The sequence below is a fragment of the Nycticebus coucang genome, chromosome 9 (assembly GCF_027406575.1).
Source record: "Nycticebus coucang isolate mNycCou1 chromosome 9, mNycCou1.pri, whole genome shotgun sequence".
Taxonomy (NCBI): domain Eukaryota; kingdom Metazoa; phylum Chordata; class Mammalia; order Primates; family Lorisidae; genus Nycticebus; species Nycticebus coucang.
Window position 1 is genome coordinate 80,736,614 of NC_069788.1, and position 242,727 is coordinate 80,979,340.

The 242,727-nt window shown below is 43.7% G+C and overlaps 2 protein-coding genes, 1 long non-coding RNA gene and 1 pseudogene across 4 annotated transcripts; all 4 read right to left on the reverse strand.

The window, feature by feature from the left end:
* Positions 1-645: 645 nt before the first annotated feature.
* Positions 646-157,981, reverse strand: RCOR1 (REST corepressor 1). 2 transcript variants are annotated; one of them, XM_053602143.1, is made up of 12 exons: positions 157,479-157,981; positions 157,319-157,381; positions 60,336-60,419; positions 34,157-34,209; positions 27,955-28,116; positions 25,502-25,620; positions 21,349-21,427; positions 18,377-18,571; positions 9,271-9,348; positions 7,861-7,918; positions 7,000-7,229; positions 646-4,772 (listed from the first exon to the last, which is right to left on the reverse strand). In XM_053602143.1, exons 1-12 carry the CDS (start codon positions 157,762-157,764, stop codon positions 4,731-4,733), a joined length of 1,449 nt encoding a protein of 482 aa, XP_053458118.1. In that variant the 5' UTR covers positions 157,765-157,981; the 3' UTR covers positions 646-4,730. The 2 variants fall into 2 exon arrangements, with proteins under 2 accessions (XP_053458118.1, XP_053458119.1); XM_053602144.1 differs by having other exon boundaries at positions 157,319-157,376; positions 157,477-157,981.
* Positions 28,613-32,276, reverse strand: LOC128593799 (DNA damage-binding protein 1-like). Its single transcript, XM_053602137.1, is given in 4 exon segments — positions 28,613-30,485; positions 30,488-30,907; positions 30,910-31,051; positions 32,214-32,276. Coding segments are annotated over 4 exon segments (1,944 nt in total). The 3' UTR covers positions 28,613-29,166.
* Positions 100,080-101,278, reverse strand: LOC128593813 (60S ribosomal protein L21-like; annotated as a pseudogene).
* A 53,023-nt stretch (positions 157,982-211,004) lies between the features above and the next one.
* Positions 211,005-216,428, reverse strand: LOC128594372 (uncharacterized). The gene is made up of 3 exons (XR_008382543.1): positions 215,944-216,428; positions 212,119-212,216; positions 211,005-211,164 (listed from the first exon to the last, which is right to left on the reverse strand). It is a non-coding gene; the product is annotated as an uncharacterized LOC128594372 (long non-coding RNA).
* Positions 216,429-242,727: the final 26,299 nt, after the last annotated feature.

Here is a 242,727-nt window from a genome sequence, read left to right on the forward strand (position 1 = left end):
TGAACAACCACAGAACCTGTGGCCACTGCCTGTGCATGCCAACCACATCATTCCTGCTACTCAAGGAGCTGTTGTAGCTCGGTGAGTCCACTCTCAGCTGACCAGAGCCATAACAGTGGCAGCCTGGCTTCTTCACTGCTACAGTCCAGGGGCTGTACAGAGGCCTCCAGGGAAAAAGTCAAAATCTGAGCAAGCGGAGAAAAGAAAAACTGCCAATGGGGGAAAAAAATTCCTCTTACTGAACCTTTACATCGAACCCCTTAACTACTATGAACTTCATGAACTCACGCATCTCAGTCTGATACTAACTATAAGATTACTACCCTGTTTCCCCGAAAATAAGACAGTGTCCTATTTTAAGGTGTGCTCCCAAAGATGCGCTAGGTCTTATTTTCAGGGGATGTCTTATCTTTCCTGTAAGTAGGTCTTATTTTCGGAGGATGTCTTATTTTTGGGAAAACAGGGTATAGATAACAAAGGGTAGAGGTTCAGGTAGAACAAAAGGCATCCAGACTGTGTCTTTCCACAGGGCCTAATTCTAGGAAAATTATACGTTCAGAAATCCCAAGGCCCACTCAAAAGGAAAAGAACAACTCCACTTCGTATTAGGGTATGTTTGATGGAGAGTGGGGATGCAGAAGATCATTTTGTTTCATATTTTATTACATCAATGGCTTGAAAATTTTTATTTAACTTCAGCAAATATTGGAAATAGAAAAATGAATTCTGCAGAATTTCACAAATAAATTTTCCAATTTCCACTAACAAATGTTATCATTCAATGGCTAAGCAGTTATAATGCTATGAACATTCACCACAATAATGTGCTGAAATAGAAAACAGGCAAAGAGAGACATTAAAATATTACTTACAACAGCATTATTACAACATATTCTCTTTAAAATTCCAACATGGATTTTATCACTTCAAAAGATATACAGCATTTCCATTATATTTGCAAACTTAACCTTATACATCTTTTAAAATACTTGAAAAAATTTTTAGCAGTCTAAAAAGCACTTAGCAAAGTTGATAAGTCTACATAATGGAATACTACCCACCCCAGTATAAATTTTCATTTTAGGAGAAGGTGGCTGTAAACACTCATGATTACACAACATGCATAGGCTATGCTGACCTTCCTTCTTCTGAATTGCGACGTCACTGCAATTGTGCTTTACTACAATTAGGAAAAGCTGCAGAGATCCAGGGAGTGGCAGAAACAGCATTGCACGAGATCACTAGGTTTTGATGACCTAACTACTTTGAGTCAATCTGAGGCAAAGTTTCACTTGATATTAAAAGCTTAAATCCTGGGTCATTAGCTTAAGAAACAGGCCTAGACAAGAGAGAAAAAAAGAGGCTCTCATTTGAGTTGGCTCCATCTTTACATTGCTCACATAAAAGCAGGAATCCTGTCAGTGTAATGCACTGTTTGGCTTATTTTTGGTGTGCAATTATTCCAATAGTACATCTGATATTTAGAAAGACAAAAATAGGGAATAATTAAAATTTAAAGTGACAATGAGCACACTTAAAGTGGTGTGTGATATCTAAGGAAACTTTATATGAACAGAAAGCAACTGCTTAATTAGTCCACCACAGTAAGCTTTTAAAACCCAACTACTTTTTCCATTTTTTCAGTTAGAGGTTTATGAGCATCAAAGGATCTTATAGGTTTGAAACTATCAAAAACCATTTTGAGGAAGCAGTGTCTTGACCAATACACCATGACAATTCAGTGGGTGCCTTACACTAACATCTGGCTCCTGCCAACACTCGCACCGACTATGTCATACTAACCTAACCAGCACAACTGAGGCATGGTCACTTCCTGGTTAAAAGAGCTATATTACAGAACTGATCATTGTCACAGACCAGTTAACACAATATTCAAGTAACAAGGTGTTTAAATGGATAAGTGAAAAAAAATTTTACCTAACATTTTACACATCTATATAAAATTAAATAGAACAAACTTTTAATGCATATGCAATACAATTTATATCTTTTAGGATTTCTAAACTAAAAGTTAAACTATTATTTGCGTCAATGATACTATATTTTGCACAATAACTTATACTTAGGAGAAATTTTCCACAAAAATATATAAAATTATGACATTCACATTGATAATTTTTAAGAAGACAAAGCTTCAGTGAACATACCATCTGAAGCAGTCATCACATCCCAAACACTACCTGCCAATGCACCTAATTCTTGATATGTTAAAGAGTCTTCACATAAATAAGATCAAACCACTTAGCTTTTAAAGCTAGGTGATTTCTTGCATTTACATCACTGCAAAGACAGTGTAATGAAAAGTTTAAAACACACGCTATCTTATGCATTAACTACAACAAAGGCAGTCAGGCAAAGACAACTACCCTTTTTTCCCTCTGTCAAATGAAAGTGACATGCCCCTTCCCCTGGGGGAGAAAGCCGAATTCAGCTGTTGTGATCACAAGTGACCAGCACAGTGACTTCACAGGGTTGGAGACCATCACCCAGTACCAAGAACCAAGTGAGGGGACAATGCAAAATATAGATGAGTGCCTGGCACTGCTCACCTCCTTGCCTTGCTACGTAAGAATCAGTATTAAGCTTCCAAGCATTGCAAGGACGGATCAATTTTTAAGGAAAATAGCCTGGGTGGGAAGAGAGAAACAGATCTCTAGGCAGAGTGGGAAACCCACTGCAACCATTGCCTACTGCTTCTCTTAATAGGAAGGAGGTCTGGAGGGAAGCAAGGAGAACCCAAAGCTGAAGTCCATGCCTTGGTGTCCCCCTTCAGTGATGTGCAAAATTTAGGTGACTCCTTCCCACGTTCTTTCTGCCGCCCTGTGATCACACAGTAGGCTATGATAACAATGTTCCTTACTAGTGTTATATGCTGCCCTGTCTCCAGCAAGAGTGGCAAGCGAGGGCTCCTCTGATACTGCCTTGCATGGGCTTCTGCTTGATTGACAGATAACTGCTGTAGGGATATGGTGATCAAAGTTGGAAAAGTCCCATTGTGCTCCCCTTTTGAATGACCTTTTTCCAGACTTCTAAAAAAGAATGTATAATTTCAAAACACCTAGGTTTCTAGGTGGCTCTATTTCTAAAAAGAAAAATCAGCTGATTTAAAAAAAAAAAAAAAGGCAAGGTGCTTGGGAGTCAAAACACATCAAATTTTAATTGCATATTTTAAATTCTTACGAATTCTGTTTATGCCTTAACACATGGGCATTATTTTCTTTTTGGTACTGAAAGCAGAAAACAATATTTAAATGATGCAAACAACAGCAACAACAACAATAGCTACTTCAACGTATTTAGTGCAGTCTGACTGGCTGTGCGTGGGCACAGGGTATGCTAGAGCACAATTTGACAGGTGCTCTGCAATCCTTAGCAGGTCCACGGTCTGGTAAAAGAACAAAAGTGATTCTGGAAGTCTTGAAACATTAGAAAAATTTATTTGTTCCCAGTCCAACTAAAAGGCATTATATACTACTTTGTAGATTTTTTTATCTTGGTCTTGCTAGACCAGTACATTGATCACTTCTCTGTCCTGTACTCTGATATTAAGAGGGGAAGGTGTTCATGTGATCACATCCATACATGAAGGACACAGATGGACATGTGCAGTGCCATATAAAAGGCCAGACACAGCAAGAGAATGGGGAGCAATGTGTAGCTTTTATAAAATCATCACCAGCTACTCTAGTATCCTTTATTGAGTTAACTTGACATTTAAAATCTACACTGTCAGAATCTGCAGCAAACTCTCCCGTCTCCTAATCTCAGTGATGTCATCTTTGGCTAGCAATAAACTTTAAAGAACTAAGACACCAAAACAGAAAAAGGACTGATAACACGGTTGCCAAAGGGAGAAGGCACCAATTCCAAATGTACAAGCACCAGGTACAGTGATATGGACCGAATCCCTTGGAGTTGGGTGGTGGCGGGGGGAGGGGGTGGTCAGGAAGGGATGGGGTGGTATCCACCCGAGGATCACAATGCTGAAAGTTGAAGGCAGAAAAGCGCTGAGGTCCACGTTCCCTTTTAGCTACAGTATTCAGGAATAATTGCTGTGAATGAGATTTTTACCACTTAGAAAGGGAGAGAGGAGGGATTTAAGCCAACTAAATTTATAAACTGTAATTATACCCTACATTTAAGAAAATGTGACTTGCATCAGGACACTTGGCACAATAAGGGTCACCATACAGTCTGCTAATATATTGTGATTTCCAAAGAAGCATGATCTCACTTAGGTGGCTGTCTCAGAAAAGAACAAGAGGAACTTTCTAGAAGGCCAATAGGGTCACAGTTACTTTGAGAATTATACACAAAGTAGAAATCGCAGGCCATGCAGGAGCAGAGCGGTGCTTTCTGAGCAGACTCCCTGTTCCGCAGCTGTCAACTGGGAAGAGCTGCCATCACTGGGGCTGAGGACTCTGACCTTGGCTCCTGGGGCTACAGGTGTTGTACAGCCCTGCAGTTCCCCAGCACTTAGGCAGAGATAGTGAGAGATATAGCCGAGCTCTCTGGGAAGTAGTGCCAAAATGGAGGAATGAGCAAAGAATTAAGGCAGGTATAGCACAGGACTGGAAGTGTATGCCTTTTTTGGTAATAGCTGCTTGTCCACAGAGATGTGATGCAGATGGCTAGGTGATGTCTCATAATACCTGAAATCCTGGATAACACAGTAGTCCATACCAAGTGTTCAAAGGTACCAGAGTTTCTCATGAGGCAGATGCGTATCTGACATCAAGAACAGAAGCAGCCTGAGGTGAGAAGGAAAAAAAACCCATCAAACAACATGAACTACTAATTCTGCTGCAAAAGGGTGTTGCAGGGGTCAGTCACCAGACCGTGGAGCAAATACACTCTATGCAGGGTGAGAGTGTGGCCGCTAGAACTCTAGAGGTCTTAAGCTAAAATCCCAGCTTGGCCACATTTTAAGGATGTGAAAACTTGGGACACAGAACACTCAAGAGCGCAGGAAACTTCCCTCTCTCATGTTTCAAAACTGACTCCCAGATGCAAACCTATCTGCTCGGAGGCATCTTACTGCCACCCCCACAGCATCTTATTGTGAAGGCAACAATTGGGCTACACATCCCCAATCTGACCTGGCTGTTCCTTCAGTTGAAATCACAGTGTGCAAGAACTGCTCTCAGTTGAATTAGGAGATTTTTTTCCTCACTGATAACATACTCAAATCATTTCATAATTAATTGTAGGTGAGACTCTACTCCCATACTATCTAAGCACAAGTTGGATATGACACCCCTCATTCCTGTCCCCCATGTTTGCCCACGTCAGCAAACAAATCCAGATAAAAAGCGATTGGCAATTAACTCTTTCCTGTGTGTAGTAGTCTCATGCTCATCTGTCTGGCAGAGGAGGCAGAAATGAGGGGGGTAGGCCAGGCGAGATGGGAGCAGAGAGGCTGAAGACAAGTCTCTGCAGCCTGAGTAATCTTCTGGCCTAATCTTGGCTAATTGGGCAGATGAAGTCAGTGCTGCCATTTCAGAAATTACAAGAATGTCAGCCACCATCTTAAAAGTTCCAGCCAGCCACAGAATCATCCTCATCAGTGTTTGGGGCCAGTCACCCCAAACAGAAATAAAGTCTGGAAGATGTAGACGGAAGGGACAGAGCTCAGGAGCTCCTGATTGGTTGTGCAGACTCACCAGTAATTTCATGAACCTCACATGATATGATGGCACATATAACATGACTGAGATTTACTGGTATTTCTCAAGGTAATTCCAACTGACTGTTTCATGACAGATTTTACTGTATTGGTAATTGTGGTTGGAAGAAATCAGGATGGAAACTAAAATGTGAATGACATACAGGGACCAAGAATTGACTGGAGTCAACACACACACATTATGGGATTTATAGGTAAAAGTGAAGTTACTGATATAGCTGAAACCTAAAAATATTTCTATAGTTAAAAAAAGGCATCACTTTAGGGACTGCAAACTAATACAGCCTCTTTGGATAGAAGTATAGAGAATCCTCAAAGAGCTCAAAGTAGACCTTCCATTTGATCCTGCATCCTACTACTATGTATCTACCCAGAAGAAAAAAAATCATTTCATCATAAGGACATTTGCACTTGTATGTTTACAGCACCTCAATTCACAATTGCCAAGATGGGGAATCAACACAAGTGCCCATTAACCCATGAACGAATTAATTAACTGTGGTATGTGTATACCATGGAATAGTATTAGGCCATTAAAAAACATGGAGACTTACAAGAATGGAGAAGCATGAATCCTATGTACTCAATTTTGATATGAGGACAATTAATGACAATTAAGGTTATGGGGGGAGAAGCAGAAAGAGGGACGGAGGGAGGGGGGTGGGGCCTTGGTGTGTGTCACACTTTATGGGGGCAAGACATGATTGCAAGAGGGACTTTACCTAACAATTGCAATCAGTGTAACCTGGCTTATTGTACCCTCAATGAATCCCCAACAATAAAAAAAAAAAAAAAAAAAAAGAATCAAAAAGAAAAAAACAAAACAAAACAAAAAAACATGGAGACTTTACATTGTTTGTATTAACCTGAATGGAGCTGAAGAACATTCTCCTTAGTAGAGATTCAGAAGAATAGAAACCAAGTATCCAATGTACTCAATATTAATATGAAACTAGTAGATGAACAACTACATGCCCACACAAGAGAAAAAAACAAATTCGAGTGCGGGGGGCAAGGGGGAAGGAGGGGAGAGAATGGTGTGCTTTTACCTAACTGCAATGTAAGGGTATATGGTACACCACCTAGGTGAAGGGCTCAACTACAATTTGGACTTTACCTAACAAATGCAAACAATGTAACCACACTGCTTGTACCCTCATAATAATCTGCAATTTTTTTTTTTTAAAGGAAGAATTAGAGAACATGCGCTAAAAGAAAAGTCATCATATTAAAAATTAACCAGAATACCAATAACGAACCTGGCAGAGAAGAGACTATTGTTTCAGATTTACCTCATCTTCCTCTTCAGCCATCTTAATAGAATTATCAGGGGACTTCACAGGTTTCTGGTTACCGGGCCCATTGGTCTCTTCTTTACCATGTTCTGCCTCCCATTCTTGTAAAACTTCATCTATGTTGAAGCGGCGTCGATAATTTACAAAAAAGTTTTTCACTTGTACTACTGATTTGTTCCCAATCACATCTGAGATTGCCTGAAAATCTCGGCCATATTTCCTGATGGCTAAAGGATATAAGAAAGCATTTTTTTCAATACAAAAGAAAAACAATTTTTAAAAATGACAACTGAGGCTTATCTATTAGGTAAAAAAAAAAAAAACATATAGACTTTTAATAACATTAATATCAGGCACTAGTGTGTTGTAAGAGTGGGAAAAAGTAGTCAACTCTAGATATATTCTTTAGAAGTTCAGTAAGATTCTGTCATTTAGAAATGTCTTCCCATCATATGTCACATAACAACTGAAGTCACCCAATAACTCCCTGATGGTTGTGGATATAACGTATTCATCTTTTCAGGATCCTCAGATAAGAAGACCTCCAACCTTAAAATCATAAGGAATTTTTTTCTGGAATTGTACATTCTGACTATTCAGAGTTTGACAAGAAACTGCTAAAATGAAATACACCTTTTGAAAACTGAGGCTTTCAGGTTAATTTTGAGAATTTATAAGAAACAGGAAAGGGAGGGTAAAGAGCAAAGCCCAAGGGAATGCAGTAATGCAGCTAAAATGATACCCAACAGGAGAATATAATCCTCCTCTAAGAATTTGTTTCCGTATGAATGAAGTACTGGGAGTAGGGTAAGACATAACTTTTCTCTATAACTTCTTTATAGGGAGACGTATCCTTACCTTGTACAGCAAGAAGCTGTTCTTCTGTGGTCCAACGTGCATTACATTTCTGAATGACCTGGATATCCAAATAAGTTATTTTAGCACATTACATTTAGAGCTGAGTTATGATCCTTATGAAGGTTTAATGAATCTTTCTACTTCTCATATAAGAATTTTAATTAACATCAATTAGGTTTATAAAATTATTATTTTACTTATTTATTTAGAGACAGAGTTTCACTGTGTCACCCTCGGTAGAGTGCCGTGACGTCACAGCTCATAGCAACCTCAAACTCTTGGGCTTAAGTGATTCCCTTGCCTCAGCCTACCAAGTAGCTGGGACTACAGGCACCCACCACAATGCCTGGCTATTTTTTGGTTGCAATTGTCATTGTTGTTTAGCAGGCTTGGGCCAGGTTCAAACCCGGCAGCCCCACTGATGTGGCCAGCACCCTACCCACTGATCTATGGGTGCTGCCAGGTTTATAAAATTATATATACCATTCTAAGAGACGTATCATGCAGATATTAAATTCTTATTTATTTTGAGACAGAGCCTCCAGATGTCACCCTGGATAGAGTGCTGTGGCATCACAGCTCACAGCAACCTCCAACTCCTGGGCTCAAGCAATTCTCCTGCCTCTGCTTCCCAAGTAGCTGGGACTACAGGCACCTGCCACAATGCCCGCTTATTTTTTGGTTGGAGCCATCATTGTTGTTTGGCGGGCCTGGGCTGAATTCGAACCTGCCAGCTCAGGTGTATGTGGCTGGTGCCTTAGCCACTTGAGCCATAGGTGCCAAGCCAGATATTAAATTCTTTTTTTTTTGGTAGAGACAAGAGTCTCACTTTACTGCCCTCGGTAGAGTGCCGTGGTGTCACACAGCTCACAGCAACCTCCAACTCCTGGGCTTAAGCAATTCTCCTGCCTCTGCTTTCCAAGTAGCTGGGACTACAGGCACCTGCCACAATGCCCGGCTATTTTTTGGTTGGAGCCATCATTGTTGTTTGGCGGGCCTGGGCTGGATTCGAACCCGCCAGCTCAGGTGTATGTGGCTGGTGCCTTAGCCGCTTGAGCCATAGGTGCCAAGCCAGATATTAAATTCTTTTTTTTTTGGTAGAGACAGAGTCTCACTTTACTGCCCTCGGTAGAGTGCCGTGGTGTCACACAGCTCACAGCAACCTCCAACTCCTGGGCTTAGGCGATTCTCTTGCCTCAGCCTCCCAAGTAGCTGGGACTACAGGTGCCCGCCACAACGCCCGGCTATTTTTTATTGCAGTTTGGCCAGGGCCAGGTTTGAACCCGCCACCCTTGGTATATGGGGCTGGCACCCTACTCACTCAGCCACAAATGCCGCCCAAGATATTAAATTCTTAAACCAAGTTATCATTTGGGTTTGACTTCTGAGATGATGTTAACATAATCCTACCTCTGGAAGTCGATACGGTTCTATTCCACCATCAAGTTTTTCTTTGAGAGCACTGTTCGTCTGTTTAATATTCTGAATCTGGGGGAGGGGAATGATTTTTATTTTAAAATGAAAACTTTTATGAAGTTATTAAAACATAAGTACAAAAACTAAAGAAACAAAAAACCAAGAGAAAAGAAGTTCTTAACCTCTGATGTAGCCAAAATTTGAAATCCCTACAGTGTCTTTTGAGAGCATCTAACTAGATCCCTTAATTGCTTGCTCAAAGCAACAGAAAAGGGACAACCAAGAAGGAGAAGATGGTTGTAAAAAGGCTCCTGAGTGAGTATATAATCCTGGTCCTTTAGTTTCTAATAGAAACCTGAGCATCAAATCCTTCATCTGGCATCTGACACAAAAGACAAAGGAGATGCCCTGGGCTTCCCATCACATAGACTCAAGATGAAGTCACAGAGCAGCTGCAGCACAGGCTGGAGAGGTGTGGGCTTCTCAGCAAAGCTGCAGGAAGAGACCCAGGTGCCTGGGGCACAGTGCCATACAGGTGCAGCATCAACTCTATACAGGGGTGAAGAGTGCAATGCAGATTTCTTTAATGAGGAAAAAAGGAATCAAAATATCAGCTAGTTTTCTGTAAACCTAACTTTGATGATCTATATAACGTCTCATTTTCTTACAAATTAGCTTTTGGCACATTATTGCTTTGACCCAGTGTACCTAATCTTTCACTGCCCGTCTCCATTCAAAAGAGACACAAACAATATCAGCCAACCAACCAATCCAAAGCTGCTCTTCCGTATTCTCTGAAGATCTTGAATGAAACAGGTCCTCATGAAGTTGAGAGGCATTACTGTGGATGAGCATGAGCACTAGGAAAACTGAGTCTACCATTCTTCGTCTTTGAATAATCACAAGCAAAGAAGAAACCAAGGGAAAAAATTAGGCTTACTTTCCCAAGTAAAACATCAAAGACATTCACAAGTAGAAAATGCTCCCCCCAAAGGAAAACTCTTACTAGTAAATGAAGAAAAGGCAAACATAAGAGGCAGGGAGGGGCTGGCCGAGTAGTGGAGGCAGTGAGGAGTAGAGAAGGAGCACTGACATGTTGCCAGAACATCTTCAACGATTGTACCTTTTTTTTTTTTTTTTTTTTTTGGAGACAGTTTCACTTTGTCATCCTCAGTAGAGTGCTGTGGCATCATAACTCACAGTGACCTCAAACTCTTGGGCTCAAGTGATCCTCTTCCCTTAGCCTCCCAGGTAGCTGGGACTACAGGTGTCCGTCACAATGCTTAGGTATTTTTAGAGATGAGGTCTTAATCTTGCTCAGGCTGGTCTTGAACTCCTGAGCTCAAGGGATCTACCTGTCTTGGCCTCTCAGAGAATCAGGATTACAGGCATGAGCCACCATGTCTGGTTTTGATTCAATCTTCTTTTTAAAAGATATTTATTTGAAATTCCATTCTCATTAAGTGTTTACATTTTACAGAATTTCAGTTTCACTTATCTTTTCCTTCTATATTTTATTTTTCCTAAAAGGCTTAAAAAGGGGGGAAGAGGTACAGGAACAATTTTCTTTACTGAGGAACCAGGGGCCAAGTAAATGAGACCAGCACTGTTAATGACCAGAATCTGATCCTGTTTGCCATTAGTGAGTGCCTTAGAGTCTGTCAAAAAGAGAGCCGACTCCAAATCTTTCTGTGATTTTTTTTTTTTTGTAGAGACAGAGTCTCACTGTACCGCCCTCGGGTAGAGTGCCGTGGCGTCACACCGCTCACAGCAACCTCTTAACTCTTGGGCTTACGCGATTCTCTTGCCTCAGCCTCCTGAGCAGCTGGGACTACAGGCGCCCGCCACAACGCCCGGCTATTTTTTGGTTGCAGTTTGGCCGGGGCTGGGTTTGAACCCGCCACCCTCGGCATATGGGGCTGGCGCCCTACTCGCTGAGCCACAGGCGCCGCCCTCTTTCTGTGATTTTTGAGACAGTGTCTTACTCTGTCACCCTGGGTAGAGTGCTGTGACTTCATAGCTCACAGTAACCTCAAACTCCCAGGTTTACCTTAGCTTCCCGAGTAGCTAGAACTATAGGGGCCTGCCACAATGTCTGGCTAAGTGTTTCTGTTTTTAGTAGAGATAGGGTCTCACTCTTGCTTAAGCTGGTCTCGAACTCCTGACCTTAAGCAATCCCACCTGCCTTGGCACCCCAGAGTGCTAGGAAGATAAGTGTGAGCCACCATGCCTGGCCCATCTTTCAAAAGAAAACTCAGGAAATGGGCATAAAACTTATCCTACATTACAACCACAGATGGGAATCTCGATTTATTAGAATTTGTTTTAATTTACTTTGTTTTGAAAAGGTACAAATGAGAAGAAAACAAATTGGTATTAGAACTTTACTTGGCTTTTTGCCCCGTTGTACTCCTGAAAGCAATCTGGGTTCCCTGCAGCTCTACTTGAGCCACCTGTGAAGTTCAGCTAGGTGCTTGGCACCTACAGCTCAGTGGCAGCCACATACACTGGAGCTGGTAGGTTCAAATCCAGCCCGGGCCTGCCAAACAATGATGACAACTACAACCAAAAAATAGCTAAGCGTTGTGGCAGGCGCCTGTAGTCCCAGCTACTTGGGAGGGTGAGGCAAGAGAATTGCTTAAGCCCAAGAGTTTGAGGTTGCTGTGAGCTATGATGGTACAGCACTCTATTGAGGGCGACAAAGGGAGACTGTCTAAAAAAAAAAAAAAGAAGGAAGTTCAGCTATGGTTCTTGCCTTTGTTGTGTTTGTTCAAATTGGCACAGTCTGATCAAGAAACACGGCCTCATTATGTGCTGCCAGTGTTTCCATCAGTACATGAAAGACTTTGGCTTCCTTAGATTAGATACAGTAAGTGATCTTCCTTGAATGGACTATCCAAGGTACCCAACTCAATGAAAGAAATAATGCAAGCTCCTTGTATATAAAATAAAATTTACAAAAAAAAAAAAAAAAACAAAAAAAAAAACCCTTACTTGCAATTGAATTTTTGAGAAAGTGATGCCAAACTCTCAGACCAGCAGTGTCCAAAAGAACTCTCTGTGATGACAGCAACTGTCTTAAGCTGTGCTGGCCCATGTGATAGCCACTAATCACACGTTCCTATTAAATGCTTAAAATGAGGCTGGGCGCCTGTAGCTCAGCAGTTAAGGGCGCCAGCCACATACATTGAAGCTGGCAGGTCCAAATCCAGCCTGGTGGGCGCCTGTAGTCCCAGCTACTTGGGAGGCCGAGACAAGAGAATTGCTTAAGCCCAGGAGTTGGAGGTTGCTGTGAGCTGTGATACCATAGCACTCTACCTAGGGCGACAGCTTGAGGCTCTGTCTCAAAATAAATAAATAAATAAAATGCTTAAGATTTTAAGCATTTAAAAGGCTTATGTGAGTGAAGGATTCATTTTTTAATTTTTTCAATTGTAATCAATCTCTATTTATTAGTAGATATTAAGTTTGTTTTCAGGTCCTGACCCCTCACCCTCATTAGTTTAGGACTGTTAAATTTAAATAACCACATGTGGCTAGCTACGATGCTGGACAGCACAATCTTATACTTGTGCCCAGTGCTCTTTCGGTTACCAAAAATAAAAAATGGGGGGGAGGGGGGATACTGTAAAGTACTTGGATTATGTTTACTGAATTCTTCCTAGGGTAAAAACTCAACTTAGAAACTTCCAATGGTGGGGGTGGGGGGGGAACGAGAGAATGGGGAGAGGGACTGGTGTGCTCCCATTTACTGGGCACAATGTAAGGGTATATGGCACACCTTTTGGGTATGGAACACAACTACAAGAGGGACTCTACCTAACAAATGCAAACATTGTAACCTAGTTGTTTGTACCCAGGGTTTGTTTCATTAACCTGGGGAAAAAAAGAAACTTCCAACAGGAAAAGTCAGGGCGTAGAATATTACACGTCCCTTAGCATTCCAATGGAATAGGCTGTTTTCTTTACTCTAGCTCATTGTTCAGGTGGCACAAAGCAGGATATATTTCTCATTGTGCTTAAGTAACAAACATTTAACAAGGAGATCAGTATGTTTAGCAAATGCATTTTCTGTTGACAATAAAGTAGCATAGAGATTAAATGTACTTTCCATATCAGAAATATCTAGTTTATTAATCAGAAAAGGACGGGAAAGAAATCAAGTGGCAGTAAGCTGGATAATCAAGAGGATACAAAGGTAATTAGCATTTTAAAAAAATCAAAGACAAAAGCAAACTGCGAGGGTTGGTACCCTATCTAGCCTATCCAGTGGAACACAACTTTTCCCCCACTTTATTGTGTGCATAGTGTCAGACCACTATGACTAAGGTCAGACCATTCTATTCTCCACTCAGAAAAAGACCTAAAAAGCAGGAGTTCATCTGGCTAACAGACATGGACACACACCCAGCCCCCTTCATCTTCCACAGAGACTAATGACATTCCTTGGAGCTGACAGGAGCAGTATGCAAAACACTGGCAAGCAGAAGTCCGTCTGCTAAGGAGTTTCTGGTGAGGTTTTTGCTTTTTCTGCTAAAAGGAAAAAACAGGTTAGCTCTACCTCCATCTCCTCTTCTTACTACCCTGAATGAGGACATAAAGGTTTCAAAATGGCTTCTGTAGCTTCTGACTAAGGCAACAATCAAGACGAAAAGTCAGTAAGCTAACAATGGCAGAAGAGAAAATCTGAAAGCTCCTGGGTCCCTGAGAGCATCACTGAACAGATGAACTAATATTAGCAACTACTCACACTGGGACTTTTTGCTACCTGAGAAAAATAAATCACTAATTGTTTAAGAAGTTAACAACAGCTGTTAGTCAGGTTTCTTGTTATTTTCAGGTGAAGGCATCCTTGATACGCTACCAAAGATGGGGACATCCTGAACAGTGGGCCCTTGTGGACTGACTGCCTCTTTGAACCTAGAAGTGTTATTTGGTGATGAAATTGCTACTCCACTGTAGCCCAAAATGGCAGTGGAAAGCGAACAACCTATTAACCTATTTTCTCCTTGGTGAAATGCAGGCCCCCCCCCCACCTCTGAAAATTATGAGCTAGAAGTTAAAAAAATTCCTGCTGTTGACCTGGCTCTGAGAACCAAAGATTCTTTTCTCTCTTACTACAAAATCAGTGATACCAATAGGGAAGAGGAAGGCCTTTTTTTCTTTTATCAAACAGCAACCATTAGGAACTCATTCAGTAGAGGGGGAAATAACCCTCCTTGTAGAGGGACATGAAAATGCAGAGAAGAGCTCACAGCTCTAATCAGAGAGAGTTCTTCCAGTGTGAATAGAGCTTAAAATGTTCTTTCATACAGCAGTCCAGATATATCCTATGAGATCAGGCAGGCAAGGATTAACCTCCTCATTTGAAAAGAGACCCCAGTGATTCTACTAAGATTAGAGCACAGCTGTGCTAGCAACCAAGACAAGAAGCTGAACATCTGATTCCAAGGGGCTTGCTTGGTCCTGGTCTGTGCTGCCTCCCTAAACCAGAAAAAGATGGGGCCACAGGCCACACTCTTCTCATCTGTGAAATGACAGCTGGCCTGCCATTTAACCTTCAAGGGAACTATCAAGATTAATAAATCAAAAGCAGAAAAAAAACAAACAAAAATAAACTGTTAATCCATAAGTTGCTAATGGTTCTCTCTCTTTTTCTTTTTTTATTGAAACAGAGTCTCATTTTGTCACTCTCGGTAGAGTGCTGTGGTATCACAGCTCATAGCAACCTCAAACTCTTGGGCTCAAGCGATTCTCTTGCCTCAGCCTCCCTAGTAGCTGGGCATACAGGCACCCACTGTAACATCCAGCTACTTTTTTTTTTGTTAGCAGGCCCAGGCCAGGTTTGAACCCACCAGCCCTAGAGCATGTGGCCACCACTCTAACTAGTGAACCACGGGTGTCCAGCCACTGAGTTTTCTGGAAATGAATTCTAGAGAGAGGTAGGGGGGAAGGAGAAAGGGAAGATGGATGAGAATAAACTAGGCTACTAGGTTGAATTTTCAGTTTAAATGTACTATGCAACCAGATTAAAGTAACGAGCCTTTTCTTTTTTTTTTTTTTTGATTTTTGGTTTTTGGCCGGGGCTGGGTTTGAACCCACCACTTCCGGCATATGGGACCGGCGCCCTACTCCTTGAGCCACAGGCGCCGCCCTAACGAGCCTTTTCTACATAGCAGGCACAAATAATTATAGAAGAATGTAAAAAACAGTATCCTGCTGGGCGCGGTGGCTCACGCCTGTAATCCTAACACTGCGGGAGGTTGAGGCAGGAGGACTGCTTGAGCTCAGGAGTTCTCGAGGCTTGTCTGAGCGAGAGTGAGACCCCGACTCATGAAAAAAAATGGAAAAACCCAGCTGGGTGCCACGGCGAGAGCCCGTAATCCCAGTGGCTTCAGAGGCTGAGGCAGCAAGACACCCACAGCCTGAGTCTGAGATTGCAGTGAGCTATGACACCATTGCACTCACGGTACAGGGAAGAATTTTGTCTCAATAAAAAACGAAACAAAACAAAAAACCCCCCAACAAACCAGTATCCTTTGCAAGAACACCAAAGAAAGTATCAATTACATAGGAACAGCTAACTCTAACCCATACAGGATATATAAATCTTATATACAGAAAATAAAAAACATTGAGAGAAATTAAAGAACTATGTAAATAGAAGGTTCTATCACATTCAGTAATCAGAAGGATCAATAGACTCAAAATCTATTTTGATCTAGAGATGCAATAAATTCTAATCAAAACTCTTACAGAATTACTAGGATAGTACGTATTTGTGAAGGATGGACAAACAGACCAAAGGATCAGAGAACTTCACACCAGACCCATACACATACAACCTGAGATTTAAAACAAAGGCCACTGCATTGCAGCGTAACTATTAATACTTGGTCAAACAGACTCCCATATTAAAACAAACAAACAAACAAAAAAACAATGACTATTAACCCTACGCATAACAACATATATAGAAAAACTCTTCTTGGAGTACTGAAGATCAAACGTAAAAGACAACAATATTTCTAAGATAATACGAGAAAGTATCTTCATGAGCTTGGGAAAGGTTTTTATCAGAAGTCAAAAAAGCCCACTAATCTGGGGAGACAACACTGATAAACTGTACTGAAAGTAAAAATTTCTGTTCATCAAAAGAGTGAAAAAACAAGCAAAAGAATGGGGAACATATTTATAATATAAATGGGTAGAAAACAACTCAGAACCTGAATAAGGCGCATCTATTAAATCAATAAGAAAACATAATAAAATAGGGAAAAAATGAACAGAATATTTGAATAGATGGGTCATAAAAGAGGACATCCAAATGACCAAAAAGTACGTAAAAAGGTGGACAACCTCATTAGTCATCAGGGAATTGCAAAATAAAACAGTACAATGAACTATCATCATGATAAACCCACTAGAAAGGCTACAACTTAAAGAGACAGCCCAAGTTCTGGCATGAGACAGAGCAATAGTTCTCAAATGGGGACAATTTTGCCATTGAAGGTTAACTTGACAACACCTGGGGACATTCCCATTGTCACAAATGACAGGAAGACGGACGCTATCAGCATCTAGTGTGGTGTTTTCAACCTTTTTTATCTATAGTTAAACTTCCATGGCACACTTAAAATTATGTTGATTAAAAAAAAGTAAAATAAAGAATATACTTATTGTGCTTTGACTGCTTTCAAAAATAATTTACTAATGATCTTTAAAAATTTTCATGACATACCTAAAATCCTCTCATGGCATACCAGTGTGTCAAGGCACACCAGGTAAAAAGCAATGATGCTAACTAACCATCTTATAATGCTCAGGACAGCCTAAAATGTCAACGGTGCTACAGCTCGGAAAGCCTAACTTGGTGTAACCAAAACTCAAACTGATAGGACCACTTTGGAAAATGGTTCAGCATTGCTTTCTAATGCTAGATAAACATGTGCACTCAATAACAGCGATTCTACTCTTAGGGATACAGAAATATGCCCAACAGAGACAGATGTATACATAATGAGCCAATAGTTATATAAAATAATGTTAATAGCAGAGTATTTGTAATGGCTTCAAATAGTAAAGAACGCAAATGTCTATGACTAGTAAAATGAAAAATCTGTAGGATATTTGTATAGAAATGAGCAAGAACAGAATCACAACGATTCTACCCTACTCAGATGGCTTATGTTGAAAGAAAGCCAGACAGGAAAGAAATAATTGCATATGATTTTTATTTATATAAAAACCAAAAAGGGCTGGTTTTGATGGTTCATTCCCATAATCCTAGCACTTGGGAGGATAGCTTGAGGCCAGGAGTTTGAGGCCAGCCTGTCTGTACACCACACACACACACACACAAAATGGACAAAAAGAATTAGTAGTTTTAAAAATCAGGATAATGGCCACCTACTGGGAGAAGGTAATATGAATAGGGAGCAGTGTTTCTGAGGCAATGCTGTATCTCTTTTTTTCTTTGAGACAAGAGTCTCATTCTGTCACCCTGGGTAGGGCACTGTGGCTTCATGACCCACAGCTACCTCAAAATCCTGGGCTCAAGTGATCCTCTTGCCTTAGCCTCCTGAGTAGCTGGAACTATACCCATGTGCCACTATGCCCTGCTAGGTTTTCTTATTTTTTTAGTAGACACAGGATTCGTCCCCTTGCTCAAGCTGGTCTTGAACTCCTGAGCTCAGGAATCCACCCACTCCTGCCTCCCAGAGTGCTAGGATTACATGTGTGAGCCACCGTGCCTGGCCATTGCTGTATTTCTTGAGGAGGGTAGTGACTAGTAGGGAAAATGAGTGGGGCTTTGAGGGCAACATACCATTTCCTGATCCAAAGGGAGGTTACCTGTGTGTGTTAGTGTTGTGAAAATCAATGCATCCAACAAATGTATGTCTATAAATGTAATACACATACGCTTTTCCACACATATAATACTTTAATTTGTAAGTTCATTAAAAAAAAAAATCAGTGAGGTAGTAACCAAGATCTTCTAACTTTTTGGAAAAGAAATAAAGAACAAGTGTGTGTGAGGAACAGAAACACCTCTAAAGTACTAGTTAACTGTTTTACTCAGGACTGGGCTTATGGGTACCTGTCGTTTGATTGAAACCAATTCCATGTCTAGTTGTCTCAGCACCGTGGTAGCCGCAGTAGCATTGGCAGAAACAGCCTCCACGTCTTCTTGAGAAAGAAACATTCCTTTCGGAGGTTTCCTTTTTGCTCTATTTTTAGCTTGTGTGCTATGTTTTTCTTTTTTGACCTGAGGAACTGTCTCAGTAGGGGGTACCTGCATGATATACAAATTTGATAAATGAAACTCAAAAATGTCAAATGGTCAGTAATAAGCACATATGGGACCAAACAATCTAAGATAAACACCATGCCAAATCAGAATTACCATTTATAAATGGTAAACTCGGGCTATTGAATTCTGACTAAATACTTCAAGGTATACTGTTTCCTCCATGTACAGATACATCCTTCTCAATCACTTTAAGCCTCTGATACTAAGGATTCTTAGCTTCTTTCTCATAGTAATAATAAAAGAAAAAATATTTGTATTCTCTTCTAGTGAGCTTTATAGCCATAATGCAGATACCATCTATCTTTATATATACATGTTATTTGTCTACATGATATATAGATAAATGAGTAGGAAGTATTTTTATGGTAAGAGGAGTCACTAGCAATACAGACGGTCATGAAAGAAAAAATAACAAAAAATGATTTGGTGCATTTGTAAGGATCCATAAGATATTATTTAAATCTTCAGATTAAGAAATATAAACGTTGATATAAAATGATGACTTATTACACATCTTTTCTTTTTGGACAATGCTTAACTTTTAGTGCTACTTATATAAGTTGCACCAGAATAACTTATGTTGTCATTTTAAAATGGTTTGTTTTCTGTAAAACCAAAACCTTCAGAAATGAAACGGAGTAAAACTTTGGCAAAGACAGGAATATGTTTTTATCACTTTAAGAACGTGAAGATTTTACAATTGTTCATCATCTCATCTTGGTGGTGTATTAAAATTTGTTGATAAAGCTAAAAATATACTTAGGCTTTTTGCTTCATTTTTTAAATGACTAAGCTAAAAAGATAATGCAAACTATGATGGTAGTGATAATTTCTTGAACAAGTGGTAATAAATAATATTTTAAAATATCAGTAGGCAATAAACTATGCTCTGTATAGCACTATACTGTTTAATAAAGTTTACCTATTAACCATGTGTCTGTTTTAATATTTTAGTACTTAAAGACATTATGATTTAACGATTTGTCATTTTAGCTTTTTTTTTTTGAGACAGAGTCTCACTATGTCACCCTCAGTGAAGAGCCATGGTATCATAGCTCACAGCAACCTCAAACTCTTGGGTTCAAGCGATTCTCTTGCCTCAGCCTCCCAGTAGCTGGGACTACAGGCGCCTGCCATAATGTCCGGCTTTTTTTTGTTACAGTTGTCGTTGTTTAGCAGACCTAGGCTGGGTTTGAACCCACCAGTCTCGGTGTATGTGGCCAGCACCCTAACCACTACGCTACCGGTGCTGAGCCCTATTTGTCTTTTTGAATCAAAAATTATGATGTATATTTAAGAACTGATATAAAATCAAGCCTTTTTGCATTCATCTAAACTGCTCCATTGAAGAACCTAAAGTAACAATACATCAAAAAAAAAAAAAAAAAAAAAAAGCTTACTAAAAACTCCAATTTGATTTTCCAGACAATATAATTTAGCTAATCCCCAGTATCTCATTAATTGGGCACTCACATAAATCACTGGAAAGAGTGCCATCCAAAAACAATTATCAATTTTTAGTTGAGTGATATATGCCAAAAAAATCCTTAAAGATGTATCTAGAATACTTTGATACAACCATTCAAACTCCAAGAATTAATTATAGTGGACAAAACTAAGTGTACAAATACTTTATTATGTAAAAATCAATTCAGCATTATTTATAAAAGCAAAAAAAGGAAAAATAAATAATGTAGAAATCATATAGGATTAGTTAGCTCAATTATGAAAGATTCATATGATGGGATAACATATGGCTATGTATATAAACATTTGACATAAAATATATTTAGGGTAGAGTCAATTTAAAAGCTTATAAAAATTACATTGTAAGATCCCATTCTATTTCTAAAAAGTAAAAAGATTCACAATTAAGTATATATTGGCATATACATTTTTTAGGAGAGTTGTATGGAAAAAGTCAGCAAAATGTTGACAGTAATTATGGACAGCAATACTGTTTATCAGTTTAGTTTTCTTCTTTCTGTTAGCTGTATTTCCTATTTTGTCTATAAAGCTATATACTAACAATGTAATTTAAACTTTAGATGTATCTAGACACTTCTGATTTTCCAGGCTTAAAATAACTATTCTCAAAATTTGAGAGGATAGAGAACTCTTCAGAATTTTATTAAAACTATGGATTCTGTCTTCAGAAAAATGCCTCTATGAACACATGTGAAAAGTCATATATGAGTATAGGGATTCATGGGCCCCTTGAGACTATGTATTTTGCCTAATGATTTTAAAATGTGATAGATAAAAGAATGGCCACTTGTGAGGCGATAGTCCTAAATTGCCTTGGTGTGACCACACTGTTGTTCTAATTAATGAAAGGGCTATGCTGAATTCCTGCCAGCTCCCTGCAGCCATCTCGCTACTGAGTTAATGCAGAGGCTGGGGCAACATAGGTTTAATAGAGGCCCCAAGGGTGAGAGGAGGTGCTGGGCAAGCCTGGTCCTCACTAGTACCCTTCATAGCCTACTGAGCAATGGCTTAAGAAGGAAATCTACGAGGACTGCTAGAACAAAATCTTTACTCATTAATGCTATTTTTTTCTTTAACACTATTTTTAACTCTAGTTTCTTGGCAAACAAAATTCTAAGTTCTATAAACAATGATAGTATTGTTGAAAAGTCTTATCATGATGCTTTGTACACAGCATTTAACATATTAACTGAAGTGAGCAAGAGGAATGTTTTATTTATGAAACTAATAAAATGTATTCGCCTAAACAATACTAGGGGGAAAAAAAATACCTCCTTTTTGCTTTCCTTGTTTTGGTCAACCTCAATGTCAATGGGGTTATTTCCATTTGTTTCTTCCAGTTCATCCTCACTGGAAGACAAGAACAAGTTACTGACAGATTATTTTGTACTAATTCTATTTAATATACAAATATAAGCAATAAGTTGATGTAATAACAGATTAAATATAATTTATGTTTTCAGATTGCTGTGATAAAAACATTTTACCATTCAAACAGAATACCAACCCCATAGTTCTTTTGGTCTAAAATAGGTTTACAACTTCCCAAATCACAGCTAAGACATCATTGCTCTACATTTGTAAACTATTTTCCTTCAATCCTCAACTAAAATATCAAATTTTACTTGAAAAGACATTTACTTTATTTCCCTATAATTATTTATGGAAGGACTAGGAGATGGCCATTAAACATAATTGAGAAAGTGTGCAAAAATACAGTTCCACTGCACTGGGAACAAACTCACCAACAAGTAAAAATCCATTTTTAAGTTGCATCTTTTTTTTTGTTTAGCAGGCAGAGGCTGGGTTTGAACTCACTAGCCCAGCATGTGGCCGGTGCCCTAACCACTGACCAACAGGCGCTCCCTCACGTTGCATCTTTCTACTCATGACCACACAAAGTCTGGGGGTTTTCTGGTGGCCTAGATCACTGATGTTTTAAAATTAAATTAATTAAAAAAGAAAACTCACATTGGTATGGCATTTCAAATGCTTTTGTTTATATCCTCTCATGTAGTATTTCTTAAAAACCGAACAAACAAAACCCTGTGGTAGATAGGAGCTTAACCTTTGAACAATGAGAAAACCAATTCTCACAGAATTCCAGCAGCCTGCCTCAATTTGCCCACAGTTAATACCAACTGAACAGCAGTGGTAGCAGAACAATCAGATCCCCAAGGCCAACCTCCCACTGTCTCATGCATCCATCTAGGTGACAGTGCCCCATGGCATTCCATCTGAGGCAGGAGGAAGTTCTAACTGAGGAAAGAGTATCCATAAATGCAGAGAGAGAGAGGTGGGGGGTAAGGGAATTCTTGTCTAAGTCCCCACTATCACTTTTACAGGCAAGGCCTGCAGAAAATCAACAATCTCTCAGGTGCTGCTATGGCTGGTGTGCCCTTCCTCCATCTGGCTATGACAGTGGTAAAGGTGCACACAGAAGGGGTGGGGGCATGGAAGTTCTTGGCACTAGTAGTAGTAATGCAAGGAGAGGCATGTAGGCAGTGAGAATGGAGGAGTAACAGAAGATATTCTGATCACTTTATACTCAAAAATATCAAATCTCAATCTATTTTATTTAATTCTAATTGCTGTTTAGCAAACTTTTTGCTTGTAGTAATAGACTTAATCTCTAAACAGTAAATCAGCCTAACATAAAAGGAAATGAAAAAGTTTAATCAGAAGTGATTAAGAACATTCTTCCCCCAATTCATAATTGCTAAGTCATGGAAGAAACCCAAGTGCCCATTCACCTACAAATAGATTAATAAATTGTGGTATATATACATCATGGAATATTATGTAGCCTTAAAGAAAGATGGAGACTTTTACCTCTTACATGTTTACATGGATGGAGCTGGAACATATTCTTTTTAGCAAAGTAATCTCAAGAATGGAAGAAAAAATATCCAATGTATTCAGCCCTACTATGAAACCAATTTATAGCTTTCTTATGAAAGCTATAACCCAATTATAGCCCAAGAAGAAGAGGAAAAGAGAGAGGGAGGGGAGGGGGGGAGATGGCTGGAGGGAGGGTAATTGGTGGGACCACAACTACGGTGCGTCTTACGAGGGTACATGTGAAATTTCCTAGGTGTAGAGTAAGAATGTCTTAACACGATAACTAGGAAAATGCAGTGAAGGCTATGTTAACCAGTTTGATGAAAATATTTCGAATTGTGTGTGGAACCAGCACATTGTACCCCATGATTGCATTAATGTACACAGCTATGATTTAATTAAAAAAAAAAAGAAAGAGAAAAATGAACATTCTCCCATAAACAGAACAACCAGTATTTAAGTTGCAAAAAATATGCAGATACAGGAAGTTCAATAATTTTATATACTCTAATATACTTTTGAAAAAAGCCTAGGAGATTTTTTTTTTTTTGAGACAGAGTCTCATTTTCTTGCTCCCAGTAGAGTGCTATGGCATCATAGCTCACAGCAACCTCAAATTCTTGGGCTTAAGTGATTTTCCTGCCTCAGCCTCTCAAGTAGCTAGGACTACAGGCACCCACCACAACACCCAGCTATTTATAGAGATGAGGTCTCGCTCTGGGTCAAGCTGGTCTTGAACTCCTCAGCTCAGGCAATCCATCTGCCTCGGCCTCCCAGACTGCTAGGATTACAGGCATGAGCCACCATGCCCGGCCTCTGGGAAATGTTCTTAACATCACTCAATTTATACTCAAGCTCAGAGGTTTTAATTTTCCACAACTAAGACATAACTCTCACTCAATGTATTCTCTCATGTTTCTCTTTCATCAAAATCATAAAATTCTGTCCTAAGGAGGATTAGGAATCATATAGTTCATCCTCCTTTTTTTTTTCAATCTTATCACCCTTGGTAGAATGCCGCAGTGTCACAGCTCACAGCAACCTCCAACTCCTGGGCTTAGGCAATTCTCTTGCCTCAGCCTCCTGAGTAGCTAGGACTATAGGTGCCCGCCACAACGCCCAGCCATTTTTTTGTTGCAGTTTGGCTGGGGCTGGGTTCGAACTCGCCACCCCCTGGTATATGGGGCCAGCGCCCTACCCATTGAGCCATAGGCGATGCCCCATCCTCCTTCATTTTACTTTGTATTATTAATGGATAAAAATAATATACTATCAAAAATGTGAAAAATATAATTTTAAAAAGTCACCTATATTCCTACTACCCTAACACAGAAACCATTATATCTGTGTACTGCAGCTCCAGATTTCAAGCATCATCCCTTTAGAGTGGAGGAAAATACGAGCTTGGAGAAGAGGCATGCTGAACTTCCTTACCTATGTGAATATGTTAGTGAACTATGCAGAGCTGAGACTAGAACTCAGCTAAGTGTTTCCATGACCATGTCCACTTCTCTGTGCTATGTGTAAGAAGTAAAGCTGAGAAGTGTCTTACTTACATCTTTAAAATTAACATCTGTTCTAAGAAATCATTAACTGTCTTTTTCCTCTCTCCCACTAGCACACAGCAAAAGGATGGTCAAAAAAGGAAGAAGGCCAGGTGTACTGGCTCATGCCTGTGATCCTAACAATTTGGGAGACCAAGGTGAGAGAATCGCTTGAGGTCAAGAGTTTAAGACTAGTTCAAGTAAAAGCAAGATCCAGTTTCTACAAAAAAACAGAAAAATTAGCTGGGCATGATGGCATGCACCTACAGTATCCCAGCTACATGAGAGGCTGGAGTGGAAAGAGCACTTACACCCAAGAGTTTGAGGATGTAGTGAACTATGATGATGCCATAGCTCCGTAGCCCAAGTAGGGCAAAATTCTGTTTTTTTTTTTTTTCCCATATCAAACATTAAAAAAATATAAATGAATCTTATTATTATTTTTTTTTTGAGACAGTCTCACTCAGTTGCCCTGGGGTTGAGTGCCATGACCTCATAACTCACAACCTTTAAACTCTTCAACTCAAGGGATCCTCTTGCCTCAGTAGCTGTTGACTATAGTCGCCCACCACAAAAGCCCAGCTATTTTTAGAGATGGGGTCTTGCACTTGCTCAGGCTTGTCTCAAACTCCTGAGCTTAAGCCATTCACCTGCTTTGGCCTCCCAGAGTGCTAAGACTATAGATGTAAACCACCGCGGCTGGTCAGTTAAATGAATCTTACATACATAAAATTAAATGTGAAGCTATGAAATAAAAGATTCCTTGTTATTAAAAGGAACCACCCTTAAGGGGCAGGAAAAAAAAAAGTGTGAATGTGAAAGTTCATTCACTAAAAATGGAAGTTCACTCATGGCAAGAAAATAGTGGTGAGATGAAGTCCCTGAATAACGTAACACTCACACTCTAACACGTCTCATGAACACATGATTCCACCAGGCAGAAACTGGGAGAAATTCAGTATTCTACTTTTCCTTTGTGTATCTACAGCTCTCAGAAGGTTTCCTAAATGATTAGATGACACCCCGAGCCCATGCTCACCTCTCCTCCCGCTCCCGTTTTTGTTTCCGAGCGTGGCGATCCATCACACTAGTTTTAGTCCTTGTCTTCTTCCAAGAGTAGTAAAATTTCACTAGACTTGCTATAGATTTATCAGGAAGCTAAATATAAAAAAATGAGTTGGTTTAGATTTAAAACTAACCTTTAAAAACCCAATATATTTAAATGCATTTAATAGGGATCACTCTCACATGTTCAGAAATATCCAAAGTCACTGTCCTTACTTTCAGATAAGAAAAAAAATCGATGAAAGAATTCTTAACAATATATTTTCAATTTAAAATTTTTTTTAATTAATTAATTTTCTGGGAGACAGAGTCTCACTCTGTTACCCTGGGTAAAGTGCCATGGCATAATAGCTCGCTGCAACCTCTTAGGCTCAAGAGATCCTCTTGCCTCAGCCTCGTGAGTAGCTGGGACTATAGGTGCCCACCAGAACACCTGGCTAGTTTTTCAGTAGAGACAGGGGTCTTGCTCAAGCTGGTCTCAAATTCCTGAGCTCAAGTGATCCACCTGCCTTGGCCTCCTAGAGTGCTAGGATTATAGGTGAGAGCCACCAAGGCAGGCTAATGTATTTTCAAATTATTGAAGTTTGATTGTAAGTGACATTTGTGAAAAAGATAGCTAATCAGTCCAAGGTTGAATCAGAGTTTTCACACACTCATTTTTTTTTTTTTTTTTGCAGTTTTTGGCCGGGGCCGGGTTTGAACCTGCCACCCCTGGTATATGGGGCTGGCACCCTACTCCTTGAGCCATAGGTGCTGCCCTCAATGCTCTTAATATAACTTTTTTTTTTTTTTTTTTAAGGACAGAGTCTCGCTATGTCACCCTTGGTAGAGTGCCATGTCATCAAAGCTCACAGCAATCTCAAACTCTTGGGCTTACGCGTTTCTCTTGCCTTAGCCTCCCAAGTAGCTGGGACTATATATAGGCACCCACAACAACGCCCTGCTATTTTTTTGTTGTTGCAGTTGTCATTGTTGTTTAGCTGGCCCGGCTGGGTTGGCGGCCAACCTCAGTGCATGTGGCTGGCGCCATAATCACTGTGCTATCGGCGCCAAGCCTAACTTTGGGGATTTTAAAAACTTAATTTGAATACTTAATGTAAATTTCAGTAAACTTTTAAGTAGGAATCTACCTAACAGCTTTGCTAGAATGAAAATGGTAAGGTATAACTAAGGAACTGTGTTGAAGACTATGTTAATCAGTTTGATGAAAGTATTTCAAATTGTATATAAAACCAGCACATTGTACCCCATAATTACATTAATAAACACATCTATGATTTAATAAAAAAAAAAAAAAAAAAAAAAAAAGAAAGAGAGAAAATGGTAAGGAAACATTCCCTAGGCAGACAGGGCCCCATGAAGCTCCATCTCAAACAACCACCAAAGATCCTTTCCACTGGTCTAAACTTCTGGAGGGAACTAGGATAGTGGGAAGGGAGCTGATAGGCTGGCAGCATTAAGAAGTGCATCAGTCTTGGGCAGTGCCTATGGCTCAGTGGGTAGGGCACCAGCCCCATATACCAAGCGTGGTGGGTCCGAACCCGGCCCCAGCCAAACTGCAACAAAAAATAGGTGGGCGTTGTGGTGGGCGCCTTTAGTCCTAGCTACTCAGGAGGCTGAGGCAAGAGAATCTCCTAAGCCCAAGAGCTGGAAGTTGCTGTGAGCTGAGATGCCACAGCACTCTACTGAGGGCGACAAAGTGAGACTCTGTCTCTAAAAAAGAAGTGCATCAGTCTTGCAATCTAAAGACCTCATTCAGAGAGTAGCATGTAATAAAGCTGCATTGTCTCTCACAGGGGTCCTCAAACTGCAGCCCATGGGCCACATGAGGGGGTGTGATTGTATTTGTTCCCGTTTTGTTTTTTTACTTCAAAATAAGATATGTGCAGTGTGCATAGGAATTTGTTCATAGTTTTTCTTTTTTAACTATAGACCTCCAACGGTCTCGGGGACAGTGAACTGGCCCCTGTTTAAAAAGTTTAAGGATGCCTGGAAAGGGAGCTTTATTAGGCCAGGCGTGGCGGCTCACACCTGTAATACTAGTACTCTGGGAGGCCAAAGCGGGTAAATGCCTGAGCTCATAGATTTGAGACCAGCCTGAGCAAGAGTCAGACCCTATCTCTAAAACTAGCCAGTAGGCATTGTGGCAGGTACCTGTATCCAGGCTAATTGGGAGGCTGAGGCAAGACAATCACTTGAGCCCAAGAATTTGAAGTTGCTGTGAGCTATGATGCCACAGCATTCTATCAAGGGTGACAAAGTGAGACTCTGTCTCAAAATAAATAAATAAAACTTTATTAAAAATGGGAATATTTGTGCTTGAGGATGATAACCCTATCTCCCAAGAAAGCTGCAGAAGACAAATACTGAAGTTGGGGGATGGGGAGAACAACAACAACAAAAAAATCAATTGTCTCATCTACTTACCATTTGTTGGATTCTATGAAAAGTTTTCCCATGAAAACTAAAGGCTTGCTCAAATAAGACTTTATCTTCCACAGTCCACTCATCTGGGAAGGGGGTAAAGTTGGGCAAATCAGCCAATGATTTTTCAATATTATGCTTATGCCAAAAGAGCATCCCAAGGGCCTAGAAAAATGATATCAGTGAAATTTAATTCAAACAAACTGAATTAAACACTAAAATGAAAATGAGATTGGCAGAAGAGTATGTACTGCTTTATATTCAGACAAATCAACAACTAACTCAAAAATGCTAAGTGGCAGTACTTTACTGAGGTCATTTTTCCATGTGGCTAAGTTATTGTGTGGTAACTCCTCATTTAACCCTATAAGGACTTAAGCATTTCCTGCCAGGCAAGCTGAGTTGTAATAAATTCCTCCAGCTTTTGTTTATCTAGGAATGTCTTAACTTCCCCCCCTAACTTTCAAAGGATAGTTTTGTCAGATATAGGATTCCTGTTTGACAGCTATCTTCTCTTAGCATTTTGAATGTATTAGTCCATGCCTTCTGGCCTCCAAAGTTTCTTTTTTTTTTTTTTCTTAGATATTACTTTATTTGGTAAAACTCAGAAACTGACAACCAATTCACATCCCCCCACCTCCTGTGGCTTGGGGATCACCCACCTTCTCCAGGTTTTGAACTTAGGCAGGCCATGGCCTGTAACCAATGCTCTCACAGGCAAAAGTAGAAAAGTAAAAAGAAGGTTTCACTTCAAGATAATGAAGCCCTCCCAACCCTCTTCTACTATGGGCAACCTCCCTACACTCCCAACCTAAATAAAAAGATAGTAGAGGACAATGCATGAGTGTGAGATACACACACACACGCACGCACGCACGCACACACGCACACACAGCTTTGTTTCAGCCAAAGAGCCACGAGATCCCTCCCTGGAAGGCGGACAACTGGCAATACCAATCAAAGCTTGGTGGGCCAAGGTGATAGCTGGAATCATTTGAGACTGGTAAAAATCCAGGGAGAAAATGGTTCACCTTTAGCCCATGCCCAGGTCACTAGTGAACTAGTTTTAGTTCTAAGATGGCCCCATTTCCACACAGGTGAACTGTGGCTTTGGGGCAGCTGGCTTAGGGAAAGGTCCCTCATGGCCAAGAATACAATGGTAGGAGAGGAGGGGGCGGGCAGCAGGGCAAAGCCTTTGGGGACCCTTGCCCATGGCTAATGGATCCGAGTTAGCTCCTCCACAACCTTGATGAGGTCGTCTGCAGTGGCCTCTCGCTTCATACCGCTGCCATCGTCATACTGTAGGTTTGCCACAACTTCCTGCATCTTGGGACGGCTGATATCTAGGAAACTCTCAATCAAGTCGCCATCAATGAAGCCTGTGGCTGGTTCTGTCTTCTGCTCAGTGTGAAAGGATCTCCAGAAGGAGTGTTCAATCTTGCCCACACTTTTGATGACTTTACTGAGTCGATTCTGCATGTCCAACAGGAGGTTGTACCAGCTCTCTGACAGTGAAGTCACCAGCCCAATCATGCCATTGACCGGGCCAAACAGCACCGAGCCCTGTGTGGGGGTGGACGTCTCACCCAGATTCTGCATGACTAGAGAGCCGTGGCAAAAGACATTGACAAACTTGCCCAGGTGGAAGAGACCAACCTCCTGAAGGTGCTGCCGCTCTTCATCGGTGGTGGCGCTATCCTTCTGACACACAAACAAGTTAAAGGCATTTTCAGCCCCCAGGAAATTGTCATCATCCAAGATTTCCACAGCGCTCATCCAGTTGGGATTAAAATCTCGAGCAATCTCTTCGAAGTTTCCTTCCATGGGCTTGTAAGCCAGAAGCAGCACCGAGTGCATGAGGTCGCCCACAAGGATGAAGTTGCCCTTGGTCTTCAGGTAGAGGGCCATGATGTTGTTGTAGTGGTTGCACTCTGTGCGCAGCTCCTTCTCTGTTGTCCACTCGTACAGCCGCACCGTGCTATTGATGCTGGCCAACAGCTTCCCATTAAATTCCACCATGGAGTAAACAGCCCCTTTCACCTCCTTTTCAGCCACAGTCTGTAGTTTTCCATCTGAGTACTGAAAGACCACAATGCGACCCTGCTTGGGCTCTGCCTCTTCAGGATACACCATGGCTGTGCCCACAATGAAGTATGTGTTAGGGTCTTTGCCCAACTTGCAGGAAACCAGGCTGAGGGCATACTCATTCTGCAGAAACTGGTGGGCATGAAGCACTTCAAAGGTGTGCTGGTCGATGATAAGGAGGTTATGTACCTCCACCTCTTCTCCAAAGGAGGTCTCGTGAGGAGCTGTGCTGCTGGAGAACAACTTGCTGGAGCTGACACTGCTGGACAGGGCCTGGGTGCTGGCACTGGGCCTCAGAGCAGTTGTGCCTCCACTTGTGTCTTGGACTTCAATGCGGCTGGAGAGGACCCCAAAACACTGGGATACTTCCTGATAGCATATTTTCCTGGGAGACTCGTAGAGGGGAACTGTGCGAATGTGCAGCTTCTGGATCTCATCAATGGTGCCATGGTAAGGGTGCTGTTGTTGGCCAGTGCCAAGCTGTCAGGATAGCCATCTGAGTTGAGGGGACACACGAAGTTCACTTCCTTGAGGTTGACATTGGAGAAGACCAATTTGTGGTTGCTGCTGTAGATGACAGTGGGACGGTCAGAGCAAGCAAAGACATTGGTAGTAGAAAGAGAACGGAAAATCCTCAATACCGTGGGCTGGGTACCCAAAGTCACCTTCTTACGGTCGCTCAACAAGGCTGTTTCAATGTTGAGCCCAAAGTATAAAAGTGCCCCATCTCCCAAGGCACAAAGGAGGTAATGACTACTCTCAAAGGTGGTCATCAGGATGGAGCGAGGAATGATCTCTCCACCCAGCATCTCCTTATGCAGTAGTTCAAAAGTGGGCAGCTTCAAGATACGAGCTGAAATGTCTGTCCAATGGCACAAAGAGGGGACAGCCCGTTGCTGTCCCCTAATGGTGTGATGTCCAAGCATGCCACTTCATGTTCCATCTCTGTGTGGCTGATCTGTCGCAGCTCCTGAGGATGAATCTGCAGGTAGCAGAGGGCCCACCTCCAAAGTTTCTGATGAGAAATTTCTTTTTCAGGAAATCTTTTTATTTTTTAAATTGAGACAGAGTCTCAAGCTGTCACCCTGGGTAGAGTGCGTGATGTCACAACTCACAGCAACCTCAAATTCTTAAGCGTAAGCGATTCTCTTGCCTCAGACTCCCAAGTAGCTGGGACTACAGGTGCCTACCACAATGCCCGGCTATTTTCTTTTTGTTGTAGTTGTCATTGTTATTTAGCAGGCCCGGGCAGGGTTTGAACCCGCCAACCTCGCTGTATGTGGCCGGCGCCCTACACTGAGCTATAGGCGTTGCCATTTTCAGTCACTTGTCTTTTATTGCCCTTTAAGATTTTCTTTGTTTTGGCTTTTGATAGTCTGATTATAACATGGAGTTTCAAATTCATCTTATTTAGAGTTCACCGATCTTTTGGGTTTACAGAAGTTTGGGGCCATTATCTCTTCTGCCACCTTGTTTTTTAGGAAGTTTCTTTTATTTTTTTTTTTCTTTGAATGGGCCATACTTGATCATTTCTTTGTATGCTTTATGATTTCTTTTCATTAAAAACTAGAAATACCAATCTAATAATGTAGTAACTCTGGTAAATCAGACTCTTGCCTTTCTCCAGGGTTTGCTGGTTTTTATTATAGTTTTTGCTTTAAACAAAAACAAAAACTATTGTATGCTAGCTGTGAGCCAAGGATTGGCCTAAAGTGTAAAACTTAAGGTCTTTTCAGAGCCTATGCCTTTCTCCAGGTATGCATGGCAACTATCTATAATTCCCCCCTTATATGCAGATGTTTTTGAATGTCCTCCTGTTTATGTCTGCCTTCCAAAAGAGAAAAATGAAGGCAGAGAGAACGCATAAGCCTCAGCTGGAGGGGGAGCAGCTTTCAACAATGTGGGGAGTTGCAACAACCATGGCTGCTGTTCTCTTTGCACCGATTAGAAGTAGCAATCAGTAATCAGAGCACAGATTCTATCCCTGGAAAACAAGGTGCTTTTTGCTCACCCAGGTTCTACAAGCTGTGTGCAAGCTGCTTCAGGAACAGTTTACAGCTGCTTGCCATAGGGCTGCTAGGGTAGGGGATGGATAGCTGCTAGCTTGCTATGATCTGAAACTGAGCAAAGTTACATTTACAGGCTTTCAGTAAACTCCAGAGCTCCAAAATAGTTACCTCAGACAGACTGTGCCAGTGCAATTTGTGTCTAGGTGGAGAGACACTCCCCAGGTGCTTCATACTCTGCCATCTCCCAGAATTCTCCTTGTCATATGTACCTTGTATACCACCTCATTTATCCCAAGCCCTGTGAGGTAAATGCTCTTATTCCCACTTCTCAGATTAGAGTAAGGAGCCCTGAGAAATAAAGTAACTTGCCAAAGGTCTCAGAACTAGTAACACGCAGAAGCAGCATGGATCTATAAGCTGTGCTCTTTTAACAGCCACGCTTTAATGCTTCTCTATATAAATGCAGAGTAATTTATAAAAATACTGATTGTTTTATTCTTCTTTTATTTACAAAACCTCTCGTATGCAGAGTTTTTTTCCAACTGAAAAAGGAACAAAGTACAAATAGATAAGGAACAAATCAGAAAGTAAAGCGATAACATAGCAAATACTTTCCTGAAAGAATTTTCTTTCTTCTTTTTTTTGGAGACAGTCTCACTATGTTACCCTCAGTAGAGTACCATTGTGTCACAGCTCACAGCAAACTCAAACACTTGAGCTTAAGTGATTCTCTTGCCTCAGCCTCCCAGGCGCCAATCACAACACCCGGCTATTTATTTTTTGTTGTTGTCATTGGTGTTTAGCAGGCCCTGGCCGGGTTTGAACCCATCAACCCTGGTGTATGAGGCTGGCGGCCTAACCACTGAGCTATAGGTGCCGAGCTCTGGAATAATTTTCTATACTACAATTGTAAAAGAGAAATCATCAAGACTAAGATCTTTAAAAAATGGGATCTCTGTTGCCCAGTCTGAGACTAAGATCGTTAAGAATTCATATTGGTTTATTTAGCAATTACCCGATAATATTTACACTTTCTAAACAGAATAGTAAGTTAGGAAATATATATTCAGGGCAACTTCCATCTATGCTCCCAAGTTACAGTCATAAATAATAAAAATTTTTAATTAAAAAAATGTTTTAAATCTTTCAAAAAGATTTTGAAATTATCTTAGCATAACTGGCTTTTCTCAAACTACCTTCAATGACTAGGATAGAGAGATTAAAAGTAACATCACACACCTAAACATGTACAATTTCATATAATCTAAACTCTTGGTACCATCAATCATTGGGATAAATGAGCAACATTAGTACCTTATTGGCTGTAAGATTTAGATCAATAGGATGTTAACTATTAATACAATTTAATGTGCTTAAGACACCAGTATACTTCTGAGAAAAATAAACCTTGTGGATTTCTTATCAATATGTTTTCAGAAGTATTTAAAAGAAAACCTCAGAGTGGATGGGGTGTCTAGGAATCACTTGAAGACAGGAGTTCAGGACTGACCACCCAGACAACATACCAAGATCTCACCTCTACAAAAAATGAAAATAAAAAAATTAGCCAGGGTGGTGGCACACACATGTAGTCCCAGGTACTCAGGAGGCTGAGGTGGGAGGATCGTTGAGCCCAGGAGTTTGAAGCTGCAGTGAACTATGATTGTGCCATTTCACTCCAGCCTGGGCAACAGAGATCCCATCTCTTAAAAAACAAAACATAAACCCTTAGTCAAATGTTTACAACCTGAAAGTGATTTAAAACAAAGAATATTACAACACTGCAAGTTTGAGGGTGACAACAAGAGCCAGAAAACATCACACAACCAGAAAAATGACAAGCAAATCACATATCCAAATGAGAAAGTATTATACTCAAGTATCCAGCCTTAATAACCTGTAAGTAACCACTGTCCTGAAGGCTGCAGACCTACAGAAATGCACAGATGCCTTTCAAATCAAAGGATCCTCTAATACTCACTTATGCAGACCAGAGTCTGTATAACCAACCACCAAAAAGTTGCTAATGAGGAAACACTGCTAACTCAATAAGGAGAAGAAAACAAATGATGTAGCTATAAAAACCCATTTTTAACAATCTATGTCATTACCTGTTCCATGTTGTAGCCATGTTTCTCTTTGGCAATAGCAATGTATTCATCCACTGAAAAACAAAATGAAAGACCAGTAAACAAATGAGGGATACAGCACAGTATATGTCTGTTAGAATTGACATGCATATGTCTTACTGGTCTGCCACACACAAGACTAAAATAAATAGATGGTAATAATAAAATAAATTCATATAATTCCATTATGAATTCCACAGAGAAATGCCAAATATATACTCAAATATTAACAGCAGATATCTCCTGGTGATGAGATTATGAGGTGTTTTTGGTTTTTTTGTTTTTTTTTTTTGAGACAGTCTCAAGCTGTCACCCTGGGTAGTGTCATGGCATCACAGCTCACAGCAATCTCAAACTCTTGGGCTTAAGTGATTCTCGTCTCTCAGCCTCCCAAGTTGCTGGTACTACAAGTGCCCGCCACAATGCCCAGCTATTTTTTCTATTGTTGTTTTAGCTGGCCAGGCCAGGTTCGAACCCCCCAGCCTCAGTGTATGTGGCCAGCACCCTACCCACTGAGCTATGGGCGCCACCCAAGAGATTATGAGGTTTTTAAAAACTTGATAGCTTAAAAACTTGTAGCTCAGGGAGTAGGGTGCCAGCCACACATACCAAAGCTGGTGGGTTCGAACCTAGCCAGGGCCTCCTAAACAACGACAACTGCAATAATAACAAAAAAATAGCTGGGCTTTGTGGCACATGCCTGTAGTCCCAGCTACTTGGGAGGCTGAAACAAGAGAATCGCTTCAGCCCAAGAGTTGGAGGTTGCTGTGAGGTGTGACACCACGGCACTCTATTGGGGGCAACATAGTGAGACTCAATCTCTAAAATAAATAAAGAAAGAAACAAATAAAAATAAATAAAAACTTAATTTTACTTAAAATTTCTACAGAAAACAAATATTTGAAAAATACTTACTAACTAATAAAAAGAAATACAAAATTGGGATTCCTTTTTAGTCTCAGAAGAGCTGAGGCTGAAGAGCAAGAAAGCTATTTTTATGTTTAAAACAAACAATTGTTTGTACAAAAAAAACTTAAGAGGTAAGTACATGACCTAAAGCTAGTATTTATTTTCATGTATATACTACTCCGACACAAGGTAGCAAATGCTAGCTTTCAAAGACTAAGGAAACAGCAAGGAAAATAGATTGACTCAACCTACAGAAAGTCCCAGCCCCAATATTTCCTTCCTAAGAATTCTCTAGTCCGGTGTTTTTCAACATTTTTTATATCATGGCACACTTGAACCTATAGTTAAATTTTGCAGCACACTTAAATTATATTGATTAAAAAAAAGAGTAAAGAATATACTCAATGTGCTTTGAACTTCTTTCAAAATTTATTTAATTAATGATCTTGAAATTTTTTTGAGTCATACCTAATGACATCTTTTCATAGCACACCAATGTGCCATAGCACACGGATTGAAAATCACTCGTCTCGTCCTTCTTCCCAAATGTACCAGAAAAATAATGTACTACTAGTCAATAGCACTGCTTAAATTGTTGTTTCATCGTAGATGAAAATCATTTATGATTTTCCTTTATAAAAATAACACAAGCTGGAAAAAAAATCAAGTAGCAGAGAAACTGTATGAAACAAGCAGTAAATCTCACTCTCCACGTGCAATGACCAGACTTACAAAAAATGGGCTCAGAGTGGTTTATTTGGCCACTGATACACTATAATAAGCAAAAGAGCCCTAATAAAAGTCCTTGCTCCTAAATCACAGTATGCTATTCAATAACCACAACCATGCTCCTAACTGTAGTTTAACTGATAACCAATTTAGGAAACAGAAAACAATTTTGGAAAATAATTCAAATACTCAGTTGTATGCACATATTCTATTTCTTAGCGAAAAAATATTCTGTTGATTAACAAAAAAGTTGACCTAATTCCAACAGCAACTTCCTATGCTGCAACTCAACATCAATTTTTATTCTAAGGCTTTAATTTTCTATTTGTTTCAATATGTAAAATATTTACAAATTACTGGTTACTTCACTCAGAATACACTAAAATTCCAATTCACTTGAAAGTCATCAATGACAAATTAAATAACTGTAGTTTGTCACAAAAGTTGGAACACAACTAATATCTAATATCTATCCAATATCTAATATCACAAAAGTTGATATTAGAAGGGCATTAAGGGAATTCCTCCAAAGTATGTACCTTGTTTTTTTCTTCACAATAGAGTAAATTGTGCCAAGTAAGAGAAAGTGCTCTAATTACCTAAAAAACGCAAATATAAGGTGGGCCTGCACAGGAAAATGGCACTGCATGCCCAGTGAAGAGCCCTGTAGAGCAACACAGGCAATGTGAAGGTTCACCATGGGGGGAACCTGGATACAAAAGGAAGTGTGCCAATCCTGGGCACAGACTGCAGGTCAGATGATAAGAACTTGGTAATGAAGTGCACCACAGAGGCAGGGGCCAGAATATGTAAGGAGAAAAGAGAAAAAAATCTGCTGTAAACAGAGGGTCAACTCTGAAGAAGGTGTGCTGGTCCACTCAGCCTAATACTGGCTTTCAAGGGTCTTTAATAAATATTTGGTGAACAACCAATAAATGTCTCTTTAACTTTTGCTGTCAAATCTCAACTCCCCCAGCACACAGTTATTCGTCCTAGCTGAGTAGCAATGTCTGCGTGGCCACGGGTCCATTACAGTAAGGCAGGAGGCCTTGCAGTGGCTGTCACAGGGGCAGGTCCTGGCAGGGCTCCTCAGGCAGATGCTATTGCTCAGGAGTCCCTCCTGCTATATCAGTAACAGGGCCCATTAAGCCCATCCCCAATGTCTACAACCAGAGTTAGCTAAAAATTACAAGGGAAACACATTCTTTGGATGCTACTCCACTTTCATCTGTTCTTTTGTTTTTTAACTTAAGAATTAGATGATAGTTGGAAATGTAGAACAGACTCTTCTAGCTAAGGCTGGATATGACATTTGCCATATTATAAACATGATATTCTTACTTAGGTGACCTTTAAAGTCACACAACTTTTAGATTTTCTTGGAGACCACCTTGAGGACTCAAATTTAAAGAAAAGATAGAAAGAACTCTATCATCACTACTTAAATGGAGTCACTTGGTATTTCTACCAGGTGAAGGTTGTGAAGAAGTTAATATATGAGGAGCCTTGTTTGTGTATGTAAGGTTAAGTCCGAGTTGTAGTTGCGATTCACCCAGAGGGTGTGCCATATGCCCATACGTTGTACCCTTTAGGTGGGAACTTACTGAACCCCCTTCCCTTCTTGAATTTAATTTTTCTCTCATGTGAGCATGTTGATGTTAATGTACAAGTTTCATATTAGTATGGAATGCATGTGATACTCTACTTAGGAGAGTGTTTTGTTTTTTTTGTGTGTATGTGTGGAAAAAGTTGTTTTCTTTATTATGGCAGTAGGAAAAATTAATAAAAAAAATTTTTTTTGGGCCGGGGGCCAGGTTTGAACCTGCCACCTCCAGTATATGGGGCTGGTGCCCTACTCACTGAGCCACAGGCACTGCCCCAAAATTAATAAATTTTAATTCAAGGAATTTCATATGATTCTCCTCCTGCTGTCCATATCAATGCTAGAGTCACTGAAGATTTACCTTCAAGACAGCCCTTTTTTTTTTTTTTTTTTTTTTTTTTGTAGAGACAGAGTCTCACTGTACCGCCCTCGGGTAGAGTGCCGTGGCGTCACACGGCTCACAGCAACCTCTAACTCCTGGGCTTCCGCGATTCTCTTGCCTCAGCCTCCCTAGTAGCTGGGACTACAGGCGCCCACCACAACGCCCGGCTATTTTTTTTTGTTGTTGCAGTTTGACCGGGGCTGGGTTTGAACCCGCCACCCTCGGCATGTGGGGCCGGCGCCCTACTCGCTGAGCCACAGGCGCCGCCCAAGACAGCCCTTTTTAATGAACAGATCCTCAATCCACAGTTACCCTGTTAGCCCTTCGTAATAACAATAGTTTACATCTCCAAAGATGATCATATAAAACAAGCCTCCCTTTGCTCCACAAACCACCTAGTTATTAGCTGTCCTGAAAGTTAGCTAGAATTAGCTAGAAATATCTCTTCTGTGAGATGCAAGGGATTCCAGACATGCACTGTTCCTGCTGTAAAATCTATTAAGACAATCACAGTTGCTTGCTTCGTATTTCCACTTGGACAGTGCTCTCACACACAGGCAATGGAGGGAAAATAATAGTCTAATAAAGGGTTAATAAAATGTCCCCAGTAGACTGAGTGCTACCAAAGTAGCAGATAGAAAACCTAGTGGAAGTTTTTTTTTATGGTCATGAGGAGAGTGTTTTCTAAATCCACCCAAGTTATACCTTCTTCTTGGCTTGTTGATGGCCACCTTTTCATTTTGTCTTTACTTGCCTTTTCTTCTGTGCTTGTGTGGAGAGAGCAAGTGAGCAAGAGAGAGACCCTTCCTCTTCTTATAAGGACACCAATTATACAGGATTAAGACCCCACCCATATGACTTCATTTAATTTTAATTACCTCCATAAAGGCCCTCTCTACAAACGCAGTGACATGGGAGTTGGGGCTTCAACATGTAAATTTTGTGGGGACACAATTCTGTCCGTAACAACAGGTATAAAGAAAAACAATATAATGAACACCCCAAACACCACTCAGCAAGTTTAAGAAGGAACGCATTTAGCCGGGCGTTGTGGCTGGCACCTGTAGTCCCAACTACTGGAGAGGCTGAGGCAAAAGAATCGCTTAAGAGTTTGAGGTTGAACGGCGCCTATGGCTCAGTAGGTAAGGCGCCGGCCCCATATACCGAGGGTGGCGGGTTCAAACCCGGCCACGGCCAAACTGTAACCAAAAAATAGCCGGGCGTTGTGGTGGGCGCCTGTAGTCCCAGCTACTTGGGAGGCTGAGGCAGGAGAATCGCTTAAGCCCAGGAGGTGGAGGTTGCTGTGAGCTGTGTGAGGCCATAAAGTAAGACTCTGTCTCTACCAAAAAAAAAAAAAAAGAGTTTGAGGTTGCTGTGAGCTGTGATGCCATAGCACTCTACTGAGGGCAACATAGTGAGAATGTCTCAAAAAAATAAAGAAAGAAAAAAAGCATTACCGATAGTTCCATTTCATAACCCAATTCCTTTTTTATCCCCAGAGTTGGCCATTATCTTGAATTTTTAGTTTATCATTGTCTTGCTTCTATTTACATAGTACTACCTACCACATGTTTGTGCACCAAAATAATAAAAGTGCCACTATATATATATATATATATTTTTTTTTTTTTATTGTTGGGGATTCATTGAGGGTACAATAAGCCAGGTTACACTGATTGCAATTGTTAGGTAAAGTCCCTCTTGCAATCATGTCTTGCCCCCATAAAGTGTGACACACACCAAGGCCCCACCCCTCTCCCTCCGTCCCTCTTTCTGCTTTTCCTCCCCCCCCATAACCTTAATTGTCATTAATTGTCCTCATACCAAAATTGAGTACATAGGATTCATGCTTCTCCATTCTTGTGACGCTTTACTAAGAATAATGTCTTCCACGTCCATCCAGGTTAATACGAAGGATGTAAAGTCTCCATTTTTTTAATGGCTGAATAGTATTCCATGGTATACATATACCACAGCTTGTTAATCCATTCCTGGGTTGGTGGGCATTTAGGCTGTTTCCACATTTTGGCGATTGTAAATTGAGCTGCAATAAACAGTCTAGTACAAGTGTCCTTATGATAAAAGGATTTTTTTCCTTCTGGGTAGATGCCCAGTAATGGGATTCCAGGATCAAATGGGAGGTCTAGCTTGAGTGCTTTGAGGTTTCTCCATACTAAAAGTGCCACAACATATTTTACGTAAATGGAACCATACTATAATTTTTCTAAGACTTGTTTGTATTGCTTAACATTATGCTCCTGAGAGTCATTTTTTGTGTAAAAGTGTAGTTAACTCAGGTTTTTATGCTGTGTAACTATTTAATATTGATGGACATATGGCCTGCTTCTAGTTTATTGATATTAAAAAATAGTGCTGGCCCATCTAAAATGGAGAGACAAATTGTTCTGCCTATACAAACAAGCTAGCTATTAGAGGCTGGTTGGGGTATGCTACTCTTAAGATTTTAGGGTATCTTCAAACTGAAATCTCAATGCTATCAGTATGAAAAGCCTGAGATCAGATGCCTATGTAAAGAAAGTGCTATTCACTCAAGAAACCCAAAACAAATGGACAATGTTGCCATATTTTGCCTTTTTGACATTTCCTTGGGAATCTGTAAGAATCTTCCCTTTCCCCTCCCCCAGTAATACCATTTAAGTATGTGTTAAACAACTACAGAATACTAAATAAAAAGTTTGGCCAAAACCACCACAACAAAAAAATATGGGGAGCCTTATAACATATTAAAAAATTTTACTATTTGATATACCTGCTGGCAAATATGCAATTTTTTCATTCTTTTCACCATTCCCAGTGTCTAAAGATTAGAAAAACATTTACTGAATGAATGCTGGGGGTGCTATGACATAAACAAGGTCAACATTTTAGGTAAAAGGTAGCAAAGGTTAGGTATGGGGTAGGAAGGACTCAGGTCAAATGTCAGTCTATCTTTTAATAAACTGAGCCCATGCAGCAGCAGTGCACAGCACACAGTGAGCACATATTTAATGACCCTGTTACCTTCAGCAACATCCTTGACCTTGCCACGAACTAGTTCGCACTAGCAAAGCCAAAACTATGCCACAGTCGGTATTCTTGCTCTTCTCCTCCCAGAGTGTTCCGGGCTAGAGTGAACTCAGAATACAGCCAATGCTTTTGACAGACCTTGTTTGCTGCTGCTTTCCTACTCCATATAATCCTCAGCTTTTGTTTTCTTTAATAATCAAAGGGACATGAATGCTACCATAGTTTTGAGAATCCACAATGCCAATCCCTTCCTACAGATAAGGGTCGTTGGGTCAATCGGAAAGAGTTGTGGGGAGACTAAGGTTACTCACACAGCAGCATTTACTGGCATGAAGCTCCTACACAGGGAAGGGCTATCTGAAAAGACAGCAGCCCCAGTGGCGGTTTTGGGGTCTGGTTTTAAGGGTATGGGAGCAGTAGCGAGGTGGGGGAGCTGACAGGATAATAAACTGAGCTGTGCTTTTATGAATTGGCGAATGTTCTCACTTAGAGGGCATCAGGGTGTTTGCTCGAGCCATGTGAAGTAAGTGTCTTCAGGTGCAGATTTTTGATGTAGGTGACTGAGCAATGGAAAATGTTCTCAGAAAAAAATCATGTAATCATGTCATAACATCTACTTCTTCACAGTGTACACTAACAGCTGCTGATAAGATGGTGATGAAAATGAAAAGTATATATTTTAAAACCTCCTATGTAGTTTCCTTTGGTGGAGCAAAAATAAGCTTTGAACCTAACAGAATCTGTTGCTAGCTATCTTCATAAAAAACAAAAGTTAACCAGACACTTAAGGTGAATAGATAACAGATGAAACAGGAAGAAGAACAAGAGAAATACAATCTATTTGAGACAAACTGCTGTAAAACAAAGAAACCAGAGATCCTTGGTGACTTTTCCAATACTTTCTATCTCTGGCAGCAATAATCTTGATTCTGCCCTTAAAAGATTAAAGGCTAACTAGAGTTAATCTTAACCCAGAAGCAAGAGCCACTGAGGGCAAAGACTCATTTAGGCGAACTATGATCAGGATGATGAGCAAACTTTATGGTGCCAAGCATTTCCAAGGGCCTGGGCTATTTTTTTTTTTTTTTTAAAGAAGCGGGGCTCAGCACCCATAGCTCTGTGAGTAGGGCACCAGCCACATATACTCAAGCTGATGGGTTTGAGCCCACAGTGGGCCTGCTAAACAACAATGACAACTGCAACAAAGAAAGAAATAGCCAGGCCTTGTGGCAGGTGCCACAGGAACTGCATTAAAGGGTCACGGCATTAGGAAGGTTGAGAACCACTGCTGTAAGCTCTTAATGAGAATTATCTTTGTATTCTTCCCTAATAATTATATTATCACTCCCACTCATAAATGAACAAACTAAGGTTCAGAGAAGTAATTTGGCTAAGGTCACAAAGCTGGTAAATATCAGAAATAGGAAATGCACACACACAATGTCTGATCCCAGAACCCAAGGCCTTAAACCTCTACGCACAATCTGGTGTCTTGAGAAGAGGGGATTGAGGGAAATAGGCTCTCCAGATAAGAACAGCCTCTTTGGTACAGGACACTGATCAACATATTGTCTAGGTTGGAGTTAAGAAAATAGAACTGTGGTTAATGAAGTGACTGAAACTGAGGGTATGGATGCCTCAGTGCTATGCTTCAATTGTTTCTATATTCATGTTTTAATCCAACTTAGTGCAAGTCTCAAATTCAACTACAAAAAGGAGGAACAATGCAGATGAAAATCACCACAGAAACCTTAACTCACCCTTCCCCTCTGCTGGATACTGCAGGCATTCAGAACACCTTTTGATCTTGTATACTCTATGCAGAGCAAGAGGCTGGCAGACACCATAAGGTGGGCTAAGGACAAAGTTTATAGCCTTTATGCGGCTTTAAAAAAAAGTTACTATCCTAACACTGGTAGTAGTAGTAGATATTGTAATGGAAACATGGCACTAATTTCCCTATCATTATTCTAAGTGAGTATGCCAAATTTTTCTTTAAGAATATGATAAATATCTGGGCAGCGCCTGTGGCTCAAAGGAATAGGGCATCAGCCTCATATACCAGAGGTGGTGGGTTCAAACCCGACCCCGGCCAAAAACTGAAAGGAAAAGAAAAAAAGAATATGATAAACATCATGGGATTTCAAAATGAGTTATCACTATGGCTCAAAGGAATAGGGCATCAGCCTCATATACCAGAGGTGGTGGGTTCAAACCCGACCCCGGCCAAAAACTGAAAGGAAAAGAAAAAAAGAATATGATAAACATCATGGGATTTCAAAATGAGTTATCACTGTAACTCACTAAAAAAATCAAATGAGCTTACCTAAAGCAATCTTGCCACCTGGTGGCCATAGACATTACTACAGTTAACATCTAAAGTTTCCTTTAAGTATCTTTTGAAGGGAAAGAAGACACAGATAACATAGGCTGGGCATAGTTGCTCTTGGCTGTAATCCCAGGACTCTGGGAGGCCAAGTGAGAAAGATTGCTTGAGGCCAGGAGTTCCACACCAGCCTGGGCAATACAGTGAGACACTGTCTCTACAAACATACATACATAAGTGAAACAACATAAGCCACAGAGACTGCCAGAGTGTGTATCAACCAGTCCTTTGAAGTTAGTAAAAACAAAAAAAAAAGCACTTTCTTTATGAAGATGCTGATTTTTAGCAAAATTTTGTAAAAATCCCACTTTGTAAGTTCCTCCTAAGTAAATACTATAGATAGATAATCTGCCCTGGTGAAAACCAGAAATATGAATGTCCTACCTAGCTATACACATTTCAATTCAACTTCTGGCATCTACTTCTACCTACACTTACCCTGCACAGTCCCTCCGCCCAGTATCAATTTGTATGGCTTTGGGCAATTTCTACCCTCTCTATGCATCAGTTTCCTTATCTCTTATAAAGTAGACTGATTGGCTCAGCACGTAGCTAAGTGGTTAGGCTGCCGGCCACATACACCAGGGCTGGCTGGCAGGTTCGAACCTGGTCTGGGCCTGCTAAACAACAATGACAACTACAACAAAGAAATAGCTGGGCGTTGTGGTGGGAGCCTGCAGTCCCAGATACTTGGGAGGCTAAGGGAAAAGAATCCCTTGAGCCCAAGAGTTTGAGGTTGCTGTGAAGCTGTTACTCCATGACACTCTACCAAGGGTGACATAGTGAGACTGTCTCAAAAAAAAAAAAGGCGGATTAATTATTATGATCTTAAAAGTCTCTTCCAGGGCTAACATTTTGAGTAATTTTTTGAATCTTTAAATGTTAAATTTAAACTTTTTTGTATGCTGCATTAATAAAAAGTTTCCAGCAAGAAGAGGGAGAATATTCCTCTGGCCTCACCTCAGTACTGGCACATTTTGTGTATCCATCCTTTAAAACTGATAATCACTAGAATGACAGTTGTTACTAATCAAAACAATATCCACCTTTCTATTTAAAAATACCCAAAGCACCAGGCATGGTAGCTCATGCCTGTAATTCCAGCACTTGGGAGACTGAGGAGGGTGAATCGCCTGAGCTTACAGGTTTGAGACCAGCCTGAGCCAGAGCGAGACCTCTTTAAAAACAGCTGGGTGTTGTGGCGGGCGCCTGTAGTCAGAGCTACTTGGGAGGCTGAGGGAAGAGAATCACTTGAACCCCAAGAGTTTGAGGTTGCTATGAGCTATGACGCTACAACACTCTACCCAGGACGCCAAAGTGAGACTCTGTCTCAAAAAAATGACCAAATATAAAGAACAAAATCAGTGTAGTAACACACTGTACCCTTCCATCTGTGCCACATCTAGTCCACTTTACTTGATTGGCCCCTCAGCAAATAACTGTGTACTCAACGTAATCTTGCTCCCATCTAGGTTTAGCTTTGTACAATGTGAGCTGAAGGAAGGAATCACGCTCAAAACACATTGTGCACCCCACTTCCTAAAAGTAACAATATCTGACATTCGAAGAGAGGAGAAAATTAAAAATACTGACACTGTTCATTCATCATCACCCCATAGCAGGCTATAGTGGAAAAATCCCTGGACCATGAGCCAAAGTCCTTGGTTTCTAGGAAGAACTTGCTGGTGGAACCCACTTCCTTAATAACATAAGAATGAGATCCTGGGCGGCGCCTGTGGCTCAGTCGGTAAGGCGCCGGCCCCATATACCGAGGGTGACGGGTTCAAGCCCGGCCCCGGCCAAACTGAAACCAAAAAATAGCCGGGTGTTGTGGCGGGCACCTGTAGTCCCAGCTACTTGGGAGGCTGAGGCAAGAGAATCGCTTAAGCCCAGGAGTTGGAGGTTGCTGTGAGCTGTGTGAGGCCATGGCACTCTACCGAGGGCCATAAAGTGAGACCCTGTCTCTACAAAAAAAAAAAAAAAAAGTTAAAAAAAAAAAAAAAGAATGAGATCCTGTTCTAATACTTCACTAAGTAGTAGGGGAGTAAAAATGTATTTATGGGCTCAGTGCCTGTAGCTCAAGTGGCTAGGGTGCCAGCCACATACACCAGAGCCAGCAGGTTTGAATCCAGCCTGGGCCTACCAAACAACAATGACAACTACAACCAAAAAATAGCTGAGCATTGTGGCGGGCGCTTGTAGTCCCAGCAACTTGGGAGGCTGAGGCAAGAGAATCGCTTAAGCTCAAGAGTTGGAGGTTGCTGTGAGCTGTGACGTCACAGTACTCTACCCAGGGCAACAGCTTGAGATTCTGTCTTAAAAAAAAAAAAAAATAATGGGGGGCAGCACCTGTGGCTCAGTCAGTGGGGCACTGGCCCCATAAACCGAGGGTGGCGGGTTCACCCAGCCCCGGCCGAACTGCAACAAAAAAATAGCCAGGTGTGGTGATGGGCGCTTTAGTCCCAGCTACTCAGGAGGCTGAGGCAAGAGAATCGCTTAAGCCCAAGAGTTGGAGGTTGCTGTGAGCTGTGTTATGCCATGGCACTCTACCGAGGGCAATAAAGTGAAACTCTGTCTCTACCAAAAAAAAAAAAAAAAAAAATTTATGTAAAGAATTATTAAAATTAATTCCCTCATAAACTTTACAAGATTCACCTAGAAAAAGGAGTACAGTTTACAACCCAAGAATGGACTTAGCAAGAAGTCAAACCCAGGCCTTCAGCTCCATTACATCAGGCTCCAATTCAGCAGTTTCCAATTCTGTTGGAGCAGAATCATATAAGAAACTTCTTACAAATACTAGCTCTCAGGACTCACCTTGTTTTGTGTACATATGTACATGTATATCGTTATACGTGCCTGTACGTGCATGAATGTATAGTCAATACTATGAATATATACAGAGTTCTAAAAAAATACTATATGCATAGAGAAAAGTACACATAAGAGTACAGTCTGGTGAATTTTCACAAAATGAACACACTCAGCTCAAGAAAAAACTGAACACACTACAGCTTTTTTACAGTTTGTTTTGGTAATGTTCCCATGTGATTATGATGGGCCAATGTTTCTTTTCTTTTCTTTTTTTTTTTTGAGACAGAGTCTCATTTTGTCACCCTCGGTAGAGTGCCGTGACATCATAACTCACAGCAACCTCCAACTCTTGGGCTTAAGTGATTCTCTTGTCTCAGACTCCCGAGTAGCTAGGACTACAGGCGCCCGCCACAATGCCTGGCTATTTTTTGTTGCAGTTGGCCACTGCTGTTTTAGCTGGCCAGGGCCAGGTTCGAACCCACCACCCTCGGTATATGGGGCCGGTGCCCTACCCACTGAGCCACAGGCACTGCCCCCATAATGGGCCAATTTTGAGAACCAGTGAATTAGAGAACAATATTAATGAGTAAAAGTCATGGGTTTGATAACATTCTCCCATTTTAATTTGATAATAATAATAATTAATATTTTTTAGAGAGAGAGTCTTACTTTATCACCCTAGGTAGAGTGCTGTGGTGTCACAGCTCACAGCAACCTCCAACTCCTGGACTTAAGCATTTCTCTTGCCTCAGCCTCCCTAGTAGCTGGGACTACAGGCACCCGCCACAATGCCCAGCTATTTGTTGTTGTTGCAGTTTGGCTGGGGAGGGGTTTGAACCCACCACCCTCGGTATACGGGGCCAGCGCCCTACTCACTGAGCCATAGGTGCCTCCCAAGTCTTAAGAGTCAGAGTCTTACTTCATCGCCCTTGGTAGTAGAGGGCCGTGGTGTCACAGCTCGCAGCAACCTCCAACTCCTAGGCTTAGGTGATTCTCTTGCCTCAGCCTCCAAAGTAGCTGGGACTTCAGGTGCCTGCCAAAATGCCCGGCTATTTTTTTGTTGCAGTTTGGTGGGGGCTGAGTTCAAATGCCCTTGGTATATGGGGCCGGCACCCTACCCACTGAGCCATAGGCTCTGGCCCCTTAATTTGATAATAATTATTTCAACTATGGCTGGGCGAGGTGGCCAGGATGCCTGTAATCCCAGCACTCTGGGAGGCCTAGGTGGGTAGATTACTTAAACTCAGGATTTTGAGACCAGCCAGGGCAAGAGCTAGACCCTATCTCTAATTAAAAATAGAAAAATTAGCAGTGCAGAAGCCAGCGTCGACAGTTCTGAGTCCTGTCACAAGCATTGTAAAAAGTGGCCCAAGTCTGGCAGGGCCAGCGGCAAGGGAATGAGAATTGTAGATGAGGATGTGAGCTGGACAGCTATTTCTACCACTAAAGCAGAAAAGAAAGAAGAGGAAGATGAGGGAGATTTGCCTGTGGTGACTGAGTTTGTGGATGAACGGCCAGAAGAGGTAAAGCAGATGGAGACCTTTCATATCAGGGCCAAACGGAAGGTTCTGGGAGGCCAGAGTGAAGATCTGATCTCATGTAGTCATTATCATCATGATACCCCAGATCCATCTCCTCCGAGGAGGGCACATCATGATTCTCCAGATTATTCTTGTAAAAAGTGGTCTCCAAATCCATCCAGTTGTCATTGTTTAGCTGGCCCGGACTGGGTTTGAACCTGCTTGCCTGGGTGTATGTGGCCACTGCCGTAACCACTGTGCTACAGGTGCCAAGACATCAACTTACAGAGGCTGATTCTGATCTGTCTCCACCTCGAAGGAGTCAGCCTCCTGGAAAGAAGGCAGCACATGTGGATTCTGAGGCTAAAACTGGGCTGGTGTTAACTGACATGCCGCGAGGGCAGCCGGACCTGAAGAAACGGTACCAAGAAACAGAGGCGTTTGAAGCTGCATCCCAGTATGCTGAAACTGTATTTCAAGGTAAGTCTGTTCGTAAGAGGAACTTGAAACTGGAACGTTTCAAGGAGCAAAGGAGGAAAGCAGAGAAGGACTCAGAGAGGGAGGAACTGTATGCCTAGTGGGGAAAAGGGCTTGCCCAGAGCCGGCAACAGCAAGAAAATGTAGAGGATGCCATGAAGGAGATGCAAAAGCCTCTGGCCCGCTACATTGGTGACGAAGATCGGTATCGGATGCTAAGAGAACAAGAAAGAGAGGGAGACCCATGGCCGAGTTCATCAAGAAGAATAAGGCAAAGGAGAACAAGAAAAAGTGAGACCTCGCTACAGTGGTCCAGCACCTCCTCCCAACAGATTTAATATCTGGCCTGGATATCGTTGGGATGGAGTGGACAGATCCAATAGATTTGAACAGAAGCGCTTTGCCAGACTTGCCAGCAAGAAGGCAGTGGAGGAACTTGCCTACAAATGGAGTTGAAGACATGTAACTTTTTGGAGGCTGTGTGGATGGCTGTGGGTTATGTTTGTGAGCACAGGACAGTAGGACATCTATGCTACTAATCAGGGCCCAAAAAACCCAGCAACTTCTTGAATGGTAGTTTTGACCACAGAAGAATATTTGAGACCTGATTTTTGGACTGAGGTACCTGCACTTTTCAGGTATGACAATACTGGCTGTTGCTGGCTTTCAGAGGAAGCACTGTTTTCTCTCAGCGTCCCAGGTTTCTTCTTGATTAGGCTTTCTCTTTATTCTTTTTCTAAATGAACATACTTTTTTTTTTTAATTAAAAAAGAAGAAATAAAATACAAATTTGAAACTAAAAAAAAAAAAAAAAGTGGCTGGGTGCGGGGTGCATATCTGTAGTCACAGCTAAAAGGAGTCTGAGGCTGAGGCAAGAAGATTGCTTGAACCAAAGAGTTGAGGTTGCTGTGAGCTATGACACCATGGCACTCTGCCCAGGGTGACAGAGTGAGACTCCGTCTCAGGAAAAAAAATCATTTCAACAAGTGCACAATTTTAAAGTTTTTGTAAGAAAAAGATCGTGTAAGTATCAGAATTAAGAAATGTGAATGTAACAGTACAGTGAATGTACAAAAATAAGAAATGTGCTTTTTATGTTTCTAGTACATAAAATAAGGTATTTGAAATTACAAATTTCAACCATGTAAAAAAATTTTTTTTCCTTTCAGTGACTAAAGAGACTCCTTAAAAATTACTGATTTCAAGCCCATCTCCTGCTAAGAGGTTTTGAGAAGGGAAGGAACCAAGTGGTCAGAAGAAAGATTTAAGAGTCTGCAAATCCTAGCAATTCTTTGACAGCTTGCACACAAACCTTTAACACACCCCTTTTTTAAATTTGAGGTTAATGTGAAGATACAAACAACTAGGTTATAACATTTGCATTTGTTAGGTAGAGTCCCTCTTGTAGTTGTGTCCTACACCTAAGAAGTATGCCATGTACTTTTGAATTGTGCCCATTAAGTGGGAAAACAACTGTCCCCCACCCCAACCCCTCCTCAATCTACATACATATATAATGGTCCTTCCCCTCAGTACAAGCCATCTGGATACAAGGACTGCTTATAAGAGGGGTCCTAAATGAGATTCAAACGGTTGAGGGAAAATAGAAGGAGATTGCATTATAGGAAGGTTCTGATATAACAAGCTTCAGACAAGTCTCTTCCCCTTTGTGAAACCCAGGTTCTTTAGCTTTAAAAATGGAAGATAAGGGAAGGTGAACAGAGAAGATTGCTTAAGGCCAGAAGTTCACCATTACAGTGAGCTATAACCACAACACTGCACTCCATCCAGACCAGGCAACAGAGAGAGACCCTGTCTCTAAAACAAAACATTTAAATTTAAATGTTTAAATGGACATTAACCTGCACAGTGACAAAGTGAAGAGTATTGGGGGCGGGGGGACGGTATGTGTGTGGGAGGTGGCAGATGTTCCCACTGTTAAATCTGATCATTTGCAGTATTTGAATCTTGGGTAAGGAGTAGGAGATTTCTTTTTTTTTTTTGTAGAGACAGAGTCTCACTTTATGGCCCTGGGTAGAGTGCCATGGCATCACACAGCTCACAGCAACCTCCAACTCCTGGGCTTAAGCAATTCTCTTGCCTCAGCCTCCTGAGTAGCTGGGACTACAGGCACCTGCCACAACGCCCAGCTATTTTTTGGTTGCAGTTCAGGCGGGGCCGGGCTTGAACCCGCCACCCTTGGTATATGGGGCCGGCGCCTTACCGACTGAGCCACAGGCACTGCCCTGGGAGTAGGAGATTTCTTCTAGCAAAGAACCATCAATGAACTCGACTATATAAATAGGCTCTTTAAGAGCTTTTAAAGTAGGTTGCAATGAAATGATTTTATTTTTCGATTGACAAAGATTATTTGGGTACATAAGTGATGTTTTAATACATATAATGTATAGTTAGTGATCTGATTATGGAAATTAGCATATCCAAGTAACATTTTATAATAAACTAATATGGTTTACATTAAATCATTCTCCATTGATTCAACAAATCTTTCAGGCCTACTGGGTGCTCCGTGCTGCTTCTATAGCCATGATTAAAACTAACAATATCTACCCCTTTGAAAATCACAAATATGGCTGAAGAGAAAAATAATTATACAAATAATTCCAACAGTCATAAGTGACAGGGAAAATGAACTATGAATGCACTTAACTGGGAAACCTGACCTGCAGAATCAAGGAGGGCTTTCTTATTCTACTGGGAAGGGACATTATAAATTCCTGCTTACTCATGTTTTATTAATAGTAGGTAAAAATAGGAAAAAATCTAAATGTTCAAGAATGGGAATCAGTTAAATAAATTAAGCCAGAAGATAGGATATTATTCAGGGACAAAACTCAGTTTAATTTTTAATCACACAAAAAAATTACAGTTGAAAAATATTACATGCAGGATGATACCATTTGCACTTAAAATCAGAGTGCACAGAAGCACTACAGAAAAGACTTGAAAGCAAACTTTAATAATAGTTAGACCCATAGTGTGGTGAAGGAACTTTATGCTATTTTTAGTAATAAAAACAAGATTATATGTAATTTTTTGCTGAACTATTTGAAGGTAAATTTCATATATTATGCCTCTATACTCTTAGATATTCAGCATATGTTTTCTAAAAGTAGGTATATTCTCTTACATAACCACAGAACAGGAAATTAAACACTGAAGCAATAGTTAACCTGCATCCATATTCCAAACTGGACAACTGACTCAAAATGTGCCTCACATTTGCTGAAGAATTTTAAAGTAAATCCCAGTTAATTTCATCCTTTCATATATCAATATGCACCCTCTTTAGAAATGTGGGTGTATTTTTTTTACATAACCACAATACTATTAACATACTTAACAAAATCAGAAAATTCCTTGGTATATGAAACAATGTTTTGATTACCAGACTGGTCTAAAATACAGAAGTCCAACAAGAGCAATTATTGTGGAGCAAATAAATTTTTCATTTTGCTGATAGCAAGTGTAAACCAGTCTGACCACTTTGGAAAATAATTTGGCAATGACCTCTCAGGGCTGGGCATCTATGTCCAGGTGGGCATCAAGAAATAGGTCAAAGAATGCATCCAGTAGTTTATTACAGTAAAAAACTGGAAACAAAATGATCACTGTCAAAAGAAAGGAAAAATAAATTATAAATGAACAAAATGAACTTTTTTTTTCCATTTAAAAGGATGAAGATAAAACACTAACACAATTGAAGGGTACAGTACTGTAATTCTTGATGTTTAATGGAAGACTTCCAATACAGGTTACAAATTCAGCTCATTCAGCTGTTTATTCTAATAAGTTTTGTCCATCTTAAGTAATTCTAAAGTACTTAAAAGAGAATGAAAATGATAAAAATAATTTTTACACACTCAAAAAAAGTCATTTTAATGCCAAGTTCTAACCTCTTCTATTGCCATATACTTAAGAAAAGCTGAAAACCTGGCCAGTCCAGACTGATCCTGTCCCTGCTGCTGCTCACATTCCAGTCACAGAACTGACAGGTAAGAATTTTAAATACACTTCTCCTTCATAACTCTCCACGAACTGATAATCTGCCGGGGCAGTTTCTGTAAGCTACACTTGGGCACCGGCTTGTCAGATTTCTCATGTATCCCTCCAGGGCCTGCCGGTACTTGGTACATAGCACTCACTTAAATATTTACTGAGTAAATAAATGCTCACCACAGGTAAGTGACAAGGAAGAAAATGACCCACACTGCACAGCAAATAGCTGAAAAAGCCTGTATGTTCAAATCTCTATACAAAGGAATCTTCACACTCCCACCATTTTCTCATTCATTCAACAAGTACTTATCGTACACCCACCACATGCCAAGAGAGAGCTAACAAGGAATTGAACAAACATGTCAAGTTTCTCCACTCAGCTTTAGACGATAGTGGAGAGAAACATAAAACAAATAATACTGCATCAGGGGGTGATAAGCGGAATGAAAGAAATAAAGTGAGGTGAAACGGGTAGTTTGTGCGGTCAGATTAGACTTCTTTGACACACTGACACCTAAGCAATAACCAGAAGGAACTGAGGAAGTGAGTCACGTGGACATCTAGGAGAAAGGGATTCTAGACAAATAGAAGACAGAAGCCTCCAAGGAAGATGTTTTGGATGAGTTCAAGAGGGCAGAAGTGGGGCCAGCCTATGAAAGACCTTGTAACTGTCAGGTTCTTTTGGCTTTAATTTACAGTGAATTGGAAAGTTACCAAGATGTTTTGAATCGAAACACCTGACATTTACTATACACCTATATGAAACTTCAGAATTATACATATTACAATAATATATAACTATACAATATTAACATTAACATAACAATATATAATGTATAAAAATATAGTAATTTCACATACAATATACTCCTGAAAATGCGCAGTGGTCAAATGTCAAAGTATAAATGACTTTTGTGTGTGTTGCTGGTATAAAGAGGGTTCCCTTTCCAAAAAAGCTAAAACTTATTTTAAAATCCCCAATTTGACCTTGCCTTTGAAAACAATTTTAAATTCTGTATGTCTAGCATGCTCTATGTGTTAACTTTTTTCTTTGTAGTTAATAGCCAGATTTAAAAAATATTAGCCAGCTTATGATTACACAGCTAATGATCTATTCTAACACCGACACCCATGCTTCTTACACTGTACCAGGAATTCCTCGTATTTATCACATAAAAAAAGGAAGCACACAAGCATTTACTATATGTAACTTATAAAATACATAACGCATAAATAAGCAAGACCATCCGTTTCTACAGATAATCAGTGACCAAAAGTTACTTTGTTAAATTCTACCGAAGGCAACAGCAGCCCATCTGGAAATTTACTCCTCAGGCAACTATCAAAGCAAGCAAGGCTGTACCTGGGCTTCCCCTTTAACTAGACCACACCTCTTTCAAGCTCTCTCTTAAAAAATAAAAAAATTTTCTTCAAATATCATCCTTAGATTATTTTGTTTCCTTCTCTCCCTTCCTTTTTTCTTTTGAGACAGAGTCTCACTCTGTCACCCTAGGTAGAGTGCCCTGTCATCACAGCTCACAGCAATCTCAAATTCTTGGGTTCAAGTGATCTTCTTACCTCAGCCTCTTGAGTAGCTGGGACTACAGGTGCCCACAGCTAGGTGCCCACTAGCTGGGGTATTTTTTCCTTTCTATTTTTAGCAGAGATAGGTGTTCTTGCTCAGGCTGGTCTCGAACTTGTGAGCTCAAGCAGTCCATCCACCTTAGTCTCCCAGAGTGTTAGGATTACAGGTGTGAGCCACAACAACCAGCCCATCCTTGGATTATTTCTTTTCTTCACTTACCTTTTTTCCTAAGACTCTCAGACCAGAGTTTTGCAATATATTTGACCACACTTGCTTTAGTAAACCTTTTGTCTTTCCTAAATCAGTAAAAGGAACCAGACTGGGCCTAAGATCTGGCCTAATTCTATATACATTTCAAAGAAGACATAATTTTAAAAAAACTGAGATTTCTTGTTACTACCATATCCATTTTATTTTACTAATCTTTGAGTGCTTCACTACACAAATGAAATCTAAATCTGGGGTGCCTATGCATAAGTGCAGGAATGGGGGCTGTGTGTGAAAAGTACACTATGCAGTACTAGGTCCCCCAGGAAGAGAAGGGGTGGTGTCCTGAGCTTTTGGAGGGGTAGGGGAAGGGAGCTGAATATGGTGGGTGTCTGGGGTGTAGATCAGATGGGATGGAGCAGGGTATGGAGGATGCCCAGGGTGGGGTGTGGAGTCCATGCAGAAGGCCAGCTGCACAGCATCACAATCACAGAGAGAGCCAGTAGGCGTATGTTCAGTAGAAATGTGTGGAATGAAGGATGGAATGGGACAGATGCACCTGTATCCAAAGGTGTGTCAAAGGCCACCCAGCTCACCCACCTGCCCTACAACCTGTCCACCTCCTCTGGACAACTTGATGCTCCTGACATTGCTGACTTCACTTCCTGAATCTCCACTAGGCCTCCTTTTAACAGCACTGGCCTGGTTAGGGTAGCGACTTCTCTCACCTGGAATGGCATCAACACACTACCTCTAGTCCCTACTCTTCTCTAAACCACAGGGCTGTCAAGAGCTTTCTAATGAAAATCATGTCACTTCTAGCTGAAAACCCTTGAAAAGATTTTTATTCCTTTAAGAAGTCAGCCTGCCTTTCCAGTTTCATAGCTGCTCACTTCCACAAGAACACAAGTCACTCCCAGGCAAATCTCTAAGCACTAGATTTCCTCCCCGCATCTTTAGGTCTTTGCAAATGTGATCATTTCTTCTCTTAGATGCACTAGTGCTCTGGTAACAGGCCAGGAAGCGTCTACTCATGCTTCAACACTTTACTCAAATATCAACCCTCTCCAACAGTTTCCTTATTTCTACCCATGAAAAGCTAGCATCATCTGCTGAGTCTCAAGGGGAACACCAGAACACTGAATGATATATAGGAGACACCTGAGGCTAAAATAAGGTAAGCACAACTGTCCTCTTCTTCAATGAGCAAACACTGTTGAGATTTTCAGCCTTTAACCCTCCAGATCTCACCATATGATTTTACTTCATTTACTCCTTGTTCCTGAAATCTCAACTCATGGTTTCATCAAGTACTTTTCCATGATCATTTATTTAACTTAACACTATTTAAACTATATTGTTCTCATCTATGCTACTGCAGATTATTTACATTCCCTCAACATGATGAGTGTCTCTCAAGGCAAGTTTTCTAGGCATATCCCATAGGTTGTATCTCCCAGTAAATGAGTTTTACTTAAGACCTAGCCCAAAGCAATTAGTGTAATATTAGTAATATTTTAAGAATTTAATTATAGGGCGGCACCTGTGGCTCAATGAGTTGGGCGTCAGTCCCATATACCAAGGGTGGCAGGTTCAAACCTGGCCCCAGCCAAACTGCAACAAAAAAATAGCCAGGTGTTGTGGCGGGTGCCTGTAGTCCCACCTATGGGGGAGGCTGAAACAAAAGGAACACTTGAGCCCAGGGGTTTGAGATTGCTGTGAGCTAGGCTGACACTAGGCCACAGCACTCTAGCCTGGACAACAGAGTATGACTCTGTCTCAAAAACACAAAAAACAACTAAACTAAATTATGATACATCACTATTTTTTATAGTCAAAAATCAGGCAATTCCCATAAAGGAACAAAGTTTCAAATGTATTTTTAAGAGCAAACTGATGAACAGCTCATATTTTGTGATAAAAGTTTATGTAATATGCATTAAAGTATCAGAGAAAGGCCAAGTGCATTGGCTCATGTCTGTAATCTTAGCACTCTGGGAAGTCTGAGGCAGGAAAAGCACTTACACTCAGGAGTTTGAGACCAGCCTGAGCAAGACTGATACCCCAACTCTACTAAAAATAGCCAGGCATTGTGGCAGGCACCTGCAGTTCCAGCTACTCTGAAACTGAGGCAGGAGGATTCCTTGAACCCTGGAGTTTGAGGTTCATGTGAGCTAAGCTAACACTCTGTAGCCTGGGGAAACAGAGTGAAGTGAGACTCTGTCTCAAAAAAAAAAAAAAAAAAAATCAGGAGAAAGAATATCCATTGTAAAATATTATAATAAAAACAGGAGGGCTTTCTCATTATCTGTATTATAATTGTTCGAATTTCCTACAATAGCATTTACTTTTATGAGCACAAAATAATTTTATAAATTTTCAGTAATCCTAAGAGACAGAACTGTAAACATTCACTGCAAGACAGAAACCAACACAGGAAAAGCCAGGGACATCCTTAGATATAATTTTGGGACACATGCTAAAAATCTAGACATGTGCTAAATCTCCTATTTCTACTGAAGTCAGAATAAATGTTGGACAGTCAAGACTTTCACAATCTTTCAAAAGAAAGAAGGCAAGTAGAAAAATGTTTTTGCTTATATGTTGGGGAGGAGTAGCATTGAGGTGAAAAAGATAGCAAAGAGAACAAACTGTATACTTGCTTGCATTAACATTGCAATTACATTTTGAGACCTGGCTGTGATCAATTAGACTACTGCTCAGAAAGTATGATTCCCAAAGGTCCACAAATAGGAACCTATTCAGAGGAACCCAACTCACATCAAGGGACAACACTGTTTACATCCTAACACTTCACTGGTGAAGTGTGTCCCCTTCAACCCACAATTCTATTCCTCCAGGAATACATGGAGGCTCTCCTAGCAACATCAATAAGGTAGGCAAACTGGAACCTGCGTAGGTGAATCAGAAAGGATGCTGTCAACTATGTTTTGTGAAAGTAAAATAATGGACCGTAACAATCTGCCTTAAAACTTTCATTAGTGACCCACATACAATGTAAGAAAATATTTCAAACAAACAAAGACAAACCTCTGTGACTCAGTTTTTCACAAAGGGGTATCCAATCTTTTTTCTTCTCTGTCCCAAATTGTTAGAATAAGAGTTACCTTGGGGCTCGACGCCTATAGCTCAAGCGGCTAAGGCACTAGCCACATACACAAGAGATGTCGGGTTCAAATCCAGCCTGGGCCTGCCAAACAAACATGACAACTACAACCAAAAAATAGCAGGGCGTTGTGGCGGGCACCTGTGGTCCCAGCTACTTGGGAGGCTGAGCCAAGAGAATTGCTTAAGCCCAGGAGCTGGAGGTTGCTGTGAGCTGTGATGCCATGGCACTGTACCCAAGGTGACAGCTTGAGGCTCTGTCTCAAAAAAAAAAAAAAGTCCATATATACTTTTTTTTTTTTTGTAGAGACACAGTCTCCCTTTATGGCCCTCGGTAGAGTGCCGTGGCCTCACGCAGCTCACAGCAACCTCCAACCTCCTAGGCTTAAGCGATTCTCTTGCCTCAGCCTCCTAAGTAGCTGGGACTATAGCCCACCATAATGCCTGGCTATTTTTTGGTTGCAGTTTGGCCGGGGCCGGGTTTGAACCCGCCACCCTCGGTATATGGGGCCGGTGCCTTACTGACTGAGCCACAGGTGCCGCCCCCCCATGTATACTTTTCATGATATTCAACACCTCAGACAAGCAACAAGTCCTCAAATAGTCACCATGTGGCCCATGGTCTGTAGGTTGAACATTCCTGCTAGTCTTGTTTTATAGTAACAAATTAGAAACAACTTAAATTCTCAATGCAGCAATGGTTAAATATATTGACACAGCCACATAATGGAATATTACACAATAGTTTTAAATGTTTATAAGGGTTTACAATGTGGGAACTGCTTAGGTTAATGTTTAGGAAGATAATACACAGACATAGACAGAGACATTTCATTATCCCACTTATATAAATAGGTATAAGGAAGAAAGGTTGGTAGAAATAACCCAAAATATTTTGTAGTTATTATCTCTAGGTAAATGAAATAATGTGTGAATTTTTTCCTTCTGTGTACTCTTCTGTGTCTTCTGAACGTACAAATATAAAAATGTGCTACTTTTAATGGTTTTTTTTTTTTTTTTTTGCTTATCTCCAGGAAAACATAAGAGTACATATGATTAGGTTGTGTTGTTTGTGTTTGTAAGGTTAAAATCTGAGTTGTAATTGAGTCCTTCACCTAGGAAATATGCCTGATGCCCCTACATTGTACTTGATAGGTGGAAGCTAACCAACACCTCTCCTCCCCTTCTTCAATTTAATTGTGTTTTTCTCTGGTGTGATCTATAGTTGTTCATGCTTTTAATTTTTTTAGAGAGAGGATCATGCTGTTGCCCAGAATGAAATGCAGTGGTGCCATCACAGCTAACTACAACTTCAAACTCCTGGGCTCAAGCAATGATCCCACCTCAGCCTCCTGAATAACTGGTGTTTGCCACCGTGCCTGGCTATTTTTTTTTTTCTTTTTAAATTTTGTGTAGACATAGGGTCTCACTATGTTGCCCAAGCTGGTCTCAAACCCCTGGCTTCAAGAAATCCTCTCTCCCTCTTAGCCTTCCAAAGTGTTGGGATTATCATTGAGAACCACTGTGCCTGGCCATATAAATGTTACATTTAGATTAGTTTTCAAAGTTTTACTCTACAGTAAAAGTTTACTATAAATTTACTTATAGTTTGAGTTTACTCAAAGTTTACTATAAGCAGGTCTTGCAGTTAAATTATAAATTTATTTTAGGCAATACTATTTAAAAATCTATTAGCTTTCCATATTCTGGTTTTTTCTTCTAGATATATGAAAAATAAGATATTAAAATTAAATACTGGCTGCAAGAGGTAATACAATAGCAGAAGATACTAATACACCCTAAACTGTAATAACACTGTTAAACTGTAATAGTGGCTGGAATGAGACAGGACTGAGAGCTAATGAACACAGCCTGAGTGGCACATCAGAGCATAACCCAGGAGTGAAGAACCAGTAAGCCTGGATGCTATTCCTGGCTCTGCGTGTTAGTCTAACAGCCCTCTTTGAACTGTGGAATGCCATCTGTAAAATGGAGACAAATCTTTCTCTTGGGTTATTGTGAACGCTGAATGAAAAGCATTTTACTACTATGCTTGGCATAAAGACTCAACAAATGCTCACTACGCTTAACACTCAGGTCTGAGTACGACGATTTAACACATGCATTGTGACCAACTGGATTATATCCAGGAAGGCAACAGAGATGAAAAGAGACCCCCAAAATCAAACCATCTGAAAAAACGGTAGAAGCAACTATGCAGGTGGAACATGGACTCAGAAAGTAAAGGAGATAGGATGACTGAACGTCTAATAAACTCACACAGAAGCGGATTTATTTATTTAGTTAGTTAGTAGATTGATTTGTTTTTAGGAAAACAAAGCTTTACAAATTAAAGAGAGTTCAGATTTTCAGCACTCTGTAAGAAAGAACATGTTCAAAAAGACTGCTTTTGAAAGGTACTCAGATCCATTTGAGTATTCAAAGTGCTCAAAGGTAAACAAAATAAAAATCAAGAAATATTTACAGAGGTCTTCCCAAGGACAGTAAAGGTATCAGAAATACTCTTTTCATTATTCTGTTCTTCATTAAGGAGAAAACAGAAGATTAATGGCTATAGAACCCCTACCCTTAAAAGATAATGTAACATAGCTCAGAATATTTAAACAGTGTCCAATAGGCAATTCAAAACTATACTTCCAGTTAGGCTCGTGCTACATTATAAGGCCTATTTCCAATGACATATATCTAGCCTTTGTAATCTTCAAATTAAAACTTGTTTAACTCATCTTTATAAACCTATAAAGTCCCAGCTGAGGAAGTTATATGCTACATTAAAATTTTTTTTTCATTTTGAGCCTCTTCTCTTTAGGAGACATGTATCTCACTCTGTCATTCTGGGTAGAGTGCAGTGGCACAATTGTAGCTCAATGTGACCTTGAAATCCCGGGCTCAAGCGATCCTCCCCCTCAGCTTCCCAAGTAGTTGGGAGATGATAGGTACACTCCCATGCCCAGATAATTTTTCTGTTTTTTATAGAGACACAGTCTTGCTATGTTGCCCAGGTTGGTTTTGAACTTCTAGCCTCAAGTGAACATCCTGCCTCCAGTGCTCAAAGAACTGGGATTACAGGTATGAGGCAGCACACCTCACCTTGTACATCATTTTGAAAAACGTGGAAGATTATGAAACCATGTGTTAGGAATCTCTAATTCATTATGACAGGGCACAGTAGCGAAATAGATACTTATCTTCAAATTATTTAGTTGTCTACTAAATAGTTGTCTATTTTAAATTGCACATGAATGGCCACTCTGTGTATGTAGGAACTTTTAGCTATAAAGATGCCTTTACAACTTTACATTAAGTAAGAAAGTTGGAAAAGAAACGTGGAAAATAAAGGTGCTGTAAGACTTACATTTTGCTTCTGACAGATTCTGATTAGGTGACCAGACCAACATGCCAAGATTGTCCCGTTCTTGACTGCGTCTTGCCAGTTTGGCTTGGTAGAAAGAAAAGAAACATTCTTGTTAAACTTTAACAGGTATATAAAGTAGTAGTAAGTAAGCAAGCAACACCCTTCTTGTCTTTTAAACCTGAAAACATGAAGTCATCATCCACCCTCTACCTACATCTTCCCCAATGGAATCACACACTTAATATCATAGCAGGAGGATTGGGTGGGGAAGGCCACTAGTCCTTTCTATTCCACTCCCTTTTTTGAGACAGGGTCTCACTCTGTCACCCAAACTGGAATGCAGTGGTGTGATCGGAATGAAGCCTCGGAATTCCTGATCTCCTATGATCCTCCTGTGTCAGCCTCCCCAGTGGCTGGGACTGTAGGCATGCACCACCACTCCCAGGTAATGTTTTTGTTTTTGTGGAGACACAGTCTCACTGTGTTGCTCCTGGGTGCAAGCAATCCTCCCATCTGAGCCTCTGAAAGTGCTAGGATCATAGCCATGGGGTACCGCATCAGGCTTATTTACTTAAAAAAGTTCCCCAAGGATAAGAGTAATGATGCTGGCATGCTGTTATTATTCTATTTTATTACTAGTTACTGCTAACCTCTCATTGTGCCTAATTTATAAAATAAACCATATCACAGGCATAACCACGTATGGATAGGGTTCATTACTATCTATGGTCAGTCTTCCACTGGGGGTGTTAGATTGCATCTCCTGTGGGTAAGGGGGGACTATTTATCTTAACACTACATGTCTTAACACTCACAAATACAAGGACCAAAAATTAGTCGCTTCAGCTATACATAAATTGAAAAATATAAATACAAGGAAAACAAAACAATGTCATTAATTTCTGAATAGATGCTAATGTCTGCTGAAGGTGCTAACTCTGAGGCTGCTCTTTTGTTTAAAGTTAATTACCAAGTGTTAAATATCTTAAAAAATAAACACACACCTATCTGGAGTGATTACAAGGAAATTGAAATTAATCGTTGCTATTAAGGGGGAGAGAAAAGGAAACTGACACTGATAGTGGGAAGAGCCACCGAATAAACTAAAAAAAGCAGAAGGCAGGCAATGAAAATAGAAACTCATAAAACCAAAGATAGAGGATTAACAAAGCCTATAGAAGATCCCTCAAAAAAACCCCAATCAAACAGACTAATCTCTACAGCAATGGTTTTCAACCTTCCTAATGCCATTGCCCTTTAATACAGTTCCTGTGGGTCACGACCCAGAGGTTGAGAACCGCTACTCTACAGAATTGGTGCCTGGGCTAGAGTGCAGTGATACAATCAGAGGTTACTGCTCAAACTCCTGAGCCCAAGTGATCATCCTGCCTCAACCACATGTACCTGATAGGCATGGGCCACCACACCCAGCTGCTTTTAAAACTCTTTTATAGAGACAAGGTCTCAATTTACTGCCTAAGCTGGAGTCTATAGAATTTGATAAAGAAAAATAAAAGAAGGCATAGATAATTTTAGGAATGAAAAAAGTAGATGTAACTTCAGATCCATTAGAAATTAAAGATAAACTGTAACAATGTTAAGCCAAAAGTTGAGCATTTAGGCAAAAGGACTGATAAATATGTATCATTATACTCTTGTATCAGAAGTGGCGACAGCAATTGCTAACATCGGGCACTGCTCCAAAACTTCACATGCATTAACTCATTCAATCTCCACACACAATGGAACAAGTAACTACTAGAATGCCAGGCTATATTAAAAAAAAAAAGAATGCCAGACTGTAGGTGAAGAGAAAGGCACAGAAGGATGAAATAATTTGTATAAAGATACACTGTGGCTCGATGAGCAAGGTAAATTAGACCATTCTGTACATTGCTCTTGGGAGTTTAGAAATATCTGTGGGTGCATATGTAGAAGGAACAGACTCTGAATGGCACTGAAAAACAAGAAACTGACTAGAAGGGAACAGGTCACCATCAGCCACCCTAAGGCCATTCAAACCCCTTGTTTAGATGCCCCACTCTTTAGGATCCACCTCCCCTTGACCTGAGGAGCACTCTTTCAGTCTGTGGAGTGGTGCGGGCAGGGAGTTGTTTCCATTATGCCCCACTGACCTGAATCAGAACAGAAAGGGGAAGGTAAGAGAGACAAAGAGCTGATGGATGAACACAGAGGAAGGGCACAGAGAAAAGAATCAAACCAAACTGAAATTATTACCAGACAAAGGGGTCCGGCAGCCTGTCACCATTCAGCTAATATGTAAAAACAGGGGACAGGGCGGCACCTGTGGTTCAGTCGGTAAGGCGCCGGCCCCATACACTGAGGGTGGCGGGTTCAAACCCAGCCCCGGCCGAATTGCAACAAAAAAATAGCCGGGTGTTGTGGCGGGCGCCTGTAGTCCCAGCTACTCGGGAGGCTGAGGCAAGAGAATTGCTTAAGCCCAGGAGCTGGAGGTTGCTGTGAGCTGTGTGATGCCATGGCACTCTACCGAGGGCCATAAAGTGAAACTCTGTCTCTACAAAACAAAAAAAAACAGGGGACAGGTCCACCAAGCTTTATTATCAGAAGGCCAGCAATTCTGGAGAATAGTGAGAGTAGCCTCTGGAAGACTGTTCTATTCTTCCATTTCCAAAACCACAATTTTATACATAAAATTGAGAGCAAAAACCATATTAACCCTTATCTAAACAATTATCAGCATAACCCCTGACCTATGATAAATAATATTGGGCATAGCCCATGACCTATTACATTTCCAATTCAAAGTTTATCTCCTAAATCGATTGCCCTAAACTACTCAAGATAAACATTTCTGGGTTGAAGCTAAATTACAGGACAAGAAGGGCAGACATGAGGTGTAAGTCAAGTGGGACCTAAACTGACCAGACTAGCTATTATGTCAGCCCTAACCTACTACCAGCATCTTATTCTCTTTTAATTGTTTTTAGTTGTTGTAGTTGTCATTGTTGTTCAGCTGACCCAGGCTGGGCTTGAATCCACGAGCCTCGGTGCATGTGGCCAGCGCTGTACCCACCGTGCCACAGGTGCCGAGCCAACACCAGCTTAATTCTCAATCCATACGCTCTCAAAATGGTCTGACATTTCCTTCCAAATATGCTTTTTTGACATCAATAATAAATAAGATAATCTCATCATTTAAGACATGTACTCGAGCAGCACTCATAGCTCATGAATAGGGTGCCAGCTACAAACACCCAGGCTGGCGGCTTTGAATCCGGCCCAGGCCAGCTAAACAACAATGACAAATGCAACAAAAAAATAGCCCGGCGTTGTGGCAGACACCTGTAGTTCCCAGCTATTTAGGAGGTTGAGACAAGAGAATCACTTAAGGCCAAGAGTTTGAGGTTGCTGTGAGCTGTGACACCATAGCACTCCACCCAGAGCAACATAGTGAGACTATGTTAAAAAAAAAAAAAAGACATGTGGGCAGCGCCTGTGGCTCAGTGAGTAGGGCGCCGGTCCCATATGCTGGAGGTGGCGGGTTCAAACCCAGCCCCGGCCAAAAAAAAAACACACCAAAAAAAAAAAAAAAAAAAAAAGACATGTATGCAATCATAGGTGTTAGCAATACATGTTTTAATTTCCATATGTTTTTTTCTTGAGACAGAGTCTCACCCTGTGGCCCTGGGTGGAGTGCTATGGCCATTATAGCTCACAGCAACTGCAAATTCTTGGGCTCAAGCAATACTCCTGGTTAGCCTCCCGAGTAGCTGGGACTACAGGTGCCCACCACAACACCCAGCTAGTTTTTTTCCTACCTTTAGTAGAGACAGGGTCTCACTTGAGCTCAGGAGATCCACCCTCTTTGGCTTCCCAGAGTGATAGGATTACAGGCTTGAGCCACCAGGGGCCCGGCCCCTGTTTTCTACAATCTTAATTCCTCTTGAAATGTCTTAATTTTACCAGAAGCTTAATGAGGAAGTATGAAGTATGTAAATAGCAAAATAAACTGAAAATCAAATGCCACCTTCTTGCTCCTGACAAGAAAACTGAGGTTGAAAATTATTAAGCCTATACAGAGTGCTAAAGGGTCCTTATAGCCACATTAATACTCCCATATGTTGGGCGGCACCTGTGGCTCAGTGAGTAGGGCGCTGGCCCCATATGCCGAGGGTGGTGGGTTCAAACCCAGCCCCGGCCAAACTGCAACAACAACAACAACAAAAAAAAAATAGCCAGGCATTGTGGCGGGTGCCTGTGGTCCCAGCTGCTCGGGAGGCTGAGGCAAGAGAATCACATAAGCCCAAGAGCTGGAGGTTGCTGTGAGCCATGTGACACCACGGCATTCTACCGAGGTCAGTAAAGTGAGACTCTGTCTCTACAAAAAAAAAAAAAAAAAATATATATATATATATATATATATATATGGGTGGCGCCTGTGGCTCAAAGGAGTAGAGCGCCGGCCCCATATGCCAGAGGTGGTGGGTTCAAACCCAGCCCTGGCCAAAAAAACTGCAGGAAAAAAAAAATATATATTACCATATGTTCACCAAGTCAAACCATCTTAACTTTAAATTACTACTCATAAACAAGATGGCTATTTTGTTCACCCTAGAAGTTAGACTGTATCACCTTATGGATGTCACTGTCATACTCTAGCACTTACATTAAAAGAACACATGGAATTCCAAATATAGAGTAGGCTATATTATGCCTTAGTAGCAATCAAAAAACTAACAAAAGAATAAAGCTTAAAAAAACAGGTAAATTCTTACTCCTAAATGTACCAACTAGCCACCCAGATTTTCACTATATTCTGAGAAGCCAAAAATCCACAAATTTAACGTACGAGTTCCTTTAGGTTGGGGACCAAAAAACCATTTTGTGACTCCAAAAATTTTGGTTTCTGATGTTAGGCCTTCAGAAAGATGTAAATCAATGTGAATGGCAAAAGTAAATATTACTATTGTTATAACTAACATTTGTCAACAGAAAAGAAGCCATACTCTGTAAAATAAATTAAAGAAGTTTATTCTGAGCCAGATATTAGGACCATGACCTAGAAGCACACCCAAGAAGACTTCAGCAAGTGGACTTGCTGTGGTGGAGTTAAAATCTGGTTTTGTACACTCTAGGGAGACAAGAATTATAGGTAAAGTCCTAAGTCAATATGTGAAAAGCATCTCAAAGCAAGAGGGCTATAGGTGGGTTTAAAGATTCTTTAGTCAACAACTGGCTGAAAGAGTTAGGCTTTGTCTAATAGACTAGGAGTCAGTGAAAAGGAATGCTTGAATTAAGATAAGGGTCTGTTAATCAGAGACAAACTACATTTCCTATGCCCAGACAAGTGGTTTGTTGTGTATATTGAGGACCTGCAGGTATGTCTTGCATAGCCTTAGGCCTGTTAATGAATCACAAAGAAGGAGGGAGGGGGACATGATGAGGCCTGTCTGATCTCCTTTCTCATGACTAGCAACTCAGTTTTAAGAGATCCTCTTGGCATAGAGGGGGTCCAGTCAGCCACTGGAGGAACTTAAAGATTTTATTTTAGTTCACACCCTTAATATTGTCAATATGTACTTGGTATTAATGTGCTTTTACGTGCAGTAGTTATTTTCATAACAACCCTAAGAGGGAGGCATGATCACTATCCCTGTTTTACAGAGAGATGAAGTAACTTGCTCAAGATAACACCTATGAACAGTAGAGCTGAGAATGAGTCAAACCCCAGCAGTAGATTCCAGAGTTGGTCGTGTTAACCACCATCCACAGATGACATAAATTATCGTAAGTATAAAGACAGATCTAAAGCCAGAGTGTGAGAAACAGTTTTCCTCTCTTTAATATTATCCATTAAGTATTTCGGCACTTAAGTTAAATGACTTAAGAATTCTCAATTGACAACAGATACCCTCTATAAAGTTAGAAGCAACTTTGATATTTAAACACTTGTATCCTACAAAACATATAGCTACAGTAGTAGTCTGGCTCTCTTGCCTCAAATTGCTTCCTTTTTAAATGTTCAAAGTTTCAACTGGAAAAGTACATAATTTTCAATCACTAGTTCTATGGAATTAAAATCTATGATAAACATAGGAAAGCCGTAAAGTTTTTAAAAACTCAAACCTCGGTTTGGCACCTATAGCTCACGCAGCTAAGGTGCCAGCCACATACACCAGAGCTGGTGGGTTCGAATCCAGCCTGGGCCTGCCAAACAACAATGACGACTACAACCAAAAAATAGCCGAGCGTTGAGGTGGGCGCTTGTAGTCCCAGCTACTTGGGAGGCCGAGGCAAGAGAATCACGTAAGCCCAGGAGTAGGAGGTTGCTATGAGCTGTGATGCCAGATCACTCTACCCAGGAAGACAGCTTGAGGCTCTGTCTCAAAGAAAAAAAAAAAAAAACACGCTCAAACCTCATACAAGTTCTTCTAAATCTGCTGGAAAACATTTTTCCCCCCACAATCATTAATGATTTTCACTAAGATTTTGAGAGCTATGCAGGTTAGGATTTTTGTTTGAAGATACCTCCCCACCACCCCGCCCCTGCCCATGATATAATAAATGCCCTATTCACTTGCTTTTAAACAACAAAAACACTTAAAGATTTTTTTGTTTTGTTTTTTTGAGACAAAGTCTCACTTAGTCACCCTCTGTGGTTGGTAGAGTGCCTTGGCATAGCTCACAGCAACCTCAAACTCTTGGGCTTAAGCAATTCTCTTCCCTCAGTCTCCCAAGTAGCTGGGACTACAGGTGGCCACCACAATGCCTGGCTATTTTTAGAAATGAGGTCTCACTCTGGCTCAGGCTGGTCTCAAATCCGCAATCCACTGGCCTTGGCCTCTCAGTGTGCTGGGATTACAGGCATGAACCACCTTGCCTGGCCCCCATTTAAAGTATTTTTTAACTTACAATGCAGTGGTTAAGGAGAGAACTGGCCCCGCAAAAAAAAAAAAAAAAAAAAAAAAAGGAGAGGAACTGTGAGAAACAGAAAGGTAGGCAAAAACAAAGTTAGGGAGAGAAGGGGGAAAAATACAATGGATTTCAGCAGTTAGAAATTATCAGGACCAACTATCACTGATTACTTTGTGTTACCCAGCAAATACCCAACTATATTGTGAATTCCCTGGTAAACAAAGAACTCATTTGTCACTTTTTAGCAATATTTATTCTGATTAGTATTATCAGAACAATAACTATCCTAAGAAAAAGTGCGTTAGACAGATATGGTATTCTGCCCTTTGGTTTTTTTTGTTTATCAGGCCCAGGAGAACCTACTGCCCCTGGTGTGCATCCCTAGTGTGTGTATGTGGGCTGGGGCTCAGTATGCTAAACACTATGGCGGTCACCTAGTATTTTGCCATTTGGTACAGTGTTTTATACCTCCAGGTGAGCAGAATAAAGAATGTCAAACAGAGGAATCAAGTGACCACATGAGTAATAAATAATAGATTTAAACATAAATTGACCTTTCTCTACTTTTCCTCTATCCCTTTAACATCAGTGTTCCCTTAATGCCTTTTTTTTTTTTCTTTAAGAGACAGTCTCACTTTATCACCCTCAGTAGAGTGCCATGGAATTACAGTTCACAGCAATCTCCAACTCCTGGGCTTTGGTGATTCTCTTGCCTCAGCCTCCCGAGTAGCTGGGACTACAGACGCCCGCCACAACGCCCGGCTATTTGTTGTTGTTGTTGTAGTTTGGCCGGGGCCGAGTTTGAACCTGCCATCCTCAATATATGGGGCCAGCGCCCTACCCACTGAGCCACAGGCGCTGCCCTTAATTCCTCTTTCTCACCTAGCATTAATTATTCTTCCTACATCAAAACATCTACAGTTGGTATTTCTCACTTCTTAGACTAATGACTTCCAAATCTATAGGTGCAGAGCAAAATACTCAGAAAAGGCAAGAACCACTCAAAAAGCATCTCCAACTCAACATATTGAAAACTGAACTTCAAGGACAGAGTGTGTGGAATGATAGGTATTGGAGATGCAGAAGGGTGAGGGAAAGATGCAAAATTATTTAACAGGCACAATGTACATTATTCAAATGATGGTTCCATTGAAAGTCCAGACTTCACCGCTCCACAAAACATATCTATGCAACAAAACTGCACTTGTCTTATTTATACAAATAAAACTGGACTTAATCTTCCTCTCACGTAGTTCTCACCACAAACTTATCTTCGTCTTGTGCATCCTTACCCATCACCACCAATTAAGCAAATTCTTCTTTTTTAATCTCAAAAACTGACACTATCTCTTAAAAAAATCACCAACCTTCAGCTAGAAGCCTGCAAAAAGTCACTTGGATTCCCCTACTCCCTTCATGTCATGTGCCCTGCATACACACACCCTACAAACCCATGGAGCCCTATCAATTATATAGCCTAAACTTTTGTGAAATCCATTATTCCCTCTCCTTCCACCACTGATTTAAGTTTAGACTAGCGGTTCTCAATCTGTGAGTTGCGACCCACAGGAATTGTATTAAAGGCTTACAACATTAGGAAGGTTGAGAACCACTGGTTTAGACATTTATCAGTTTTCACCCTGTCTTACGGGATCCAGGATAACTGAGACCCAACTCATAGCCCTAGCCCCACATTCAGTCTTTCAGGTCTGGCTAGAGCAATCTTTCTGAATCACAGTTCTGATCAAATCACTTCCCATATTTAAAATCCTTCCATAAAGGCTGGGCACGGTGGCTCACGCCTATAATCCCAGTACTTGGGAGGCCGAGGCAGGTGGATTGCCTAAGCTCACAGGCTTGAGATCAGCCTGAGCCAGAGCAAGACTTTGTCTCTAAAAACAGCTGTGCGTTGCGGTGGACACCTGTAGTCCCAGCTACTTGGGAGGCTGAGACCTAGTCCATTAGTTTGAGGTTGCTGTGAGCTGTGACACCACAGCACTCTACCAATGGTAACAAAGTGAGACTCTGTCTCAAAAAATAAATAAATAAAATAAAATAAAATCCTTCCATAGAGTTAGAGATCATAATCTTCCCACTCCTAGTAAGTGTGGGTTGTTTATAGTGACTTCACTGAAAAAGACTGTATGGGAAGGGGTAGGGAGAGGTAGAGGAGAAACTTTAAGGTGGAGAAGCCTGATAAACACTAAGTCAGCCATGTAATGAAGGTTAGCATCAATAGCGATAAGCCATATTGATGGTATGTACTCTCGAATAGATCAGAGTGACAGTTTACCTCTATGGTCTTCTAATCCCAGACTCATAAGAAAAATATCAGACAAACCCCAGTTGAGAAATATCCTACAAAATTTCTGACCAGTACTCCTCAAAACCAAAATGCCATCGAAAACAAGGGAAGTCTCAAAAAAGTGTCACAACCTAGGGGAACCTCAGGAGACATGCCAACTAAATGTAATGGGATATTTTAGATGGGATTCTGGAACAGAGAAGGGACATTGGGTAAAAACTAACAAAACATGAATTATGGACCTCAGGTAATAGTAATAATAAATCATTAATTGTAACAAACGTACAATACTAATACATGTATAGCATGATAATAATAGGTGCTGTGTGCATGTCTGTGGTCCTAACGAACTACTTGGAAGGCTGAGTTAGGAGGATCACTTGAGACCAGGAATCTGAAGCTGCAGTAAGCTATGATCACACCACTGCACTCCAGCCTGGGCAACAGAACAGAGCAAGACCCCATCTCTAAAAAAAAATTTAAAAATAAATAAAATTTCAAAACAGAAAATAGAAATTGGGTGTGCAGTACCCGGAAACTATTTCTGTCACTGCAACTTTTTTGTGCATCTAAAATTATTCCAAAATATAAAATCCTTCTATTGCTTCCCCATTGTCTTTAGTATAAAACTCATAGCCTCAAGATGCTTTATGTCTGGTCTATCTTTCTAACCTGACGTCCTATACACACAATAATATTGTTTCTCTAACCACATCCTTCTCCCCACAGTGTCCCTCCCTATCTCTTCTCACCAGCTAACTCCTAATAATGCTTCCTGAAGGCTCAAGACCACCATCTCTGGACAGCCTGCTCTTAATCTCCTAGTGCAGGTCAGCAGTTTGGTCCTCCTCCATACTCTATAACCCTGGGAATATACCCTCTATCTAAGAGCTGTAGATTCTTGTCATTAATGGTTTGCAAAGACATGCTGTTGTGGAAGAACAATGGCTTTGTAAATTAAGACTATCGGTAATTAATATTAATGGCTTTGGAGTCAATAAGATGTATCTTATTTATTTGGAGTCCATAAGATGTATGTAACATACTATGTGCCAGTAACTAGGCTAAAGTACTTCACACATCTGTGTCACATAATACACAAAACAACTCTATGAGATAGAACTACTTCAGTTTACATTTGAAAACAGTTCTTAAGTGGCCTGTACTGTATCTTCACATTGGTCAGGATCTGAGCTCACATCTGAGACTAAATCCCATGCTGGGTCTAAACTGCGCTGTAGTCACTTTATTACTGAGTGATAATGAACAAATTACTTAGCTTCTCTAAACCTTATAAATAGAGAGTATAATGTCTCCCTTGCCCAGATTTCACTGAGGAATACAAGGGGCAGTGTGTGTGTGTGTCTCGAAAAGGTCTCTGTTGACTGGGCTAGATTACAAAGGTATCATCATAGCTAACCTCAAACCCCTGGGCTCAAGTGATCCTCCTGCCTCAGCATCTCCAGGAGCTGAGACTACAGTTACCACCACATGAGGCTTTTTTATATTTTGTAGAGATAGGGTCTTGCTATTGCCTAGGCTAGTGTCATACTCCTGGACTCGAGCAATCCTCCAGCCTTGGCCTCTCAAAATACCAGGCTAACTATAGGCATGACCCATTACATCTGGACAAAATGGGTACATATTAAGTACCTAGTACATTTTGGTACATACAGGTGCTCCTCAACTTACAATAGAGTTATCCAAAAAAAAAAAAGGTGGTGCCTGTGGCTCAAGGAGTAGGGCGCCAGTCCCATATGCCAGAGGTGGCGGGTTCAAACTCAGCCCCGGCCAAAAACCACAAAAAAAAAAAAACTCCACTCTAAGTAAGTTGAAAATGAATTTAATACACTTAACCTACTGTAAATCATAACTTAGCCTATTCTACTTTAAATGTGTTCAGAACATTCACATTAGCCTTACAAGTGGGCAAAATCATCTGCTGAACATCTCTTGTAAAAGTCAGCATCAATAGCAAGCTAGCCCAGGAAAAGATCAAATTTCAAAATTCAACATACAGTTTCTACTGAATGCATATAGCTTTTATGCCATCACAAGTCAAAAAATCATATGCTGAACCATTGTTAAGTCAGGGACCCTCTGTGTTTGATACTACTTAATAAATAACATCAATTATTCTTTTCTGTTTTCCCTATTAGACTGAGTCTTTGAAATCTTGGTATATTCAGTGACTGGTTCATTATAGTTGAATAAATGTTGAATAAGCTAATAGACATAAAATAACAGGTTAGGTAGCCAATTAATGAAGTTTTTTTTTTTTTTTTTTTTTTTGAGACAGTCTCACTTTGTCCCTCTTGTAGAGTGCAATGGCATCATGGCTCACAGCAACCTCAAACTCCTGGGCTCAAGCGATTCTCTTGCCTCAGCCTCCCAAGTAGCTGGGACTACAGATACCTGCCACAAGACCCAGCTATTTTTAGAGATGGGGTCGTACTCTTGCTCAGGCTGGTCTCAAACCCATGAGCTCAGGCAATGCACCTGCCTTGGCCTCTCAGAGTGATGGATTATAGGCATGAGCCACTGTGCCCTGCCTTATTAATGAAGTTTTAAAAAGGAAGTGTACTGTTCTGTTGTTCATTGTTCTATTACCTTTCCACAGCAGTCCATACTGACAAAAGTTTGAGAACCAAGTAGGTCCTTTAGAACTATGACCTCTAGAACACAGGCACACACACCCCACGCACACCTTCTTCTCATACCTCTCTTCATAATAGCACTCTACCCTCTAAGGCAGGCGTCCTCAAACTGTGGCCTGTGGGCCACATGAAGCGGTGTGAATTGTATTTGGTCCCATTTTGTTTTTTACTTCAAAATAAGATATGTGTGGTGTGCATAGGAATTTGTTCATAGTTTTTTGTTTTAAACTATAGTCTGGCCCTCCAATGGTCTGAGGGACAGTGAATTGGCCCCCTGTTTAAAAAGTTTGAGGACACCTGCTCTAAGGGCATAAACTGCTATTTCAAAAAATACTATGATTCATGGTATTTCAAATTTTAAAAACTGGACAAATAATTTCCCTCAGAGATGGCTACATCACTATCCAGTAATCTGAACTTAGCCTGATGCCTGATGTATGTTCCTTCCCAATTCCCCAGGAAGAAAGAAAGATCCTAATGTTGAAGTAAATCATCTACACTAGAAGCTTGTATATTGTTTTTCTTTCTTTCTTTTTTTTTTTTTTGAGACAGAGTCTCACTATGTTGCCCTTGGTAGAGTGCTGTGGCATCACAGCTCACAGCAACCTCCAACTCTTGGGCTTAAGCAATTCTCCTGCCTCAGCCTCCCGAGTAGCTAGGACCACAGGGGCCTGCCACAACGCCCAGCTATTTTTTGGCTGTAGATGTCATTGTTGTTTAGCAGGCCCAGGCTGGGTTCGAACCCTCCAGCTGCAGTGTATGTGGCTGGCACCCTAGCTGCTGAGCTACAGGTCCTGAACATATATTGTTTCTTTCTAACTATAAACATCTTCTCACATTCCCTTGGACCCGCATGTGTCTTGGACTCAGAATCAGTTTTCTCTACAGAAACCAGAAACATTTTCCTTCCATGTTATCAATATAACAAGCTCATAATTAAACAATGTATTATCACCATATATAATCCTAAAACAAAAACAGAGGGGAATAAAACACTGCAGAAAACAATTAATTTTATAGTGAAATGTTTTAGGCTTAGGATCCTCCCACTTTTCTGCCCTATCAGCAACATAACACATTAATCAGAATGGGCACAATTACACTGATGTTTCACCACCAAGTAATCTAAGAGAAAAATATCCTGAAGCCAAAATCTGACTGATAACCAGGCACCACACCATTAGGAAAGACAGAGGGCACACTTTATTCTATAACATAATCTTCCCAACACCATCACTGCTTTTCCATGACGCAGGGGAAACTTCTTTAGCACCATACTCATTAAGAGTGTCCTTATAGGGCGGCGCCTGTGGCTCAAAGGAGTAGGTCACTGACCCCATAGGCTGGAGGTGGCAGGTCCAAACCCAACTGTGGCCAAAAACTGCAGAAAAAGAAAAAAAAAAAAAAAAAAAGAATGTCCTTATAAAAGGCCACGTTGGGGAAAAAAGAACAAAGAATTCTTTGCAAAAGTTTGGCAGAACAGGATGTTAGAAAGGAGTTTAGAAAAAGCGGCCACTAGGCATGGAGCAGTGGCTCACATCTGTAAACTGAGCACTCTGGGAGGCTTAGGTAGGGGATCACTTGAGCTTAGAAGGTTGAGACCAGCCTGAGCAAGAATGAGACCCCCATCTCCACTAAAAATAGAAAATTAAGGCCGGGCACAGTAGCTCACGCCTGTAGTCCTAGCACTCTGGGAGGCTAAGGCAAGAGAATTGCTTAAGCCCAAGAGTTTGAGGTTGCTGTGAGCTATGATGCCACAGTACTCTACTGAGGGTGACATAGTGAGACTCTGTCTCAAAAAAAAAAGTCAACCCATCAGGCTAGGCGCCCATAGCTTGGTGGTTAGAGTGCCAGCCACGTAACACTGGGGCTGGCAGGTTTGAACCTGGCCCGGGCCTGCTAAACAACAATAACAACTGCAACAACAACAAAAAAAAAACAGCCAATGGGCAGCACCTGTGGCTCAGTGAGTAGGGCGCTGGCCCCATATACCAAGGGTGGTAGGTTCAAACTCAGTTCCGGCCAAACTGCAACAAAAAAATAGCCGGACATTGTGGCGGGCACCTGTAGTCCCAGCTACTCAAGAGGCTGAGGCAAGAGAATCACCTAAGCCCAAGAGCTGGAGGTTGCTGTGAGCTGTGACACCATGGCACTGTACCAAGGGTGACAAAGTGAAACTCTGTCTCTAAAAAATAAAATAAAATAAAATGAAATAGCCAAGTAGTCCTAGCTACTTGGGAAGCTGAGGCAAGAGAATTGCTTAAGCCCTAGAGTTTCAGGTTGTTGTGAGCTGTGATACTACAGCACTCTAGAGAGATTGACATAGTGAGACTTTGTCTCACAATAAATAAATAAATAAATAAATAAAACGAATCAAGCTGGTGTCATGGCAGGTGCCTGTAGTCCCAGCTATTCAGGTGGCTGAGGAAAGAGGATCACTTGAGCCCAGGAGTTTGAGGTTGTTGTGAGCTATGATGACATGGCACTCTACCGAGAGTGCCAGAGGTAAAACTGTCTCAAAAAACAAAGCCAAGCATGGTGGCTCACGCCTATAATCCTAGCACTCTGGGAGACCGAGGCAGGTGAACTGTTTGAGCTCACAAGTTTGAGACCAGACTGAGCAAGAGTGAGATACCCTCTCTACTAAAAATGAAACAAAACAAAAACAAACTGAGGCAAGAGGATCTCTTGAGCCCAAGAGTTTGAGGATGCTGTCAGCTATGACACCATGACACTCTACCAAGGGTGACAAAGTGAGACTCTGTCTCCAAACAAACAAAAAAAAACCCAATCATACTGTATACATCATATCCTTAAGAGTTAAAATCAGCATATCCACAAGAAAATCCACTAAGAAAAACAATTACATGGCTCAGAATTCAGACCTTTATAGGTTACAACTACAGATCTGCTACATACTAAAGACACCAGAAAAAGTCCTTAGAATAAGGACTTCATTTTCTCACCTAGAACAGGTAATTTAAAATAATTTCCAGCTCACAATGCTGTAATTGACATAATATACAGAAGATGCTTAACTAAGTATTTGTGTATACTATGAGCACACTACTCACCAAATAGTTGATCTATCTTATGAAAGCCACTGTCTGAAGTACAAAGGCCAAAAAAAAACTACTTAAAAGTAAGTGAACATAACTTCCCTCATTGCTTCTGGGCTATGGCTCTCTGAGATATTCCCAAACGTCGATCTTATTGATCTGGGCCCTAAGTGGCTTGTTCAGGTTACAGTAACACCTTTACCAAACTTTTTACCTCCTCTCCCTGCCTCCAAATATAAATCTATTCTGTACACAGCAACAGGAAATACCTTCCCTGTACTGTCCATACGATACTATCTCACATCCATGCAAGAATTTCCCCCAAATTCATGCAACTCCAGAAGTTCATTAGAAAGATGGTCACAAATGGAGTTCGCTAAATTTACAAGTGAAGTGCCTTGCCCAAGGTGATACAGGTCTTAACCAGGTCTTTAATGCAGGACTCTATCTCTATTCCGAACCAGCGTTCTCTTGACCACAACTGATAACATTCATCTCATCCCCTTTTTGTTTAGGACATAAGTATACCAGGGCAGGTTCCTTTTCCTGCTTTTCTGTGGCACTTCACAGGAATCCCTGGTAAAATAAGGTGAATTTTTTTGTTGTTAATATTATGTTACCTGGCACCACAAAAGCCAAAAATAAAAATGGAACACTTTATGACCCTCATGATTGTGATTAGATAAAGATACATTTGTTTCTATCAACAAAACTCTGCTTATTCATATACAAATAGTAATTTATCCAAAAATGTATGGAGAAAACTATGTAAAGAGTTTCTTTAAGGAAAAAAATCAAAAGCCCAATAAGCCAACAGAAAAATTGGCACTTGGTGGCTCACACCTGTAATCCTAGCACTCTGGGAGGCTGAGGCTGGCAGAATGTTTGAGCTCAGGAGTTTAAGACCAGCCTGAGCAGGAGTGAGACCCCATCTCTACTAAAAATAGAAAAAGTAGAGCTGGGCGTAGTGGCACATGCCTGTAGTCCCAGCTACTCGGGAGGCTGAGGCAAAGAGGACTGCTAAAGCCCAAGAGTTTAAGGTTGCTGTGAGCTATGATGCCATGGCACTTTACCCAGGGCAACAGAGTGAGACTCTGTCTCAAAAACAAAAGAAAAGGCTCGGTGCCTGTGGCTCAAGCGGCTAAGGCACCAGCTACATACACCTGAGCTGACGGGTTCAAATCCAGCCCGGGCCTGCCAAACAACAATGATGGCTGCAACCAAAAAATAGCCAGGCGTTGTGGCGGATGCCTGTAGTCCCAGCTACTTGGGAGGCTGAGGCAGGAGAATCGCTTGAGCCCAGAAGTTACAGGTTACTGTGAGCTGTGATGCCATGACACTCTACCCAGGGTGACAGCTTGAGGCTTTGTCTCAAAAAAAAAAAAAAAAAAAAGAAAAAGACAAGAAAAATGAGCAAAACATGCTCATTCAATACCCTCGCAACGTGCACCTTAGGTGTTGTTCCTAGGAACAACAGCTTCCTTGTGGAAAAATTTCAGATAATTTATATAATCCCCCTACACACACTCAAGTGCAGGCTGGTCTTAATTCCGAAGAATAACTATGGAAGAGGGTGGGAGTATATAGAGACAAACATGGTAAATATTAGCTTGCTGGGTAATCAAGAGTAACATCATGAGGGATAAGGATAAATCATGTTGATAGTATGTACACCCCCTCCCTATATACATTCCAATGAGATAAGAGGGGCAATGCATTTCTAGGAAAAATGTGTAACTCCATCTACTGTTTAAAGAAACATCAAGCATACTGAGGGATATTCTATAAAATACTTGACCAGAATTCCAAAGTTTCAAGGTCGTGAAAAACAAGGAAAAACTGAGAAACTGTCACAGACCAAAGAAGACCGGGGAAGACATAAACCATTAAATACAATGTAGTACCTTGCATTGACAGGATTCTAGAACATAAAAGGGCATTAATGCAAAAACTAGTAAAATCTGAAATTCTGAACCTTAGTAATGTACCAATGTTGGTTTCTTAGTTTTGACAAGCACATCATGGTAATGTAAGGTGTTAATATAACAGAAACCTCCGTAAGGGGTCTGATAATCTACAATATCCAGAAATGGGATGCTGGTGTCAGTAGCCAGTCTGTTCCTGAGAAAGCAACACTCCTAAAATTAAGAGTCATAAATGTAACAAAACTTAAAAACAGAAGAAAATCTTTAAATCTACAACTTGCAGCTCATTTTTTTAAAAAAAAGACCTATTAGAAAGAGGAAAAAAGCTTGCACTTGTTTCAGAGAAGCAACGCAACGAGAAATTTCACCATTAAAATTTTGTTCTTAACAGATCTTGAAGGCAAACATGTAAACTGATATTTTAAATATCACTAGATAAATACATGAAAAATTTTTTTATTTTATTTATTTATTTTTTTTTTTGGTAGAGACAGAGTCTCACTTTACCGCCCTCGGTAGAGTACCATGACATCACACAGCTCACAGCAACCTCTAGCACTTGGGCTTACACGATTCTCTTGCCTCAGCCTCCCAAGCAGCTGGGACTACAGGCGCCCGCCACAAGGCCCAGCTATTTTTTTCTTGTAGTTTGGCCGGAACCGGGGCGGGTTTGAACCTACTACCCTCGGGATATGGGGCCGATGCCCTAATCATTGAGTCCTATATTTTTTATTTTTTTAAACTTTATTCAAATTAATATGAGGGTATAATATTTAGGTTACACTGTTCTCACTTCCAGGGTAAAGTTCCATTTGTAGAGGCGCCCCTTACCCATGGGGCGTGTTACGCACCCTTACAATGTGCACATTAGGTGAGATCCCGCTTCATGCCCTCCCCCCTTCTGCCATATGTCCTATCCCTTACCCCTTCCCGCTTTCCTCTACCCTGAAAGGGGACTATAATAATGTTTTATTGTTCTTAGAAACATGTAATTGTTTATATATTGATTTCATATTAGTATGGAATACACTAGATATTTATTTTTCCATTCCTGTGATACTTTATTAAGAAGAATGTATTTCAACTCCATACAGGTAAATGTAACAAGTCTTTTTAATGGCTGCATAATATTCCATGGTATACATATAACACAGTTTTGTTTTGTTTTTTTTTTGAGACAGAGCTTCAAGCTGTCACCCTGGGTAGAGTGCTATGGCGTCACAGCTCATAGCAACCTCCAACTCCTGGGCACAAGCTAGTCTCCTGCCTCCGCCTCTAAGTAGCTGGGACTACAGGTGCCCGCCACAACACCCGGCTATTTTTTGGTTGCAGCCGTCATTGTTGTTTGGATGGCCCAGGCTGGATTCGAACCCACCAGCTCAGATATATGTGGCTGGCGCCTTAGCCGCTTGAGCCACAGGCACCGAGCCATAACAGTTTACTGATCCATTTATGGGTTGATGGGAGCTTAGGTTGCTTCCACAACTTGGCAATGATGAATATAGCTGCAATGAACATTCCAGTGCAAATGTCTTTGTGGTAAAATGATTTTTGTTCTTTTTTTTTTTTTTTTTTTTTTTTTGTGGTTTTTGGCCGGGGCTAGGTTTGAACTCGCCACCTCTGGCACATGGGACCGGCGCCCTACTCCTTGAGCCACAGGTGCCGCCCATGATTTTTGTTCTTCTGGGTAGATATCTAGTAATGGGACTGCAGGGTCAAATGGAAGGTCTACTTTTAGATCTTTGAGTATTCTCCATCCTTCTCTCCACATCTGGTGTTTTGGGACTTTGGGATGTGGGCTAATCTTGATGGGGTTAGGTGGTATCTTAGAGTGGTTTTGATTTGCATTTCTCTGATAATAAAACACAGTAAGCATTTTTTCATGTGTTTGTTGGCCATTTGTCTGTCATCCTCAGAGAAGTTTCTGTTCAAATCTCTTGCCCACTTACAGAGAAGGTTGTTTGCACTTTTCTTATCGTTTGAGTCCTCTGTAGATTCTAGTTATCAGGCCTTTGTCGGGTTCATAACATGCAAAAATCTTCTCCCATTCTGAGGGCTATCTGTGTACTCTGTTTTTTTTTTTTCTTTTTTGAGACAGTGTCTCACTATGTCAGTCTGGGTAGAGTGCTGTGACGTCACAGCTCACAGCAACCTCAAACTCTTGGGCTTATGTGATTCTCTTGCCTCAACCTCCCAAGTACCTGGAACTACAGGAACCTGCCACAACACCCGCTATTTTTGTTGTTGTTATTGTTGTTGCAGTTGTCATTGTTGTTTAGCAGGCCCGGGCCAGGTTTGAATCTACCACCCTCGGTGTATGTGGTCAGCACCCTAACCACTGAGCAAAGGGCGCCAAGTCAATTTGCTCCGTTTGTAGTACCTTAACTATGCAAAAGCTTTTTAGCTTGATCAAGTCCTGGTTATTTATTTTTGGTGTTCCTACAATTGCTAGGGGGTCTTCCTTATCAAGTTTTTTTCCCCAGGCCAATATCTTCAAGTGTTTTCCCCTCACTCTCTTCTCGAATGCTTATTGTTTCATGTCTTAAATTTAAATCTTTTGTCCAATGAGAATCAATTTTTGTCAATGGTGAGAGGTGTGGGTTCAGTTTCAGTCTTCTGCATGTGGACAACCAGTTCTCCCAGCACCATTTGTTAAATTCTTTTCCCCATTGAATGATTTTGTTTAAAATAGCACTAGATAAATAAAATAAAAAAAAGATGGATAAGACTAGAAGCTTTTTTATACTCGTTAGTCTTCCAGTATGACAATAGAATAGACATTCTAATTATATACCAATTATAAAATTGTTTTCATCTTCAGAAACCATTAACTAATTAATACTTACAATTAGTAAAGTTATACCAATTTTAATTTGAAGCAAAGAAAACTTCATTGGAAAGGTTAATAAATTAGCTCCAAGGCAAAATAAATCAGTCTTAAAACACTCGAGGGGTTTTAATGAACAAGCCAGTATGCCTAGATGCCTAAGCACGAGGACATGAAGGCACCTAAAAAAAACTTGCCAAAAGAATACACGTAGGAAACCTAAAATCTAACACTAATCATCATCAACCACTGCAATGAGGAACTTTGCAAAGCTATCTTCAAAAATATTTTTCACAAGCTTCAACCTAAATTAAATAGGGGAAAAATAAACAATATTTCAACTTCAGAGAATTTTTCTTAAAAATATCTGAGAGGCAAGGCAAGGTAGCTCACAAATGTAATCCTAGCACTCTGGGAGACTGAGGTGGGCGGACTGCTTGAGCTCAGGAGTTCAAGACTAGTCTGAGCAACAGTGAGACCACCTCTACTAAAAATACAATGAGTCTGGCATGTGGAGGGTACCTACAGTCCCAGCTACTCGGGAGGCTAAGAGGCAGGAGGATGGCTTGAACCTAAGAATTTGAGGTTGCTGTGAGCTATGATGGTGCCACAGCACGCTACACAAGGTGACAGAGTAAGACTGTCTCAAAAACAAAAAAAAAAAAAGGAATCTGGGCGGCGCCTGTGGCTTGGTCAGTAAGGTGCTGGCCCCATATACCGAGGGTGGAGGGTTCAAGCCCGGCCCCGGCCAAACTGCAACCAAAAAAACAGGCGGGCATTGTGGCGGGCACCTATAGTCCCAGCTACTCGGGAGGCTGAGGCAAGAGAATTGCCTAAGCCCAGGAGTTGGAGGTTGCTGTGAGCTGTGTGAGGCCATGGCACTCTACCCAGGGCCATAAAGTGAGACTCTGTCTCTACAAAAAAAAAAAAAAGGAATCTGAGCAAAGTGATTTCAAAGAATGAAAATAATTTGTTTTTACACAAATGAATGGGTACACTAAGAAACATTATAAACTCCATACAAACTTAATCTAAATTTTGGAATCTATTGCATTATCTGGCTCACAGATTTTTTTTTTCCTTAGTTGATCAGAGTGTATGTATTGTTTTATACTACCAGTGGGAGGCAGAAGAATAACAAGCGAATATTTATTGATCGCCTATTAAATTGCTAGATACTACATTAGTTTGTGATCCTCACAACTTTCTGAAATAGGTATCAAAACTAGTAAGTATTTTAAAAATTAAAAGACTATAAAAACGTAAGAAAATGTCATAATAAAGCAAAAAAAGCAAATTATGTAACTTGCCGTAATTAAGGTATTAAGAGGAGAGACACCAGGGGCGGTGGCTCGTGCCTGTAATCTCAGCATTTGGGAGGCTGAGGTGGGTGGACTGCCTGAGCTCAGGAGTTGGAGACCAACCTGAGCAAGAGCAAAACCCTGTCTCTTAAAAAAATAGCCAGGTGCTGTGGCGGGTGCCTGCAATGAGGCTGAGGCAAGAGAATTGCTTAAACCCATGAGTTTGAGGTTGCTGTGAGCTAAGATGCCACAGTACTCTACCAAGGGTGACCAAGTGAGACTCTGTCTCACAGGAAAGGAAAAAAAAAAAAAGGAGGGAAAGCCAGTTTGTTTCTCAAGGAAAAAAGCCCATGAGTCATTCAGCTTCCTGCCATTCTAAATTACAACAGATCAGATACTCCCCAGCATCTAAACATCATCCTTGGAAAGCCAATGTCACCACATAAAGAGAAAATAGAAAAATGGTTGCTTCCAGGTAGAAGAAAATGGAAGGCTAGGAATGCAGAAGAAATCTACTTCTCAAAAGATCCTTTTGCATCTTTAATTTTGTATCGTATGTTTGCATTCACCTATCTAAACATTCCATAAAATTTAACTTAAAAAAAAAAAAAAAGTCAACATGGGCGGCGCCTATGGCTCAGTCGGCAAGGTGCCAGCCCCATATACCGAGGGTGGCGGGTTCAAACCCGACCCCGGCCAAAATGCAACTAAAAAATAGCCGGGCGTTGTGGCGGGTGCCTCTAGTCCCAGCTACTCGGGAGGCTAAGGCAAGAGAATCGCCTTAAGCCCAGGAGTTGGAGGTTGCTGTGAGCTGTGTGAGGTCACGGCACTCTACCCAGGGCCATAAAGTGAGACTGTCTCTACAAAAAAAAAAAAAAAAGTCAACCACAGGAGAAAAGATCTGGCTAAGACCACCAATTCTAAATTACACAGATTAGACTTGATCTTATCAGTGTGTCAGGAAACTGTAGGTCCAACAAACATCCTTACCCCTAAGCCTCCCAGATCACAGAAAGGGGTTTGTCATCAGAACCCACAGCTATTATGTTGCATTATTCAAATGTTAAATGACTAACTCAAATTAGAACTAAATCTTATCTTTTACCTTTTACCTGTTCTTCAGTTTTACTCAAGTGCCCACTATAAAATGAAATCCATATTTGTTTTATTTATTCTTTTTTGAGACAGAGTCTCACTACGTTGCCATAGAGTGCCGTGGTGTCACAATTCACAGCAACCTCAAACTCTTGGGCTTAAGCTATTCTCTTGCCTCAGCCTCCCAAGTAGCTGGGACTACAAGCACCTGCCACAACACCCAGCTATTTTTTGTTGCAGTTGTCATTGTTGTTTAGCTGGCCCAGGGCCGGGATCGAACCTGCCAGCCTTAGTATATGTGGCTGGCGCCATAACCACTGTGCTACAGGCACCAAGCCTGAAATCCATATTTTATATGATGGCTATAAACATTCAATGTGGGCCTTTTAAGAACTACAAAGACTAACAATATAAAATTTATAACTGGTATTTTCAAAACCTTTTTTCTCCATACTCCCCTCAAATCTTGCACACATACCCCTCCCACTTTTTTGGCAGTTATATATTCTAAGTATTCATCATTTATCAATGGTAATATTTTTATCAACTGAAAGATGTTAAAATAAGTCGTTGTTATATGTATCGCTACCAAAAAATATCTCAGAGGAGAAACTGATTCTAGGTGATATGCTAGAAAGCAATACAATTTGGAGACTTTTTATCTAATTAGTGTCTCAATGCAAGGACACAATAAAATACTTCAATGAAGATGGAGGATGGTACACAATACTTGAAGGGAACTATTCAGAGGAACAAGCAGATAGGCAAGCTCAATGTAAGGAAGAAACAACCACATAAAGAATGCACTGAATGTGAGGACACATGAATTAGGCAAAGGTCTGAGAAATCTAATCATTGCCAAAAGACAGGTGGAGAAGAGAGTGCCTGTAATTCACTTCTCAGCATTTCTTCCATCCAGGTAATTGGGCATCAAAGACTTGATGTATTCACTGTTCATTCTTTAATGCAAGCGAACATTTGGTTTAGTATAATCTTGGAATGAGTTGGTGCCTATAAGTTCAGTGGATAGGGCGTCAGCCACATACAAAGAGGCTGGTGGGGTTTGAGCCCAGCCTGCGCCTGCTAAACAACAATCACAATTGCAACCAAAAGATAGCCGGGCATTGTGGTGGGCACCTGTAGTCCCAGCTACTTGGGAGGCTGAGGCAAGAGAATCGCTTAAGCCCAAGAGTTTGAGGTTGCTGTGAGCTGTGACACCATAGCACTCTACCCAGGGCAACACAGTGAGACTGTTTAAAAAAAAAACAAAAACAGATGGAATCCCATCTCTGTCTAGACTGAAGGTGAGTTCTGAGAGTTCTCTCTAAGGCCTGTTTTCTCTTCTGTAAAAATGGAGGAAACAGTTCCTTCTTCATAGAGATTAAACAAAATAGCATATTAAAAAACAAGTAGCAAATGTTCTGGCACATATTAGGAACTTAAAACAATCATGCAGGACATGAGGAACAGACTCAATTATAAGGATACTTTTAAGAGATTTAATTACAAGACTCTCATCTAAAGTAGACCTAGCTTATTCCAAGACAACTCAGCATAAAAATCCTCCAGTATAGGTTTCTTTTTTAAGCCCCACAGTAATTAATTTGAGTGACTCTCAGCCACAAAAAATCAGATATCTTCAGCTTCCTAAATAATTAGGGAGCCCACTGATTTTGCAAATAAACTTACTCATATCAATTTACTTCTACTTTAGTCTCTTAAACTATTGTTTCTCTATCCCTTATTTTTTTAGAGACAGAGTCTTCACTTTATCACCCTCAGTAGAGTGCCATGGCATCACAGTTCATAGCAACCTCCAACTCCTGGGCTTAGGTGATTCTCTTGCCTCAGCCTCTGGGTAGCTGGGACTACAGGCACCCACCACAACGCCCGGTTATTTTCTTGTTGCAGTTTGGCTGGGGTCAGGTTCGAACCTGCCACCATACCCACTGAGCCACAGGCACTGCCCTCTATCCCTTATTAATAGCAATACTTCAAACTCGCTCTCAAATTCTAACAAACTGCAATCGATTTATTGCACAACAGTATTTCTATCAGCGCCTAGTGAATTAAGGAGTTAACTTTTAAAATGAGAACATTCTCTTGGGCGGCGCCTGTGGCTCAGTGAGTAGGGCGCTGGCCCCATATACCGAGGGTGGCGGGTTCAAACCCAGCCCCGGCCAAACTGCAACAACAACAAAAAAAAATAGCCGGGCGTTGTGGCGGGCACCTATAGTCCCAGCTGCTCGAGAAGCTGAGGCAAGAGAATCGCGTAAGCCCAAGACTTAGAGGTTGCTGTGAGCCGTGTGACGCCACGGCACTCTACCAAGGGCGGTACAGTGAGACTCTGTCTCTACAAAAAAAAAAAAAAAAAATGAGAACATTCTCAGTAAGATATTTGGATTCTATTATGAGTCTATGTCTCATTGCCTAATACAGCGATCATTATTAAGAAGGTAATTATGCTAATCAGTACAGGGCAAAACCATCAAAGATTCACCTAAAATGAGTCTTAGATTGCTAAAACATCTCAAGGTAGTTCCTAACTCACATACATAATTTCAGAGATGGTAAAAAAGAAAAACACACACACACACACACACACACACAATAACCAATGAGAAGAAATCAATGCAGTAAGTTGAATGTTTGTTCCTTCATACGCAAGTGCAGAATAACCAATCTCTTACACAGATACACAAGTTTCAAAAACTACATGGGATTCAGTTTCCCCAACAGTGTGATGAAAACTGGACAATACTGACCACAATTCTGAGGTCAAATCACCTTTCCTATTATTAAATTTATCCCGTTTTGTTTTTTAATGAGTGAGTGTGGCCAGGTTGTAAAATGTGTATTTTTTTTTTTTTTACTTTCTTCCCCTTCCCATTCTTCAGACTTTAACAATATACTGATTTAACGATAGACTATCTCAGTTATTAAACACTGCTGATCACTATGGTTCTTTAAGCTTGCTCTCTTTCTTTGCTGCCTTCATACACAACTAAGCTAGACAACCATTTTCTTGGGGAACACACTTAGTGCCATTTTCCTCATTAGCCATATTTTTACTGTAAACAGAACCCATTCTAGCTGAATTAAGAATTCCAGCTAGTTTAAGCAACTAAATCAGCAGTTCTCAACATGTGGGTTGCGACCCACAGGAACTGTATTAAAGGACCACAGGATTAGGAAGGTTGAGAACCACTGAACTAAATGGTTCGTGTTATCTCTAAGAGGGTCAGAAAACCAGATTTACAGGCCATGTAGCCAGAACTACACCAAAACTATCCCACAAAACTGCTTCAGGGAGGTCTTAACTGCTGTAGCTACTGCACTCAACAGGAGTCCTAGGCAGAGGACACCAGCACTTGCACCTGCTGCCTATGAAAGCTGGAATATTTGGGGGCCACAATTACCTGCTTCATTATCACTTGCCTTCCAAGCCTAGTCTTGCCCTAATACAGGGATGTCCACCCTTTATTCCCCCTCTACCACACATTGGAAGAATAAGAGTTGTCTTGGGCTATGTATTAAATACACAAACACTAACAAAAGCTAATTATAGCAAAAACAAAACAAAACAAGGCTCGGTGCTTGTAGCTCAGGTGGCTAGGCGCCTGCCACGTACATCAGAGCTGGCAGGATCGAATCCAGCCCAGGCCAAAAAACAGTTGGGTGTTGTGGTGGGCACCTGTAGTCCCAGCTACTTGGGAGGCTGAGGCAAGAGAATCGCTTGGGCCCAGGAGTTTGAGGTTGCTGTGAGCTGTGATACCACAGCACTCTACCTAGGGTGACAGCTTGAGACTCTGTCTCAAACAAAACAAAACAAAAGCTGCGCATACTTTTCATGATATTTGACACCCCAGAGAAGCAAAAAAAGTCCTCACAAAATCAGTATTCTGTGCTGCAGATTGAATATCCCTGCTAATTTATGGAGCAAAAGTCATATGCCTAACTGACTGCAAAGAAACATAACTATAGTTTCTACCTTAAGTGTAGTCTGTACTAATAAAGTGGGAAATTCCCCCTCCATAAAAGGGTATTCAAAAGATACTGGTTTAGGCCAGACATAGTGGATCACACCTGTAATCCTGCAACACACTCAACTTATGCTGATTAAAAAAAAAAAGAATGTATTTACTGTACTTTGAACTTCTTTTGAAAATAATTAATAATCTTTTAAAAATCTTCTCAGTGCTCTGGGAGGCTGAGGTCAGAAGATCCCTTCAGTTTAGGAGTTCAAAACCAGTCTGACCACCGAGAATGAAATCCTGATTCTACTAAAAATAGAAAAATTAGGTGGGTATTGTGTCAAGAACCTGTAGCCCTGGCTACTAGGGAGGCTGAGGCAGGAGGATTGCTTGAACCCAGGAGTTTGAGGTTGCTGTGAGCTAGGCTGATTCTAAGGCAGTCTAAGCCTAGGGCAACAGAGTGAGACTCTGTCTCCAAAAAAAAAAAAAAAGATGAGTCAATCTAAGGAGGTCTGGGGGAAAAAAGGAAGAGCCAAAATGCAAAAGATTTTATTTTTTCCAATTTCAATACCTGATGTAGAAGAGGATTTGGCTTTCTAACACAAATAGCCCTTCTCCTCCAATCACACAATTTGTATAATGTGTTTATTGAATCAATATTTTATTGTCATTGGTTGTGACTATATAAATACTAAGTTTAGTCCTCAAAGCTGAATCATGTTGCATGCTACTGTTATAGTCTGTTCTTGTATACTTTGTTTTATCTGGAATTAATAATTGTCTTTTTTTTTACTTGCCTGGTTTTCTGTATAGCTACTAATTCACCTCAAACTTCCAGTAGAAGTATAAATCTTAACATATCAGGTTATCTGTCAATTGTTTATTTCTTGACAATTATCTTTTTGGAAACTTGTCTTCATTTGCCACTCTGGTCTATGCCTGTGCAGTCACTATCCCATAGTTACATACTATGTATAGAAATGTACAGAGACAGAAATAGATAATAGAAGTATACACACAGAGCTATTATTAGTTCCACCCACTAGGAGGCCTAGAAGCAATGATATCCTGGTAGCAATGAATGTATCTAGTGCCCAAAGCTTGGTTTCTATAGTACTATTCTCTATTTCTAAGGAATGACTGCTCCTTAGAGAAAAACTGATGCCAATATGGGGAAGGGAGAAAACAAGATAAACTTGAAATATTTTGATATGCCAAAAAGCAAAAAAGCATTCAAACAATGATGGATATTTGTCAAAAGGACACAGGAGTCAGCTTGAAGCAATACCCTCTGGCCAAATCTGGAATAATGTGTCCATCAAATAAAAAAAATAACTATGACTGTAACTCCTGGAATAAAATGGGAAACCAAGAGTCCATACTGACATGAATGGCAAAAAAACCCAGAAGCCTCAGACTCTCTCCTCACAAAATACTTATTACATATTAATATGTATAAAAAATAATTTGAGTGGAAAGCTTGACAGATATCAAGATAGAGAAAGCAGGCATGGAGCTTTCTCTGTTGTGATACACTAAAAAGAACACTGTGGGAACCCACCCTAAGATGCAAAACATCAGCCAAACCCAAGCAGTGGACATTCTATAAAGTAGTTTTAATCTCCAAAAATATAAAGTCATGAAAGATCATCAAGGAAAGACCAAAGAATAATTCCAGACTGAAAGAAACTGAAGACACATGACAACTAAATACGTAATCATGGTCTAGATTACAGAACTTTTAAAAAACATTAATGGGACAAAATATAAAATTTAAATGAGGTTTGTGGACTAAAGGTATTACTAGTTCTAATTCCCTGATTTTCATGGTTATATACTGTGGTTATAAAGAAAAATGTCCTTCTTTCTAGAAAATAACACATTGGTGTTTTTAAAATGTGAAGCCTACAACTCAATTATAAATAAAAATAACCCAATTAAAATATGTAAAAGTGGCCAGGCAGGGTGGCTCACATCTGTAATTCCAGCACTCTGGGAGGCCAAGGCAGGTGGATTGCCTGAACTCACGGGTTCAAGACCAGCCTGAACAAGAATGAGACCCCCATCTCTAAAAATAGTTGGGCGTTGTCGCAGGCTCCTGTAGTCCCAGCTACTTGGGAGGCTGAGGCAAGAGAATCGCTAGAGCCCAAGAGTTTGAGGTTGCTGTGAGCTATGATGCCAGAGCACTCTACCAAGGGAGACAAAGTGAGACTCTAAAAAAAAAAAGTATGTGTGTGTAAAATAATCTAAATAGACATTTCTCTACATAAACACATGAAAAGACACTCAACATCATCAGCCATCAGGGAAATGCAAATCAACTCCACAAGAAGGGACCACTTCATATTCCCTAGGATGGTGATAATTTAAAAAATGAACAATAAAAAGTGTTAGCAATGATCAGTAGAAAACGATACCCCCTCCTGCATTGCTGGTGAGAATGTAAAACAGTACAGTCACACGGGAAAAGAGTTAAAATATGCCCCAGTAGCACAGTGATACAGCGCCAGCCACATACAGAGGCTGGCACGTTCAAATCCAGCCCGGGCCTGCTAAACAACAATGACAACTGCAACAAAAACATAGCTGGGCCTTGTGGTGGGCGCCTGTAGTCTCAGCTACTTGGGAGGCTGAGGCAAGAGAACTGCTTAAGCCCAAAAGTTAGAGGTTGCTGTGAGCTGGGACACCACCATACTCTACTGAGGGTGACATAGTGACACTGTCTCAAAAAAAAAAAAAAAAAAAAAAAAATGCCCCAGCAAATACCCACTCCTAGGTATTTCCAAAAAAGATAAAAGTGTATGTCCACACAAGAACTTGTACACCAGGGCCTGACATGTTGGTTGGGGTGGCAAGAGCAATGGACAGGCATGGATGCTTCAAGGGACTAACTGGCAAAGCACTGCCTCCCAGTAGGTCCATCATACAGAGGATGCCACAAGGAAAGCTGGCATGGCCCAAAGTAAATCCAGCAAGGATATAAAGAGCCACGTGTTCCCAAAGGCCAAGAACCAGGAAAAATACCTTTCTCTCATAGCCAGGCTCATTATCCACTTTTAAAGCATTCAAAGCAATAAACCTCAAGCTTCTGTGTCAGTCAATATCTAGCCCACGGATGGGGAACCTGAAGCCTTAAATCCTTAAATCCATATGCGGCCTTCTAGGTCCTTAAGTGTGACCTTTTGAATCAAAATTTTACATAACAAATCTTTTTATTTTTATCAATACATTTTTGTCTTTTACACTTTTATTTTTATTTATTATTATTATTTTTTAGAGACAGAGTCTCACTTTGTCACCCCAGGTAGAGTGCCGTGACGTCACAGCTTACAACAACCTCCAGCTCTTGGGCTTAGGCAATTCTCTTAACTCAGCCTCCCCAGTAGCTGGGACTACAGGTGCCTGCCACAGCGCCCGGCTATGTTTTGTTGCAGTTTGGCCAGGGCTAGGTTAGAACCCACCACCCTCGGTATATGGGGCCGGCACCTTACTCACTGAGCCATAGGTGCCACCCTACACTTTTATTATTATTATTTTTTTTTTTTGTAGAGACAAGAGTCTCACTTTATGGCCCTCGGTAGAGTGCCATGGCATCACACAGCTCACAGCAACCTCCAACTCCTGGGCTTACGCGATTCTCTTGCCTTAGCCTCCCAAGTAGCTGGGACTACAGGCGCCCGCCACAACGCCCAGCTATTTTTTTTTTGGTTGCAGTTCAGCTGGGGCCAGGTTTGAACCTGGCACCCTCGATATATGGGGCCGGCACCTTACCGACTGAGCCACGGGCGCCGCCCACTTTTATTTTTAAAATGAACGTATTTGAAATACTGAAGAATAAAATAGGTTCTAATGAAATAATCCTCCCAGATAGAGCAGCACAGTAACATTAGTGAGCCATAAGAGCTAAACTACTGGACAGCTATCACATTCGTGCCTGACTGGTGCCACTACAGCATAAGACTGGGTGTTGAGAATTTATGAGGGTTGGGTACACCAGTCTATTATCACCTTTTTTTAATTTCTTTCCCTGAGACAGAGTCTCACACACTCTGTTGCCTTGGGTAGACTGCATTGATGTCATAGTTCACAGCAACCTCAAAAGCTTTTTGGCTCAGGAGATCCTCTTGCCTCAGCCTCCTGAATAGCTAGGATGATAGGCACCTGCCACAGTGTCTGGCCAGTTTTTCTATTTTTAGTACAGATGGGGTCTCACTGTTGTTCAAGCTGGTCTTAAACTACTGAGCCCAAGCAATCCACCTGCCTCAGCCTCCCAGAGTGCTAGGATTATAGGAGAGAGCCACCATGCCCAGCTGTTATCAGTTTTTGATAATTGTTGTTTCTGCTGGAAGCTGAATTTGTGAATAGCTGCACAGCAAGACAGCATTTTTTAATTGTCTGCTTATGAGCCCATCATGTCAAAGTAGACCAAGAGAACACTGAAGGAAAAAAATAGATTTTTAATGAAGATTGAGAATTACAATATTGTCTCATTTTCTGCTAAAGATAAGATTATTTATTCACTTTGTGATAAATGCAATATCAACATTAAAAAAATTCAGTGCTCATCAGCATTATAACACTCACAAGGACCACAAATATTTTAAATTACAGAAGAGGCAAGAAAGATTGTATTACAGAAATTAAAAGGTGAAAAGAGAAAGTAAACAAGCAGCAGTAAAACAGACAACTAATGCCACTGAAGCAACTTATAAAGTAGTTTATATACTTGGGGGGCCAGCGGGGAGGGAAAGGAAAGCCATTTAGTGATATAAAAATTATGAAAGAGGGCCGGGTGTGGTGGATCACATCTATAATCCCAGCACTTGGGAGGCAGAGCCTGGTGGACTACCTGAGTTCACAGATTTGAGACCAGCCTGAACCAGAGGGAGACCTCGCCTCTAAAAATAGCTGGGCGTTGTAGCAGGTGCCTGTAGTCCCTGCTACTTGGGAGGCTGAGGCAAGAGAATCACCTGAACCCAGGAGTTTGAGGTTGCTTCGAGCTGTGATGCCATGGCACTCTACCAAGAGTGACAAAGTGAGACTCTGTCTCAAAAATAAATAAATAAATAAATAAATAAATAAAATTTGTGAGAGAATGCACTGTTAAAGTTGTAGGATGATTTGACCTTAATAATGTTTCAAAGTACAAACAACTGCTTCTTTAAAGGAGAAACATAACTGAGGAGCCCATAAATTAGCCTTCAACTTAACAGAACAACTTCGTATAATACTTCAAAAGGACAATATATATTGTTCTATCATTTTTGATGAATCAACTGATACTATTGACTTGGTGCAGGTTTTATGCTTCATTTGGGTCATAACAAAAGATTTTCTTTGCTACAAAGAGTTGCTCACTTTGGGCACTCTTGCTAATAGAACACAGGAAGTAGATATCTTCAACAATTTTCAAGATGAATGTCATGAAGTTGAACTGAATTTGGTATATGAGCATGTGTGCAGTGTACCTTCCATGACAAGAAAACATGAAGAGTTCATTGCACAGATTACAAAAACATATTAACAGACCCAGATGCTCTCATTTCTTTTTGTATCTTGCATAAGCAAAATCTCTGTGCTAAAGCTACTATTTTAAGTGACATTTTGCAACAAGCTATAACAGTCATGCAAATGGAGCACATCATCATCAGTTTCCTAACACGTTAAAGTTGAAAAATGAGGTATTCAGTATGGATTTACCATGGATTGGCCCTATCATTCTAAAGTGATCCATCATAGGGATGTTGGCAAGAACAGATAGTTTAATTGTATTTAGAACAGCATCAGCCATGTAAACTATTTAAAGATTTCTACGGAAGTGCAGCATTTCCATGTAATGTCATGTTGAATCAAAATAACTTGAGGCCAAGCATGATGGCTCACATTTGTAATTCTAGCACTCTGGGAGGCTGAGGCGGTAGGATTTCTTGAACTCAACTCAGGAGTTCAAGACCAGCCTGAACAAGAGTGAGACACCATCTCTACTAAACACAGAAAAAAAATTAGCTGGGTGTTATGGTGGGCACCTGTAGTCCTAGCTCTATGCAGGAGGCTGAGGCAGGAGAACTTGAGCTAGGATTACAGACATGAGCCACAGTACCCAGCCTATTGCATATATTTTTAAAACTTGTATATAAATGTTCATAGAAACATTATTTATAATAGGTAAAAGGGGGTGGCACCTGTGGCTCAAGGAGTAGGGCGCAAACCCCATATACCCGAGGTGGTGGGTTCAAACCCGGCCCTGGCCAAAAAAACAAAAAAAACCCCTGCAACATAATAGGTAAAAGGAAGAAACCACACAAATATCTATCAACTGATGAATAGATAAATATGATCTATCTATACAATATTCAATAATAAAAAGGAATAAAGGACTGATCTATAGCAACATGGATAAACCTTCACAGTATTCTGCTTAAAGAAAAACACCAGTTATCAAGAACCACAGGCTATATGACCTTATTTACATGAAATGTCTAGAATAAGTGTATCCAGAGACAAAGTACATTGGTGGTTGCCTAGGGATAGGGGGTTGGGGGAAATAAGAAATCAGTGCTATGGGCACAAGGTTTCCTTTAGGAGTCATGAAAATATTCTGAAACAGATGTGATGGTGGTTGTGTGACTTGGTGAATATACTAAAAGGACAAAATTGAATACTTTAAATGAGCAAATTGTATGAATTATATCTCAATAAAGCTGTTATTTCTTTTAAATGTAATAATAAAAGACTTCAAAGAAAAAAACATTGTATCTGCAAATTATTTTCCAATGGTGGTGGTGGGAAGCAATGTGTATATAAAGAGAGGAAATACAAATCCCTCCTCCCTTTAAAAAAAAAAAAAGCCTGCTGGGTAGGGTGGCTCAGGCCTGTAATCTTAGCTCTTGAAGAGGCTGAGGTGATTAGGTAGCCTGAGCTCAGGCTAATCAATAGGGAGACCCCATCCTTATCAAATAGAAAAACTAGATAAGTGTGTGGTGGCACCTGTAATCTCAGCTCCAGGAGTTTGAGGTTGCTGTGAGCCATGACGCCATAGCACTCTAGCCTGGGGCAACAGAGTGAGACTGTCTCCAAAAAAAGAAAAAAGAAAAGAAAAACCTTACATGTCTACATAGTCTGACATAAAATCTTACCTTAAAGTAATACTCCTAGTGTCAACTAGATTCCACTGTCATCTCAAGCCATGTGGTAACTTGATCTTATTCTCTGAAAGATTTTGAGATCTCTGTGTTCTTGATCTTATTGTGATACACCAATCTATTTGTTCTTTTATTCATTAGTCTGGGCCCGAAGTCCTAAGTGCATCTATTCAATCTGGAGATCTATGACCTTTAGTCTTGGAATTTTTTTTTAGAGACAGAGTCTCACTTTGTCACCCTCCATAGGGTGTCACAGCTCACAGCAACCTCCAGCTGAGACTACAGGCGCTGGCCACAATGTTGCAGTTTGGCTGGGGTTGGGTTCAAACCCATCACCCTGGGTATATAGTTTTATTTGCTTAAATAAATATCAACTTGCACCAGTAAATCTAGAAGCCAGTAAATCTTGCCTCTTCATTTTTATTGTTTGAGACAAGAGTCTCACTATGTCACCCTCGGTAGAATGCTGTGGCACCACAGTTCACAGCAACCAAACTCTTGGGCTTAAGCAACTCTCTTGCCTCAAGCTCCCAAGTAGCTGGGATCACAGGCGCCTGCCACAATCCCTGGCTATTTTTTTTTTTTTTAATTGTAGTTGTCACTGTTGTTTAACAGACTTGGGCTGCCCTCAAGCCTACCAGCCCTGGTGTATATGGCCGACGCCGAACCTTGCCTCTTTTATTTTTGATTTATTTTCCCTAGCTCATCCTCTCTTCTCTCATTTTATCATAGGCAGTGTGAAGCATCAAGATGGCATTTTCAGTACTCTCCCTGGAAATCTGCTTAGATAGATAACGCAGTTTATTAGGTACATTTTTTTCTTGTTTTGCATACTAGCCACATAATATTACCACTGAGAGTTCTGAAAATTCCCCTTTTTTTTGGAAACAGAGCTTCACTTTATCTCCCTTGCATGGCATCATAGCTCACAGCAATCTCAAACTCTCGGGCTCAAGCGATTCTCTTGCTTAGCCTCCCAAGTAGCTGGGACTACAGTGCCCGCCACAATGCCCAGCTATTTTTAGAGATGGGGTCTCACTCTGGCTCAGGCTAGTCTCAAAGTTGTGAGCTCAGGCAATCCACCTGCTCTGGGCTCCCAAGTGCTAGAATTAAAGGTGTGAGCCACCATGCCTGGCCGAAAATCATTTCTTTTTTCTTTTCTTTTTTTTCTTTTTTTTTTTGAGACAGTGTCAAGCTTTCACCCTGGGTACAGTGCTGTACCATCATAGCTTACAGCAACCTCCAACTTGTGGGTTCAAGCGATCCTCTTGCCTCAGTTTTCCCATTTTTAGTAGAGGTGGGGGTCTCGCTTTTGCTCTGGCTGGTCTCGAACTCATGATCTCAAGGTATCCACCCGCCTCGGCCTCCCAGAGTGCTAGGATTACAGGCGTGAGTCACCTCACACAGCTGAAAATCATTTCTTATTTCAAGAATCATTTTGCCTGTTGGAGAGGCTAGGAATGAGAAATATAGGGTGGCCATAAAGTTCATGTGTGATTTTAAATAGTGTACCCTTTTCTTCAATGCACAGTAATAGTTTCCCATTTCCCATTAAGCTTTTACTGATAGCCTACTTGTTGAGAACCTTCAGACTTTTGCTGACATCGTCTTAAAAGTCCTTCCAGATTCCACCTGCTAACAGTTCCAAAGCTAGTACCTCATATTCTGGGTTTTTGTGGCAATAGCCTCTCACTTCCAGGTGCCATTCACTTTTGCTGACTTTAAAATGACCCCCAAATTTTAATGCCTTCAAAGTAGTTTTATGTTTTCTGTAGGTAAGAATTCAGGAAAAGCTTACCAACTAGGAAAAGCTAGTTGAATATTCTGGCTCAGGATGTTTTTGCGGCTGCAGTCAGATGGTAGAGCTGGAAGAGAAGTGGGCCTCAGGTGGGTGAGGTGGTGCATGCAGCAGGGACTGGCTGGGCTATGCTATCTCCACATGGTCTTTCCGTGGGCTGTTACTTCATGGCACTCAGAATACTCACACGGTGTCTCTATTCAGTAGTATATGTTCCAAGAGAACTAGGCAGAGTCTCTTTCACCTTTTCTGATAGGGGAAGTCATATCATAATGTTTCTTCTGTCACAAATTTATCTAGGTTCTAGAGGAGGGAACATAGGCTTCACCTCTTACAGGCAGGAGTGTCAGTTGGCCACACTATAAGAAGATCATGTGGGTAAGAGATAAGGTTGACCAGCTTTAGAAAACATAATTTACCACTGCCTTTAGTGAAACAGTTAGATGTATCTGATCTTTTGCGGGAAGTCTTGCCACTTAATGTGGCGGTCTGTGTACATAAAATTAAAATCTACTTTTTTTTTTTGAGACAGAGTCTCACTGTGTCGCCCTCAGTGGAGTGTCGTGGCGTCAAAGCTCACAGCAACCTCCAACTCTTGGGCTTAAGCTATTCTCCTGCCTCAGCCTCCCAAGTAGCTGGGACTATAGGCACCTGACACAAAGCCCAGCCATTCTTTGGTTGCAGTTGTCATTGTTGTATAGTAGGTCCAGCTAGGCTCAAACCTGCCACCCTCCATGTTTGTGGCTGGTGCCCTAACCACTGAGCTACAGGCGCTGAGCCTTAAAACCTGCTTTTTACTTAGTTCTTCCTTCTTAACTATCTGTGATGGAACAGTCAAGGTCTATTAGACAAATGAAGAATGCCTCTAACAGTAACACAGATAAAGTAACTGGAGAAACAAAAGATGCAAGTTGCAAAAGAAAATTTCAAACTTCAAAAACAAAAAGAAAGCTTAAAGAAATAAAAGAAGATGCATGGCATACAAGTAAAATAGCGTAAAATAGGGGATCATTCCGAGAAAAAGAATGGGCTCTTGGAAAATAGAATGATAGGGAAATTATTCATTAGAAAACTAAGGAAAGGGCGGCGCCTGTGGCTCAGTTGGTAAGGCGCCGGCCCCATGTACCGAGGGTGGCGGGTTCAAACCCGGCCCCGGCCAAACTGCAACCAAAAAAAATAGCCGGGCATTGTGGCGGGCGCCTGTAGTCCCAGCTACTCGGGAGGCTAAGGCAAGAGAATCGCTTAAGCCCAGGAGTTGGAGGTTGCTGTGATCACACGGCACTCTACGGAGGGCCATAAAGTGAGACTCTGTCTCTACAAAAAAAAAAAAAAAAAAAGAAAACTAGGGTAGCGCCTGTGGCTCAGTGAGTAGGGCGCCGGCCCCATATGCCGAGGGTGGCGGGTTCAGGCCCAGCCCCGGCCAAACTGCAACAAAAAAATAGCCGGGCGTTGTGGCGGGCGCCTATAGTCCCAGCTGCTCGGGAAGCTGAGGCAAGAGAATCGCGTAAGCCCAAGAGTTAGAGGTTGCTGTGAGCCGTGTGACGCCACAGCACTCTACCCGAGGGTGGTACAGTGAGACTCTGTCTCTACCAAAAAAAAAAAGAAAGAAAAGAAAAGAAAACTAAGGAAATTATCTGGGCCTGGTGGCTCACACCTGTAATCCTAGCACTACGAGGGGCCAAAGTATGAGGATCCCTTGAACTCAGGAGTTTGAGACCAGCCTGAGCAAGAGCAAGAGCAAGAGCCTCTACCAAAAATATAAAAATTAGTGGGGTGTTGTGGTAGGTGCTGTGTAGTCCCACCTACTTGGGAGGCTAAGGCAAGAGGATTACTTGAGCCCTGGAGTTTCAGGTTGCTGTGAACTAGGCTGATTCTATAGCACTCTAGCCTGGGCAATAGAGTGAGACTCTGTAGCTCACCCCTGCTCCAAAGAAAAAAAAAAAAGGAAAAGAAAACTAAGGAAGTTGTCCAGGAAGTAGGAGGCAAAGACAGATGAAAACAAGCCTTGGTTTGATCCTAGATTAAAAAATACTGTTTAAGGTGGAAGGAGGGAAGTATGGAAATGTGAATAAGGACTACAGGCTAAGAAGTGTGATAGTGGCACTGTGGTTATTGAGGAAAATATTTTTATTTTCCTAGGAGATGTATACCAAAGGAGAAAGGAGGTTATCTTGATGTCTGCATTTTTCAGGCGATGGAATGCGTATGTATGTATTCACATACTAATGTGGGAGGAAAGGGGAGAGAGAGCATGTGCAAGAGGGAGAGTCAGAGCAATTATGGCATAATTGATGATAGAGCTGGGCAAGGTGGCTTAAGCCTGTAATCCCAGCTACTCAGAGACTGAGGTGGGAGGATTGCTTGAGGCAAATAATTTATGACCAAAACCTCAACAGTAAATACAGCAACTACAAAAATAAACAGAGACAAGACAAACTAAAAAGCTTCTGTACAGCAAAGAAAATAAAATAGGTTGCCTACAGAATGGGAGAAAATATTCACAAACTGTACATCTAACAAAGGACTAACACCCAGAATCTACAAAGAATTCAAACAAATCAGCCAAAACAGCCAATAACTCCATTAAAAATCAGGCAAAACACATTAAAAAAAGGCTTTTTCAAAAGAAGGCAAATGGCCAACAAACATAGGAAAATATGCCCAACATCACTCATCATCAGGGAAATGCAAATTAAAATCACAGTGAAATACTACCTTTCCCCTTTCAGAATTGCCATTATTAAAAAGTCAAAAAACAGGCTTGGCGCCAGCCACATACACAGAAGCTGGTGGGTTCAAACCCAGCCTGAGCCTGCCAAACAACAACAACTACAACTAAAACAACTACAACAAAAAATAGCCAGGCGTTGTGGCAGGCGCCTGTAGTACCAGCTACTTGGGAGGCTGAGGCAAAAGAATTGCTTAACCAAGAGTTTGAGGTTGCTGTGAACTGTGATGCCACAGCACTCTACCGAGGGGGACACAGTAAGACTAGGTCTCAAAATAAAAAAAATAAAAAAGTCAAAAAACAGGCTTGGCCTGATGGCCTCAGGCCTATAATCCCAGCACTCTGGGAGGCTGAGACAGGAAGATCGACTAAGCTCATGAGTTCCAGACCAGCCTGAGCAAGAGCCAGACCCCCATTTCTAAAAATAGCTGGGCGTTGTGGCAGACCCGTATAGTCCCAACTACTGGGGAAGCTGAGGCAAGAGACTCGCTTGAACCCAAGCAAGAGTCCAAGGTTGCTGTTTAGCTATGATGCCACAGCTCTTTACAGGGGCAACAAAGTGAGACTGTCTCAAAAAAATCAATCAATCAATCAATCAATCAAAAATAAATAGATGTTGGCATAAATGCAATGAAAAGGAAACTCTTAAACACTGTTGGTGGGATGTAAACAAGTACAGCCTCTATGGAAAACAGTATAGAAGTTCCTAAAAGAACTAAAAGCAGACCTACTCTACTATTTGATCCAGCAATAACACTACTGACTCATCATCTTATTTTCAAATAAAAAAAAAACCCTCTTGCACCCAAATGTTTTATCACAGCACAAATCACAACTACAAAAATAAGAATCAACCTAAATGCCCTTTCAACTGATGAGTGGACAAAGAAAAACTGTGACATATATGTATATACATATATGCATATACACACACATACATATCATGATACTATTTAGCCCTAAAAAGGAATGAAACAATGTGTTTTACAACAACTTGGATAGAACTGGAGAACATTATTCTAAGTATCTCAAGAATGAAAAAACATACATGTTCTCATTTATAAGTGAAAGTTAAACAAGGGGTATATGGGGTCATAAAGCAGAGTAATGGACATTGAAAACTAAGATGGGGAAGCCTGGGAGGGAAATGAGGGATAGAAATCCACCTATTCGATACAATGTATACCATTCTGGTGACCTGTACACTGAAAGCCCTGACTTCAGCATTATACAATTCATCCATGTAACAGTAACAATACCCAAAAAAGACCCCTCTGTACCCTCTATGTCTATTCAAATTAAAAAATAAAGATTTTTCTTAAATAAAAATTAATTTAAAAACCTACTGCTGGCCAGGCATGGTGGCTCACATTTGTAATCCCAGCACTTTGTAAAGCCAAGACCGAAGGATAACTTGGGCCAAGAGTTTGAGAGGAGCCTGGGCAACATTGTAAGATCCCCATTTCTACAAAAAAATAAAAAATTAGCCAGGCGTGATGGTGCACATCTGTACTCCTAGCTACTGGGGAGGCTGAGGCAGGAAGATCACTTGAGCCCAGGAATTCAAGGCTATAGTGAGCTATAATAGCACTGCTGTACTCCAGCCTGGAAGGGTTAGTGAGACTCTGTCTCAGAAAAATAAAAATAAAGAACCTATTACTAATCAGAGTGTACGTTCAGGGAAATTTGAATCTATGTTCCTGAGTTGCAGTCCTCAAACTTGGCCCAAACTCTCTACTTAAATTAATTTTGCCTCAGCTTCCTCCTCTGAAGTCAATGGAAGAGATGGATTCTATGTTCCCTCTCCTTGAAGCTGAGTAGATTTGTGACTATGGGACAAATGATGTCATGTGACTTAAAGGGCTAGGTCATAAAAGGCGATACTATTAAAGTTTTGAGACAGAATGTGTTATTCTGTCATTATTTCACTTCCAAGAAACAGTCAACAGCATCTTCATCTTAAAAAAAAAAAAAGTCTCACTCTGTTGCTTTTTTTTTTTTTTTTTTTTAGGACACATTAAAATTTGCTTTAATACTTCTTTGGGGGGAAAAAAAAACACACTTGTAGTGAATGAACAAGAAACATTTTTATGCTATTATTTGTATTTACCATGCCATGAATTCATAGGGGAAGAGGTTTCAGCAGCTCAGGGAGGCACCTTGCCATTTAATGTGACAAAGTGTTGATTGACTTTTGAATTCGTGGGAAATAGGTCCCAGCACCTTGTATCGCTGTTACATGGGGACTATTGGTTATCTTATGTGCCCCTGCTGTACACATATTATGCCATGAGCTCATGGGGAATAAATAGGTTCTTGCTCCTAAAAACATGGGTTCACTAGTACTCCTGTGTGCTATGTTATATGCTTATTATGCCATGAATTCATAGGGAATGGGTTCCAGGAGCTCAGGCTCCTTTCCGTTAGTTCTCACAAAGTGGGCTTCTCTGGGTGGCACAGGCTGGCGCTTCAGTTGAACCCAGGTACCTTTCTCTTTGGCTTCCTTCTTTTTATGATCATTTTCCTTCACATGTTTCAGGAAGCTATCTCAGCTCTTAGAGTGCTTAATATGCTCAATACGAACATTAATCCTCTTCGCGAGGATCTTGCCCTTAACTTGTTTGTTTACAACAATGCCAACAGCATGCTGGGTAACACTGTAAACTCTTCCAGTTTTGCCATGGTAACATTTGTGTGGCATGCCTTTTTGAACAGTACTCATTCCCTTGATGTCTACAATATCATCTTTCTTGTAGATTCGCATATATGTGGCCAAAGGAACAACTCCATGTTTTCTAAAAAGCCTAGAGAACGTGTATCGGGTGCCTCTCCTCTTTCCCTTTGTGTTTGTCATTTTGGTGAATTACTGGAAGATGGCGTCTCCGGCCGAAAGGAAGCCACTCTGTTGCTTTGAGTAGTGTGCAGTGATGTCATAGCTCACAGCAACCCCTAACTTCTGGGTTCAAGTGATCCTCTTTACCTCAGCCTCCCAAGTACAAGCGATCCTCTTTACCCCAGCCTCCCAAGTACAAGCGATCCTCTTTACCCAAGCTTCCCAACTACAACGGCCAAGTACACCTGACTCAGCCTCTCAAGGGTGCTGGGATTAAAGGCGTGAGCGACCTGCCCATTTTTTTTTTTTTTAAGAGACTGGCTTTTGCTAAATTGCCCAGATTGGAGTGCATTATCTATTCACAGGTGTGAGAATAGCGCACTGCAGCCTCAAACTTCTGCATGCGAGCTATCTTCCTGCCTCAACTCAGCCTCCCAAATAACTGTTACTACCAGCAGGCCAACTACACACAGCTGAGCTAATTTTCTCCCAAAAAAGAATCTTCTTCTAACCTGCTATCTAGCAGGGTCCTCAAACTGCGGCCGGGCCACATGAGGCAGTGTGATTGTATTTGTCCCCATTTTATTTTTTTACTCCAAAGTAAGATATGTGCAGTGTGCATAGGAATTTGTTCATAGTCTGGACCTCCAACGGTCTGAGGGACAGTGAACTAGCCCCCGGGTTTAAAAAGTTTGAGGACCCCTGAGAGGGTAGAAACCAGGCTGTAAGAACTCTGAGATAGGGCGGCGCCTGTGGCTCAAAGGAGTAGGGCACCAACCCCATATGCCAGAGGTGGCAGGTTCAAACCCAGCCCCGGCCAAAAAACTGCAAAAAAAAAAATTCTGAGATGACCTGACTTTCTCACCATTCAATATGCAAGCTTAATCTATGCATCTTCTCCCCCTCATTCATCTATCCTCCCTATTTCAAATCCAGTGTCCCTTTGGTTAAAACTCTGTTAATAGTAAATCTGTCCTGTGCTGGAATAAGGAAGGTATAATTGTTGGGCTGCTAGTGGGAAGCCAGGATCTGGGAAGTAATGATTTCCCACAGACTTTCAGGCAGCGCTCTAGTTTAAGGACAACCACAGCAAACCCAGGCGTCTGGACATACCTGGTACCTCCACTTTCTAAGTCTTTCTGAGATTCTGCAGCAGCAATCTGCGTCTTACCAGCATCACTACCATCTCCTTTCAGTCCTGTCACAGCAATTATCATACATTAACCTATTTTTTCAGTTTCCAAAACATTAGTTACAAATCTATACTACTCTACTGTTGACAGTAGATCATTACTCAACACATCAAAGCTCAATCTTTTTACCTCCCTTCCTTTCCTGCCAGCTCTATGAGGTTTGTTCAGATCCTCTCAAATATAATCTCTCTTCAACTTCTATTGCTTACTCAGACTTCACTATCAAGTTTAAAACACTATAAAAGTAGCTCAAGAGGCCAAGGTGCCAGCCACATACACCAGAGCTGGCGGGTTCAAATCCAGCCCGGGCCTGCCAAACAACAATGACAACCACAACCAAAAAATAGCCAGGCATTGTGGCAGGCACCTATAGTCCCAGCTACTTGAGAGGTTGAGGCAAGAGAATCACTTGAGCCCAGGAGTTAGAGGTTGCTATGAGCTGTTATGCCACAGCACTCTACCCAGGGCGACAGCTTGAGACTCTGTCTCAAAAAAAAAAAAAAAAAATCCTTAAAATGGCCTTCTTGAATCTATTCCCCCCTGCTCCAATCCCTCTTTTACTGCCTTGGAATACTTTTCTGCCAACTGGGCACAGTGACTCACGTCTGTAATCCTCTTGGGAGGCTGAAGCGGGAGGATCACTAGAGCTCAGAAGTTCCAGACCAGTCTAAGAAAGAGCGTTGTGGTAGGCATCTGTAATCACAGCTACTTGGGAGGCCAAGGCAGGAGGATCCCTTAAACCCAGGAGTCTGAGGTTGCTGTGAGGTAGACTGATGCCAGGGCACTCTGGCATTTTAGCCTGGGCAATAGAGTGAGATTCTGTATTAAAAAAAAAAAATTAACAATAACAATTATATTTTATGGAATCGAACTGTTCCTCAATTTCCTCTTGCCAAATAATCTCAATAATCCTGCCCAGCTCTAAAATTTCATTTTTTATGATTCAAAGGTAAGAAACTTGAGGCACTACATATAATATATACCAAACACAGATTTTTAAGGTCACAGACACTAGTTAATACTTGCAAAAAAGCTAGCCGTGGTGGCTCACCCCTATAATCCTAACACTCTGGGAGGGTGAAGGGGGTGGACTGCTCAATCTCAGAAGTTTGAGACCAGCCTCAGCAAGAGTAAGACCCTCTCTGTACTAAAAATAGAAAAACTAGCCAGGCATAGTGGTCATAGTCCTAGCTACTGGGGAGGCTGAGGCAAGAGGACCACTTGAGCCCAAGTGTTTGAGATTGCTGTGAGGTATGATGATGCCACGGCATTCCACTCAGGACAACAAAGTAAGACTCTGTCTCAAAAAAACAAACAAACGTAAAAGACACATAAAACATCCTTCCAAACGAAGTTTATTCCTATTAGATTCCTTCTATTCCTTACATATTCCTTTTATTAGAGTAAGAAAATGAAAGGACAATGGACCAAGAAACAGCTGGGGCAGGAGTGAAGGATAGGCATTAAAAACTAAACACACCCAAATGGGCTGGAGTCACAATTACTTTTATCCCTGTGTAAACTACCCTTGTCCCCAAATTCGGAGCCTTCTCAAATCACAAGAAGCAGTCTCAAATGTTCCCCACATGAAATCCATGAATATGTTTCTTTCGATAAATATATAGATTCAATGCTGCTCATATTGCCAATGTCATTTTTCTATGCAGAATCTGAGTCAAAAAATAGTTACACAAGTTCCAAGCTAATAAATGAGAATACACAACCATCTTTATAAAACCAGCCTGTATGATGCACTTGACGCACTACTCAAATTCCATAGGAACTTTGCTAGATTCAGGAGGATAAAGCAGGAAGAAAACATGGCCCCTACTTTCTTTTTTTTTTGTAGAGACAGAGTCTCACTGTACCGCCCTCAGGTAGAGTGCCATAATGTCACACCGCTCACAGCAACCTCTAACTCTTGGGCTTACGCGATTCTCTTGCCTCAGCCTCCCGAGCAGCTGGGCCCCTACTTTCTTAAAGCATACAATTTAGTGGGCAAGAAATAGTAAACGATATACAAGTTACTTAATGTCTCTAAGCCTCAGATTCCTTATCAGTAAAATGGAGTAACTGCTTCCTAAAATTGTCCTGTAGGCCAGGTGTGGTGGCTCACACACAAGAAGGTTAAGACCAGCCTGAGCAACATAGTGAGACTCTCCTCTCTATATAAAAAATAGAAGAATTAGCCACCCATAGTGGCACATACACCTATAGTCCCAGCTACGCAGGAGGCTGAGATAGAGGATCACTCGAATCCAGAAGGCAGAGGTCACAGCAAGCTGACGACACCACTGTACTCTAGCCTGGGCAACAAAGTGAGAACATGTCTCATAAATGAATGAATGAATGAATGAGTAAATAAATAAAAGTTCCATAAAGCACTTATCATAGTGGCTGACACAAAGAATTACCTTTTTTTTTTTGAGACAGAGTCTTATTTTGTTGCCCTTGGTAGCGTCATGGAGTCAAAGCTCACAGCAACCTCAAACTCTTGGGCCTAAGTGATTCTTTTGCCTCAACCTCCCAAATAGCTGGGACTACAGGTGCCCGGCCCAATGCCCAGCTATTTTCTTTGTTGTTGTAGTTGTCACTATTGTTTCGCAGGACTCCAGGACAGGTTCGAACCCGCCACATTAGAGTATTATGTGGCCAACGCCCTAACCACTGACCTATGGGCACTGAGCCAATTTTTTTCTATTTTTAGTAAAAGATGGGGGTCTTGCTGTTGCTCAGGCTGGTCTTGAACTCTTGAGCTCAAGCAATCCTCTTGTCTCAGCCTCCCTATTAGCTGGGACTACAGGCACCTGCCACAATGCCTGGCAATTTTTTAAAGACAGGGTCTCATTCTTGCTCCTGAGCTCAGGCAATCCACCTGCTTCAGCCTCCCAAGTGCTGGGATTACAGGCGCGAGCCACTATTCCAGTCTTTCTAATTTTGTTTACTATGTTGCCCTGGGTAGAGTGCCCTAGCGTCATCATAGCTCACAGCAACCTCAAACTCTTAGGCTCAAGCAATTCTCTTGCCTCAGTCTCCCAAGTAGCTGGGACTACAGGTGCCTGCCACAATGCCTGGCAATTTTTTTTTTTTAAAGAGACAGGGTCTTGCTCTTTCTCAGGTTGATCTCAAATCTGTGAGTGCAGGCAATCCACCTGCCTTGGCCTCCCAGAGTGCTAGGATTACAGGCATGAGCCACCATGCCCAAAGAATTACTTACGTATTATCTATTATTAAATAACAACTCAAATAATTCTTTAAAGAAATAAACGTAGTAGTCTCTACAGAAAGGAACTGTATGACCTGAACAACTCTTACATAGGTAAGAGATAAATTACATTTCACTCTATACTTATTAAAAATGTAGTTATTTTATACCAATACCCATCATCTATTCAAAAAATATTAACTAAAAAAAATGTAACCTAAGGAAGCAGCAGCAATCTCAAATCTCAATGAGATTTTCTTGTTAGAACAGTCAGAAGGGCAACCTAAGAATACCTGCCATCATTCTAAAATTTGATATATTCCCTAGGATAGATCAAATGTTCACATCTAGTTCATACGTATCTAATCCATCTGAATATTGACTACTGAAGCTTAAGAAGCCAGACTGATAGCCGGGCGTTGTGGCGGGCGCCTGTAGTCCCAGCTGCTTGGGAGGCTGAGGCAAGAGAATCGCGTAAGCCCAAGAGTTAGAGGTTGCTGTGAGCCATGTGACGCCACGGCACTTTACCCCAGGGCGGTACAGTGAGACTCTGTCTCTACAAAAAAAAAAAAAAGAAGAAGTCAGATGGAAGACACACTATTTTAACTAATTCTTGTCCATTTAGAACATGTAATTAATTAAAAACATGACCAGTCTGTTCTACTAGACAGGATCTATATAATTTCACAGTTGTGATACCCAACTACTCAATTTAGTTACCTTCCCCCACAAAAGGTAAACCATCCACTTTTTAATGAGAAAATTTTAATACATTATGAGCTAGATCTGCTTAGCAACAAGTTATAAACTTATGTCATCCTACTTATGTTTCCATGGATACAGACATGAACAGTACAGTGGCAGCTGTACAAATCAAGAAAAGAATCCTAAGAGAATCATATTTAAAACCTGGACAGAAAACAATACTGTAAAGGTAAAAATACTGTTTAATAACACTCCAATTAAATTCCATCTCTCCCTTCTCTAAATACCCTTCCATTAGGAATGTCCTTAAATGTGCTCCCAATCAGGGTTTTTAAAAACTATTAATAAGGCTTCAGCAACAACTTCTGCACCTGAGCTGATGATGACCTTGGGCAATCCGTATGTATGCCATTCCCAGAATCTGTGTACAGGCTTTTGTTCTTTCTGATGAAGCAAAATTTTCAAGTAAGTCTGAAAAACTAGTGGAAATGCATTTTACATTGTAAATCTGCAATTTGGGGATAGCTAAATGTTTTTATTGGTTTTCTAAGCCAATCTTTCAAAGTACTGACATTTGGAGAAAAAGTAGATAACCCAAATTATAAGAAGACAATTATTATAAACTAGAATCTTTCTAGAGTATAAACACCGTAAGAATTACAAAAACCTACATCTAGATAAAATGCAACTTGAGAAGACAAAGAAATGCTGCTCCCTGATAGCAATTTAGGGGCTGTGTTCAAACAACCTTTTCTTAAACTGTAAAATTGTATTAACAACACTGAAAAAGGCAAATACTTTTTTCTAATCACCTTTCTCTTAGAAAACTAACAAAAACTAATCATTAACAATCCTAGAAGTCATAAAGTTGCTACATCTGTCTACATAAAATTCAAAACTTTCATACAGCCAAACTACATCATTAAAAAGAAAGAAGAGAACTTTACAAAGCAAGTGTCAAAGGGCTAGCTCATTCCTTTAATACATAAAAGGTTTTTATAAATCAGTAAAAAACTCAGTAAAATGGGTCAAGGTCACAAATAGTACACAGAAACAATGCAGAACACATAGAAAAAAAATTCTTTTTTTTTTTTTTTTCCCCACAGCAACCTCAAACTCTTAGTCTTAAGCAATTGTCTTGCCTCAGCCTCCCAAGTAACTGGACTACAGGCACTTGCCACAACACCTAGCTATTTTTCTGTTGCAGTTGTCGTTGTTGCTTAGCTGGCCTAGGCCAGCCTCAGTGTATGTGGCCAACGCCATAACCACTGTGCAACCTGCACCGAGCTGAAAATTATTCTTATAACCAAAAAAAATGATCCATAAACATATGAAAAGATAATTAAGTTCAGTATTTAAAAGGGCAGATAATAACTCTCAAAGTAAGGCACTTTCAAACGCCACAAAGAATATAAAACAGCCTTTACCAAAGGCAATTTGGTAGTTGATATTTAAATTCTGGTCCAGCAAATCCAATTCCAGGACTCTACAGAAAGTGTGCAAATACTTAAAAACAATCCATGCCGATTCATTGTAATACAGATTATCAGAATCAAAAAAATGTCAAATAGAGCCAAAGAATCACATCCACACACTCAACGCAATCACTATAACATATTATAATATTAACAATAATATAACTACCTTTAGCTCATTTCTACACATGCATATATATTTTTAAGTAATTATGAATTGCATATATATATAATTTTTTGTTTGTTTGTTTTTTGCAGTTTTTGGCCAGGACTGGGTTTAAACCCACCACCTCAGGCATTTGGGGGCTTGCGCCCTACTCCTTTGAGCCACGGGCACCACCCTGCTTCAATATTTTTTATATCAAGAGCTGTTAACACACATACAGAGAGGAAAATGTAAACATCTACACAAGTCAAAGAAAAATGGGATAGGGAAGAACTCTGAAATTACAAACAATAAAACCACATCGAAAAGAAACCACAAATTTGACTAAAAACAAATGTAGGTAAATATTTAAAAGGCAAGCAATCTGAGAATACTTATTTGCAAGAGATGACTAAGTGCTATTATCTCAAACTGATAAGAAATTCATAAAAACCCTATTTGATGGGAAAAGACCATAAAAAGAATCCGCAAAAGAAAACAGCCAGGCTCAGTAGGGCATGCCTGCAATTCCAGCTATTGGGAAGGCTAAGGAGCCAATAGGCCAAGAGTTCAACTCTGCACTGTGCTGCCTTTGACTAGCCACTGCTCTCCATCCTGAGCAACAGAGAGACTTTGCCTCTTAAAAATAAAATAAAATAAAATAACAATGGAAAGAGAGAACACAAAAGTGTTCTACCTCTCTACTGGAAAAATACATGCAGTCCCTGAGTTACAAACATCTCACTGATGTACAACTTACTTTTACAAACAGGGGCTATTACAGGTAATAGGTAAATGTACCCGTTCCAACTTACATACAAAATCTACTTAAGAACAAATCTACACAAGCCAGCCCTGGTGGCTCACACCTGTAATCCGAGCACTCTGGAAGGCCACCTCAAGTGTATGGCCTGAACTCAGGAGTTTGAGACCAGCCTGAGCAAAAGTGAAACCCCAATTCTACTAAAACAAAAGAGAAAAACTAGCTAGGCATTGTGGCAGGCGCCTGTAGTCCCACCTACTCTGGAGTCTGAGGCTAAAGCAAGAAGATTGCTTGAGCCAAAGAGTTTGGAGTTTCTGTGAGCTATGACGCTATGATACTCTACCCCAGGTGACTGAGACTGTCTCCCCCGCCCCCCGCCCCACATAAAAAAAGTTTATTTGGCTCAGGACTCTGCCAGTTGGAACACTAGGCTTTGAGGCTTCAGACTGCTTCCACTGATGATGGAGGGCAAAGGAGAGCTGGTATGTGCAGAGATCATGTGGCAGAAGCAGCAGCCAAGAGTGGGAGGACAGGCAGTGCCAGGATCTTTTAAACAACCAGCTCTCCCAGGAACTATTATAGCAAAAACTTGCTCATCCTTCCCACCAAGGGAAGGCATTAATTTATTCATTAAGGGATCCAACCCCATGACTCAAACACCTCCCATTAGTCCTCACCTCCAGCACTGTGGACAAATTTCAACGTGAGAGCTGGTAGGGACAAATAATATCCAAAATACAGCAGGGGTTAAGTAACCTGCTCAAGATTCCTCAGTTCAGCCTCAGCGCTGTGGCTCAAGCGGCTAAGGCACCAGCCACATACACCTGAGCTGGCGGGTTGGAATCCAGCCTGGGCCCGCCAAACAACAATGACGGCTACAACCAAAAAAAAAAAAAAAAATAGCCAGACGTTGTGGTAGGCGCCTGTAGTCCCAGCTACTTGGGAGGCGGAAGCAGGAGAATCACTTGAGCCCAGGACTTGGAGGTTGCTGTGAGCTGTGATGTTACGGCACTCTACCCAGGGCAACAGCTTGAGGCTCTCTCTCAAACAAAAAAAAAAGAAAAAAGATTCCTCGGTTCACAAAAAAATGATGGCATCTCTGTAACTAGATGTCCTACAACGTAATAATAGTCAATAATATAGGATCTAGATTAAGTCACCCCAAGTTGAGACTTCAAGCAAGTTTAAGCTCTCTGAATCTCAGTATCATACTCCGTACAACAAAGAATGATACTACTTGTGTTGTAGGATTGTTATGAGGATTACATGAGATCATGTTTATAAAGCTCTTTAGCACAGTGCTGGTTCTTATGTGAGTACACACAGCGCTGGAAAGAAAGAAGGTGAGAAGGCTGGCAAGATGCTTTGAGAATTACATCAGTTCATCCATGGTTAGACTACAAAAGTTATTTAAGGTCAGTAAAGATACTCTTTACTGAGAATTCCCAGGCCAGAAACCTGTATTTTGGATACTTCCTGGGAAAAGTTTCTGTCCACATTTTTTTTTTTTTTTTTTTGTAGAGACAGAGTTTCACTTTATTGCCCTCGGTAGAGTGCCATGGCATCACACAGCTCACAGCAACCTCCAACTCCTGGGCTTAAGCGATTCTCCTGCCTCAGCCTCCCGAGCACATTTTTAAACAGATAGCTGTTACAAACAGCCAAATCCACACCAGGCACTCTTCTACAAGCTGGTGGAATAATAGCAAGAAAATTTAAGAAGACATTACCTCACAGAGTTTACCCTCTAGTTGGAGGAATTAGATAAAAGCAAGGAAGGAGGACAGGAAATACCAAAGATGCAGCTGAGAATTTAGATAGGCTGACCAGGAAAAGCTCCACTGAGAATGTGACATTTCAATGCACATATGAAAGAATAAGGGTCTGAGCAGGGAGAAGGAAAGAAGCCAAAGGGGCAAGAAGAAGGCAATGCAGGCAAAAGAATGAGTGCAAAGGACCTGAGGCAGAAGCTTATTGGCAATGGTCAAGAAGGAGCAAGCAGGAGCCTCTGACTGCAGTAGAGAAAAGAATTAGAGCTGAGATCAGGAGTGACAGGAACCAGATTTTGAAGAAACTATAGTGGAATCTTGATGTAGATCCTAACTGAAGAGTTTTGTGATGGTTAATTTTACACAACTTAACTAGGCATAGGGTACCTAGGTATTTGGTCAAACATTTTTTAGAATCCAACTGTGAGAGTGTTTTGGGGGTGAAATTAACATTTGAATTGGTGGACTAAGTGAATATACAGCCCTCCATAATGTGCACAGGACTCATCCTGTTAGTTGAAAACCTAAGTAGAACAAAAGGACTGAGAAAGAGGGAACTTTCTAGGCCTCACTGCCTGAGCAGAGATGTTGGCTCTCCAGGTTTTCAGGACTCCAGACTCAGACTACAACTTACACTGTTGAGTTTCCAGCTTGTCAATTACTTGGAACTTCTCAGCCCCTACAGTCATATCAATCAACCATATACACACCCCTTTAGATTCATATATATTCACATCAGGGTAAACAAGTCAAGTAAGGTGCAGACTTACTGACCACTGGACTTAGCAACAAAGAGCACATTGGTGACCTTGAGAGCAATTCTGAAGGAGCAAGAGGTGTGATGGACTGAATCAAATGTGTTCAAGATAGAATAGGAATAAGGAAATAGAAAACAATATAGACAATAAAGAGGAAGGTTTAAAAAAAAAAGGCATGAGAGAAATAACAGCCTGTTTATTTATAATAGAAAAGAAAAGTGTAGTGTGAATTACTAGAGTGATGCTCTCAAGCAGATAGAAAGGGATAGGACTAAAGTGTACATGCAGAGGGGTTAGCCTTAGCTAGCCATGAAACAGTCACAGAAGGCACAGTATCAGACACAGGCAAAGACAGGTGGCATATAAAGCAGTAGTTTTCTTCTAATTGCTACAATTTTCTTCCCAGTGAAATAAAGGGAGGATGGGGAAGGAAAAAAGAAGTTTAGGCTGGGTGCAGTGGCTCACAACTGTAATCCTAGTACTCTGAGAGGCCAAGGCAGACCTCTTGAACTTGGGATCAAGACCAGCCTAAGCAAGAATGAGACCCTATCTCAACTAAAAATAGAAAAATTAGCTGTCGTTGTGGTGGGCACCCACCTCCCAGCTACTTCAGAGGCGAAGGCAGGAGGACTGCTTGAGCGGAAGAGTTTGAGGTTGCTATGAGGTAGGATGAGGCCATGGCACTCTAGCCCAGCTGACATAATTAAAATCTGTTTCAAAAAAAGGGGAAGTTTAAAGTAAGATATTTAACTGTAATAGGTAAACAGAGTATAACCTAGAAGAGGCCTACTTGATTTTGGTGATAATGACTTTAAAGACTCGTCAGTATAGCTTCTCCAGCCAAGTCCAAATGAACAAATGTGAGCACAAAACAGACCAAAAAACTGGTTTACATAAGCCCTAACAGATGCAGTTCACACACTCTCTCCCAAATCCACTCAGTCTTGTCTGCTGCTCTACTTTCCAACTGAAGCAACCCCAATAGCACTCACAAAAAAAGCCTGCAAGCTGGCAGGATCATAAAGCCCCAGCCCACTACCAGTGTCTCATTTCCTGACACCAGCAGCTGTCACAGTGAGCTTTGTGCCCACTGTGGCGGAAGGTCCAATGTTAAAAATCAGCTGTCTTTCTAGCAGCTGTATAGAAAAGCCAAGTAACCAACCCAAAAGCATAGAATAGTTAAGGCTCGGCGCCTGTGGCTCAAGCAGCTAAGGTGCCAGCCACATACACCTGAGCTGCAGGTTTGAATCCAGCCCAGACCCGCCAAACAACAATGATGGCTGCAACCAAAAAAATAGCCTGGCGTTGTGGCAGGCGCCTGTAATCTCAGCCACTTGGGAGGCAGAGGCAGGAGAATAGCTTGAGCCCAAGAGTTGGAGGTTGCTGTGAGCTGTGATGCCACAGCACTCTACCCAGGGTGATAGATTGAGGCTCTGTCTCAAAAAAAAAAAAAACATAAAAATAAAATAAAATAGTTAAGACCCTTAGGGCAATTCTGACCAATAAGCGACTCTGGAGGTAAGAAGCAGCCAATAAATAAATTTCTCAGCTATCCTCCCTCATACCTGCCATGGAAGTACTCTGAAAGGGGTCAAGATTCTGTAGAGATTTCCAGCACAACTGAGCAGGCAGGTGGGTTCTTGTGATGTTGTTGTAAGCTTGATAACATACTACTTTGTACTTGCTTTCACTTTCCCCCCTTCCCTACCTCACTCTTACTTCAAATAAAGTATTACCATATAAGCTTTGTTATCTTTTCTATTTTCTAAGGCAAAGGATATAGCTTAGCCAAAACAGAAGATGAAATGAGAGGAACACAAGGGAATAAGAGGAAAGGATGTGGCATGGCACCTGTTGCTCAGTGGTTAGGGTGCCATCCACATACACTAGGGCCAGCGGGTTCAAAGCCAACCCAGGCCTGATAAACAACAATGACAACCACAACGAGAAAACAACCAGGTGTTGTGGAGGGTGCCCGTAGTCCCAGCTACTAGGGAGGCTGAGGCAAGAGAGTCGCTAAAGCCCAAGAGTTTGAGGTTGCTGTGAGCTATGATGCCACAGAATTCTACAGAGGATGACATAGTTGAGACACTGTCTCAAAAAAAAAAAGGAAAAGATGTGTTATAATGACTGAATGTGGAATTTAAGCTGAACAAAGAAATGAGAATGATCAGGATAAAAGGTGGTACAATCAATGAATTAAAGATAATAATGTGGTTGAAGACTGTGGAACAGGGATGTTGAAAGGCATAAGCTGCAAAGATCAGGAGGAAATAGAATGCTATGGTTGAAATCGAGTGAGAGAGGAATTTCAGATAAAGGAACTCATAGGCATATGTGAGCAAGGTAGGGCAAAAAACAGAATCCCTGGAAGAAAGGTCAGGGAACTATGAAGCCAAGGTATTTGAAGGATAAGAGTGACTATATTCAATGTATGCAGCCATTCAAAGTAGTTTTGAAAAGAACTATCTTCAGGGATACTGAAATCACAAAGACACAGAAATCACACTGGAATAAGTAACAGAAAAGTACAAATTATGTACTTCCCTTCTAGGACACTAAGACCAGCCCCAAAAGAGGACAACCAGAGAAGTTAAAATATTGAGAACATGGGCAGCGCCTGTGGCTCAGTGAGTAGGGCGCCGGCCCCATATACTGAGGGTGGTGGGTTCAAACCCAGCCCCGGCCGAACTGCAACAACAACAACAAAAAAATAGTCGGGCGTTGTGGTGGGCGCCTATAGTCCCAGCTACTCGGAAGGCTGAGGCAGGAGAATCGCTTAAGCCCAGGAGTTGGAGGTTGCTGTGAGCTGTGTGAGGCCACGGCACTCTACCGAGGGCAATAAAGTGAAACTCTGTCTCTACAAAAAAAAAAATTAAAAAAAAAAAAATATTGAGAACATGTGCTTAAAGGAATCAGAAAGCAAACAAGATAGCCCCCAAATGTAAGAGAGAAGGGGCTCACAAAGGGAAACTCAGTTATTGCGGTCACTTTTCCCCCCAAGGGTATCTGCCAATTCCAAAGGGGACCACCAGAGTAATTCTGAGTAATGCATTTAATGCCTTTTGGAGCTAGAGTAGCAGGAATTAAATTTGCAGGACTGCCATCAGGTGGATGGCAAAGTACAGTGGACAGTGAATACCCTTTCTTTGAGTTGACACACCATAAAGCTATACCCTAGGATTTAAGGATGAAACTTCAGCAGACCCTCCAACAGACTTCAGTCAGCTTTCAACCATATCAATTCTTGAATTTTCTTAAAGATAGTATTTTACTCTGTTGCCCAGGCTAGAATGCAGTAGCATCATTCATCATAGCTCGCTGCAGCCTCAAATTCTTTTTTTTTTGTAGAGACAGAGTCTCACTTTATGGCCCTCGGTAGAGTGCCGTGGCCTCACACAGCTCACAGCAACTTCCAACTCCTGGGCTTAAGCGATTCTCTTGCCTCAGCCTCCCGAGTAGCTGGGACTACAGGTGCCTGCCACAACGCCCGGCTATTTTTTTTTTTTTTTTGGTTGCAGTTCAGCCGGGGCTGGGTTTGAACCCGCCACCCTCGGTATATGGGGCCGGCGCCTTACTGACTGAGCCACAGGCGCCGCCCGTTGCAGCCTCAAATTCTTAAGCTCAGTGATCCTCATGCCTCAGGCTCCTAAGGAGTTGAAACTACAGGCATGTGTCAACTAATTTTTAAATATTTTCGTAAGAACAGTGTCTTAAACTCCCGGGCTCATGCAATCCTCCCACCTCTTAGCCTTCCCAAATGCTGGGATTATAGGAATAAGCTACCCAGGCCTCATTTCAATTCCTTTTGAGACAGTTTCACTTTGTCACCCTCGGTAGAGTACCATGGCGTCATAGCTCACAGCAACTTCAAACTCTTGGGCTCAAGCAATTCTCTTGCCTCAGTCTCCCAAGTAGCTGGGATTACAGGCACCTGCCACAATGCCCGGCTATTTTTAGAGATAGTGTCTTACTCTTGCTCAGGCTGGTCTCGAACCTGTGGGCTCAGGGCAATCCACCCACCTTGGCCTCCCAGAGTGCTAGGATTATAGGCGTGAGCCACCATGCCCAGCCTCATTTCAATTTCTGATACTGCATTAAGGTGATTCCAGAGTGCTAGTATCTAACAAAAATAAACACAAATCTTCTTTAGGAGACATTATTGTGATTCTCAAATTATTCTCAAAAACAACTTTGTAAACTCTAAGCGTGATATATCAAAAATAACCAGGCTCATGATGAAATACAATATGAACAAAAACAAGAAAAATGAAATAGAAACAGACATACACGAATTCCAGATAGCAGAGTTATCAGACAGATTTTAAAATAGCTAATACTTAGCATGTTCAAAGAGATAAAAGGAGATAAAAAGATTAGAATTTCAGCAAAGAACTAGAAACTATTTTTAAAAAATCAAATGGAAGCTCTAAAACAAACAAAAAAACCCCACACAAATGAAATTAAGAACTCAATTGGCTGGGCTCAGTGGCTCACACCTATAATCCTAGCATCCTGGAACGCTGAGGTGAAAGACTGCTTGAGCTCAGGAGTTCAAGACCAGCCTGAGCAACACAGAGACCTCATCTCTACTAAAAACAAAAAAATTTTCTCAGCACAGTGCCAAGCGCCTAGTCCCAGCTACTCAGGTGGCTGAGAGCAGGAAGATCACTTGAGCCCAGGAGTTTGAGGTTGCAGTGAGACATGTGATACCACTGCACTCTAGCCTGGGCAACAGAGCAAGACTCTTGACTCAAAAGAAAAAATAAAAGACAGTTTTAATAGCTGATAGACGCAAGAAATATGATGAAAACAAGTTAAAATAAAATACCTCAAATAACGTCCAGAGATATAAAAATATGAACAATACGGAAGACTAGAATTAAGAAACAGAAATGCAAAAAATACAAACGTGACTCATGCCTTTAACCCAGTACTGCAAGAAGATCACTTGAGCCCAGAAGTTCAAGGTGAGTTATCATTGCACCACGGCACTTCAGCCTGGGTGACAAAGTGAGACCCACAATTCTAAAAAAAAATTTGTATAATTAAAAAAGAAAATATCTTTCTAAAATTAATTAAAGAGGCAAGCCACAGGTCAAGGAGCCTTGGGAATTCCAAAAGGAACATAAACTTTAAAAAAACAAAAACTTGGCTTGGCGCCTGTAGCTGAGCGGCTAGGGCGCCAGCCACATACACCGGAGCTGGCAAGTTCGAATCCAACCCAGGCCTGCCAAAGAACAATGACAACTACAATGAAAAATTAGCCAAGCGTTGTGGCAGGAGCATGTAGTCGCAGCTACTTGGGAGGCTGAGGCAAGAGAATCACTTAAGCCCAAGAGTTTGAGGTTGCTGTGAGCTGTGATGTCACAGCACTCTACTGAGGGCAACACAGTAAAACTCTGTCTCAAAAAAGAAAAAAAGAAATCAAAAAATCATTTGGATCAAAGACCTAAATGTAAGAAATTAAACTATAAGGCTCAGTGCCCATAGCTCACTGAGTAGGGTGCTGGCCACATACCCTGGCACCCTGAACGTGGCAGGTTCAAGCCCAGTCTGGGCCTGCTAAACAACAACAACAGCAACCAGAAAAATAGCCAGCATTGTGGTGGGCACCTGTAATCCCAGCTACTTGAGAGGCTGAGGCAAGAGCATTGCTTAAGCCTAAGAGTTTGAGGTTGCAGTGAGCTGTGATGCCACAGCTCTTAACCAAAGGCGACATAGTGAGATTCTGTCTCCAAAAAACAAAAACAAACAAACAAAAAAAAAACATCAGGCCAGGAGCAGTAGCTCACGCCAGTAATTTTAGCACTTGGGAAGCCAAGGCAGGTAGACTGCCTGAGCTCACAGGTTTGAGACCAGCCTGAGCCAGAGTGAGACTTTGTCTCAAAAAATAGCCAGGCGTTGTGGCAAGCGCCTATAGTCCCAGCTACCGCTTAAGCCCAAGAGTCTGAGGTTGCTGTAAGCAATGATGCCACGGAACACTACTGAGGGACACATACTAAGACTCTGTCTCAAAAAAAAAAAAGAAAGGGCTCGGCGCCTGTGGCTCAAGCGGCTAAGGCGCCAGCCACATACACCTGAGCTTGTGGGTTCGAATCCAGCCCAGGCCCACCAAACAACAATGATGGCTGCAACCAAAAAATAGCCAGGCGTTGTGGTGGGCACCTGTAGTCCCAGCTAGTTGGGAGGCAGAGGCAAGAGAATTGCTTAAGCCCGGGAGTTAAGAGGTTGCTATGAGCTATGATGTCATTGCACTCTACCCAGGGCGACAGCTTGAAGCTCTGTCTCAAAAAAAAAGAAAGAAAGAAAAGAAAAGAAACCTCTTAAAAGAAACCTTAAGAGGCGCACAAAAGAATGAGGGGGAAAAATGAGCAAAAACCTTAGTAAATCCAAATGAAGTAAGTGTATAACAGTTTCTTGCACTTTGAGTTTTTTTTTTTTTTCTTTTTGCAGTTTTTGGTCAGGGCCAAGTTTGAACCCACCACCTCCAGTATATGGGGCTGGTGCCCTACTCCTTTGAGCCACAGGCACCGCTGTGTATAACAGTTTCTTATAGGAATTAAAATATACAACCACAACGGTACACTGGGGGTACACTGGGGTCATGAGTGTTAAGTGGAGCTAAGCAATCTAAGATCCTTTCATTGTCCTGCAAGAGAGTTAAAGCATCAAGTTAACATTATTTATTTATTTATTTATTTATTTTTTTGTAGAGACAGAGTCTTACTTTATGGCCCTCAGTGGAGTGCAGTGGCATCACACAGCTCACAGCAAGCTCTAACTCCTGGGCTCAGGCCATTCTCTTGCCTCAGCCTCCTGAGTAGCTGCTGGTACCACAGGCACGCCCCCCAGAACTCCCGGCTATCTTTTATTGCAGTTTGGCCAGGGCCAGGTTTGAACCTGCCTCCCTCAGTATATGGAGCCGGTGCCCTATGGACTGAGCCACAGGTGCCGCCTCACTTTTTTCTTTTTGAGACAGAGCCTCACTCTGTCACTTAAGCGAGAGCGCCTTGGCATCAGCCCAGCTTACAGCCACCTTAAATTCCCTAGGTTCAAGCAACCCTCCTGCCTCAGCCCCCCAGTAGTTGGGACTACAGGCACTTACCACAGTGCTCAGCTAATTTTTCTATGTTTAGTAGAGATGGAATCTCGCTCTTGCTCAGGCTACACTCAAACTGCTGAGCTCAAGGGATTCTCCCACCTCAGCCTTCCAGAGTGCTACAATTGCAGGCAAGAGCTATAGTGCCTAGCCTAAAGATTTCACTTTTAAGGTTTGGACAAAAACCTGTTTGAACATATCTAAGATGTCAAGAATAAAGAAAAGTTGAAAAGAAAAAGGCTGAGAATGGCGGTGGCTCATAGCTGTAATTCTAGCACTTTTGGAGGTAAATGCAGGAGGACTGCTTGAAGTCGGGTACTCAATTTTAGCCTGAGCATGCCTCTACAAAAAAAAAAAAAACAGAAAAATTAGTTAGGTATTGTGGCCTGCAACTGTAGCCCTAGTTATTTGGGAGGCTGACACAAAAGAATCACTTGAGCTAGTTCAAGGCTGCAGTGAGCTAGGAGAATGACATTACACTCTAGCTCAGGTAACAGAATAAGACCTTGTCTCCAAAAAAAAAAAAAAGAGGAAAAGAAAAAGAAAAAAAATCATTTAAGCACTAGCAAAAATTAAAGTGGCATAGCTGTACTTATGAAACACAAAGCAAGAATGGTTCTTTAAGGCAAGAACCATTACTAAGTGTAATGACAGACAGTGAATAATAATAAATGGTTCAGGCTTGGCGCCCGTAGCTCATTGAGTAGGGCACCAGCCACATAACACCGAGGCTGGTGGGTTTGAGCAGAGAAAGTAACATGAACAGACACATCACCAAAGATGGCAAATAAACACACGAAAAGATGCTCAGTATCATTACACAAATTCAAAGTTACAAGAGGTACCACTAGACATCTAGTGGAATGGTTAAGATTAAAAAGACTGACCACACCAGGTATTAGGAAGGTTGTAGGACAACTGGAATTCTTTTTTTTTTTTGCAGTTTTTTTTTTTGGCCGGGGCCAGGTTCGAACCTGCCACCTCTGGTATATGGTGCCAGCACCCTACTCCTTGAGCCACAGGCACTGCCCTAGGACAACTGGAATTCTTAAGATCCTGCTAGTGAAAATGTGAAATTGTGGGTGGCGCCTGTGGCTCAGTGAGTAGGGCACTGGCCCCATATACCGAGGGTGGCGGGTTCAAACCCAGCCCCAGCTGAACTACAACCAAAAAATAGCGGGGCGTTATGGCAGGCGCCTGTAGTCCCAGCTGCTTGGGAGGCTGAGGCAGGAGAATCGCGGAAGCCCAAGAGCTAGAGGTTGCTGTGAGTCCTGTGACATCATGGCACTCTACTGAAGGCGGTAAAGTGAGACTCTGTCTCTATAAAAAAAAAAAAAAAAAAAGAAAATGTGAAATTGTATAATACAACTTTAGAAAACAGTTTTGCTGTCTCTTTACAAAGTAAGCATACAATTATTCTACTCCTAAGTATTTACTCAAGAGAAAAATATATTTATATTTGTATGTAAGACTTCTACCTGAATATTCACAGCAGCTTTATTTGTAATACTCCAACAATGGAAATACTCCAAATGTCCATCAACAAGTAAATGGATAAAAATGTCTGGTATAGGCTCGGTGCCTGTAGCTCAAGCAGCTAGGGCTCCAGGCACATACACCAGAGCTGGTGGGTTTGAATCCAGTCTGAGTCTGCCAAACAACTACAATCAAAAAATAGCAGGGAGGGTGGCGCCTGTGGTTCAGTGGGTAAAGCTCCGGTCCCATTTACCGAGGCTGGCAGGTTCAAACCCAGCCCCGGCCAAACTGCTACAAAAAATAGCCAGGCATTATGGCTGGCGACTGTAGTCCCAGCTACTCAGGAGGCTGAGGCAAGACAATCGCCTAAGCCCAGGAGTTTGAGGTTGCTGTGAGCTGTGACGCCACCCCACTCTACAGAGAGTGACAAAGTGAGTCTCTGTCTCTAAAAAAAAAAAAAAATAGCAGGGAATTGTGGCGGGCACCTGTAGTCCCAGCTACTTGGGAGGCTAAGGCAAGAGAACCACTTAAGCCCAAGAGTTTGAGGTTAATGTGAGCTATGATGCCAGGGCGCTCTACCCAGGGTGACAAAGTGAGACTCTGTCTCTAAAAAAAAAAAAAAAAAAAAAAAAAATAGCAGGGAATTGTGGCAGGCACCTGTAGTCCCAGCTACTTGGGAGGCTAAGGCAAGAGAACCACTTAAGCCCAAGAGTTTGAGGTTGCTGTGAGCTATGACGCCAGGGCACTCTACCCAGGGTGACAGCTTGAGACTGTCAAAAAAAAAATATATATATATACGTCTGGTATATTCATACTCGACAATGGAAAGCAATAATCAATTGCTACATGAAACAACGTGGATGAATCTCAAAATAATTATGCTGAATGAAAGAAGCCAGACAAATAGCAATCATTTCCAATTACATAAAACTCTAGAATATGTAAATTAATCTAATGACATAAAGCTGATCAGTGGCTGCTTGGGAAGGAAGATGACCAGGAAGGTGGAATTACAAAGGGCCACAGAAACTTTCAGAATGATGGATATATTTACAATCTTGATGACTGTGGTAATAACTTCACAAGTGTATACATATGCCAAAAATAGTCAAATTGTACACAATAAGTAGTTATGTGCAGTTTACCAGTTATACCTCAATAAAATTAATTTTTAAACATGTAACATGGGGACTATATTGTAATCCCTGTTCAAACAAAATGACTGTTTAAAATATACTTGACTGGGGATTTAATGATACTAAGGAATAAATATTAATTTTATTTAATGGTGACAACTGTGGCTGGTTTTTGTTTTTGTTTTGAGACAGAGCCTCAAGCCCTGGGTAGAGTGCCGTGGCATCACAGCAACCTCCAACTCCTGGGCTCAAGCAATTCTCCTGCCTCCGCCTCCCAAGTAACTGGGACTACAGGCATCTGCCACAACGCCCGGCTATTTTTTGGTTGCAGCTGTCATTGTTGTTTGGTGGGCCCTGGCTGGATTCAAACTGCCAGCTCAGGTGTATGTGGCTGGCGCCTTAGCCGCTTGAGCCACAGGCGCCGAGCCTATGGTTCTATTTTTTTTAAATAGCTCCTCAGTCAACTTGATAGATTTTTAAGTTATATTTTATTTTATTTTTTTTTTTTTTTTGGAGACGGAGTCTCACTTTGTCGCCCTCAGTAGAGTGCCATGGAGTCACAGCTCACAGCAACCTCCAGCTCTTGGGCTAGGGTGATTCTCTTGCCTCACCTACCGAGTACCTGGGACTATAGGTGCCCGCCACAATGCCTGGCTATTTTTGTTGTAGTTGCCACTGCTGTTTTAGCTGGCCGGGGCCAGGTTCAAACCTGTCACCCTCAGTATATGGGGCTGGTGCCCTACCCACTGAATCACAGGTGCCGCCCTTAAGTTATAATTAAAAGAATATATAGTTGGGTGGCGCCTGTGGCTCAGTGAGTAGGGTGCTGGCCCCATATACCAAGGGTGGTTGGTTCAAACCCAGCCCCAGCCAAACTGCAACAAAAAAAAATAGCCGGGCGTTGTGGCGGGTGCCTATAGTCCCAGCTGCTCGGGAGGCTGAGGCAAGAGATTCACATAAGCCCAAAAGCTGGAGGTTGCTGTGAGCTGTGTGACGCCACGGCAGTCTACCGAGGGCAGTAAAGTGAGACTCTGTCTCTACAAAAAAAAAAAAAAAAAGAATATATAGTTATGGGTTCAGTGCCCGTAGCACAGTGTTTACAGCGCTGGCCACATACATCAAGGCTGGCGGGTTTGAACATAGCCTGGGCCAGCTAAACAACAACTACAACTACAACAAATAAATAGCCAGGAGTTGTGGCGGGCATCTATAGTCCCAGCTACTTGAGAGGCTGAGGCAAGAGAATCGCTTAAGCCCGAGAGTCTGAGATTGCTGTGAGCTGTAACGCCACCGCACTCTACCGAGGGCAACATAATGATGGATAAGTACACAGGTCAGGATAGGCCTTACTAAACAAAGATCAGAATGAAATTTAGAAAATAAAGGTACATAAGTAATGGGAAACCAGACAGAGGTGGTCTTACAGGGCTACTGTGAGGGCTTTTGCTTTTTAGAGTACATGAAATGGGCACCACTGGAAGATTTTTAAGCACCAAAGAAACATCTCACTTACATTTTAAAAATACAAAAGCAAGAGACTTACTTGAAGGCTATTACCATAACTCAACTTACAGACAATCAGGAAAACAGTAGCAGCAGAAAACAATGAAAAATAATTATATTCTCCGATGAAGTATGGCTGGGATACAAAAGTAACAGAAGCAGTTACCACCATCAGTGGGCAGTGGGAGAAAACATACAAGCTAATAATTATTTAAAGATGCAGAAGGGCTATACTAGACATAACACAATAAGAATGCAGATGAAGTATACCTAATGTAAAGGAGAGACGGGAGGCACTTTGGGAAGCTGAGGCAGAAAGACTGCTTGAGGCCGGGAGTTCTAGACCACCCTAGGCAACATTGTGAGACCCTGTTTCTACAAAAAAAAATACAAAACTTAGCCACGTGTGGGGCACGCACTTGTCCCAGCTACTTGGGAGGCTGAGGCTGAGTTCAAGGATGCAATGAACTACAAAGCATGCAGTGAGAGCGGAAGGGAAGGGGGAGGTTAGGGTGGAGGGAATGTAATGGCTAGGGCTACACCTACGGTGCATCTTAGAATGGGTACAGGCGAAACTTACTAAACGCAGAATACAAATGTCTACATACAATATTTAAGGAAATGCTAGGTTGAACAGTTTGATGAGAATATTTCAGATTGTATATGAAACCAGCACATTGTACCCCTTGGTTGCACTAATGTACACAGCTATGATTTATTTAACAATAAAAAAATAAATTAATTAAAAAATATTTTATTTTGTTAAAAAAATTCTATAAATTGGGCGGCGCCTGTGGTTCAGTGAGTGGGGCGCCGGCCCCATATGCCAAGGGTGGCGGGTTCAAGCCCAGCCCCGGCCAAACTGCAACAAAAAAATAGCCGGGCGTTGTGGCGGGCGCCTGTAGTCCCAGCTGCTCGGGAGGCTGAGGCAAGAGAATCGCGTAAGCCCAAGAGTTAGATGTTGCTGTGAGCCGTGTGACGCCACGGCTCTCTACCGGAGGGCGGTACAGTGAGACTCTGTCTCTACAAAAAAAAAAAAAAAAAAAATTCTATAAATTAGAAATATACCTAATCATTTATATAGCAGACTAAAGGTAGGGAGAAAAAGAATGGTAACAGTGCCTTGATGTGTTTAAACTACAATACTTTGAAAATAAAAAATACCTAAAATACTTGGGGGGGGGAAGCATGCAGTGAGGAGTTTGAGGTTGCAGTGAGCTACAAAGACATTACTTTAACCAGGGCAACAGAACAAGATTCTGTCTCAATCAATGCTGTCTTGATTATTGTAACTATCTTTTTTTTTTTTTTTTTTTGGAGACATAGTTTCACTACGTCACCTTAGTAGAGTGCTATCGCATCACAGTTGACAGCAACCTCAAACTCTTAGGCTTAAGGAATTCTCTTACCTTAGCCTCCAAAGTAGCTGGGACTGCAGGCGCCCGCCACAACACCCGACTTTTTTTTTTTTTTTTTGGCAGTTTTTGGCTGGGGCTGGGTTTGAACCCGCCACCTGCGGCATATGGGGCCGGTGCCCTACTCCTTTGAGCCACAGGCACCACCCCATCTGGCTATTTTTTGTTGTTGTTGTTGCAGTTGTCATTCTTGCTTAGCCGGCCAGGGCCGGGTTTGAACCTGCCTGTCTTGGTATATGTGGCTGGCACTCTAACCACTGAGCTACAGATGCCAAGCCAACAATATCTTATCTCAAAATTCTTTTTCTTTCTTTTTTTTTTTTTGAGACAGAGTTTCACTATGTTGCCCTCAGTAGAGTGCTGTGGTATCACAGCTCACAGCAACCTCAAACTCTTGGGCTTAAGCGATTCTCTTGCCTCAGCCTTCCAAGTAGCTGGGACTACAGGCGCCCACCACAACGCCCAGCTAATTTTCTGGTTGCAGCTGTCATTGTTGTTTGGCAGGCCCAGGCCAGGCTCAAACCCACCAGCCTTGGTATACGTGGCAGGCGTGCTACTCACTGAGCTACAGGCACTGAGCCTTATAGCAAAATTCTTAACATGCCCTATTCCAGCGAATAACATTGCTGTGGTTTGGATATGGTTTATTTGACCTTGTCAAGTCACATGTTAAAATCTGATCCCTAATATCGGAAGTGGGGCCTGGCCTAACACGAGGTGTCCTGATCAAGAGGGCAGATCCATCCAGAACTGCTGGGTGTCATTCCCAGAGTGACTGAATCTTCACTCTTAGTTCTGGCTACTGAAAAGACCTGGCACCATCCCCACCTGCCCCTTTCTCCCCTCCCTCTTAGAATCTGCACACACTGGCTCTTCTTCACCTGCTGCCAGGAGTAGAAGCAACGTTATGTCTCTCACCAGAAGCATTTACAGCTGTCCTGCTTCTTTTCCAGCCTGTAAAACTGTCAGCCAAATAAGCCTGTTTTCCTTATAAAATTACCCAGCCTTGGGGATTACGTTATAGCAATAAATTACTTTACCGCAACAGAATTGGATGGAGATAGGCCTCATCGATTACCAAATCACCTAAGCTAGAAAGCTGGGAATTGCTGTGGCCTTCTTTGCCCCACAACCAATTTATTGTTAAAATCTTTCTATTCTATCTTCTTGGTAGAAAGCTTTGCATTAAAAAAAAAAAAAAAAAAAAAACAGAAGAAGAAATCTGTCTATTCTAACAGACTAAGAGTGAACTTTGAAATTCATCCTCATTTGTTTTCTTTGTTAGACGAAGTATCTCACTATGCTGCCCAGGCTGGAAGTACAGTACTGGCCACATACATAATCATGGTGTGCTATAGCCTCAAACTCGTAGGCTCAAGCAACTTCCTGCCTCCGTCTCCCAAGTAGCTCACACTACAAAGTAATTGGTACTATAGGTGCATGCTATTGCACCTGGCTCAAATTCATGCTCATTTCTCTCCGCAACTACCCTAAGAGCATTCCCTCACCAGAATTTAATTCAACAAGGGCTAGAATTTCTATTTTATTTACTGCTCTATATACAAGTGCCTACAATGCCTGGCCTGTAGTAGATGCTCTTTTTATCATTTTAAAGTTTCTGAATCAATGAGTGGTCTTCTCTAACTTTAGCAAATCCATTCTTACATGTTTTCCGGATCATGACTAACTACAATTACATTCATGTCACTTCTGGCTTAAAAATTTCCAGTGCTGGGCGGCGCCTGTGGCTCAGTGAGTAGGGCACTGGCCCCATATGCTGAGGGTGGCGGGTTCAAACCCAGCCCCAGCCAAACTGCAACAAAAAAATAGCTGGGCGTTGTGGCGGGCGCCTGTAGTCCCAGCTGCTTGGGAGGCTGAGGCAAGAGAATCGCGTAAGCCCAAGAGTTAGAGGTTGCTGTGAGCCGTGTGACGCCATGGCACTCTACCTGAGGGCGGTACAGTGAGACTCTGTCTCTACAAAAAAAAAAAAAAAAAAAATTTCCAGTGCTGGTTTGGTACCCGTAGCACAGTGGTTACAGCGCCAGCCACATACAAGGAAGCTGGAGGGTTCGAACCCAGCCCAAGCCAGCTAAACAATAACCGCAACAAAAAATAGCTGGCATTGTGCTACTTGGGAGGCAGAGGCAAGAGAATCACTGAAGCCCGAGAGTTTGAGATTGCTGTGAGCTGTGAGGTATGTGCTCTCCTGAGGGCAACATACTGAGACTTTGTCTCAAAAAAAAAAAAAAAAAAATTTTTTTCCAGTGCACTGAAGAGTAATAATTCTCAAAGGTGAAACAGCATAGTTTTAAATGCAAAGTCAGTATCACATTACTTCACAAAAAATTACACTATTGCTTTCTTAATCTAAATAAACAAGAATGTGATGTTCTATGTGTATCAAAAAGAAACACAAATCTTCAATGGTTATTAAATCACTTAAACAACACTTAAACTCCAAATGGGGAATTACTCCTAGTAGGTACAGGATTTCTTTTGTGATAATTAAATATTCTCAGAGAAAGTGGTAATGGCTGCATGCCTGCAAATATGCTAAAAACCATCAAATTGCAGGCATTAAAAACACAACTCAGGGCTCAAGTGTGGAGGCTCACACCTGTAATCCTAGCACTCTGGGAGGCTCAGGCAGGAGGATCACTTTAGCTCAGAATTCTATCAAACCTTCAAGGAAGAGCTTATTCCTGTACTGCAGAAATTATTCCAAAAAATTGAGGAAGAAGGAATCTTCCCCAACACATTCTATGAAGCAAACATCACCCTGATACCAAAACCAGGAAAAGACCCAAACAAAAAGGAGAATTTCAAACCAATCTCACTCATGAATATTGATGCAAAAATTCTCAACAAAATCCTAGCCAATAGATTACAGCTTATCATCAAAAAAGTCATTCATCATGATCAAGTAGGCTTCATCCCAGGGATGCAAGGCTGGTTTAACATACGCAAGTCTATAAACGTTATCCACCATATTAACAGAGGCAAAAATAAAGATCACATGATCCTCTCAATAGATGCAGAAAAAGCATTTGATAAAATCCAGCATCCTTTTCTAATTAGAACACTGAAGAGTATAGGCATAGGTGGCACATTTCTAAAACTGATTCAAGCTATCTATGACAAACCCAAAGCCAATATTTTACTGAAGGGAGTAAAACTGAAAGCTATTCCTCTTAGAACTGGAACCAGACAAGGTTGTCCTCTGTCACCTTTACTATTCAACGTAGTGCTGGAAGTTCTAGCCAATACAATTAGGCAAGACAAGGAAATAAAGGGAATCCAAATGGGAGCAGAGGAGGTCAAACTCTCCCTCTTTGCTGACGACATGATCTTATACTTAGAGAACCCCAAAGACTCAACCACAAGACTCCTAGAAGTCATCAAAAAATACAGTAATGTTTCAGGATATAAAATCAATGTCCACAAGTCAGTAGCTTTTGTGTACACCAATAACAGTCAAGATGAGAAGCTAATTAAGGACACAACTCCCTTCACCATAGTTTCAAAGAAAATGAAATACCTAGGAGTATACCTAACGAAGGAGGTGAAGGACCTCTATAAAGAAAACTATGAAATCCTCAGAAAGGAAATAGCAGAGGATATTAACAAATGGAAGAACATACCATGCTCATGGATGGGAAGAATCAACATTGTTAAAATGTCTGTACTTCCCAAAGCAATCTACCTATTCAATGCCATTCCTATCAAAATAAGAACATCGTACTTTCAAGATTTGGAAAAAATGATTCTGCATTTTGTATGGAACCGGAAAAAAACCCACATAGCTAAGGCAGTTCTCTGTAACAAAAATAAAGCTGGGGGCATCAGCATACCAGATTTTAGTCTGTACTACAAAGCCATAGTGCTCAAGACAGCATGGTACTGGCACAAAAATAGAGACATAGACACTTGGAATAGAATTGAAAACCAAGAAATGAAACTAACATTTTACAACCACCTAATCTTTGATAAACCAAACAAGAACATACCTTGGGAGAAAGACTCCCTATTCAATAAATGGTGTTGGGAGAACTGGATGTCTACATGTAAAAGACTGAAACTGGACCCACACCTTTCCCCACTCACAAAAATGGATTCAAGATGGATAAAGGACTTAAATTTAAGGCATGAAACAGTAAAAATCCTCAAAGAAAGCATAGGAAAAACACTGGAAGATATTGGCCTGGGGAAAGACTTCATGAAGAAGACTGCCATGGCAATTGCAACAACAACAAAAATAAACAAATGGGACTTCATTAAACTGAAAAGCTTCTGTACAGCTAAGGAGACAATAACCAAAGCAAAGAGACAACCTACACAATGGGAAAGGATATTTGCATATTTTCAATCAGACAAAAGCTTGATTACTAGGATCTATAGAGAACTCAAATTAATCCACATGAAAAAAGCCAACAATCCCTTATATCAATGGGCAAGAGACATGAATAGAACTTTCTCTAAAGACGACAGACAAATGGCTAACAAACACATGAAAAAATGTTCATCATCTCTATATATTAGAGAAATGCAAATCAAAACAACCCTGAGATATCATCTAACCCCAGTGAGAATGGCCCACATCACAAAATCTCAAAATTGCAGATGCTGGCGTCGATGTGGAGAGAAGGGAACACTTTTACACTGCTGGTGGGACTGCAAACTAGTACAACCTTTCTGGAAGGAAGTATGGAGAAACCTCAAAGCACTCAACCTAGACCTCCCATTTGATCCTGCAATCCCATTACTGGGCATCTACCCAGAAGGAAAGAAATCCTTTTATCATAAGGACACTTGTACCAGACTTTATTGCAGCTCAATTTACAATCGTGGAAACAGCCTAAATGCCCACCAACCCAGGAATGGATTAACAAGCTGTGGTATATGTATACCATGGAATACTATTCAGCCATTAAAAAAAATGGAGACTTTACATCCTTCGTATTAACCTGGATGGACGTGGAAGACATTATTCTTAGTAAAGCATCACAAGAATGGAGAAGCATGAATCCTATGTACTCAATTTTGATATGAGGACAATTAATGACAATTATGGTTATGGGGGGGGGACAGAAAGAGGGAAGGAGGGAGGTGGGTGGGGCCTTGGTGTGTGTTACATTTTATGGGGGCAAGACATGATTGCAAGAGGGACTTTACCTAATAATTGCAATCAGTGTAACCTGGCTTATTGCACCCTCAATGAATCCCCAACAATAAAAAAAATAAATAAATAAATAAAAATTGTGGTGTATGTACACTATGGAATATTATGCAGCCTTAAAAAATGGAGACTTTACCTCTTTTATGTTTACATGGAACATATTCTTCTTAGTGAGTATCTCAAGAATAAGAAAAAGTATCCAGGGCGGCGCTTGTGGCTCAGTGAGGAGGGCACCGGCCCCATATACCGAGGTTGGCGGGTTCAAACCTGGCCCCGGCCAAACTGCAACCAAAAAATAGCCGGGCGTTGTGGCGGGTGCCTGTAGTCCCAGCTACTCGGGAGGCTGAGGCAAGAGAATCGCTTAAGCCCAAGAGTTGGAGGTTGCTGTGAGCTGTGTGACACCACAGCACTCTACCGAGGGCAATAAAGTGAAACTCTGTCTCTACAAAAAAATAAAAATAAATTTAAATAAATTTAAAAAAAGTATCCAGAGCAGCGCCTGTGGCTCAGCGGGTAGGGCGCCAGCCCCATATGCCGAGGGTGATGGGTTCAAACCCAGCCCCGGCCAAACTGCAACAACAACAAAAAAAATAGCCGGGCATTGTGGCGGGCACCTGTAGTCCCAGCTACTTGGGAGGCTGAGTCAAGAGAATCGCCTAAGCCCAAGGAGTTGGAGGTTGCTGTGAGCTGTGTAACGCCACGGCACTCTACCGAGAGTGATAAAGTAAGACTATCACTACAAAAAAAAAAAAAAAAAGAAAGAAAAAGTATCCAGTGTACTCAGCTCTACTATGACACCAATATATAATCACCCATACTTCCATATAAAAGCTATACCCAACTACAGCCGAGATGAAGGAGAAAGAAGAGGGGGAGGAGGAGGGGAGAAAAAGGTGAGGAAAAAGGGGAGAATGGGTGAAGGGAGGGTAATTGGTCAGACCACACCTATGGTACATTTTACAAGGGTACATGTCAAATTTACTAAGTGTAGAATATAAGTCTTAACACAATAATTAAGAAAGTGCAGTGAAGGCTATGTTAACCAGTTTGTTGTATTTCAAACTGTATATAAAACCAGCACAGTGTACCCCATAAATGCATTAATGTACACAGCTATGATTTAATAATAATTTAAAAAAGGGAATACAACTAATTCCTCTGTTTTTCATTTTTTTTAAAAAATCTAGACTATTGCTTCCAGTCAAGCTGGAATGACATGAACCAGATTTAACCTGTGTGGTATAATGTGAAATATGTATTTGGTCTTTGCCTCTGGTTTCTGGTCTTTGCCACAGCGTTCCTGAAGTGACTTATGGTGGGACCCCTAGAAAACGTTAGGATGGGCCCAGTCACCAGAAAGATCTAGTTAGAGGATTAGCAGTATAGAACCTTCAGTCCCACACAGGGAGACTGAGCTCTTTAAAACCTCTAGGACTAGATCGGGCACGGTGGCTCATGCCTGTAATCCTAGCACTCTGAAAGACCAAAACTGGTGGACTGCCTGAGCTCAGCAGTTCAAGACCAGCCTGAGCCAGAGGGAGATCTTGTCTCTAAAAACAGCCAAGCACTGTGGAGGGTGCCTATAATCCAGCTACTGTACCAGTCCCAGCTACTTGGGAGGCTGAGGCAAGAGAATCACTTAAGCCCAAGAGTTTGAGGTTGCTGTGAGCTGTGACTCCATGGCACTCTACCAAAGGTGACAAAGTGAGATTCTGTCTCCAAAAATAAAAAATAATAAAAAATAAATAAACCTCTAGAACAGGCAGCACCCATAACTCAGTGGGTACAGCGCCAGCTACATACACCCAGGCTGGTGGATTCAAACCTGGCCTGGGCCAGCTAAAGCAACAATGACAACTGCAACAAAAAAATAAGCTGGGCATTGTGGCCGGTGCCTGTAGTCCCAGCTACCAGGGAGGCTGAGGCAAAGAATTGCTTAAGCCCAAGAGTTGGAGGTTGCTGTGACGCCATGGCACTCTACTGAGGGCAATATAATGAGACTCTGTCTCAAAAAAAAAAAACAAAGATCCTCTAGAACAAAGGGATTTACTGAACTTCCAGATAGAGTGGGGCACCAGAGATGGCATGGAAGCTTAACACACACTCCATCCCCTGCCCTACTCATCTCTTCCTCTAACTGCTCATCTGTACCCTGTAAAATATCTTTTAGATTAAGTCCACAAAACCTAAGTACATTTGTCCCTTGTAGGATTGGTTCCAGGACCCCGATCCCAAATTCTGTAAGATGCTCAAGTCTCTCATATAAAATGATACTTTATTTGCATATAACCAGCACTCATCCTCCTGTATCCTTTATGCATTCATCTCTAGATTACTTATAATGCCCAATACAATACAAACACAGTTCCTAAGCTAGGCACAGTGGCTCACACTTATAATCCTAGCACTCTGGGAGGCTGAGATGGGTAGATCGCCTGAACTCAGGAGTTCAAGACCAGGCTGAGCCAGAATAAGACCTCATCTGTAAAACCAGTCCGGCCCTGGAGGCACCCATAGCTAATTGGGTAAGGTGCTGGCCATACACCGAGGCCGGCGGGTTAGAACCCGGCCCGGGCAAGCTAAAACAAAAATGACAACTGCAACTACAACAAAAATAGCCAGGCAGTGTGGCAGGCACCTGTGGTCCCAGCTATTTGGGAGGCTGAGGCAAGAGAATTGCTTGAGCTCAAGAGTTTGAGTTTGCTGTGAGCTGTGATGCCACAGCACTCTACCGAGGCTGACAAAGTAAAACTATTTCAGGAAAAAAAAAAAAATACACGGTTCCTGGGTTACAGACAGGATACACAATGTCTTTATGTTGAATTTTTATGTAACTAAGACCCCTGATAAGGGTGACACCTGTGGCTCAAAGGAGTAGGGCGTTGGCCCCATATGCTGGAGGTGGCGGGTTCAAACCCAGCCCCAGCCAAAAACTGGAACAACAACAACAACAACAACAAAAATCCCTGATAAACCATGTATATATGGTGGTAGTAATAATAGTAATACAATCCTATAATGGCCCATATGTGGTAATAGTAATACAGTGTGATATTACAATAATAATACCCCTGTACTGTAATAACAAGTTACACAAACTATTATATTCTTTCAATTCAAACAGAACGTAAAAGCAAACGCATACAAAAAATTTACATAGGTAAAGTTAACACTCCAAAAAAAAAAAAAAACATTAACACTCACCTAATGTTACACTGACGCTAGGCTAATAGGAATGTTTTGCTTACTTTGATCTTTTAACCATATCAATAAAAACCTTTCCATTTCAATAACTAATTTGCTATGATGCTTAATAATAACTGATGCTTCCATAGGAGCACTGCCTTTCACATGTCCTTTTATTCTTGCTTTCTCCTTTAAGTTGTTTGGGTATTCCAGTGACAGAAGCCTAATGTTTACCCAATGAATGATGACATACATCTAGCCTTTCTCCAAAGGCTTATTTCTGCTTTCGTAATCTGCTTTCCACTGTGATCACCTTTCCCTTTGCTGCAGGCTCACCTGGACTTGCAATAGACTTTCACTTTAGAGCAGCAGTTCTCAACCTGTGGGTCGAGACCCACAGGAACTGTATTAAAGGGCCAGGGCATTCGGAAGTTTGAGAACCACTGCTTTAGAGACATGGTGATAAGGATAAACACAGACATATCCCTTAGGGGTGAGGAGAGAGTATGGTACTGGTTCTAGACCAGCCTAAGCCCTGTCTCTACAAAAAAAAGCCGGGCATTGTGATGGGCGCCTGTAGTCCCAGCTACTTGGGAGGCTGAGGCAAGACACTCGCTTAAGCCCAAGAGTTGGAGGTTGCTGTGAGCTGTAATGCCAAAGCACTCTACCCAGGGCGACAGCTTGAGACTCTGTCTCAAAAAAAAAAAAAAATAGCCAGGCGTTCTGGCAGGCACATGTAGTCCCAGCTACTTGGGAGGCTGAGGCAAGAGAATCACTTGAGCCGAAGAAGTTTGAGGTTGCTGTGAGCTGTGATGCCACAGCACTCTACCGAGGGCCACAAAGTGAGACTCGTGGAAAGGAAAGAAAGAAGAGAGAGCGAAAGAAAGAGAAAGAAAAAAAACTTAAAAAAAGAACTTCAAACTAAGACAATTGAAATAGAATGAAACTGTACAAAAAGATGAAAGTGATGCTGAGCATAAGTGACCATATAAACAATGATACCGGGCGGTGCCTGTGGCTCAAGGAGTAGAGCGCCGGTCCCATATGCCGGAGGTGGCGGGTTCAAACCCAGCCCTGGCCAAAAACCACAAAAAAAAAAACAATGATACCACTAGTGTAATGATGCTACATCAACAAACCACTTCGTCACGTGAATTTGTTTACATGCACAGAAGAAACTAGTTTCTGAATTATTAATTTAATTATTTAATCATATATTATCCTTATGGAGAGAACTGGGAGTCTGTTTATAAGTACAGAATGCCATAAGTCAGGTCATCTCTAACCCAGGGACTGCTGTAGTTGTTATTGTTTTTTTTTTTCTAAATTGGGATATTTTTAAATTTTTTTCTCCCCAAATATTTTCAATCCAAGGTTGGTTTAATCTGGGGATATGAAACCTGTGGCTATAAAAGGCCAACTGCATCCCTGAGTGGTATGAGCTGTCCTAGAAAATTAATAAAACTCAGGGATAGGTTCATAGAACACCAGTTTGTAGCCAGCCAGTGAGAAGAATAGGTGACCTGGACTTTTTTTTTTTTTTTTTTTGTAAAAACAGAGTCTCACTGTACTGCCCTCGAGTAGAGTGCCGTGGTGTCACACGGCTCATAGCCCTCTAACTCTTGGACTTACGCAATTCTCTTGCATCAGCCTCCCCAGCAGCTGGGACTATAGGCGCCCGCCACAACGCCCGGCTATTTTTTTGTTGTTGTTGCAGTTTGGCCGGGGCTGGGTTCGAACCTGCCACCCTCGGCATATGGAGCTGGCGCCCTACTCACTGAGCCACAGGCACCGCCCGACCTGGACTTTTTTTATTTTTTTTTGAGACAGTCTTCTCACTTGGTCACCCTTGGTAGAGTGCAGTGGCAACTTAGCTCACAGCAACCTCAAACTCTTGGGTTCAAGCAATCCTCTTGCCTCAGCCTCCCAAGTAGCTGGGAATATACGCCTGGCTATCTTTTAGAGACAGGAGTGGAGGTGGGGGGGTGTCTCGATCTGGGTCAGGCTGGTCTCAAACCTGTGAGCTCAGGCATTCTACACGCATCATCCTCCCAAGTGCTGGGATTACAGGAGTGAGCTACCACTCCTGGCCTGTGACTGGACTCTTGACAGCATCTGAATTATGGGCCAGTCTAATGGGACTCAGCCCTAAACCTGTGGGATCTGATACCACCTCCATGAAGACAGCAGCAGAATTAAAATGAACTGTGAAATATCCATTGTTGTCCACCACAGAATTGCTCAGTGGGTGACACATCTGGCCACACAAATATTCTATGTTGTACGTGAAAACAGAGGGCAGAAAAAAAGTTTATTTTTTCTTCTTATACCTTGTCATCGCCAACAGCTAAAAACTGCAAATATGAAATAATAGTTTTTTTTAAGACAGTGGACATCAGGCAGTAAAGTACACTGATTATGCTCAGGATCCCTTAGATGGGAGACAAAGAGGTAAATTCTACAACTGGCCCCAGCATTTATGGCCCGCAGATAGTCTATGAGTGGCAGCCTGGAGAGAGATAACCCTGGGGAAGTGAGTCTCACAGAATTGAAAAGACAAAATTAGAAGTCCAGGGAGGCCAAGGCAGTAAGAGTTTGGTAGGGGCAGAATATCAGAAAAAAGAGAGCAGCACAGAAAGAAAATTCCAGAACTCCAAAGATCTGCAAAGGGTCCATGGATTCAGCATAGTACTAATCATCACATACTTGTGAAAAAACTACTTGAAATTTTTGTATAAACCACCATCCAGGATTGCTTGAGCTCAGGAGTTCGAGACCAGAAAAACTAGCCAGGTATAGTGGCGTAGTCTGTAATCCCAGCTCAAATGTTTGAGGTTGCTGTGAGCTATGATGACGCCACAGCATTCTACCCAGGGTGACAGCTGGAGATGCTGTCTCCCAGAAAAACAATAAAAGCAACACATGAAACGATCAAACTATTTCTGAGTAACTTAAGCAAGTTATGTGACAAAACTCAAGAATATTTATAGGAATACAAAACACACAGCATCCCACAAAGTAAAATTCATAATGCCTAGCATACAAACAAAAATTACCAGATAAGCAAAGAAGCAGGTAAAGACAAGCCAAAACAAGTAGAAAAATCAAGCAATCAAAAGTGACCCAGAAATGACACAGATGATAGAATCAGTCGACATATGGTGGCTCATGCCTATAATCCTAGCACTCTGGGAGGCCAAGACAGGTGGATTGCCCTGAGCTCAGAGGTTCAAAACCAGCCTGAGCCAGTTAGACCTCCATCTTTACAAAAAAAAAAGCCAGGTGTTGTGGCAGGTGCCTGTAGTCCCAGCTACTTGGGAGACTGAGTCAAGAGAATCGCTTAAGTGCAAGAGTTGGAGGTTGCTGTGAGCTATGATGCCACAGCACTATACCGAGTACCACAAAGTAAAACTCTGTCAACTTTTCTGTCAATTTATAAAAAAAATAAATAATAAATAAAAACTAAATTTCAACATGTTCAAATTAGAGGAAAGATTGAACATGTTAAACAGAAATATGAAATATATAAAACAGATCCAAATCAAACTCTGGATATGAAACTTACAACATCTGAGATGAAAAATATACTGGATGAGACTGAAGGCAGGTTAGACATGAAGACTGGAAAATGTGCAGATACAACAACAAAAAGTACAGTTCTCTCCCCTCACTCCTGGGGAATATCCTCCAATACCCCCAGTGGATGCCTAAAACTGTGTCAAACATACCGGTTTTTTCCTATACACACATTCCTATGATAAAATTTAATTTATAAATTAGGCACAGGAAGAGATTAACAGTAATAACTAATAACAATAAATAATTACTATAATATACTATATTATAATAATATATATAAATATACTATAATAACAGTTATATGACTATGGCTCTCTCAAAATATAGTACCGTACTCAACTATTTTCAGACCACAGTTGTCGGGGAGTAAGTGAAATCATGAATGCAAAACCACAGATGGAGGGACTACTGTATTCAAAATGAAACAAAAAAAGACTGAACAGAGCATCAGTGAGCAATGTGACTTGTAGCAGCCTAACATACATGTAATTATACATTTTAAATATGTACAGTTATTTAATGTCACTTTTATCACAATAGGGCTGTTTTCTAAAAATAAATTATTTCAAGACAAGGCTAAGCCTTCATATTGTTGATTTCTTTTTTTTTTTTGTAGAGACAGAGTCTCACTGTACCATCCTCGGGTAGAGTGCCGTGGCGTCACACGGCTCACAGCAACCTCTAACTCCTGGGCCTATGCAATTCTCTTGCCTCAGCCTCCCAAGCAGCTGGGACTACAGGTGCCCGCCACAACACCCGGCTATTTTTTTGTTGCAGTTTGGCCGGGGCTGGGTTTGAACGCGCATATTGTTGATTTCTTAAGTACTATGTTTACCTTTATAAGCCATTCATCTTAATCATCATTTTGGTTTGATTAGGTACAAAAGCTGGGGTGGTGGCTCACTCCTGTAATCCTAGCACTCTGGGAGGCCAAGGGTAGATTACTTGAGCTCAGGAGTTTGAGACCAGCCTGAGCCAGAGTAAGACCCATCTCTAAAACAGCCAGGTGTTGTGGCAGACGCCTGTAGTCCCAGCTACTTGGGAGGCTAAAGCAAGAAAATTGCTTGAGCCCAAGAGTTTGAGGTTGCTGTGAACTAAGATGCCACAGCACTCTACCAGGGACTATAAACTGAGACTCTGTCTCAAATAATAATGATGATTATTATTATTGTTAGGTGTAGGCCAGGCACCGTGGCTCACACCTGTAATCCCAGAACTGGGGGGCCCTGGCAAGAAGATCACCTAAGCTCGCAGGTTCGAGACCAGCCTGAGATAGAATGAGACCCTGTCTCTAAAAATAGCCAGGGCTTGTGGTAAGTGCCTGTAGTCCCAGCTACTTGGGAGGCTAAAGAGGATTGCTTGAGCCCAAGAGTCTGAGGTTATTGTGAGCTATGATGCCACGGCACTCTACCAGACGTGACAAAGTGAGACCCTATCTTAAAAAAGAAAAAAAATTAGGTATGAAATATTAATAACCATCTCAAAAACTAAAGCTCTCCTCAGCTTTCCATTTCTACTTGCTTTTGAAGGAATTTTATTTGGAACACCTTAATAGCAATATTTTAACAAATATCCCACAAGAGAAATTCAGTAAAAAGCCATCATAATATTTATCTGCTTTACCAATCTCAAATTTCATCATGCACTTTGATAAGAGGCAAGCCTTCTGCACTAATTATAAAAAATTAATAATGAAGCTTTCAGTCCATCAGAACCTTTATCATTGCTACCCAACTGCTTTTATTGGAATGATAGAAATGTTCTATTTGAGCAGTCCAATATAGTAACTATATAGTTGCTATATTGTGTAACAGCCAAGAACTGAATTTTAAAGTTTATTTAATTTCAATTAACCTAAATATAGTTATGCTAGTGGCTACAGTATTGTCTACAGCACAACTCTACATAATTAAACAGAAACTCTAGACTGCAATTTAAGAAAAATTAGAATTTTCAAAACAATACTTACAACATTGTAACTTCTATCTCATTATAATTTAAAACTGACTAAATAACTGCTACTGTTGGGCAGTGCCTATGGTTAAGTGGGTAGGGCGCCGGTCCCATATACTGAGGGTAGCCGGTTCAAATCCTGCCCCGGCCAAATTGAAACAAAAAAATACCTGGGCATTGTGGCAGGCGCCTATAGTCCCAGCTACTCGGGAGGCTGAGGCAAGAGCATCGCCTGAGCCCAGGAGTTAGAGGTTGCTGTGAGCTGTGTGACGCCACAGCACTCTACCGAGAGCAATAAAGTGAGACTCTGTCTCTACAAAAAAATAAAAAATAACCGCTACTGTTTAATGCATGGCTCCAAAGGACCATTTCATCTAAAACTTCTCCCTAGTATCTTCCATTCCCCACTCTCCACCACGGAAAGATATAGGTGATCCCATTACACCAGGTCTCATAGTAACTTCCATACACTGTCAACAGTAGAATTTTCACAGTTCATTATAATTTAGCTCCTGTACTAGACTTAACTCCTTGTGGGCAGACACTGGATTTTAAATCTCTATTCTAATTCCTTGAATACTGCCCTAAATACACCAAAAGGATATAACGAACATCTCTCTGCTTAATAAATCAACTCAGGAGTTGAATGTTATCTTATCAATATTCAAAAAAACAGAACCAAGTGTTAGGAAGGATGTAGAAAATAATGAACCCTCACACATTGATAGTTGGAGAGTAAAATGGTTCAGCCGCAACAATTCCAGTCCTAAATATACATATACCTCCCCCCAAAATGAAAACAGATAAATAGCTGAACACAATTGTTTCACAGAAGCACTATTCACAATTTCAAAAAGTGGCAATAACCCATATGTCCATCAACAAATGGATAAACAAATTTTGATATACAAAAATGGAATTTTACCCATACAAATAAAAAAGAGTAACACCAGCTGCAATGTGTATAAACCTCAAAAACATTATGCTAAGTGAAAGAAGCCAGATACATAACCCTTCATATGAAATATCCAGAATAACCAACCTACAGAGACAAAAGGCTAGTGGTTGCCAGGGGCTGCTGAGAGTGCAAGAATAACAAGTAACTCATACTTAGTGTAATGAATTAGGGATTTTTCTCTGGGGTGAAGAAAATGTTTTGGAACTAGACAGGGGTGACAGCTGCATAGCAAATGTGAGTGTACTGAACACCACCAAACTGTTCACTTTGAAATGGTTAGGACGGGCCCACTGGCTCACATCAGTAATCCTAGCATTCAGGGAGGCCCAGGCGGGAGGATGCCTTGAGCTCAGGAGTTAGAGAACAGCCTATGCAAAGTGAGACTCATTTCTACTGAAAATAGAAAAATTAGGCAGGCATTCTGGCAGGCACTTATAGCCCTAGCTACTCAGGAGGCTGAGGCAGGAGGATCGCTTGAACCCAGGAATCTGAGGTTGGTGTGAGCTAGGCTTATGCCATGGCACTCTAGCCTCAACAACAGAGTGAGACTTTGTCTCCAAGAAAAGGAACTACGCAAGATGTGCTTGTCTAATTCATGCAAATTCATTAGAATATATAGAAAGTGTGGAAAACCAGTCATTAACTGCACCTTAAAAGCCCCTATTTCCTTGAGTCCCGATTTCTTAAATAGTTGCCCGTGGTACTTAATTATCAAATGCCCATTATAAAATGCCTATTCAATAAAAGTCACCCAACCAAGCACACACTCTTATAAAACTCAGAACCACTGTTCAGCTATGACAAGTTTAACACATAAGGCTTAAGATATGCAAACCAAACCTTGGTAACTAAAAAATCTATGCTACCACCTTCAAATAAACCAGAAGTCCATGACACCAGTAGTTCCCAAAAGGCTCTGACACTAAGGCCAGATTAGGTAAATACTTACTCCTCTCTCCTCCTACCCTGATTTCCCTATATCCTCAATAACTCTGAAAGCAGAACACCAATCCTAGAAGTTTCTATGCCATATAGGTAAAGCAGAAATTATAATCTTCAGTGCAAGTGTGTGTAAAACAAGACAAAAATATTTCTACATTCAAGTGAATATGAATTCTGAGTCAACCCTAAAATTTAAATTAAATCTCTTCAGACCTAAGCCGTAAGGTAGTACTCTTTGGCCACTAGATGAAACTGCTGAAGCATAGCTAATTTCAGACACACAGACTCAGAGAAATGCCCAAGGTTTACGTACAAACCAAGCTTTTAAAATCAATCCTTAAACTACTCCATAGTTAAATTATGCTATGATCAAGTCAAGTATGGCAAACCTCACATTTGAGTCAAATAGAATAATTCACTTTAAGTATATGCTGGTCTTTAAAAAATAGAACAAAATTACCTAATAAAGAAACACAGCTGAGGCCGGGCATGGTGGCTCACGCCTGTAGTCCTAGTGCTGTGTGAGGCCGAGGAGGATGGATTGTCTGAGCTCAGAACCATCCTGAGCGGGAGTGAGCCAGAGACCCCATCTCTACCAAAAAAAAAAAAAGTTTGGCGTTGTGGCGGGTGCGTGTAGTCCCAGCTACTTGGGAGGCAAAGGGCAAGAGAATCGCTAAAGGAAGAAAAGAAAAAAAATATATTTCTTTTAAAAAAAAAAATTCAAACTGAGTGAAAGCCAGTTGAAATTGAAAGCAAAATTTAAAAAAAAAAAAAAAAACACACACACACACAGCTGACCCTTGAACTACAAGATTTGAACTGCCCACATCAACTCTGCCCCCCAAGGCGCTAAGATCAACCTTTCCTTTTCTCATCAGACTATGCAACTTAAAGATAATGAATAATGATAAAGAATAGTAAATATATTTTCTCTCCTTTATGATTTTCTTCTGTTTTATTTAAAAAATTTGGGGGCAGGGGGACAGAGTCTCACTCTATCACCCAGGCTAGAACGTGTTATAGCTCACAGCAATCTCAAACTCCTGGGTTCAAAGGGTCCTCCAGCCCCAGACTCCCAAGTAGCTAGGACTTGACAGATGCACACCACCATGGCTGGCTAATTTTTTCTATTTTTTGTACAGACAGGGTCTCACTCTTGCTCAGGATGGTTTCCTAGGCTCAAGGGATCCTCCCACCAGGGCCTCCCAGAGTGCTGGCATTACAGGTGTGAGCTACCACTCCTGGGTGTGATTTTCTTAACATTTTTGCTCACTTTATTATAAGAATATAGTATATAATATATATAACATATAAAATGTGTTAATCAACTATATTGTTGATAAGGTTGTTAGTCAATAATGGGCTATTAGCAGTTTTGGGCGAGTTGAAAATTATATCTGACTACACAGGGGGGTCAGCATTGCTACCCCCCAAACTGTTCAAGGGTCAAGTGAATACATGTTGGTTTTTGTGGAAGAAGGGACTTGTTTGGTTTTTGGTGGATGGAGAGAGAATGGGAATAATATACAAGGGAGGAAAACTAGTTGCAGAACAATAACCAGAGAACTACATCTGCTGTATGGGTGAAACCAAGAGTTTTAAAAAAATATTTTCTCAAATATTTCAATTCATCATTCCACACTTTATTAAAGACATGGTTCTTAAAATTCATTTCACAGCTCAAATTCAATGTAAACATACGGAGGTGAGCAGCAACAGAAGATATCTAAATGTTAGTTAAGTTCCAGGGTATCCTACATAGTATTGCACAGTTATGCATTGCTTAATAATAGGGATATCTTCTGAGAAACACATCATTAGTCGAGTCCATCATAAAAACATCACAGAGTGAACTTATAAAAATCTAGATGGTATAACCTAGTACACACCTAGACTACAAGGTATGGCCTATTGCTTTTAGGCTACAGACTAATAAAGTTATCACACTGAATACTGTAGGCAATTGTAATTGTAATGGAGTTTGTATAACTAAACATCTAAACACAGGAAAGGTACAGTAAAAATACAGTACACAAAAAAAAAAATTGTGTAGGGCACTTACCATGAATGGAGCTTGCAGGATCAGAAGTTGCTCTTGCTAAGTCAATGAGTGAGTGATGAGTGAATGTGAATGACTAGGATGTTACTGTACACCACTGTATACCACCATAAACATTGCATACTTAAACCACACTAAATTCATAAAAATATTTTCTTTCCTCAATAATAAATTAAGCTTAGCTTATTATAACTTTGTTTTGTAAACTTTTTACTTTTTGACACCTGTAATAATAACACTGAGCTTTGACTACACACTTTACAAATGTACAATAAACAATTTGGGGTCAGGGTGGGATAGAGCCTCACTCTGTGGCTCTGGGGTAGATTGCCATGGCATCATCACAGCTCACAGCAACCTCAAACTCCTAGGCTCAGATGATCTTCTTGCCTCAGCCTCAACCACAGCTGGAACTACAGGTGCCCAACACTATGCCTGGCTAGTTTTTCTATTTTTAGTAGAGACAGGGTCTCACTGTTGCTCACGCTGGTCTCAAACTCCAGAGCTTGAGCAATCCACCTGCCTCAGCCTCCAGAGTACTAGGATTACAGAAATGAGCCACCACCCTCAGCCAAAAATACTTTCTAATATCATCATTCTATAGCTTTTCAGCCTTTTGGCTAAAATCAAGCGTATCCTTTATCTATTTTTAAAAATGTTTAGGTTTTTTTACTTTGTAAACTTCTTTGCTAAAAACTAAGACACAAACACACACATTACCCAAGGCCCACACGGGGTCTTGCACCTCTATTTCTTGTCCCAATGGAAGGTCCTCAACAGCAATACACATATGGAGCTACTGTCACCTATTACAAAAACAATGCCTTCTTCTGGATATTTCCTGAAGGACCTGCGGTTGTTTTACAATAAACTTTTCATTTCTCTAAGGAGAAAAAATACACTCTAAAATAATGATTAAAAGTATAGTAAATACATAAACCAATAATACAATCATTTATTACCAAGTATTATATACCATACTTAATTGCAAGTGCTAGATGTTTTATACAACAAGCAGTGTGGTAGGTTTGCTTAGATCAGCATCATCACAAATGTATGAGTAATGCTACACATCCTTGCACTAAGGATAGGCGATGTTAATAGGCAACAGAATTTTTCAGCTCCATTATAAATTTAGGGGACCACTGTTCCTGACCAAAATGTCACTCATTATTCAGTACAAGACTTGATAGCCTTCAATCACACAATCACAGGACATTGCTCCCCTCCACTGTACCCCATAAATGCATTAATGTATACATAATCCATGCATTTGTGGTTTAATAATAATAAAAAAAAAATTGCTCCCCTCAAAAATCCTCCAACTGGGGCGGCGCCTGTGGCTCAGTAGGTAGGGCACCGGCCCCATATACTGAGGGTGGCAGGTTCAAACCCGGCCCTGGCTAAATTGCAACAAAAAAATAGCCGGGCATTGTGGCTGACGCCTGTAGTCCCAGCTACTCGGGAGGCTGAGGCGAGAGAATCGCCTAAGCTCCAGGAGTTGGCGGTTGCTGGGAGATGTGTGACACCACAGCACTCTACCGAGGGCGATAAAGTGAGACTCTGTCTCTACAGAAAAAACAAAAAAAATCCTCCAATTGGTCAAAATTATTTTATCTGAAAATGAAAAATAAAAATATAAAAATAAATAACTCAAAAAAAAAAAAGAAAAGAAAAATAAATACTCCAACTGGGCTGTGTACATTGGCTCACACTTGTAATCAGAGGACTACCTGAGGCCAGGAGTTTGAGAACAGCCTGGACAATATAGCAAGACTCCATCTCTGCAAAAATAGAAAAATTACCAGAGCATGATGGTATGCACCTGTAGTCCTAGCCACTCAGGAGGCTGAGGCAAGAAGATCGCTTGAGCCCAGGAGTTCAAGTGCAGTGAGCTAGCTATGATCATACCACTGCATTCCAGCACTAGGTAGGAAAACAAGACCCTGTCTCAAATAAATAAATAAAATCTCCAACTGTATTCTAAGCTCTGAAGATTACTATTTCAACATATATGCAGGAATAAAGCAACTCATTCCTATTTGTCCCCAATCATTTCATCTATGCTTTTACTGCCAGGAAGAAGAAGAATATAACTGGAAATGAAATTGGCCCTGGCAACCTTACACATAAAACTCACAACACTTGGGGCCACCTAGAAATAACTAATCAACTGACCCAATAAAGCACTGCTCCTAAGTGGTTTTTCTTAAATAGGGTCTCTGGCTGATTCTCCCTAAAATACACTAGATTGAAATCCAATTGCAGTTTACAATTAATGGTATTTTGTTGAAGCTTTTCCTTTCTTAGTGGTATATACAATAATTGTGCTCAGCCTGGGCAATAGCGAGACTCTGTTTCTACCAAAAATAGAAATATTTGCTGGGCATGGTGTGCACCTATAGGCCCAGCTACTTAGGAGGATAGGCAGCATCGCATGAACCTAGGAGCTCAAAGCTGCAGTGAGCTATGATCACACCACTGCACTCTACTGGGGGCAACGGAGTAAGACCCTATCTGAAAATGTAAATAGATGAAAACTAATAATGGTGCCTTTTCCTGCTGATAGCAAGTTATTCTTCTGAACCATAACACCAAGCCTACTGGTACGTCTGTTTCCTCATTTGGAAAATGGAAATAAATCTGCTATAAGAGTCAAATAATTTAATAGATGCCGCGTTCAAACCAAACCAGCACAGAGAAAGAACTACAATGATTTGGTACTGATAGGTCATTCCTTTGAGGGTTTTCTGTTAGTACTAACAAGTTGTATATCCCTATATCCTTATAATCAGTGGCAACTCCATAAGACAGCTGAACTTAGTTTTAGTTCATAATACTGTCACCTTGCATGGGAACTAACTGACCCTTATAGAATTTAGAGCCATAACTTTAATCTCTAACTAATATACTATTACAACTATATGCTAGGTGGAAATGAAATCAGAGCTTTTCAAGTCATCTGGCACTGTAATTCGGGTTAACTAGTTAAGAGTTAGCTCATCATTTACCTCTTTCATGTTTACATGGATGGAGCTGGAAAATATTCTTCTTAGTAAAGTATCTCAGGAATGGAAAAAAAATTCCAATGTACTCAGTACTACTGTGAAACCAATTTATAATCACTTATACTTGCATATGAAAAATGAAACACAACTACAGCCTAGGATGAAGGAGGGAAGGAGACGGAGAGGGGAATAGAGGGGAGTGGGTCAATAGAGGGAGGGTTAGTAGGGGGACCACACCTATGGAGCATAATGCAAGTACAAGTTGGATCTATCAGGTGTAGAACACAAATGTCTTAATGCTGTAATTGGGTAAATGAGGTGAAAGCTATGTTGATGGCTCAGCGCCTGTGGCTCAAGCAGCTAAGGCACCAGCCACATACACCACAGCTGGCGGGTTCGAATCCAGCCCTAGCCTGCCAAACAACAACAACTATAACCAAAAAATAGCCGGGCACTGTGGCGGGCACCTGTAGTCCCAGCTACTTGGGAGGCTAAGGCAAGAGAATCACTTAAGCCCAGAAGTTGGAGGTTGCTATGAGTTGTGATGCCACAGCACTCTACCCAGGGTGACAACTTGAGGCTCTGTCTCTACAAAATAAAAAAAGAAAGCTATGTTGATTAGTAGGATGTAAGCACTCCAATTTGTACAAATAATCAACACATTGAATCCAATAATGGCATTAAAAAAAGTTAGCTCATCAAAACAAGCTGAATAACATTAATTCAAACAACAACAAAAAGTATTAAAGTATTGGCCTGGCACTATTGCTCATGCTTACAATCCCAGCACTATGGGAGGTTAAGGCAGGCAGAACCCTTGAGCTCAGAAGTTCAAGACCAGACCGAGCAAGAGCAAGAACAAAGAGCAAGACCCTATCTCTACTAAAAATAGAAAAATTAGGTGGCGGGCACCTGTAGTCCCAGCTGCTCGGGAGGCTGAGGCAAGAGAATCCCGTAAGCCCAAGAGTTAGAGGTTGCTGTGAGCTGTGTGACGCCAAGGTACTCTACCCGAGGGCGGTACAGTGAGACTCTGTCTCTACAAAAAAAAAAAAAAAAAAAAGATAGAAAAATTAGGCCATTATGTCAGGAGCCTATAGTCCTAAATATTTGGGAGGCTAAGGCAGGACTGCTTGAGCCAGCAGTATGAGATTGCTGTGAGAGCTAGGTTAGGCCATGGCATTCTTTTTTTATTTTTTTTTTTTATTTTTTTAATTTGGCCGGGGCTGGGTTTGAACCCGCCACCTCCGGCATATGGGACCGGCGCCCTACCCGCTGAGCCACAGGCACAGCCCAGGCCATGGCATTCTATCCTAAACAAGACTCTGTCTCCCCCCCCAAAAAAGTTATCAATTCTCAGTGACACTCATCTTAGAAATCAGGGATCTTGATGACAAATATTAAGGTGCTATGTACCAAGGCCAGGCTTTGAGCACAATCTCCAGTTAAAATTATATTTTTATTCCTTCCTAATCAATGAAACTCAATTCTTCTACTCCCCCACACTCCAACACACAGGCTCAGTAACTTACACCAATAATCTTAATATTTTGGGAGACTGAAGTAGGAGGATTGCTTGAGTCCAGGAGTATAAAACACCCTCAGAAAAAGACCTATACCCTGTAGAAAATAGTGAAAGATACGTTAACAGAAAAGCCGAATGGCAGGGAAATATATAAAAAGACACTCAACCTCACCATTAATAAGAAAAATACGTAGTCCCAGCTATTCGAGAGGCTGAGGCAAGAGAATCGCTGAAGCCCAGGAGTTGGAGGTTGCTGTGAGCTGTGTGAGGCCATGGCACTCTACCGAGGGCCATGAAGTAGGACTCTGTCTCTACAAAAAAAAAAAAAAAAACGGGGTGGCACCTGTGGCTCAGTGAGTAGGGTACGAGCCCCATATATTGAGGGTAGCAGGTTCAAACCCAGCCCTGGCCAAACTGCAACAAAAAAACAGCCGGGCATTGTGGCCGGCGCCTGTAGTCCCAGCTGCTAGGGAGGCTGAAGCAAGAGAATAGCATAAGCCCAAGAGCTGGAGGTTGCTGTGAGCCATATGACATCATGGCACTCTACCGAGGGCGGTAAAGTGAGACTCTGTCTCTACCAAAAAAAAAAAAAAAAAAATAGGAAGAAAAGAAATAAACCACAAACCACAAAAGGATAGTATTTTTAAAATATTAATAGATCTGGGGCGGCGCCTATGGCTCAGTCGGTAAGGCGCTGGCCCCATACACCGAGGGTGGCGGGTTCAAACCCGGCCCTGGCCAAAACTGCAACCAAAAAATAGCTGGGCGTTGTGGCGGGCGCCTGTAGTCCCAGCTACTCGGGAGGCTGAGGCAAGAGAATCGCTGAAGCCCAGGAGTTGGAGGTTGCTGTGAGCTGTGTGAGGCCATGGCACTCTACTGAGGGCCATAAAGTGAGACTCTGTCTCTACAAAAAAAAAAAAAAAAATTAATAGATCTAACACCATGGTGACGTTTGAGTGAAGAAAAGCACCTCTATGCCTGTATTCTCAGTACTCTGGGAGGCTGAAGGTGGTGGATTGCTTAAGCTCATCAGTTTAATACCAGCCTGAACAATAGCGAGACCTTGTGTCTAAGAATAGCTGGGCATTGTGGTGGGCACCTCACCTCAGAGAGGCGGAGGCAAGAGAATCATTTGAGCCCAAGAGTTTGAGGTTGCTACAAGTTATGACGCCGCATCACTGTACTTAGGGGGTAGGGGGAGAGAAAGAAAGGAAAGAAGGAAAGAAAGAAAGCCACGAAGAGTGTAGTTAACCGACAGCCCCAGCTGCCTGGATCTACTGCAACATCCATACCAAGGCTAGGCTCTTCCAGGCTGCTTTCTCAGTGACTGACCAGGGCTGGCTTACACCATAGGGCCATTCCTGCCCAACAGCCATCTTTACTCTGGCTGAGATTTTCTCCAAGCTGCAAGGTGCACTGCAATTGAAGTCTCCTTTAATCACTCATTAATCATCATTCCTTCCCTCTCTTCTATAAATATCATACTTGCATCTAATGTAAATGCTCTTGCCATCTAAATCTTATTCTCTTCTATATCCCTCACAAGCATTTACCCCAATGAACCTCTTGCACAACTTACTTTGGCATCTGCTTCTCAGAGATGCAAACTATCACAGAAATAATATAAATCATCTAGCCTGGACAAAATTGAAACCCCACATCTATTAAAAAAAAAAAAAAAAAAAAAAAGCCAGGTATGGTGGCACATGCTTATAGTCCCAGCTACTCAGAAGGCTGAGGCAGAAGAGCAGAAGGATCACATGAGCCCAGGAACCTAAAGTTGCAGAGAGCTATGACACCACTTCAATCTAGCCTGGGAGACAGAGCAAGACCATAACTCCCATCACAAAAAAAATTCTGAAACGAAGGAAGGAAGGTTAGGAATTAGGCTTTAGTTGTACCCAAAACAAATACTAACAGTGTTTAATCACAGTGGCAGGTATTGTTCTATTTGAAATGTTTCCTTTTTTAAAAAATTCTATCTTTACAATTCTAGTCTATGTTATGATTTGCAGAAAGGCATATTCAAATTAAGCACAATATCTTGTCATTTCGATTGCTAAAAGTTTAACTCTTACTTCTGGTTCTAAAATTATGAACATATGTACTGTTGGCAATTATTGCACCCAGATAATGAAGCCCTAAAACTTCTAAAGCTTGGTGGTGTCCGTAACTCAGTGGGTAGAGCGCAGGCCACATACACTAAGGCTGGTGGGTTCAAACCTGGCCCAGGCCAGCTAAAACAACAATAACTGCAACAACAAAAAATATATAGCCAAGAGTTGGGGTGGGCCTCAGTCCCAGCAGAGGCAAGGGAATCACTTAAGCCCAAGAGTTTGAGGTTGCTGTGAGCTGTGACACCATGGCACTCTACCCAGGGTGACAGAATGAGACTCTGTCTCCAAAAAAAAAAAAACAAAATCTAAAACTTAAGTAAAAGTTTGACCTCACGTGAACCTAAGTAAATTATCTTAAGATCCTTTTAATGATTAGGTAATGAAAGACAGACAAACATAAGTAACTTTATTTGTTCAGGCCTTACTTTCCTATCTAGAAAACAGGAAGGATTAAATGGATACTACACGGTGGCGCCTGTGGCTCAGTGAGTAGGGCGCCGGCCCCATATACCGAGGGTGGCGAGTTCAAACCCAGCCCCAGCTGAACTGCAACCAAAAAATAGCCGGGCGTTGTGGCGGGCACCTGTAGTCCCAGCTGCTCAGGAGGCTGAGGCAGGAGAATTGCGGAAGCCCAAGAGCTGGAGGTTGCTGTGAGTCCTGTGACATCATGGCACTCTACCGAGAGGAGTAAAGTGAGACTCTGTCTCTACAAAGAAAAAAAAAAATGGATACTACAATTTTCTGATAACCCTGAGGCAGGAAATATCCAGAAATTCCAAATAATTATGTCTAGTGTGCAATTTTTACCAAGATCAACATATGTAAAGATTTTTACTAATTCGGGGAAACAATTGGGGTTTTAGAAATTACTGTTAGCATTTCATTTATATTATACACACAGGAGGCCAGACAATTAAATTTGCAAATTTGCCCCCATGAACTTATGGTGGCACACTATACAAACAACCCAGTAAGCTTTCATAACCTTAGTATATCAGTGTTTCACAGCTGTGTTCTTGTCCATGTGTGGCGGTGACTTGCTTAGTGGCCTTCATTACTATTTTTGTTTTTGTATGCCATGGGTGAGAATGTCAGAGCTTGAATTAGAGCAACAAACAAACATTCATAAATTTCTTTTTAAACTTGGCAAGAGTGGAAATGAAACCAGGGATATGTTAGTCCAAGTTTATGGTGATAATGTCATGAAGAAAAAAGCAGTGTACAAATGAATTAAATGTTTTTCTGAGGGGAGAGAAAGTGTCACTAAAGGAAAGGCCAAGGCAGCCAGTAATGAGAATTGATGAAAACATCGCAAAACTTTGTCAAATTGTGCATCAAAATCAGCAGCTGACTGTGAGATGGACAGCAGAACAAGCAAACATTGATAGAGAACCAAGAAAAATCTTAACTGAAAAGAATTCATGGCTTTTGCGTTATGACAATGCACTAGCTCACGGGTCACTTACCTGCAAGGGTTTTTAGCCAGTCAACAAGTTAACTGTACTGGAACACCCCACCCTCACCTGATCTGCCTCCCCCCCTAGAGTGACTTTTTTCTTTACCAAAAGATAAAGGAAATAATGAAAGAAAAACATTTTGGGGTGGCGCCTGTGGCTCAGTGAGTAGGGCGCCGGCCCCATATACCGAGGGTGGTGGGTTCAAACCCGGCCCCGGCCGAACTGCAACCAAAAAATAGCCGGGCGTTGTGGCGGGCGCCTGTAGTCCCAGCTGCTCAGGAGGCTGAGGCAAGAGAATAGCGTTAAGCCCAAAAGCTCGGAGGTTGCTGTGAGCCATGTGACATTATGGCACTCTACCGAGGGCGGTAAAGTGAGACTCTGTCTCTACAAAAAAAAAAAAAAAGAGTAATACAACAACAGCTCTGATGGCCATTCCAGAAAATGAGTTCCAAAATTGCTCTGACGGGTAGACTAGGTGCTAGCAATGGAGCATAGCTTCCCAAGAGGAGTACTTTGAAAAGGTGACCATACTGATGTTCAACAATGAGGTATAACTTTTTTCTAGGATAAATTTGCAGACTTAACTGTCAAATCTCACAATTTTTATACACATTTTGCAAATATTTACTGAATGCTTTTTAAGTGCCAGCCAGTATCTTCATTGGTGAGAGGAAATCTAACACAAGAGAAAAGCTGGTACAGCAGAAAGATGCTGAGATTTGAAGGCTTCTTCCTCAACAAAGGCTGACAGCTCCCCTACTGCTTTTTAACTTTTAGTCTGTCCATACACTGCCCTGAGGGACAGGCTCCACCTTTATAAACTCCAAGTAATTGCATGCATTTTAGAAATGCCCAGGGTTGTTACAGAGTCAGGAAATCCAATACCACCCATTTAGCCCAGAGCTCCAGCAGCATAGGCTGCTCGATTCCTCTCAGCTTTTGTCCTGCTGAGTAGTCGGAGGTGTGAGAAGTAAGAAGACTGCCCTTCTGATCACAGGTCACTTTTGGGTCCTATAATGAGCGACCTGGTGATGAAATATAACCCCTGAAAATTTGAGCTTGTGCTCCAACAGCAAAAACAAGGGCCAGTGAACAAACCACAGAGCTTCTCAGCTGTCCTAAATTTTACATATATTAGCTCAGTTAATTCCTTCTCTTGAGGATGAATTTCTATTATCTGTATTTTACAAATGAAGGCAAAACTAGCCTAGCATCAACACCCAGTTGGAAGGGTCACTGCCAAAATCTGAACCAAGATTGACAACTCACACAACCCAAACTCTCACAGTCTACTCTCTATTGCTTCTGAAAGAAACATGAACTTAAAGACCTATTCTATAAGTGACATATTCACAGACTATTTATGATGAAATCAACCCGATTCATTATTGAGAAAACTGAAGCCTGTTTTCTCTACCTTCTATCACCTTCTCAGACACAGAGACAGAATACTCAAATCTCCTGACAACCAGCTTTGGATGTTTCCTACCACAATTTCTAATGAAGTTGATCATTCACAAGATTCATCGTTAACCTGGTAAAACTCTGACCCTCTAACCTCTAACTTGGGTGAACATTACTTTAAGGCTTAAAGTATGTTTAAATCACAAAGCATTCATCTCCATGACCTGTGAATTCTAGCTTACCTATTTTTTTTTGTAACCCTCCGTAGAGTACTATGCCATCATAGCTCACAGCAACCTCAGACTCTTGGGCTCAAGCAATTCTCTTGCCTCAGCCTCCCAAGTAGCTGGGAATACAGGCACCCACCACAATGCCCAGCTATTTTTTGTTGCAGCTGTCATTGTTGTTTGGCAGCCCAGGCCAGGTTCAAACCTGTCAGCCTCAGTGCATATGGCCGGCGCCCTACTCACTGAGCTACAAGCACTGAGCCCCCTATTTTTCTTTTTTTTTTACAATGAAAAGAATGTGTCCAAAGAGGAATACAGAATCACCAGTGAAAGCAAATCAAGACACCTTGTTTTATTCCACATGAAAGTATAAAATTTTTCTACCACTCTGAAGTGATTTTAAGCCAATGAAACCACAAATTTTCAGATCTGATTGAATATATGGGATTCAATACTGGGATTCTTTTTTTTAAATAACTGTTACCTCAAAAATATTTACCACTAACAATTTCCTCTTCTTTTTTTTTTTTAGAGACAAGTTTCACTTTGTCGCCCTCAGTAGAATGCTGTAGCGCCACAGCTCACAGCAACCTCCAGCTCCTGGGCTTAGGCGATTCTCTTGTCTCAGCCTCCAGAGTAGCTGGGACTACAGGCGCCCACCACAATGTCCAGCTATTTTTTGTTGCAGTTTGCAGAGGCCAGGTTCTATCTCGCCACCCTTGGTATATGGGGGCTGCACCCTAAGGGCTGAGCTACAAGCGCTGCCCTGATTTCCTCTTCTGTACCTTTTTTTTTTTTTTTTTTTTGAGCTAGAGTCTCACTTTGTCACCCTCAGTAGAGTGGCATGGCATTTTAGCTCCCAGCAACCTCAAACTCTTGCGCTCAAGCAATTCTCTTGTCTCACTCTCCCAAGCAGCTGTGACTACAGGTGCCTACCACAACACCTGGCTATTTTTAGAGACAGGGTCTTACTCTGGCTCAGGCTGGTCTGGAACTCATGAGCTCAAGCAATCCACTCACATTGGCCTCCCAGAGTGCTAGGATTACAGGCACGAGCCACCTCACAGCCACCAGCTGGCTCTTCTGTAGAATCCTAATTTTTTTATTTTTTTATTATTATTATTATTTTTATTTATTTATTTTTTTTTTTGGCCCTCGGTAGAGTGCCATGGCCTCACACAGCTCACAGCAACCTCCAACTCCTGGGCTTAAGCGATTCTCTTGCCTCAGCCTCCTGAGTAGCTGGGACTACAGGCACCCACCACAATGCCCGGCTATTTTTTGGTTGCAATTTGGCCAGGGCCGGGTTTGAACCCGCCACCTTGGTATATGGGGCCGGCGCCCTACCAACTGAGCCACAGGTGCCACCCTAGAATCCTAATTTTTATATTGGTGAAGTATGATACTAGAAACCAACTGAGGATAAAAGTTGACATAACACATTTCAGAAAACAAATAATCTGAGCCAACCTTAAAATCCTATCACTGTGCTCCTTTAGCTAGAAGACAACAAAGAAGAGAACTAAACAAATGAGAAATACATTGGCAATAGACCAGGTGCAGTGTCTCACACCTGTAATCCAAGTATTTTAGGACACTGAGGTGAGAGGATAGCTTTAGGCCAGGAGTTCAGACCAGCACTGGCAACAGTGAGGCTCCATCTCTACAAAAAGTTTAAAACAATTAGCTGAACTGGATGACATATGGTTATCAGTCCAGCTACTTAGGAAGCTGAGGCAGGAGGAATGCTTAAGCCCAGAAATTTGAGACTGCAGTGAGCTACTATGATGGAGCCTTGTGCATTCCACTCTAGCCTAGGTGACAGCCTACTGTACAGTGCAATAATGTCGCAGCTCACAGCAACTTCAAACTCTTGGGCTCAAGCGATTCTCTTGCCTCAGCCTCTCAAGTAGCTGGAATTATAGGCACCCACCCCAACGCCCAGCTATTTTTTTTTTTTATTTTTTTTTTTAAGAGACAGGGTTATCACTCTGGCTCAGGCTGGTCTCAAATCTGTGAGCTCAGGCAAGCCACCCACCTCGGCCTCCCAGAATGCTAAGATTATAGACATGAGCCACCTCACCCTTTAAAAAAAAGAGAGAGAAGCTATAGTTTCCCTTTGCATGCTTATTGGTTAAGAGCATGGGAGCATTCACATTTTTGTATAGAAAACACTACTCCTTTCAAAGTAAATGATGGTTTGCTAGTGTAGGGAAGAATCAGAGGTAGGATAGACAAGCATTCTCCCTCTTTATTCTATTATTACCAAATTCCAAAGGAAATCAATGACAATTTAGAATACCCTATGGCAGCAAGAAGATGGACAGTCTAGATACCACATGCAAGAACAAAGCCTAAGTTCAATGTGTAGGGCTGCACTTTGATTTTTGTTTTTATTGCTAACTGGTACAACCTTTTCTTTCTTTGAAAACAGAAATAGTATTTTAATTACGAAGCTATGCCGTCCTCTACTGATCTAGTCTAAGTCTTAATTATATCACAAGAAATCTAAAATCAGCATTTCAGCACTAAGATGTTCTATCCATTTCATCCACTATTTGTGAAGTTCAACAGAATTAAATCTTCCTTGAACTATATAGGAAATGTCTTAGCTCCAATTATTTGCTTTTAAAGCTAAATAAAATCAAGTTGGGACACTGCAAATAAGGAAAATTTGACTTACAAAAAAAATTAAAGGTTGGGTGATGCCTGTGGCTCAGTGGGTAGGGTGCCGGCCCATACACCAAGGGTGGCAGGTTCCAACCCAGCCCTGGCCAAACTGCAACAAAAAATAGCTGGGTGGCTCAGTGCCTGTGGCTCAAGTGGCTAAGGCGCCAGCCACATACACCTGAGCTGGCGGTTCAAATCCAGCCCGGGCCTGCCAAACAACAATGATGGCCGCAACCAAAAAATAGCCAGGCAGGCGTCTGTAGTCCCAGTTACTTGGGAGGTGGAGGCAGAAGAATCGCTTGAGCCCAGGAGTTGGAGGTTGCTGTGAGCTGTGATGCCACAGCACTCTACCCAGGGCAACAGCTTGAGGCTCTGTCTAAAAAAAAAAAAAAATAGCCTGTATTGTGGCAGGCGCCTGTAGTCCCAGCTACTCAGGAGGCTGAGGCAAGAGAATCATTTGAGCCCTAGAGTTTGAGGTTGCTGTGAGCTGTATGACACGGCAATCTACCAAGGGCGACAAAGTGAAACTCTGTCTCTAAAAAAATTAAATTTAAATTAAATTAAAGGCAGCACCCGTAGCTCAGTGGGTAGGGTGCCAGCCACATACACCAAGGCTGGCAGGTTCCAACCCAGCCTGGGCCAGCTAAAAAAACAACAGTGACAACTCCAACAACAACAAAAAATTAGCCGGGCGTTGCAGCGGGCACCTGTAGTCCCAGCTACTTGGCAGGCTGAGGCAAGAGAATCACTTGAGCCCAAGAGTTTGAGGTTGCTATGAGCTGTGATGCCGCAGCACTCTACCCAGGGTGACAACATGAGGCTCTGTCTCAAAAAAATAAATTAAAATCAATTTCAACTGACACACCTTTACTATAATTTAAGCACTATCGTTAAAAACAGAAAAAAAACTTTATAATGAATTTTTTGTCCACCTGTCCAAGTTCTGGTAGAAAAACAAAGATGCACTCAAAGCTCAGGCAGGAAGAAAAGCAGTAATAATCACACCTCAATTCCTTATGTTTCCTTACACTCAGGGAAAGAAACTATCTCAAGTGTAAAATCCCCCTAAATTTTTTGCCATGAAACCCAACATGTCATACCATTTCTATTCCAAAATGGAAATCTCCCTTTTTCTTAGACTTTCAATGGAAACACATTAAAAAAAAAAACACTAGGAGATAAGGCTCAGTGGCTCACACCTGTAATCCTAGCACTCTGGGAGACCTAGGTAGGTGGACTACTTGAGCTCCAGACCACCAGCCTGAGCAAGAGCGAGACCCTGTCTCTAAAAAAATAGCCAAGCACTATGGCAGGTGCTTATAGTCCCAGCTACTAGGGAGGCTGAGGCAAGAGGATCACTTGAGCCCAAGAGCTTGAGGTTGCTATCAGCTATGTACCCATAGCACTCTACTCAGAGTGCCAAAGTGAGACTCTTGTCTCAAAAAAATAAAAGAAACCACTAGGAAATAGTAAAGTCTATCAATTTTCAGAATATGTCCCACTATTCATGTTGGCAAAACAGGGTTTGAAATGGTTTCACACCAGTTAAGATTCCTTCCCCAATTAAAAACAAACACAAAAGAAGAAATCTGGAAATACTAATACATGTATCAAGACTCAATTGGCAGTAAGATTTTTACAGCAGAATATTTATGATGTTTTCCTTTTTAGAATGTTAGGTCTCTAGCTAGTTTATACTGGTACCTATTACATCAAATAGTGCAAAGGCAATTCAAAATGTTACATTCGTTGTTTCAAAGAAATCAGACTTATTACCAACAATGCAGAGCTAGACAACAATATTTAGATAAATGTCCTAAATCTAATTCCTATTGTCATCAAATGTGCCCTTTTCCTTAGTCACACCTGCCATATTTAAATAAAGCATTCAAAATTAATGTAACAAAAATGTATCAAAAATCAACCAACTTAAAGATTTGTGCCAGTTGATTTTAAAAAACTAGGTGAGGGAAACTTGGTGACAAGCTTTATGTTCTGCATACTAAAGCAAAGATAGACTTGACCTACAAAATGAAGATAGGGTCAACTGTAACCAAAAAAACAGTATGCTTCCCCTGGTGGCCAATCAAGGAATGGAAAAGCCAGCCATAGAAGAGAAAAAGCCCTGAGAAAAGTGACTACCAAAAAAGGAAAATGTGGGGGAAGGGGAAACTATCAAAAAATACTAACATGGATTTAAAACAAATATAATCATGGGTGTTAAGACTACAAAAATTTAAGAGATATACATAAACAAACCAAAACTCAGAAGACAAATTAGGAAAAGGTCATTTATTTCCAGACTGCTCAAGAACTCACCCAAGACCCCCATGTATTTTCACTTCCAAGTACATCCAGAGTTTAGTACCTTAATAACAGCTTAAGAGAAATCGCCTTTTCAAAGACCAGATCCTCGTAATTTTCTGCAGTCCTGTTTCCAAAGAAAAGCATTTGTGCACTTATTTTTTCAAATAAACTAGTGTTTTAATTTACATGGAGAACCTCCAGTTCTAAAATCCTCCAACCAGAGGGGACTGTTAACTTCACCTTTTACAAGCATGATGCTCTTTTGAATTTTGTATCTTAAATAAAACCCACGTCCTTTCAAACATTTTCTACACCAACAACCTTTGAAGACAGTCTATTATAAAGAATGGCCTAAAATCTCACGCATTAAAATATGACGAATTCCTTTGTCTGACAAGATTTTTCTTCTTCTACCACTTTAAATTTTCTTCCACATTGAATAACAGCAGCAAGGGAAGTAAATGTTCCATTCTAGGGTGTAGGGATTTCTTGTAGGTGGAAATCATTTGTTAGGCTAAAGGTTCTAATGGTTCTACTCTTTCACAATCCCTTCCTCCAAAAAAAAAAAGGGGAAATAAAGGAAATGCCCACATTTACAAAATAGGTCTCAAAATCAAACTGCCACACACGAGCCCCACGCAGGCGTCCTCTGGATAGCACGCTTCTTTTATTAACTGATTTTGGGATCGTTATTCTACTTGTCCGCAGAGTCAGGAGCCAGCAAGAGCCCGGGGGAGGAGGGGGGTTGGCGAAGGGGTAAAGGCAGGTAGGGCAACACTGAGTAAGGGTTCTGAGAAAGGGATCTCTGCAGACCTAAGTCCGGGGCGCTCGCAGGACGCTAACTCTCCGGCACTGCCACCTCTACTCCCGGCCGAGGTGCAGCTCACCTGGGCGTAAGGACCCCCAAGGTCCCCAAAGCCAGGTGTGGCCGCCACCGGTGCAACCTCCACTCCTCGGAGGCGCAGGAGGGCGGTTGTACCGGCCTGAGTGGGGGCGACCTGGGCCTCCCCCGTGTGCAGAGGCACGTTTGCAGAACACGCGTGTGCGTTGTGTTCCTCCTCGTTCTCGCCCTGCTGTTCTCCCAGCGGACGGCAGGGCGAACACACACAAAAAGAAAGTTGTCGATGTGCTCCCGCCCCTCGGGCTCTCCGGGGGCTGCGGAGTCCCACTCGTCCCCTCTGTTGGCCGTCGAGGGGCTCGGCGTGCGGCCCCCGGCCCGGAGGGCTACTCACCGGGGTCGAAGTCGGGCACCACCGCCTGGTACTGGGGTCCGACCCTCATGCCGCCGCCGCCACCTGCGGGAGAAGGAGAGCACTGTGGTCAGTGGGGCCGCCGGGCCGCAAGGGGTCCGGGGGCCCGGGAGCCCGGGAGCCCGAGGAGGCTGCCACCTACCGTGCTCCTCGTCGCTGGACGAGCCAGAGCTGCCTTCCTCCCAGGAGTTGCTGCTGCTGTTGCCATTGGGTGCCGTCGCCACCAAACTTTTATTCTGGCCATTATTGGGGGCGGCGGCGGCCGAAGCGGAGGCGGAGGCAGCGACGGCCGGGGCGGAGGCGACGGCGGCCGGGGCGGAGGCGGCCGAGCCGGCGGCTGCCGAGCCGGCAGCAGCTGAGGCGGCCGCGTTGTTCCTCCCTCTCCGCTTCCCTGAGACCTCGGGGCCCTTCTCCACCATGGCCGGCATCGGCGGGGGCCGGGGCCGGGAGAAAGTGGCGGGGACCCGCGGCTTCTGAGGAGGGGGTGCCGGGCCGAAAGGAGGGGGCGCAGGTGGGCGCGGGGCTGAGCGAGCGCGGCCGGAGCCCACGCGCGCAAGTTGGTGCTGGGGAAGGCCCGGACGGTCGGAACGTGGAGCCGCTTCAAGCCCCCAGCACCAAACCCAGCGTAACTTTCGCTCTCATCGCCGCCCGCACTTCACTGGTACTAACTACTCCCGGAGCAGCAAGCGGGAGGGGTGAGGGAGGGGCGGGGCTTGGGTAAGAGGAGGGAGGGCCGCGCGCAGCCCAACTTGGCGCGCGATGGCTCCGCCCCCCGCATTCCCATTGGCTCTTTTGGGATTCGGACAGTGAGCGGCAGCTGGGTTGGCTCCACGCGCCCGTCCGTCTAGGGGACCGGGGCGGGAGAACGGGGAGGGGGAGGCTCTGGGCTTCCGTTGGTTAGGTTCGGTTGACGCGTATCGCCCACTGTACGTGGTTTGAGGTTTGCAATCTCTCTACGCCCCATGATCCGTCTCTCTAGGCAATAGCGAGGAGTTAGCTGCCCTTCCCGCCCCTCCCCCTGCCGCGGCCCCAACCCCTCCCGCCTGTGCGCGCCTCCCGCGTCCTCTGCCCCCACATTCTCCAAAGGCCCCCACCGAGTGTCCCGTCGGGTTTAAAAAGTAAAATGTACAGACGCGAACATAGAAATTGAATGCAAGGTCGGGACTACTTTTCCCCTCGCGCGGAAGATTACATTCCACAGTTTGAATGGGCTCTATACAAAGAGGAGAAACTAATTGGAAGAAACTAATTGCGCCCCCGCCTTTCCCAAGGAATCTGGGGACAAACTGGGGCTGGGGGAGCCTCGGGGCCGGGGGTCAGGGTTCCCAGGTGACAGTCTCTCCCAGAGGGACGCAAAGTAGGAGCTCTGGGAACTGTGATGCTCTCGGCTAATTGAATGAGGGGAGGTTGGAAGTCGTCCGAATTGCCGGAGTTGCTGGTGCGCAGCCCCTGCGGAGGCCGAGGCGAGGGTCTCCTGAGGCTCTGGCGGCATGTGGAATGCTTGCCCCCGGACAGCCGAGCCATCCTTGATGGCCGGGTAAAGATCAGTGAAGGGACAGAATTACCGCGGCGCGGGAAACAGGGGATGGACTTACAGAAATGGGCTGGGGGCCTGGAAGGGTAAAGAGGAAGAAGCTATTTTCATCCTAAACCCTTGGGGGGTGGGAGCGGTCTACTTGTTCCGAGCCACTTTTCCGCAACTGCTCCCCTACCCCTTCCTCCACCATTCCACTCCGGGCACCCCGCGAGGAATGGCATGGGGTACCGGCAAGATGGGGGTGAGCTGAGATGTCCCCCGCCTGGGACACCCCTGCCCTGGGGAGTGACCCCTGGCCGGCCCTAGGACTGCTTTGCAGCCTCATGGGGGCGGAGGAGTGTGTGACTGCCCTAGAGGTCTATGCCTGCCCCACCCCCACCAACCCCAGAAACAACGCCACCCCCAAACAAAACGACGGGCTGTTCATAATTAGACGAGAAGGGCCATACATGAAATCTTTTTTCCTTTTTTTTTTTTTGTTTGTTTGTTTGTTTAATCAGGGGACGGCTGCTTTTCTTTTAAGTTACTTCAAACCTGAGTATAATATGGGGGTCCAGCTCAGGATATAAATAGCTACAAAGCAGAAATGGGGAGTACTATGGTTTTAGAGCCTGAATAAATAAGCAGGGTTTTCTCTTGTGCATTTTCTGCCATATGAACCATCATTATTAACTTCATTGAAGTGATGGAGTTCACTTCTGCCTAAGTGGCCTTTATGCAACAGGGCTGGGAACCCTACCTGTAAAAGAAGCCTTGTGCTCCACTCCTACTAAGTTCAGGGTGGCCAAGTCCAGGGTTGTAGCTCCTGGACTTGCTTTGAAAGGACCCTTCTCTCTTCAAGATCCTGGGCACTGCAGGTGTGTGCCCAGATGCTCCCTGGCAAAAGCCAAGGGTTAGGAATCAGGGTGGCATTCCAGATTGGGTGCCTGGCTTAGGCCTGTGACTCCTGCAAAGGTGAGCTTGTGTGAGGAGTGAGGATAAGAGCCCTCTGCCCAGCTTACTTGGTGTCTCCCAAGTTCTACCCCCTGAATCAGTTCACTAGGGCAAAGGAGTCACCTTCCACACTCACCAACCCCCAAAGTGGAGACCACTTCCTGGCTGGGTTACCGGCATGGGTGCATTAGTGGACCTTCTAATATGCGAGTTTTTTCCAACAGATAATACTACTTAACAAGTGCTAGAATCTATTCTAAACTATATTGGCCTGCAAACTCCTAGATTTCTAATCCATAAAAAGCAGGTGATAATACCACCCACCTGGCCTGCTGGATTTTTATAGAACCCATCTCTGCCTGCACAAAAGAGAACCCCAACCTGAAGGAAACTGGCCTTCCTCTTAGTGGGGGCAGGTGATAGAGACCATGCACAGCCCTTGAGTTAGGCATTTGTGATCCCATACCTCACTCTGATTCTCCACAGAACCAGCAACCCTCTCATGTTCTTCCATGAGACTCTTACACTCTAAGATCTCACTCCTCCTCCCCTCTCCTTGCACTTTCACAGCCCTTTTTGCCTGGCCCTCCCAACCTCTCCTCATTCTTAAGAGAAAAACTGAAGCCATCAGGCTGTTATTTCTGTTCTCTTCCAGTCCCCAAAAAGACAATTCTCCCTGCCTGGCCCCCACCTCCTTCCTCTTCATCCTAGTCCTGGCTCTGCCCTGGAGGCTCTAGCCTTTCCTGCTCCTTAGTCTTAGAACTCCTTTTCCTAGTCTTGGGAACCCACGTTGCCTCTACTTTCCTGTGCCATCAAGCTCTCGCTGCATGATCCTGGGTCAGTTTTTTCTACAAAAAGAGAAAGGCTTCCCCACTTGCTGTCAAGCCCTCTCCTGCCTCTCACCATTTCCCTACTTCCCTCACAGACTTTCTCCTTCCCAGGCTTGCCTGCACTTGCCTCCTCTATTCCCTCCCTGCCTACTCTTCCCTCACCTCACCCAGCAGGGCTGCATTCCCACCCCTTAACTCTGCCCAAGGCCACAACCTTCCTGCTTCCCAACCTGATGGTCACTTCTTAGCCTCACTGAGCCTCTCAGCAGCTCCCGTGTGGACCTCTCATCCTGGCAACTCCACCACTTCTCTGGGCCTCAAGATAGGGACTCCCTATTCTCTTACCAACAGACCACTTCCCTTTGGCCCTCGGTAATTGTGTAATTGTTGCCGTTCCTCAGCCTTTTCCCCTTCTCTGTGCCTAGTGCATAGTAGGTGCTCATTAAACATCTGATGAATAAAGAATGAGTGAGTGGATGAATGAATGAATACAGGCTGCTGTGGTGCACAGAGCAGGAGCCAGTCCCAGTGAGGAGAGGGCCCTGGAATAACTGAAGTCCAATAGTTGCATGTGTCACATGAGGAGTACCTATGTTTTGTCAGTCCAGCATGTTTCAAGGTATCTCTTCTCCAACCTCCTCTTCCACGTTGTTGGCTTGGGAGCATCTTCATCCTAGACCAGTGTGTGGCCCCAGCCCCCTGGCTGCTGTGATTGGCTAGCTCAGGCATGTGCATATGACCTAGCCAGACCAATCAAGGCCCTTTGTGGAACTTTTTCTGAAACTCTCAGAAGAGAATCTCTCCTTTCCTGAAATCAGTACCTAAGGAGCAGGAAAGCCTAGAACCTCCAAGGCAGAGCCAGGACTAAGATGAGGCAAGCCAAGTGCCCACGGCGACTGATGGAAGGCCCTCCTTCTGTTTTATACCCTGAGTACCTGCCACATGGAGCCCTCCCACTTTACCAGTCTGTAAAAAAGGTGGGTTGGGAGAAGGAAGCTAGCTAGGAACTGACAGGCTGCATTGAACTTTCTCCACCCTTGTAGGCCAGGCCTAAAATCCTGGCCTTTTAAATTGATCAATTTTAGAAAGAGTCCTGAATGATACAAATAACTAGGCATTTACCTGGCAAAGAACAGAGGAAAGAACATTCCCTCCTAAAGGAAAGGGCTAATAATAGCTAATATCTTTTTTTTTTTTTTTTTTTAATTTGGCCGGGGCTGGGTTTGAACCCGCCACCTCCGGCATATGGGACCGGCGCCCTACCTGCTGAGCCACAGGCACTGCCCAATAGCTAATATCTTTTTATCTTTTTTTTGGGGGGGGGACAGAGTCTCACTATATCGCCCTTGGTAGAGTGCTGTGGCATCACAGCTCACAGCAACCTCAAACTCTTGGGCTTAAACGATTCTCTTGCCTCAGCCTCCTAAGTAGCTGGGATTACAGGCGCCTGCCACAATGCCCAGCTATTTTTTGGTTGCAGTTTTTTTTTTTTCTGGTTGATGTCAAGTTTATTTGAAAATGAGTTTTAAAAATAGATATAATAGCTGAAGAGAAAAATCTCATTCTATCAAAATGAACTCTTAGAAAACAGGAATCAGTGTTTAATATAAATGACTACCTCTACTGATGATGAAGATCCTATAATTCACATTGTTTCAGTACTAAAAACTGAAAACACATTGACAATCTTCTTTTACACCAATGGCATTGTGATGATTAACGTAGATGTCTCTTTGGAAATTTTGTTGTAGTCATTTTAGTATCAACAAGTTCTGGAAGATTCAGATGTAATCTGTACTTCTCAGAGACTTCAATCAATAAATCATCCTCAGAAACATTAAGGTCACAGAGAGAGACTGAATTAATACCAGGTAATTTAACTTTCAGCTCAATTTTCAGAGGTTTCTCATTTTGATCTTGTACAATTCTTAATTCATAGGCTGGTATCGGCATCTCCACTTGGATTTCAGTGCTGGAAATCTCTTCTATCAGATACTCTGCTTTGCCCAAAACTTGCTTTTGTGGTTGCAGTTGTTTAGCTGGCCAGGGCTGGGTTTGAACCTGCCACTCTTGGTGTATGTGGCTGTGCTACGAATGCCAAGCCTTAATTAATGTGTATTTTAATTTTTATTTATTGATTTTTTTGTACTAATCTCCAAAATCAAAGAAGATACTAGACCCACCTCCACTAGAACTTCTTACTTAACACGTTAATAACTCAACAAGCAAAATGGATCATAGACACAATTGCAAGAGCTAAAACTATCGAACTCTTAGATGAGAACCTAGGAGTAAGTCTTTGAGTTAGGCAAAGACGTCTTAATTAAAAGGGCAAAAGCATAAAGAACAAAAGAAAAAAAATGGATAAATTGGGCTTCATAAAAAAAATTTTTTTTTGAGACAGAGTCTCACTGTGTCACCCTCGGTAGAGTGCTATGGCATCACAGCTGACAGCAACCTCAAACTCTTGGGTTTAATCTATTCTCTTGCCTCCCAAGTAGCTGAGACTACAGGTGCCCACCACAATGCCCAGCTATTTGTTGTTGTTGTTGCAGTTGTCGTTGTTTAGCTGGCCCAGGCCAGGTTGGAACCTGCCACCCTCAGTGCATGTGGCTGGCACCATAACCTCTGTGCTATGGGTGCCAAGCCAAAAAAGATTTTTTTAAGACAGAGTCTCACTATCTCACCTTGGGTAGATTGCCATAGAATCATAGCTCACAGCAACCTCAAACTCCTGGGTTCGAGCAATTTTCCTGCCTCAGCCTCCCAAGTAGCTGGGACTACAAGCATCCACCCCCACACCTGGCTAGTTTTTCTATTTTGAGTAGAGATGGGGTCTTGCTGTTGCTCAGGCTGGCCACGAACTCCTGAGCTCAAGCAATCCAGCTGCCTCAGCCTCCCATAGTGCTAGGATTATAGGTGTGAGCCACCATGCCCAGCCTTGGGCTTCATAAATATTAAAGCCTGTGCTGCAGACAATACATCAAGAAAGTGAGAAGATAAGCCACATAATGGGATGTGATATTTGCAAATCATATGGCTGGTAAGGAACTTTATCTATACTTTAGAAACAATTCTCAATATTTAGTAATAAAAAGGTAAATAAGTGCATTTTTTTTTTTTTTTTTGTAGAGACAGAGTCTCACTTTATGGCCCTCGGTAGAGTGCCGTGGCCTCACATAGCTCACAGCAACCTCCAACTCCTGGGCTTAAGCGATTCTCTTGCCTCAGCCTCCCAAGTAGCTGGGACTACAGGCGCCTGCCACAATGCCCGGCTATTTTTTGGTTGCAGTTTGGCCAGGGCCGGGTTTGAACCCGCCACCCTCAGTATATGGGGCCGGCGCCTTACCGACTGAGCCACAGGCACCGCCCAGTAAGTGCATTTTTAAAAGGGTAAAGTAGCCAGGCATGGTGACTCATTCCTGCAACCCCAGTACTTTCAGAGGCTAACATGGGAGGATGCCTTGAGGCCAGGATTTGAGACAAGCCTAAGCAACACAGCAATATATTTTTTGAACTATCTGAATAGACATTTCTCCAAAGAAGATACACACATCTCCATTGACTGCATGAATAGATGCTTAATATTGGCCGCCAAGGATATGAAAAAGCTACCGTGAGATATAGATACCACTTCATGCCCACAAGGATGGCTGTCATCAAAAAGACAGACAATAACAAGTATTGGAACCCACTGCCAATGGGAACGCAGCGATGCAGCTGCTTTGGAAAACATTCTGACAGTTTCTCAAACAGTTAAATAAACATAGAATTACCATTTGATCCCGAAATCCCACTCCTACATATATTCCCAGAAGAACTGAAAATATGTCCGCACAAAAACTTATATCCGAACATTCATAGCAGTATTATTAATTACAGCCAAAAAGCAGAAAATGCTTCACATCCACCATCGATAAATGGTAAAATAATCTATCCACACACTGGAATATGATTCAACCATAAAAAGGATTAAACTCTGATACATGCTACAACATGGATGAACCTTGAAAACATGCTAAATGAAAGAAACCAGTCATGAAAGACCACGTATCCTTTCCTGCCCAGTATGATTCCTTTTATAAGAAATGTCCAGAATAAGCAAATGTATAGACAGAAATTAGAGTGTTGGTTGCCACAGGCTGAGGTGAGCGGAGAAGGTGAGTGACTGCTAATGGGTACAGGGTTTCTTATTTTATTTTATTTTTTTGTAGAGGCAGAGTCTCACTTTACTGCCCTTGGTAGTGCCATGATGTCACAGGACTCACAGCAACCTCCAGCTCTTGGGCTTACACGATTCTCATGCCTCAGCCTCCTGAGCAGCTGGGACTACAGGCGCCCGCCACAATGCCCGGCTATGTTTTTTTGTTGTTGTCGTTGTTGCAGTTTGGTCAGGGCTGGGTTTGAACCCGCCACCCTCAGCATATAGGGCCGGCGCCCTACTCACTGAGCCACAGGCGCTGCCCGGGTACAGGGTTTCTTTTTGAGATGATGAAATGTCCTAACATAGATTGTGGTGATAGTTGCACAACTCTGAATGTGCTTAAAAATCTACCACATTGCATATTTTAAATAGTGAATTGTATGGTATATGAATTATATTTCAATGTAGCTGTTTAAAAAACAGAGACAAATAACGAAGAAAAATGGAGAAGAAAGAAGACATTTAGAAGGTATGTCACCTGGGGGTCTTGCATTTCAATAGATTTTGTATCTTTGTATCCCTCATTTGCCAGGGTTTGAGGGGGTGGCCTCCCTACCACGCCTTGAGACTCCAGACTTGGCTGTCCACACTGGCACCCTTGCATCAGGGTCAGTATAGGTGATACCCCCCCACACACAGGAAAGCCACCCTAAAAGTCCTTATCCCACAAATTCCTGTTTGGTCAGGTCCCCATTTTATAGTTTTGTCTGCCCCAACTCTGGTCTTGCAGCCTGAGGCCCTCCTTTTGCAGATGAGCAAATGGAGGTCCAGGGAGTCTATGATCAGGATAAGATTTGGAAGGGGAAGTATCTGACCCATGCCCTTCCCTGCCCAGTCAGCCCCACCCTTTATTTAGACACCTTCAGAAACATTGTTTACTTTCTCCTAGAAGCTCCCCCTTGAGCAGCAGTGCCCAACCTTTTTGGCATCAGGTACTGGTTGTGTGGAATATAATTTTTTCATGGACCAGGATGGGAGGGAATGGTTTGGGGATGATTTAAGCACATTCCATTTATTGTGCAGTTAATTTCTATTATTGTAGATCAGTGGTTCCTGTGGTTGTGACCCACAGAAACTGTATTAAAGGGTCATGGCGTTAGGAAGGTTGAGAACCACTGTTGTAGATAATGAAATAATTATACAACTCACCAAAATCCAGAATCAGTAGGAGCCCTGAACTTGTTTTTCTGCAACTAGATGATCACCACCTTAGCTCCACCTCAAATCACCAGGCATTAGATTCTCATAATCTCGTAATCTGGAGTGTGCAACCCAGATCTCTCCCATATGCAGTTTACATTAGGGTTTGCGTTCCTATAAGAATCAAATGCTGCCTCTGATCTGACAGGAGGCAGAGCTGAGGCAGTGATGGGAGTGATGGGGAGCAACAATAAATACAGATAAAGCAAAGCTGCTCACCTCCTTCTGTGCAACCTGGTTCCTAACAAGCCACTGACTGATACCAGTGGGGGTGGGGTGGGGGCAGACTACAGCCCTTGAGGAAGTGAGAGATGGTAACAGGCCTAGGACAACCTGAGACCTCAAGGGGCCACAGGCATGTGAGAGAGCGTACCAGGACAGAACCCTGACTCAGGCCTAAAAGGTGGCTACAGAATGCCTCCACATAGAAGGGGAGTGAGTGGTCCTCCTCACTCAAGATTCCCCACTTTGGGGGCTTGTCCCTTCCTGCTATTGCCTGGCAGTGCTTCTCCCACCAGGTTGCTTGAGCCAGGTTGTATCCACTTGGCCTTCAGGGCTCAGGTCACAGGCAGTCTCCTCCAGAGAGCCCTTTTGCCCTCTCTGAGCACCTCAGCTCCCTGCTCCAGCCCCTGTCGCCCTCCCTCTGATACTGATCATAGTTGTAATGACCCCACCTGGGCTATCAGTTGTCTTTCTCCTCCATGGGAATGTAACCTCCCGAGGCCAGGTTTTGTAGCTTGTGCCTAGGACCTTGTGCCCAGGACAGAGCCTGATACATTGCAGGAGCTCAGTGAATCACCACTGCTGACTTTTCTCAGGGTCAGTCTAGACATTTAAACAGAACTTGAGCAAAAGCTTGAACATGTCATCTGGGAAGTGAACGCTGAACAGAGCATTAGGTCCCAGCAGCCTCACCGCAGCTTTCAGGCCAGCTGCTTGCTGTATCTAGACATTTAGACAGGCAGAGAGAAGGGTGTTCATTCCATCCAGAAACCCACTTCCAACATGTGGTTTTCTGTCTGAGGACTGCTCCTCATGCCGAGGAGGGACAATCCTCTTTTTCCTCCCATGGGTTGCTGAAATGTGGAGAAAAAGCAAACCAGCAAATTCTCCCTGAGGTGGACAGAGAGACACAATGGAGCCTGATCACCCTGCTAAGTGGGGGGTGGGATGCCCAGAGAGGTCTATTAACATTCAGTCCAGGGGATGGGTCAGGCTGTGCCCAGTTGGAGCAGCTTCCATTTGCCTCTTGCCATGGGCATGAGGATACCTGGCTACGGAAGTGGGATGCCTGGCGTGTATTCTCTCCCCTACAGCCTTGGATGCCTGGATACTCTCCCAACTGCCATTCCCTCTCCACAGACACAGCCAGAGATCATCTTTGAAACAGACTGGATTGGGTGGCACCTGTGGCTCAGTGGGGAAAAAAACAAAAAAGACAAGGACAATAGAAGAAAAGACAACAGCAGCAAAATCTTAAAAGCCCAAACTCAGATTGGTGAGAGGTCACTGACTTCACCAAGCTGAGAAGTAATCTCTGCCTGCATAGAGCCCCCAAATATGCCAGAAGCCCTGCCCCTGCTCCCAGCTCAGTGGGTAGGGTGCCTGCCCCATATACCGAGGGTGGTGGTTCAAACCCAGCCCCGGCCAAACTGCAACAACAAAAAAATAGCCAGGGCTCGGCACCTGTGGCTCAAGTGGCTAAGGTGCCAACCACATACACCTGAGCTGGCGGGTTCGAATCCAGCCTGGGTTTGCCAAACAACAATGATGGTTGCAACCAAAAAATAGCCGGGCGTTGTGGCGAGCACCTGTAGTCCCAGCTACTTGGGAGGCAGAGGCAAGAGAATCGCTTGAGCCCAGGAGCTGGAGGTTGCTGTGAGCTGTGATGCTACAGCACTCTACCCAGGGTGACAGCTTGAGGCTTTGTCTCAAAAAACAAAAAATAGCCGGGTGTTGTGGCAGGTGTCTGTAGTCCCAGCTACTCAGGAGGCTGAGGCAAGAGAATCACCTAAGCCCAGGTGTTGGAAGTTGCTGTGAGCTGTGTGACACCACGGCACTCTACCAAGGGTGATAAAGTGAGACTCTGTCTCTACAAAAAAAAAAAAGAAAGAAAGAAAAGAAAAGAAACAGACTGGATCAAGTCTTTCCCTGCCTCCAGTCCCCTAGATGGCTTCCTGTGCACTAAGGACAAAATCCCAAGCACTCTGCAAAATTAGCTCCAGGCCCACCTGCTGTGGCCTTGCCTCCATCCTCTCCTGCACTTCTGGCTTTATCTCTCCCATCTCCTGCACATCCTGCACCTGCCTCAGGGACTTTGCACATGCTATTCCTAGGCCTGGAACATCTTTCTCCAGATCTTCCCAGGGTACCACAACATTATTCAACCTACAGTCACCTCTCAACAGGGCTTGACTGAATCCCCTCGTTGCCCTCCCACCCCCAGACTTCCTCCCCGGTGGCCCTAGTATCTGCCTTGCTGGCAGCCCCAGCCCGTGCCTGTTCCCCAACTTGCCTAGCATACAGTGGGCCTCAGCAAAGGTCTAGGGCTCTAGATGGCTGACCAGGAGGGAGACCTCCCTTTAGGTGGGGGGACAACCTACACAACATAAGACCTTTTACCAAATGCCCTCACTTCTAGAACCAGTAGAGGATCAGGCAGTCCTGAGCCACCTCTGTTGAGCTATCCTGGTTGTAGACCTCCCACCTTCAAGCCTCCTGCACCTGCTTTCCTTTCCCCAAGGAGGAAGGGGTGGAGCTTGTCCTAAAGGCTGCTTAGGAAATCTTTGAAATCCTTAGAAGGAATGGAAAGAAGGTGGACAGATCCATCCATTTACCTTGAATTCCTAACCCAAGCCCCACCAAAATAAAAACAAAAGACAAGGACAACAGAAGAAAAGACAACAGCAGCAAAATTTTAAAAGCCCAAACTGAGATTGGTGAGAGGTCACTGACTTCACCAAGCTGAGAAGTAATCTCTGCCTGCACAGAGCCTCCAAATATGCCAGAAGCCCTGCCCCTGCTCCCCGCTCTCCCTGAAGATATAGCTCTGCCCCACTCTATCCTTCAAGAAATGGACTCAGTCCTTCCTGGTATATTTAAGCATCCTCCTGACAACCCAATGAAAAAGACTGGACATTGTCCAGCTCAGGCAGTGACTTGCTTGAGGTCACAGAGGTGGTCAAGAATGAAGGGAACAAGCCATAGAAAAGGACAAACTATAGACACATGCTACTACGTGGATGAAACTTAAAAACCTTATGCTAATTGAAAGAAACAGCCACAAAACGTCATATACTACAGGATTCTATCCTTATGATAAGTCCAGAATAGGCAAATGCATAGAGGCAGAAGGAAGATTTGTGGTTCCCAGGGCTGGGGGGAGGAGAGGATGAGAGTGACTGCCTACTGGTTACAGGGTTTCCTGTTGGAGTAATACAAAAGTGCTAGGGATGGTTGTGTAGCATTGTGAGTGTACTTCATGTCACTGAATTGTACATTTTTAATGGTAAAATGATAAATTCTGTGTTATGTTTATTTTACATACACACACATAGAATTGAGAAACCCAAACTGGAACCCAGCCTTCAAATTCAAGGCCTGGGCCCACCTACAGTATCAGCCCAAGGTCAGTGATCAGATGTCCACCCAATCAACTGGGCCTACACCAATGTACAACCCAGTGGGTGATGGACTGCTTTTAGGGTGACCCTGCATCTAGACACAGCCACATGCTCTGCACTCCATCCCTCAGCATTCCCACTCCCAGCCCTGGGTTCTCTAGCTGTGACCCAGAGAAGGACATGGTCTGTGGTGGGGAGGCTGAATAACAGGCAAGACTGTCATAATAACAGTAAAATGAGTGCACTGGGTTGAGCACTGACTAGGTGTAGGCACTGTGCTCAGGACATTTTGGCTGAGAGGACCTGCATGCTCCCAGCTTCTCAGTGCCAGAGATCCTATTGTCATTGTCTCAGGCCCCTTTACTCACTCACCTCTCTGTGACCTCAGACAGGCCCGTGACTTTAAATATACCTCCATGCCGATGACCCCTAAATCTGTGTCTCTAGCCACCTGGCCCAGGCAGCCCAGTGACATCCAATGGGCACTGCACATGTGACAATGCTGCACCCCTCTTTGGGGACATGTCAGTTCTTCTTGTGGTCCTCATATTCAAGCCTCCATAACCAGTATGTACTCTGCCTCCAGATGCTTCTGGAACCCAGAGCCCTCCTGTTCTCTGTTGTGTCCCAACTGGACTATTGCTGGGGCACAGAAGAAAATGGTTAAAACAGAAACCAGATCATGCTATGTCTCTGCCCTATACACAGAATAAAGACAAAGGTTCTCCCATGCCTCGCAAGGCCATACCCAAGCAGGCACCCAGAGGCCTCTCCAACTCTGTCTTGTCATCGTCCCATCGCCAAGTCACCACCAGGCTCTAGCTCTTCAGCCATTTGCTGATCCTCAAACAAAGTGAGCCCACCAGAGCCCAACTGACACCCAACCGGTCCACAGATGCTGTTCCCCACATATCCCCTTGGCTCACTCCTTGCCTCCTTCTGATCCTCATTCAGGTGTTACCTTCTCAGTGAGTCCATCCTGACTACCCTCTTGGAAAAGGCCTCCCACCCCACCCAAGGGGTTTTAAGACCTGCCAGCCAGCAGGTCTTATTTGATTTGTAGCTCCCCTGAAGATGGCAGCCCCTTGAGAGCAGAGATTTCTGTTTTTGCTCCCCAGAGCCTAGAGTAGTGCAAGGCACATTGCAGAAGATGGCAGCCCCTTGAGAGCAGAGATTTCTGTTTTTGCTCCTCAGAGCCTAGAGTAGTGCAAGGCACATTGCAGACCTTCCATAAATATCTGAGAAATGAATGAGCCATTTCACAGGTGAGTAGACTGAGGCCTAGAGCCTCTGTCCCTAGTCCCACAGCTGTGACTGACAGCACCCGGGATTCCTCCAGGCCTTTCTCCCAAGCTCCCAGATCCTTCCGGCTCACGCTGCTTGTTATTTTTGTTAGTATCCATCCTCCGGAAGACTGAGTGTTCCCACAGCTTTCTCATCTTCTTGCTGAGAAGGCAAATATTCAAAAATACTTTGACAATGACATTCTCCAGCTCCCCAAGGCTGTGTGAGATGCCAAAAATGATGTGACTAATTAGTGGGCCATGGGGCTGGGCAGCCCGTGAATGGCTCCAACTCCCTGCACAATCTGGTATCTGTGCCTCCTGGGCAGAGGGCCTGGGCCAGGTCATGCTCTGCCTGAGAGCCCCTGAGCACATTGCTGGACCTCTCTGGGCCTCAGTTTTTCAATTTGTAAAATGAGGGGGGTTTGGCTCAGATTAAGTTCAGTTTTTATTTGCTATAGGAAGCTTCAGTGCCCAGTTGCTAGAAGATACTGTAGCATGCACGAAAGCCAGGTTGGTTTTGATATGATTCTTTCTGACAGTCTGGAAACTCACAGACACTCAAGCCCCTTTCATGTAGCTCCACACTCAGCTTCCTTTGTTCTTCAAGTCAGCATCAATTCCTGAGGACATACCAACAGGATATTGAGTCACAATCCATATTCCCCTCTCTGCAAGGCCCCTGGCCACTCACCACAGCATCCAGCATGGAATCAGTGCCCAAGAGGGAAAATGAAATGTTAGCCATCATTCTGCAAGGTAGCTCCCTACAGGTCACCGTCCCTTTGAGACCAGCCTTATTTGACTCTCAGAAGAACCAGGGAAGAAGTCAGTGTTCCCATTTAACAGATATAGAAATTGAGGGCCCAAGAGTTGAAATTCGACACCCCACAGGAACTTGTATGGGCAGAACCAGAATTTGAACTTGGGCTTTCTGACTATTGGCTCAGAACTCTGGACATATGGACACCTCCAAGAAATGCCAAGGTCAAAAAGGGCCATCTATTCTCAATCACAGGTGGACACAAGCCCAGCTCATAGAGGTTACAGAAACTCCACCAATCTCTGAGTCAGCAGAGAATGGCTGGAGGGTCTGGACTGGCCCATATAGCAGGAGGGAGCTGGGTCACTCCAAGAGATCTCCCCTCCAGAACTTGAATTTCGTTAAATCACAGCTGTATTCAAGAGCAGCCATGACTCCCTATTGCTGAACTGCAGGAGGCCTACCTGCCCTAGGATACCCTGTAGTCCCAGGCGTTCCTTGTCAACCCAGCTCATTCCCTACCTCAGCACTTTGCCTAGACCAGCATCCCATGTGGAGTACCTTCCTCCCTATCCCTATCTCCTTCCCTCTTAAGCAGTGCTTACTGCATGCCAGTTTCCCTGGCTGGGGCCTTGTCTTAGTCTGTTATGTGCTGCTACAACAGAATATCTGAGATTGAGTAATTTATAAAGAACAAAAATTATTTCTCACAGTTCTGAGGAGGGAAGTATAAAATTGAGTGGCCAACATCTGGTGAAAATCTTATTGCATCATCCCATGGTGGAAGATAGAAGGTGAAAGATGAAAGCTGGAAGGGGGAGGGCGGTGCCTGTGGCTCAGTAGGTAGGGCACAGGCCCCATATACTGAGGGTGGCAGGTTTGAACCCAGCCCTGGCCAAACTGCAACAAAAAAATAGCTGGGCGTTGTGGCAGGTGCCTATAGTCCCAACTACTTGGGAGGCTGAGGCAAGAGAATCGCCTAAGCCCAGGAGTTGGAAGTTACTGTGAGCTGTGACGCCACAGCACTCTACCAAGGGCGACAAAGTAAGACTCTGTCTCTACAAAAAAAAAAAGGGTAAGTGAGAGACACAGAAAGAAGGGGACTGAATGCACCCTTTAAAGTGAACTCACTCTCAATAATGACATTAATCCTTTCATGAGGATGGAGGCCTCTTGACCTAAACACTTCCTATTAGGTCCTATATCCCAACAGTATTGCACTGGGGATTAAGCATCAAACACATACCTTTTGGGAATACCATCAAACCATAGCTTTCTGGCTGGATGCAGCGGCTCACGCTTATAATCCTAGCACTCTGGGAGGCCAAGGCAGGTGGATTGCTTGAGTTCAGGAGTTCCAGACCAGCTTGAGCAAGAGGGAGACTCTACTCTGACTCTACTCAAAATAGAAAAAATCTAGCCAGGCATAGTGGTGCACACCTGTGGTCCCAGCTACTCAGGAGGCTGAGGCAAGAAGATTGCTCAAGTCCAAGAGTGAGGTTGTAGTGAGCTATGATGCCATGGCACTCTACCAAGGGCAACAAAGAGAGATTGTCGGGCGGCGCCTGTGGCTCAAGGAGTAGGGCACCAGTCCCATATGCCGCAGGTGGCGGGTTCAAACCCAGCCCCGGCCAAAAAAAAACCACAAAAAAAAAAAAAAAAAAAAGAGAGACAATCTCTCTTTTTTTTTTTTTTTTTTTGAGACAGAACCTCAAGCTGTCACCCTGGGTAGAGTGCTGTGGCATCACAGCTCACAGCAACCTCCAATTCCTGGGCTCAAGCGATTCTCCTGCCTCTGCCTCACAAGTAGCTGGGACTACAGGCACCTGCCACAATGCCCAGCTGTTTTTTGGTTGCAGCCGTCGTTGTTGTTTGGCAGGCCCGGCTGGATTCGAACCAGGGGTATGTGGCTGGCGCCTTAGCCACTTTAGCCACAGGTGCCAAGCCGAGAGACTTACCTCAAAAAAAAAAAACAATTCCACCCATGTTCCCCCCACCACAGTTCATTTCCTTCTCATACCAAAATACACTTATTCCATCTCAACAGCCCCAAAGACTTAACTCAGTCCAGCATCAACTGAAAAATCCACAGTCCAGAGTCTCATCTAAATCAGATATGGAGGGGACTCAAGGCAGAATTCATCCGAGGCAAATTCCCTCAGCCCTGAGCCTGTGAAATCAATTTATCTACCTCCAGAAGACAATGGTAGAACAGGCATAGGACAGATACTCCCATTCTAAAAGGGAGAAATAGGCAAAAGGAAAGGGATAGCTGATCCTAAGTAAGCCTAAAGCCAATAGGGCAAATAGCATTACATCTCAATACTCCAGAATAACCTTGGAGTCCATGTGCCACCTTCTGAACACACTGGGGTAGGGATTGGGCCCCCAAGGCCTCAGACAGCCCTGTCCTGATGGCTGTGTGGGCATCCACACAGCAGCTCGCACAAGTTGGAGACTCACACCTACAGCTCAGGCTGTCAGGCTGGAGTTGCATGCTGGGAGTTCTATAGTAGTGGGCTCTCAAGAGCAGCCTTATTACCATGGCTCCATAAGGCCCCCCAGATGGGGACACTGTGGCAGCTTGGACCCAATAGTTCTGTTGGGCATTGCCTTGGCCAGGGCTTTCTGTAGTAGCCTTGCCTTGTGACAAGTCTCTGATAGGCTTCCAGGCTGTCCAAAATACCCTTGACATCTAGGTGGAAGAAGTTGTGCCCCATTGCTCTTGTACCTGCGAGCTTGCAGAGTGAGCACCACGTGGACTCTGCCAAGGTTTATAGCTTGTACCTTCCAGAGCAGTGGATAGAGCCACACTTGGGCTAGCTTGTGCTACAGCTGGGGTGGCCAAAGGGGAAATAAGCAAAATGTGGGGGGGCAGGGCAGGGAATTCTGAGGTTCCACAGTCACCTCTTTGGAAACTGTGCCTTCAAGGTACTCACTTGCCTCACAATCTCCAGAATGCCTTTGTGGTCATTCCCCTGCTGTTTTGATGAATGTGGTAAGTTCCTTTTTAACCATACTAATCTAGCAAATGTTCAGTTAGCCACATCCTTGGTTTCCTCCTAAACATCTAAACATGCCTTTTCACGCTTTAGTATGGCTAGGCTGCAAAATTTTTAATCTTTCCATTCACTTCCTTTTTAATTATAATTCCATCTTTAAATCATTTCTATCCTCTTGAATTTTGCTGTACAGTTACGAGAAACCACACAGCTTATTCACTGTTTTGCTGCCTAGAAATTCTACAGCTGGATATTCTAGTTCATTCCTCTGAAGTCCTGCCTTCCATAAAATTCTCAGGCACAGACACAAATTGGCCAATTTCTTTGCCACTTTATAATGAGGGCGAGCCTTCCTCTAATTCCTAATGCCTTGTTCCCTATTTTTGTCTGAGACCTCATCAAAATAAACTTTATAGTTCATATTCTTACCAGCAGACCGGTCATAATCACTTCAGTCATCTCTAAGAAGTTTCCAAATTTCCTTACAACTGAGCCCTCATCAGACTCACCCTCAACGCTCCCTTTATAGCAATCTAGGCTTTTTCTAGTCAAATCCTCCAAATTCTTCCAGCTTTTGCCCATTACCCAGTTCCAAAGCTATTTCCACATTTCCAGGTATTTATTATAGCAATAAATACTATCCCAATTCTTGGTACCAATTTCCTATCTTTGTCCATTTTGTATTGTAACAGAATACATAAGACTAGGCAATTAATAAAGAACAGAAGTTAGGCTCAGCGCCTGTAACTCAGTGGTAAGGGTACTGGCCACATACCAGTGATGGGTTCGAACCCAGCCCGAGCCTGCTAAACAACAATGACAACTACAATTACAACAACAATAAAAAATAGCTGGGCATTGTGACAGGCGCCTGTAGTCCAGCTACTTGTGAGGCTGAGGCAAGATAATAGCTTAAGCCCAAGAGTTTGAGGTTGCTGTGAGCTGTGACTTCATGGCACTCTACTGAGGGTGACATAGTGAGACTCTGTCTCAAAAAAAAAAAAAGAACAGAAATTAATTTGTCACAGTTGTAGAGATTGAGAAGTCCAAGATCAAGGGGCTAGAATTTGGTGAGGGTCTTCTTGCTTCATCCTCCCACATGAGACAGTGGAAGAGCAAGAGAAGGTGAGAGAGAGAATGAGAGAGGCGCACTTACTTAATCCATTCGTGAGGGCAGAGCACTCATAGCAAAATCACCAAGACTAACTTTTGTGGCAAAAAAGAAAATTTAAAGGAAAAAAAGGCCCCATGATCAATGTAGGGAATTAAGTTTCCAATGCAATTAAGTTTCCAATATTTGGAAATATTCAGACCATCACAGGCCTGGGGGCAGCACTCAGGAGGACAAGGTCCCCACCCTCCCAAAACTCATGGCTAAATTGGGGGAGCAAGTACATCTGTAAAAAATTAGAATACAACTAATGGCGAGGACAACTCTGGAGAAAGAGTTTGGAAAGTGTGAAGAAGTGAACAGCATAGAGGCTTCTGATTCTGCGCAGATCAAAAGAAACCTCAGAGTTCCCAGGCAGAGAAGAGCTGGAAGGACATTCCCAGAAAGGGGAACAGGCAATGTAGAGCCCTAGAGAGTGAAGAAACGTGATTCATTCCTAGAAAAACATCTACCGTGGCCCAAGCTTGAGCTCTGTGTAGAGATGTGGTAGAAAACGGGCTGGGAGCCTTAATGATGATGGGAGATTAGTCCTCCAGGAGGGTGAGCAAACCATGGTCTGTTGGTAAACCCATCCCCCCACCTGTTTTTGTACAACCCATAAAAAAAAAAATAGTTTTATTTTCTTTCTTTCTTTCTTTTTTTTTTTTGTTTTGAGACAGAGTCTCACTTCGGCACCCTTGGTAGAGTGCTGTGCTGTCATAGCTCACAGCAACCTCAAACTCTTGGGCTCATGAAACTCTTGCCTCAGCCTCCCAAGTAGCAAGGACTGCAGGCGCCCACCACAATGCCCGACTATTTTTTAGAGACAGAGGAAGAAGGCTTGCTCTTGGAAGGAAGAGCCTTGCTCTTGCTTTAGGATGGTCTCAAACTCCTGAGCTCAGGCAGTCCACCCACCTTGGCCTCCCAGAGTGCTAGGATTACAGGCATGAACCACAATGCCGACCTTGTTTGCTTTTAGAGATGGGGTCTCACTCTGTCACCCAAGCTGAAGTACAGTGGCATTATCATAGGTCACAGCAAACTCCAATTTCTGGTCTCAAGGGTGGTGCCTGTGGCTCAAGGAGTAAGGTGCCAGCCCCATATGCTGGAGGTGGCGGATCCAAACCCAGCCCCAGCCAAAAACCGTAAAAAAAAAAAAAAAAAAAATCTGGTCTCAAGCAATCCTCCTGCCTAAGCCTCTTGAGTATACTGAAACTACAAGTGGATACCCCCTCAGTTATTTTCCTTTTTATAAGAAAAGTTTTTTTGAAAGCTAGTCAAGTGGCCAGGTGCAGTGGCTCATGCCTATAATCCCAGCACTCTGGGAGGCTGAGGCAGGTGAATTGCTTGAGTTCAGGAGTTCGAGACCAGCCTGAGCAAGAGCAAGACCCCATCTCTACTCAAAATAGGAAAATTAGCCAGGCGTTGCAGTGGGTACCTGTGGTCCCAGCTACTCGGTAGACTGAGGCAAGAGAATCTTTTGAGCCCAAGAGTTTGAGATTGCTGTGAACTATGATGCCATGGCACTTTACCGAGGGTGACAGAGTGAGATTCTGTCTCCAAAAAAAAGGCCAGTCGAGTAAAACAGTGGGAGTGGAGAAGAAACAAAGGAACCTGTGACTGGCTGTAATCACTTAGTTGTAAACACCACTGCACTCAAACCAAAAGCTAATTTTTTATTACTATTATAATTTCTTTTTTCTTTTTTTTTTTGTAGAGACAGAGTTGCACTTTATGGCTCTTGGTAGAGTGCCGTGGCATCACACAGTTCACAGCAACCTCCAACTCCTGGGCTTAAGCGATTCTCTTGCCTCAGCCTCCCGAGTAGCTGGGACTACAGGCGCCTGCCACAACATCCGGCTATTTTTTTTGTTGTTGTAATTTGGCTGGGGCCGGGTTTGAACCCGCTACCCTCGGTATATGGGGCCAGCGCCCTACCGACTGAGCCACAGGTGCCGCCCTATTATAAATTTTTTTTAATTTTAGAGGTGAGGTCTTACTACTTTGCCCAGGCTGGTTTCAAGTTCTTGGCCTCAAGCAATAATCCCACCTCAGCCTCCCAATGTACTAGGATTACAGTCATCAGCCACTGTACCCAGCCCAGGAATGGTACTGTAACTGGCCCCTCATTGAGCAAATTTCTATGACCCCTGTGTAATCCTCTCCTTTAATCAACTACTTGAATTTTTTAGTTGTTTCCCAGAAAAGGTGGATTTTTGGCCAGACAAAAAAGCTAAAATTTTGAAGGTCCCTGGGCAGACTTCCTGAAGGCAACATTCTTGTCCTAAAACCTGAAGCCCCTTTTGAAATATATCACTACCTAAATTGACCTGCCCCAAGGCATGCGGCCCCTCCATTTAAAGCCCCCATGATCTGAGAAGGCAGCGGCTCATGCCTGTAATCCCAGCACTCTGGGAGGCTGAGGAGGGTGGATTGTTTGAGCTCAGGAGTTTGAGACCAGCCTGAGCAAGAGTGAGACCCTGTCTCTAAAAATAGCTGGACATTGTGGCAGGTGCCTGTAGTCCCAGATACTGGGGAGGCTGAGGCAAAAGGCTCACTTGAGCTCAAGAGTTTGAGGTTACTGTGAGCTATGACACCATGGCACTCTACCCAGGGCGACAGAGGTGAGACTTTGTCTCAAAAAATTTTAAAAAGTCCATGATCTCCCTTAGCCATAGAAAGGGATTTGAGGCAGTTTCTCCCATTCTTCTGGCAAGACATCTGTCATATTAAAGATTCTTTTCTTCTTTGGCAATCCTCCTTATCTCAATAATTGTATCATTGTGCCACGAGCAACTGGACCTACACCGAAAACCCCTTGTGGTTTTGACAACAGTTCTTACACATTTAACTGGTTGAAAACAATCAAAAGAATAATATTTTGTGACACAAGAAAATTATATGAAATTCAAATTTCTGTGTCTATAAATAAAATTTTGTTGGAACACAGCCACCTCCATTCATTTATGTATTACATACGGTTGCTTTTGCACTACAACAGCAGAGTCAAGTAATTGGTCCATATGGTATGAAAACCTAAAATATTTATTTTCTGGCCCTTTTCTAAAAGTTTGCCAACCTATCCTTTAGGAAGTAACCAAGACAATGGTTACCAAAGGAGATTCTGGGGAACACATGTCCCCTGAGGGGCTCTAAGAGAGAGTCTCCCCATTTGAGTACATCTCCCCATTTGCTGCGTCTCACTCCTTCCAGAGAAGAATGATGAATGGTACAATAAAGGCACTGACAAATTTTGCAAACCCCCACTTATTCAGTTCCCGTGAAAAATTAGGGGTGTTCACAAATATTCAGATTCTCTCCTTTCAGGCTGGTGGGAGAATTGCATATTCTCTTGAAGTTAGGTACGTGTATTGCTAGGTGACTTGCTACATCACTGAAGTGTGAGTGGAAGCAACATGTACCATATGTGGCTGAAAGCCTTAAGAGCAAGTGGATGACCCTCCCAATTCCTCTTCCAATTCTCCCTGCCAGAGAAGAGAAGCTTCATCACTCTGCATCTTAAAGTGAAGAGTCTTGGAGCAGAAACACTGCCAATTCACAAAGCAAGAATTAGTGATAGGTAGGCTAGGCAAAGTGGCTCATGTCCGCCTGTAATCCTAACACTCTGGGAGGCTGGGCCAGGTGGATTACTTGAGCTCAAGGGTTCAAGACCAGCCTGAACAAGAGTGAGATCCCATTACTACTAAAAATAGAAAAACTAGCTGGGCATGGTGGCACACGCCTGTAGTCCTAGCTACTGGGGAGGCTGAGGTGAAAGGATTGCCAGAGCTCAAGAGTTTGAGGTAGCTGTGAGCTATGATGACACCACAGCACTCTACTCAGGGTGATAGAATCAAATTCTGTTTCAAAAAAAAAAAAAAAACTTACATATTGTGTTATTTCATTTTATTTTTTTAATTTTTAAAATTTTATTTATTTATTTATTTTTTTTTTTGTAGAGACAGAGTCTCACTGTACCGCCCTCGGGTAGAGTGCCATGGCGTCACACGGCTCACAGCAACCTCTAACTCTTGGGCTTACGCGATTCTCTTGCCTCAGCTTCCCGAGCAGCTGGGACTACAGGTGCCCGCCACAACACCCGGCTATTTTTTTGTTGCAGTTTGGCCGGGGCTGGGTTTGAACCCGCCACCCTTGGCATATGGGGCTGGCGCCCTACTCACTGAGCCACGGGCGCCTCCCTATTTATTTTTTTTTTATTGTTGGGGATTCATTGATTAAAATTTTATTTTATTTTTTGAGACAGAGTCTTACTTTGTCACCCTTGGTAGAGTGCCATGGTATCATAGCTCACAGCAAACTCAAATTCTTGGGCTCGAGTGAGGCTCTTGCCTTAGCCTCCCCAGGAGCTGGGACTACAGGCACTTGCCACAACACCCACCTAGTTTTAGAGATGGGGTCTTGCTCTTGCTTAGGCTGGTCTCGAACTCCTGAGTTCAAGCAATCTGCCAGTCTCAGCCTCCCAGAGTGTTGAAGTTATAGGCGTGAGCCACGGCGCCCGGCTGTCTTATGCCATATTTAAATGAGAAAGGGAGGATGTATGGGAAATTTCTATACTTTCCATTCAGTTTTGCTGGAACCTAAAACTGCTCTAATAAATGTAGTCCATTTTAAAAAAGATCAAAGGATATGAATAAACAGTTCTCCAAAGAAGTCATACAAATGACTAACAAACACATCAAAAGATGCTCACCATCATTAGTTATTGGAGAATGCAAATGAAACCACAATGAGGTATCACTTCACACCTGCCTGAGCAAGATCAAGACCCCTATCTACCCTGTTTCCCTGAAAATAAGACATCCTCCGAAAATAAGACCTACTTACGGGAAAGATAAGATGTTCCCTGAAAATAAGACCTAACACCTTTGGGAGCACACCTTAAAATAAGACACTGTCTCTACCAAGGGCGACAAAGTAAGACTCTGGGCCGCGCCTGTGGCTCAGTCGGTAGGGCGCCGGCCCCATATACCGAGGGTGGTGGGTTCGGGCCCGGCCCCGGCCAAACTGCAACCAAAAAATGGCCAGGCGTTGTGGCGGGCGCCTGTGGTCCCAGCTACTGGGGAGGCTGAGGCAAGAGAATTCTTAAGCCCAGGAGTTGGAGGTTGCTGTGAGCTGTGTGAGGCCACGGCACTCTACCGAGGGCCATAAAGTGAGACTCTGTCTCTACAAAAAAAATTAAAAAAAAAAAAATAATAAGACACTGTCTTATTTTCGGGGAAACAGGGTATGTAAGGCCAGGCTCGGTGGCTCACGCCTGGAATCCTAGCACTCTGGGAGGCCGAGGAAGGTGAATTGCCTGAGCTCAGGAGTTCAGACCAGTCTGAGCAAAAGCAAGACCCTGTCTCTAAAAGCATCCAGGCATTGTGATTGGCACCTGTAGTCCCAGCTACTCCCAGGAGGCTGAGGCAAGAGGATTGCTTGAGCCCAGCAATTTGAGTTTGTTGTAATCTCTGATGCCATGGCACTCTACCAAGGGTGACAAAGTGAAACTCTGTCTCAAAAATAAAAAAGACTCCTATCCCTATAAAAAATAGAAAAAATAGCTGGGCGTGGTGGTCCATGCCTGTAGTCCCAGCTACTTGGAAGACTGAGACAGGAGGATCACTTGAGCCCAGGACTAAGGTTGCAGCAAGCTATGGTGACATCAATATATTCTAACCTGGGCGCCAGAGTAAGACTCTGTCTCAAAAAAGGAAACAAAAATAAAACCCAGACAATAACAAGTGCTGGAGAAGATGTGGAAACATTGGAACCCTCATTAACTGCTAGTGGTGAGGTAAAATTGTGCAGTTACTTTGGAAAGCAGTGTGGCAATTTCTCAAAATCTTAGTTACTGGCTCGGTGCCTGTAGCTCAAGCAGCTAAGGCGCCAGCCACATACACCTGAGCTGGCAGGTTCAAATCTAGCTTGGGCCTGCCAAACAACAATGACAACTACAACCAAAAAATAGCCAGGTGTTGTGGTGGGCGCCTGTAGTCCCAGCTACTTGGAAGGCCGAGGCAAGAGAATCGCTTAAGCCCAGGAGTTGGAGGTTGCTGTGAGCTGTGAGGCCACTGCACTCTACCCAGGGTGACAGCTTAAGGCTCTGTCTCAAAAAAATAAAAAACCCAAAAAACAAACAAACAAAAAAACTTAGTTACTGCGGGCACCTGTAGTCCCAGCTACTCGGGAGGCTGAGGCAAGAGAATCGCTTCAGCCCAGGAGCTGGAGGTTGCTGTGAGCTGTGTGAGGCCACCGCACTCTACCAAGGGCCATAAAGTGAGACTCTGTCTCTACAAAAAAAAAAAAATAAAAAAAAAAACTTAGTTACTATATAACCCAGCAATTTCCCTTCTAAGTATACCCCCAAGAGAAATGAAAACACATATCCATGCAAAAATGTGTACACAAATGTTCATAGTAGCCAAAACGCAGGAACAACTTAAATCCATGAATTGATGAATGGTTAAACAAAATGTGTAATAGCAATACAACAGAATATTATTCAGCTATGAAAAGGAATGAAGTACAGCAGGAGTGAATCTTGAAAACATTATATTAAGGCCGAGCCCAGTGGCTCATGCCTGTAATCCTAGCACTCTGGGAGGCTGAGGCAAGTGGATTGACTGAGCTCATGAGTTCAAGACCAGTCTGAGCCAGAGTGAGACTTTGTCTCAGAAAATAGCCAGGTGTTGTGCGGTGCCTGTGGCTCAGTCGGTAAGGTGCCGGCCCCATATACTGAGGATGGCGGGTTCAAACCCAGCCCCGGCTGAACTGCAACCAAAAAATAGCCGGGTGTTGTGGCGGGCGCCTGTAGTCCCAGCTACTCGGGAGGCTGAGGCAAGAGAATTACTTAAGCCCAGGAGTTGGAGGTTGCTGTGAGCTGTGTGATGCCATGGCACTCTACCAAGGACCATAAAGTGAGACTCTGTCTCTCTACAAAAAAAAAAAAAAAAAAAAAAAAAATATATATATATATATAGCCAGGTGTTGTGGCAAGCACCTATAGTCCCAGCTACTTAGGAGGCTAAGGCAAGAAAATTGCTTGATCCCAAGAGTTTGAGGCTGCTGTGAGCTATGATGCCATGGCACTTTACCAAGGGCAGCAAAGTGAGACTCTGTCTCAATAAAAAAAAAAAAGAAAAAAAGCAATACTTTATTACTGACCTGCACAGCAAGCTGGGCCACATCCTAGTGACTCTAGGCCGTGTGGAAAGCACAGTTTTGGGATTTTACACACAACTTTGAGGAGCATCAGCTGCTTCTTGGATGTCTATCTGGGTGTTAATGAACTCTGTTCTCAAAACAACTCACCTACAAGGTCTTTATCAGCCCCATTCCATACTAGCCCAGGTCATCCTGATCCAGACCAGTCCAAAATAGCCTAACCACATCTGTCATCCACCCTGCTCATATCTAGCTAACTGTCTAACTAAAAGTCTGAAGACTTGAAAAAAATAAAAATAAAAAATTCTGCTCTGTAAAAGATAATTTCCAAGAAGACGATAGAGAAAGAAACATCAGGAATCTGTCTTCCCACCTAGACAACAATCACTATGGCAGAATCTGTCTGATATAACTGTTTTGGAACTCAAGTCTATTGAAGGCTGGCAGCATCCAGGGAAAGGTTTGGATGGTAAAATGCAGTTAATTTTGCTCAATTTCAGCTCTTAGCCCTTTAGCAGCTACTTACCTCCCAACCCCAGCCCTGTGGCAGGCAGCAGTTGCTCATGATCCTTGGCAGCTTTAGGAGCAGGAATGGGCAAAAACCATCCTGATCTCCAAGTAGCAGAGTTTGTGCTCTGCTTACAGATTGCTGCTTCTGATCACAAAGGTCCTGTCAAAGAGGCCAGAGCCATTGTTATTGAACTTCCCCACCTTTTTGGAAGCTCTTCCTCCTCCAGCTGAAGTGACTTCCAGAGGATTTAAAAGGACAGTGCCCTTCCTTCCTCCATATTTCTCTTTTTCTCCTTTTGGGAGCCAGACATTAAAGATTAGGATGTTCAAAAACAACTGCATAGGCCAGGTGCATTAGCTCATGCCTGTAATTCTCACACTCTAGGAGGCTTAGGGGGGAGGATCATTTGAACTCAAGAGTTCATGACTAGCCTGTGCAAGAGTGAGACTCCTGTCTCTACTAAAAATAGAAAAATTAGCCAGACATTGTGGCAGACACCTGTAGTCCCAGCTACTTGGGAGGCTGTGGTAGGAGGATCACTTGAGTATAGGAGTTTGAGGTTGCTGTGTGCTAGGCTGACACCATTGCAGCTAGCCTGGTGAACAGAATGAGGCCTTGTCTCAAAAAAACAAACAACATCAACAAAAAAAACTGCACGGCCCGGCGGCGTACTCTGGGAGGTTGAGGCTGGTGGATTGCTTGGGCTCAGGAGTTCAAGACCCACCTGAGCAAAAGCAAGACCTTGTCTCTACTAAAAATAGAAAAATTAGTCAGGTGTGTAGTCCCAGCTACTCGGGAGGCTGAGGCAAGAGGATCACTTAAGCCCAGGAATTTGAGGTTGCTGTGAACTCAATCCCATGGCACTCTAGTTTGGGGCAATAGAGTGAGACTCCATCTCAAAGAAAAAAAACTAAAACTGCATATAAGATAGAAAATTAGAAAGTGACTATGCATGGCCAGGGAAAGATGCAGGCACAGAAAATGCCCAAGAGGAAGTTAAGTTTATGACTCAGTCTGGTCCTTGGGACCAGATAATAATAATAATAATAAGTAAATAAACAAAACCAATAACAAAAAAACCACCAACCATGGTAAAGGGGAAGAATCTGATTTCTAGAGTTATCACATTATTGGATTCAAATGTCTAGTTTTCATCAAAAAAATCACAAGGCATACAAAGAAACAGGAAAAAAGGCACATTCAAAGGAAAAAAAAAATAAGAAAGCCTGATGGCAGATTACTAGACAAAGACATTAAAATAATTATCTTAATGATGCTGAAAGAACCAAAGGAAGATGTGAGGAAAGGCAAGAAAACAATGTATGAACAAAATGGAAATATTAATAAAAAGAAGAAAATTCTAAGGCCATAGTGGTGGCTCACCCCTGTAATCCTAGAACTCTGGGTAGATGACGGGGGGAGGATTGCTTGAGGTCAAGAGTTTGACACGAGCCTCTGTCTCTAGCAAAAATAGAAAAAAAAATAGCCAGGCCTGGTTGTGTCCATCTGTAGTAGTCCCAGCTACTTGGGAGGCTGAGGCAGGAGGATCACTTGAATCCAGGAGTTCAAGGTTGCAGTGAATTGATGATGCCACTGCACTCTACCTGGGGTGACCAAGTGAGACTCTGTTTTCAAAGAAAAAAATCCTGAAGCTGAAAATACATTAAATGAAAATTTCACCAGAGAGATTCAAAACACATTTGAGCAGACAGAAAAGAGAATCAGTGGACATGGAAAAAAGACAATGGAAATAATTCAGTCTGAGGGCCAGAAATAACAAATATTGAAGAAAAGTGAAGGAACCCTAAGGGACATGTGGAGATGATCAAGGAAACCAACATACACTTTGTGGGAGTTCCATAAGAACAGGAGAGAAAAGAGGAGTACATAGAATATTTGAAGAAGGGCGGCGCCTGTGGCTCAGTGAGTAGGACGCTGGCCCCATATGCCGAGGGTGGCGGGTTCAAACCCAGCCCTGGCCAAATTGCAACAAAAAAATAGCTGGGCGTTGTGGCGGGAGCCTGTAGTCCCAGCTACTCGGGAGGCTGAGACAAGAGAATCATGTAAGCCCAAGAGTTACAGGTTGCTGTGAGCCGTGTGACGCCACAGCACTCTACCGAGGGCGGTACAGAGAGACTCTGTCTCTACAAAAAAAAAAAAAACAATATTTGAAGAAATAATGGCTGAAATTTGAAAATGTTTCAAATTTAAGAAAAGATATAAAGATATAAACTTAAAAGCTTATTTAACACCAACTAAGAACTCAAAGAGATCTACACCAAGATACATTATAGTCAAACTTTCATAAGCTAGGAACAGAAAAACAAATATTCCAAGTACTCGCTCGTATGTGGGAGCTAAAAACGTGAAAGTAGAGAATAGAAGGATAGAAACAGCAGGCCGAGAAGGATGTGTAGGTGGGAGAGGACGAAGAAAGCTTAGTTAATACAGTTAGATAGAAGGAAAAAGTTCTACTGCTCAATAGCAGAGAAGGGTGACTGTAGTTAACAAGAATGTGTTGTATAATTCAAAATAGCTGGAAGAGAGGATTTGAAATGTTGCCCATACATAGAAATAATAGTCAAGGAGATGGACATTGCAAATACTCTGAATTGATCATTACACATTCCATGCATGTAACAAAATACTGCATGCACCCCATAAATATGTACAAATATTTTGTATCAATAAAATATGTAAACAGATAAATATTAAAACTTTCAAAAGTCAAAGATAATAGAGAGAATCTTGAAAGCAGCAAGACAGAAGTGACTCATCATATGCAAGGGATACTCAACAAGATTATCAGTAGATACCTCAATAGAAATTTTGGAGGCTAGACAGCAATAGGCCAATATATTCAAAGTACTAAAAGAAAAGACTTGTTAACTAAGAGCACGGTATCTGTCAAAATTATCTCTCAAAAATAAGAAAGAGGGTGGCCCCTGTGGCTCAGTGGGTAGGGCGCCGACCCCATATACCGAGAGTGGCGGATTCAAACCCAGCCCCGGCCAAACTGCAACAAAAAAATAGCCAGGCGTTGTGGCAGGCACCTGCAGTCCCAGCTACTCCAGAGGCTGAGGCAAGAGTCACCTAAGGCCAAGAGTTGGAGGTTGCTGTGAGCTGTGTGACGCCACAGCACTCTACCGAGGGCAATAAAGTCAGACTCTTGTCTCTACAAAAATACATAAATAAATAAATAAATAAGAAATAAATTAAGACGTTCCCAGATAAACAAATGCTAAAATGGATCATTACCACTAGACCTGTCCTATAAGACTACTCAAGGGAGTCCTGCAGATTGAAATGAAAGGATTCTAGAAAGTAACTCAAAGCCATATAAAGAAATAAAAATATCAAAGAAGGTGGGCGGCCCCTGTGGTTCAGTGAGCAGGGCGCCGGCCCCATATACGGAGGGTGGTGGGTTCAAACCCAGCCCCGGCCAAACTGCAACAAAAAAATAGCCGGGCATTGTGGCAGGTGCCTGTAGTCCCAGCTACTCGGGAGGCTGAGGCAAGAGAATCGCCTAAGCCCAGGAGTTGGAGGTTGCTGTGAGCTGTGTGACGCCACGGCACTCTACCGAGGGCAATAAAGTGAGACTCTGTCTCTACAAAAAAAAAAAAAAAAAAAAAATCAAAGAAAGTAAATATATGGGCAATTATAAAAGCTAGTATTACTGTAACAACAATTTGTAACTTCACTTTTTTTTCTTTTGGAGACAGAGTCTCACTTTGTTGCCCTCAGTAGAGTGCTATGCTGTCACAGCTCACACAACCTCAAACTCTTGGGCTCAAGAGATTCTCTTGCCTCAGCCTCCCAAGTAGTTGGGACTACAGGCACCTGCCACAACGCCCAGCTATTTTTAGAGATGGGGTCTCACTCTGGCTCAGGTTGGTCTTGAACTCATGAGTTTAGGCAATCTACCAGCCTCGGCCTCCAAGAGTGCTGGGATTACAAGCATGAGCCACCACTCCCGGCCTGTAACTTCACTTTTTATTTCCTATATGACTTAAGAGAATACTGCATTTTAAGAATTATTATTTTGTTTTGAGGCACACAATGTTTAAAGATGTGATTTTGTGACATCAACAACTGAAAGATATAGGAACATAACATTAAGAGAACAACATTTTTGTACATATTAGAGTAAATGTAGTATAAATTCAAAATATAATGTTATAACTTCAGGATGTTAAATGAAATCCCCATGGTAAATACAAATATAATAGCCAAATAATAAACACATAAATAAAATGAAGAAGAAATGTCAATATTTTGCTATCAAAACTCAGCTAAACACAAAGAAGACAGTAATGTAAGAAATGAAGAACAAAAAAACTATAAGGGATATAGAAAACAAATATCAAAGGGACACGAGTTGATTCCCTTCGTATTAGTAATTAGTTTAAGTGTAAATAGGTTAAACTCTCCAATCAAAAGACAGAGATTGGCAAAATGGATAAAGATGCATATGTATCAGAGACTCACTTTAGATCAGTGGTTCTCAAACTTCCTAATGGCATGACCTTTTAATACAGTTCCTCATGTTGTGGTGACCCCCAACCATAAAATTATTTTCGTTGCTACTTCATAACTGTAATTTTGCTACTGATATGAATTGTAATTTAAATATCTGATATGCAGGATGTATTTAGGTGACTCCTGTGAAAGGATCACTTAACCCCCAAATGGGTCATGACCCACAGGTTGAGAACTGCTGCTTTAGATCCACATACACAAATAGATTGAAAGGCTATAACCCAATTATAGCACAAGAATATGGGGAAAGGGCCAAGGGAGGGGAAGGGAGGGGGGAGGTTAGGATGGAGGGAGGATAATGGGTGGAGCCACACCTACAGTGCATCTTAGAATGGGTACAAGTGAAACCTACTAAATGCAGAATACAAATGTCTACATACAATAACTAAGAAAATGCCATGAAGGCTACATTGAACAGTTTGATGAGAATATTTCAGATTGTATATGAAACCAGCACATTGTACCCCTTGATTGCACTAATGTACACAGCTATGATTTAACAATAAAAATAAAATAAATAATAAAAAAATAGGCTCCGTGCCCATAGCACAGTGGTTACGGTGCCAGCCACATACACCCAAAGGTGGCAGGTTTGAACCTGGCCTGGACCATCTAAACAACTGCAACAAAAAAATAGCCAGGTGTTGTGGTAGGTACCTGTAGTCCCAGCTACTTGGGAAGCTGAGGCGAATTGCTTAAGCCCAAGAGTTTGAGGTTGCTGTGAGCTGTGATGCCATGGAACTCTACTGAGGGGGATATAGTAAGACTGTCTCAAAAAAAAAAAAAAAATGACAAAGAAGGGGCTCGGCACCTGTAGCTCAGTGAGTAGGGAACCAGCCACATACATTGCAGCTGGCAGGTTCAAGCCCAGCCCTAGGCTGCTAAACAACGACAACTGCAACAACAACAAAAATATATAGCTGGGCATTATGGTGGGCACCTGTAGTCCCAACTACTAGGGAGGCTGAGGCAAGAGAATTGCTTAAGCCCAAGATTTTGAGGTTGCTGTGAGCCGTGACACCCAGTACTCTATTGAGGGTGACATAGTGAGACTCTGTCTCAAAAAAAAAAAAGAATATTACATATTAATAAAAGTTTCAGTACAGTAAGAAAATATAAAATTACATACATTTATGCACTGTGATGGTGTCAACTTGACTAGATTAAGGGCAACCTGGATAGCTGGTAAAGCATTATTTCTGGTTGTGTCTGTGAGGGTGAATCTGGAGGAGACTGGCATGTGAGCCTGTGAACAAAAAGGGGACTAACCACCTTTATATATGGATGGACACCAATCAGATGGGGACAGAATGGAAGCTGAGATGGAGGAAAGGTGAAATGTTGACCTCTGTTGAAGAGCCATAATACCCCTCTCCTTCCCTTGCAGGTCAGAATTTCAGGTTCTCTGATATTTGGACTCCAGAAGTCACCATAGTAGTCTCCCTGGCTGTCTGGCCTTCAGCCTCAAACTGAGAGCTCTGCTATAAGAGTCCTTGGTTCTGAAGCTTTAGGTCTGGGCCATCACAGTGCACTACCTTCTCTGGTTCCCCAGCTTGCAGACAGCCTACTGTGGGACTTCTCAGCCTCCATAATCATGTGAGCCAATTCCCCTAATAAGTCCCTTCTCATCCATCTATATGTATATCCTACTGGTTGTCTCTCCGGAGAACCCTGACTAAAAATGCATCTAACAACAGATTAAAATATTTGTGGCAGGCAGACGCAGAGGGCCCTTCCGGCGCGCGGCCGCTCCCCCGCCGCCTCCAGGCGGGGATGCTGTGGCTGGGCTGCCGGCAGAGGCAGCTTCGTGCAGGACCAGGCGCTCCGGCCTTCGTTCGGCTCTGTTCTGGCGCCGATATGCCTAAGAAGGCTGGTGCGACGAGCAAGGGTAAAAGCCAGAGCAATGAACCAGAGAGTCCACTTCCTCCCTTAGCTCCTTGGCAGTTGATCCAAAAGGTTGTGTCACCATAGCCATCCATGCCAAACCTGGCTCCAAACAGAACGCTGTAACAGATTTGACAGCAGAAGCCGTAAATGTAGCCATGGCAGCACCTCCATCAGAAGGGGAGGCTAATGCTGAGCTCTGCCGGTATCTTTCCAAGGTCTTAGAACTCAGGAAGAGTGATGTGGCTTTGGATAAGTGCTGCATTGCACAGCTGCTATCCCAGTTCTGGCTGATCAGAGTCACTGATCCATATGCTGCCCCTCGGATCCATCCCTGTGCTGTACCTGCAGCAGGGTGGTAAGTCTCGTGAAAAGGTAGTGAAACTTTTAGCCTCCACAACTCCAGAAGAGATCTTGGAGAAGTTAAAAAGGGAAGCTGAAAAGAACTAAAAGCAAGAAATGAAAAAAATGGATCATTGGGAAGCTTTTTTTATTGCAAATGATGAAGAGTCTGTTAAATAGGAAAACATATTTAAGTGCACAGAAAAACATGAGAGTATGCGTGTGTGTGTATGTACACATGTATTTTTAAACAAGATTTAAAAAATTTTTTTGAATGAATATAGGTTCTAAAATCTCTGTCTACAAACAGCCTAGCCTAGAACATGTTACTTTGATTTCAAGGCATTACAGAATAACAGAGCTGGAAAGGCTATTTAAGATGACATGATTTAACACCTTTCATTCTGCGTTGGGGCTTCTGATATCCAAAACTTGAGGTTAATTCATACCATGCAAGATGGCAACCTTGTCAAATACAGTTTACCCTGACTATAAATAAAAATGATAATATCTCCACAGCAGTTCTGGAGTTCTGGGGATTGCCTTCTAATCCTGTTTACAAATGTCAGAGAAAAATCTGTCACACTGCTTTGTAGTCTTACTTTATGTATTAAGGTATTTTGCTAAATTCAAAAAATGTCTTTTATATCTTTCAAAGACTACACTGAAGCATTTTGTGAAAAAGTTAATCAAGACTTGTAATTTAATATGAATTATAATTTTTGAGATGTCACTGAATTTTCTTCTTAATAACTTGTAATCATCAAATCTGGCAGTTTTTATGAATGTCCAAAGATCCTTAAAAGAAGAAAGAGGACAGGTGGCGCCTGTGGCTCAGTCGGTAGGGCACCGGCCCCATATACCGAGGATAGCGGGTTCAGACCCAGCCCCGGCCAAACTGCAACCAAAAAATAGCCGGGCGTTGTGGCAGGCGCCTGTAGTCCCAGCTGCTTGGGAGGCTGAGGCAAGAGAATTGCTTAAGCCCAGGAGTTGGAGGTTGCTGTGAGCTGTGTGAGGCCACGGCACTCTACAGAGGGCCATAAAGTGAGACTCTGTCTCTACAAAAAAAAAAAAGGAAGAAAGAGGACCTAGAAGCTACATTCACTATTTGTAAAAGCCTGTCAGAACTCACATTTATATTAAAGTTACAAAGGCTAATAATAAATTTTTACATATTTGGTGCAAAAAAAATAAAATAAAATATTTATGGCAATAACTAACAGAATTAAAGGTAGAAATAGACAGTTCTACAATAATAGTTGGAGACTTCAATAGCCCCCTCTCAATAATGGATAGAACAATTAGATAAAAGATAAGTAAGGAGGCTTGGCACCTGTAGCTCAAGTGGCTAAGGCGCCAGCCACATATACCTGAGCTGGCAGGTTCAAATCCAGCCCCGGCCCAACAAACAACAATGATGGCTGCAACCAAAAAGTAGCCAGGCATTATGGCAGGTGCCTGTAATCCCAGCTACTTGGGAGACGGAGGCAGGAGAATTGCTTGAGCCCTGGAGTTGGAGGTTGCTGTGAGCTGTGATGCCATGCCACTCTACCTGGAGTGACAGCTTGAGGCTCTGTCTCAAAAAATCCAAAATAAAAAAAAAGGGTGGTGCCTGTGGCTCAAAGGGGTAGGGCACCAGCCCCATATGCCCGAGGTGGCGGGTTCAAACCCAGCCCTGGCCAAAAAAACTGCAAAAAAAAAAAAAAAAAGAAAGAAAAAAAAAAAAACTTTGGGACACAGGAAAGCAGTGCTAAGGGGGAAAAAAAAAACTTTTTTTGGAAACAGTCTCACTTTATCACCCTTAGTGGAGTGCTGTGGCATCATAGCCCACAGCAACCTCAAACTCCTTTGGGCTCATGTTATCCTACTGTCTCAGCCTCCCAAGTAGCTGGGACTACAGGTGCCTGCCACAACGCCTGGCTATTTTTTAGAGACATGGTTTCGCACTTCCTCAGGCTGGTCTCAAACTTGTGAGCTCAGGCAGTCCACCTGCCTCAGCCTCCCAGAGTGCTAGGATTATAAGTATGAGCCACCACGCCCAGCCTAAGAGAGAAATTTATAGCAACAAACACATTAGAAAAACAACAAAGATCTCAAATCATTATGACATAAAAATAAACTAAACTCAAAGCTATTAGAAGAAAGGAAATAGGGCGGCACCTGTGGCTCAATGGAGTAAGGCGCCGGCCCCATATGCCGGAGGTGGTGGGTTCATAACCCAGCTCCAGCCAAAAAAAAAAAAAAAGAAAGGAAATAATAAAGATTAGAGGAGACTTAAATGAAATAGAGACAAGAAAAACAGAAAATCCATGAACTCAAAAGTTAGTTTTTTTTTTTTTTTCATTTTTAGGCATATATCACAGTTTTGGTTACATGAATTGCTTTTTTTACAGTTTGTCTCAAACTTACACATGTATCCATAACCCAGATGAATGTATTTTACCTACTGTGAATTTACCCCCTCCCACCTTCTGGGTTTCCACTGAGTTTCAGTTTAGCAGTGAATACCTGTGGTGTGGTGTTTGTTTTTCCATCCTTTCAATACTTTACTTGAAGAATGGTCTCCTGTTCCATCCAGGATGTTACAAAAGGAATTCACCATATTTTCACGGTTGAGTACTACTCCGTGGTGTGCATACACTACATTTTATTAATCCACTCATGTATTGATGGACATTTGGGTTGATTCCACACCATTGCCATCGTGAATTACGTTGCCATGAACATTTGAGTGCAAGCTACCAGTTTCTTTTTTATAAAATGACTTGTTTTGGGGCAGCGCCTGTGGCTCAGTGAGTAGGGCGCCAGCCCCATATACCCAGGATGGCGGGTTCAAACCCAGCCCCGGCCAAACTGCAACAAAAAATAGCCGGGCGTTGTGGTGGGCGCCTGTAGTCCCAGCTGCTCAGGAGGCTGAGGCAAAAGAATTGCGTAAGCCCAAGAGTTAGAGGTTGCTGTGAGCCGTGTGACGCCACGGCACTCTACCCGAGGGCTGTACAGTGAGACTCTGTCTCTACAAAAAAAAAAAAATGACTTGTTTTTCCTTTGGGTAAATCCCCAGAAGTGAGATTGCTGGATCAACTGGTAGGCAGATCTACTTTTAGTTCTTTGAGGTATCTCCATACTACTTTCCAAAGAAGTTATACTAGTTTGCAGTCCCACTAGCAGTGTATGAGTGTTCCTTTCTTTCCACATCCACACCAGCATTTGCTATTTGGGGACTTTTTGATAAACACCATTCTCACTGGAGTTAGGTGATAGCTAATTGTGGATTTGATTTGCTTTTCCCTGATGAGTAGAGATGCTGAGCATTTTTTCACGTTTATGGGCCATTAGTCTATCTTCTTTTGAAAAGGTGTTTTTGTTGTTGTTGCTATTGTTTAAAGGTTATTTGAGTTTTTCTTAGTGATTTGAGTTCTTTGCAGATTCTGATCACCAGCCCTTTTCGGATGTACAGCATGCAAATATTTTCTCCCTTTCTTTAGGGCTCCATTTGCTCTATTGATTGTTTTCTTGGCTGTGCTGAAGCTTCTGAATTTAATCAAGTCCCATTGGTTAATTTTTGTTATTGCTGTGATTGCCTTTGAGGTCTTCTCTGAAGTTATTTGCCTAGGGTGATGTCAGTAAGAGTTTTCCGACATTTTTTTCTAGAATTCTTATAGTTTCATGTCTTAGGTTTAAGTCTGTTATCCATTGTGAGCTAAATTGTTCAAGTGCTAAGAGGCGTGGATCCTGTTTCAGACTTCTGTATGTGGCCATCCAATTCTCCCAGTATCATTTGTCAAATAGGGATTCTTTTCCCCAGTATATGTTTTGTCTACTTTGTCAAAGATCAGATGACAATATGAGGATGGCTTTATATTTAGATTCTCTGTTCTGATCCATAGGTTTTTGTGCCAATACTATGCTGTTTTGGTTACTACAGCCTGGTAGTATAGCCTGAAGTCTGGTAAAGTGATGTTTCCCGATTTGTTCCTATTACATAAGGTTACATTGACTATTCAGGGCCTTTTCTAGTTCCATACGAAGCATAGAACTACTTTTTCTAGTTCTATGAAAAATGACATTGGTATTTTTCTATGAAAAATGACATTAATATTTTAATGGGGATTACACTGAATCTGTAGATCACTTTGAGTGATATAGACCTTTTAACAATGTTGATTCTGCTGATCAATGAGCACACTGTATTTTTCCATCTGTTTACATCCTCTGCGATTTCTTTCTTTCTTTTTTTTTTTTGCAAAAGCTATTTCTTTTAAAATATCAACAGAATTAAACCTTCGGCTAGATGAAGCAAGGGGAAAAAAAGACTCAAATTACTAAAGTCAGAAATGAGAGTGAGGACATTATTACTGATTCTGTAGGAAAAAAAGGATGATTAACTCAAGATACTGGGAGTGGGTGAAAATTAGAATTAACATATAATACAGAATTCTCCTTCAGGGTATATACCCAAATAAATTGTAAGAGATTTTTTGAAGAGATCTTTGTACACACATGATCAATGCAACATTATTCACAATAGCCAAGAGGTAGAAGCACTCTACCTCTTGGCTATTGAATGGATAAGCAAAATGAATGGATAAGCAAAATGTGGTACCGTATATACATACAAGGGATATGATCCCATTTATATGAGGTACTTAGAGTAGTCAAAATCACAGAGACAGAAAGTACAATGGTGGTAGCCAGGAGTTTATGGAACGAGAAACTGGGAGTTATTGTTTAATGGGTAAATAGTTTCAGTTTGTTTTTTTTTTAAGACAAAGTCTCAAGCTGTTGCCCTGTGTAGAGTGCTGTAGCGTCACAGTTCACAGCAACCTCAAACTCTTAGACTTAAGCGATTCTCTTGCCTCAGCCTCCCAAGTGGCTGGGATGACAGGCTCCTGCCATGCATGGCTATTTTTTATTTTTTGGTTGTAGCTGTCATTGTTGTTTAGCAGGCCCAGGCTAGGTTCGAAACCACCAGCCCCGGTGTATGTGGCTGGCACCCATAGCTCAGTTCTATTCATGCTTATCAAAATCTGGCAGTAACTAAAATGCCCTTCAGTAGGCAAATAGATTAAATAAACTGTGATATATGCAAACAATAGAATATTATTCAGCAGTAAAAAGGAGTTATCAAGCCATGAAAAGACAGGGAGGGGTCTCAAATGCATATTGATAAGTGAGAGAAGCTAGTCTGAAAAGGCTACATATTTTATCATTCCAACTGTATGACATTCCAGAAAAGGAAAACCATGAAGTCAATAAAATGATCAGTAGTTTCCAAGGGTTAGGAGGGAGGGAGGAATGAACAGGTGGAGTACTATTTTAGGGCAGTGAAACAATCATTACATGTTTGTCCAAACCCATGAAAATATACAACTGAAAGAGTGAGCCCTAATGTAAACTATGGCCTTTGGGTGGATGATAATGACACGTCAATGGGAGGTTCATCAATTGTAACAAAGGTACCACTCTAGTGGGATGGGGGTGTTAGTACTGAGGGAGGCTATACATGTGTAGGGTCTAGGGTATATGGGAACTCTCTGTACCTTTTGTTCAATTTGGCTGTAAACAGTAAAACTGCTTTAAAAAATAAAATCTTTTTTTTTTTTTGGATGGGGAGACAGCATCTCACTTTATTGCCCCTGGTAGAGTGTTGTAGTGTCACAACTCACAGCAACCTCCAACTCCTGGGCTTAGGCTATTCTCTTGCCTCAGCCTCCCGAGTAGCTGGGACTACAGGCACCAGCCACAATGCTCAGCTATTTTTTGTTGTTCTTGTTGCAGTTTGGCCGGGGCCAGGTTCAAACCCACCACTCTTGGTATATGGGGCCGGCGTCCTAACCACTGAGCCACAGGTGCCGCCCAAAATAAAATCTGTTTTTAAGTGAAAAAAAATCTATTTCAAAATAAAAGAAATCGGTCACAAAACCCCACATAATATGGTTCCATTTATTTGAAAGGTCCAAAATGTCGTGATCATAAAGTGGTTAGTACTCTATACAGAACAGGCAAATCCAGAGAGACAGAAAGTAGATTAGCAGTTGTCAGGGGCCGGGAGAAGCAAGGAAATGGAGAGTGATCACCAATGGCTAGAGAGTTTGTTTGGGGGGGTGACGAAAATGTTCTAAAATTGATTGTGGGCTAGCCATGGTAGCTCATGCCTGAAAGCCTAGCACTTTGGGAGGCTAAGGAGGGAGAATCACTTGAGGCCAGGTAAGCCTGGGCAACACAGCCAGACTCTGTCTCTGTCTGTCTGTCTGTCTGTCTGTCTATCTGAGACAGGGCAGTGGTCTCACCCTAGCTCACAGCAACCTCAAGCTCCTGGGCTCAAGCCATCCTGCCTCAGCCTCCCAAGTAGCTGAGACTGTAAGGTGCCCACCACAACACCTGACTAATTTTTCTTTTTTTTTTTTTTTTTTTTTTAATTTGGCCGGGGCTGGGTTTGAACCCACCACCTCCGGCATATGGGACCGGCGCCTTACCCGCTGAGCCACAGGTGCCGCCCTAATTTTTCTATTTTTAATAGAGATGAGGTCAGGCTGGTCTCAAATTCTTAAGCTCAAGGGGTCCTCCCACCTCAGCTCCCAGAGTGCTAGGATTACAGGCATGAACCACCTTACCTGGCCTGTGGGCAATGTTTACAAAAAGAATCTGGAGTTGTTTGTTGTTACCACTTATCTTAGCTCATCCTGTCTGACTTGCCCAGACACCTCAGTGGAATGGGGACTCTGGCTCTGGTGAACCTGGATGTCGATCCCCTCCTCGGCTGGGCTCACCCATGGTCTGAGTGCATAGGTGAGGGAGAAAGACCAGTGTGAGCACAGCCTCAAGCCTTCAGACACCCTGCAATGTGGAGAGACAAGCTTGCTCCTGGTCCTCCAGGGACCCTCTTGGGAAACAGATGAATGAGAAAGCACCATCATGAGACCCAAGATGAGGATCCCAGGGCAGAATTCCTGAAGATCTGCTGCTGAGGTCCTGAGCCCTGTGCCCGGAGAGTTGAATTAGCCTTGGCCCAGAGGCTCACAAAGGGAAAGACACCCTGGGGCCACATAATAGGCAGGACCCCAAGGGTGTACGCCAGGCTTATAGCTGTCTCTGTCCTCCTAGCCCCGCTGGCTGGTGTCCAAGGAGCCTCCCACAGGGAATACCAGTTGGCTGAGGTTTGGGGTGCAAGTTCATAAGAAAGCTTCTTTCTAGAAAGAAGTGTGGATCCCCTAGCTGCCTGGTGGCTCCCCTTGATCGAATGGTGAAGTTCCTAGAAACCATTCTTCTTCTCTTTATGCCTTGACAGTTAGGGAACTTGTGGGTACATTTGATGTCTCAAAACTGATCATTAATGTCCCGGAATAGGGTAAATGCATCTTCACCACACTTTTGATTATTTAAAATTATCTACTTCTGGGCAGCGCCTGTGGCTCGGTCGGTAAGGTGCTGGCCCCATATACCGAGGGTGGCGGGTTCAAACCCAGCCCCGGCTGAACTGCAACCAAAAAATAGCTGGGCGTTGTGGCAGGCGCCTGTAATCCCAGCTGCTCGGGAGGCTGAGGCAAGAGAATTGCTTAAGCCCAGGAGTTGGAGGTTACTGTGAGCTGTGTGATGCCACGGCACTATACCGAGGGCCATAAAGTGAGACTCTGCCTCTACAAAAAAAAAAAATTATCTACTTCTATGGTTATAAATTGACTGTTTCTGACTTTCTGTACACTGCCATTAATTCTTTCAGGAAGATTAAATGGTACGAATCATAAGTCATATAAGCAAATATCAGCATTTTTATGTGACCCTCATAAACACATTCTGGGACTATTTATTTATTTATTTATTTCAGCAACCTCAAACTCTTGGGCTCAAGTGATTCTCTTGCCTCAGCCTCGCAAGTAGCTGGGACTACAGGTGCCTGCCACAATGTCTGGCTATTTTTAGAGATGGGGGTCTCACTTTGGCTCAGGCTGGCCTCAAACCTGTGAGCTCAGGCAATCTACCCGCCTCGGCCTCCCAAGTGCTGAGATTACAGGTGTGAGCCACCACGCCCGCCATTCTGGGACTATTTATTAGGGCCAAGTCGGAGATCCCCTACTCCTCCTGCCACCATCCCACTGTCTGGAGGCTGAACCCTGCATCTTGACTGTTCTCAATGTAGTCTCTCTTTCAGGAAGGCACATGCCCTGCAATTGCCAAAGGCTGAGAAACTTCCCACTTCTTCCTGCCTATTTAGGTCTAGGCTTCAAGCTCAGCTCAAGGCACACTCCAACCATTGGGGCCAAGGGTACCCAGGCTATTCCCTTGTTACAGTGCAAATGGAGTGGTCAGGGTCCCGTCATGGGCATTTCCTGAGTATCCATAGAAGCAATGCCAAACAGGGCTCTTCTCTTTCAAAGCTGAGGGCCCTAGGAATCCTCTCATGGGGAAGGGAGCTCACCATCACCAGAAGATTGGGCTGAGGGTCTCTGAGAATAGAGGACATGGCAGAGCCCTCCCATCTCTCATCATGTGTCCCTCTCTGTCTCTCCACGCTCATATCTGTGTGCTGAGTGATTCCTTTGGCTTGTTGATTGGCTAACAGATCCCTGACAGGGCTGTCACCAAGGCTCCCACAAACCTCCTGCCCCAATTTGGGCAGGGTGTGCTGTGACCCCTCTGGAGTCGCAGGCAATTCCTTAGACACTCCAAGCAGGGTTAAGGGGGCCAAAGCATCAAGGATAAAAGGACACATCAAGCCTCCTGGGCTTGAGGGCTGCCAGGGAAAGGGATGTTACAGGGCAAGAAGACATTCACTACCCGACAGGCTTTATCCACACCATGTTCTTGCTGTAGCTGACAAGGTCCTGCTTCCTGGCAAGAGAACACAGGCTAAGAGGGGCAGGATTGGCTTCAAGTCACTTGCAGGAAGGACATCACAACTGGCACAGGATCTTGGTGCCTGCAGGGAGCCCATCTATCCCAAGGAATGAGCTGGACCAGACAGGTTGGTGGGGCCTCTTTGATGATGCCCCTTTAGTAATGTCCTCTTCACTTCTCTCCACCCCCACTAGTCAGAACCACCACACCTTAAGGAACTGAGATCACTCCAGCTTGAGGAAATCAAACCCAAAGTGACCAAGGTGTGCCCTGGGCCCTGCAGATGTTGAGAAGCTTGCTGGCTCTGCTCCTAACCTGGTTTGCCTGAGCTGAGTCATGGACTCTAGGGGCTGGGGGTGAGCAGGGACCAGGCCTGGGGGTGAGCAGGGACCAATATTCACTATGGCCTGGTCCCTGGTTTATGGTCTGGTCTGGGGAAGGTGGGGATGAAAGGTCACCTGCTACCACAGATACCCCCTCAGGGGCCCAGTGTGGCATACACGACACAAGCTCACACAGCCGAGAGAAGCCAAGGGCCCTACTACATCCCAGGCTAGCTGATGGTGACCAGAACAAGGCCTTGGAGATCCTGGGGCTGTGAGAGCCTAGAGTCCAAACCTCCATTTATTCTCTTACAGAAGAGGATACTGAGGCCCAGCTTGGGGTAAAGGAGATGACCAGTGTCCCCAGCCTATGACTACAGATTAACAGGGCTCTTGGGAAAGAGCTGGGGAGGGGGCTAGCAAGACTGTGCCCACCTCCTGGGAAGGCATAAGCTTCTCAAAAGTGGAGTGTCTTGGGGCTCCGCCCAGGAGCAGTGGAAGCATTCTCTGCCCAGGGTAAGTCCCAGAAGGGGAAGGGCTTTCCCTAAGGAAGTTTCCCTTACTTGTAGGATGTCACTGTAGTTCCTCTGGGAGCCACTGGCCTGGGCCAGAAATACCTCAGTATATTGAAAAGCCAGTACCAAGGCTTCTGGAACCCCTGGGTTGGAGGTGGGCTCCTCACTCCCCTGTGTATACAAAGCAGCCCACCTCAACCTTGCACATCCTGTGTCCCCTGCTGGGGAGGCCACCCCGTTCCAGAATTCCCCAGGTGTCCAGTGACCCCCAGAGGGTCATTGTTGGCTTCCAGATCTGCTCCTGATGCCTCTACCCCAGGGCCATGGACCCTTGGTATCCCCTGACAGCCTGGTAGGAAGGCAGAGCCAGTCAGGGTAGCTGGGCCACCTCAGGTGTCCTTCCCAGGCTGACTGCAGTGGCCTCCCAGGGCAGCCACTCTGCCTTCCCACCCTGAGCTCCCTGGAGCCCCCCTGAGGCTCTGACCTCTGCCTGACAAGCTATCTGGGACACTCAGGATAGACCTTCCTGGTTCCCTGTCCTCAGACAGATCAGGTGGGTCTCTGGCCAACCCAGCCTAGACAGGTCCCATCCTTCCCTCTCCACCTGCCAGCCTGAATCTCCCTTCCAGATGAGGGAGGGATGAGACTCCCTCCCCCAGCTCAGCACACCCTCCTTAGGCCACCCTGCCAGGGAGTCTTGCGTTTGTTTTTGCAGAGGGAGGAGGGGAAAGGAAAGAACAGCCAAATCGAGCGCTAAATAGAAGCTGCTGCGGCCCGCCCAGTGGTCCAGATGAGGAACCTGAAGCTGGGAGAGGGCGGGCGGGGTTTCCCTCCGGTCTCGGCTCACGTGGGTGGTCTCACCCCTCCCCCCTCGCCCTCCCCCGCCCGGCCCTGGCCGGCGGGTTCTTTGGAGCGGTTACCATGGTTACGGTTGGACAGGCTCTCCCCCAACCTTGGGGGCGCTGGGATCCTGGGCCTGAGAGGGGACACAGGAAGCCGGCTGTGGCTCGTCGGAGGCCACCTGAGAGCGATGCTCGACCCAAGCGGACCGCCTCTGTCCCGGAGGGCACCCCGCGGTCGGCCGCTCACACTAGCCAGTCGCCCCCAGGCCTGGCCTCGGCCTCTGCCCCAGGCGCTGTGGCTCCCAGAGGCGCGCGAGAAGAGCGGAGACCCTGGATTTATCCCCCATGGGATGAGAACAGAACCCAAAAGCTCCTTAGGACTCCAGCCCAAGTCTATGCCCTCACCTAGACCCTAAGACCAGTGCTGATCCTTTCTGTGGGGTTCCCACCCAGGTCATGTAGGGCGACTCCACGTGCTTACCTGAAGGTCTCAGGAACCTTGAGACACAGCGGATGCTCACTATGTAACAGCTATCAGTACTCTGGTTTTTTTTTTTCCTTTTTAATCTTTATTTATTTATTTATTTATTTGATTAGAACAATAGAAATTTAGGGCGGCGCCTGTGGCTTGGTGGGTAGGGCGCCGGCTCCATGTACCAAGGGTGGTGGCTTTAAGCCCAGCCCCGGCAAAACTGCAACAACAACAAAAAATAGCCAGGTGTTGTGGCCGGCACCTGTAGTCCCAACTACTCGGGAGGCTGAGGCAAGACAATCTCCTAAGCCCAAGGATTTGGAGGTTGCTGTGAGCTGTGACACCATGGCACTCTACCGAGGGTGACAAAGTGAGACCCTGTAAAAAAAAATAAATAAGTGAGACTGTCTAAAAAAACCCCAAAAAACAATAGAAATTTATTTTATCACAGTTCTCCAGACTTCTGGAGGACAGAAGTCTGAAATCAAGCAGGGCTGGTCTTGAGGCAGCTGGAGAAGGAGAATCTATGCCTGCCTTCTAGTTCTGCTGGTTGCTAGCAATCCTTGAGATTCCTTGGCTTGTATCTTTTTAATTTTTAAATTAATATAAGGGTACAAATTTTTAGGTTACATTGTTCTCATTTCCAAGGTAAAATTCAAGTTCACCCAAGGCAATCAGTATTCTGAGAAAACGTGGTGGCTGGGGTTGAGTTGATTCATATGTCTGATACTCAAGGAGTAAGTATTTGGGCAGGCCTGGGCTGGTGCTGGGCTGGGCCGGATAAGGCCTCACCCAAGCAGAGCTGCTGCCCACAATCTCCTCTGAGAGGGAGGTAATAGTGATGTAAGTAGAGCTGCTCAGCATTTGAAGATGGAGGAAGCTGCCAGGAAGGGCATTTCATGCTGAGGGAACATCGTGGACAAAGGCCCAGGGCCTTGGGGCCCATCACCAAGCTGGAAGAAAGTGGTATTACAGGAGTGAGGACTAAGGAGCAGCCCCAGAAGGGAATTGGTCTGTGGCCTGTACAGTTGTCAGGGGTCCTGAGTCCAGAAGAGACAACACTTGGTTTAATCCTCTGCAGTTGCCAAATTGAAATTCTTTTTTTTTTTTTTTGAGACAGTCTCATTATGTCACCCTCTGTAGAGTGCTGTAACATCACAGCTCACAGCAACCTCAAACTCTTGATCTTAAGTGATTCTCTTGCTTCAGCCTCCCAAGTAGCTGGGACTACAGGCACCGACCACAACACCCGGTTATTTTTTTGTTGCAGTTGTCATTGTTGTTTAGCTGGCCCAGGCTGGGTTCGAACCCATCAGCCTGGGTGTATATGACCAGTGCTGTAACCACTGTACTACAAGCGCCAAGCCCAAATTGAAATGCTTAGTAATTTTTTGAACAAGGATCCCTACAAATTATGTAGCCACTTCTGTGTGGGAGCAACACAGAGCAAAAGGAGTTTGTTATTGTTAGAGTGCTATGATGTCATAGCTCACAATAACCTCAAACATGTGCTCAAGTGATCCTCTTGCCTCAGCCTCCCAAGTAGCTGGGACTACAGGTGTGTGCCACCATGTCCAGCTAGTTTTTCTATTTTTAGTAGAGATGGGGTCTCTCTTGCTCAGGCTGGTCTTGAACTCTGAGCTCAAGCAATCCAACTGCCTCTGCCTAGGATTGCAGGCATGAGCCACCTTGGTGGCAGAACTCTTCATCTTCCCAAACTGAAACTCTGTCCCTGTTAAACAATTCCCTCTTGCTGGCCTCTTTCCAGCCCTTGGCAACCACCATTTGCTTTCTGTCACTATGATTTTGATTACTCTTTGGTTACTATGTAAATAAGATCATACATAATTTGCCCTTTTATGACTGGCTTATGTCACAATCATGTGATGTCCTTAAGGTTCACCCAAATTGTAGCATATCAGAATTTCCTTCCTTCTTAAAGCTAAATGAAATGTATTTGTATGGACATACCACATTTTGTTTATCCATTCATCCACCCATGGACATTTGGATTGCTTCCACCTTTTGGCTATTGTGAATAATGCTTCTATGAACATGAGTTTGTGAATGTTTATGTCCCTGCTGTCAATTGTTTTGGGTGTATGCCCAGAAGTGGAATTGCTGGATCATAGGTAATTAATTCTAACCATAGGAAGGTTTCCAGCCAGAGGAGTGCTTCCAAAATCATATGTGGCTCTGAAGAAGCTCATTGGCTGGGTGGCAAATTGATGGCAGAAGGTGGTCGCCCAGTGGGATGGAGCACACACTGGGGACAGAAGTCTGAATATAGATTCAGCCGTGCCACGTGTTGGCCAGTGACTTAGGAGTCACTGTTAGGGTTTCTGTGGAAATGGGGATAACAGTTTTTTAGGGGATTAAAATAAACTGTGTGCCACGCCTTAGGGCTGTGCAAAATTCTCACCCCTATTATTCTTGGAGAAGGGCTTTTGGCAGAGAAGCTGGTGCCTGGTCTACCTTGGGAGCAGGACAGCCAGGAAGGAGAGCAGCAGCTGCAAGGTGGGGCCTCCATCAGGAGGCGGCTGGGCACATCCATAGCTCCAGGCCCTGAGAGTCACTCCCCACCTTCACAGAATATAGATGAGGAATTGTAGGGGATGTGACTGATGCAAAAGCAGGTGGGTACAGCACAGTCCCATCCTGCTGAACCAGAAAGCACAACTATGGGTACAAAGTAACAGGCCTGGGGCAAATGCACACCATGCAGGCAGAGCTGGCACACAAGGCTGGGCTGGTGAATTTTATTTGCCTCACTCTGCTTTCTGCATGTGAATGACTTCACAGCCATTCACACTGTCCCCTCCACTCAAGGTGGGCATGGGGGAAGGATGGGACAGCTGCAGAGGTGGGGACAGTGGTTTCAGCTCCAGGGGGGCCAAGGTCTTTGTGGAACTAATCAGGAACCCAGCCTCAATCAGTGTGGGGTATGTCCCAAGTATTGTGATTGGATCAAGAGGGCGTGGGACTCTCCAGTGTTCTTCTGCTGTGCGTGGGTCCTGCCAGAGGTCTCAGGATTGTCTTCTTGCTCCCTCTTTGTCAAGAATAAGGAATAAAAAAAAACCCTTGGGCTTTCCCTGGCCTTATGCTCCTCACAGGAGCAAGGGCTCTCCAGCCTAGCCTCAGCCTCACCTGATGCTACCCTCTCTTGATCAGAGCACTCACTCTTCTCTCATTCATTCATTCTGTACAAACTCAGGTGCCAGGCAGTGGGGGTACATCACAAAATCAAACAGACAAGGGCAGACAAACTGCCCTCAAGAGCACTCAGCCCACAAGCTGAGCTTTCCCTGACATCCCATCCTGTGGCTTTTGCTCCTGCTCTTTCCTACCTGTAATGACTTTTCCCCTTACAGCTTTTGATTAATTTCTGTCATGCTTCCCCTCAAATCTTTCCCAGCGCAGTATCTCCAGCCCTGCAATATGTCAGGTGCCCTGTGCAGCTCTCTATTCCCCTCCCTCTCACCTCTCATCTCCCTAGATGTTAGCACAGCCCTAATTATGGGCCACTGATTCATTAGTGGTCATGAAAGCAATTTATTAGAGCTACCAGCATTTCTCTTGTATGCAAAAATTGTCATACAGTGCAATGCACCCATTTTATGTTCCCAGTTCTGTGAGTTTTGGGCAATGTGTGGACCATTGTGATACAGAGCATCTCCATGCCTCCAGAATGCTCTCAGTGCCCCACTCCAGTCAATCTCTGGCACGAGGCACCCAATGAAGACTGGGAGCACAAATGGGGGGCTCCAGCCCAGGAGCCTGGGAAAGGAGTCTTTGAATGTCTTAATATGGATGGAGAACCTAAACAGACAACTAAGTGAGCAAAGCAGGGTGCAAATCTTGGGTGCCTGAGGGAAACAACGTTTTGGGGAGGGGAGAGAGGGAGGAAAAGACAGAGACAGAAACAGGAATTGGAAAGACATTTGGGAAAGCAACTGCCTACAGTGCTTGCCATAGGTGAGTGCTGCTTTTCCAAAACTTCTTATGATCTTGTGTTGTCTCAGTGTTTTTGCCAGAAATACGTTTTTTTGTTTTTTTAGAGACAGAGTCTCACTTTATCGCCCTTGGTAGAGTGCCGTGCTGTCACAGTTCACAGCAATCTCCAACTCCTGGGCTTTAGGCCATTCTCTTGCTTCAGCCTCCTGAGTAGCTGGGACTACAGGCACCTGCCACAACACCCAACTATTTTTTGTTGTTGTTGTTGCAGTTTGGCTGGGGCCGGCTATGAACCTGCCACCCTTGGTATTTGGGGCCGGCACCCTACCCACTGAGCCACAGGCAACACCTCAAGAAATATTTATTATTGGGTGGCGCTTGTGGCTCAGTGAGTAGGGCGCCTGCCCCATATGCCGAGGGTAGCGAGTTCGGAACCAGCCCCGGCCAAACTGCAACAGAAAAATAGCCGGGCGTTGTGGCGGGCGCCTGTAGTCCCAGCTGCTCGGGAGGCTGAGGCAAGAGAATCCCGTAAGCCCAAGAGTTAGAGGTTGCTGTGAGCCGTGTGACGCCACGGCACTCTACTCGAGGGCCGTACAGTGAGACTCTGTCTCTACGTAAAAAAAAAAAAAAAAAAGACATATTTATTATTATACTTGGAAATTTTTTTTTTTTTTTGAGACAGAGTCTCTTTTTTGTCTCCCTCAGTAGAATACTGTGACATCATAGCTCATAGCAACTTCAGACTCTTGGGTTCAAGTGATCCTCTTGCTTCAGCCTCCCGAGTAGCTGGGAATATAGTTGCCCACCACAATGCCTAGATACATTTTTAGAGATGGAGTCTTGCTCTTGCTCAGGCTGGTCTCGAACTCCTAAGCTCAAGCAATCCACCTGCCTCAGCCTCTCAGAGTGCTAGGATAATAGGAGTGAGCCACTGCACCCAGCACTATTATACTTAGATTTTTTAAAAGTTATCCAAAATATGCTTGATTAAAAATGAAACGAGGCTGGGTGCAGTGGCACACATCTGGAGTCCCAGCTACTCCAGGAGGCTGAGGTAGGAGGATCACTCAAGCACTCGAAGCTGCAGTGAGTTATGATCATGCCACTGCACTGCAGCCTGGGTGACACAGTGAGAACTTGTCTCTAAAAAATCAAACAACAAAAACCTAGTCACAGTCTCCCCAAAAAACCTCTATGGAGATGGAAGACTCCCAGACTCCCAGACTTCGCATCCATGCTGGGTCTGTGCCTTCTTTCTTTTTTTTTTTTTTGGAGACAGAGTCTCACGATGTCGCCCTTGGTAGAGTGCACTGGTGTCATAGCTCACAGCAACCTCAAACTCTTGGGCTTAAGTAATTCTCTTGCCTCAGCCTCCCAAGTAGCAGGGACTACAGGCGCCTACCACAACGCCCAGTTATTTTTTGTTTGTAGTTGTCATTGTTGTTTGGTAGGCCCAGGAGGCTGGATTTGAACCCACCAGCTTCAGTGTATGTGGCTGGCACCCTAGCTGCTGAGCTACAGATGCCTAGCCTTTTTTTTTTTTTTGAGACAGAATCTCACTTTGTCACCCTCAGTAGAGTGCTGTGCTGTCATAGCTCACAGCAACCTCAAACTCTTGGGCTCAAGCTATTGTTTTGCCTCAGCCTCCCAAGTAGCTGAGACTACAGGCACCAACCACAAGGTCCAGCTATTTTTAGAGATGAGGTCTCACTCTGGCTCAGTCTAGTCTCGAATCTGTGAGCTCAGGTAATCCATTGCCTCGGCCTTCCAGAGTGCTGGGATATAGGCGTGAGCTACTGTGCCCGGCGTGATCTGTGCATGTGGGATGCAACCCCCCCAATAACCTCCCCCTGGCTTCGCATTCTCCAGGCAGTTACTGTATTTTCCTGGTAGAAGTTCTTGTTACAGTATTCCCTCCTGTGTGGACCAGCGGAGTATTCCAAGAGGCTACTGTTTCTCCCCTGGGTCCATTCCCCAGAATGGGAACCCCTACCCCCAGGAAAGAAGAAGCTCCAGTTGTTTGGGATCCCTGGGATCTTCACTATTCCCTCCTCACAAATATTTCTCCTCTTCTATCCTTTTTACCATTAATTAATGTTTTATTTTGTTTTTTTTTTGTGGTTTTTTTTTTTGGCCGGGGCTGGGTTTGAACCCACCACCTCCAGCATATGGGACCAGCGCCCTACCCCTTTGAGCCACAGGCGCTGCCCAATTAATGTGTTTTTTTGAGACAGAGTCTCAAGCTGTTACCCTTAGTAGAGTACCGTGGCGTCTCACCTCACAGCAACCTTAAACTTTTGGGCTTAAAGGATTCTCTTGCCTCAGTCTCCCAAGTAGCTGGGACTATAGGCACCTGCCACAATGCTCAGCTATTTTTTTTGTTGCCGTTGTCATTGTTGTTTACCTGGCCCAGGCTGGGTTCGAACCTGCCAGCTTTGATGTATGTGGCTGGCACACTAACCACTGATGCTATGGGTGCCAAGCCTTAATTAATGTGTATTTTAATTTTTATTTATTGATTTATTGACTCTGTGCCCTGGGTAGAATGCCATGGTGTCCATGGCTCACGGCAACCTCAAATTCCTGGGGTCAAGCAATCCTCTTGCCTCAGCCTGGGACTACCAGTCCCTGCCACAATGCCCAGCTAGTATTTTTTGGTTTTGTTTTTGTTTTAATAAAGACCGGGTCTCACTCTTCTCAATGTTCCACCATCTCTCAATACTATTTCCTACCCATCACAGAGTCTGCCCTCACCACTGTCCCACAATTCCCTCTAGAAGCTACCTCCAGTAGCTTACAGTACAGCTACAGTGGAGGTGGGTTTTCTCTTGGCTACTCTCTTGGGTTGGATCCCTGTTTGCTCCATAGCATGTCTTTCTGGTTTTGGTTTCCTCTCTCATTTTTCTAGAGAACATCCTCAGGTAGCTTCTTGAGAAAAGGTATGTGAGTTAGGGATTTGTTCAATCTTTGCATATCTGAAAAATTCTTTATCCTACCTCATGCTTGACAATAGCTTGGTTCAGTAAATAATTTCAAGTTGAAAATCATCCCCTGCCCGTTTCGTACAATATCTTAGTGAGGATGCAGTACCTGCAGTTCCTCTCCAAACTTTGCAATGCCACCCAAGGACAATAAGAAGAAAGATGCCAGAAAGTCAGCCAAGAAAGACAAAGGCCCAGTGAACAAATTTGGGGGCAAGGTCAAAAAGAAGGAGTAGTCCAAAGGCAAAGTCCGGGACAAGCTCAACAATCTAATCTTGTTTGACAAAGCTACATATGACAAACTGTAAGGAAGTTGCCAACTATAAGCTTATAACCCCAGCTGTGGTCTCTAAGAGACTGAAAATTCAAGGTTCCCTGGCCAGGGAAGCCCTTAGCGAGCTCCTCAGTAAAGGACTTATCAAGCTGGTTTCAAAGAATAGAGCTCAAGTAATTTACACCAGAAACACCAAGGGTGGAGTCACCAGCAACTGATGGTGAAGATGAATGAACAGGTTCAATCAACCGTAAATTTAGAAAAATAAAACTTCTTTTTTTTTTTTTTGGCCGGGACTGGGTTTGAACCTGCCACCTCCGGCATATGGGACCGGCGCCCTACTCCTTGAGCCACAGGCGCCGCCCGGAAAAATAAAACTTTATTGAATAAAAAAAAAGAAAGAAAAGAAAAGAAAGTAATTTCCTCAGCATTGTTTTTCTTTTTTGAGACACGGTCTCATTTTTGTTGCAGTCGGTAGAGTTCTGTGCCATCATAGCTCACAGCAACCTCAAACTCTTGGGCTCAAGTGATTCTCTTGCCTCAGCCTCCCGAGTAGCTGGAACTATAGGCGCCCACCAAAATGCCTCGCTTTTTTTTTTTTTTTTTTTTGAGACAGAGTCTCACTGTTACCCTCAGTAGAGTGCTGTGGTGTCACAGCTAACAGCAACCTACCTCCAACTCCTGGGTTTAGGCGATTCTCTTCCTCAGCCTGCCGAGTAACTGGGATTACAGGCTTGAGCACTGTGTCTGGCCTCCCCAGCATTTTGAAGGCATCTCTCCATTGCCTTCTAGCTTCCAGTGATGCTGGTGAGAAGCCCATAGCCTTTCTGACCCTCACTTTTTTGCATGAGACTCGGTTTTCCTCTCTGGAGGTATTTAAGACCTTTGATTTATACCTGTTGCTCCCAAAAGACCCCATAAAGAAATGCTATGCCAGGCGGCACCTGTGGCTCAGTCGGTAAGGCGCCAGCCCCATATACCGAGGGTGGAGGGTTCAAACCCAGCCCCGGCTGAACTGCAACCAAAAAATAGCCGGGCGTTGTGGCGGGCACCTGTAGTCCCAGCTACTCGGGAGGCTGAGGCAACAGAATCGCTGAAGCCCAGGAGTTGGAGGTTGCTGTGAGCTGTGTGAGGCCACGGCACTCTACCGAGGGCTATAAAGTGAGACTCTGTCTCTACAAAAAAAAAAAAAAAGAAAGAAATGCTATGCCTTGGGATGGGTCTTTTTTTTTTTTTTTTTTTTGTCACCCTGGGTACAGTGCTATGGCATCATAGCTCACAGCAATCTGCAACTAGGGCTCAAGTGATCCTCTTGCCTCAGTTTTTCTGTTTTGAGTAGAGACAGGGTCTCGCTTTTGCTCAGGCTGGTCTCCAATCTGTGAGCTCAGGCAATCCACCCACCTCAGCCTCCCAGAGTGCTAGGATTACAGGCATGAGCCACCGCGCCTGACCAGAAAGGGTGGGTCTTTTTAAGAGTTGTGCAGGGCATAGTGGCCTCTGCATCCAGGAGACTCCTGTCCCTCAGTTCTCTCCTTCTAGAATGCCTGTGGTTGGACTTGTTGTCTAGGCATGGCATGGTGGCTCACGCCTGCAATCCTAGCACTCTGGGAGGCCTAGGTGGGTGGATTGCTTGAGCTCAGGAGTTCAAGACCAGCCTGAGCAAGAACAAGACCCCGTCTCTAAAAATAGCTGGGTGTTGGGGTGGCACCTGTGGCTCAAAAGAATACGGCGCCGGCCCCATATGCCGGAGGTAGCGGGTTCAAGCCCAGCCCTGGCCAAAAACTGCAAAGTAAAGAAATAAATAAATAAATTGTTAAAAAAAAAATAGCTGGGTGTTGTGGTGGGTGCTTATAGTCTCAGCTACTTGAGAGTCTGAGGCGAGAGGATCTCTTAAGCCCGAGAGTTTGAAGTTGCAGTGAGCTATGATGCTACAGCACTTTACAGAGGGCGACGAAGTGAGACTGTCTAAAAACAAACAAAATTAATGTTTTGTTTTTTTTGTAGAGACAGCGTCTCACTTTACCGCCTTCAGTAAGTGCCATGATGTCACAGGACTCACAGCGACCTCCAGCTCTCGGGCTTCAGTGATTCTCCTGCCTCAGCCTCCCGAGCAGCTGGGACTACAGGGACCCGCCACAACGCCCGGCTATTTTTTGGTTGCAGTTCAGCCGGGGCTGGGTTTGAACCCGCCACCCTCAGTATATGGGGCCAGCGCTCTACTCACTGAGCCACAGGCGCCACCCACAAAATTAATGTTTTTAAAGATGGGTTCCTCCTATGTTGTCTAGGCTGGTCTCAACTTCCTGGCCTCAAGTGATCCTCCTGCCTTGACCTCCTAAAGTGCTGGAATTACAGGCATGAGCTACTTCTACTCTTAGGAGATCTTCCTAGCTTTTTCTCCTACTGTTTATTTTCACTATCATTTTTTAAACTTTCACAAGTTTTTTGCCCATTAAAACAAATACAATTTTTCTGGTTTAATTTTTCTGAGTAATTAGGGTTTATTTTGGCTTTTTCTTCTATTCATTTCTGTTCTCTTTTCATCCCAGTTCCTTTTCTCTCTGTTTCAGTTTGTCTTTCCCAGTGGAGGTTTTCCTCTGATGTCTGATGATCCTTGGCTGCTACTCACATTAGATTAGAGCACAAATGGACCAACTGGAATCTCTGCATGTGCAACAATTCAGTAGGATTATTAGGCATCAGGACAGCTTTTGGGTGTATTGGTCAGCTTAGCTAAGTTATGGTGCAGTAACAAGCATGCCCCCATCTCACAACACCAAAGGTCTATTTCTCACTCATGTCATATGCTCCCTATAGGGGCTTGGTGGGCTCCAAGTGCCCTTTCATCTTGGGACCTTGGCTACAGGAGCAGCCTCCATGTATAGCATGCTTTTCCTATAGCAGAGAGAAAGGAACCACCAATGGTAGGACCACAAGATGACTCTTTTAGTTTTCATTTGCAGTGTACAACATGTCATTTCCACTCACTTTTCACTGGCCTAAGCAAATCACACAGCCTTCACAGAGGCAGTGAATGACTGGGGCTCTTTCAGTAGTGGGATTACAGGGGTTCCATAGAAAGCTCCTTTAGTCTCTCCTGGTATTCTAGGAGCAGGGCAGGAAAGAGCAGGGAAGGACTATTTAGCACGTGGCCACTCATGCAACCTTTTGCAGCCCACACTGACCCCTGCCCGATGCTCTGATTCTAGGATCTCTCCAGAGATTGTATATCCTGTCTCCTGCAGGGGTGGGAAGGGAGACAGGGAAATGTATGGATCTGCTCAGCTGAGCAGCTCTAGGAGGATTTGGGGGTGTGTTTGTTTTCTGTGCTGCATAACAAAGACTTAACAGTTTAAAACAACAAGCATTTATTTCACCCTTTCTATGGGTTAGAAGTCTAGCAGAGCTGGATCCTCTGCTCAGGGTCTCAGAAGTCTGCAATCAAGATGTTGCAGCACATTCTCACCTGGAGGTTCAACTGGGGAAAAACCTGCTTCTGAGCTCATTTTGTTGTTGGCAGGATTAATTTCCTTATGGCTGTGTGGTGGGTCCCTGGCTTCTTGTTGGCTGTCAGCTGTAGGCCACCACATCAGTTTCCTCAACAAGCTGCTTACTTACTTCATCCAGCCCTCAAGAAGTTCTTGCTTCAGACTGCTTAGACAGAGTCCAGCATAACATTGCATCACCATTGTCATATCCTGTTAGTTAGGCACCACCTGTAATCAGGGCAGATGAGTGTGAACACTAGGAGGTGGGAAATCCCTGGGTTCACCCTGGCTGTAACCACTCCCTAAGCAGATGGTCCTCTGAGCCAATCTCTGCCTCCCCCAGGGCCTGGGGCCCAGGCCTAGCCCCACACTTCTGGGTGAACAAGGTCTGACAATTAAGTTTTAGAACTCATCCTAGAAAAAGTGCTACATATCTCAACGTTGAATATCACAATGGTCACCTTCAAAGTACTCCCCTTGGGAGGTTATGTACCAATGCCAGCACCTAGTTCACCCAGCAATTTTGGAACTCTTTCTCTGGAATGACCAACAGAGCTATTGTCACACAAGGTCTGACAATTAAGTTCTGGAACTCATCCTACAAAAGGTCCTTTGAAGGGTGGACTAGGCACTGTTGCTGGTGCTTCCTAAGGGGAGTATTTCAAAGTGACTGTAGTGATATTCAGTGATGAGGTATGCAGCACTTTTTCTAGGATGATTTCTAAAACTTAATTGTCAGACTGAGCACATGGGTTCTTTTGGCCAGCAGATCAGGTGTTGCTTCTCTGTCTCTGCTGAGTCTAATTAGTTTATCTTCCTAAAATGTGCCGGAACCCTTGTGCATGGTTGTGTCCCCTCTCATGTTTATGTCTTTTTTTTTTTTTTTTTTTTGAGACAGAGCCTCAAGCTGTGGCCCTGGGTAAAGTACTGTAGCATCACAGCTCACAGCAACCTCCAACTCCTGGACTTAAGCGATTCTCTTGCCTCAGCCTCCCAAGTAGCTGGGACTACAGGAGCCCAGCACAATGCCTAGCTATTTTTTGGTTGTAGTTATCATTGTTGTGTGGCAGACCTGGGCTGGATTTGAACCCACCAGCTTAGGTGTATGTGATTGGCGCATTAGCCGCTTGAGCTACAGGCCCCCAGCTATGTTTATGTCTTTTTAAAGTCTTTGCTATCATTTTGCTGGAAACATGACAAAACTTTCAGAGGAAGCAAAGAGAAGCACAAGATTTATTCTCCACAATTAACCAACCCCTACCCCATCCCCCAGCTAAGCTTCCCCCACCTCTCAGGCCTTAGATTCTTTTTCCTTTTTCTTTTTTATTTTATTTTTGAGACATAGTCTCATTTTTACCCTGGGATAGAGTGCCCTGGCCTCATAGCTCACAGCAACCTCAAACTCCTGTGCTCAAGTGATCCTCTTGCCTCAAGTTCCCAAGTAGCTAGGACTATAGGTAGGTACCACAGTGCTGACTATTTTTAGAGACAGGGTCTCACTCTTGCTCAGGCTGGTCTCAAACTCCTGAGCTGAAGCAATCCACTGGCCTCAGCCTCCCAGAGTGCTAGGATTACAGGCTTGAGCCACCGCCCAGCCTCCAGGCCTTAGTTTGGGTGTGTCTTTCCTGCTTCTTTGCTGTCCATCTTCTTCCACCACCTCCTTCACCCACTGGACCATTCAAACACAGGGGCTCTACCTTAGCAGCCTTAAGGTAGACAGACTCCAAATTCTTTATGCACAAAATCTGAGTTAGGGGTTTCCTGGACACCGGGTACCTTTAAGCCTCTCTGCCTGCCACCTGCCCACCCTGCCTCCTGGCATATCTCCCTAGCGATTTCTACTCATCTCCAGCTTAGGGAGCTTCTGCTGGGAAGTCTCCACTAAGTGGTACAGGCATAACTTGGGTTCTTTGTCCTGTCCAGCCCATTACACCCTGGCTCTTACTGCTTTCTATAAACATCTGCACAATAGGCATCACACTCGTCTTCCTCGACCTCCCCACAAAGCCATACCAGGGTCAAAAGGCACCTTCCTCATGTTGCATGATAAAGCAAGGATTCTTTTCTTCCTAGGGTAGCAGAGCCCTGGGAAGGTATAAAAGCCAGGGAGATATACTAAAATACCAATAAGCTGCACTACACCCAGATGTGGTTCCTCTATGCTGCTGGGCTGAAAGCCAAAATTGTGCATATGGCCCACAATTCTTTCTGCTCCCACCCCCACCCCCTTGTTCTCTCAAGGGAGCCCAGGAATCCTCTCTCTGTGCCAATTGGTTGGAGCACTTTACTCCCTCACCTCCCACTTCCTCATTAGTCCTATCTAAACCTACTGTGGAGTCTCTGGTCCTGACACCAGATAGCCCTTTCCCCTAGTGCTGTACAGTTGCCTTGTAATTTACTGGAGATAGTCCCAGGCTTTAAGCACCCACCCTGGGGCAGACCCTACAGTTGGGCTGTGTCTCTGGAAACTCACAGAAGCTATCTGAGAGCATACTGTAGAATGAATGAAGAAATACCGGAAACAGCCAAGGCGTTAACAGCCTGAAGCCAAAAAGCCAGAGGGCGGAGTCCTGGGTGAGCCCAGGGCTTCAGTGACTCCTCTTTGGCTCACACCATTGCTTTTATGCACCCTCCAATGAGATCCCCACCTAAGGTAGATCTGGTACCACCCTGCCCCTACTGCAGGCCCTGGAGCCCTTCTCCAAAACGAGTGTGTGTGGGGGTGCTGACTGTCAGGCCCAGAACTGGGAGGGTGGAGTGCCACCAACCACACCACAGACCTGCTTGGTGGATGGGGGGGAGGTTTGCCCTGGGAAATCATGGTGCTTTTAGCAGAGGAAAAAGACTGAGCAGAGGAACCCAGAAGGGTGAGAACAGCCCTCAGTCCCCAGGAGCCCTAGCTCCAGAGAACTCTCACCAGCTACTGAGTCCAGTCTACATGGGGAAACTGAGGCTGCAAGATGGGCCTTGCTCGAAGCCCCACAGTGGTCCAGCGTAGTTAGTAGGGCTGGGTGTTGAGGAAAAGAGCAGTCACGAGTGTGTCCTCCCCAGCGACCCGGGGCACTAAACAAAGGACTCACTCTGGGCTGGGTGATTAGTCTCTAAGTGAAGGGCAGGCTTCTGGGATAAGGGGAGCCTCTTGGAGTGGGAACTCCAAGGTGGGAGTGGGGCAGTGCTTGGGGGTGTGTCCCCCCTCCTGTACTGGAAAGCACTGCATGTGTCTGATTACTTCGGATAAAGCACTGTCCCACCCACTTTGCCACCAGTAAAATGGGTCAACAATTCCCCTCCCCAGAAGGCTGGAGAGGGATGGGAGCAAAGAGTCAACTGACCTCAGAGGGGGCAGGGCCTGGCCTAGAGGCAATTTGCAGGGCGAGGCCGGGTTTGAAAAGCAATTGGATTAATCCTCCTGATCTGAGCTCTAGGACTGAGTTCAAAGTCCCTGCATAATCTCCCACGGTAGGCGGGGGGAGCCCTGGCCGCTGGTCCCTGTGCGTCCTCACAAGACACCCCTGGCTGCAAGGGCAGGTAACCCGATTGTTGCGGGCCCTTATGGAGGAATAAAGCAGAGCCAGGCCTGGGTTCGAACGTCGACTATCCCCCAGGCCCTTGAGTCCCTCCGTGCTGCACTGTCCCCCCTGGAGACATGAACAACGCGTGCCTCCGCGTTCTCACGCAGACCCCCCCCACCCCCATATCCGGGAGGGGTGTCAAGGTTACAGTCAAATTTATTTATTTTTTAAGAGACAGAGTCTCACTTTGTCGCCCTCGGTAGGGTGCTGTGGCGTCACAGCTCACAGCAACCTCCAACTCTTGGGTTTAGGTGATTCTCTTGCCTCAGCCTCCCAAGTAGCTGGACTACAGGCGCCCGCCACAACGCCCGGCTATTTTTTGTTGCAGTTTGCCCGGGTTCGAACCCGCCACCCTCGGTATATGCGGCCGGCGCCCTACTCACTGAGCCACAGGCGCCGTCCTTTTCTGAGCTTTTTTTCACAGCAACTAAGCCTTACCGTAAGTAACAACTAAACGACTCCCCCTCCCGGGGCCCGCAGACCCGGACGCCGAGGAGGGGCGCAGCCAGGCCCTTCTGATGGGACCGAGGCTGTTGGGTCTGAGCAGCCAGAAACAAAGTCTAACCCACCCACTCCCAACCCCGACCCCCCGCGGGCTGTGTGCCCAGTCCCGCCTGCGCCGGAGGAGTGGCTGCCGCGAGCAGCGAGTAGGAAGCCCTGGGCTCGGGCGGCGCCTGTGGCTCAGTCGGTGAGGCGCCGGCCCCATATACCGAGGGTGGTGGGTTCAAACCCGGCCCCGACCAAACTGCAACCAAAAAAATAGCCGGGCCTTGTGGCGGGCGCCTGTAGTCCCAGCTACTCCGGAGGCTGAGGCAAGAGAATCTCCTAAGCCCAGGAGGTGGAGGTTGCTGTGAGCTGTGTGAGGCCACGGCACTCTACCGAAGGCCATAAAGTGAGACTCTGTCTCTACAAAAAAAAAAAAAAAAAAAAAAGGAAGCCCTGGGCTCATGGATTTCATCCGGCCCCGGTTCCCCGCAGCTCCGCGCAGATGTTCTCCCCCAAGGCATTTCAGGGGGCCGGGGCTGGCTTCGGGGGGCGGAAATCGGCTGCCCTAGGCGCCGTCACCACCTGGCAGGGCTTAGCGAACACCTGGTCCGGAACTCAGAGCACAGCGAGCTAGGTGGACAGGGTGGGCCGGGAGGCCCCGAGGGTCTGGACTCCCTGTGTTCCATGCCCCCAGCTAGTCCGCAGCTTTTTTCTTCCTCCAAGCTCCTTGGCAAGAAGAAACGATTCACCTCCTGTTAAACATCTAGGGAAACTGAATCTCAGAGAGGTCAGGTCACTCTTTCAAGCTTAGTGATTGGCTTTGAGCAGAGCGTTGAAGGATAGGAAAGATCTGGACATTTGGAGAAGGGAGGGCAGCAGGTTAGGAAAACTAGGTGGGGATCCCAGGGGCTGGAAATGCGAGTGGAGGTCTGCAGTGAGGAGGGCTGGGTCAGCTGGGGTGGGGTAGTAGAGCAGGCTTCCTCAAACTGCGGCTGGCGGGCCACACGAAGCGGTGTGAATTGTATTTGTTCCTGTTTTGTTTTTTACTTCAAAATAAAATATGTGCAGTGTGCATAGGAATTTGTTCATAGTTTGTTTTTTTTTTAACTATAGTCCGGCCCTCCAATGGTCTGAGGGACAGTGAATTGGCCCCCTGTTTAAAAAGTTTGAGGACACCTGCAGTAGAGGCTCTGGGAGCTAGCTGGGCAAGTGTAGTCAGGGGGAGAAAGGAAGGAGGCTGTCAGTGTCTGCTGGGGAGATTCTGAGGCTGGTCAGGAGGGGAGGAGAGGGCCACTGGATTAGAAGAACAGGCCTTGGCCAAGGCCTATCGCCTGGTGAATGCTGGACATCAGTTTGGGGGAAAAACCAAATATCTGCATTTGTTGTGGGGTAGGCTGGGTTTTTGTGGCTCTCTCTGCACAAATCCCTTGTCTGCACTCTCAGAAGGTCTGGGAATGGTTAGGAGACCTGGTGGGCTCCCTGGAAGAGGAGGCACCCAGCAGTGTGACAGCCTGACCTGAGGTCCTGGTTGCTCCATGAAGAGTGGTAGTTCCCAGGGGCAGCAGGGGACCAGATCTGAGGACAGCCATCAGGGTGCTAGGCAAATGAGTTGGACTGGCTGGGGATGGGGGCACAGCCTGTAGGTGGGACACTGCCTGCCCCAGGGAAGGTGACTGGGAGGCCACATCGGGGTGCCAGCCTGACTGGGGCTTAGGGCAACACTGGCCTCAACTGCACACCAAACAGAAACCATGACCCCGCAGTTCTGACTCCATACCACCTTGAACAAGTGCCCTGTTTCCTGTACCATAACTCAGCCTGGCTGCTCTTCAGAGGTGTCCACACCACTACAGATTCCTGTGTCACCACCCTGTTCCCCCACTGCATCTGTTTCCATCCTCCCTGGCCTTCCTTTTGACATAGAGCTCTTGGGCTCTGGCCTCAGTCTTCTGTCCGGCCTACACCACCCTCCTGGAGTGAGCTCCCCTCCCTGGGACTCATTCCCCACCCTGCGCCCACAAAGTCAGTTCTGATGATGCCTCTTCCTGCACTTCAGATAGGTTCCCCTGGGAGGACACACTGCCAGGCCTTTCAGGCTCCTGGCATATTCCCAGCCCAGCTTCCTCCATGGGTTCAAACCCCTGTGGCTTGGGGTCCCAGCCTGCTCCAGCTCTTATCAGCTGTGGAATTTGAAAACAAGATACTTTCCCTCTCTTTATTATCTCATAAAATGAGAACCTTGCTGTGGCCAAGGGGTCAACATAAAGTTCTTGGAATGCTGCCTCGCACAGAGTAAGTATTCAGTTTTGATTGTGTTTGATTCTATGGAGAAGGTCTCTTACCCAACTAGATCAGGACTCCTCACAGGTGGGTATGGTAGACAGCCTCCAAGAAGACCCTGGTGATCCCTGCCTCCTTGTGTCCACTCCCTATGTACCCCTGGATTGTGGGTGGGACTTGATGACTGATGAATAGGACCTAATATGTGAGATGGGATGTCACTTCTGAGATTCACTTGTAATAAGACCAATTTCTGTTATGGGAGCTTGCTCACCCACCCTTGCTCTCTCTATGGTGGAAGGGGCAATCTCAGCTGCCATGCCCTAAGTAGCCCAGAACCTGAGGCTGCCAGCAGCCAGGCGGCTGAGTGGAAAGCAGGTCCTCCCCAAGCTGAGCTTTGAGGCCCTGGGGCAGAGCCAGCAGCTAAGGCCACTTCTGGGTTACTGACCTGACCAAGTTATGAGATAATGTTTCATTTTCAGTTGCTCAGTTATAGAGTAAATGATTATGCAGCAATAGATACCTAACACAGAAGTTGATTGAAAAAGCCATTTAAAGTACAAAATAGTAAATGAAAGACTCAGCCACGTTTGAAACATTTTGCTTTAGTAAAGGTACTAATTGGCCAACCTCTAGATGTGTGGAGAGGACAAGCTGTGACTGCAGAAACACTTTTCCTCTTTATACAGTTGGCATAGCAGACACAGGGAACTAGGGCCAGCTGGATGGAGGGGTTGAAGCGGGTCTACAGTCACCCTCCTGGGGAGGAAACACTGGTGACAGGTACCCTGGAGCTGGGAGTGCCTCCCAGAGAAGGAGCAGAGTAAAGGGAAGATGGGGTCTTCCCAAATCTCATCTGCAGCCATAGCCTGCACCCTCCTTACATTTCTCTGCTTTGCCCAGGGGTGCTGAGTACTATCCATGCATCAGTGCATTGGATCCCTGCATTGAGGTGGGTGCTTTACAGGTGAGGAAGCTGTCCCTCAGGGAGGTAAGGGGTAGATGCAGGGTCTGTCTGAAGAGCTGTCTCCCGGGTCCTCACCACTGCACAGCACAGCCGACACAGCCTCCAGTCCCTGGGGCCTGGTTCAGATATGGCCCCTCCATTTTAGGGGATCCCTTACTCTACCCTTAAGATGCTCAAATGTTAGAATTTCAAACAAGGTGATGGGGCCATGGGAATGTGGGGGGCAGGAAGTCTGCTCTGGATCTCCCAGTACTCAGGGGTGCATCTCCCTGTGATGTATGGGCGTTTTTATGGGTGCATAACAGAAAGCCTTCTCACCCCAAGGATCATCCCCAGTCCACACCCCACCATGTGCACTCAAATATTCCCTAACATGAAGCATGTAATTGTCCCACAATGTACTCATCCCAGATGCAGCTGTACCCACAGTGTGGTGACGTGTATACACAACCAGTGGGCAGATCCATAGCAGGTGGTACAATATACTCCCACCTTCTCATTTTGGGCCTCCTTCATTCCAAATTCAGACATACTGAGCACCCCTGGGATTTGAGAACAAAGTTGCAGGGGCAATACTTCCTCAGCCCAGCAGGACCCTCCTGTGTGGCCTGAGAGTTTGTGCTGTAGGGGGCCTTATAGGGCAGCCCTGACAAATACCCACAGAGCCCCAGCACCCCTCCCAGCCTGCCTAGTGTGGATAGGGAGCCTGAGGAGTGGGGGAGGGGCCACCAAGAGAAAGTGCCAGAGGTGCCCTGGTCTCTCTCCCAGCCTGGCCTGTGGGATACCTGCCAGCTCCTCCCCACCCCCATAGCTCCAGGCTTGGCAGCCTCCCCTTCTTCCCCTTCACTACACTTGGTTGCAGAGAAGGTGGGAAAGACCCCACTGAAGCCCTGCCTCCAAAGTATGCCTGGAAACTCAGAGGTCAGGGTATCCTGATCCCTCTGGGCCTCAGTTTCTCCCAGGGAAACAGATCCAGGACCAAGAGGAGTCTTAAGAGATGGGGTGGGCCTAGGCCTGTTCAGGTCCCCTGCCCAGCCTGCAGGCTGTGGGTGTTCTTGGCAAGAGTCAACTAGTCCCCAGGCTCTAGGAAAAGCCTAGGCAGGATAGGTGGGAGGAACCAGCACTGGGGAAGCGGCACCATACGGCTCCTGGGACCACTCCCCTGAGACCACTCAGCCACCTGCCCTTGGGAGGCCTGCTGCAGAGCAGTGGCCTTCAAACCATGCTCCCTGCCCATGGGGGAGGCGAGGGTTGTCTTGGGTGAACATCGCCCCTCACCCTCATTCCAAGATGCTCTAGGACAGATCCCTGACATTCAAGGGCAGGGACCTCAGTATCCACTTCTATAAAACAGGGGCCTCTCAGCCCACCTGCCAGCCACCTGGGAGGGCTGAGGCACTGGGCAGATGAGTCCACTCAATTCGGAGGCTGCTCACTTGCCCCATTCCTTTTACCTCCTTCCTGGGGTGCAGGAGAGGCTGTGGACCCAGACCTAGAACTCAGGACATCAAAATCCAGATTTCACTTTCAGTGCTTATAGCTCAGTGGCTGGGGTGCTGGTCACATACATTGGAGCTGGTGGGTTCGAACCCAGCCCAGGGCCTCTAAACAATAATGACAACTACAACCAAAAAATAGCCAGGTGTTGTGGTGGGCACCTGTAGTCCCAGCTACTTGGGAGCTGAGGCAAGAGAATCACTTAAACCCAAGAGTTTGAGGTTGCTGTAAGCTGTGACTCCATGGTACTCTACCGAGGGTGACATAGTGAGACTCTGTCTCAAAAGAAAAAAAATAAAATAAAAAAAAATCCCAATCCCACCCCCAGATTTCAAGAACAGGGAAAGCTGGACCAAGAGCATTCCTGAAGAGCTTGGACTAGTTCTAGGACCCGGGGCGGTCTTTCCCGTGGCTGAGACACATGTCATCCACTCTCCTGGGAGGCCCCAGAAGTAAGGCTGGGAGAAGCAGAGCACCTTCCCTGGGGCTGCTAGGGGCCTTCCCTGGAAACTTCCAATCCTGGACCATGCCAAGAAGAGAGTAAGTCCTGCCACTTGTGGGGGCTGAACCCCACCCGGGGGACTGGTTTCAATGCCCTAAGAGGTCCCCAGGCGAGAGGAACATTCTATCTGTGGATGAGGATATCAGAGCCCCACAGAGCTTGCCCCTTACCTGGCCTTCTTAGAACAAAAAGGACGGTCTCCTCCAGAGGCCCAGATGGTCTTGGCTCAGTGTCTGCTCAGGGTTGGGCCCTGGCAACAGTTTCCGGTTTGCTCTCTGCTCCTCCTCCCCAGTGGCTGCAGAGGGCTGATGGGGAAACACTTCTGCCCATGGAGCTATGTGAGGAACTGGACCCCAGTATCTCCACAGCCTTGATGGGGTGCTGGCCTGAGCCCAGCCTCAGACTGCAGTGTTTAGGACACAAGGGGCAGGGCCAGGCCCCCAGGACCAAAGTGGGGGCTGTACCCAGAGTGTCATGGCAGGGTCCTCTGGAGGCCCAGGGAGGAGCTACTCTGACCTGGAGTCCTAATTGGATCCTAGATCCCGTAGAGCCTCAGTGGGCCCTAAACAGCAGCTGGGACCAGGCCTGGAGGGAGATCTGAGCTCCTGGGGTGAGCTGGGTAGTCTGGCAATACAGGACTCTGGAGGCCAGGGACAGCCCTGGCATTTCACATGCTCTTGTGCCCATGCCCTGGCCTCAGACTTCTGTTTGTGGAATGGAAGTGGCCCCACCTCAAGGGGCTGTGGTGAGAACTCCATTACACTGGTGAAGTGCCCCCGGCTCAGCTGTCCTTTCCCCTTTCCAGGGTCCTGGGGACATGGTAGGGTGGGAGGTAGGGGGCAGGGGAGCTAGGCATGGTATTCATTCCCCCACCCCCTTTCCTGGGTGGGATTGAAGTCCCAATGGGGCAAGCTCTCCTGGGGTGGGAACCTAGAGTATGTCCTGCTAGGGATCCCACCTGCTCCCCATTAGTTGCCAGCCTTGGGAAAGTGGTGGGTGCCAAGACCTTCTGCTGAAAATGTCTGAGGTGGGGATGGAGGCTAGGCATTTAAACACCTGGAACTAGGGCAGTGCCTGTGGCTCAGTGGGTAGGGTGCCGGACCCATATACCCAGTTTGGCCCCAGCCAAACTGCAATTACAAAATAGCCAGGCAGGGCGGTGCCTGTGGCTCAAGCAGTAGGGCGCCGGTCCCATATGCCAGAGGTGGCGGGTTCAAACCTAGCCCTGGCCAAAAAAAAAAAAAAAAAAAAAATAGCCAGGCATTGTGGTGGGTGCCTGTAGTCCCAGCTACTCGGGAGGCTGAGGCAAGAGAATAGCCTAAGCCCAGGAGTTGGAGGTTGCTGTGAGCTGTGACACCACGTCACCCCACCCAGGGTGACAGCTTGAGGCTCTGTCTCAAAAAAAAACAAAACAAAACTGGAACTATATGCATAAACCAGGTGCCCCTCAGGGGGTTCAGCTCTCCATAGCAATTGAGGTTGAAGGTAGCAGGGAACCCCAGAAACGCTCTCCCCAGACAGAAGCCCTCAGAGTGCCTGTGTGGGAATTGCCTGAGAGCTAGTTTCAAATGTAGAGTCCGCCTGGGGTGCAGGTGGCAGGGAGGCTGGCACTTGCCTTTGAAATAGGCACTCACCTCTGTGTTCCTCCTGTCTGCCTTACCAGGAGAAGCAAATGGGCCTATGGCTGATCTGCAAGGCTGGTGAGTGTCTGGCACCCTCAGCTTTTGTCAGGCCAGGTGGTGGGGACACACAACGATTTTCATTTATTATTGTCACTGATCATACTTAATGATAGTCACATTCAGAGCTTTTACTGAGTGAAATGTTCTGAAGGCTGTTACAGAGGACCTCACTTAATGCTCCGAATGCCTGATATTGCAGATGAAGAAAATAAGGCACAGAGAAATCATATAAACTGTCCAGCATCACACAGCTGGTGTATGTAGAAGCTGGGATTTGAACCCAAACATCTGGTCCAGGCCCCCTGCTCTTAACCACGTAAGTCACATGTCTTTTTATATCAAAAAGCTTAAACCCCCATCTCAGGACAGGGAGAGTGCCCTTACTTCCCTGGGTCTCTTACCCCATCACACAATAATCTCAGTCACCCGTGGGAGCTTCCTCAGGCCTGGAGAAAGAATAGGACACAGCTAGGGGACCTTTTCATGTTGGAAGACTGCATTAATTTAGCTATAATCAGATAAGGCCACATTCAAGAAACTCCAATTAGCTATACTTACAAATGTACTTTATTTATTTATTTATTTATTTTGAGACAGAGCCTCAAGCTGTCACCCTGGGTAGAGTGCTATGGCATCACAGCTCACAGCAACCTCCAACTCCTGGGCTCAAGCAATTCTCCTGCCTCTGCCTCCCAAGTAGCTGTGACTACAGGCGCCCGCCACAACACCCAGCTATTTTTTTGGTTGCAGCTGTCATTGTTGTTTGGCAGGCCGGGGCTGGATTCCAACCTGCCAGGTTAGGTGTATGTGGCTGGCGCCTTAGCCACTTGAGCCATAGGCGCTGAGCCTATTTTCTAAAAATCTAACTACTATGTACTAATAATTTCAAAAAATGAAAACTGTTTATTTTAAAGTCAGCTGACCTTTTAATGACTAGATTGTGTCTGCTTTTTGTTGGGAAGTATTTGAATATTTGGTTGCAGCCCGGAGGTCTGCAGTTTCAGTTGGCCCTCTAGATGGCATTACCCATTTATGACCTTAAGGGTGTCTTGCTCTGTGTTAGGTAGGAGAATCTAGATACATAGCAATAAATGGTTGAAAAGCAAGAAAGCATTTTTCTGACATGTTCTCAAAAGCATAGATATTCTACTGCATTTTTCCACATTCCAACTGGATCTTTCTTAGCATCAATGGTATTATTTATTTATTTATTTTTTGAGACAGAATCTCACTTGGTCACCCTTGGTAGAGTGCTGTGATGTCTTAGCTCACAGCAACCTCAAACTCTTGGGTTCAAGGGTTCCTCTTGCCTCAGCTTCCCAAGTAGCTGGGACTATAGGCTTCACCACAAGGCCCGGCTATTTTTTGTTTTTTAAAGAGATGGTGCCGGCCCCAAATACTGAGGGTGGCGGGTTCAAACCCAGCCCCGGCCAAAACTGCAACAAAAAAATAGCTGGGCGTGGTGGCGGGCGCCTGTAGTCCCAGCTACTCGGGAGGCTGAGGCAGGAGAATCGCCTAAGCCCAGGAGTTGGAGGTTGCTGTGAGCTGTGTGACGCTACGGCACTCTACCGAGGGCCATAAAGTGAGACTCTGTCTCTACAAAAAAAAAAAAAAAGAGATGGTGTCTCACTCTGGCTCAGGCTGGTCTTGAACCTGTGAACTCAGGCAATCCACCTGCCTCGGCCTCCATTGCGTCCCTCCAAAAAATGATTTTAAAATGTCATTACTGAGAGTTCAATCAATTCCATCTGTAGTTCTTTAGGTGCCTTGGTGATTGCAACTAGGTGAGGCTGAAACGCTAATTTGAGTCTGATGTCATATAAAACTTTCATTGTTTTCTCCAATTAACAGGTCTATAATACCTGCACACTCTTCAAATGATTCACATATATCATCTTGGTCATCAATGAATGACCTTTGCTAACTGGAGAAAATGTTCATCTGAAATTTCCTTTATTTTTTTTTTTGAGACAGAGTTTCACTTTGTCTCCCTTGGTAGAGTGCCATGGCAGCTTATAGCAACCTCAAACTCTTGGGCTCAAGTGATTCTCTCTCCTCCCAAGTAGCTGGGATGACAGGCGCCTGCCACAACGTCAAGCTATTTTTCTAGAAACAGGTCTTGAGGGCAGCATCTGTAACTCAGTGGGTTGGGTGCCGGCCCCATATTCTGAAGGTGGTGGGTTCGAACCCAGCCTGGCCAAACTGCAACAAAAAAATAGCTGGGCGTTGTGGTGGTTGCCTGTCATCCCAGCTACTCGGGAGGCTGAGGCAAGAGAATAGCCTAAGCCCAGGAGTTTGAGGTTGCTGTGAGCTGTGATGCCACATCATGCTACCCAGGGTGACAGCTTGAGGCTCTGTCTCAAAAAAAGAAAAAGAAAAAGAAACAGGGTCTTGCTCTTGCTCAGGTTGGTCTTGAACCGGTGAATTCAGGCAATCCACCTGCCTCAGCCTCCCAGAGTACTAGGATTACAGGCATGTGCCTTTGCTCTCTGCCCTGAAATTTCCTTTTTTTTTTTTTTTTTTATAGAGACAGAGTCTCACTTTATGGCCCTCGGTAGAGTGCCGTGGCCTCACACAGCTTACAGCAACCTCCAACTCCTGGGCTTAAGCGATTCTCTTGTCTCAGCCTCCCGAGTAGCTGGGACTACAGGCGCCCGCCACAATGCCCGGCTATTTTTTGGTTGCAGTTTGGCCGGGGCTGGGTTTGAACCCGCCATCCTCAGTATATGGGGCCGGCACCTTACCGACTGAGCCACAGGCACCGCCTCCTGAAATTTCCTTTTAAAGAAATATTAAAAAAAGAATAGCTTGGCGCGGCGCCTGTGGCTCAAAGGAGTAGGGCACTGGCCCCATATGCCGGAGGTGGTGGGTTCAAACCCAGCCCTGGCCAAAAACTGAAAACAAAAAAGAATAGCTTTGGGGCCAGGCATGGTGGCTCATACCTAGCACTCTGGAAGGCTAAGGTGAGTGGATTGCCTGAGCTCACAGATTCGAGACCAGCCCGAGCAAGAGAAAGACCCTGTCTCTAAAAATAGCCAGGCATGGTGGCACATGCCTGTAGTCCTAGCTACTTGGGAGGCTGAGGCAAGAGAATCACTGTCCCTGCCTTAGCCGACACACTTTAGATGGCAAATCTATGGCAAATCCACACTGAATATCTCATCTTTCAACTTCAGCATGTTATGAAACTGACAATTCTGTGTTATTAACTATAGTTAACAATACTTACAGCTTGTTGAAAAGTGTTACTGAAAATAGTAGCTTTAGCACAGAGATTTTGCTGATGGAAGACACAATAAAAAGAAATGACAGCATCTGGGTCTGTTAATACTTAGTGCAATAAACCTGTGAGACTCTGTCTCAATAAACCTTCAAGTTTTCCTGTCATGGAAGTTGCACCATCTATACATGTGCTCACTAAATTTACCAAATTCAGTCAGTTTCACAACATTTATCCTGAAATTTTTTGAAGATTATCTATTCTGTTAGCAAGAGTGCCCAAAGCAGGTAACTCTTCCTAGTAAAGAAAATCTTTTTTTTTTTTTTTTTTTTGAGACAGAGTCTCAACATCACCGTGGGTAGAGTGCCATGGCGTCACAGCTCACAGCAACCTCAAACTCTTGGGCTTAAGAGATTCTCTTGCCTCAGCCTCCCAAGTATCTTGGACTATAGGCGCCTGCCACAATGGCTATTTTTTGGTTGTAGTTGTTATTGCTGTTTGGCAGGCTCAGGTTGGATTTGAACGCCACTGAGCTACAGGCACCAAGGCAAGAAAATCTTTTGTTACAAACCAAATGAAGCATAAACCCTGCACCAACTCAGTAGTGTCAGTTGATTTATCCAAAATAAATGAATAGTATATATTTTGTCTTTGTAAGTATTGCACGAAGTTCTGTTCTTTTTTTTTTTTAGACAGAGTCTCACTATGTCGACCTGGGTAGTCGACACACACACCATTGTGCTGTGGTGTCACAGCTCACAGCAACCTCAATCTCCTGGGCTCAAGTGATTTTCTTGCCTCAGCCTCCCAAGTATCTGGGACTATAGGTACCTGCCACAATGCCCATCTATTTTTTGGTTGTGGTTGTTATTGTTGTTGGCAGGCCCAGGCCGGGCTTGAGCCTGCCAGCCTCAGTGTATGTGGCCGATGCCCTACCCACTGAGCTACAAGCGCCACCCAGCACTGAATTTCTTTTTTTTTTTTTTGTAGAGACAGAGTCTCACTTTATGGCCCTCTGTAGAGTGCCGTGGCCTCACACAGCTCACAGCAACCTCCAACTCCTGGGCTTAAGCGATTCTCCTGCCTCAGCCTCCCGAGCAGCTGGGACTACAGGCGCCCGCCACAACGCCCGGCTATTTTTTGGTTGCAGTTTGGCCGGGGCTGGGTTTGAACCCGCCACCCTCGGTATATGGGGCCGGCGCCCTACCGACTGAGCCACAGGTGCCGCCCACTGAATTTCTTTAATGTTGATATTGCAATATGACTAAGCAAGCAAATCATCTTCAAAAAAAATTTTTTTTTTGAGACAAAGTCAGACTGTGTCACCTTGGGTAGAGTGCTGTGGTGTCATTATAGTTCACAGCAACCTCAAATTTTTAAGCTCAAGTGATCCTCTGGCCTCAGCCTCCCAAGTAGCTGGGACTATAGGTGCTTGCTACTGTGCCCAGCTAAAGTCATCTTATCTTTAGTAGAAAGAAGATAATATTGCAGTTCCCAATCCTCATGAAAAAAGCCTGTTTTCTTCCTTCGGCATTCTCTTTGTCTTCTTTGACATGAGCTGTTAAGCAGACAGAATTAAAAAGTACTGTCGAGCTGTGCAACTATTCACATATTCTACTTCAAACAAAAAATACAGTGCACATTGTCAAAAGCTGGTAACAGACTGGCACTCTTGACCCCCATAAGCTCTCGACAACCAGCCTTGCATGGCAGTGGTACCAGTTAAGTGGGGGAAGTTAGAACTAGATCATTAGTGGTAGCAGGCATGAATTTAACTCTTATGGCTTACTAACGTTGTAATTGTGCCAGTCAATCTGGGAAGATTATTTATTTGAAACTAATTTTATTTTTATTTTGCGATATTTTAAACACATTCATGCTGAGCTTGGTGGCTCACATCTGTACTCCTAGCACTCCGGGAGGCAGGAGGACTGCTTGAGGTCAGGAATTCGGGACCAGACTGAGCACAGTGAGACCCTATCCCTACTTAAAAAGCAGAAAAATTAGCCGGGCATTGAGGTGGGCACTTAAAGTCTCAGCTATTCAGGAGGCTGAGGCAGAAGGATTGTTAAGGCCGAAGGATTTGAGGTTTCTGTGAGCTAGGGCAGTGGCACTCTAGTGTGGGCAACAGAATGAGACTTTGTCTCAAAAATAAATAAATAAATAGATATGTTATTGTATTTATTTATTTATGTTAAGACAGAGCCTCAAGCTGTTGCCCTGGGTAGAGTGCTGTGGCATCACAGCTCACAGCAACCTCCAACTCCTGGGCTCAAGTGATTCTCCTGCCTCCACCTTCCAAGTAGCTGAGATTACAGGCGCCTGCCACAATGCCCGGCTATTTTTTTGGTTGCAGCTGTCATTGTTGTTTGGTGGGCCCAGGATGGATTCAAACCCGCCAGCTCAAGTGTATGTGTCTGGCGCATTAGCTGCTTGAGCCACACACCCAGAGACTTTTTTTTTTTTTCCTTGAGACAGAGTCTCAGCTGGGCATACTGGGGTTGAGTACCCTGACATCACAGCTCACAGCAATCTCACACTCTTGGGCTCAAGTGATCCTCTGTCTCAGCCTCCAGAGTAGCTGGGACCACAGGTACCTGCCACAACAACTGGCTGGTTTTTCTATTTTTAGTAGAGATGGGGTCTTGCTTTGCTCAGATTGGTCTCAAACTCCTGAGTTCAGTGATCCACCCACTTTGGCCTCCCAGAGTGCCAGAAGCACATGTCTGAGCTACCGTACCTGGCCTAAATTTGTTCATTTTAAAAATAAAATAAAAATATTAAAGATGGGCTCAGTGCCTGGTGCTCAGTGGCTTGGGCACCAGCCACATACACTGGAGCTGGCAGGTTCGAATCCAGCCCAGGCCTGCCAAACAACAATGACAACTACAACCAAAAAATGGCTGAGCGTTGTAGCCGGCGCCTGTAGTCCCAGCTACTTGGGAGGCTGAGGCAAGAGAATCCCTTAAGCCCAAGAGCTGGAGGTTGCTGGGAGCTGTGACACCACGGCACTTTACTGAGGGTGACACAGTGAGACTCTGTCTCAAAAAAAAAAAAAAATAAACATGAACAAAAATATACTAGTAGAAATAAAATGATTTGTTCTGTAAAAATTGGATTCAGTCAAAAGGCCACACTTAAGGACCCATCCTAGAAGGCCATTTGTGGTCTTAAGCCACAGATCCTCTACCTAAGGAAATGGTCCTAGGGATACCCTTCTCTGCTGCCTTAGTGTTGGGACAGCTCACTGAGGTAGGGACCAAGAGGACAGGGTTTCCTGGCTGTCAGAGTATGTATATGCCCTGTGGATACAATCACTTCTCCTCATAACCTGCTCCTCCATAACAACCAGGCCCCCTGTCCTTTCTTCTAGCACCCCTGTCTCCCTCTTGGCTCTCAGGCCCTCAGAGGGGTAAGAACAGCTGTGGCTCCCTAGGAAGGGGCAGAGTGGGCGGAGGTGTTGCTTAGATTCTAGGGACATTCCAGATTAACTCCTAATGAAGACTTTGAGGCTATGTTAATCAGTTTTCAGGTTGAAAATCAATAATCAGGTTTTTTGTTTTTGTTTTTGAGACAGAGTATCACTTTTATCGCCCTAGGTAGAGTGTGCCATGGTATCATAGCTCACCTCAACCTCATACTCTTGGGCTCAAGCAATTCTCTTGCCTCGGACTCCCAAGTAGCTGCAACTATAGGCATAATCAGGTTTTATGTTCTTGCATATCCTTAAATTTTGGTATAAGCAACTTTTTTTTTTTTTTGAGACAGAGCCTCACTATGTTGCCCTTGGTAGAGTGCTGTGGCATCACAGCTCACAGCAACCTCCAACTCTTGGGCTTAAGCAATTCTCTTGCCTCTGTCTCCTAAGTAGCTGGGACTCCAGGCGCCCGTTACAACGTCTGGCTATGTTTTGGTTGTAGTTGTCATTGTTGTTTGGCAGGCCCGGGCTGGGTTCGAACCCATCAGCTCTGGTGTATGTGGCTAGTGCCCTGGCCACTGAGCTATAGGCGCCGAGCCAGTATAAGCAACTTCTAAATAGGAGCAGTTTCTATCCTTGTTCTCTGCGGCCCCCTCCCTGCTACCGAGTATTAAAAAGTCACGGGGGCCTTTGGAGATGATCTTCCTTCACCCCATTTCAGTGACGGCAGGCTGACAGGCCAGAACTCAGAGGGGGGAAGGGATTTGCCCAAAGACACACGGCTTGCCAGGGTTATGGCAGAGACTGCTCACTCTCCTCCAGTTTCCTGTCTCCACCCCTACCTACTTCAATGATCCAAAGGAATAGAAACGTCAACATTCTATCTGGGCATTTGGCTGACTGGAATTATAACATTTTCCAGCCTCCCTTCCACATAGGAGTCTCCATGTGACTAATTTTTGGCCTTGCCAAGTGTGTTTGATTTCAGAAAAAGTCCTTAAAGGGCAAGGCACATCCTACTCTCCTTTCTCCCTCCCACTGCCTGAATGTATATAGACTGGCAGGAGCTTCGCCAGTCATTTTGACCACAAAGTGTTCTTGGGAATGAAAACTATGCCTGGCAGAGCCACAGTATAGAAGGAACCCAGGTTCCTGACACTGTGATACCACTTGCCCTGCAAGCCCTGGCCACCTCTAAACATCTTGCTTTGCTTGCTTTGAGAGAAAAATAAGCTTCCAGCCTGTCTAAGCTGCTGTTATTGGGGGTTTTCTGTTATGCCTGTTTCTCTCTGAGTCTAGTGCTTTACTTGCTGTTCCAGAGTTTCTTCTCTCAGGAGGCACAACAAGGAACAGAGGTCTTGGTGCAGAGCACACTCAGCAGCTCCTGGGGGATGCAGGGCCCCAAATGATTTTTGGTATTTTAACCCCTTTTCACAGGCAATCTCACTCAGAAGCTCAACAATAACAACAACAACATAACTTTTAAAATAGAGAAGCTCCAGTTGGAAGGAGGGGGATGGGAGTCTTACCCATTTTGCCTCCCCTTGTGGGTCCCACATTCCCTAAGCATCTGCCAGCATCTGCCTGGATTCTCGAAGCACCTTCCTGCCGCCTCCCTTACCCCAGGGTGGCAGGACTCAGGTCCCTGGGTGTCAGGATTCAGGTCCCTGGGTGACAGACAGGCTGCAGTGACTCAGCCTGGAGGCACCAACAGTCATTACCTAGGAGAAGGGAGCAGGAGGGTGGCTCTGTCACTCTTGGGCATCTTAGACTCCAAGTACTCAGGGCACAGCAGCACCTTCTCCAAGCCCTCCCCATCTCAGAAGGACAAGTGTGAAAAGCAGCAAGGAAGCTGCCTGGCAATGCCTGGGAAGCTGGAGTCAAGGTCAAGCCCAGGGGAGCACAAGGGGCCTGAACCACAGCCCCCTTCCAGGCCCCATTAGTCTTCTCCATCAACTCAAAAGACTCAGCACCATTTTCTACCTTTCCTTCTGTGACGCCCAGTGGGCACCCTGCACCCAGCCCTCCATGGCTCCTCCCCACTGCTCTGTGACTCAGAGATAAGAGATGAGGATGGACCAGGGATTGGCTGATACCTACAATCCCAGCACTTTGGGATGTTGAGGCGGCAAGATTACTTGAGGCCAGGAATTCAAGCCTGGGTAACATAGTGAGACCACATCTCTACAAAACAAAAAATTAACTAGGTGTGGTGGCACACACCTGTAATCCCAGCTTCTCAGGAGGCTGAGGCAGAAGGATCCCTTGAGCCCAGGAGTTTGAGGTTGGAGTGAACTATGATGATGCCATTATACTCCAGCCTGAGTGACAGAGGGAGACCCTGTCTCCTCATTTTATTTATTTATTTATTTATTTATTTTTGAGACAGAGTCTTACTCAGTTGCCTTGGGTTTGAGTGCCATGGTGTCATAGCTCACAGCAACCTCAAACTCTTGGGCTCAAGCAATCCTCTTGTCTCAGTCTCCCACATAGCTGGGACTACAGGGATCTGCCACAACACCCAGCTAGATTTTCTATTTTTAGCAGAGATGGGGTCTCACTTTCCTTGCTCAGGCTGGTCCCGAACTTCTGAGCTCAGGCGATCCACCCACCTGGCCTTCCAGAGTGCTAGGATTACAGGCATGGGCCACAGTGCCTGGCTGACTCTGTCTCTTTAAAAAAAATAAAACAGAGAGAGAGATATAAAAAAGTAGGCCAGGGGCTGGCATTCATATTGCCAACCTAGGGGGCCCAGGAGGCAGCCACAGGCTAGTTGACTGTGTTCCAGGAAACCCATCCTTTTGTTTAAACAAGCCATCTGGAAGTATGTTGCAAAAGGATCGTGCTTTCTCTCCAGGTGGCACATAGAACATAGGCCTTTCTACTATTTTCACCTGCTGCAAGGGCAAAATAACCTTGGTTTATTGAAAATCCATGTGAGTGGGTGGCGCCTGTGGCTCAAAGGGATAGGGCACCAGTCCCATATGCTGGAGGTGGTGGGTTCAAACCCAGCCTCGGCCAAAAACCACACACACACACACAAAGAAAATCCATGTGAGTGTTATGCTTTGTGCCTCTCACATAACAAAGTTTGTGTAACACCAAAGTTAGGTTTTAGGCATTTACTCAGTTACCCAGCTCCCACCCCAAATGTCTGGTAAGCCTGCTACTCTGACCACTGTTCAGAGTCTGTTCTGAGCTCCTCGTCACCCCTAGCATGGCGCTGCTGTCACCAGGTATACTCAAGCTCCTACTTGAGAAGGAAAGTTTTGGGGAGAGCACGAGTTTTGCTATTCAGAATGGCTGAATATCCAGTTGCTCCGATGTCACCAGCTGGGGGGCTCTGGGCATGTCATTTGGCTTCTTTGAATCTCTGTTTCCTCTCTGCTTTCACTTCCCAGGGAAGCCAACCTGGTATAAGGGTTGGGGGTCACTAGGTTGGTGTGTTCTTACCTGGCAGGGTGGGCCCTCAACAACTAAAAAGTATCCATCAGAAGGCTTCACTCTGGATAGGGAGCCAGTGTCCCTCAACAGCTAACTTGGGCAGGCTTTGGAAGCTGGGGACACAGAGCTACTGAGGCCAGCATGAGTATGCCATCCTCTGCCCAATACTGCTGGGAAAAGGAGGTCTTGGGAGGGTTTGCCACCCCTCCAGGGCCTTCTGTTTAGGGGTACCAAGGGGAGCAGATCCAGATGACCCATGCAACATTTAAGTACTCCTGTTGCCCTGACTTCCGTCAGTCCCGGGGCCTTGGGACTGATCCAGCAGGAGAGCCTGCCTGGCTACCTGGATCCCATGGGAGTGTTTCCACCAGTGACTGTGATGTCTCCTTGTAGGTGAATAAACTGCCCCAATTTCACCTTTCAGTTTCAGGGCCTGGCTGGGTCAGGCCATCCTGACTAGGTACCTTTACCCTGGCTAGGTCCACAGTGAGCCCACCCAGGCAACAAATGCTTCGTCATGCCGTGCAGAGGCTGGGTTGGTTGCTTTGTGGATTCCTGTGAAAGATGAGTTCCAGGGTGCATAGAGGAACCTTTTTTTTTTGTAGAGACAGAGTCTCACTTTACTGCCCTCAGTAGAGTGCCATGACATCACATGGCTCACAGCAACCTCCAACTCCTGAGCTTAGGAGATTCTCTTGCCTCAGCCTGAGTCCCTGCAGCTGGGACTACAGGTGTGGAGGAACTATTTTTTACAAAATGTGGTAAAATCCACATAACATACCCTGTTTCCCCGAAAATAAGACATGCTCCGAAAATAAGACCTACTTACAGGAACGATAAGACGTCCCCTGAAAATAAGACCTAGCGCATCTTTGGGAGCACACCTTAAAATAAGACACTGAAAATAAGACACTGTCTTATTTTCGAGGAAACAGGGTAATATTTACCATTCTAACCATTCAATGTGTGGTTTGGTATTCCCAAACTAAAGCTCCATATTCATTAAACAATACCACTCCATTCCTCTTCCCTTCAACCCCTGACAACCACCATTCTACTTCCTTTATCTATGTAATTTGCCTATTCTAGACAACAAATATAAGTGGAACCATACAATATTTGTCTTTTTGTGGCTAGCTTATTTCACTGTGCATAAAGTCCTCAAGGACTTTTATCCAAGTTGTGTGTCAGAATTTATTTTCTTGGGCGGTGCCTGTGGCTCAAAGGAGTAGGGCACCAGTCCCATATGCTGGAGGTGGCGGGTTCAAACCCAGCCCCATCCAAAAAAAAAAATTTTTCTTCTCTTTTCTTTCTTTCTTATGGAGCCAAGTTCTCACTGTCACTCGTTAGAGTGCAGTGGTGTGGTAATAGCTCACTGCAACCTCATACTCCTGGACTCAAGTGATCCTCCTGCCTCAGCCTCCTCAGTAGCTAGGACTTCAGGCTTGGACCACCATGTTTGGAATTTTTTTTTAAGGGAAAGGGTCTTGCTACATTGTCCAGCCTGGTCTTAATTCCTGGCCTCAAGTGATACTTCTGTCTCTGCTTCCCAGAGTGTTGATATTACAAGTGTGAACCACTGCACTTGTCCAGAATTTCCTTCCTTTTAAAGGTTGAATGATGTTCCATTGTATGTATTTACCTCATTTTGTTTATCTAGTCACCTGTCCATGGACACGTGGGTTGCTTCCACCTTTTGGCTATTGCGTATAATGCTGCTATATGCATGCGTATACAGATGGTGGAACATTGTTTTGATGGTAGTGAATTCTGTTTAACACAACACACTCCAATTAAATTTGAGCAAACATAAGGAGTACATCAAACGTCACATCTATGAGTGGTTAAGGTGCAGCTAAAGTGACAAGGCTGGTTGCTGGTGGGCAGGGTGAAAGTCGCCTGGAGCCGGTGGGAATAACTTTGATGTGAGAAAGCTGAATTGGGTTAAGTGAAGGCTGGGGGCCAGGGTCTCGCCCGGTCTCTCTCCAGTGTTCTTTGTCTCTGACCTCTTAGTCCTCCTTCCCACCCCAGCTTGCTCTGCTTAGGGTAGCCAGCACACAGCTAGAAGATCTCACCACCACCCTCAGGGGCGCCAGCTCCCAGGGCAGCATCTGATTTGCTCTCTTCTCACACTGTCATTCCTGATAGGTCAATGGGTAGCCTATGGATGGGCTGCCCTGGTCAGGTGTCCTTGCCCGGCCCAATCGGTAGTGCGGAGAGCTGGGCCACCTGAGGTCTCGGCTTGGGCTGTAGCTCAGGGTTTAAGTTGGGGCCTAGACATCGCAGGGCTAGCAATGCCAACTGGCAGTTTGATGGGGGCCTAGGCGGATGGCTGAGGAAGGCTGACCGCCCCCACGGTCCTCCCCTGGGCGGAGATTCCCCAGCATCCAGCAGGCGCCCCTTCTGATGTGGGGGGCTCAGCCCTCCCTGATGACGCTCTTCTCTCCTGCGCAGCCAGCCGGCGCCCTCTCATAATGAGGACTCAGCCTCTGAGCTTTTTCTAGCTTGCCCGCAAGTCCTGGGGAATTCTGTTTGCCCTACAGGACCCTCTGCGCTGGCTATTCAGTGAGCACAAGGTCGGGACCCCAGTCCTTGTTTAAGTTTTATTTACAATCTATTTTGGCCAGGCCCCTGCTCTTTGGTTCCAGGATCAAGTCAGTGGCCCTGTGCCCCACCAAGCCCAGAGTCAGGGAGGAGGGGGCTGCTCCCAATTGTTTGCAGGGCTGACACATCCCCTCCTTGCTTTTCCTGGCAAATCTTTCCTCCCTACAGCTCTGCCACAGGGCCGGCTCCCACCCCAGTGAGAAGCGTCCCTAATTGCGCTGCACTAATTGTCAGCTTCACCTGTGCAGCAGGGCCGGGCCTCCCCTGGGCTTGGAGCTTGTTATTGGAAGTAAACTGATTTCCCCAGTTTGAGAGAATTCATGCTTATGGATTGAACTGCTTGTGATTTGGAGCACTTATCCAAAACAGGTCTTATCCCCTCAACCCTGTTTTCTCTAAACAACTCACAAAGCACCACATCATCCAGCCTCCTCTCCACCTGGGTAGAACACGAAGTAGCACTCCAGGGCTGGAAAATCAGCACTGCCCCGAGGGTTTGGATGCTGAAACGGGAAGACGCAGGTTGCCCCTAGCATTAGCCCAGTCTCTCAGCAGAGCCCAACTGAAGGCTTTGAACTCTTTTTTTTTTCCTTTTTAAGAGTTTTATTTTTTTATTATTTATTTATTTTTTTTGTAGAGACAGTCTCACTTTATCGCCCTCGGTAGAGTGCTGTGACGTAACAGTTCACAGCAACCTCCAACTCCTGGGCTTAGGCGATTCTCTTGCCTCAGCCCCCCGAGTAGCTGGGACTACAGGTGCCCACCACAAAGCCTGGCTGCTGTTGTTGTTATTATTATTATTATTATTATTATTTTGCAGTTTTGGCCTGGGCCGGACTTGAGCCTACCACCCCCGGGGCTGATGCCCTGCTCCCTGAGCCACAGGCATTGCCCAAGGCCCGGCTATTTTTTTTTTTTTTTTTTTTTACTATTTCCAGACAACCATATGGTGCCAATTTTAAATACAGCTTTATTTAAGACATTGCCCGGCTATTTTTTTGTTGCAATTGGGCCAGGCAGAGTTTGAACCTGCCACCCTTGGTATATGGGGCCGGTGCCCTACCCACTGAGCCAGGCTCAAGTCAGTGGCTCTGTGCCCCACCAGCCCAGAGTCAAGGAGGAGGGGGGCTGCTCCCAGTTGTTTGCAGGGCTGATGTTTGATTTTATTGCCATAAATTTATTGCCCTTTATTGATGTGTGATTTATATGCCATAAAATTGCCCGATTGTGAAGATAAATCTTGATTTTTAGTAAATTTATAAGTGGTGCACCTATCACCACAGACCAATTTTAGAAAATTTCCATGACATTGAGCCTGTTTGCAATCAATCCCTGCCCCTACCGGTAGCCCCAGGCAAGTACTGATCTGCTTTCTGTATCTATAGACTTGCCCTTTCTGTATATTTCTTTTTCTTTTTTTAAGACAGAGTCTCACTATATTGCCCTGGGTAGAGTGCTATGGCATCACAGCTCACAGCAACCTCCAACTCTTGGGCTTAAGCGATTCTCTTTCCTCAGCCTCCCAAGTAGCTGGGACTACAGGCGCCCACCACAATGCCCTGCTATTTTTTCATTGTAGTTGTCATTGTTTGGCAGACCCGGGTTGGATTCGAACCTGCCAGCTCCGGTGTATGTGGCTGGCACCCTAGCCTCTTGAGCTATTTTCTGTATATTTCATGAAAATAGAATCCTTTGTCATATCGGTGGGTTTTTTAAATTTTCTTTTCCGGACAAGGTCTTCCTCTATTGCCCAGGCTAGAGTGCAGCGGTGTCATCATAACTCATTGTAACCTCAAACTTCCCGCTTCAAGTGATCCTCCTGCCTCAGCCTCCAAAGTAGCTTGTGGAACAACAGGTGTGCACTACACCCAGTTAATTTTTTGTCATTTTTTTCTGGAGACAAGGTCTCACTATGTGCTCAGGTTGGTCTCCAACTCCTGACTGTGCACTCAATTGGCCAAAGTTCTAAGATTACAGGCATAAGCCACAGCACCCAGAGAGCATAATGTTTTTGAGGTTCATCCAGTTTGTGGGTATGCATCAGTAGGTTGTTGCTTTTGTTGTTGAATAATTTTCCATTGTGTGGATATGCCACACTTTATTCATCTATTCACCAGTTAATGGACATGTAGCTATGTTTCCATTTTTGAGGTATTATGAATAATGCTCATGAATGTTCATGTACAAATCTTTGTGTAGAGAATATTTTCATTTCTTTTGTGTAGATACCCATTTCAGGAATTGCTGAGTCATATGGTTAATTTAAGAAACTGCCAAACTACTTCCCAAAGTCCCATCATTTTACATTCCCACTGGCAATGTATGAGAGTTCCAGTTGCTCCACATCCTCCTCAACAGTTGGTTCAGTTTTTTGTTTGTGTTTTGAGACAGTCTCATTCTGTCACTCTGAGTAGAGTGCCATGGCATCACACAGCTCACAGCTACCTCCAACTCCTGGGCTTAAGCGATTCTCTTGCCTCAGCCTCCCAAGTAGCTGGGACTACAGGCGCCCGCCACAACGCCCAGCTATTTTTTGGTTGCAGTTCAGCTGGGGCCGGCTTTGAACCCGCTACCCTCGGTATATGGGGCCGGCACCTTACCAACTGAGCCACAGGCGCCGCCCTAGTTTTTCTTTTTTTTTTTTGGTTTTTGGCCGGGTCTGGGTTTGAACCCACCACCTCTGGCATATGGGACCGGCACCCTACTCCTTGAGCCACAGGTGCCGCCCTAATTTTTCTATTTTTAGTAAAGGCGAGGTCTTGCTCTTGCTCAGGCTGGTCTTAAACTCTGGAGCTCAAGCAGTCCTCCCACCTTGGCCTCTCAGAATGCTATGATTATAGGCATGAGCCACCACACTCGGACTGGTGTGTTCAATATTTTTAAAGTGTTAGACATTCTGATAGGTGGGTAATGCTGTTTCACTGTAGTTTTAACTTGCATTTCCCTCATGACTAATGTTGAAGATCTTTTCATGTGCTTATTGACCATCTGTATATCTTCTTTGGTGAAGTGTCTACTAAGATCTTTTGCCCCCTTTAAAAAATATTAGGTTAGGGCGGCACCTGTGGCTCAGTCGGTAAGGTGCCGGCCCCATATACTGAGGGTGGTGGGTTCAAACCTGGCCCCTGCCGAACTGCAACAAAAAAATAGCTGGGTGTTTGGCGGGCACCTGTAGTCCCAGCTACTTGGGAGGCTGAGGCAAGAGAATCGCTTAAGCCCAGGAGTTGGAGGTTGCTGTGAGCTGTGTGATGCCACGGCACTCTACCTGGGGACATAAAGTGAAACTCTGTCTCTACAAAAAAAAAAAAAAAATTAGGTTATGTGTCTTAAATTCTAAGAATTCTTTATATATTCTAGATACAGGATTTACAAATATTTTTTCTCAATCTGTGGCTAACCATTTCATTTCATCAATAGTATCTTTATAAATGCAAATATTTTTAATTTTGAAGAGTCCAATTTGTCATTTTTTTCTGTGTTGATTTCGTGTTGTATCTAAGAACCCCTGGCCTAATCCAAGGTCCCAAAATTCGTTCTTAAAATTACCTTCTTTTTCCTCACACTCTCCTCCCCTCAATTCCTAAGGCCTGACAATTCTGCCTCCTCAGTTCTTTTCTCCTTCCACTTTTGTCTCCTTTCAGCAGTGGCTTTTTAAAATTCTCATATTGGGGGCGGCGCCTGTGGCTCAGTGAGCAGGGTGCCGGTCCCATATACCAAGGGTCGCGGGTTCAAACCCAGCCCCGGCCAAAACTGCAACAACAACAACAACAACAAAAATAGCCGGGCGTTGTGGCGGGCGCCTGTAGTCCCAGCTACTCGGGAGGCTGAGGCAGGAGAATCGCCTAAGCCCAGGAATTGGAGGTTGCTGTGAGCTGTGTGACGCCACGGCACTCTACCAAGGGCAATAAAGTGAAACTCTGTCTCTACAAAAAAAAAAAAAAAAATTCTCAAATTGGGCCAGGCAAGGTGGCTCACACCTGTAATCCTAGCACTCTGGGAGGCTGAGGTGGGTGGATTGCCCGAGCTCACAGGTTCGAGACCAGCTTGAACCAGAGTGAGACCCCATCTCTAAAAATAGCTGGGCATTGTGGCGATGCCTGTTGTCTCAGCTAGCTGGGAGGCTGAGATAAGAGAATCGCTTGAGCCCAAGAGTTGGAGTTTGCTGTGAGCTGTGACTTCACAGCACTCTACTGGGGCAACAAAGTAAGACTCTGTCTCAAAAAAAAAAACAAGAAAAGAAAAAAGAAAAGAAAAGTCTCAAATTACACCCCAGATAGGCAGGGTATCATTTATCAAGTGTCCTAAGTGCTTAGAGCAGTGTCTGGCATATAGTATGTGCTCTGTACACATACATTGCATTAGGTCATGTTGTTCCTTGGGTGACATCACACTGTGCCTAGAAAAAGTCCAGCCTCATTGTCCAGGACCTTTGCTCACCCCATGCCTGCTGCTCTGGTCTTCTTCCTAACCCTCAAATGTGCCAAACTCATTCCCACATTAGGGTGCTCGCACGAGGTCTCCCTCTGCCTAGAATTTACCCTCTTTTCCCATTGCCACTCTTCCCAAGCCTTGCTCCATCTGTGGATCAGAGTTCAACCTAAAGATTACCCTCCCCCTCCAAAGCCCTGCCTGACCACCTCCTCTAAAGCAGTCACCCCTCCCAAACTCCCTCACACTATCCAATCACCTTATTCTTACTGTCCCTGAGGCACTTCTCCAGACTTTTTATCAGTTTTTTATCTTAGCTTAGTGGTTGGCCATCCCCAGCCTCCCTTGGCCCTGAGGATATAAGGAACAGCAAAGATTGGGGTTCCCTGGTCCCTTTTTTACTGACCCTATCCTCTTCCAGGAGCCTTCTGTGCTTATTCTGGCCCTAGAAGATCTGCTGTCTGCCGCCTGTACCCACTCACTATGTTGGGCTATAATGTTGGTGGCCCCCAGTGAACCTGGCTTTTTGGTATTCATGCCTGTATGAGGTCTCATTCCACAATGATTCTGCATTTGGCCATGTCAATTAGTTTTGAACAATGAAGTATTAGCAAGTATAAAGGAAGCAGAGGTTTGATAAGCAGTTACACACTGGGGCTTATCCTCAGTGGAACCTAGCTGCCACACGCCTTGAGGAAGCCCAAGTTAAGCTGAGCCAAGGAGAACCAAGAACCTAGAATAATAGCCCATACTGGCAGCCAACTGAGCTAGTTAACAGCCAACATGGACTGCAGGCACCACATAGGTGAAATCACTTTGGACATTTTCCTCTACCTGAGCCTTCAGATGATGGCAGCTACATAAATGATCCCAGATGACACCTCATTAATTAGAAGAATGGTCCAGTCGATCCAGAATGAGAAATATTAATAATAAATTTTTGCTAATTCAAGCCAGTATTGTGTTTTTTGTTACACAGCAGTAGATAATTGATAATACCTGTGGGCATGTCATGTGTTTCTCAGAGGTCATTAAGATAACAACACGCATCCTCTCTACCCCTCCAGCACCTTGCCTTCTGTGCCCAGCATTCTTGAAGGGTGGGCAGTGTGCTTAATTCCTCCTGGAGGCCCCCTGTCTTCTTCCAGTCCAGTCCCCTTCACAGTGAGCAACAAGGAAAGTATATGACTTTTTTTTTTTTTTTGATACAGAGCCTCAGACAAGCTGTGGCCCTGGGTAGAGTGCTGTACTGTCATAGCTCACAGCAAACTCAAACTCTTGGGCTCAAGTGATCCTCTTGCCTTAGTTTTCCTTTTTTTTTTTTTGATACAATGTCTCAAGCTGTTGCCCTGGGTAGAGTGCGATGATGTCATAGCTCACAGCAACCTCAAACTCTTGGGCTCAAGGGTTCCTCTTGCCTCAGCCTCCCAACTAGCTGGGGCTACAAGCACCAGCCAAAATGCCCAGCTATTTTGTCGCTCTTGCTCAGACTGGTCTCGAACTCTGGGAATCCATCCGCCTCAGCCTCCCAAGTGCTGGGATTACAGGCATGAGCCACCACGCCTGGCTATTTTTTCTATTTTTAGTAGAGACAGGGTCTCACTTTTTACTCAGGCTGGTCTCAAATTCCTGAGCTCAAGCAATACACCCGCCTCCGCCTCCTGGAGTGCTAAGATTACAGGCGTGAGCAGAACCTGGCAGAAAGCTCATTACTTTATTGACTCCAGGCAGGGCACTGACACCCCTCCAGGACCTCAGCTCTCTGCTGGACAAACGGTGACAATCAGGGGTGGCTCCCTGGGTTTCCCAATGACTTCCCTGGACAGCTCTGGATCCTCTGTTGGCCATGTCCTGGGGGTTTCTGGGTGGGATGGCAGAGTGCATAGTGTTGGCTCCTCAGGCCACAGTGTCTGTTAGTGTTCTGTTATCTATCATAGAGGTTGGGATGTGTGGAACCCTCAGCCCTGAAGGCACACAGGGGCCCCTTGTAAATGTGCACCTGGGGAGGTCGAGGGACGTGATAGGACACTTCCGGGAGCAGGCTTGGTTGAATACTTGGTTTTCCAGGTGGACTACACAGGCGGGAATTCTGCTTTCTGAACTCTGAAGGAGAGAGGGGGCTGTGCAGAGGGTTGGACGGGGCAGGCCGCGTCACCAGAGGCAGAGAGGCAGAGGCTGGGGACGTGGGGGACATCTCCCAACGCGGGTGGGGTGAGGGCGGCGCTCGTCCGCAATAGGAGGACCGAGACTCCGAGGCGCCGCACAGCCTCCGCCGCACCCTGCCGGGGCGGGTCCCAGGGCTCCGCGGTTGGGGAGCGAGAGGAAGGTATCCCTTCTGTCCGGCCCCAGAACTCCTGGTTGGCCTGTCGCCGGGCGGGGCCAGTTTGCGAAAGACGCCCCGAGGGGAGGCCAACTGGCCGTAGGCTTGGGGCGGGCGGGGTTGCGGCCATTTCAGGGGAAGGAGACGGAGACCCAGAGTGGGAAGAGGTCTGCGGAGGCCGCAAGGAAAGCGGCGAGCATGGTGGAGTGTTGGCGGGTGGGTCTCCAGCCCGCGGACCCGCCGCCCAGGCAGTGGCACCGAGACATCCTACACTCCTGGCGACCCGGGGCGTCCCGGTCGCGCACCCTAGTGGGGGCCC

Bases quoted from the DNA above. Each gene is read 5' to 3' on its own strand.
- RCOR1 (XM_053602143.1), bottom strand. From the start codon at position 157,764: ATGCCGGCCATGGTGGAGAAGGGCCCCGAGGTCTCAGGGAAGCGGAGA. The intron at 21,428-25,501 runs GTGAGCATGGGC...CTTGTCTTCCAG, and splicing joins AAACGGGAGCGGGAGGAGAG to TGAGGATGAACTGGAAGAAA. The intron at 7,230-7,860 runs GTAAGGATACGT...TATATCCTTTAG, and splicing joins ACAGCTTCTTGCTGTACAAG to CCATCAGGAAATATGGCCGA.